General features: G+C 47.8%; 2 protein-coding genes and 1 pseudogene across 5 annotated transcripts; 1 reads left to right on the top strand and 2 right to left on the bottom strand.

The window, feature by feature from the left end:
- Positions 1 to 13,361: 13,361 nt before the first annotated feature.
- On the bottom strand, positions 13,362 to 71,959 carry ACAD9 (acyl-CoA dehydrogenase family member 9). Of its 3 annotated transcripts, XM_081086169.1 has the most exons (18): positions 71,743 to 71,959; positions 61,933 to 62,026; positions 44,774 to 44,875; positions 38,458 to 38,564; positions 37,332 to 37,432; positions 36,234 to 36,312; positions 32,266 to 32,440; positions 27,801 to 27,874; positions 22,173 to 22,248; positions 20,459 to 20,529; positions 19,467 to 19,586; positions 19,091 to 19,219; positions 18,034 to 18,113; positions 17,112 to 17,238; positions 16,793 to 16,870; positions 16,141 to 16,269; positions 15,345 to 15,417; positions 13,362 to 13,979 (listed from the first exon to the last, which is right to left on the bottom strand). In XM_081086169.1, the coding sequence occupies exons 1-18, from the start codon at positions 71,872 to 71,874 to the stop codon at positions 13,879 to 13,881; spliced, it is 1,848 nt and encodes a 615-aa protein (XP_080942295.1). In that variant the 5' UTR covers positions 71,875 to 71,959; the 3' UTR covers positions 13,362 to 13,878. The 3 variants fall into 3 exon arrangements, with proteins under 3 accessions (XP_080942295.1, XP_080942297.1, XP_080942296.1); XM_081086171.1 differs by lacking the exon at positions 15,345 to 15,417; XM_081086170.1 differs by lacking the exon at positions 16,793 to 16,870.
- Positions 71,960 to 85,829: 13,870 nt separating this feature from the next.
- Positions 85,830 to 270,798, bottom strand: IQSEC1 (IQ motif and Sec7 domain ArfGEF 1). The gene is made up of 14 exons (XM_081086168.1): positions 269,516 to 270,798; positions 120,403 to 120,691; positions 113,469 to 114,718; positions 107,447 to 107,608; positions 104,794 to 104,916; positions 103,169 to 103,335; positions 99,610 to 99,749; positions 99,147 to 99,176; positions 97,689 to 97,814; positions 96,380 to 96,479; positions 94,152 to 94,313; positions 92,953 to 93,129; positions 87,957 to 88,006; positions 85,830 to 86,727 (listed from the first exon to the last, which is right to left on the bottom strand). The coding sequence occupies exons 1-14, from the start codon at positions 269,536 to 269,538 to the stop codon at positions 86,179 to 86,181; spliced, it is 3,348 nt and encodes a 1,115-aa protein (XP_080942294.1). The 5' UTR covers positions 269,539 to 270,798; the 3' UTR covers positions 85,830 to 86,178.
- Positions 101,177 to 101,659, top strand: LOC308516901 (small ribosomal subunit protein eS24-like; annotated as a pseudogene). The gene has a single exon. The product of its transcript is annotated as a small ribosomal subunit protein eS24-like (transcript).
- Positions 270,799 to 288,358: the final 17,560 nt, after the last annotated feature.

Below are 288,358 nucleotides of genomic sequence, written 5' to 3'. Positions count from 1 at the left end.
ATAGAGTTCAGAACCACACTTTTAAGGTCTCTCAAGAACTGTTTAGAAGCCGCCGATAAACTTAATGAGATCTACAAGAAAACTAATGAGACCCTCGATGTTATGTTGGGGAACCAACTAGAAATTAAGCATACACGGACTGAAATAATGAATATTATACAGACTCCCGACAGCAGACCAGAGGAGCGCAAGAATCAAGTCAATGATTTGAAATGCGAGGAAGCAAAAAACACTCAACCGGAGGGGCGGAATGAAAAAAGAATCCAAAAATGCGAGGATAGTGTAAGGAGCCTCTGGGACAGCTTCAAGCGTACCAACATCAGAATTATAGGGGTGCCAGAAGATGAGAGAGAGCAAGATATTGAAAACCTATTTGAAGAAATAATGACAGAAAACTTCCCCCACCTGGTGAAAGAAATGGACTTACAGGTCCAAGAAGCACGGAGAACCCCAAACAAAAGGAATCCAAAGAGGACCACACCAAGACACATCATAATTAAAATGCCAAGAGCAAAAGATAAAGAGAGAATCTTAAAAACAGCAAGAGAAAGAAACTCAGTTACCTACAAGGGAATACCCATACGACTGTCAGCTGATTTCTCAACAGAAACTTTGCAGGCCAGAAGGGAGTGGCAAGAAATATTCAAAGTGATGAATACCAAGAACCTACAACCAAGATTACTTTATCCAGCAAAGCTATCATTCAGAATTGAAGGTCAGATAATGAGCTTTACGGATAAGGAAAAGCTAAAGGAGTTCATCACCACCAAACCAGGATTATATGAAATGCTGAAAGGTATCCTTTAAGAAGAGGAAGAGGAAGAAAAAGGTAAAGATACAAATTATGAACAACAAATATGCATCTATCAACAAGTGAATCTAAGAATCAAGTGAATAAATAATCCGATGAACAGAATGAACTGTTGATTATAATAGAATCAGGGACATAGAAAGGGAATGGACTGACTATTTTTGGGGGGGAAAGGGGTGTGGGAGATGCGGGAAGAGACTGGACAAAAATTGTGCACCTAGGGATGAGGACAGTGTGGGGGTAAGGGCAGAGGGTGGGGTGGGAACGGGGTGGAGGGGAGCTATGGGGGTAAAAAAAGAGGAACAACTGTAATAATCTGAACAATAAAGATTTAATTAAAAAATAAAAATAAAATATCTTGTTAAAACATTTTAAAAAAAGAAATGGCATTGAATCTATAGATTGCTTTGTTGTATGGACATTTTATTTTTTTAAAATATATTTTATTGATTTTTTTACAGAGAGGAAGGGAGCGGGATAGAGAGTTAGAAACATCAATGAGAGAGATACATCTATTCGCTGCCTCCTGCACACACCCCACTGGGGTTGTGTCAGCAACCAAGGTACATGCCCTTGACTGGAATCAAACCTGGGACCCTTCAGTTCGCAGGCCGACGCTCTATCCACTGAGCCAAACCGGTCAGGGCTGGACATTTTAATTATGGCAATTTGTCCTAACCATGAGCACTGTATAGGATAGCATTTATTTGTATCTTCAATTTTTTTCCTTCACTGTTTTATAATCTCAGTGCAGGTCTTTGACCTCCTTGGTTTACATTTATTCATGTGTTGTGTGTGTGTTTGAAGAAATTGTGAATGGGAGGTTTTTTATTTGTTTGTTTTTGCCAAAACAAGTTTCCTTTTCTGATAGTTCATTATCTGTGTATAAAAATGCAACCAAATTTCTGAATATTTATTTAGTATCTTGCTACTTTACTGAATTTATTTATCAGTTTCAGTAGTTCTTTGGTGAATCTTTAGGGTTCTTTATATTCAGTATTATGTCATCATAATGACAATTTTACCTTTCCTTTCCAATTTGGATGTGTTTTATTTCTTCTTCCCTGATAACTGTGTCTAGGACTTCCAGTACTATGTTGGACAAGAGTAGTAAGAGTAGACATCCCTCTCTTAAGGGAAACACTTTTACTTTTTCCCCATTGATTATGATGTTAACTGTGTTTTTGTCATGTATGGCCTTTATTATGTTAAGGTATGTTTCTACTATTCTTAAAGTTTTTATCATGAATGGATGCTGGATTTTATCAAATGATTTTTCTGCATCTATCTATATGATCATATGATTTTTGTTCTTCATTTTGTTTATATGCTGTATTACATTAACTAATTTATGGATATCGGACCAACCTTGCATCCCAGGAATAAATCCCACTTAATCATGTTGTATAATTTTTAATTTATTGCTGGATTCAGTTTGTTAATATTTTGTTGAAAATTTTTTTTCATCTATATTTATTTGTGATATTGGCCTATAATATTTTTTTAAAATCTTTATTGTTCAGATTATTACAGTTGTTCCTTTTTATTCCCCATAGCTCCCCTCCACCTGGTTCCCCCCCCCCCCACTGTCCTCATCCATAGGCCCACGATTTTTGTCCAGTCTCTTCCCGCATCCCCCACACCCCTTTCCCCCCCAAGAATAGTCAGTCCACTCCCTTTCTATGCCCCTGATTCTATTATAATCACCAGTTTATTCTGTTCATCAGATTATTTATTCACTTGATTTTTAGATTCACTTCTGGCCCACAAAGTTTCTGTTGAGAAATCAGCTGACAGTCGTATGGGTAATCCCTTGTAGGTAACTGACTGTCTTTCTCTTGCTGCTTTTAAGATTCTCTCACCAGGTAGGGGAAGTTTTCTGTCATTATTTCTTCAAATAGGTTTTCAATATGTTGCTCTCTTCTTCTGGCACCCCTATAATTCGGATGTTAGTACTCTTGAAGCTGTCCCAGAGGCTCCTTACACTATCTTTGTATTTTTGGATTCTTTTTTCATTTTGCTTTTCCGATTGGGTGTTTTTTGCTTCTTCATATTTCAAGTCTTTGACTTGATTCTTGCGATCCTCTAGTCTGCTGTTGGGAGTCTGTATAATATTCTTTATTTCAGTAAGTGTATTCTTAATTTCTAGTTGGTCCTTTATCACAACCTCGAGGGTCTCATTAGATTTCTTGAGGGTCTCATTAAGTTTGGCGGCGGTTTCTAGAAAATTCTTGAAAAACCTTAAAAGTGTGGTTTTGAACTCTATATTCAGTAGTTTGCTTTCCTCCGTTTCTGTCATTTGTGTCCTGTTTTTTTATCTCTGCATTTTTTTATGCTTTGCTGTGTTGATAGAGTGGCTTTCTGTGCTAGGTGTCCTAGAGGGCCCAGTAGCTTAGCCTCCCCAATTACCTGAGGTAGACACTCTTGGTGCACCCCCTTGTGGGCTTTGTGCACAGTCTTGTAGTTAAGCCTTGATTGTTGTAGGTAACACTGTGAGAGATTGACCTCCAGGCCAATTGATTGTGAGAATCAGCTGTGTCTGCAGTGGGAGAACTTCTGTGCTGGAGACCCCCTTATGGGGCAAGACTTGCTTCAGTGGGGCTTTGGTGCTCACTGAGTCTGCCCCCTGAGTGTGTCCCTTATGGATCTGAGGTGTTGTAATCTGGATGGTCCCACTATGACCACTGGGTCCACTGGCTCTTGGATCTCTAAGAAGGTGCTAATCTAGCCTCTGCCTGAGGCTACCCAGCAGGAGCTATTGAGAGATCTGCAGATTCTTCTTCTTTGTTTGGGGGTTGGAGGTGCCCAGATGAGGCCAGCTGTGAAGCAATGCAAGCTGCTGTGGGGTCTTGGGCCTTCTTTTGGAAGTTCTGGGTCTCTCTGACCCAGCTGCAGTTTGTTAGGTAATCTTCCCATTGCAAAGGGCCAGGCCATTCATATGCAAAGCCTCTGCACACAGCTTGGGTGGGGCAGGGTCTCAGGGACTCAACAGGGCAGAGCAAACAGCTATGGCTGATCCTCAGTCCTACCCTAAGAGGCCCTGCATCTCAGTGTCCTGGTAATCGCTGAAAGCACCTCTGAGAGAAAGCCACCCTCGAGTTCCGCTCGATGCCAGACAGCCCAGTTTCTCCCCATATGAGTCTGGGTCCCCAGAGACTCGCCTGGAACTGGAGTTCAGAGCAGTCGGGAGTTTGTGTCTCCCTCCCGATTGAAAAAGACAACCGTGTCCTCAGTTGCCAGCCCTTTCCATGTGTGCCTCCGTATCTCTGCACTTTACTTCCGCACCTCCTCTGAGTCTCAGTGTGCTTTTCTCTTTCCTTCTAGTTGTAGAATTTCCACTCAGCCAGCCTTCCTGTGGTTCTGGATGATGTCCGTTCTGTCTTTTAGTTGTATTTTTAAAGTGGTTGTGTGAAGAAGCAAACTCCGGTGTTTACCTATGCCGCCATCTTGGTTTCTCCCGCTTTATTTTCTTGAATAAAATTGTCAGAGCACGCAGCAGGAGCCCTACACAAGCTCTGGTGCTCTGAGTTGTTCTAAGTCCATATATTCTTCTAAGTCAGCGGTTCTCAACCTGAGTCGCGACCCCTTTGGCGGTCAAGCAACTCTTTCACAGGAGTCGCCTAACACCATCCTGCATATCAGATATTTACATTACGATTCAGAACAGTAGCAAAATTACAGTTATGAAGTAGCAACGAAAATAATTTTATGTTGGGTCACAACATGAGGAACTGTATTTAAAGGGCCAGAAGGTTGAGAACCACTGTTCTAAATGCTCCCATTTGACTATGGCAGGGCTGGTTCCTGGTTGAACTCTGTCCACTGTACTAACTTGGGAACTTCATTCAAGTTCCTCTGTTATCCTCTGCTCACTAGTAACAGGTGTTGGGTCCGAGCCCCTCTGCCTGGGTATGGACCTCCTAGGACGCTGAATCTTAGAGAAGCCATGAGAGGTTGTGGGTATATAAGAATGAGTCTTTATTGCTGAAGCCAGTGGCCATATAGCCATGAGACAAGAATAGTCCTCACAGCAAAGCCCATACAGGCAGGCAGCCGAACACCGGCTGGTGAACATATATCTTTCCCATAAAGCAGCATCAGTCTCTGAACCCACTGCTATTATCTGAGCAGCCACACGCTGCCTCTGAGACTCACCACCTCACATCGTAGCGGTATCTGAGCTCTCTGGTTCAGCAGCTTCTCCGGTCTCTCATGCTCAGTTGCTCTCTGTAGCAGACTTCTTCACACACTCCATCCTAGCTGCTCTCTCTCCATACTCCAGCAGACTTCTTCTTCACACTCCAGTCAACTAGCTGGTCAGTAACCTACTTTTATGCTATTTAGACCAAGAAGGCTTCATGCCAACGCTGACATCAATCATATTTGCTACAGAAGGCACAGTGTACCGTGTCCTTGCACCGGTTCATGGTATCTTGGCCTGAGTAGGATTCCCAGGCTCAGAGTCCTTGAACATCCCGTTTAGGCACATGCCCAGAGCGGTCTTTGACCATTCTGGTGTATTGATAGCAAGTCCTCTGTGCTTCCACCAGCCTAGACTATCCAGGGACCTAGCATAGTTCCCACAAACATTTACACTTTTCTTTGCATGTCTCCTAAATTTTAGTAAAAAACTCGGCATTTAAAATATATTTCAGCAACTCTGGGTTCTTTTTTCCCCTCAGATGGTGGTGATTTCATAATTTGCTTGCACTAAATCTGTATCCTCATTAGTGTGTGACTACTGATAGCTTCAGTATTTTTTTTTACATTTTTAAGCCTTGCTTTGCTGGGGTTACCCTTGTGTTTGCATCCGTCAGTGATCAGTCAATACTTGGTCAAAAGTTTGTGTTCAACCAGCTTGAGCCAGTCCACTTCCAGTCTTTAACAGTGGACCTGTGTGTGGGCAGAGTAGTGCATTCAAATCCTGCTATTTTACCTGCCACTGTACACCTCCTTTGCATGTGCAGGCAATCACAAGTGATGTGTGAAGAATTTACTAAGCTCCTCTGTGGAAATCTCATTTCCTGTGTCTCCTATTAAATTCTGACTAATCTGCTGGCCTGTTGCTTGCTCCATCTAGGAATTCAACTCCAGGCTCACTGAGCCTGCACTCAAGTAAGCAGAGAAACTGCTGATTTTTAGGACTTACCTCCCTAGAAGATTGCTGACTGCACTGCAGAGGCAGGAATGACACTTTTATTGTTCTAACCTGAGGTTCAGTAGCTTATGACTAAAATACTTCTCTGTTTGCTGTATGCCTTTAGAAAATTTCCAATAGTTGCTTTTGAGAATTCCCCCCCCCCCCAGTTTTATTGTGTGCTGTTTTTTTTTTTTTTGAGGAAAAAGTCTTCTTTCTTCTAGACAACCACAATGTTATTTCTGTGTTTGCTACTATTTGCAGGGGGTGGGGTGAGGTGGTGTGTGTATGTCTATCCTTTGCTTTTACTTTTTTTTTTTTTTCCAGAAACATTTTGTGGATAAACTTTCAGGGTGCTTGCTGATCCAAACTTATCATTCTGTCTTTGCACTTGGCTAGCAAATGAGTTATTTTTAGGATTATAAACTCAAATTCCTGAATGCACACAACTACCACCACCACCACCACCAAAAACACTGCTTTCTAAAATCAAGAGTTGCAGATTAGATTGATGCCCATGTGATTTTTTAAACTAAACTATGACTCCCTCTAGAGCAGCGGTTCTCAACCTGTGGGTCGCGACCCCTTTAGGGGTTGAATGACCCTTTCACAGGGGTCGCCTAAATACATCCTGCATATCAGATATTTACATTACAATTCATAACAGTAGCAAAATTACAGTTACGAAGTAGCAACGTAAATAATTTTATGGTTGGGGCTCACCACAACATGAGGAACTGTATTAAAGGGCCGCGGCATTAGGAAGGTTGAGAACCACTGCTCTAGAATCGTTTAAAACATTCTCTTTCCAGAGACATAGAAGCATGGAACAGACTGTCGAATCTTAGAGAGAAGGGGGAGGGGGAGTGGGTGGGAAGAGATTAACCAAAGAATTTGTATGCATGTGTGTGTAACCCATGGAAATAGACAATAGGATGAAGGCCTGTGGTTGGGGTGGTGGCAGGCTAGAAGAGGTCAATGGCGGGGACTGGGGGATGTAGAAAGGGGGACTGTGTAATACTTTCAACAATGATTAAAAAAAACACACCTTTCTCTTTATCATTGTTCATATCTAGATGTCCAGTTGGGGACTTCTATGAGTCTTAATGAGCCCTCCTCTATGATTTTTTAATCTTAATTTGGACTTGTTGGTCTTTTACATTGAGTTCTGCTTGACCTTCCACTTCACTAATTTGATCTTCCCCTGGAACCATTATGTTACTTAACAATTTATAATTTTAAATTGTACCAATCATGTTCTTACTTTCCATAAATTCTCACATTTATTTTCATGAATAGTGTTTAATGCTTTTATTAAATGTACATGTAAGAGTATATATGTGTATACTGTTAAAAATACTATTCAATGTTTTACACCCACTATTCAGCTTAACAAATGAAACATTATCAATATTTTGTTTTCTGTGTACCACTTATACCAGAAGTTATCACTATCCTGAATTCTATTTCACTTGTTTTTCCTCTTAATGTTTACTGCACATATATTTGTAAATATTTTTAGATTTGCATATTTTTGAACATTATAAAATGGAATGATACTGCATATAATCTTCATTAGCTTTAACTCAGTATTGAGGAGTTTCAACCATGTTTATGTGTCTAGGTGTAGGAATATACCACAACTAATTGATGGGCATTTGTAGTTTCTTGTTTTGCTACTTAAATAATTGCTGGCATATTGTGAACCTGTCTTCTAAAAATATATGCAAGCCCTAACCGGTTTGGCTCACTGGATAGAGTGTTGGCCTGTGGACTGAAAGATCCCAGGTTCAATTCTGGTCAAGAGCATGTACCTTGGTTGTGGGCACATCCCCAGTAGGAGGTGTGCAGGAGGCAGCTGATCAATGTTTCTCTCCCATTGATGTTTCTAACTCTCTATCCCCCTCTCTTCCTCTCTGTAAAAAATCAATAAAATATATTTAAAAAATATATATATATGCAAGACATATACCTAGAATTAGAATTGCTTAGTGGCATTTTCATTTGCCAGGATAATACTTTAATTCCAAAATGGTTATACCAATGTATACCCAGCAACCATGCATGACTTCCAATTATTCTACTTCCATGCACACAGGTTATAGCCAGACTTATTGTTAATCTGATGTGTAATAGTATCACATGGAGGTTTAATTTGCATTTCATTGTTTACTAGTGAATTTGAATATCTGTTCATAAATTTGTTAATTTTTTAATAAAAAATTTTCCTTGGCCAAAACTGGTTTGGTTCAGTGGATAGAGCATCGGCCTGCAGACTGAAGGGTCCCAGGTTTGATTCCAGTCAAGGGAATGTACCTTGGTTGAGGGCATATCCCCAGTAGATGTGCAGGAGGCAGCTCATCGATGTTTCTAACGCTCTCTCTCTCTCCCTTCCTCTCTGTAAAAAATCAATCAAATATATTAAAAAAAATTTTTCCTTGAATTTTAGGTGTTTTAATGTTCTCAGTGCTAGCCTGGTAGCATTTTTTATATGTGGCATATATCAGCTGGGGCCGTCTTCTCACTCTCTTAATTATGTCTTTTATTGATTAAAATTATTTGAAATTTTGTAAATTTTCCATTTCTTCCCTTATGATTTGTATTTTTTGCCTTAAGTAATTATTTCCTACCCCTAGGTCATAAAACTATTATTTTGTCCTAAAAATTTTAAAACCTTGTTATTTAAAATTTTTTAATCCATCAGGAATTTTACTTTTTGCATGAGGCTAAGAATCTAATTTTATTTCTTCCATATGATCAATACCAGCAACTTTGCTTAAAAGTCCAACCCTTCCCCAGTGATCTATACTGCCAAGTCTGTCAGACCAAGTTGCCATTTATGCATGAGCCTGTTTATAGGTGGTTGAGAGCTTTATTGAAACTGCATTTATGGCCCTAACTGGTTTGGCTCAGTGGCTAGAGCGTCGGCCTGCGGACTGAAGGGTCCCAGGTTCCATTCCGGTCAAGGGCATGTACCTTGGTTGCGGGCACATCCCCAGTGGGGGGGTGTGCAGTAGGCAGCTGATTGATGTTTCTCATCCATGTTTCTAATTCTCTATCCCTCTCCCTTCCTTTCTGTAAAAAATCAATAAAATATTAAAAAAAAAGAATTTGCATTTATGAATGTAATATTATCTTCAAAGAACCAATAGTCTCCATTGCTCCTTTGATTTCCATATTATACCTTTATTTTCTACTAGAAGCCCAGTGCACGAAATTTGTGCACTCGGGGGGTGGGGGGTGGGCGGTTGTCCCTCGGCCCAGCCTGTGCCCTCTCGCAGTCTGGGAGCCCTCGGGGGATGTCTGACTGATGGCTTAGGCCCGCTTCCTCTGGGAAGCGGGCCTAAGCCATCAGTTGGGCATTCTTAGTGCTGCCGCAGAGGCAGGAGAGGCTCCTGCCACCAGCGCTGTGCTTGCCAGCCATGAACCTGGCTTCTGGCTGAGTGGTGCTCCCCCTGTGAGAGCACACTGACCACCAGGGGGCAGCTCCTGCGTTGAGCATCTGCCCCCTGGTGGTCAGTGCGTGTCATAGTAACTGGTCATTCTTCCATCGGGCTGAAACCAGTTCTCCGACACCCCCTGAACAGTCCTGGATTGTGAGAGGGTGCAGGCCAGGCCGAGGGACCACACCAGTGCATGATCGGGGCCAGAGAGGGATGGGGGAGGTTGGCCAGCTAGGGAGGGACTGTGGGAGGGGTCCAGAGCATGTCCAGCGTCTTGCTCAGTGCTGATTGGCCGGACCCCAGCAGCAAGCTAACCTACCGTTTGGAGCTTCTGCCCCCTGGTGGTCAGCGCACATCATAGCGAGTGGTTCAGCGGCCTTAGCATATTATGCTTTGATTGACTGAACAGACAACCAGACACTTAGCATATTAGGTTTTTATTATATAGGATATTGTTGATTTCTGCTTATTCATTTTTTTATGTTTAGATTTAATTTGTTCTTTTTCTAATTTCTTCAGATGGATATTGAGATAATTGATTTTAAGTATTTATCATTTTATTATATTCATTTTGGCTGTGAATTTTCTGTGAACATTAACTGCATTCCCCAAGTTTAGATACATATGTTCATAGTGACTCAGTTAAAAATATTTCTAATTTCAATTTTTCTTTTTTCTTTTGACACATGGGTTATTTAATAGTATACTGTTTAATTTCTAAATACTTTAGGAAGTTTCAGTTACCGATATCTTTTGTTACTGAGTTCTATCTTGATTTTACTGTATATCTTCTATCCATTGCTGAGATTTGATTTGTGGTTCAGCATATCAATTCTGGTAAATGTCCCAACTTACTTGAAATATATGTGTATTCCTGTAGTTGTTGATAATGTTCTATATATGTCAAATTTTTTTTCCCAAATCTTCTATAACCTTATCTTTAAATTGTTTCTTCCCTCACTAGAGGAAGTCTGTTAAAATATCCAAATACAGTATGATTAGGGATTTGTTTCTTTCTCCTCCTATGTATTTATTTTCTAATGACAGAGAGTTTTATTTGTAAAAGCTCCATTTTTGGCACAATGATAGTTTTATGTATCATTTCATTTATAATAGAGAAGAAATGTAGTAGAGTCATTATGAGCACTAGCTTTGGAACCAAATATTCTAAGATTTAGCTTCTAGATCTACTACCCTTTTAGCTTTATAACCCTTGATAAATCATGGAAACGTATGGTTCCAGTTTCCTCAACTGCACAAGATAATTAAAAATTCTGGGTCCATAGGGTTATAATGAAGATTTAATCAGATGATGGATGGAAAGTATATAAACAATACTAGCAAATGCTGGCCACTATCATTAAGAGGCTTCTATCCTTGTAATATATATTCTTGTAAAATATTAAAAGGCTTCTATTCTTGCACAATGCTTTCTCTCACAGAATATTCACTTATGGTTTTCTTATGTTGTTTTCTTTTTTTTTTTTAAATACATTAAAGTTAGTAAAATGCATAAGTCTTGTCATTCACACACACATACATATAGATATACAGATACTAGAGGCCCAGTGCATGAATTCATGCACAGGTGGGGTCCCTCCTGGCCAATCGGGGCCGTCTTGCCCAGTCCCAATCCAGGCTAATTGGGCTGGGGGGAGGGACTGTGGGAGGTTGGCTGGCCGTAGGAGGTTGGCTGTGGGAGCTCACTGACCACCAGGGGGCAGCTCCTGCATTGAGCGTCTGCCCCTTGGTGGTCAGTGCGCATCATAGCTACCAGTCGTCTGGTTGTAATGGTCACTTAGGCTTTTATATATGGGTATCTGTGAAACCATTACTCAATTCAGCATGTAGAAGAATTCTATCACCCAGAAAGTATCATATCCCTTCCCCATTAACTAACATCCTGAAGTGTCACCACATTAGTTTTGCTTGTTGAACTTGATATAATGGAACCATACAGTATGCCTTCCTGTATTAGCTTATTTTCAACACACATATATATATACTTGTAAATATCTGTAATAATGTTGAGTACCTGTTCATATATGATTGGCCATTTGGATATCTCATTTTGTGACGTGACTGTTAACTATATATTTTTCCTCTATTTAAAAGAAGTTTAGTTGTATTTTTCTTACTGGCTTGTGGGTTTTTTTTTCTTATTTTTTAAAGTATTACATATGTCTTCTTTTTCCTGCTTAAGCCCCACCCCCCAGACACTCCCACCGATGAGGGCAAGCCACCACCGCCCCAGTGTCTGTGTCAATTGCTTATGCTAATATGCGTGCATACAAGGACTTTGGTTGATCTCTAACCCTCTCCCCCTTTCTCTCTGAGGTTGGACGGTCTGTTCAGTGCTACCTTGTCTCTGGAACTATTTTTGTTCATCAGTTTATGTTGATCATTATATCCCACATATGAGTGAGATCATGTGATATTTATCTTTCTCTGACTGGCTTATTTTGCTTAGAATAATGCTCTCCAGTTCCACCCATGCTGTTGCAAATGGTAAAAGTTCCTTCTTTTTAGTAGCAGTGTAGTATTCCATTGTGTAGATGTACCAGAGTTTTCTAATCCACTCATCTGCTGATGGGCACTTAGGTTGTTTCCAAATCTTAGCTATTATAAATTGTGCTGCTATGATCATAGGGGTGCATATATCCTTCCTGATAGGTGTTTCTGATTTTTTAGGATATATTCCTAGAAGTGGGATTACTGGGTAAAATGGGAGTTCCATTTTTAATTTTTTGAGGAAACTCCATACTGTCTTCCACAGTGGCTGCACCAGTCTGCATTACCACCAGCAGTGCACAGGGTTCCTTTTTCTCCACATCCTTGCCAGTACTTCTTGTTGGTTGATTTGTTGATGATAGCCATTCTGACAGGTGTGAGATGGTACCTCATTGTCGTTTTGATTTGCATCTCTCAGATGATTAGTGACTTTGAGCATGCTTTTATATGTCTCATGGCCTTCTATATGTCTTCTTTCGAAAAGTGTCTGTTTAGGTCCTTTGCCCATTTTTTGATTGGATTGTTTGTCTTCTTTTTGTTAAGTTGTATGAGTTCCCTGTAAATTTTGGAGACTAAACCCTTATTGGAGATAACATTGTTAAATATGTCCTCCCATGCAGTGGGTTTTCTTGGTGCTTTGTTGATGGTTTCTTTTGCTGTGCAGAAGCTTTTTATTTTGATGAAGTCCCATTTGTGGGTTTTTTATTTTATTTTTATCTGGATCAGTTGTCAGTCACATGTATTGCAAATATATTTTCCCAGTCTGTGGCTTGCCTTTTCATTATTTTAAAATCAATTAAAAACAAAACCAAGACAAAAGAAAACAAAAAATCTGCAGGCTCAAGTTCTTTACCTTCTTATTTACAGCATTGCTGTTGTGGGATCTGATGTTCATCATACTTTTTCCTTCACAGGTGCCCTGCCCTTTTTCTCTGTTACTTTTCAGAATTCATCTTTGTCTTTGTTTTAAATCTCACTAAAAATGTGTCCAGGCTTGGAATTTTCCTTATCAATTCTGATACTCATTATTTCTTCAAAAGTATCTATTCTTACTTTCCCCTTCCTTTGGGGATGTTTGTAGGTGTTGCTACTTTTATTTCCATTCTCTAAACTCAGGTGCTGTATGTACCAGTTCCAGTGGCCTTAGGCAATGTCAACTTTCTGGTCCACTGTAGACAGGCAATCCTTGCAAAGAAAACAGACAGAAAAACCCAGGTGGGAACAAGCATATGTTGTCATGTACCAAGCAATGCTGTTTTCCAGCCATCACCCAGCGGGATCAAAGATAGGGCTCATAATCCCCATGGCCCTGCCGAGGGAACCTGCTCCTCAGCTTTCAAGGCCTTATTCTCACAGGTTGAGGACAAAAGAGACTGAGAGCCATCACCAAAGGGTGATTTTTAGGAGCATGCTGCCACCCATTAAAGGCTGGTTCTGAGGAAAAACATGACTAGAAGGGTAAACACAAACTGTGCCATTTTATATTTTTTTTTGTTAAGTGGTTCCTGGTACATGTTTTAAGTATATTTTGCTTCTAGTCTGAATGAATGACACACACACAGCTTTCAAGCTATTTCTTGGGAGAGGTGTGGTCTAGTAGAAATGGCCGTCCATGCCCGAAATAGGTCCCCGCAGGTTCATGCGACAGAGGCAGCAGCTCGAGCGCCCATTTCCATTCTGAGGTCTCCTAAACTAAGAGCGTATCCTCTAATTCCAGGTCTCGGCAACTCCATTCTCTCTCTATCCATCTCCATCTCCACTTAGAACCTGGAATGATCATGTTAGGCAGCAGTGCTCACAGATCAAGCCTAGAAGAAGTTTCCCCAGGTGAAGAAAAAAGACCTCAGGTAAAGACTGGGAAGAAAGTTCAACTTAAAATAACCCCAAGTTCAACACCTTCTGGAAAAAATGAGAGTTGTCCAGCAACAGGCTGTGGCCTGGGGGCTAGCGGCAACAGTGACCACCATCCCTCTGCTTCAGGATGTCCGATCCAAAGGGTGGGCACAGATGTATGCTCGCTTCTCTAGGACGTGCTGGGATACTTTCTTGATCTGTTCATCTAGATTTTCTGGAGAATCTGGGAGGGAAAGAAGACAGCGGGTGATCTGTCTGCATTGTGACAATAGGAATATTGCTGGAACAGTTTTCCTAACAGTCAGCCTGTTGGGTATCCCCACTACCCCTCCAACCCCCCAGGAAGTGATTCTGGGCTGTACATAGAGGCTTTACTCTGAATAACAAAGGGATCATCTTGTTAATCCCTAAAAACTCTAGATCCTGTGGGAGAAGGCACTTGCTCAATAAAAGACCCTTTGCGATGCAAGCCTATTATTGCAGGAGAAACCATCTTATCATCTCCATAACACATTAACAGTCAAGTCAGCACTGTGGAGGATGCCTGAACAGCACCCTGAGCCAGAACCTACACAGAATTATGTGCCCCTCTCCACAATCTCTTAGCAACAGGGCTGGGCTCTGTTGGAACACATGATGTAAAGCCTTGAGGCCAGCAGGACTGTAAGGGTCAGAGGAGAATTCAAGCTATACATCCTAAAACATGGCCATAAGAGCATTCCAGACTGAGCAGATGGTGTAGAACAGCATCCCGGGCCATCTGTGAGAGCGGCAGCTTCCTCTCCACTGCAGCGTTGGAGTGAAAAGGCAAGGGAGATGTCTCCTTCCTTTGTGAACCTTCCCTGGGCAGATGCTGCAGGGCCCGCACAGGAGCTCTGGCAGAGCTTGTACCTGTAGATCCGTGCTCCTGCCTCGCTGCCAGTGCAGGTCTTAGTCAGCCCTCACTCACGGCAGAAGTTTGTGAGTAGCCAGCAGGCCATGGGAGCCTGACAGGGTGCCATAGACCAATTCCAGCATGTCATAATTTTAAGTTTCATCAAAAGGTTGATGAGACTTGGGGACTCAACAGGGTTGAGTCACACATGTAGTCACCATCTGGGAATGGCTAAAGGCATTTCCCCAAACCTTGAATAGGAAACTGATTGTGGCTGCCAGACAGTTAAAGGGCATCTTAATCTACATGTTATTGTCTCCTACTGGCCAAACACCTGAACAGCCGTAGGCTATTCCCCAAACTGACAATGCCTCTGTACCCTTTGAAACCTTACCCTTTGAGGTGTATTATCTCCACCTTGCCTTAGGACAAATTGTGTTAATAAAAGCAAGGGTCCTAGGCAAGGAGGTAGTCTTCAGTTCCTTTAGCTGAAGGTCCTCTGACCCCCAATGCCTTTTAAAATTATAACTCGCCTCCGGACTCTTTATTAGTCTCTGGATTTCTATGTCATCTACGCACAGCGCCTTTTCAGGATTCCTGAACCCTTCTTGATGCTGGGACATGAACCCTGGCAACAGGGTCCAGAAGAAGCTCACCATCAACAGTCGCCTAGAATCAGACCCTTTCCTTCCTCCCCCAAGCCACCCTACTCACACTTGTCCAGCTGAGATAAGGTGAAGAGATTCTGGCAATAAGCTTCTGTGCAGAAGATGTTGGCCAACAGAACCTGCCAGAACCAAGGTCAGAGAGAACCTTGAGATCTCTGGGCCATAGGGCTCCCCCTCCCTGGTGACTGACCTCTAAACTTCAAAGAACCACTGGGCAGCTTGGCTGGGGTCAAGAAGCTTGGCTCAGAAGTGACACAATCTTAGGTACTAATTCCAGCCCAGAGCCAAACTAGCTCTGTCCCAAGAGCAAATTACTCAACATCTCTGAGCCTCAGTTTCCTCCGCTGTGAGAGAGACATCACAATTCCTGTGGACACTGGCTACTGTGAGTCAATGCACATGAAGACCAAATCCATACTCGCTCAGTGACTCCTCTAGCAGGGTGAGGACAGACAGGGTGAGGGCACTGGGTGTAGGACTCCATCACTCACCCACCCTTTTCTCTCAAATGGGAAAATGAAAGGGAGTGGCCCTGTGTCCTGAGCAGACATGGACCCTCCCTCCCACTGGAGCTTCGGTACTTACCACAGGCCACAGCCACAACTCGGCAAACCCAACAGCCTCCAGGTCAACCGATGCACGGACCCTGCACTTTACTCTCTCTCTGGGGTGCCAAGCCCCTTGACTTGCCCAGCCCTCCCACTTGAGACTGCTAAATTGGGCCATGCCACTCAATGATCCCACCCCCAACCACCGGGCCTCAGTTGAGTGCAGCAGGACAAAGCCAGTGGGAGCTACCTGTGTGTGGACGAGTAGAGCAGGGCAGGGCAGAGCAGGCTCACCTCATGGTCATGGTTCCGGAGTCCTGCTCGTATGGAGCGGCTGGCCCGAGACAGCACAGCTGTCATGCCGTACAGGTTGATGAGGATGTTGGCCACCCGCTTCAAGACCATCTGCTCCTCCACAATGGTCTGGGAACACAGAGCCCCAGGGTGGAGGCCCATTACCTGCCATCCCATCCCCCACAGCCCCTCCCTGGGAACATTTCACATCTCTGAGCCTCATTTTATGCCTCGGGACTGTGAGAAGTTGGCTCCCGGTGGCCGCCTGTTTTCCTTTCACTCTGTCTACATTTGGGCAAAGGTAAAGGTAAGACTAAGTCCCAGGAACCTGGCTGAGACCAGAGGCCAGGGCTTAATTAATACCTCTTCAGCCGCAGAGCCTCCCACATCAGGTTGTGAGATTCAGGCCCTGCTGAGGCTCCCCCCGCAAATGCAGGAGCCTCTCTTCATCTGGAGGGGGCTCCCCAGCAGGGCACCCACCCCATCAGCCCTGTCTCTCCATTCCACCCCTCCATGGTGAGTAGATTTCTTCCTGGGCTTGGTTCTAAAGATGGACACTTGGTAAAACATTATCTCATAGATGCTGGCCCCATTTCCCTGACCCCAAAGTTGGAGGGCCTGCCACTCCTGGGTCTGGCAGGGGTCTGACTACCTTGCCAAAGCGGAGCAGCAACGTCTCCACAGTGCGCCCAAAGTAATACACGTTCTCCTCGAGCTTGTTGGCACCATCCTGGAGGCCAGAGGAAAGGACTCAGCTCAGCACCTCCTCCCCATGGTGCCATCCTGTCCCACTGGGATGGCAGGGCCTCCAGGGCCCAGGCCTGGCTAACATGCAGGCTGTTCTCCATTGTGACAGGGTGGAGACGGGACATCAGCTGTCCCTCAGACTGACTGGTCCTCCCCACCACCCTTGGTCACATCCCTTCTGGGAGGAAGATATCTGACCGGCTATACCTGCTGGGCTCACTCACCGCAACACTGGGGTGCACAACTCCGAGATTCCCTGTCAATCCCAGGTCCACGGTTCGGCCCAAGGAGTCCCGAAGCCTCCGGCCAACGGTCTCCAGGACAGTGGTCACATTGCCCCGTTTAAGCTCGCTGCAGAAAGCCCATGGCCCCATGACCTGAGGCCCTGCTGTTCTTCCCACTGCCCAGCAACAAAACCCCCCCCCAATAGGTACCCCAGAGCTCTAGGGTACCCATTTCTTCTCCCTGACTATGCAAAGGCATAAAGTGCCAACCCAGGCCCAATATGACCTTCCCCTAGTCTGGGCACTCTGGGCACCTGGCTGCAGGCTGAGTCCGGCCAGCCTGTCGGATAGCAGCCAGTCTCCTCTGAGGTAGAGCTATTCTTGTGCTCCCTCCACAAGGAGCTGAGCCACAGCCAGCTTCCAGGTCATTCTTCTCCAATAAATACTCCGCAATATGCTCTGAGCAACCTGTTCTTGGGCTCCAGCAGTGATTTCTAATTGCTCTGGCCTCAGGATGGGGATTGAGAGGAGCAAGAGAGGGCAAGAGCAAGGGAGAGAGAAAACAAACGAATTGTTCTTGTGTTGGCCTTGGAGCCTGGCATCTAGTTAAGGGGCATCTCTCATTCCCAGATCCTGAAAACAAAAGTCCCTGCAGCAGAGGAAACAGGAACTGTCCAGGGAGTGAGCCCATGGACAGGGCAGTGAGGGCTTCACTGAATAGCTGGCTCCTCCTGTCAGCCTCAAATAATGGCCGAGCTCTGGAGCCTGGCTTCCAAGGCCCAACATTCACTGGCCAAGGCTCTTGCCCACCTTCCCTCTCTCCAGCCAAGCAGCGGATGGGCTCGCCTTTTCAAGGATATACTGCTCACCACTCTTGTTTTCCCAGGTGGGACCCAAGGAGCAGAGTGGGAATGGCACCTACTTGATCCTTGCTGTCAGGATGCGTCCGGCGTGCTGCAGGCCTGTCAGGGCGATGTACATCCGGAGAATCTCATTGGTTCCCTGTGGTCAGCAGTATAGAGGTCAAAAGCTGCCCCATGGAAGTTAGCCCCAGCATCCTGCATTTGCGACTGGGTGGACCGTGCTATTGCCCGCTCGCTCACACCGTGGAAGCCATTCAAGCAGGGCTATAACCTTTTATCGTTTCCACTGCCCCCAGAGTAAAGAACCAAGATCCTATATAACCTGGCTGCTTGTCTCCTTTCCATTCCCTCCTCACCTGCTCCATCACCTGCCCCAGCCCACCAAGCAGGCCTGGCCAATACTCCCACAGAGGCTTGCTTATTCTACCTCCACTCACTTAGAGGGGGCAGGTAAGCTCCTGTCTGGGCCTAGGATGCTCTACTTCCCTGTGCTCGGCCCATACAGCCTCCCCTATGCCTGGTCAAAATCCTTTCTGCCCTCAAGTGCAATTGCTTCATAAGACTTCAGTCCCTCAGGAGAGATGCACCTGTCCCTCACTCCCTGGTATTCTGGTTTCCTCCTTGGTCAGTCGGTCCACACAATCAAGACCACTAGCACTCCAACGGTGGGATGTGTCTGAGGTGACTCCCCCTCCCAGCACCTTTAGGCTTGTGAATTCATGGGGGACAGCAATTAGAGAGCAAGAACTGCCAGGCTGGGAAAGCCCTCAGAGATGACCCTCCTAAGCTCCCTCAATATACTGAGAAGAAAACCCAGGCCCAGACAGAGCATTTGAGGCCTTCCTACGAGAAGATCTCTGTTTGTCCCACCACAGCTGGCAAAAGCAACTTGGCAAAGACCTGTGGTGGTTTGCCAGGAGGTGGTAGGCTCAACAGAAGGGCCCTTGGAAGTGAGACCTTAGGTGAAATGCTTGGCCTCTCAGTCTGCAGAACAGGGTCTAGGCAGGGTTGTGAAGAGGGTTAAATGACAGAACGCAGAAGCCAGCCTGGGCCCAGAACCAGGAGGCTCAGGGGGTCCATGGCAGAACGAGGTGGATCTGGTATCAGGGCACGCACCTCAAAGATGAGCAGGATGCGGGTGTCACGCAGCATGCGCTCGTACGGGTAGTCCCTCATGTAGCCCGAGCCGCCGAGGATCTGCAGCGCCTCACTCACGCACTGCCAGGCACCCTCTGAGCTGAACACCTGCCACAGACCCGGGAGAAGGTCAATGCCAAAAGGAAGGCCTCAGAACAGGGGCAGAGTGGCTGGGGATGGAATGGGAGTCTCAAGAGAGAACTGGGCTTTGAGAGGAGACCGAACGAGGCAGGAGCTCTGATTGTCACAGTCTCACTGGATGAACTCAGGCAAGTCCTTTATCTTCCTTGACCACACAGACCCCACAGTAGCTAAGGAGCTTTCCTCAGCTCCCCTGGGGCTGTGCTGGGATTACCTTCACCATGGCAGCCTCGATGGAGCAGTCAGGAAACCCTGGTTGGTCCAGCATCCCTGCAGTGAGGTAGGCCATACTTTCCATTACATAAGCCTTCTGAGCCATCAAGGCAAACTTTTCCTGGAGTGTTAAAAAATAAAATAAAATCAAGAAGCATTTTACATGTGCTGAGAACCAAATCTGCCAACCAGCAGAGAAGGTAATGAAGTCCAAAGCCTCACACTATACAAGAGAACCGAGCCTGAGCATTCACAAAACGGTGTCACATTCCTGGCCAGTTCTAAGATCTTTTCCCTGGCTCCTCCTCCGCTGCCGACCACTTCCATAGTAACTGGAACCTCCTCCCCAGCCTCCCTCTGCTACACAGACACAGGTCATTCACCTCATCTATCAAATACCCTGTCACTCAAGGCCCTTCACAGCACAGCCTTAACTTACCTTTCCAGCCACTTCTGCACATACTCTATGCCCCAGCAAGCAAAGCAGGGCTTCTTGCTTTTCCAAACACACCAGATACTCTTGCACCTGGCCTAGCATCCCTCCTTTGGATTTTGCTTTGAAATCCTACTTGCCTTTCAGGGTCATTTTTATATACCAATTCCTCCGTAAAGCCCCTCCCACAGTAGTGGTCTCTAAAGGTGAATAAAATCGCCCTAGCTGGTTTGGCTCAGTGGATGGAGCACTGGTCTGCGGACTGAAGGGTCCTGGATTTGATTCCGGACAAGGGCACATGCCCGGGTTGCTGGCTTAATCCCCAGTAGGAGGCGTGCAGGAGGCAGCCAATCAGTGATTCTTTCATCATTGATGCTTCTATCTCTCCCTCTCTCTTCCTCTCTGAAATCAATAAAAAAATATATTTTTTTAAAAAAGGGTGTCACATTAAATAAAGCCTGTCCTCTTCCCCAGTCACAGAAGTCACCAGTACAGACACTGAAAGACACAATGCTCACACAGTGAAATCCATATAGTGCCACTTGTACAACCTTTAGTACCTGAATTAATCCAAATTCACTGAGGCTCCTGTTGAACTGCTTCCTCGTGCAGGCATATTCTGCAGTCATTTCTGAAGAAGAACAGAGTGTTTAAAAGAACAATTTTCTGGTTGTCCTATGATAATTTACTAAGGCTGTCATCATCACCTTCCAGCCCTCAGGCAGAAACTATGTGTAACAGTCTGCTGAGACCAAGCCCCCTGAAAGACAAGAGCCCCTGCTTCCTAGCAAAGCCAGGCTGGAGGAGGGACTATCCACGCCCAGTGGTGCCCAGAGCACACAGGGCAGACGTGAAGCACAATTTGAAGTCAGACATAGGTCTGAGTCTGGTACTTTTTCTTACCAGCTGGTACTTTTTCTTACAAGCGACTTCACCTTCCTGAACAATACCACTGATCTCACAGAGTTGTGAAGACTGCACGATGCAGGTGGAAGGTGCCTAGCACCAAGTCATGCCCCCATAAACGCCCTAGACAGAAGCAGGGACTGGCTCACACCTGTCACAGCTGTTCATCCCCAAAGCGGGAAGGTGATCTGTTTTGAAAACTTGGGCCTATGGCTTCAAAGTGCACAGATGTGAACACAAGCTGCGCCATGGTCCCAGCTGCGAAGGCACCCAACTGAATAGGGCAGCATCCCACCCAGTCAGCAGCCCCCGCCCCTACAGTCGGCATTCTCCAAACATCCCCACAGGTATGTCCAATCACAACTGCTTCTCATGGTGGGCTCAGATGGTAAACAGACACCCACATTCACACATTTCCGGGACTTGGGATATCATCGTTCTACATTCTTTGGGGAGAGGCTGGCCATGAGCACCCCCACAAAGCTCTTGTACTGAGGAATTTCCAAATGGGAAAGAAATCCAGAGGACTTCAGGGTCTTGGGAGCAGCTCAGCAGAGTGAGACAAGCCCTGAGCTTGGAGTCTGACAGGATCAGCTTTTAGGCCCAGGTACATGGCCTTGGGCAAAACCCTTACCCTCTCTGAGCATCAGTCTCCTCATCTATAAAAGGAAGGTAAGAATCCAAAGCAAAGCCTTCCCATCCCATCTTGCCCTGAACTCTGAGGAACTTCATAAGCACTCAGTGTATACAGCCGCTGGGTATCTCCCACCATCCGTAGCCAGTGCCCCCTGCATTTCCCACAAAACTAATGTAGTAATCATGTTCTGTGCCCAACAAAAACCTTATAGGGCTATTTTAAGTTTACTGGCAAAGGAAAATCCAGATTTCAGGCATCCTAACAGAAAAAACAAAGGGAAGATTGAGAGGCTGAGAGATCTGGGTTCCAAACCTGATCCCACTCCTCACCCACTGTGCGAAGAGTCACCTACAAAACGGGGATCTTGGGAGAACCAGGGCTAATGTTTACAAGTGTCTGGCTCACACTTGGATGCTCACTAAGTAGCTCTGTTCCTAGGGGTCAGAGCAGTTACCCGCTTCATCTGACAGAATGTCCACTCCCCTCCTCCTATCCTTTCTGAGCAGGTAAAACAGAGGAGTGCTGACACATGAACACTCACCCTTTGGGGACAGACCGAGTACATTCTTTGATCTAAACCACAGCCCAGGTCCTAAACTTGAGTGAGACCATCTGCCTGGTGTTCTGCTCAGCACCATCTGTTGTGAGCACATGGCAGAGCGTCCAGGCTGGAGCGGAGGAAACAGGGGCGAGGCTGTGTCGCAAAGGGCTGCTGTCCCTGACATACCTACCGATTAATTTCTTGAGCATCCCGGCCACAGCACTGCCCATGCTGAACCGCCCACTGTTGAGGATGTTCATGGCCACCTGCAGAGAAAGCATGGGCTCACTGTGGATTCCACTCCCGCAGAGTCCTGCTTGCCCATACTGTGCTGGGAACAGCCCAAGGGCCTGGAGGACTGAAGGTGACAGACCACAACAGTGCTTGTCTATTTTTACCAGAAGGTTTGAAAACAAAAGATAAGTCCCTAAAGAATTCTGTGCCAGTACTTGGGCTGAGTTAATCATCTTGCCAATCCTCACTGAGCAGGGAGAGAGCACAGTCCCAACACTTCAAAACAAGGTCACACCATCACTGCTATGGCTTGGAGTCACCTCCTCAAAAAGGAACTGAATAACCTCGTTCTAAAAGAACACGTGAATCCTCTTAGGCCCCGGGAAGAAAAGAAAGAAAAGTATGCAAGTAAGACTTATTGGGTACATGCTGCAAGCTACTTACACCTTCCCAACATTGCTTCCGCATCAGGGTTCTCACTGTACAGACAAAGACCCTGAGGTTTAGAGAGGCGAGGGGCTTCTCCCAAGGCCACACAGCAAACATCTGCCTGCATTTAGGCCTGTGCTCTCTCCACTGAACCAGCCCCTTACACTGCTATGACATGCTCCTCCTCCACCAAATTCCTACAATGACGACGTATTTCTTAAGGAGCTTTGTCAGTCTCTCTCCTCTTTATCAATTTTAGCTTCCTACCTAATGCAGATGATGAGTGGCTTGTGATGAGGGACAGGCATACATTTGTGTGCACACACTGCTTCCTAAGTACTAGTCTATCTAGATTCATGGTGGTGTCCCCTTACCGACTACACGGGGCACAGAGGCAAACAGCTGATTAGGCAACAGGTGGCCCGTGGTAATAATGGTGGAGTAAAGGGGGGTACACAAGTCCAGTAGGAATGGGTGGGCATGTTTCTTTTGGTGTAGGAAGAGGGTATGTTGGGTAGCAAATGTTCCCACCCAAGAGATCCCTCAGCTGGGTCTACCTGGCCATCCCAGGGAGAAAGGGCATCCCAAGTCCAGCACTGAAAGGCAGGGCTGGGGTCTGGGGGTAGAAAGGTGCCTGTGAATGCTATAGTTTTCCTAAAAGCAAAACTGAAAATGCAATACTGCTTCTTATTGACGGCTTGCTTATGTGTGACTAGCATTATAAAATAGGCAAACCAATTTGCATTTATGTTTACTTGTTAAATCAATGGTAGAATCCCACAAAACAGATTCTGTGGGACTGGAGAGACTGGAAACAACTGCTCCGGTTACTGGGAAGTGCAAGTGTTGGTTCTAAATATTCAATCCAAGGCAGTTGGAAAACATGGAGGATAAGGCCAAACCTTGCACTGGATGGGGAAGGGAGCTTGGCTAAGTCACATCATATCACAGTGTTACATCAGGTCCTGCCCTGCCTCTTTGGGGTGGGGGGTTGGGGGGGGGGGGGAGAGAAGGGTGGAGCCTCTAACTCTAACTTCAGACTTGATGTCTCATAATGTGGGAGGACACTGACCAGGACATGAAGAGGGAAGAGGAAATCCCATCTGTATTTCCTCTTCCCTCTTCTTAAATGGGCTCTCAAAAGCTAACTCATAGTTTTATGAACAAAATTTACTTCACAGCCCCTTCATGCTTAATTTTTCACTTAAAACAACAAACAAAAATAAAAGGAGAAAATAATTTGATACTAGGTCTCATTTCCTATGGATCAAAGACCTGATGGGTTTAGCCACAGCTGAAAAGGGGCTCACAAACTCAAAGACTGATCTTCCCCCCTAACCTCAGTCCTCTCCTCCTGCATCAGCACTTCAACTTTATCACCTTTTCTACTGCAAAATAACTCCCTTCTATAATTCTCATAAGTACAGTCTAGATCTCAATTTTCCCAGATGCAAGATGCAACCCATTTTTTGAACAGCCTCTGTCAGTTAACTGCCTCTGTGCCCTAAGCAGTCTGACTACTGATAAAACCTGAAAGCACTACAACAGTGATGGCGAACCTATGACACGCGTACCCATTTTTTTGGTTGATTTTTCTTTGTTAAATGGCATTTAAATATATAAAATAAATATCAAAAATATAAATCTTTGTTTTACTATGGTTGCAAAGATCAAAAAATTTCTATATGTGACATGGCACCAGAGTTAAGTTAGGGTTTTTCAAAATGCTGACACACCGAGCTCAAAAGGTTCGCCATTACTGCACTAGAAGAAGAAGCTCTTACTTTTATTTTTTTATATATATTTTATTGATTTTTTTTACAGAGAGGAAGGGAGAGAGATAGAGAGTTAGAAACATCGATGAGAGAGAAACATCGATCAGCTGCCTCCTGCACACCTCCTACTGGGGATGTGCCCACAACCAAGGTACATTCCCTTGACCGGAATCGAACCTGGGACCCCTCAGTCTGCAGGCCGACACTCTATCCACTGAGCCAAACCAGTCAGGGCAGAAGCTCTTACTTTTTTTTTTTTTTTTTTTTTTAAATAAATTTTATTGATTTTTTACAGAGAGGAAGGGACAGAGATAGAGAGTCAGAAACATCGATGGGAGAGAAACATCGATCAGCTGCCTCCTGCACATCCCCCAGTGGGGATGTGCCCGCAGCCCAGGTACATGCCCTTGACTGGAATCGAACCCGGGACCCCTCAGTCCGCAGGCCGATGCTCTATCCACTGAGCCAAACCGGTCTCGGCAAGAAGCTCTTACTTTTATCTCTCATCAGCCACTCACTTTGATCATTTTGTGATCTGTGGAATCACTGAGGTGTGTCACACTTTTTAGTAATTAAGCTGACTGGCAAACAATCCCACTAAATTAGTAAAGGGATTTATAAATCTATTTTTCTTTGCATATTAAAACAACAAAAATGTTTTACCTAACACAATGGGAAAAAATGTAATGCAGCGTCTGGAAGGTCTAGGGGCAGGGACATCCTCCACACTGAAGGGTAGACATTGGTCCAACTTCCCAGCAGGAAATTTGGCAACAAGGATCAGAAATTTAAAAACATTCACACCTTCTGACCCAGTAACTTCACTAGTGGTGTTTAAACTCATGAAAGAATTAGAAAAGTATGCAAAGCCCTAGCTGGTTTGGCTCAGTGAGTAGAACGTCAGCCTGCGGACTGAAGGCTCCCGGATTCAATTCCGGCCAAGGGCACATGCCTGGGTTGTGGGCTCGATCCCCAGTGTGGGGCGTGCAGGAGGCAGCCAATCAATGATTCTCTTTCATCACTGATGTTTCTATCTCTCCCTCTCCCTTCCTCTCTGAAATCAATAAAAATATATCAAAGAAAAGAATCCTTAAAAAAAAAAAAGAAAGAAAAAAAGTATGCAAAGATATATACAAGGATATATGCCACGCAATGTGGTTCTGAGTAGAAAAGAAGTGAAAATACTATAAAATTCTCAGTCCTGAGAACCTGGTAACATTTAACTTGGCATCACTACATGAAACAATACTATTCAGCGTTAAACACTTACAGCAATATACATTTACTGGCATAAAAAGATGATTATGTGGGCCCCAAAGTAGAAAGATTCCTTTGATGTGAACCCTGAGAAGGAATTTATCTATTGAAATGGATTCCCCATGGTTAACCAAGGGCCTAAGTTTTGTAAGTAAGAGCCTAGCAGGCATTTGCTGACAGGGGCTCCTCATGTGCTCTATACCATGAAGAACCTCAGGCTGAACCCCTGCAAGGAAACCCTGGTTTGATCTTTTACTAAGGGACTGAGATCTGCCCTGTCCAATCAGAACTGCACATTTTGGACACCTCATTTATATAAAACAGACCTAATTGAGAGCCTGGGTGACAACTTTTGCTATAAAAGGGGCCTCCCCTTTGTCTCAGTGGAACACAATTTAGGCTCTTCCCTGAATCTGTGTCTCCTGGGCTGCAGCTCCTTTTGCTCAAATAAATGCTTTTAATTTTAATTTTAATTTTGGTTTACATTAGGATTATTGATAAATGAGAAAATGCAGACTATAGTACACATTCACACCAGATTTAAGGGACGAATGGTCTTTATAAAAATCTAGAAAGATAGCACAAAAATGTGAACAATGAATGCCAATTCTCTTGGGGACAGGTTTCAGAATTCATTTTTTTTCTCTTTATCTATATTCTCTAATTTGCATATCTTCTGGGTGACAAACAAACCTATCACTGCACCCAGACTGCTGCTCCCATGTTTGTCCTACCACCTCCACAACCCTTTGTTCCACATTCACCAAGCAGCATCCTGTCAGGAGCACTGGCTGATGGCATTTATCTGATTCTCAAGACATGGGGAGGAAGGTATTACTCTGTTCTCTGCTTCACAGCCAAGTGGGTAGGGGATCTCACCAGGGTAAAGATACTTAACTAGGTGATTCAGTAAATTAGGACAGGGCAACAACAACAACAAAAAGGACATTTAAAAACGGGCAATGGATTTGAAAAGACATTTTTCCAAATATTGCAAATAAACACATGAAAAGATGCAGTATTAGTTATTAGGGAAATGCAAATCAAACCACAATGAGATATGATGTCACATACACACTAAGATGGCTATCATTTTAAAAATGGACAATAACAAGGGTTGATGAGGATGTGGAGAAATTAGAACCCTCATACATTGATGATGGGAATGTAAAGTGGTGCAGCCACTGTGGAAAATAGCTGGGCAGTTCCTCAAAAAGTTAAATGTACAGTCACCATATGACCCAGAAATTTCACTTTTAGGTAAATACCCAAAAGAATTGAAAACATATTGTTCACACAAAAACTTGTACACGAATGTTCATAGCAGCATTATTGATAATGGCCAAGAGGTGGAAACAATAAGAAGGTCCATCAGCTGATAAATGAATAAACAAAATGTGGTCTATCCACACAATGGAATATTACCCAGCCTCTGAAAGGAATAACAAATGCTACCACTTGGATAAACTTTGAAAAAGTAATACTACATATAAGAAACCACACACAAAAGGCCACATATATATAACATTTATATGATGTGTCCATAGAAACAGAAATTAATATAGTGATTGCCAAGGAATGGGGGAAACTGGAAATGGGAGGGATGGCATTTTTTTCTGGGGTGATGGAAATGTTCTGGAATTAAACATGGTGATGATTGCACAACATAGCAAATATACTAAAAACAACCAATGTGTACAATTGAAAACAGTGAATTTTATGTTATATGAATTATCTGTCAATAAAAATATAATAATACATCTGACTCAAAAACAAAACATCTTGGGGCTTCAGGATCCAGGGCTAGTCATTGGGGAACCTGTGCTTCCCTAGTGCCACTGGCTTGCTTTATCATGCAAGCTGGAGAGGAATCTTGTCCCTACTCAAGGCAAACAAAGCCTCACAGATTAATGAAGAGACTTAGTTCTAACCACACACTTCTTCTTCTGGGAGGCAATTTTTTTCCCTTTCCACTTTGCTGATTTCCCAAAGGAGAACCACACATGGTCACCGGGCCAGCATAGGCTGGTCTGCTACAAGCAGGGATGATACAGAAAGCTAGGGCCAACAAACAGCACCATGAAACCGCACAGCAGTCACAGGAGCTGCTTCTGGCAACTCACCTTAAACCCACCTCCAACTTCTCCTAGAACATTTTCAATGGGCACCTTGGTGTTTTCAAAATGGACTTCACAGGCTGAAATACACAAAATTAAAGACTTTAGACGAAAACTACTCTGCACTTACCCACAGGCATGAAATTCATCCATTCATTCTACATCTACTGACAGGAGAGTACAGAAAGACCAGGTTTCTGTCCACGTGGAGCTCACACCTTAGTTAGGGAGATAAACTATAAACAAGATATTACAACACTGTGTTAAGTGAGACAGATAAACTAAATACAGCATTGTAACAGAAATGGAGGTTGGAGGGGCATGGGTAATACTATTTTTCCTAAGGGTTTATGTCAGACTCTTCTAAGGTGAAGTTTTAAGGATGAGAAAGAGACAGAGACAGAACAAAAAAGCTTGGCTCCCATTGCAAATGGGAGCATTGGTCCCATTTCACTCTGCTCAATGCAGCCAAATCCTGCACTGTGGTTCTGTGAAAGGAGATTTGCCTTTCTCTACCCACAATGCCAGGTTTGGCCATGTAACTTGCTGAGGCCAGGGGCATGGAGCCAACCAACATGAGCAGAGAGGCCTTCAATGTGCTGATCCAGTCTGGCTTGACTGCTTGGGCTCTTACGATCTGCTGTGAGAACTCACTCCAGCGTATTTAAGAGAACAGATGGCATACCTGAACCCAGCCCACAGCACCTGGTAACTGTGGGAGAGAAATAAACGCCCAGTCCTGGGTGGTTTCTCAGGCAAGTTACTGCAGTGATGGATGACTGGCAGACCTTACAGTGAACATGCACCTGGCGTGTTGGGAAGTGGAGGTCAATGTGATGAGAAAGTTAGGTAAGCATGGCAAGGTGAGGGAAGAGATGGGGAAAGGACAGACAGAGTCTTCTCCACTGTGTTCTCTGGAACAGCGTGCTTCTGAATGTTATGTTATAAAGAAATGGCTCCCGGCAACTAATGCCAGAGAAAAGGGAGGCTCAGGACAGGGAAGACCTGGCTCAAGTAGCCAAGCAGCAGCCAAACCAAGTGTGGGCAACCAGGGTTGCTAACCTATTCTATGATTACAGCTGTGTTCAAACAGCCTCATTGTAAAATACAATGAAATACTCATCTCTCTGTAAATCACTGCTGACCAGGGTCTCAGGTATGGCTTAAGCACATGGGCTGGGAGGCCAAGGCCCTTCTCCTAACAGCTCTTGTTCCTTCACAGGCTGCTGGTGTGGGGAGGACGCTTTTTTCCTCTCTGACCTCATCTTGTGCCCCTCAACCCCCCACCCCCCCCACACACACACACACTCACAGGGCCACTGCATAATCCCAGTGGGCACTACCTACCCAGACCTCAGTATGGACAGTGCCCCCACAGCAGTGTATAGTGGCAGCCCTGCTCTTTCTCTCCACCCTGGTCCCTCTGGCCACTTTTCCCCACTAGCACACTCAGCTCTTTCTTATCTCAGGGTCTCTGAGCCTGCTGCTTCCTCTGTTGGAACATTCATTACTCAATAGGCAGCACCAGTCATGGTGGGTAATATCAGTAATCGCAATAACTAACATTTTCAGCTTCCATGTGCACTCAGCATTTTACGTACATCGTAATGCTCCCTTCTCATGTCACCTCCACAATGTAGGTTCTATTATCATCCTCCTCCCCTTTTATAAAAATATTTTTATTGATTTCAAACAGGAAGGGAGAGGGAGAGAGAGAAAGAAACATTGATGAGAGAGAATCATTCATTGGCTGCCTCCTGCACGGCCCCTACTGGCGATTGAGCCCCCAACCCGGGCATGCGCCCTTGACCAGAATGGAACCCAGGACCCTTCAGTCTGCAGGCGGACACTCTATCCACGGGGCCAAACCAGCTAGGGCATCCCTTTTTTTAGGTGAGGAAACTGAAGAAAAGCAAACTAACTTGTTCGAGGACACACAGCTTCTATGTGCCAGAGCCAGGTTAGAGCTCGGGCCCTCTGACACCCCCCCTCCCCGAGGCCAAGCAGATGTCATGGCAAATACCACCATTCAGAACACAGGGTCCCCAAGGACAAGGTGGCAAACAGAAGTGGGTCTGGAGGTGCCAGGGTGGTATGCAGTCTCTGAAGCCAGACTCTCCATGATCTGAAGGCCCACGAGGTAGAGTCCTTTGAGGACACCACTGCATCTGGGCAGCCTGAGGGCCACTCACAAGACCCAGCCTCAAGTAAATCGAGTGCTCACCAGGGGCTACAAACAGGTCTGGGCAGGTAGAAAGGGAAGTGAGAGAAGGAGGGAATATGGGGTGTCCTGTAATGGAATATTAACCTAGGATACCCACTGCCCTTCTTTGTATCCACTATGCTTCCCTCACAAGGCAGAGAACTCCACAAGACTGTGACTGTTTTGCTAGCCTTAGCATCACTGATGCTCAGGGCATGGAAAGGTGCACAGTCACTGTGGCATTCTTTTTTAATACAAATATAGTTGGTATACAGTATTATATAGACATTATTGTGATTTGACATTTTTTAACTTACAATGTAATCACCACACTAATTCTCGTAATAATTTGTGCAAAATTATCACATTATTGACTATATTTCCTTTCCCCATTTCACTCATCCTCCCACCATCTCCCTTCTGGTAACATACCCTTGGCCTCTGTTTCTATGAGTCTATTTTTGTTTTGTTTGTTCATTTGTTTTATTTTTTTAGATTTTACATATAAATGAAATCATCTGGTATTTGTCTTTCTCTGCCTCACTTATTTCACTTAGCATACCTTCTAGACAATCCATGTTGTTGCAAATGGCAATATTTCATTCTTTTTATTGCTGTGTAATTTTCCATATGTATATACACAACACATCTTTACCTATTCATCTATCGATGGGCACTTAGGTTGCTTCCATATTTGGGCTATTGTAAGTAATGCTGCAACACATATTGTTGTGTATGTATTTTCAGAACAAGAACAAATATTCCTAAAATTTATATGGAACAACACAAAACCCCAAATAATGAAAGCAACCCCAAATAAAGAAGAACAAAATTGCTGGTATCACGCTCCCTGATCTCAAACTACATTGCAAAGCTATAATAATCAAAACAGCATGATACTGGCAAAAAAAAAAGCAGACACACAGATCAGTGGAACAGAAATAAACGCTCACTTATATAGTCTATGACAAAAGAGGTAAAACATATACAATGGAGTAACAACTAATATAACCAATATAATACTGTATACCAACTATATTTATATTAAAAAGAATGCCACAGTGACTGTGCATCTTTCCATGCGCTGAGCATCACTGATGTTAAGGCCAGTATATAAATGGTATTGGAAAAACTGGACACTCTCTTACACCATATACAACAATAAACTCAAGCCCTCGCCGGTGTGTTCAGTGGGTAGAATGTCGGCCTGCCCACCAAAAGACTGTGGGTTTGATTCCTGGTTAAGTGCATGACCTGGTTTGCAGTTTTGATCCCTGGCCCTGGTCAGGAGGCAACCAACTGATGTGTCTCTCTCACATCAATGTTTCTTTCGCTCTCTGTCTCTTTCCCCCTCCCTCCCTCCCTTCCATTCTCTCTAAAAATCAATGGAAAAATATACTCAGGTGAGGATTAAACAAAAACAAACAAACAAACAAACTCAAAATGGTTAAAGACTAAATCTCCTATAATAAAACACAGGAAACAAACTATTTGACATCAGTCTGAGTAATATCTTTTTGGATACAACCTCCCGAGCAAAGGAATCAAAAACAAAAGCCAACAAATGGGATTATATCAAACTAATAAGTTCCTGTACAGCAAAGGAAACCTTCACCAAAACAAAAAGACAATGTACTGAATGGGAAAATATAATTGCAAATGATAAGGGGTTGATATCCAAAATATATAAGAAACTCATAAAAGTCAATCCCAAAAATTAAAAAATCTGATAGAAAAATGGGCAAAGAAAATAAAAAGTTACTTCTCCAATGAGAACATACAGAGAAAAGATACTTGTCACTAATCATCAAAGAAATGCCAATTGAAGCCACAATGTGAAATCACCTCACACTAGTCAGAATGGCTATTATAAAAAGTCAACAAATAACATGTGTTGGTGAGGAGAACAGGGAACCCTTGAACTCTGCTGGTGGGGTGTAGCCCCTATGGAAAACAGTATGGAGATTCCTCAAAAACTAAAAATAGATATACCATACAACCCAGCAATTATACTTCTGGGTATTTGTTGGAAGAAAACAAGAACACTACTTTGAACAGATATATGCAACCCTATGTTCACAGCAGCATTATTTACAATAGCTATCATGGCATTCTTAATTTGATGTTGCTAAAATATTTAAGTACAATCAAAACTACTTAAATCTAATTTTATCTCGACACTTGGATGGAGCTAAAGGATCTCTCTCTCTCTCTCTCACACACACACACACACACACACACACACACACACACACACACACAACTTACTGTTTGAGCCACGGATGCCTAACTTATCTTCAGGCTTCCCATTAGTGATTCCACCAAAGTCTCTTTCTACTATAAATGCTGTCATTTTGTCTTTTACTGAGCCATCGGAATCAACAACATTGGTTTTAGCAAACACGGTAAAAATACTGGCAAGTCCTCCATTGGTGATCCAGACCTGAAGGAAAAGAGCAAAAGAACTCTGGAGAAAACTAAACTATCATGAGCCATTTCTAAGCCCCATCTTTGCCACAAGACATGCCAGCTGCCCATCGAACTGCAAACTAGAGCAGTGATGGCGAACCTTTGGAGCTCGGCGTGTCAGCATTTTGAAAAACCCTAACTTAACTCTGGTGCCATGTCATATATAGAAATTTTTTTGATATTTGCAACCACAGTAAAACAAAGACTTATATTTTTGATATTTATTTTATATATTTAAATGCCATTTAACAAAGAAAAATCAACCAAAAAAATGAGTTTGCGTGTCACCTCTGACACACGTGTCATAGGTTCGCCATCACTGGGCTAGACTGTAAAGCCCTGGGGATCCCAGTCTCTCCAGAGCAAGGATTTTGCCAAGAGACACAAGTGGACGTGTGTGTGTGTGTGTGTGTGTGTGTTGGGTGGGAGGGTGTAGAACAGTGGTTCTCAACCTTCCTAATGCCGCGACCCTTTAATACAGTTCCTCATGTTGTGGTGACCCCCAATTTCACTGTTACAAATTGAACATAATTAAAGCATAGTGATTAATCACAAAAACAATATGTAATTATATATGTGTTTTCCGATGGTCTTAGGCGACCCCTGTGAAAGGGTCGTTCCACCCCCAAAGGGGTTGCGACCCACAGGTTGAGAACTGCTGGTGTAGAAGAATAGCCAATGGTACTAAGATGGTTCAAGCTCTAGCACTAAACAAATGGGTTTTCTCAAGAAAGGGGAATAGGGACAGAAAGGAGCAAGAAAACGGGGTGGAAGAAATAGGAGAGGAAGGGAGAGGTAAATATAGAAGCTTCTCAACACAATGTATGGAACCTATTTGGATCTTAATTCAAGCAAATGATTGGAAAAATAAAAAGGTAACCACAGAAATAGTCATAGAAATTTGAATGATAACTAGATAGTAAGGAATTACAAATTTTTAAAATTGTGTTAATGGTATTATAATTTAAAAAAAAATCCCTGCCTTTTAGCTGAAACAGTATGGATGCAATCCAGAGGTGGCAATGCTGACAGAGAAACAGGACTGGCTAAGAAGAAATAATTGCTGAAGGTGGTGAGGGTACATAGAAGTTCACTGTACTGAACTTAAAAACAAACAACCAACAGTAGATCAGGGAAGTAGTTGGTACTATGGAAACATGTAGATTGTGGAGCCAGAACTCCTTGGCTCCAAGCCTGGCTCTGTCACTAAGCATAGGATGTCTGTAGAACCTCTTTGAGACACAGTTTCTTCTTTCAAAAAAAGAAAGTAGCATCCACCCAAGAGGTGATGGTCAAAAGATGATGTGTAGGCCCTTTGCAGTCCCTGGTGCGTGGAAAGTGGTCAGTGAGACCACTGACCTAGGGGAAGAAACCAAGATGGTGGCATAGGTAAACACCTGAAATTGCTGCCTCGCACAACCACTTCAAAAATACAACTGAAAGACAAAACGGACATCATCCAGAACCACAGGAAGGCTGGCTGAGTGGAAATTCTACAACTAGAAGGAAAGAGAAAAGCACACTGAGACTCTGAGGAGGTACAGAAGTAAAGTGTGGAGGTATGGAGGCGCACACGGAAAGGGCTGGAAACTGAGGATGCAGTTGTCTTTTTCAATCGGGAGGGAGACACAAGCTCCAACTGCTCTGAACTCCAGTTCCGGGCAAGTCTCTGGGGACCCATACTCATACGGGGAGAAACTGGGCTGTCTGGCATCGAGGACGGCTTCCTCTCAGAGGTGCTTGCAGCGATTACCGTGGGACACTGAGACCGGGGCCTCTTAGGGCAGGGCAGACGATCAGCCATAGCTGTTTGCTCTGCCCTGTTGAGTCCCTGAGACCCCGCCCCACCCAAGCTGTGTGCAGAGGCTTTTGCATATGAATGGCCTGGCCCTTTGCAATCTAAAATTACCTAACAAACTGTAGCTGGGTCAGAGAGACCCAGAACATCCAAAACAAGGCCCAAGGCCCCACAGCAGCTTGCATTGCTTCACAGCTGGGCCTCATCTGGGCACCTCCAAACCCCAAACAAAGAAGAGGAATCTGCAGATCTCTCAATAGCTCCTGCTGGGTAGCCTCAGGCAGAGGCTAAATTAGCACCTCCTTAGAGATCCAAGAGCCAGTGTACCCAGTGGTCAGAGTGGGACCATCTAGATTACAACTCCTCAGATTCATAAGGGACACACTCAGGGGGCAGACTCAGTGAGCACCAAAGCCCACTGAAGCAAGTCTTGCCCCATAAGGGTGTCTCCAGCACAGAAGTTCTCCCACCGTAAACACAGCTGATTCTCACAGCCAATTGGCCTGGAGGTAAATTCCTCCCAGTGATACCTATAACAATCAAGGCTTAACTACAACAAGACTGTGCACAAAGCCCACAAAGGGGTGCACCAAGAGTGTCCATCTCAGGTAATTGGGGAGGCTGAGCCACTGGGCCCTATAGGACAACTAGCACAGAAAGCCACTCTATCAACACAGGGAAGCATAAAAAAAATGCGGAGACAAAGAAACAGGACACAAAGGACAGAAATGGAGGAAAGCAAACTACTGGATATAGAGTTCAAAACCACTGTTATAAGGTTTTTCAAGAATTTTCTAGAAACAGCCAATAAATTTAGTGAGACCCTCGAGAATATGAAAAAGGACCAACTAGAAATTAAGCATAGACTGACTGAAATAAAGAATATTATACAGAGATCCAACAGCAGACTAGAGGATCACAAGAATCAAGTCAAAGATATGAAATACGAAGAAGCAAAAAACACCCAACTGGAAAAGCAAAAAGCAAAAAGAATCCAAAAATATGAAGATAGTGTAAGGAGCCCCTGGGACAACTTAAAGCATACCAACATCCGAATTATGGGTGTGCCAGAAGAAGAGAGAGAGCAAGATATTGAAAACCTATTTGAAGAAATAATGACAGAAAACTTCCCCTACCTGGTCAAAGAAATAGACTTACAAGTCCAGGAAGCGCAGAGAACCCCAAGCAAAAGGAATCCAAAGAGGACCACACCAAGACACATCATAATTAAAATGCCAAGAGCAAAAGACAGAGAGAATCTTAAAAGAAGCAAGAGAAAAACAGCTAGTTACCTACAAGGGAGTATCCATATGACTGTTAGCTGATTTCTCAGCAGAAACTATGCAGGCCAGAAGGGAGTGGCAAGAAATATTCAAAGTGATGAATAGCAAGAACCTACAACCAAGATTACTTTATCCAGCAAAGCTATCATTCAGAATTGAAGGTCAGATAAAGAGCTTCACAGATAAGGAAAAGCTAAAGGAGTTCATCACCACCAAACCAGGATTATATGAAATGCTGAAAGGTATTCTTTAAGAAGAGGAAGAAGAAGAAAAAGGTAAAGATACAAATTATGAACAACAAATACATATCTATCAACAAGTGAATCTAAAAATCAAGTGAATACAAAAAATCTGATGAACAGAATAAACTGGTGAATATCATAGAATCAGGGGCATAGAAAGGGAGTGGACTGATCAATTCTCTGGGAGAAAGGGGTGTGGGGGTACGGGAAGAGACTGGACAAAAATTGTACACCTATGGATGAGGACAGTGGGGGGTGGGAGGGGTAAGGGCAGAGGGTGAGGGGGAACCGGGTGGAGGGGAGCTATGGGGGGAAAAAAGAGGAATAATTGTAATAATCTGAACAATAAAGATTTAATTTACAAAAAAAAAGAAAAAAAGAAAGTGTTCAGTGAGTGGTAGTGAAGGTTATGACTGAGACCCCGGTGAAGCCATGGAGTTGTACCTTGGAGCCGTTCAAGATATAGTGCTTCTTATCTTCACTTAGAGAGGCCCTAGTCCGGATGGAGGCAGCATCGCTTCCACTGTAGGGACAGAAACAGGCTGTTGAGGAGAGTAATGCTGGAAATCAATAAGAATGGTTTGGAAGGCCCAAAAACAAAGGTTTTTACTTTAATACAGGAGTTGGCAAATGTTTAAAATACACAGGGCCAGATTATAAATATATTCAGCTTTTCAGGCTACAGGATACCTGTCCCAACTCCTCAATTTTGCAACTGTGGCATAAAGGCAGCCACAGACAATTTGTAAATGAGCAGACATGTTCCAGTAACACTTTGTTTATAAGGGCATGTACTTGGGTTGCAGTTTCGATACTTGGCCCTAGTCAGGAGGCAACCAATAGATGTGTCTCCCTCACATCAATGTTTCACTCTCTCTCTCGTCTTCTCTCCTCCTCCCTCACTCCTTTCCACTCTAAAATTCAATGAAAAAAATATCCTTGGATGAGGATTAACAACAAAAACACATGGCCAACCCCTATTTTATCACTTCAGATAGAGGAGCAGTGAAAAATAGTGGGCTTAGGTTTAAACATGAAAATGTGTGCTCAAAATAGACTCATCTAAACTCCTATGAGAATGAGTTCTGGGTACTCAGGTGGAGGGAAGCAAGATGAAGTTCAGTCCAAGTAGCAGACTTGGCATCAGAAGTCCCGGGTCCTATGCCAACGTTGTTAGATCCTAGCTATGTGACCTTGGGCTTATCATAAACCTCACTGAACCTCAGTTTCTAATCTGTAAAACAGGGACATTACCACCCACCCTCCATACTCTGAAAGTTGCTATGAAGCCTTGATAGGAGGTGTTGCAAACCACAAAATAATTATTTAATAGGTGCTGTCAGATTTGTTAGCTCACTTATAACTCTCACTAGGAGAGAAAAATAAAGACAAGAGAACTGGCAAGAAAAGTTACTGAGCTGACTCTTGGAAAAATACAGAGAAAGAAGAAATGAAAGTCACCATCTATTCAGCAAACACTACAGCCCCCCTCCCAGTGCACCCTGGAAGAAGCTGTTCCAGGGCAGCTCATGCCAAGCAGACCTGGCTGGCTCCGTCAGGCAGAAGGCGGCAATGTGTTCTCCTGATGCCAATTTGGGCAGATATTTGGCCTTCTGCTCTTCACTACCGGCCAAGATGATCCCCTAAACAAGACACACAGGCTGATTTTAGCTTTGGAGAGAGAACACTAAAATACGCTGTAGAACATGGCTTCTGAAGGTAATCCTTACTTCATGCAAAAGGAAATGCTGAGTCAGAGCTAGCAGCCTCAGGTAAAAAGTGGGGAACCAGACTGCAAAGGACCTACCCTAAAGTGCACACTCCAGGGGGGCCTGGGCCTGGAGGCCCAGCAGAGCTTTGGGGTCAGATTCAGGGATTTTCATGATAGCCCCCATTTCCTGGCTGGGTGGTCTTGGGTAAGGGATGTCCCCTCTCTGAGCTCCCATCTCCTCACCCACACACAGGGGATAATTCTACCCACTGCAGGGATGGTTTGGATGAAAAAATGTGAAGAGGTGGGAATGCTAGAGCCATACCAGGAATAAAGAAGGTGTTCAGTCACTGTCAGAACTGTCCCACCCCCTTCTTGGTGCTGAATGGGCATGTCCACTCCTCCCACCGAGAGACTGCATACAGCACACACCCCCTCAGAGTGAGGGAGCCAAGCATGCTGTGCACTCAGCTCAGTGTGGTGTCTACACTGAGCAAAAACAACCCAAGTAGTTGGATTGTTGATAAGAGTGGTGTGACCCTGGACCTGCCATAAAATGTTCTCAGCCCAGTGGGGTGAGGAAGACCAACAGCAAGGAGGACCTGCTCAGGCCCCAGGTTGAGTGTTCAAGAGCTCAGTGGGGGCGGTTCACATCCAGTCTGAGGTGAAGACAGGCTCCGCAGAGGCAGCAGCATCACAACTGGAGCGCTAAAGGGCAGGTCAAAGGCAATGGGGACAGGAGGGAAATTCAAAGGGAAGGAACAGTGCCAAGAGCCACTGCTTGTGCAGGGACTGAGCACTATCCAGCAGGGCTGAGAACGGGTGTGCACAAACGAGGCACTGCAGGGCGAGGAGACAGGTGCAGGCTAGGCCCTCCTCCCAGACCCTGAGACAGCAAGCACAGTTCACTTCCTGAAGGTCTTCTGGAGTCACAGAAAGCATCCCCAGATACTTGACCTTGAGGCCGATGGCCTGGTGTGCTGCCAGGGTCACAGCGATTGACCCGTCCAGGCAGACAATCTCCCCTAGCCGCGCATACATGGTGTTGGAGAGGCCCAGGCCACCTAGAAGAGAAACAGAGCAGTTTTACTTATGGTCCAGCCCTGAATTCCTCCCATTAAAGGCAAATGGCTTTACTGGTCCTTTCTGGTTATAAAAGAATGGCAGGCCCTAGCCGGTTTGGCTCAGTGGATGGAGCGTCGGCCTGCGGACTGAAGGGTCCCGGGTTCGGTTCCGGTCAGGGGCATGTGCCTTGGTTGCGGGCATGTTCCCAGTGGGGGGTATGCAGGAGGCGGCTGATCGATGTTTCTCTCTCATTGATGTTTCTGGCTCTCTGTCCCTCTCCCTTCCTCTCTCTAAAACAACAATAAAATATATTTTTAAAAAATATTAAAAAAAAAAAAAGAATGGCAGATCACCATTTAAAAAAAAATCACAATACAGAAAGGTACAAAGAAAACAAAAGTCACCCATAAACATCACTCATATTTTTGTGTATATCCTGTCAGACTTTTCTAGGCATATGAGCATATATAGATTTATTTTTAACATAGAAGTATATAATCTATAATACAAAAATATAAAAATATCCTTACATCATTTAATATGTTGTGAATATCTCCTGTCAGATATAGATCTTTGTGAATCAAAGAGCTTTCCAGGGTCTCATTCCAGGGTCCAGTGGACTCCAGTACAGATATTATTCTGTGTGGTACTATTAACATTTGAGGATGGATCATTCTTTGTTGTGGGGACTGTTCTGTGCACTTTAGGATGTTTAGCAGCATTCTTGGCCTCCACCCACTAGATGCCAGAAGTCCCCCTCTCCACAGTTTGACAACCAAAAATTCTCTAGACATTGTCCAATGTCTCCTGAGGGACAAAATTATCCTAGCTGGGAATCATTATTCTGGAGTTAAGAGACAAAGATTAAACAAACAAAAACAAAACCTACACTGAACTTACATATTTTGCATTTCATCTTCAACTTCCACAGGTGGCTGAGTGACCATATGTGCATCTTACAAATGATGAACTGAGGCCTAAGATCATGCGGCCAAAATGTAGCAGGGCTGGGCGTGGTCACTGGAGCCACCATTCACATACAAAGGGAGGGCTGAGACCCTGCAGAGATGTGGACTGGCCCTGCCTAGTGTGTTCCATGGGTTCAATGGTGGCACCAGGAAGGCCAGGGCTCTGCAGTACCACTTCCCCCCTTTCCACTTGTTTCAATCAAAACACTTTTATTTATTTCATACTAGAAGCCCGGTGCATGAAATTTGTGTGTGTGTGTGGGGGGGGGGGGGGGCAGGCGGAAGGGTGTCCCTCAGCCCGGCCTGCACCTTCTCCAATCTGGGACCCCTTGGGGGACGTCTGACTGCCGGTTTAGGCTCGATCCTTCACCGGCAGTCGGCCATCTCTCTCACAATCCGAGACTGCTGGCTCCTAACTGCTCAGCTGCCTGCCTGCCTGATCGCCCCCTAACCGCTCCCTTGCTGGCCTGATTGACGCCTAACTCCTCCCCTGCTGGCCTGATCGCCCCCAACTGCCCTCCCCTGCCAGCCTGATTGCCCCCAACTGCCCTCCCCTCTTGGCACGATCGCCCCCAACTGTCCTCTCCTGCCTGCCATCTTTGCGGTGGCCATCTTGTGATGACATCGCACGAGGGTGTGACACCACCTAGGCTTTTATTATATAGGATACTGAGGGAATCAATTTTGTTTGTTAAAGAAATAAATTCCAATGTGCCCCTCTCCCCCCACCCGCCCTTGGAAAGTTATCACTAAAGTCATGGGGATAGCAATCATATGCAAAAGGATGACATGTGGGTGGAGACTACTGGCCGGCAGGCCTGGTTGGCCGCAGGGAACCAGGAAGGAAATGCAGGCTCAGTTGGTAGAAAGGCCTCCATTTCCCTGGATGGAAGTTTCTAACCACTCCCTAGAATGCTCCAGACTGGAAACAGTTTCCCAAAACTTTGGGGGCATGAACATAAGGTTGCTTTTTTCCAAAGAAAGGGGGGGAAAGAAGCCCCAAATATGACCATTAACATCTCATGAAAGAGCAATTTCATATCAGAAAGTAGGACATAAAACAAGAATAAGGGATGGTAAGTTCTGCAATATCATACCAACATAGCCATGTATGTGTACATACACCCAATACATGCTGGCATATTAGATATGCAGATGTAAAAGACATATCCCAATTTTACAAAGAAATTGTTTGGGAAAAAAATTAAGTCCTTTTCATCAATCAATAAATGATTTAAAAATTATCTTGAAGAGAAAATATATATTACTACTAACCTGACTATGTCTAGAGAAGTGGTTCTCAACCTTCTGGCTCTTTTAATACAGTTCCTCATGCTGTGACCCAACCATAAAATTATTTTCATTGCTACTTCATAACTGTAATGTTGCTACTGTTACGAATCATAATGCAAATATCTGGTATGCAGGATGGTCTTAGGCGACCTCTGTGAAAGGGTTGTTCGACCGCCAAAGGGGTCGCAACCCACAAGTTGAGAACTGCTGGTCTAGAGCAATGATGGTGAACCTATGACACACGTGTCAGAGGTGAAATGCGAACTCATTTTTCTGGTTGATTTTTCATATATTTAAATGCCATTCATATTTAAATGGCATTTAAATATCTTACCTAATAATAGACAAACAAGGTAATTGACCATACCTTCGCTACGCCTCCCATTGGCTACTCAGCAAGATATGCAAATTAACTGCCAACAAAGATGGCGGCCGGCAGCCACGGAGCTGGAACGAGCAGGAGGCTTGCTTGCTCCAGTGATGGAGGAAGCCAAGGTTCCCCGCCTGCCGCGGCCCGGCTCTGAGCTCTGAAAGCAACAAAGTTTCAATTATAGAAGCTAAACAAACCCCAGATACCTGCTTTCAGCAGGCCGTGGCCACGGAGCTGGAGCCTTGGGTTGCCCCTGGCGATGGAGGAAGCCAAGCCCTGGCCAGCTCTGAGTTCCACTCCAGGCTACAAAGTTTCAATTATAGAAGGTAAATAAATCCCAGAAAAAGAAAAAAGAAAAAAAGGAGAGGCTGGGAGCTTCTGTCACTGGAGAGGCTTGGCCAGCCTGAAAACAGCCCTCTGCTCTTCACCCAGACTGGCCAGGCACCCCAGTGGGGACCCCCCACCCTAAAGGTGGTGTTGCCAGCCTGAAACAGCCATCAGCCCCTCACCCAGGCTGGCCAGGCACCCCAGTGGGGACCCCCACCCTGAAGGGCAAACCAGCCGGCCCCCACCCGTGCACCAGGCCTCTATCCTATATAGTAAAAGGGTAATACGCAAGCTGACCCTAACAGCAGAAAGACTGGGAATGACTGGTCACTATGACACACACTGACCACCAGGGGGCAGATGTTCAATGCAGGAGCTGCCCCCTGGTGGTCAGGGCACTCCCACAGGGGGAGCTCTGCTCAGCCACAAGCCAGGCTGACGACTGCCAGTACAGCGGTGGTGGTGGGAGCCTCTCCTGCCTCCTCAGCAGCGCTAAGGATGTCAGACTGCAGCTTAGGCCTGCTCCCCGCTGGCAAATGGACATCCCCCGAGGGCTCCTGGGCTGCCAGAGGGATGTCTGATTGCCAGCTTAGGCCCAATCCCCCGGGGAGCGGGCCTAAACCAGCAGGTGGTCATCCCCCGAGGGGTCCCAGACAGCGAGAGGGCACAGGCTGGGCTAAGGGATACCCCCCGCCTCCGTGCACAAATTTTTGTGCACCGGGCCTCTAGTATAAAATAAATATTAAAAATATAAATCTTTGTTTTACTATGGTTGCACATATCAAAAAATTTCTATATGTGACACGGCACCAGAGTTAAGTTAGGGTATTTCAAAATGTTGACACGCCGAGCTCAAAAGTTTCGCCATCACTAGTCTAGAGGCTTCCCCCTGATATTTGCTTACTCCAAGCACTTATATTTTCCAGTGGATGACAGACCAACCACTACTCTCCAGCTCTATCCCTACCTGCTTGCTAACTAGTATTCAATGCAGCCCGTGTGTTATGGCAGATAATACCCCTGTCACTTGTGAGTTATAATACTGACAAGTCTCAGGTGTCTGAAAGAATGCAGTCTCCCCCTACCTCACTCAGAGGCTGCAGATTTCTGTTAAGAAACAGAAAGTCTGGCTGTAGAGGTCTGTGCTGTGAATTCCAACACTTGTGGGGAGCAACATCCATGATTATTTTATGTCTTCTGTATAAAAGAATATTTTTCTACATTTGGAAATGTGATGAAAGGTCTTTTATACAATGACAAGTAAGATACACCATTTAGCCTGGCCATTGTGGCTCAATGGTTGAGCATCGACCTATGAACCAGGAGGTTACAGGCACATGCCTAGGTTGCGGCTCAATCCCCAGTGGGGGTACATGCAGAAGGCACCCCATTGATGATTCTTTTTCATCACTGATGTTTCTTTCTCTCTCTCCCTCACCCTCTCCCTTTCTCTTCCTCTCTGAAATCAATAAAAATACACCTTAAAAAAAAAGATACACCATTGAACAGTTTAAAGCAAAGCAATAAACATACATATAATGTAAGATTTAGCCTGATTAAGCTATGCCTCAGAATCAAGGAAATTAGATATCACACTAATTTGTCCTAAATTTTCACATTTTGTCTCACAATGGACCAGTCCCAGGATGGGAACATTGAGGGTCCCCTATTTATGGCTGCCCAACTTGGGGTGCAGGGGCTGGGTGGTATAACTTTAGTCTCTTAGGTAAAACAGGGAAGAAGATAGACCAGCGGTTCTCAACCTGTGGGTCGCGACCCCTTTGGGGGTAGAATGACCCTTTCACAGGGGTTGCCTAAGATCATTGCAAAACACATATATAATTACATATTTTTTTGTGATTAATCACTATGCTTTAATTATATTCAATTTGTAACAATGGAAATACATCCTGCATATCAGATATTTATTTACATTACGATTCATAACAGTAGCAAAATTACAGTTATGAAGTAGCAACGAAAATAATTTTATGGTTGGGGGGTCACCACAACATGAGGAACTGTATTAAAGGGTCGCGGCATTGGGAAGGTTGAGAACCACTGAGATAGACCATCAAGACAAGCTCCTGGATTCTGTTATTTGCTATGCAAACCTAATTTAAAATATAGCTGGAAAAATGCCCCAAATACTAAAAACCTCCAGATGAACAGCTACACCCATGAAATACACCCAGCGCTAAAAGCACGACTAACTCTCCCCTAAACTCCTGCCCCATAGCTGATCACAATGGGAGCAACCCCAGCCAGCAAAGCCTCAGGAAGAGGGCTCAGAGAAGTGGGTGCAGGCTGAGAACCTAGAGCCACACTTTCATGTCAAAAGGGCGTGAGAGTAAAAACTGTGCGTGGGTGTGCATGCCCATGCATGCGTATGACTGTGTCTGTCTCTGAGACACTGTCTATCCCTCTCCCTGCACACAATTCTTGCCTGTCCCCTTAATCCCACAGAATAGGGATGACCACCTCTAGATTAGGCAAAAAAAGAAACAAGTGATCAGCCAAATCTGATAAACAGAATTACTCTGGGATCCTGAGGAGAAAGACAAGGTCTTTCACTTGGGGGCTTAAAATGTCACTATGAAGCTCCACAGATGCTATGCACAGTCCAGAGGACACAGAGCCTGCTCGAAGGTCCGTAGTAAAATCCCCCACAGGCCACAGGTTTGAGAACAATTCAGTCTGTTTAACACCGATACACTTATTACAGCAAAACTGAACACTCACTAGCATTAGGTCTGTAATGGAACAAGTTAGGGTTTTTTAGATGTACCTTGTGCCCTACAGCCTTATGCCTTACTCCTCTGCACCAGTAAGAGAAGCCAAACACTGGCACCTGAACTCTCACCACACATTTATCCCTCCAACATGAAGCGTAAGTGGCTCCAAGGGCAATTCCTATGCCAGAGACCAAAGGACTATACAGTGGAGATGACACTGCAATCAGCTCCTGCAGTGGTCTCTGGTCCATTCCAGAGGGAAAAAAGCACACTTTCTGCCTTGAGCCAGTCCACACACACTCACTAACCAGCCATCTGGTATTCAGCCAATGACAGATGTTTTTATTAATTCCAGCTGTTTTACAGCTTGATCTTGGACATACTGCACTTAAAAGGCCACCCTTCCCCAAAATAACTCTTTTTTTAAACAAAAATAGAGTACTTTCTTAAGAGACAGACAACCAGCAGGTGGGGCGGGGGGCGGGCGGGGGGATGTGGGTATCTTTTCTACTTACCATATTCTTCTGGGACTTGCATCCCAAAAAGCCCCAGGCTCTTCAGTTTCTCCAATGTTTCTGTTGGGATTTTTCCCTCCTGATCAATTTTTCGAGAGTCCACTGCCAAGAAGAAATATCTTGATTAAACAAAATATAAGTGATGTTTATAAAAATAAACAGAACAACTTTTTGTATAGTATACAAGCCCAGTTTCAAAAACTTTAAAACTGGAAATTATCTAGTCATGGTCATTTAGCATGCTTTTAATTTTACCTAATTACACCAGAAAGAACTGTATTTTGAAAAATTACCAATACCAGGGTATACTGTTTCTTAATCAGGGTGCTATTCACATGGCATGGCTGCACAACATAATATACTTGATACCACTGAATTGTATGCTTAACAAGGATTAAAATGTAAGTTTTATGTTATACATATTTTACCACAATAGAAAAAAAAAAGAATAGCAAGGTATTTAAGGTTTATGATGAATGCAGAAATAAAATGTATGAAACAGCACTTAGGCCAGGAAAGCGAAAACGTTGTAACACTCTTACATGAGACACGAAGTGGTACACCGGTAATATCGGTAAGACATGTACGATAAACTCTAAAGCAACCACTGAAAAACAAAAGGTATTACTAATAAACCAACAAAAGAGATAAGGTGAAATAAAAAACACTCTATTAATCCAAAAGAAGGCAGATAAAAAAAGAAAAAGGGAAACAAAGAAGACATGGGACAAATAAAAAAATAGGTAGATGATAGAGTTAAACCCAACTATGTCAATAATAACCTATTCTAATAAAAGGGTAATATGCTAATTAAACCTGACATCCTTCTGGAGTCCTTCCAGACAGAGCCACGGTGGCAGGGGACAAGGCAGAGGAGGTTAGGGGGCGATCAGGCTGGCAGGGGAGAGCAGTTAGGGGCAATCAGGCAGGCAGGCAGGAAGGTGAGTAGTTAGGAGTCAAGGGTCCCGGACTGAAGAGGGTTCAGGTGGGCGGAGGGACCCCCCCCCACCTCCATGCATGAATTTTATGCACCAGACCTCTAGTATTAAAATAATCATGTATCAAAGATCAATCAAAAGGCACAGATTGTCAGACTGGATTTTAAAAGACAACATTCAACTATGCTGCCCTGTAACAGATCCACTTTATTATTTTTACTCTATACCTTTATTCTGAAATATTATCAAATTTAAAGAAAAGTTGCAAAAATAGTAGAGTTTCTGTATACTCTTGACCCAGCTTCTCCTAATGCAACCTTATAGAACCACAGTAAAACTACCAAAATTAAGACACTGACATTCATATACTATTATTTAGTAAATTACAGAATTAATTTTTAAGTTTCATCAGGTTTTCTATTAATGTCTTTTTTCTGTTCCAGGATCCAATCCAAGATCCCACACTGTATTTAGTTGTTATGTCTCTTTAGAATCCTTCAGTCTGTAATGGTTCTTCTTCATTGATGTTTCTATTCCTATCTCTATCTCCCTCTCCCTTACCCTCTGAAATCAATAAAAATATATTTAATAAATGTTATAGGGGAACTACTTTACAATTATATAAATAAACTGTTTCCCCTCAAACTTTCACCCATTCATGTTTTACTAAAGTGCGTGCTTCATGGTAATTTTTATTGTTGTTGTTAATCCTCACCCAAGCATATTTTTCCATTGATTTATAGAGAGAGTAGAAGGGAGAGGGAGAGACAAAGAGAGAGAAACATCGATGTGAGAGAGACACCATTAACTAGTTGCCTCCTGCATAGACCTGCAACTGAGGCATGTGCCCTTAACCAGAACCAAACCCAGGACCCTTCAGTCTGAGGGCGGACATTCTATCCACTGAGCCAAACCAGCTAGGACATTATGGTAATTTTGTATTTCAAAATTTCAGCTATGTTTATTAAGTGGAGAAGAAAACCACTTTGCATATAAAAACACATTATCAGTCAAGAGGATGAAAAAAGACATGCTAACACTAATTCAAAGACAGCTGTAGTTGCTATATTAACATTAGATAAATCAGATTTTTAAGCAGAGACTATTACTGGAGATAAGGTGGGTCATTCCATAATTATAAAGTGATCAACTCATCTTCTATATATATGAAGAGCCAGGGTCATAACATCCACGACTGGAGGCTTGACCGAACACCAGGCTGTGCGTGCAGCAGGCAAGCGGGCTGTACTGCTGACCTGGCGGGGTGGGGGGGAGGGGGGGCGGGGGGGGGGAGGAGAGAGGGAGAGCAAGCTGATCAGCAGCAGCAGTGGCTGGTGAGGCCTGGAGAGAGAAACAGGGTGATCAGACCCTGCTTCTCTCTCCAGGCCTTGCCAGCAGCCAAGCCTCTCTCTCTCTTAGAGGTCAGCAGTTCAGCCCGCTCACCAGCAGCCTGGACCGAACGCCAGGCTGCGTGCGCAATAGGTGAGCAGGCTGAACTGCTGGCCTCTTGGAGAGAGAGCAGCAGGGCTGATCAGCAGTGACAGCAGCTGCTGGCGAGGCCCAGAGTGAAGCAGGGTGATCAGAGAATCAGGGTGATCAGAGAAGCAGGATGATCAGACCCTGCTTCTCTCTCCTGGCCTCGCTAGCAGCCAAGCCTCTCTCTGTCACAGAGGTTAGCAGTTCAGAGCACTTGCTAGCAGCCTGGGGCGGCTGCTGATCAGCCCCACAACTATGATCAGGCGCGGAGATAGGCCCAGAGATGCTGACTGGCATAGAAACTGACCAATCAGAACCAAATCTGGGTGAATTGCAAGGAGTCAATGGCTGCCTAGGAGGCAGGGCTTTTGACACTGACTGGCATAGAAACCAACCAATCAGAACCTAATCTGGGTGAACTGCGAAGGCAGAACCTAAGGTGGGGGCTGAGGAGGGGTTTTAAGGGCAACAGCTGTTTGGTGTAAGGTGTAAGAAAGTGATTCAATTTTTTAATGGCCGGTTTGGCAGTATAGTGCATTTGGCTGACTTATCAGTCCAGATATAGGGATTATGTGTTTTTGTCTGCCAAGAGCATCTCCTCCTGCTGAAAAAGGCTTTTCCCTCCCATTTAAGTAATCCTATCCTATATAATCTATCTACACTAATAAAAGGGTAATATGCTAATTAGACCGGGTCAACCGGCCATCTTTCAGACGTCTAACTTCCTTCTGGACAAAGCCATGGTGGTGGGGGCCTAGGCAGAGGCAGAGGCAGTTAAGGGCAATTAGGCCAGTAGGGGAGGGCAGTTGGGGCCGAGATCAGGCTGGCAGGAGAGGGCAGTTGGGGCTGAGATCAGGCCGGCAGGGAGAGCAGTTAGGAGCGAGAGCAGGTTGGCAGGGGAGGGCAGTTAGGGGCAATCAGGCAGGCAGGCAGAGCAGTTAGGGGTCATCAGGCAGGCAGGGGAGCAAGGTAGGGGTGATCAGGCCGGCAGGGGGCAAGGTAAGGGCAATCAGGCCGGCGAGGGGCAAGATAGGGATGATCAGGCTGGCAGGCAGAGGGGTTGGGGCGATCAGGCAGGCAGACAAGCAGGCGAGTGGTTAGGAGCCAGTCATCCCAGATTGCTGTCTGGTACCTAAACCAACAGTCGGACATCCCCCGAGGGGTCCAAGATTGGAGAGGGTGCAGGCTGGGCTGAGGGACCCCCCTCCATGCACGATTTTCGTGCACCGGGCCTCTAGTCCTATATAATAAAGAGCTAATATGCAAATGGTCATCATGCCCTCATGCTGTCACCCATAATGGCTCAGACACTCAACACTGGGGAGAGAGGAATGGGTATCATCCAGGCACAAATGAGCTTTCAAGAGAGGAATGGGGACCAGCCAAGCTGCGGCCTGGGAGAGGGACAAGCTGCCCTTCCATGGTCCCCAGCAGCTGCAGCCAGCCCGGGCAAAGCTGGCCTGGGCTCTGGGTGTCTGCGGCTGGCCAGAGGGAGGGAAGCCCAGGTCCTGGGTGCCTGCGACCGGCCGGAGGAGGAAATCCTGGGTCCTGGGTGCGGGGTGAGGCAGAGGCGATCAGGCCAGCAGGGGAGCAGTTAGGGGCGATCAGGCCAGTAGGGGAGCAATTAGGGGTGATCAGGCAGGCAGGCAGGCAGGTTAGGGGCAATCAAGCAGGCAGGCAGGCAGAGGGGTTGGGGACAATCAGGCTGGCAAGCGGTTAGGAGCCAGCGGTCCTGGATTGCGAAAGGCGGTCAGACATCCCCTAAGGGGTCCTGGATTGGAGAAGGTGCAGGCTGGGTTGAGGGACAACCCAGTGCATGAATTTTGTGCACTGGGCCTCTAGTAAGGATATAACAATCCTGAATCTGTACATACCTAAAAACAGAGCTTAAAGATACATGAAGAAAAAACTGATAAAAATAAAAAAATAGACAATTGTAGTTGGAAGTTTCAATATCCTTCTCTCAATAGCGAATAGAAAAAGTAGATAAAAATGTGTAAGGATGCATTAGATTTGAATAACACTATTAACCAATTTGTCCTAATTGACATTTATAGAATACAACCAAACAACAGACTATTCATTGTTTTCAGGAACACATGGAAGAACATTTACAAAAATAGGCCATATTGTGAGCCATAAAACAACTCAAAAATTTTAAGAGGATTCAAATGATATAAAGTATGTTTTTTCTGACCACAATGGAATACTTTTTAGAAATAAAAATGGGCATAGTACTACAGATCCTACAGACTTTAAAAGGATAACAAGGTAAGGGAAGTTATAAACACCATTAAGTCAATAAAACCAACTTTGATTAAATAAATTCCTTAAAAGTCCTATCAAAGTTCACAGAGAAAATCGATAACCCGAATAGTCTTGTATCTATTAAAGAAATTAAATTAGTTAAAACTTTCCCTCTAAGAAAATTCCAGGCTCAAATGGCTTCACTGTCAAATTCTGCCAAACCGTCAAGGAAAATATAATACCAACTTTACATAAAGTCTTTAAAGAAACTTAAAGAGAAAGAAACACTTCCCAACTCATTCTATAAGGCCAGCATTAGCCTGACAAAAATATCACAGAAAATTAAACTATGGACCAATATCCCTCAGAAAAACAAATACATATATTTAAAAAAAAAAAAAAAAAGCCCTAACCGGTTTGGCTCAGTGGATAGAGCCTGCGGACTGAAAGGTCCCAAGTTTGATTCCGGTTAAGGGCATGTACATTGGTTGCGGGCACATCCCCAGTAGGTGTGCAGGAGGCAGCTGATCGATGTTTCTCTCTCATCGATGTTTCTAATTCTCTATCCTTCTCCCTTCCTCTCTGTAAAAAACCAATAAAAAAGCTCTCTGTGCCTGTCCCTCCATCAGAGGGCAGGCTCTCTCTGTCTATCCCTCGAGTCAGAGGGCAGACACCACATCCAGCCCAAGTTTTTAATCTAATTTTACGTCTGTCTTTCATTATTCTTTAATCCCAAAAGCGCCTCATAACTTGCACAACCAGCTCACGTCTCCCTCTCCGTGCGGGACATGGAAAGGAGACCACAGCCCCAGTGCGCCCACCATATTCTGGTGCCCATTGTGGGGGCTAATTGGAGAAAATTTCTCAAAGCTCGTGTGGATTCCCGCAAGAAATATTAAGTTCAACGTGGACCCGAGAGAGGAACTGGCCAATTTAAAGAGAAGTCTGCACCTGGAGCCACACCTTACAGCTGCAGATAATCAACCGCCCCAGCCACAGACAGCAATGATCCCAAGCGGCCCACTGAAGATAAGAAGTGGGAGGCCCACACCAGTGTTAAGTGCAATAGAGACGATAAACCCAAACTACTGGACAGAGAGGCCCTATAGCCTCAGAGGCCAACCCAAAAACACTGCCACCCAGAGGCTGAGCCACAAACTGACTCTTAGCTAAATACAAATTAAGGAAGTCTGGGAAACAAATACAGCCTGCTTTAAAATCAGGACAGTGGTTTACAAGACGGAGGAACAGTGTATTGCAGGGAAATTCAACACTCTCCTGAATACCTGAATACCTGACAGGACTAAGGCGAGCCAGACTGACGAGTGGAAGAACCGAAGGACCTTCACTACTGCAAATTTTTTTTTCCTTCTTTTTTCGTTTTTCACCTTTTAACTAAGAAACCAATTTTTTTTTCCATCACCTGATTTTACCCTTTTAATTACTACATTTTTATTTTTAACCAGTATTATTACTGCTACCATTTTACCATTTTTTAAAGTGCCATTTTATTTTCTCTTTATTTTATTTTGGGATTAGTGTTCTCCATTCTATTTTCATCATTCCTTTAGCATCAATTTTCCCTACCTCAATTTTACCTCTATGCTAAAACCCTCTCCCTCACTTTTCCCCTTTTGTTGTTCTGTTTCTCTTACCCTATTCCTGCTTTAGATTTTCCCTATTCCTTCTGTTTACCTCCTGTCAAAATTTCACCCTACTTATATATCCTATTTCGAATCCACTGCTCTAAATCCTTATACACATATCCCTTATCTTTCTTCACTATCCAAATTTTTTTAAAAATATATTTTATTGATTTTTCACAGAGAGGAAGGGAGAGATATAGAGAGAGTTAGAAACATCGATGAGAGAGAAACATCGATCAGCTGCCTCTTGCACATCCCCCACCGGGGATGTGCCCACAACCCAGGTACATGCCCTTGACCAGAATCGAACCCGGGACCTCTCAGTCCACGGGCTGACGCTCTATCAACTGAGCCAAACCGGTTTCAGCACCAATTCTTTTTCTTCTTTTATCTTTCTATTGTTTTGTTGCTGTTTGCTTGATTGTTGAGTATATTGGTTTTTTTGTTGTTGTTGTTTGTTTTTTTGTGTGTCTGTGTGTGTGTGTGTGTGTGTTTAGTACTGGTTGTGAGGCTGTTTTGCTTTTTCTTTTTTTCTGCTGTTTTTTCCCCTCCCTCCACCCCCCCCCCCCCCCCCGGTTATTTTTGTGCTTCTGTTTTCCCTTGCCTCTCTGGATATTATTGGTTGTTTCTAGTTTGCATTCATCTCCAGGGAGCTGTTGCTGGAGTTTGTTCGGATTAGTGGCAGTTCTATAGGAGTTTTCTCCTCATATACATAGCCTCTTCCCCTCTTCTACTTCATTCTCTCTTTTCACTCTTTTTTTTTTCTCTCTCTTTTTTTTCTCTTTTCTTTCCCCCTCCTTTTTCCCAATTTCATTTTTGCACTACTTTTTTTTTCTTCCCTACTTTTCTTTTCTTTTTTCTCTTTTATCTTTTTCTCTTCTTTCTTCCTTGTCCCCTAATTCTCTTAATTTGGGTGGTCACCTTTATTTGGGATTATGAATATCGTGAATATATTTGTGTTTAGTGCGTGGTACGTGGTGCCTTGTTGTGTTGTATTTTGTGCCTTTAAATCAACGCAGCAGATCCAAGCAACAGCAGCCTCCTGAGCACCACACCCTCTGTCTGAGGAACAGCAGCTGTATGTGAAGCCTCCCCCCACCAGCCAGAAGAGCCACCACAGCTGTGAACAGCACCCACCAGAGGAGCTACTGCCAACTGAGGAGCAGCTGCTACCACAACCGCCCGAGGAGCAACCACAGCCCAAGGAGCCACTGCCACCCAGGGAGCAGCCACTGAACGACTCAATGTCTAGATATGTCCATGAGATCAAACATGGGTAGACAAAGAAACCCCCAAAGGAAAGAGAAGGAGGACTCTCCAGAAAAGCAGCTAAGTAATACAGAGGCATGCAACATGACAGAAAAAGAATTCAGAATACGGGTCCTAGAGTGCATAAACCGGATGGAGGAAAAAATCAACAACCTCTGCAAGAAGCTAGAAGAAACAGATGAAAAAGTCAACTACCTATGCAAGAAGCAAGAAGAAACAAATGAAAAAAATCAATAACATATGGAAGAAGCTAGAAGAAACAGATGAAAAAATCAACAACTTAAGTAAGACCCAAGAAGAAATGAAGAGTGATATAGCTGCAATAAAAAACACCATTGAAAGTATCAACAGTAGACTAGGAGAAGCGGAGGACCGAATTAGTGAATTAGAAGACAAGGAAGCAAAACACACCCAAAATGTACTGCAATTGGAGAAAAAAATTAAAAGACAGGAGGAGAGCCTAAGGGAGCTTTGGGACAACATGAAACGAAACAACATATGAATAATAGGGGTGCCAGAACAACAGAAAGATGAACAAGGATTAGAAAACCTATTCAAAGAAATCATATCAGAAAACTTCCCTGAGGTGGAGAAGAAAAAAGTCACACAAGCCCAGAGAGTCCCAAATAAGGCGAACCCAAAAAGACCCACACCAAGACACATCATAATTACCATGGCAAATGTTCAGGACAAAGAGAGAATCTTACAGGCTGCAAAAGAGTGACGAAAAGTTACATACAAGGGATCTCCCATTAGATTATCAAATGATTTCTCAACAGAAACACATCAGGCCAGAAAAGAATGGACAGAAATTTACAAAGTGATGCAAAGCAAAAGACTGAATCCAAGATTACTCTATCCAGCAAGGCTATCATTCAAACTTGAAGGGGAAATAAGAAGCTTCACAGACAAAAAAAGGCTAAGGGAGTTTATCACCACCAAGCCAGCAATGCAAGAAATGCTAAAGGGACTGGTGTGAAAAGAAGAAATAAAAAGCTCAGAAAGAAAACAGCCACACAAAAAAAGAAATGGCTACAAACAAGTACCTTTCAATAATAACTTTAAACGTAAACGGACTAAATGCTCCAACCAAAAGACATCGAGTGGCTGAATGGATAAAAAAACATGACCCATACATCTGCTGTCTACAAGAGACCCACCTCAGTAGAAGAGACTCACACAGACTGAAAGTGAAAGGATGGAAAAATATCTTTCAGGCAAATGGAAAGGAAAAGAAAGCTGGGGTAGCAATACTTATATCAGACAAAATAGACCTCAAAGTGAAGGCCATAACAAGAGATAAGGAAGGCCACTTCATAATACTAAAGGGATCAATACAACAAGAAGATATAACCCTGGTAAACATATATGCACCCAATGCAGGAGCACCCAAATTCATAAAAAAACTCCTGGAAGATATCAAAGGAGAGATCGACAACAATACAATCATAGTAGGGGACTTTAATACACCACTGACAGCAATGGATAATTGCTCTAGACAAACAATCAGCAAAGAAACAGCAATCCTAAATGACTCACTAGATCAGATGGACTTAATAGACATCTTCAGAACACTTCACCCCAAAGCCATGGAATATACATTCCACTCAAGTGCTCATGGGACAGATTCAAAAATAGACCACATATTGGGTCACAAACAAAGTCTCCCCAAATTCAAGAAGATTGAAATCATAAAAAGCATCTTCTCCGAACACGATGGCATAATATTAGAAATAAACTACAATAAAAACAACCCAAAATACTCAAACACCTGGAAGCTGAATAGCATGTTATTAAATATTGACTGGGTTACCAATGAGATCAAAGAAGAAATTAAAAACATCCTGGAAACTAATGACAATGAAAACACAACAATCCAAAACCTTTGGGACGCAATGAAAGCAGTCCTGAGAGGGAAGTTTATAGCTCTACAGGCCAATCTCAAAAAACAAGAAAAAATGGTAGTAAATCAGCTAACTCTACAACTCAAAGAATTAGAAAGAGAGCAACAAGAAAACCCCAGAGTGAGCAGAAGGAAGGAGATAATAAAGATTAGAGCAGAAATAAATGACATAGAGACCAAAAACACAATACAGAAAATCAATGAAACCAAGAGCTGGTTCTTTGAAAGGATAAACAAGATTGACAAACCTCTAGCCAGACTCACCAAGAAGCAGAGAGAGAGGACCCAAATAAACAAAATCAGAAATGATAGAGGCGAAATAACAACAGACCCCACAGTAATACAAATGATTGTTAAAAAATACTTTGGACAGCTATACTCCAACAAACTAGACAATCTGGAGGAAATGGACAAATTCCTAGAAAAATACAACATTCCAAAACTCAATCAAGAAGAATCTAATAATCTCAACAGGCCAATAAGTATGGAAGAAATTGAAGCAGTCATCAAAAAGCTTCCATCAAACAAAAGCCCAGGACCAGACGGCTTCACAGGGGAGTTTTACCAAACATTCAAGGAAGAACTAAAACCTATCCTCCACAGGCTACTACAAAAAATTCAAGAGGAAGGAACACTTCCAAGCTCATTCTATGAAGCCAGCATCACCCGAATACCAAAACCAGGTAAAGACAACACAATAAAAGAGAATTACAGGCCAATATCCCTCAGGAACATAGATGCCAAAATCCTTAACAAAATCTTAGCAAATCGGATCCAGCAGTACATCAGAAAGATCATACACCATGACCAAGTAGGATTTATCCCAGGGATGCAAGGATGGTACAATATCTGCAAATCAATAAACGTGACACATCACATAAACAAATTGAAAAAAAAACACCCACATAGTCATATCAATTGATGCAGAAAAAGCGTTTGACAAAATTCAACACCCATTTTTGATAAAAACTCTCAGTAAGGTGGGAGTAGAAGGATCATACCTCAACATAATAAAAGCCATATATGACAGGCCCACAGCCAACATCATACTCAATGGACAAAAACTAACACCATTTGCCCTAAGAACAGGAACAAGATAGGGATGCCCCCTCTCACCACTCCTGTTCAACATAGTACTGGAAGTGTTAGCCATTGCAATTAGGCAAGAAGAAATAAAAGGCATCCAAATTGGAAAAGAGGAAGTAAAACTGTCCTTATTTGCAGACGACATGATACTATACATAAAAAACCGTAGAGTCTCCATCAAAAAGCTACTAGACTTAATACATGAATTTGTCAATGTAGCAGGATACAAAATTAACCCTAAGAAATCTGAGGCATTTCTATACACCAATAGTGAACTTCCAGAAAGAGAGATTATAAAAACAATCCCATTTACCATCGCACCAAAAAAATTAAGCTACCTAGGAATAAACTTAACTAAAGAGGTAAAAGACCTCTACTCAGAAAACTACAGGACGTTGAAAAAAGAGATAGAGGAAGACATAAAGAGATGGAAGAACATACCATGTTCTTGGATTGGTAGAATCAACATCATTAAAATGTCCATACTACCCAAAGCAATCTATAAATTCAACGCACTTCCCATTAAAATACCAACGGCATACTTCACAGATCTAGAACGTACTCTCCAAAAATTCATCTGGAATAAAAAACGACCCCGAATAGCTGCAGTGATCCTGAAAAAGAACAAAGTAGGTGGGATCTCAATACCAGATATCAAGATGTATTACAAAGCCACTGTTCTCAAAACTGCCTGGTACTGGCACAAGAACAGGCATATAGATCAATGGAATAGAATAGAGAGCCCAGAGATCAGCCCCAACCAATACACTCAATTAATATTTGACAAAGGAGGCAAGAACATACAATGGAGCCAAGATAGTCTCTTCAATAAATGGTGTTGGGAAAATTGGACAGATATATGCAAGAAAATGAAACTAGACCACCAGCTTACACCATACACAAAAATAAACTCAAAATGGATAAAGGACTTAAATGTACGACAGGAAACCATAAAACTTCTAGAAGAATCCAAAGGCAACAAAATCTCATACATATGCCGAAGCAATTTCTTCACTGATACAGTTCCTAGGGCACTTGAAACTAAAGAAAAAATGAACAAATGGGACTACATCAAAATAAAAAGCTTCTGCACAGCAAAAGAAACCATCAACAAAACAACAAGAAAACCCACTGTGTGGGAAAACATATTTACCAATATCATATCTGATAAGGGCCTAATCTCCAAAATTTATAGGGAACTCATACAACTTAACAAACGGAAGATAAACAATCCAATCAAAAAATGGGCAAAGGACCTAAATAGACACCTTTCAAAAGAGGACATTCAGAAAGCCAAGAGACATATGAAAACATGCTCAAAGTCACTAATCATCCGAGAGATGCAAATCAAAACAACAATGAGGTACCATCTCACACCTGTCAGACTGGCTATCATCAACAAATCCACAAACGACAAGTGCTGGAGAGGATGTGGAGAAAAAGGAACACTTGTGCACTGCTGGTGGGAATGCAGACTGGTGCAGCCACTATGGAAGACAGTATGGAGTTTCCTTAAAAAACTGAAAATGGAACTCCCATTTGACCCTGTGATCCCACTTCTAGGAATATATCCCAAGAAACCAGAAACACCAATCAGAAAGGATATATGCACCCCTATATTCATAGCAGCACAGTTCACCATAGCTAAGATCTGGAGACAGCCTAAGTGCCCATCAGTAGATGAATGGATTAGAAAACTGTGGTACATCTACACGATGGAATAGTATGCTGCTCTAAAAAGGAAGGAACTCTTACCATTTGCAACATCATGGATGGAACTGGAGAGCATTATGCTAAGTGAAATAAGCCAGTCAATGAAGGAAAAATACCACATGATCTCACTCATTCATGGATAATAGAAACCATTATAAACTTTTGAACAATAATAGATACAGAGGCAGAGCTGCCTCAAACAGACTGTCAAACTGCAGCGGGAAGGCTGGGGAGGGTTGGGGGGCAGGAGGGAGGGGGGTAAGAGATCAACCAAAGGACTTGTAAGCATGCATATAAGCATAACCAATGGACATAAGACACTGGGTGATAGGGGAGGCTAGGGGACTGTCAAGGGCGGGGGGGAAAAAAAGGACACATATGTAATACCCTTTGTAATACTTTAAGCAATAAAAAAAAAAAAGAAGAAGTGGGAGGAGTATGAAGTGGACAACGAAGAGCCCAGAAGTGACCAGGAGCCCAGGAACACCTGAGAGCACCCTTCTTGCCATGCTAGCAGTAATCAGCTGTACGAAAGAACAGTGCAGCCAATCTGGATGCCAGAGCATTACGTACTTTAAATGTAAACACTATCGTCATTATATCACAGCTGTTTGAATGTGATTGTTTAGTGTATTTAAACTCCTCCTTAGTTTTTAAGGATCCATTTACATGTTATTCAAGTGGTCTATTGATATATATAGACAATTTCACAGGCTATAATTTGAATTCTAAGACATTCCCATACTGTTCTGAGCTCTATAAGCTTGACTTCTTACTGTCTTTAACTAGAATCCTTTAGAAAAGCCAAGTCATAGACCGGAAATTATAAATGTAAAGAGTACTCTCGTCACTTCAGATGTGCTTGAAGGAGAGTTCTCATTGTTTTAGTACTGTCCTTCAGATAACGGGGCTCTAATTACGTGAAGTTCAAGTGTTTCACAGACAATTCAAGACAAATCCAGGCTCGATTATTGTGAATTCTAATACAAATAAACACATTTCCATGGTGTTCGAAGCTCTGTAAGCTTGAATTCTTAAGGACTTTAACTAGAATCCATTAGAAAAGCCAAGTGTTCTACGTCATTTTAAATGTAAACTCTATGCTCGTCATTTCACTTCCGTTTGAACGGGATATTTCAGTGTATTTACACTCGTCTTTAGTTATTAAGGATCCATTTACCTGTTATTCAAGATTTCCGTTGACATATATAGACAATTTCCCTGTCCATAATTTGAATTCTAAGACATTCCCATACTGTTCTGAGCTCTATACGCTTGACTTCTTACTGTCTTTAACTAGAATCCTTTAGAAAAGCCAAGTCATAGACCGGAAATTATAAATGTAAACAGTACTCTCCTCACTTCAGATGTGCTTGAAGGAGAAGGAGAATTCTCATTGTTTTACTACTGTCCTTCAGATATAGGGGCTCTAATTACGTGAAATTCAAGTGTTCCACAGTCAATTCAACACAATTCCAGGATCTAATATTGTGAATTCTAATACAAATAAACACATTTCCATGGTGTTTTAAGATCTATAAGCTTGAATTCTTAAGGATATCATGTAGAATCTTCAGAAAAGCCAAGTCTTTGAACGGGGCTTTAAATGTAAACACTATCGTCATTATTTCACAGCTGTTTGAACGTGATTGTTTAGTGTATTTAAACTCGTCTTTAGTTTTTAAGGATCCATTTACCTTTTATTCAAGTGGTCTGTTGATATATAGAGACAATTTCACAGTCTATAATTTGAATTCTAAGACATTCCCATAGTGTTCTGAGCTCTACTAGCTTGAATTCTTACGGACGGTAACTATAATCCTTTTGAAAAGCCAAGTCATTGACGGGAGCGAAGCCTGACAGCCCTGGGGCTGGTGGAGCAGCAAAGCCTCACGGCCACGGCCACGGGGTCAGCAGAGCAGCAAAGCCTCAAGGCCACGGGACCGGCGGAGCAGCGAAGCCTCACGGCTCCAGGGCCGGCGGAGCAGCAAAGCCTCACGGCTCCAGGGCCGGCGGGGCAGTGAAGCCTCACGGCTCCAGGCCGGCGGGGCAGCGAAGCCTCACGGCTCCAGGGCCGGCGGGGCAGCGAAGCCTCACGGCTCCAGGGCCGGCGGGGCAGCGAAGCCTCACGGCTCCAGGGCCGGCGGGGCAGCGAAGCCTCACGGCTCCAGGGCCGGCTCCGGCCGGAGCCCAGCCAGAGCGAAGGCCTGGGTGCCGGGTGCCGGATGAAAACCGGTGCCAGCAGCCCGGGGAAGGGAAGGCCTAGTGCATGAATCACTTCGTGCAACAGGCCTCTAGTTGCTAAATAAACAAGAACCTCTGGGGGTCCTCAGTTTGAGAAGCACTGCTGTCCATCTAGCATCACTGATCTTCAGTGAGCTCCTCTAAGTTGGCTGACCATACCCTAAGGAAGGGATCTTTCCATCTACACTGGTACCCTCAACCTGCCGTCTGCAGCCTACTGCTGGTCCATAAACTATTCCTGATTCATAATAAGCTAAGTACCAAAATCGAGGGCAAACTTTTAGAAATATTTGCAACAATTTTACATTGCTACTCAACCAACCACATATGGGCTTATATTTCATAAGTCCTTGGCATTTTTTTCATTTCATTTTGCTAGTTGTTCATTTTTATGGTATTTTACAAAAGTGTCAGTCTGCAACACTTTGGAAATATTTAAAAGTGGTCCTTCACAGATATATTGTGAAACATCCTATATAATAAAAGAGAAACATGCAAATTAACCATCCCTCTGCTACGCTTACCAGCCAATCAGAGTGAGTATGCAAATTAACCTGAGAAAGATGACAGGTTAATTTGCATACACAAGCACCAGGCAGCCGGGGAAGGGGCAGGTTCTTCCCCTGCGTCGACATGGCGCCAGGGAGCTGGGGGCAAGGTGGCGTGTGCAGACACCAGGGAGCCTATGTTGGGGCGGGAGCTTCCCCTGTGTCACCATGGTGATATGGGGAAACTCCCACCTGGCAGGCGCGCGCATGCAGGCACCGGGGAGACGGGGTCGGGTCAGGAGCTTCTTGCCCTGCGGCTGCTTGTGCATGCGCAGGCCCCAGGAAGCTGGGGGGGGGGGGGCGGCACACATGTACGCCAGGGATGCTTCCGCCCGGATAGCACGCACACACAGGCGCCTGGGAGTCGGGGTTGGGGGGGGGCGCGCGTAAGCTGGGGATGGGGGAAGCTCCCATCCCACTGGAGTGCGTGCGCGGGTGCCGCTACGCCCACCAGCCAATCAGGGCAAGTATGCAAATTAACCCAACAAAGATGGCAGCAGCCATGAAGCTGGATGCTTGGGTTGCCCCTGGTGACGGAGGAAGCCAAGCTTCCCGCCCGCCTTGGCTGCTGCTGAAGGAGTGGTTGGGAACCTGGGTCGGGGGTGACGCAGGCTTCCAGCCGACCCTGGCCTCTGCTCAAGGAGTGGCTGGGGAAAAAACAAAAAAAAAAGGAGGGGCTGGCCTCCTCTCTAGGAGGGGCTAGGAGCCTGGGTGGGGGGGGGGGGGTGGCCAGCCTGAAAACAGCCCTCAGGCCCTTACCCAGGCTGGCCACGACCCCATGGAGCAAGAGTCCCCGTGGGGGGGCTTGGCCAGCCTGCAAACAGCCATCATCCCCTCACCCAGGCTGGCTAGGCACCCCAGCAGGGACCCCCATCCTGAAGGGGGTACAGTCAGCCTGAAAACAGCCCTCAGGCCCTTACCCAGGCTGGCCACGACCCCATGGAGCAAGAGTCCCCGTGGGGGGGCTTGGCCAGCCTGCAAACAGCCATCATCCCCTCACCCAGGCTGGCTAGGCACCCCAGCAGGGACCCCCATCCTGAAGGGGGTACAGTCAGCCTGAAAACAGCCCTCAGCCCCTCACCTAGGCTGGCCACACACCCCCAGCGGGGACCCTCACTCCATGGGGGTGTGGCCAGCCTGCAAACCACCACAGGCCCCTCGCCCAGGCCACCCCATGCCCCAAGGGAACCCCCACCCTGATCCGGGACACCCTTCAGGGCAAACCAGCCAGCCCCCACCTGTGCACCAGGCCTCTATACTAATAAAAAAGTAATATGCTAATTAGACTAGGAGACCTTCCAGACAAAGGCATGGTAGTGGGGCCGAGGTAGAGGCGGTTAGAGGCCAAGAAGGGAGGGCAGTTGTGGGTGATCAGGCCAGTGTGGGGGGGCCATTGGGGGTGATCAGGCTGGGGGGGCAGTTGGGGGTGAGCAGACCAGCAGGGGGGCCAGTTGGGGGCGAGCAGGCCATCAGTGGGGGTCAGTTGGGGGTGATCAGGACTGTGGGGGGGGGCAGTTTGGAGTGAGCAGGCCAGCAGGGGGGCAGTTGGGGGTGAGCAGGCCAGTGGAGAGGTAAGGTGGGAGCAAGCAGGCCAGCAGGGGGGGCAGTTGGGGGTGATCAGGCTGGCGGGGGGAGCATTTGGGGGTGAGCAGGCCAGCAGCAGGGGGCAGTTGGGGGCGAGCAGGCCAGCAGGCAGAGTGGTTAGGGGCAATCAGGCAGGCAGGCAAGTGGTTAGAAGCCAGCAGCCCCAGATTGCGAGAGGGATGTCCGACTGCTGGTTTAGGCCCGATCCCTGTAAACTAGCAGTAGGACATCCTTCCAGGTGTCCCAGATCGGTGAGGGTGCAGGCCAGGCTGAGGGACATCTCCCCCCGACCCCGTGCACAAATTTCATGCACTGGGCCACTAGTTGAAATATAATTAAACAGCCATTGGGATAATCCTCAAAGCAAAATACTGTCAATAGACACTATTTCCCCATGATTAATGACACTCCAGAGAACTTCCCTTCTGTATATAACTTCTAATGTAAATGTCAAAGCATCGCCCTTAAAATGGAAATTGGTAATGGTAAAGAAAATCATACATACCCTCTTCAGTGAAGAATCTTTCTATGGGTCCCACAAACTGATTGATTTCATTAAGTTCATCTTGGCTAACTTCTGGAAATGGGAAAACTTCTTTCTAAAAATGATAATTAGTAAAAATGAATTTTAGCAACTTTCCATAGTGGTAATATCAGTCAAAAAGGAAGGAAACAGATTGGCTAGGTCCCATATCTGGTAGGCAGACCATTACCAATTAAAAGAATTAGAAAGCAAACCACAGAAGGTGCTTAAGATACAGGAATTGTATGTTAGTCTCCACTACCCAGATACATCCCCCTACCCTACTCAAGCAACTTTACTAGTAATTTTTATTGCTTTCCTTATCAATAACAAGTTATGATGATTTCCCCATGAAACAACGAGCCCTGGACCAACATTTCAAAGCCCTGGGTTCTATCTCCAGTTTACTAACTGTGTGGCCTTCACCAAATCTCTACCGCCCCACATACTTCCATTTTCTCACCCATAATATGCAGGTAATATTTACTCAATGTCATTGTGAGAATCATGGAAGATAACTGGTGTGAAAGCTCTTTTACTAAAATGTAAACTTTTACACTAGTTATTTTGTGAGTTTAAAGATGCTGCAGTTGACAAGAGCATAGTGTGTGGTTACAAAGTCTGACATCTTGTAAGGTTCCCATCCAGTTGCATACTCCAGCCTCCGTTCCTCCTGCTGGATAACAGCTGTTACTTTGAATGTGCAAGGTAACAGGGTCACTGAAGGAGGCACAGATGTTGAGCCACATCAACCTTAATTCAGCCCTGGCTCTGCCACTTATTAGACGTGTGACTTGGATAAGTCACACAGCCTGTGTTAGTGTTAGCTGACATCAAATCAACCAGATAGTGTGTCCTGGAAATAAAAGTAATTGTAGTTATTTGTATCAGATCTCATACCTGAAAAACAAATTAGCTTCAAATCTCTATCTCAAACCAATGAGTGGTCAATATTTCTGACTAGCCCAGAATTCCCCATTTGGGCCATCACTATATATTACCTAAAATCATCCTGTGTGCTTAGTCCGTTTGGCTTTTTGGGCTCCAGATATTCCTGCCAGCACAGCAGTTCTCAACCTGTGGGTCGCGACCCGTTTGGGAATAGAGCGACTCTTTCACAGGGGTCGCCTAAGACCATCGGAAAACACATATATAATTACATATTGTTTTGTGATTAATCACTATGCTTTAATTATGTTCAATTTGTAACAATGGAAATACATCCTGCATATCAGATATTTACATTACGATTCATAACAGTAGCAAAATTACAGTTATGAAGTAGCAACGAAAATAATTTTATGTATTAAAGGGTCGCGACATTAGGAAGGTTGAGAACTACTGTGCCAGTATGACATGAGTATTTGGATTTGGAACTGCAGCTGCTGAGAAGTGATGTGCCAGATCACAAGCTGCCAGCCTCCAGAAACCCTGCCTCTCTTCATGGCACCTCTCACCAAGAGTCCCCAGATAGGTCTTCAAAGCAAAGGAATCTTCAATTTTTCCCCTCCAGCCCTTGAATATCTAATAAGCCACAAAACATTGCCCACTCTAGTAACATACTCCCAAATCTGTTTTCTCCCCTTAGGCTCCATGACTACAGGCTTTTATATGTGGGGCCCTACCCAAAAGTGAAAGCTGACTTAAAGAAATTCCTGCCTTCAAGTCCACTAACCCTGCCCTCAAGACTGTCTAGAACAGTGGTAGGCAAACTGAGGCTCGCGAGCCACATGCGGCTCTTTGGCCCCTTGAGTGTGGCTCTTCCACAAAATACCACATGTGGACGCCGCACATACTGTGCGATTGAAACTTCGTGGCCCATGCGCAGAAGTCGGTTTTCGGCCTGGGCAAGTCTATTTTGAAGAAGTGGCGTTAGAAGAAGTGGGGGGTGGACATATAGAAAGGATGAATGAAAGGAGATAGACGAAACAAGTATACGAGCGTGGATGGGAGAGTTGGAAGGGGTCAACCTCAGCAAAGGTACCTCAATCAGATTGAGGACGTTTTTAGCAAAGGCCAGCTTAGGAGTACCCTAATTAAGTTAATAACAATGTACCTACCTATATAATTTAAGTTTAAAAAATTTGGCTCTCAAAAGAAATTTCAATTGTTGTACTGTTGATATTTGGCTCTGTTGACTAATGAGTTTGCCGACCACTGGTCTAGAAAAAAAAAAATGCTGACTTGCCGGGAGCCGGTCCATCCTTGCTGTTTCAAGGGACCTGGCATATATGGCATACTATTCTTAATATGTTTGCTCACCTTCTTGGCACTATGTGTTTTAACCAAGGTCACCTCTCTGAGAAAGGTTGTTTCCCCAGGTAGGGATTTTCCCCTGAAGTTAGGGAGGGAATAAAACCCCTTAACTAAGTGCCAAGCTGGAGAACCTGGACAGATCCTGGCTAGAGATCCTGGCTAGGCTGCTGATCAACTGAACGCTGTCTCCGTGTCATTCCTTCTTCGCCGACTCCGTCCACACCTTTGGGGACCCCTGGACCTGCTGGGGTTGAACCCCAGCATATGGCGCCCGAACAGGGACCCCTAGGTAAACGCCCCACACTCGGGATGGATCAGACTCCACCGTAGGAAGAGGGTGGATAGTCTTCGCCGACTCTGTCCACACCTTTGGGAACCCCTGGAACAGGATTCCCCTAGGTAAGACCCCCCACCCCCCATTGAGAACCCCACACTCGGGATGGATAGGACTCCACCAGGGTACTGCAGACCCCCCTATAGAGGATAAGTAGGGTAAGAAGGTGGATAGTACAGAACTTAGATTGAGAATATGTGCCATACTGAGTCCAAAGAAAGAAGACTCTGTATTGATTCTTAGATTGAGAAGATGTGCCATACTGAGTTCAAAGAAAGAAGACTGTATTGATCTTTAGATTAAGAAGATGTGCCATACTGAGTCTAAAGAAATAAGACTCTGTATTGATCTTTTAACACATATGCTTGCTAGCAGAGGAATTAAGGTTACTCCCAGTCAGAGAGAACGTTTTATACAAGAAGTATGTCCATGCTTTTCTGAGGAAGGAAAGGTAAATGTAAAGGCATGGGAGGAGGTAGGCCCAAGGAGCCTTATCCTTAACCCCACTGCAGCCTTTCCACCCCGGGAAAGTGCAGGATTGGCAAGCTCTCCCTGGGGTGATAGATCAGGACTCAGGTAATAGCGGAAAGCGCCAATCCTACTCTTAAAATAGATACAAGAGAGCATTTGGGGTTTTTCTTTTTAATGCCTGCTTTTAAAAAATAAAAAAAGGGGGAATTTGCCGGGAGCCGGTCCATGCTTGCTGTTTCAAGGGACCTGGCATATATGGCATACTGTTCTTAATATGTTTGCTCACCTTCTTGGCACTATGTGTTTTAACCAAGGTCACCTCTCTGAGAAAGGTTGTTTCCCCAGGTAGGGATTTTCCCCTGAAGTTAGGGAGGGAATAAAACCCCTTAACTAAGTGCCAGGCGGGTAATTAATCACTTTAACTACGAACAATCATGCTTAAGCTACATAATCTTTACTCCCTGGAATGGAGATAAGAAACGCCCTAACCTTTGGAATAGAGATTGATAGGATTGGAATCAACTGGTATAAATACAGATGTAACAAGACAACACACACAGAACCTAGACACAGAACCTACACAGAACCTAGAGACAGAAGAACTTCGCTGGAGAGAACATGGCAAAAGATCCTGGACAGAAACTGGCCACAGAACCTAGAGACAGAACCTAGCGAGAGAACCTGGCTGAAGAACCTAGAGACAGAACCTGGCTACAGAACCTGGATAGAACATGGCAAGAGAACCTGACTAGAACCTGGTGACAGAACCTGGCTGGAGAACCTAGCGAGGGAACATGGCTACAGAACCTGGCTGGAGAACCTGGCTGGAGAACCTAGCAAGAGAACATGGACACAGAAACTGGCTCGAGATCCTAACCAGAACTTCACTGGAGATCCTGACCAGAACTTGGCTAGAGATCCTGGCTAGGCTGCTGATCAACTGAACACTGTCTCCGTGTCATTCCTTCTTCGCCGACTCCGTCCACACCTTTGGGGACCCCTGGACCTGCTGGGGTTGGACCCCAGCACTGACTCTGCTCACTTTGCAGCCTCTCAAAACAAAGCCAGCCCCTTAGCTGAATATACAGAGGCTCAACTCACTGCACCTGCATTCACAGCCTCATGGTTTCACCTGGGCCTTGTGCAATGAACTGTGTTAGAGGAAAATTATACAGTGGGGCCTTGACTTATGAGTGTCCTGACTAACGAGTGTTTTGAGATACCAGCGCTCTCCACCAATTTTTTGCATTGAGTTGATAGAGTAATTTGAGTTAACGAGCTCCTTAACGAGCTCGGTCTCAGAACGAATTAAACTCCTAAGTCAAGGCCCCACTGTACAATTATTCTGGTACTAATGAGCACTCCAGATGAGAAGAGAACAGGCTGGGAACTAGCTGGCCCTCAAGTACAACCAAATAATAACTGCTACGAGAAGAGAGATCTCAAGTATATGGGAAAGGAAATCTCTGATATCAATGTTTAAAAATTGAATGAAGTGCCTCATTGGTGCTGGGTTCAATTTTAACATCAGCAGTTTTCAAATGTTTCAAAGCAGTAAAACATGTTTCAACTAAATTTAGTACAGAAACCAAACATGTAAAACAGATAAAACTCAAGCTGCTCTGGCTGTGAGGTAGAAGGGGAGAAAGGTCACCCAAATATCTCCCATTCAGCTTCCCACTGGTCCCAGCAGTAGCCCCAGGGGCACTTCCATGAAAAGTAAAGATCCAACTGAGGGCAGTGTGACAACTACTGGTTTAGATGGCCTGAAGATCTTCTATTCTTAAATTCTAAGCATCTCAGATGCCATGTTCTGCTCAAACCCCTGTAATGCTGTGAGAGATGATACTGACCTGAATCAGGGCAATGGTAGTGAGGTGATTAAAATCAGACAGATTCTAAATATTAACCTGAAGGTAGAGAAAACAAGATTTGCTGTCAGATTAGTTGAGAGTATGAGAATAAGAGGCATCAAAGGTGATTCCAGGAACTTGGTCTGAACAAGTTGAGCAAATAGAGTTGCCACCATCTATGATGAAGACTGGTGGCAGGAGCAGGATTGGGTTGGGAGACCAGGATCTTAGTTTTGCATATACAAATTTGAGATGCCTATTAGACATCTAGTGAAGCTTTTAGTAGAAAGGTAGACATAAAAGGAGTCTGAAGTTCAGAGGAGAAATCTGAGCTGGAGAAATAAATATGCGACATCAGGATATTGATAGTATTTAAAGCAACAATACCAAACTAGACCACCCAAGGTGGGATGGTAGATGGAAAGATCTACAGACTGAGTCTTAGAGAAATCCAGTTCTGGCAGCCGCCATTCCTGGAAGTAGAACAAAACCATAAAGGCACGAACAAGCCTTTCCCAGTCCACCCCCCCACCACACATCACAAAGGGGTCCAATGGAGACATCTGGGACAACTCAGATAGGACAACATTGCTGTCAGCATCTAGTTGTAGGAGAAAGTGCTATGTTCTCGAGGTACAGAACCCCCACTGTCCACCATACTCCCACAAAGGAATGGTTCCCTGAGACTGAGGCAACCTAATTACAGAGGGGACACCCACATCACCTAGGGATATAGGGCATTTTCCATGGCCCAGCGAAAACCACCCCACAGAGATCTCTGAAGCACTAGACATATGAATAAGAGAAAATAAAAAACTTGCATTTCAGGTGTCTAGGCAGAGAAATAACCCAACAAATACCATGAATAACCAAGGTAACATAGTAGCTCAAAAAAATGGAAAGTCGCCGAGACTGGTTTGGCTCAGTGGATAGAGCGTCGGCCTGCGGACTGAAGGGTCCCAGGTTCGATTCCGGTCAAGGGCATGTACCTGGGTTGCGGGCACATCCCCAATAGGAGATGTGCAGGAGGCAGCTGATCGATGTTTCTCTCCCATCGATGTTTCTAACTCTCTCTATCTCTCTCCCTTCCTCTCTGTAGAAAATCAATAAAATATATTTAAAAAAAAAAATGGAAAGTCTTCAGAAAATAAATGTAAAGACATGGAAGTATGTGATTTAAATGGCAGAGAAGTCAAGATTGAAGTTCTGAAAAAAACAAACAAACAAACAAAAAAACTTCAACAAGTTACATGAAAATTCAGAAGGGCAGTTTTATGAATTCAGAAATATAATCTATGAAAAAAAGGACTACTGCCCTGACCGGTTTGGCTCAGTGGATAGAGCATCGGGCCACGGACTACAAGGTCCCAGGTTCAATTCTGGTCGAGGGCATGTACCTTGGTTGCCAGCTTGATCCCCAGTAGAGGGCATGCAGGAGGCAGCTGATTGATGTTTCTCTCTCATTGATGTTTCTCTGTCTTTCCCTCTCTCTCCCACTCTCTAAAAATCAATGGAAAAATATCCTCCAGTGATAATTTTAAAAAAAGAGAGAGAGAGAGATGAAGAATAAAAAAGAATAGTCCAGCCAGCATGGCTCGTGGTTGAACACCAACCGATGAACCAGAAGGTCACGGTTCAATTCTTGGTCGGGGCATATGCCCAGGTTGTGGGCTCCATCCCCAGTGTGGAGTGTGTAGAAGGCAGTGGATCAGCGATTCTCTCTTATCATTCACTAGAGGCCTGGTGCATGAAATTCATGCACTGGGGGGAGGGGGGGGGGGGAGTTCCTCAGCCCGGCCTGTGCCCCCTCTCAGTCCGGGACCCCTTGAGAGATGTCCGCCTGCCGGCTGAGGCCCGCGCCCTCTGGGCATGCATGGAAAAGACAGGACAGAAATTTCATCACACACCTGGAGTCACAGTGAAGGCACTGTTCCCTTCTTTTTTTCATTATACCAATTATTTTTATATTGTGCTTTCTGATGGAGTCAGATGGTTCTGGAAGAGTTCTTCTATTTTTTTCAGAGGCAGCCACAAACTGTGCATCACTTGTAGCTTGAAACAGGTTGCCAAGGGCCAGGCACAGACAGCGTCTGACACTGGCGTACACGAGTCCCTCCCAAGAGGCCCAGAACCAATACACCAAATGACCAGCTTCAGACAATATCAGAGCAGGCTCCATCAAACTTCACCAACAGCATACCCAAAGGAAGATCACAGCAGTACATGCACAGCAGCTCACATATGTCAGGGTTGAGCTTCACAGTCAGCTAGTCTGAGATCGAACTCATGCACAAACTGGCCACCATGAATCAAGACTCAATTACAACAGAAGGCCCACAAAAGCCATACAAAGGACACTGCTAGAGCACGCAGCTCAGATCAAGGTGACTGCACCACTGGGTTCCACACGACACCTACTCCATAATGCCACTCCATGAAGACTTGGGAGTCATACCAGATCTATTTTATACATAGAAACAAACACAAAGAGGCAGCACAATTAGGGAAACAAGGAAACAGGCCCCAAATGAAAGGAGAAATCTACAGAAAAAGAGCTAAATGAAATGGAGGCAAGCAATGTATCAGATATAGAGTTATAAAGATGCTCAAGGAACTTAGAGATAACTACACCAGCATGAAAAAGGACATACAGACCACCAAAAAGAATTTCTCAGGAAAAAAAATTCCATATCTGAGATCAAGAATAAACTGAAAATAATAAAGAGTAGGTTGAATCAAATCAACAATTTGGAAGAAAAGGTAGAAGAAAAAAAAAATCAAAGCAGCAAAAAGAAAAAAGAATTTAAAAAATGAGGATCATTTAAAGGAACTTTGGACAACATGAAGCTAACAACATTTGCATTATAGGGGTATCAGAAGGAAAAGAGAGAGAGAGCAAGGATTAAAAACTTATTTGAAGAAACAACAACAGAAATTTTCTAGCCTGGTGAAGAAAAAAGACACACAAATCCATAAATCACAGAGTCCCAAATAAGATAAACCCAAAGAGGCTCACACGAAGATACATCCCTTTTTATGCTGTGGAACCAAATATTCAAATTATCAAGGGTGACATCATCAGCCAAGATTAATATATCCAGCAAAATTATCCTTTATATATGAAGGAAAAAATTAAGACTTTATAGATATACAGAATCTGAGGGAATGTACCACCACAAGACCTGCATGACACAAAATACTCAACAGTGTTCTTCTACCTGAAACAAAAAGACAAAAAGATATAGAACTATGAGTAAGATGACTAACAGACAGAAGCAGAAAATTGCAACCATTGTTCAGAATAGGGTACTATACACTTAAATGTAACATAAAGGTTAAAGGAGTAAAAAAATTAAAAAAAAAAAGAGAAAGAAAAGCGCTACTGCAATTTAGAAATAAACAGCATAAAAAGGGATAATTTGTGACAACAAAACATAAAAGGACAGTGGGTAAAGATCTGAATTTGCACATGGAAATGGAGATAAGATGCAATCAGAAATAAAAACTACTGTATATATTAAACTTTCTTTTACATAAACCTAATGGTAGCTACAAAAAAAAATCTAAATCTGAGACACCTAACAATATAACATTAAAAAAAGAGGAAACAAGGAAAAAAATCATAGAAAGCCACCAAAATGAAATTAACAGAACATAAGGGAAAATTAACAATGGAGACATAGAGCTACAAGAAAACAATAAATAAAATTATTATATTATATATCAATAGTCACACTGACTGTAAATAGGCTGAACTCCAATAAAAAGACACAGAGTAGTAGGTTGGATCAAAAAGGAAACCCAATACACAGCCTTCAGAAGACCTATTTCAGCTGCAAAGACAAACATAGGGGTGAAACCTGATACTCCAAGCAAACTGTATCCAGAAAAAAGCTGGGATAGCCATGACAAAATGGGTTTCAGATAAAAAAGGTAATAGACAAATATGGACATTTTATAAAGGGGACATTAAAGCAAGAATATATTAATATATACGCACCCAATCTGGGAGCACCAAAATATATAAAGCAACTACTAACAGAACTACAGGGAGAAACTGGTAAAAACATAATGATAGTGAGGGACTTAAATACTTCACTAATCATATGAACAGATCATCCAAACAGAAAATCAATAAAGAACTATCAGCCTTAAATGAAACATTTGGCCAAAAGGACATAAGCAATATTTACATAGACTTTTATCCCAAAACACCAGATTATATATTCTTCTTCTAGTGCACATGGATCATTCTCAAGGATAGACCATATGTTGGGACTCCAAACTAGCCTCAGCAATTTAAGAAGACTGAAATCATACCAAGCATATTCTCCAACCACATGCTTTGAAATTGGAAATGAACTGAAAAAAGCAAACATACGGATATTAAACAACAACTACTAGACAATAACTGGGTCAAAGAAGAGATAAAAAGATTCAGAGACAGCTCAGCCAGTGTGGCTCAAAGGCTGAATGTGACCCATGCACCTTGAGGTCACTGATTCCATTACAGGTCAGAGCACATGCCTAGGTTGCGGGCTTGATCCCAGTGTGGGGCATGCAGAAGACAGCTGATCAATGTTTCTCTCTCATCACTGATGCTTCTATCTCTCTCTGAAATCAATGAAAACGTTTAAAAAAAAATAGCTGGACCACTTGTCAGATGCAGATTCTCAGGCTTCCAGCCATGGAAAAACACTTCCTTTTTCTAGGAAAAATTATATGACCTAGAGGGCCTCAGGAATCTGGAATTTTAGCACTCCCCGTCCCTTGGGTGTATCTGTCAAGTAAGGACTAGGACAAAGCTTTACCCCAGTCTTTCCTGATAAGAGCAAAGACGGGAGGCAGAGACGAAAGGCCCGCCGGGTTCTGCCTTACCTTCTCGATCCTGCCCAGGAAGAGCTCCTTGGCGAAAGCATGGGTGCGCGGACTGGAGCGAAGCGCTCGCCTGCTAACAGCGAAGGACCGCAGAGCCCAGCAGGTGCGCGCGCGGAGCCCGCAGACCATCATGCTGTCCCGAGTCCACACCCTCACAGGATTGTCCTGGATTCCCGCTCCGGCGCCCCGATGACGTCAGAACATCGCGCCTCTCCACAAGCCAGAGCGCATGCGCGGTACCCGATGACATCACTTCTTTGCGCCTTCCACCACATGGTGCGCATGCGCTTTGTATGATGTGGTTGTTCTGCGCCTTCCTCTGGCCAGTGCGCATGCGCGGCTGGGGAAGGCGGCCGGGCTAACACCATCTTAATGGTGTCAGTTCCCAACGTTGGGGAACCTGAAGGACTTTGTTTTAAAGTACTAATGGTTGCCGGGCTGGTAGTGTTCATTGGTAGAGCCTCCTCCCATGCACCGGAAGCTGGTGGGTTCGTTTCCGGTCAAGGACCCGTCCCTGGATTGCAGATTGAATCCCCAGCCTGGGTTGGGAGCACCAAAAGATTCCAGATCTCTCTGTCTCTCCACCCCCCCCCCCCCCCCCCAATTTCCCTTCCACTCTCTTAAAAATCAATGGAAAAAATATCTTTGAGCCCAGTTGGTATGGTTCAGTGGTTGAGCGTGGATCTATGAACCAAGAGGTCATGGTTTGATTTCCGGTCAGGGTACATACCCGGGTAGTGGGCTCCATCCCCAGTAGGGGGCATGCAGGAGGCAGCCAATTAATGATTCTCTCTTATTATTGATGTTTCTATCTCCCTTTCTCTCTGAAATAAATAAAAATATATTTTTAAAAAAGAAAGAAAAATATCCTTCAGTGAGGATTAACAAACAAATAAGTTTGTGTTATTTCTATTTTGTCTGAACATACAACATTGCATGGTATTCTTCCGTCCTTATCCCCACTTATGTTTTAGTTCTAGACCTTTATAATTTACTAGAGGCCCGCTGCACAAAAATTTGTGCACTGGGGGGTGGGGGGGGGGTCCCCTCAGCCTGGCCTATGCCCTCTCGCAGTCTGGGACCCCTCGGGGGATGACCACCTGCTGGCTTAGGCCCGCTCTCCGGGGGATTGGGCCTAAGCTGGCAATCAGACATCCCTCTGGCAGCCTGGCAGCCCTCAGGGGATGTCCACTTGCCAGTGGGGAGCAGGCCTAAGCTGCAGTCAGATATCCTTAGCACTGCTGAGGAGGCAGGAGAGGCTCCCACCACCACTGCTGTACTGGCAGTCGTCAGCCTGGCTTGTGGCTGAGCAGAGCTCTTCCATGTGGGAGCTCACTGACCGCCAGAGGGCAGCTCCTGCATTGAGCGTCTGCTCCCTGGTGGTCAGTGTGTGTCATAGTGACCAGTCATTCCCAGTCTTTCTGCTGTTAGGGTCAGTTTGCACATTACCCTTTTACTATATAGGATAGAGGCCTGGTGCATGGGTGGGGGCTGGCTGGTTTGCCCTCAAGGGTGTCCTGGATCAGGGTGGGGGTCCCCACTGGGGTGCCTGGCCAGCCTGGGTGAGGGGCTGATGGCTGTTTGCAGCTGGTCACACCCCCTTCAGGGTGGGGGTCTCCACTGGGGTGCCTGGCTAGCCTGGATGAGGGGCTGATGGCTGTTTTCAGGCTGGCGGGTGACTGAAGCTCCCAGCCTCTCCTTTTTTTCTTTTTTTATTCTGGGATTTATTTAACCTTCTATAATTGAAACTTTGTTGCTGCTCCAGCTCCGAGGCCACAGCCTGCTGAAAGCAGGTATCTGGGGTTTGTTTAGCTTCTATAATTGCAACATTGTTGCTTAGAGTGGAGCTCAGAGCCCGGCCGCAGCAGGGAGGAAGCTTGGCTTCCTCCATCACTGGAGCAAGCGAGCCTCCTGCTCGCTTCAACTGCATGGCTGCTGGCCGCCATCTTGGTTGGGTTAATTTGCGTATTCTGATTAGCCAATGGGAAGCATAGCAGAGGTATGGTCAATTACCATGTTTGTCTATTATTAGATTAGATGTATCCAGTGCTCATCAGTCCTTTTGTCAAAATTTCTCAAATCTCTTAGTTGGTTTGTCCTGTGATAGATTCCTCAGAAAGGACGCATAATAAGTGTATTCACCAAATTCTTGTATGTTCAAAACCTATGCAAAGCTACTTTTCTATATTTTTTTTTAAATTGAGGTCCAGAGAATTTATCTTCTAAGTTAATTAATTGTATTTGTATTTGGATATGTCTCTGAGTGTTGATTGTGGGCTAGTTATTCCCCCCCCCCCCCCTCAAGGACTTAGAACATTCAGGATGCAGGTTCAAGCCTTCTTTTTTTTAAAAAAAAAAATGAATAAATATTTTTATTGATTTCAGAGAAGAGAGAGGGAGAGATAGGAACATGAATGATGAGAATCATTGATAGGCTGCCTCCTGCACACCCACAACTGGGGATTAAGCCCACAACCCAGGCATGTGCCCTGACTGGGAATCCAACTGTGACCTCTTGGTTCATAGGTTGATGCTCAACCACTGAGCCACACCAGTCAGGCATCAGCTCTTCTTTAATATAGACCATTTTCTTTAATTATAGTCTTACATCTTAGTCTTATTACATGTACGTATATGTTTTTAAAAAATATTTTTTTATTGATTTCAGGGAGACAGGCAGAGGAGGAGAGATAGAAACATCAATGATGACAGAGAATCATTGATTGGCTGCCTCCTGCACGCCCCCTACTGGGGATCAAGCCCAAAACCTGGGCATGTGCCCTTGACTGGAATTGAACCTGGGACCTTTCAGTCCACAGGCCAGTGTTCTACCCATTGAGTCAAACTAGCTAGGGCTATATGTTCTCTTTTCATCTGCTACATCTCTACTTTCTCTCTGATCTCTAATACCTCCTTACATTTTATTTTCTTGGATCCTTTTATTTCCATCCTCAATGCCCATTTCTGTACTTTCAGTTATATCTTTTCTCCGTTAGGCAGCTGAGATAATTTTATCTTTTTCTTTCTTTCTTGAGTTTAGTGAGCTTCCATTGCACATCTTATTTGTCCACATTTTTTGTTGTTAATCCTCACCCGAGGATTGCTTCTTCAGAGAGAGTAGAAGGGAGGATCAGGGAGAAAGAGAAATAGAGAGAAACATGGATGTGAGAGAGCCACATCAACTGGTTGCCTTCTGCACGCACCTCAACCAAGATTAGGTAGGGAACCCACAACACAGGTACATGCCCTTAACTGGGAATTGAACCCAAGACACTTCAGTCCACAGGGTGATACTCTAACCACTTAGCACACCAGCCAGGACTTATTTGTCCAATTTTACAGTCAAAACTCAGTTCTCAAATGTCTCCACCTCAAACAATTTAGTTCTCAACCAACTTGTTTACAGGAAAAAAAAGTCTGGATTGTGGAACAAAACTTCAGTTTTGTGACCTGACAACCGTTTTATGATGATACCTCAGCATGACAAAAAAGCTTCTCTCAGGCCACAAAGGAGAGAATGATCGCCCTGGCTGGTTTGGCTCAGTGGATAGAGCGTCGGCCTGCGGACCAAAGGGTCCCAGGTTCGATTCCGGTCAAGGGCATGTACCTTGGTTACAGGCACATCCCCAGTAGGGCGTGTGCAGGAGGCAGCTGATTGATGTTTCTCGCTCATCGATGTTTCTAACTCTCTATCCCTCTCCCTTCCTCTCTTGAAAAAATCAATAAAATGTATTTTTTAAAAAAGGGAGAGAATGATTAGCACAATTTTAAAATATAAAGAGGCAACCAAAAGTGCTAATGTTGCTAAGGGTGTGAAAGAAACAATGATTACAGGGAATTAAAGTAAAAAAAACTTGTTGATTTGAATAAACAAAAAGCAGTTAGCTGGGTGACAGCATTTCAGAGTCAGTGATAGGAAAAAGCAAATATGCTGCATACTGACCTGAAAGATATCCCTGGACCCAGTGCTGAAAGTGATTCCTTTAAGGCTGGTAAGGGATGGTACGATAAATTTAAGAAAAGTGTTTATTTAGAGATTAAACAGTACATTAGGCATGTACTATACATAAGAAAGGTTAAAGTGGAATCATTTGTGGGTCTGGAACAAATTAATTAAATTTACATTATTTGTAATGGGAAAAAAATAATTCAGTTTTTGAATAAATCACTTCTCAAACAGCATTTGAAATGAATTAAGTTCAAGAACCGAGGTTCTACTGTATTTTGAGCTTCTGAGTTTATGACTTGTGGTGTTTTTTCATATCTTATTGGTTGTTTAATCATGTTTAATTAATGATGTGTTGTGTTACAATTTCCCCCTGCTTTGGGTTTTTATCCTGTTTGCATTTAAGTGTGTTTTTATTTGCTAAAAAGTTCTCATTTTCCTCCTTAAAGTATTTTTGTATGAAGACTGTGTTTATTTGCATTGCATTTTTCGAGACCAGCAATAGCAGCATGCCGCAACCTTTGTGGTGGGGTTCAGGATCTGAAGGAGGGGCTGATGCACAAATGAAAATGCTATACAAGAAATATGAATTTAGAAGGCATGGGGAGCCAGGTGGAGACCTCTTTCTTGAAGAAGCACCCCGGAGACTGAGTCCCATCTGCTTTTTATTCAGTTTTAGATACACATCTTGCCCTCTAGCAATGCATACAGGCATATCAAAGGTAAAGCTTGGTAAACAGTAAAAGGATGATCAGGTTAGGACCATGGTCAGCAAACTGTGGCTCGCAAGCCACATGCGGCTCTTTGGCCCCTTGAGTGTGGCTCTTCCTAAGCCTTAGGAGTACCCTAATTAAGTTAATAACAATGTACCTACCTATATAGTTTAAGTTTAAAAAATTTGGCTCTCAAAAGAAATTTCAATCGTTGTACTGTTGATATTTGGCTCTGTTGACTAATGAGTTTGCCGATCCGACCACTGGATCGTTAGGAAATTGCCTTGAGCTTTTGAGCCCACAGCAGGGCAATATTATGCTGATTTTCAGCCCTGCTGAATATCAAAGTCCATTGGCCTTCCCATGATTCTTTTTGCATTAATATGCTAACTGCTGTTGGCTTTAGCCTAAAAATGTCCCATTTTGTTTATATAGTTGTGGACAAAAAAGGGCCACATGCTAACCTAACTCAGGGAAGGCCTGCATGGCGACCTTGCAAACTCAAGAGACCTAAAATAACCACAAAGCATGGTCTGAAATGAAAACCTTTTAATTAAAAAGCAGTTAATAGTGGGTAGTCATGTTCTAGGCCAGTATCTTCCCTGACAAACATCAACTTCGATTTTTACTGAGCCTATTGTCTTTTTGCATCTAAGATAACATACCTGTGGAATGTTAGGGTAACTTGTAACTTCCCTTTTTATGGACCCTTCAGCGCACAACAAATGGTGCCAGGGCACCAACCACAAATTCCCTCATTGTTATTGTTATCTGCTAATTGCTGACTGTTAACTATCCTGTACCCACCTACGTAAAAGAGGTTTGTATCTATCATTTTACTTTTTATCTAATCCAGAGGTTTCCCAGCTTTGCTTTCTCCCACCTCCCTAATCTATCACCAGTGGATTTAATGTAACCCACTTATGTCTCCTCCTTTGATGGTAATTTATAAAAATAGGTGAAAACCACCACCCTCCAGAGCATTATCTTAATTTGTTGAGATCCTGCTTCCCAGCAATTGTTGACAGTTTGGCTCAAATAAACTAACAAAAATTCTTATGCTAACACAGTGAACTGTAGTTCCTTTAATAAAAGACACTTTATTTTTTTATGTCTGTCTTATTCTGTGATAGCATCTTGTTTTGTTTTGTTTTAATATTTTTACTGATTTCAGGGAGAAGGAGAGATAGAAACATCAATGATGAGAGAGAATCATTGATTGGCTACCTCTTGCATGCCCCTTACTGGGTTTCCCTCCCCCACCAAGCCTCCCAGGGAAACCTCACTTTCACAGGTGCCTCCCTCTTCTCAGAAGTAGTGCCTTTTGCCACTTCTGGTCCCATGAACTTTCCAAGTCTTCTCCTTCTGATTCACCAGGTCTTACTTCTCTCCTCGCATGTCCACTCTGGGTTGGTCTCTGTCCTTATAGGCATGAACTCCAGTTGATGTTATCTTTGTCCTACCACCATTAGGACCATGCCATCTCCCCTTTTCCATGCAGCAGTCACCCCACCCCCAGATCTCTGTTCTAGTATGAGATCTGATTTCAACTCTGCCAGTCTAAGATGTTTATTTTCCCATTGACCTTTCACTAAAATTTGTGGGATTTTGCTTTATCCTGGTTACATTCTAGTTCTGAGCAATAGGTAATTTAAAAAATGTTTTTATTGATTTTTAGAGAGAGAGGAAGGTAGAGGGGATAGATAGAAACATTGATGGGAAACATCATCAGTCAGCTGCCTCCTGCATGCCCCCTTCTAGGCATTGAGCCTGCAATACCAGGCAGGTGCCCTGGCCAGGAGTCAAACCAGTGACCTCTTGGTTTCTGTGTTGACGCTCAACCACTGAGCCACACGGCCAAGTAAGCAATAGGTAATTTTATTTGTCCTTTTTCTGAACAGCTCTTCAAGGATGTGAGAAGAGATTCAATTTAGATGGGATCAATAATACTCTGGTATTTTTATGTTTGAATGCTTTCTTCCCTATTTACTTCATGAAAGATGAATGAAATGCTTTAGTTCCTACGATTCAGATTTAATTGGAACTTTTTTCTTATAGGACACTGGTCACATTGTGGAGGTGGGCTGGAGTGCAGCTAGTATAGAAAGGGAAGGAAAGATTACCTAAAATTGTCTTAAAAGTCATGAAGCTACATATTAGAAATAGGGGCCCTAGCTGTTTTGGCTCAGTGGATAGAGCGTCAGCCTGCAGACCAAAGGGTCCCAGGTTTGATTCCAGTTAAGGGTACTTATCTTGGCTGCAGACTCCTCTCGGCCCGGGCCCTGGTCTGGGCTCGGGGAGGAGGCAACCAATCAATGTGTTTCTCTCTGTCTTTCCCTCTTTCTTCCATTCTCCCTAAAAATCAATGGAAAAATATCCTTAGGTGAGGATTAACATAAATAAATAAATTAGTTAATTAATGAAAAAAATAAATAGGGGTAAGTAGGCCAATCTTCATAGACCAACCAATAAGTCTTTATGACAAGTCCACTCTGATGAAGGTGAGCTAGGCTCCCTTGGAAAGTGATTGCTAAATTGAACACATTGTACAGAGAGGCATCTCAGGTGACACAAGTCTTCCCAGAGCTGCCAAAATAGTGTCAATGTGTACCTAGGAACCCAGCACTAAGGTTAGATTCAGTGGTGTTCATCTCTTCAAATCCCAAACTCTCAGCAGAATCACCAAATACACTCAGTAACTCTATTATTTCCTGTTTGTTCCTTGTTCACCAAAAGAACACTATCTGAATGGCCAGCACATCATGGGATGTCCATATGATGGGCCATTAGGCAGGTGTTAGAAACTACTGAGTCTTTCATAACATCAGAATACACTAAGATAAAAAATAAAAATTTACACATATAAACTTTTACTAAACTGTATGCTATAGAATTCAAGAGCATTCCAAAGCTAAATATATTTGGGAAACAGACTATCTTTCTGAGAATCACAGTACACATCATCTTTTTAAAACACTCTGAGAATTCCTGCAGTAAAGAAACTAGTTTAGCCCGGCCGGTGTGACTCAATGGTTGAGCATCAACCCAGGATCCAAGAGGTCACCAGTTCAGTTCCCCATCAGGGAACATGCCTGGGGTTCCAGGCTCAGTCCCCTGTAGGAGGTGTGCAGGAGGCAGCCCATCTCTCTCCCCCTCTCCCTTCCTCTCTAATATAAATAAAAACATCATTTAAAAAAAACTTGTTTAACTTTGTTTAATTCAGCATTTCCTACATGTTTTTGATTGTGAAAGTTCTTTCGTTTTACGAGAAGCACCAAATAATACTTACACACCTTTTGGGACACACACAGAAGATGTGAACTAGGTAACTGAAAAATATGTGTGAAGAAAAGATGTAATGAGAATAGATCAAATATTTAAATGTAACTGTTTTAGGGTTGGTGGGGTTGTGGGTGATTTCCCCCCTCCCTGCTTCTGATAAATCTAGTAATTCCAAATGCTCTAAATGTTAAAACACTTTTGATGAAAGATAAAACAATGATTAAAACCCTCCGACTACTACCCAAACTACTCCTTGACTTAAGAAGAAATGTGGCCCTAACTGGTTTGGCTCAGTGGATAGAGCGTCGGCCTATGGACTGAAAGGTTCGGGGTTCGATTCTGGTCAAGGGCATGTACCTTGATTGCGGGCACATCCCCAGTGGGAGGTGTGCGAGAGGCAGCTGATTGATGTTTCTCTCCTATTGATGTTTCTAACTCTCTCCCTTCCTCTCTGTAAAAAATCAATAAAATATATTTTTAAAAAAATAAAGAAGAAATGTCAGTAGGATCCAGTTTTTCCCAGCACTCTGGTCCACATTGCTTTTTTTTAGGTCTTGGATCTCATTTTGAACCTGCAAATGCCATCATGCATTTCAGCACTGAATTTCCTTTTTGGGCTCTGTGGTCTTCATATACTCAGTAGAGCATTTATTAAAGTCCTACTTTGTGCCACGTGTTGAGGTTACAGCAGTGTGTAAGGACAGCCACTGTCCTGACCTTGTGACATTTACTGTAACAAAATTATCACACTACTGGATATATAACTATAGGTAACACATTTCAGAGGGGATAATGGCCAGGCTAAGACTTGAATGATGAAGGAGCTAACTGAACACAGATGCAGAGGGCCCACTTGTACAGGCCCAGTGGCAGGAGAAAACTCAGCTTGTCTGGGAACCTCATGTGGCTGGAGAGCAAGGGGAAAGTGAAGGTGAGCCAGGCCATGCAGAGCCGCCCATGCAGGCCTCATGACGGCCATGTTAAAGATTTTGTTTTTTTAATCATAAGGGCAACAGGAAGCCCTTCACATGGCTTTACATGGTGACACCTTAGAGATTCCACTGGTGCCATGTGGGAAACGGGTTTGAGGGACCACGATGGTACAGGAGGCCAGTTAGGGAGCTCTCGTCCAGATGACAGACAGATGACGGCCTGAAGCAGTGACAGAGGTGATTCAAGAACATGTAGGAGGAGGAAGTTAAAAGGGCTTGGTGATAGATGGATTTGGAGTCGATGAAAGGACAGGTGTCAAGGACAATCCCCAAGTTCTCATTTATGCAACTCAGTGGTGACACCATTTGTCAAAGTAGGGAACACAGAACTTTGTGTGTGTGTGTGTGTGTGTGTGTGTGTGTGTGTGTGTGTGTGTGATCATCAATTTGGTCATGGATATAAAGATCCAAGGGAACATGAGTGCTCAGAGTGGAGGTCTGGGCTGCAGATTCACATTTGGAAGCTAGACTGAAACTGTGGATCTGCATGAAATGGCCAAAAAAAGTAAAGAAAGGAAGAGAGCTTGGACTTAATCCTCAAACCAACACTTACCAGCTCTACAAAGGAGACAATGAAGACATCCCAAAGAGGAAGATCACAGTGTGGGAACAGAGGTGACAAGGAAATACTGTTGTGGGAACGAACTTGAATAATCTCAAAAGCTGCTGTGAGGTCAAGTAAAATGAGGGCTAAAAATGTGTTGTAAGTGGGGGAAGGAAACAGTAATCATGAACCACGTTTGTAGAAGTTTGACAGTATCATGTGTGTCCCACCTAGACTCCTCAATGCACGGGTAGCAAAGGGCTGAGCAAACAAGTTTCCATAAAATGTTGATGATTTACACACATTAAGATCAACCAGTTGTTTTGCTGTGACCCCGCTTCCCCATGCCAACCATCCCTTTCAGATGCATTTTGACAAGACCAGTCCTGTGCTGGTCACTGGACACAGAGAAGTGGGTCAGGTGCACTCTATGCCCCCAAGGAGCGCACAAGCTGGAGCGGGGGAGACAAGCACACATTGGTGTGCAGTTCAGTATGTCTTAAACCCAAATGCTGAAGTAGATCTAAGTATTTCAGGGGACTTTAGTAACCAGCTTTACTCTGTTGAAGAACGCTTGAATGGCCTGGGGAAGGAATGGTTTTCTGAGAACATCTTTGGATCAAAATTCACTTCTTAATGAGTGGTAAGCCATGGTTAATTTTGGTCACTAAACCTTTTTGTTTTCCACAAATTTGACCTACCAGTTTTATTTCATTTTATGATATGCAGTGAAACTTTAAGGCAGTATTCTCTGGAACTGGATTTCGTTCCATGAAAGAAGAAGACGCACACGTCAGTCATGTTCTCATAGAACTCTTCCAGTAGAATCAGAATTCACCTTCTGGATTCTGCACATCACGTTAATCTTGAAAAACAGACAACGTTGACCTCATTAAATAAACTGCCTTCAAGCATTTGGAAACTGGACCATTAGAGTTTTGCCCTCCATAAGGCATTTCCAGTCCACCTCAGCTCTTCATAGGGGCCGCCTCCTCTCTCTAACCTGATAAAAGCACTAAAATTTGAAAGTTGCTAGAAATTATAAATACCTTTGACATATTTTATTGGAGTCGAAGTTGGGATATGCACCTTTATCTTAAACATTCTCAAATTAAAGTCAGGCCAGGGTCTTCCAGGAGACCCAGTGCCCGCAGTCACGACAAAGATGGACATACCTGTCAGCTGGAAATCTCTCTGGGCCAATAGGGAAACATCTGGACTTTTCAGAAAAAGAGTCCGAGAATTTTAAAGGATTTATTTGATTTCTCCACATGATCACAGCTATGGTTTTACATCAATAGAGTCTGTTACTACTCACAAACAAATGCACATTAAAACAAAGCACTCTTTTCCTCCCCAAAGTTACAGAGTGGGCGTCAGGCTTCTTGTAAGCAAGGCATCCCTTGAAGTCTTTGAACAGTCTTTACTCAAGACCTGATTCTAGTCATTTAAAACAACTTGAAGGTGAATGACAGTTCTCAAGAGGAGACAGATACTGCATGCGGCCTCAGCAAGACCGCAGACAGAACAGCAACACCAACGTACATGCACATGAGGCACAGGCTCTTCCTGCTTGTCCCTTTTCACCACCCCCACTTCACATTGATTCACTGTGCAATGTTTCTTTGATTATTGTTATTTAAAATATGTACAAAATTACTCATTTCAGACAGGAAGGGTGATGATATTTTTACAACAAAACTGTAAGATGCATGCTTAATTTGTAGACACAGCTTCATACGGAATGCTGAGTCAACACCTAGGGTCATGTGTAAGTGGCTGCTGTCTTTCTAGGTCATTTTAAAGATGAAGAAGAGGCCTCTGCTGCATGCAGCGCAGGGTGGGAAGTCTCGCTCCATGGCGACTGGAGACATTGTTAACAAGATGTGCAAGTCATATTAGGATGAACTTTATTTTTACAATGTTGTACAATTCATTAATAAACTTAAAAAAGTACAAATATATGATTTAATTGTTGTCCCAGAAAAGATTTTTGTGATACTACCAGATGTTTCCTCTAAGGGTCTCCTGCTCCTGTCAGAAATTATGTAATTGAAATAATTTGTGTGACTTGAGAAGATGTCCCGAGTATATTGACACACAAGATGGCACAAGCAATGTGGTGGCACTCAGCCTCCTGAGGGGACAAGAGCTCTGTGAACAATAGGTCCCCACAGCTGTGACTCTGACAGGCTGGGATCCAGAGAGCACAGCCCCGTGAAAACAATATGGAGCACATGTTTATCAGAAGCTTTTGCTGCCCAGACAAGATCTGGGCAGCTGCCTCCAGCCTCTTCAATGGAACAATGTGCTCCTGGAAACACCTCCCAGGACAGGTTTACAAATAAAACATGGAGAATGACCAAACCTCACGGTTCTGAACCCAATACCCTGTATAAAGTTGGAAACACAGGGAGAAACTGAGTTTGTTCAAAAAGCCCTATTTCACTAGACCTGGCCCTGTGGCACTGGACAAAACTTCAGGGCACATCAATAATAATTTTGGAGGTGAATTCTGAATGGGCCTTGGAGCACGGAGGATAAAATTGAGAGAGAGCCCCTCCCACTGGCCCCATCAATGAATGTACTGTTGGTTCTTTCTGTTTTGTTTCCCCTAGTTATTGCCCCTTCAGAAAGAACAACCTTGTACTAAATAGCCTGTATCTTTTCTGGAACAACCTAGAATTTACAGTTGAACTCTACCGTTGGTACAGAGGGATAAAAAAAAAGCCGGCATATTTAATATGTTATCACTTTACCTCAACTATTTGTCAACAGTAACACTGATATATTTTGCAAATATACAATATATAAATGTGGCTTCACACAATCAACACCGATGACACACAGTACAACTTGACTTTTCCTTGTCAGAACAACATCCTTTAAACTGCATACTAGAGAATGCCTTGGGGAGCCTGGCTTTGAAAGAAAACCAAAGAATTCAGGAGTCAATGGACTGGGGAGCCTCCCACCAGCTGGGCCTGAACCAGATCAGGCACGCCTGTGCTTTTTACTCCTCTCTGAGCAGATGTCCAAGACAGAAAAGTTGTACCAATGGGAAGGTAAAGGCGGGCAGGTTAGTCACACTTCCTTTTTTAAAAGGCGTAACTCTAGATTGCTGTATTTGCTCTCTGTGGAGATTAACAAAGTGCTCAGTTTGCAGATTTGCTGGTATGATGGCCTCATTGACATGACAAAGGAGGAAAATGGACAGATGCCCAGCCGGCTGGCTAGGGTGGGCTCCCTCTGTCGTCTGCCGTCTGGCCACAGCTCGCCACTCCTTCCACGGAGCATGGAGCTCCGAAGCCCACAGTCCTGCGTTAGCTTCGCCCTTTCTGAAAGGGCTCTCCACCTGGGCAGGTGCCATGGGCAGTCCTCGGGTCCCACGGCTTAGGAACACAGCACTGGTGGCTGCAGTGTCGCGAAAGGCTGAAACTACAAAGTATGGCCCATGTGACTCAGGCAGCGCAGCGCCCGGCCCCCAGGGGAGCAGATGGTGTCACAAGACGGAAGCAACAAGAGCACAGCTGAGAGTCATGTGATGCCCTGGCAGCTAACTGGACCATGACAAGGCAACGGGGGCTTCACCAGTGAGGGCTGGGCACTTGTCAGCTGGGATCAGAGGGGCCACAGTGATGACACAGGGGTTATGCTAGCACATGGCTACATGAAGTTACAATGATCATGGCCACCACTCAGAAAATAAAACAGGAACACACACACCGCCCTGGGTAGCTAAATGCTAACATCAGCCTGCAGGTTTGGAAGAGGCTCCTGTTGCAGTTGGAAACAGGATGAGGAAGTATGGCGCTGAGGGAGGCAAGGATGAGAGCTGGTCTTTTTCATGTTGGAGATGATACGTCTGCAGTATATGGTGCCCCTCTCAGAGTACTCTGAATGAGTGTGCATCAAATCATGTGCATATAAAAGAACCATGGGTCATGGAAATTCACAGTTATCACAGCTATTCAAGTGTCATGAATGTGTGTAACCAATACTCTAAGACAGCCAGTTCTTATCCAGCCATCCTGAGTTGCTCTGTAGTTTACTGCATTTTATCTATTTGCTTACCTGAAATAACAGAGCAGTTATAATACTGATTACTTATGATAGTATTCTGTTAATAAAATAAGGATTTATATAAAGCGATATTGGATTTTTTTAAATAGTAAGATGCTATGTTACTTGGCACAGTTAGTAATGACTGAATAAGTAATGAATAGTTAGTCCTAGAGGAACTTCTCTGCTTTTTATGAAAATATGGAAGTATCTGAGTTTGTCCTAAGCATTTAGATTTTTGGTCTACTCTCACATTCATCTAAGGTACTATCTTTCTATCAGGTATGTGGAGCTCCTTGTAAAGTCTATATTGCTAATTTTGTGGACTGAAATGTTTGCCTTTCACACACAAATACTACCTATACAGTATATATTTATTTATTTATTTATTTATATATTTATATTATATAAAGTTTACTTACGTATTTTCATCAACCATATCAGGTCTACTTAATTTTGCCCATTGTCAATAAAAGAGCAATAATGCAGCAAGTTTTGGGTTTTCTGTTTTGTTCTGTCTGGTTTTTTGTGTCTTGTTTCTTCTTTTTCTAGGCTTTTCATATTTATGTACAGTTAGGGAGGAGAGAGCTGAGGGCTACAGCTGGAGAAGAGGGAGGCAATATCTCCTGGGCTGGAGGTACTGTTTCAAGGTTGATAGTGCCTGTGGCCCACCCCTTGGGGTTGAGGTGGATGGAACCCAGGGCACCAATGCTAAATTAAATCAGGAGCTTTGCTCCCTATAACACAAGCCCATGTGCTCAGGGGTTCCGTCCAGGCTGCGGGGAAATGGGAGATGGAAACAGAAGTGCCCTGGGTTTGGTCTGAGGCTGGCTGCCCCAGGCGTGCCTGTGTGGTGTGCACTTGTTCCGGGGAGTCTGGGACCCTGGCCCAAGCTGTCTACACAATTGTGCTGATGCCACTGGGTTTGGCCTTGTTGCTGGGAGGGGGCGGTGGGGCGGAGGAATGCCCGTGGTGGTGTGCTGCGTGGCCCGGATGGCTGGCATGGGCCAAGGGCAGTGGTGGGTGGCTGTGCGTGTGTGCCCCGTAGGGCACGTGCCCCCCATGGGGGCCATGGTGGTACTGGTGTGCATGCTGGATGTGCTGGGGTGGGTGGTAGTGGTGGTGGTGGTGGTAGGGGGGTGGGTTCTGCTGCACGTGGCAGTACTGGGTATGGTGCCCATGCGTCGGGACCTGCGGAGGGCCCTCTGCAGGCCCCTGGTGGTGGCCCACCATGGAGTGCTGCGGGTGGGGCAGGCCTAAAGGGTGTGGGGGTGGCTGGGGAGGGACTAAGGGTGGGTGAGCCTGAGGAGGGGGCTTCCCTCTCTTACTCCCAAATAAGGAGCCCAGGAGGGAGGATGAATTAGGCATAGTCTGGTGTGGGCGAGATGGACACTCGCGTGTTGATGTAGCTCTCCGGCGCATGTGAGGACTGCTAATGATGGACCCCTAAAAAGGAAATTCATAGAAATCAAAATTAAAAGATCTTAAAGCACTTATGTCAGAATGATTTTTTTTAAATGTAAAAAGTTCACCCACTGACTGCTAATCTTTAGTTTAGTTCAACTCACTGCCCGCAGAGGGTGGGGCTGGGAGCAGGCAGGACTTGGGCCACTTCTCACACTATTGTGGCAAGTCAGTTGGGGCGGGGCTGGAGGGACCCTGAGAAGGGGTGTTCCAGGGAGGACAGGGGACACTGGGGCAGGCGAGGAGGGCCCTCCTTTCTAGTCATAGTAGCAGCAGCAGTACACGTTTGGGCTCTTTCCTGACAAGCACCCTGAGCTTTCAGATCAGAAATTTGTTTGGGGTGTTTGTGAGCAGTGTGTGCTAAGGGGAGTGGGGCAGGCTAGTGTGCATGAAGAGGAACGCTGTTCCTGCTGAAATCGCAGCCTCAGCTTTCCTGGTTCCTCTCAAAGGGTCTGAGGGCATTTGCTCTGTCTGTGTGGAACCCCAGGTTTCTGGGAAGGTGGTGAAGGGAGAGGAGAGGCTTGGGAACCCTTGTCCTGGGCATGGGGACTGCCGAGGCATTTCACTGCAGCTACCTATTGCAAACCAAACAAGAAGAAAGAAACAAAAATATCTGCAAGCTGAGGTTAAGATGTGAACAGTAATACAGAGATGGCTGAAGGATGAATGAAATCTCATGAAATCCACACTGTTTTGTTTTCTTATGGTTTTCCTCCTCCCCTGAGCTAGTTAAGCAATTCCATCGTGGCCTATTTGCAGACACACAGCAATTGAAACTCCAGGAATAATGCAATGGGGTCTTCAGAGCATGGAAGTCAAGAGACTGGCCAATGGGGAGGTTGCCTGGTGCTCAGCAGCTGCTGCTTCTGGCCTAGGAGCAGTGCTGGTGGGTGGGGCGGGGGGTACCCAGGAGCCAGGGATGTTAATGAACCATGCTGGGACCACAGGGGACAGGAGTGAAGTGGGAACTAAAACACACAATTCAGAACCAGCCCTCCCCACCCTCCACTCCAACCCAAACAAGCGGTGAGATTCTAGTAGAGGGGAAGCTGGCATGCACTGGGTTGAAGCAGGCAGAAGGGGAGGGGGTGTCTGTGCCTCTGTGCAGTAGTGAAAGCGCAAAAAATAAAAATAAAAAGACAACAGGTATAAACCAAGGATCAGGGAGGCAACACACAACAGCCAGCTGAACGTAGGTGCTTCCTACTTACTTCCACATTGCTCTCTAGCGATCCCGCACTGCTGCGACGCCCTCGCTTCCCTGCCCAGAACATGCAATACCAGAGGTTAGACTCAGACACAGGCCAGGGCACTGTGCTGCCACCACCACCAGGCTCAGGTATGGGGCCCACCTGCTGGGTGTGAGGGTAGGAGAAGGGGCTCAGTGGGGAAGCTGGTTGCAGGACAGTAGTTATTAAAAAAAACATAGGATTAAAAAAAATAAAAAATAATTTTTTAACCAGCTCCTTCTCCTGGACTGGCACTCTATGGAGAGGGGCCTCTGGGAGAGCTGAGGTGGGTACATAGGTAGGGCCCAAAGTCCCATGCTCAAATTGGCCTCAGCCAGCTGCTGACAGGGGACAGGGTGAAGGAAGCTTCTGCAATGACTAAAAACAAAATGTGGTCCTGCACCTGCCTGATTTTTAGTGAATTTCATATATGTATGGTATGTATTTGCACATACATATACATCTCACCCTCCAGGCAGGGTGGGAATCATGGTTAAGAGAAAACTAAACTTCCCATCCTTTTTCTCCCAGTGCCTCTGAGGCTGAGTGTTTGGTTTGTGCAGGGCCCTGGTCAGGGACAGGAGGATGAGTCAGGGGCTACTGGGAGGGGCCTGGAGTCCTGCTCCCCTCTGTGGGCAAACCTCCCCACCTCCCAGGATGCCACAAGCATTCTCTCAGCGCTCACTGCCAATGCCTTTTTATGTCCCCAGTGCATGGCACATGTGGGCACTCAACGTATGTTAGCCATATTGAGGAAGGCTGAGTTTTCCTCTTGGTGCTGGATGCCCAGTGCCCATCCTGGCCGCCACAGTCCCTCCAGAGGACTTCTTCATGGGTTCCAGCAGGACATCCAGGCCAGCAGGAACAATGGTGCCCAAGCTTAGGGGTCCAGCCTCCATCAGGTCTCTGGGGATGCAGATGGTAGTGGAGACAGAGATGGGCCATGCTGCCTTCCAGGTCAGGCCCAGAAGCCTGGAAGGTGGTATTGCCATGTACCTCTCTGTGGCCCACACCTCTGTGGAGAGGGCGTGCTTGTGGGTCCTTCGGGCCTCAGGGCAGCACCTGAGCATGCTGGGCCATGCCCTGAGTAAGACCTCACTCCTAGGCAGAGAATGGCAGTCTCAGGGAAGATGTAGTCCCTTGCCTTGCCTGCTGACACCCAGCCTGAGGCCCACAGAAGGCCTTGTGGACTGTGCATGTGTAAGAAGGCCTCAGAGCCCACTCAGAACAGGCCTACACAGGGATAGAGGCAAGGTGTTTCCCACCACCTGCTGAGGACCAGGGAAAACGCTAATCCCACACGGAAGTGGGATGAGAGTCACATTCCTCCTCTTCCCGCTGATGTGAGGAGTGACCTTCTCAAGGCCCTCCTCCTGCCCAGCATGGGCCAAGACTCAGGAGAGCTTTAACTTAGATGCCTTTGAGTAATGTTGTTTCTCAGAGTCATCTTTTCCACTTCTCAGACCAGTATGAGATGTGGGGTGTCCCTACAGGAGCTCTGCACTCGTCCCAAAGCTCCCACTCACAGACTTACCCACAGACATCTGCCCGCTGCACACCATGTCCAGGTGTGTGCACACATGCACACACACTGTCTATGAACCGAGGCAAAGCATGCCAGAGCAGTGGCTCACACCCACACTGGCCCTCCTCTGCGCTGTTTCCAGGTAACCTTCCCCTTTTCTCTAGGTCCTGCACTAGCTTCAAGTAAGCCCTGTCCCAGCCAGCACTTCTCCTAGGGCTTGATCAGAAACCATGTCTGGAAGGGGCTCCCAGCATGGCTCTTCAGAGCCCTCCCCTGCCTGGTAGGGTCAGGCCAGAATGCAGGCAGGGCTCTCTACCCAGAGGCTGCCCTGTGGCCCTTGGCGATGCTGGAAGCCACGCAGGTACACTTCCTCAATGACCACATCCACACACATGGCCAGGCTGTGCTCTACACACTTGGCACATGCCGACTCTCACAGAGATCCTTGGAGAGAAGTGCTAGTCCCCACCTTGCAGCCGGGGAAACTGAAGCTCAGCACTGTAACTTGGCCATGGCCTGATAGCTAATGAGCAGCAGGAAGAGGGGAGAGAAGATCTTATCAGCGTGAGCCTGAAATCAGTGTGCTGAGTGTCCTCTGCAGGACTCTGCTTAGGTGGCCATCCCGAGGGCAGCCCTGAGCATGGCCCTGTCCCAGGGAAGGCTGCCACAGGTCGTTTGTGTGTGGAGGGCCTGTCTTGGGGCAGCAGGTGCTGCTTTGGAAACTGGGCCCCAAGAGCTCCTGAGTCTTCCCAGACAGGATGCAGCAGGTCTCAGCTCTGCTCCTGCAGTGGTGATGGGTGCAGGCAGGTCCCCCATCCCCGGGGCCATTGTGGAACAGTTAGGCTGGGAAGGGCCTACAGACAGTGCTGACCATGACTTGGCTAACCTGGGGCAGGGCAGAGGCCCAGTCACACTGCATCCAGGTCCTTGCCAGTCCTCGATCGCAGGCCAGCAAAGCTCTGGTGCCACTGACACAAACACAGGGCCAAACTGAAGGAAGACCAAGTGGAGGGACATGGAGTGAGGCCTTGCAGCTCAGTGGGAGCTTGGACTGGAGCCCAGGCCCCTTCCTCTACCACTCAGAACGTTGTGGGTTCCTGGAGGCTTCTGCTGCCAGTCATGAGCATCAAAGCATGACTGCCTCTTGGGTCCTCAAGGTTCATGAAGGGCTGAGGCCACATTGCTGGTGTGTTGTCTCCTGGATAGAAGTGTGAGTGCAGGATTGGGCAGCTTCTCTGGGAGCAATGACTTGCCAACCACTGAGCACTGGCTTTCCTGAGGAAACAGGCTGCCCAGGGCCTTGCCCCTTCTTGACAAGGTCATCTTGGTGAAGGCCATGATGAGTGGGAGTGACGTGAACTCTGGAGAGCTTTGCCCCTCCTAGTCCAGAGCACATAACACCACGTCTCTGACTGCCGAGTCCAGCATCTTCTAGAAGGCTGCTGACACTGGCCTGTCTCCTTCTGGAAGTCACAGGTGGCCTGTCCTTAGTCTGGGGCCTTGGCAACTGCCAGGACTCAAACACCCACCTTATCTCATCCTCCAACCTTCCTGGGTAGGGGGTCCTTTCTTTCCTGGGAACTTGTTTCATTGTAGCTTCATTCCTGAGACGACACAATCCTAGAGCCCTTCTCAGCTCAGAATCCCTAAATGATAGCGGCAATAGTAACAATAAATGAAAGTCTGCCAAATCTTGGAACTCCATTCTTCACATGGCCGTGTGCCTTTCATGGGGCTCTGACTCCTACGCTCCGAGCTGCAGCAGAGTGGGCACATGCTGAGTGCCTCAGTTCCACTGCTACCTGAGAAGGCCTCCAGGGAACAGAGAGGCCAGAGCCTGCTCCACTGCACAAACTCAAACGCAGGCCCCAGGCCCCAAATCTGCAGAGGCCCACGGTAGTCCAGATATGTGTTGCTGGGAAATCACCAGTGGTTCTCAACCAAGGGTGATTTTGCCTCCTAGAGGACACCTGGCAATTTCTGAAGATATTACTAATTGTCATGACTGGGAGGTGGAGCAGGGATGCAGCTGAACCTCTTGCACAGAACTGTCCCCACAGCAAGAAATTATCAGAATAAAATGTCTACGGGGTAGGGTTAAGAAGCCCTGGGTTAACCCTCATGCTGGCAATGGATTTCTGATTTTCACTATGGAGAAAAAAAAATGACAAGACAAAAGCAAAGGAAAAGTCCAACTCAAAAAAAGAAAATAAAAAAGAAAGAAAACATTTCTGGGAAATAAATAAGCCAAACAAAGGGAGGCAGCTGCTGGCTAGACAGGTACCAGGTGGGGTCATGAGCAGGCTCTCTTAGGGGGCCTTGAGCTGGCCACTTGGCAATGCCTGAGGCAAGGTGGGGTGGGCAAGCCTCTAGGAGGGGAGGGGCTGCTGGGCCCCTGGAGAAGAGGACACTGATCTCATCCTGAGAAGGTTTTTCCCAACAAAGTAGGGGCTCCTGGGGCCAGGTTACCTGGGGCATTGGGGCAGGTAGAGCCCAGGGTCCCAGAAGCCTACAGTGCTGGGCACAACCCCATGCCCTCTGTGCAATGCCCTGCACCCCCACTCCACTGCAAACCCTGAGCCTCCTCCCAGAAGAAGCTGACATAACTAGTAGGTGGCTGAGGAGACTGCCAGAGTGCACCCCTCCCCTCACTCCACAGCTTGTCTGACAGCGCAGCAGGCAAAGAAGGTGGGAGCAGCACTCACAGGCAACTAGCTGGGTCTGCACCCACAACTCCCTGCTTCACCTGCCCCTGCCACGACAGCCAGACCATGTGAGGGCTGCCAGGAGAAGCCCCCTGCTCCTGATACCCAGGTACAACTTCTCCCCCACCTGTGCCCCAGGAAAGCTGGGAGACTTGAGGGGTGCTGCTTGCTTGGGGGTTAAGAGGCTGGCAGCAAATTAAACACAGAAACAAAGAACAAAATTCACAGTTTCCACCAGGGCTTTCCCCTGCCTCCCAGGGCCACCTGTGGCTGCCACTTCTGGCTGGACAGAGGCCCAGAAGGGAGACCGCTGGGGAGAAAGCAAGACCAGGGACAGTGGGAAAGGGGATTTCAGAGACAGCTTAGAAAGCTTTACTCCATTTCATTCATCAGCCTAAAGCACAGGGCGTGGCCACAGAGTACACAGAACACATCTACCAGCGAGTCTGGCTCACTCTTGTAAGAGCCATTTTCAGAAAATAAATAAATAAAACTCTTAGAAGAAGAAAGGGAGAATGGGGTAACTTCCTTGCTGTTCTGCCTTTAACAATTTGGTCCTGTTTTCTTTTGCCTTTTGGTGCTGTCCCCTCTGCCTGGTCACATGCTGCTCTGATTTGGGGATGGTCATGGGGAACCTAGCAGTGTCCGTCCAAGCCCTCTACTGCCAGCCACACTGCAGTACCATCCCGGCGCGCAGTGCATGCCCGACCACCAGTGTGCCCATCTGAGTCCTAGGCTCAGCTCTTACCAGCTTCTGAGAGGTCCCTCAGGGAGCTGCTGAGGGCACTGCGCTTGAGGCCCTCGCTGCTGGCGTAGCTGTCGTCCAGGCAGGCTCGGTTCAGTGTCCCAGTGCCAGACTCCTTTTTGAGGCTGGAGCACTGGGACATGCTGGGCCGCACAACACCCTTCTGTTTCTCAAGCTCCGCTGAAATAGAGGAGCAAGGGCCCAGTGAGAGGAGCACAGCCTGGTGAGGGTCGGGGTGGGGGTGGGCCAGGGATAGGAACCCCCACCAGGAGGAATGAAGAGGACCACTGCCCTCTTTCAGGGTTGGCACTGTACCAAGTCTCCATCTACCTGAAATGGGGAAAAAAGAAGGGCGAGCATTGTCTTGGGGAAGAAGTATGATGGCTACCTTCAACAAAAGGGAGCCAAACAAGACCTGGGAGGGAGGGGGGAGAGGCTCAAGTGCCCTGTGGTCTGCAGGAAAGACAGTCTCTTTCCAGGCCTGAGGGTCAAGAAAGAGACAGAGAGGCTCGGTCTGGATGAACAAGTGTTAACTGGCCTTTCATGGAAGGGCCAGAGGTAGGCACACCTGAGCCTGCACACCTGGAGCCAGGAGAAGCAGGGGTTATCATTAGCTCCAACAAACCCAGGCGATGGGGGTGGCTGCAACTTTCTCAGTCTGCTGGGCCCTGATGCAGAAGATGAATAGAATAACCACATAGAACTCTGGGTGCTCCTGTCCCAGGAGGTGACCAGGAACCAGGGGCCTCCCCAGTCAGAACAGGCATGGGCTTCTGAAGCCTGGCTCTCACCAGGAGGCCCCTGCCACATTTTGTGGCCTGGGCATGTGGCCTGCCAGTCACATAGACATGGGAAGGCCAGAAAAGACCAGGACAGCTCATTTCTGTGGGCTCACAGAATCACTGCCACCATATAGGAGCCAACACCTATGTCCAGCGAATCTTAAAAGATGTCAGGGCAGCCTGGCCTGTGGTGCTCAGTGGTTGAGATCATGTCTCGATTCCCTGTAAGGGCACAGTCCTGGGTTGCAGGCTTGATCCCCAGTAGGGGGTGTGCAGGAGGCAGCCAATCGATGATTCTCATCATTGATGTTTCTATCTCTTTTTTTTTTCCCCCTCTCCCTCTCTCTGAAATGAAAAAATAAGAAAAAAAGATGATGCCAGGGTTGCTGGCTCTTCCTCCTCAAGAGGTCTGTAACTCACATTCTATCCTGTGCTTCTCCATCTCCTGCACCTCCGCGATGGACTCCCTCAGGTCATCGCTGAATTTCTTCCGGTCTTGAGGATTGGGAGCATTGAAGTTTATTAACACTTTTATGTCTGCTCCAGGGACTGCAGACGTGAGCCGGATGCCATTGGGGTAGTCTGCAAAGGAGAAAGAGAACCAATGGGCCCCTGCATTCTCTGTCATCTCTACTCCTGGTCAAGAAAATACCAATCTGAATTCAGGATGGGCGTGAGGGAAGTGGTCAGAGTGCAGGTCTCAGCAGGCACGTCTGACAGGGAGAAAATGCTTCCAGAGTGCAGACTGGAAAGACCACCAGACAACCTCCACCTGCCAACTCAGGTCTGTGCTCCTTCCTATGAGAGTCAGGGAAGATCTGGCTGATGTGAGGGAAGCCAGGCCCTCTTCTCCTCCTCCATTTTGAAGGTTAGGTGCCCGGTTCCTCATTGAGACAGCAGCCAGGTGCCGAGTCCCAGAGAGGGGCAGCACCCTGCGCTCGGTGGAGTGTCTTACCCAGTCATCTCAGGCCCGAATGGCCTCCAGACCTTTAGCAACCCTGGACGCACTGTGGGTACCCTGCACCAAACACACTCTTTGCTGAGTGCAGGGTCTTTCTGCTCAGACTTGCCTGTGCCCCTTCCAAGCACAAGGGGTCTCTGGGACTTTGGTCTCCTGGAAGCACCTCTCCCCTCAGTGGGAATCAAGCTTCAGCCACAGGGAGTTTGCAGGATCTTGACTCAAACATGAATCCCACTTTTGATCCATGTCAAGGCTGGAAACGCAAATGCTTAGAAGCCATGTGACTCTCCCAAGTGCAGGTGGGACTCTGAGCACTGAGAGTGCTGGGATGGAGTGTGCAGCCAGGAGCCAGCAGGCAGGAATGCGGGCTTAGCAGTGTCAAACGTTTCTCATTTTTCAAGAGAAGCCAAAAGTATTAATGTGAGGATTTAAATATCAGCTCAACAAATTTTTAAAAGTATACAAACTAAATATAACCTAACTGAGCCAGACTGAGCAGGGCTGGCAGTGTGCGGCCCCTGGTGTGAAGGCATGGCCTGGGGAAGGGAAGGTCAGCTCTTACTCGCATCTGTGTGCAGGACCATGGACTGAGCCCTCAGAATCGGAAAATGATTCAGATACAGCCTCTGTCTAGGGATTCGGTCTAGTCCGGCTGCTGGGGACAGTGTGGGGCGGCACCAGCCCCACGGTGCTACCTGATGAAACCCAGGCAAGGCAGGCCTTCCGGCCTTGGGCAGGGCAGATGGGGCAGGAAGTGGGGAGATGACAGGGTTGGCAGGCTGGGCCTCTCCTAGGCATGTGGGAAAGGAGCGGGAACAGCAGGTGCCATTCCCATTGAGGACAAAGAAGAGGCAAAGAGCCCAGACCCAGCCCGAACTTCCCACTGGAGGCTGGAGGGCCGATCACAGGGCACCACGGCCGCTTGTTGTGAGAGGATGGGGCGGCCCTGCTGCGGATACCCTTCCGCCCTCCCCTCGGGCCCTCCAGCAGGACCGTCCCCCCTCATCCTAGGAGAATGGGCCAGCCTGCAGCCCGGACCTCCGCCAGGAGAGGGAAGGAGAACAGGGACACGAGGAGGAGCAAGGTCAAAGGATACGGTCAGTGGGGTGTCCTGGTTAGGAGCCAACTACCTTCCCAAATACCCAGACCCACGATCCATTCACACCCAGAGAAGGTCTCCAGTGGTACTTGACCTAGTGCTTCCTCTGCCAGAAGCGTTCCACATGCCCCAACCCTATGGCATAGCATCACCCACGTCACAGATAAAGGACACGCAGCCTAGAGAGGTTAAGCAGCCAGGCCACACAACCGGTTTGAACCCTGGTGGTCCACTCTGGGGCTCAGCCCTGGACCTGTAGTCCTGTATTACCTTCACCTGTTTGCCCACATTTGCATATCATCTATGCCACTTACTTCGTGATTTCTTATCAACATTTATTTAAGTAAATTTACTCTGCCCTAAAGTATCTTACCACCTGCAAGAAGTAACAGTAAAAGTAAACCAGTGAGCACCATATATAATGTTATTAAATTCTTCCCCATTACTGCTGCCTTTCAGAGCATCGAAGCTACCCTGGGCTCTGTTCTTGATGGCACAGGAGGAAGGAGAGAATAAGGCGGGTCTTGGCCTCGTGTGCACAGTGCTCCAGCACATGCACAGCAGGCCCGGGAAGCCGCACACACTTACACTGGCTCTCGAAGAGCAGGACCTGCATGCCGTACAGGGAGAAAGACTGTCGGAAGTTGTATGTCACCGAGTTCTTCTTCTTCTGGAAGATCTTGGTGACCTGGGGGCAGCCAGAGACAGAGACTGAGCCACACCATCTGCCCTGCCCTGGAGCAGCTCTGGGAGCTCAGGACTGAAAATGGATCTGCTGGAGACCACGTGCCTCTGTAAGAATGACTCTGCGGTTCAGAAGTCAGGAGGCCCTGCAGGAGGAAGGACCTGACATGGGGAGGAACACACGCCCACTCACTCCTTGACGTGGACAGCTTTCTGTTCCTGCCAGCCCTAGTGCCATCCTGGCTGGCTACAAAGCCCCTCAACCCAGCAGGGAGCTGGCAGTCACATTGTCGCATGTGGCACTGAAGATGTCATGCAAGGGTCTCATGTCCAGGATCCTGTCTGATCACTGTGCCCTCGGAGATTAATTTCACAAAGGAAACATCCAGAGGTGTGAAGTGGCTTGCTCAAGGTCAGGATGCTTAAAAATAACTTGAACCCACACATCTGGTTTCCACCTCAGGAATCACAAAAGTGAGGCTGATCCTCAAGCAGGTGGGGACTAGGGACAGGGTCCTCCAGCAAGAAAAGTCTGTGGCATGCAGGGGGACAAAGATCCAAGAACAGGTTTCCCCTGTTCTTTGCAGAGGCATCTTCATCCCCACTGGCTCACATCCGTGCTGCCTTTTTTGGGGGACAAGCACTCCTCAATCTCCCTTTGGGGAACCCCTGTCTGCCACCCTCAATCCATTAGTCCTGGGGACTGTGATCCAGGCTTAGGCACTTAGACAGCACCACACCTGCCTGGCCCCATGACTAGCTCTGGCACTGGAAACAACAAGACCATTGCTGGGATTTTTAAGAAGTGAATCCTACTGGTGGCCAAGGAGACAAAATTAAGCCTGGAGCAGCCAAGGTCAACTTTCCCTTCTAGGATGAAGCCTGCCTGAGAAGGGAGCCCACACAGAGGAGGAACCTACACAGCTGAGCAATGGAGATCATCAAAAGGAGTCCTGCTGACGTGTTTGAGCCTCAGGAATAGCCAGGGCTGAGGCTCCAAATCCCCTTCTGGACTTTTACATAAGCCAACGAAACCCCATTTTCAATGGTAGCATCTGTGTTAGATTCTGCTCCTGGCAACCCAGAGACCTGGGCTAACTCCACCCCATCACCTCCACCCCACACCTGTGTGGGCATTTCCCCACGTGCAGGCACATAGCCAGGTCTCCCTGCGTAACCACTGTCAGCCATGAATCCGTGGGGAACCACGTACCACCAGGAGGTCATTAAACAGGAAGATTTCTCGCTGATGCAGTCCGAGTTTCTGGGGCTTATTTGGGTCTGGAACCTCGAAGAGTCGGCAGTAGCAGACCAACCGCCGGTGAGGCAGAGAGAGAACCTGTGGGGGGAAGGGAAGTGTGTCCTCAGTAGCCTGCCCTGCCTCTGGAGCCTGGGTAGCACAGAGTTAGCCTGAATGTGAGGAGCCCAGCCCTTGGGCCTGTGTTCCAAACACCTTTTCTTACAGACCATGCAGAATAGACCATGTTTCTGGCTTGCAGCTGTTTTCCCGCCTGTCCTGTAGAGCCAGGGTAAGGGTGCCGCTTCTGGTGAGACCTCTGCTCGATTCTTTCAGGCAGGTACCAGACTCCTTAGAGAACCATGTTCACATGTGAGCCCCCAGCCAGAGGGGAATATTTGTTTTCTGAGTCCCCAAAGTGCCCATTAGCCTCCTGTAAATATTTTTTCTAGAGAGAGTCTACCCTAGATGAGGAAACTGAGGCACAGAGAAGCTGACAACTTGCCTCAGCCACACACGAGGAGCTGCAGAGCCTTGGAGTTGTCCCATTCTCCAGACCCCTCCTAAATAATTAACATTTCTGAAGCATGAAAGACCCTATCCAAACTTGAGCCAGCAGTCACTGCTCTGTGGGGCCTGGTCTGACCCTCTGCTCTGTATACCTGCCTCTGAACACACCTGTCACAGATTCAAAGAGCCCCCGACCTTGCCGAAGTCCAAGCTGCCATCAAGGCCTGGTATGATAAACCATCATGTAGGCCCACTTGTGGCTCTGGGAGTGCTCCTAAAGCCCACAGGAGACAGATGGGTCAGTAAGGAGACAGTACATGCCCAGTTAAGACCCCCAGAGGGTAAGCATAGTAGTAGCCAAGGAGTATTAACTCTGCAAAAGGTGCCAACTCTGCAAGGGTGCCCTGATAGAAGGGTGCCCGAGCTCAGTACATTAAGAAGATAAGATAAGGGGAGGGAAATGCATGGCCCAGCCTGGCACAAACGCAGGAGGGCTGATTCAGGGAACAATGTTGACTGGAGCAAAAGTACAAAGTAAAGAGGATGATGGCTTTTGGGGCTGGAGAGGTGGACAAGGGCAGGTCACAGAAGCACATTTTGGGGACAGAGCTTGGGCTGGGTGGGGAAAGAGAAGGCCCTCCAATAAACATCAGTGTCTCAGTGTCTGGGGACCAACCTGGGTCTCTGAGCTTAACTGGGCCCAGAGGAGAGGGAAGGAGACTGCTTTCAGCCTGACAGCACAGCCTGTAATCTCTGGGCCTGCAGAGATTTGAGTCTGGGTTAATTATGAAAATCATATTTCTTATTGCTGCAGAATTAACTCAAGCAGCCAGAACTGTGGATCTGGGAACAGGAAGATGTGGGCACACGGGGCACCCCTAGGGTGGGATATTAGCCAGAACGTGAAAGCAGAGGGATACTCACACAGCCAAGCCCATGATGCAGGGATCCAATCTAAATGGGGAAATAGCAAACAAAGAAAAAAATCAATGTTGCAAAAGATGCACCTGGGTGCCTGAGAGGCAATGCCCGCCCAAGGCATTTTTCCTTAGCTCTATCCGGCCACACCCAAGGGGGTGGACAGGGAAGGCCCTCTCACTGGCAGGCTGAGGGCATTCCCAAGTCACCAAGGAACTGTGCAACCCTGCCCATTGGTTTATTAAAATCCTCAGCTTCTCCAACTTTAGCCCAGAGCAAATGGTTGTTATTCCCAAATATTACAAGTCTTTTAAAGAAACCCAAATTCTGAAAGAATTCACCAGCCCTGCCTGGAAGGGGCATCAGGGCCACTGGCAGAAACTGAGGCCAGCAGGGCGCTGGGTGGGAAGGGGGATGTGAGCAACTCATGCCCCCAGCAACTCCCCTGGGACATAGGGCCACCACATACCGGCTTCTTCCCCACGATAAGCTTCTCCACCTTCTGCACCTGGGACACATGGTCCTCATTGGTCTTCAGCTCCCGCTTGCGAATCCGTTCATAGATACCAATCAGTGTCTCTCGGGGAATGTCCTCACCATCGTCTACACCTAGGCAGGAGACAGTGGCCAGGCGTTAGTCAGGCTAGGGCAGTGATGGCAAACCTTTTGAGCTCGTCATGTCAGCATTTTGAAAAACCCTAACTTAACTCTGGTGCCGTGTCACATATAGAAATTTTTTGATATTTGCAACCATAGTAAAACAAAGACTTATATTTTTGATATTTATTTTATATATTTAAATGCCATTTAACAAAGAAAAATCAACCAAAAAAATGAGTTCGTGTGTCAGAGGTTCGCCATCACTGGGCTAGGGTCTGGGTGGTCCCTTCAGTCTCAAGCCCCAGGCTTACTCCAATTTACCAGTTTCTAACCCAATTCAGAACAGTGATCCCTTTCACCAGTCCCAGCAGAACCACAGACCTTCCAGACCCATGCTACTAAACATCCTCAGTCAACCACAAATTCCTCAGAATCCTTCCACTAGGGACAAGGCCAACACAGCCACCTGGACAAGCACAGGAGGGCTGATAGAGGGCTTTATAAATATTACCTTGCTGATCCTGACCACAGCCCCGTGGGGTGGGCATACCATCCCTATTCCATAGATGAGAAAGCCAAGGCCTGGGGAAGAGATTAGGTTTGAGGTGAGGGGAGGGTTTGTAAGTTTAGTTTCCAACACTGGGCTCATCCTCACTTCGCCCCTTGTTAGCCTTGTGACTCAATCTTTCTGAGCTGAGCATCTGTGAAAAAGACCACCAAGAGCATGGGTGGCTTCTCAGAGCTGTGGTGAGAAGTGTGAGCAGCTCTTGGCATGCCCCTCCAAGTGAGATCTTGGTGCATTTGCCAGTTGTTGTCCCACATCACACGGGCAGAATCCAGGGGCAAGACTCAAACCTGGATTGCTCTGACAACAAGTGCATACCTTCTGCTACACCACTATGAAAACTGCTGTGAGAAAAGAAACTCAGCCCTACTCACAGGAGAAACACAAACCCACATCCATCCTCAGACCACAGACTAGCTCAACCAACCAAAGGATTAGTAAAACTGTTGATGAGACTATGGGGAGGGGCTTGCCAAGTCCTTTGACCTAGCAGAGGGCCTCACACAGTGAGTGCTCCATGCAGGGAGTGACCATCTGAGTGCTCTGAAGTGAGCTTCCCTGCCCTCAGGGGCCAGCCAAGCTTGGGAGGGGCGGAAGTGCTCCTCTCTATATCCTGGTGGCCTCTCCTCTCTCCAGCCTTCGTGTTATGGCAGTACCCACCACTAGGGGGTGCACCAAGGACCTACAGATCAGAGGGAGTTATCTGACCCAGGAGAGGGATTGACAGAGCAGCCTGTACTACAAAAATAAAGAAGAGTAGAAATTTTAAACATCTCAGCAAGCTCACAGTTGGACTTGATTTAGACCAACTTTTGTTTCTTTTTAAAAAATATGATACCTCCTCCTGGCTGCTTGAAGATTGGCCGCCATCATGAACGACACAGTAACTATGTGGACCAGGAAGTTCATTGCCAACATACTTCGGCGGAAACAAATGATCATTGATGTCCTTCACCCTGGAAAGGCATCAATACCCAAGACAGAAATTCAGGGAAAACTGCCAAATTGTATAAGACTACACCAGATGTCATCTTTGTATTTGGATTCAGAACCCATTTTGGTGGTGGCTAGACAGCTGGCTTTGGCATGATTTATAACTCCTTTGATTACACAAAGAAAAATAAACCCAAACATAGACTTGCAAGACATGACCTGTATGAGAAGAAGACCTCAAGAAAACAGAAGGAACACAAGAACAGGATGAAGAGAGCCAGGGGCTGCAGAGGCCAGCGTGGGTGCTGCAGAGAGTGAGCTGGAGATGGGACCGCAGGAGTCAAGATTCTTCAGGGACTTGATCTGTGGTGACTGTGCAGATTTCCATGAGAGGATTAATAAATTAAGAACTTCTGGGTGAAAAAAAAATTAAAATATGATGCCATTTAAAGGGGACCTCAGCCCGCTGCAGCTGGTATTTCCTGAGAGGACCCAGCTCCTGCTCCCTTCCTTCCAGGAACTCCAGGTACACAAGGCCCATGCCATCAGCCAACATGGAGTCAGCTGGAAGACAGCTGTTCCCTTTTCGATTCCTTCCCTATCCAACTCCAAGAAGGCCTCCCTTCTTGTTGCCTACTGCCGGAAACCAATTCCAGCATGACAGCAGGGCTGAATCTGGGAATGGCTGATGGCATTTCCCCAAACCTGAAAAGGGATGATTGTTGGCTGCCAGACAGCTCAGGGCATCTTAATCTACATGTTATTGCCTCCTACTGGCCAAACACCTGAACAGCGGTAGGCTAATTCCCCCATTCTGACAATGCCTCTGTATTGGAAACCCTGACCCTTTGAAGTGTATATCTCTGCCTCGCCTCGGGACAATTTGTGTTAATAAAAAAGCATGGGGTCCTGGGAGGAGGAGACCTGAGATCTTAGACCTTAGAACTTAGATCTTAGTTTCCTTTAAACTAAGCTCCTCTGACCCCCAAATGCCTTTCAAAATTATATTTCGTCTCCGGACTCCTATTTAATCTACGCACAGCCTTCTCCAGATTGCTGAACCCTTCTTAATGCTGGAACAAGAACCCTGGCAGCCTACCTCATCAGTACCTGACATGGGCCCACCTGCCAGGATGAGAGGGCAGCCTCAGTCTCAGGGCCCAGCCAGAAACAGCTCCTGCTGGAATCAACAGTGGTATTTTCTTTTCATTGTATTCATTTTCATAATGACTGCCTATATGTGACAAATGCTATTGGTTTCCCATTTACAGTGGTGATATAAAGTTCCTTTAAAAACATATTTAAATAAATAGACAAAAGCAAAAAGGCAAGACAGTTTCAAGAAGAACATGAAGTGTAAAGGATGAGTAGCTGGGCAGATGCTGTGAGGGATGCAGCAGTGATGGACTGGGATGTGCTGGCCCATCTGTCCAACTCCCGCCTGCTGGAGGTCTCAGGGCTCCCAGCACCTAGGCTCCATTCTGTGCTCCTACACATACTTCCAAATAGGCCTTGGTCGACCTATGCCTGGCCTGGCCTGGCCTTCTGGTGCTGTGATGATCTGGTTTCTCCAGTCTCTGTCCCCTTGTGACTAATTCCCCTCCACCTGGACCTGCCAAACCCCTGTTCATCCTTTAATAACAGGCTAAAAACATCACCTTCTCCAGGAGTTAGGTTTCATGCATTCCAAAACTCAGGCAACACTTTATCTTTATGGTAATTTGTACTTTGTGAACGCATTGTTGAGACCAACACTGCTTGAAAGCCCATCTGAGCAAGAACTGGGTATACTGCAGCCAGGCCTCCTAGCTCTCCCCTGCACCCAGCAGGAGGTAATGTAAATTTGCCTCTCAGCCCCACACATGGTGGGGCTCATGCTCAGAGCTGTCTGTGGAGGTGTGTGTCTGAGGCTGGGGCCGGGACAGCTCACCTCGGAGGTTCTTGACGAAGTCCTCCAGCTTCATCTTGCGCTCAGGCTTGACGTTGGGGCTGTACATGTCTGTGTTGAGCAGGATGATGGCGAAGGCCAGGATGAAGATGGTGTCTGGGTTCCGGAACTGCCGCACCACCCCAGGGTTACAGATGCAGTACCTCTGGCTGGGGGCCGGGGAAAGGGAGGCGGGTCAGGGCTCCTTCAGTTGGGGCAGGGAGTGGATCTGCCTGTCACTCATGAGTAGTTGCCATAGCTCCACCTGGCACTGAACAGCTGAGGCTCAGCTCCTGCACCTGGTAAACAGGGACAACACCTGCCTGGCAGAGCTGCCCTGACTACACACTCACCCTCTCACCTGCACTATAGCTGGTAAGCAAGGACAATACCTGCCTGGCAGAGCTGCTCTGACTACCCACTCACCCTTCTCACCTGTACTGTAGCTAGCAATGGCTCTCGGGGGAAGACAACGTTCCCCAGGCTCCCTAGGAGCTGGTACAACCACGTGACTAAGTTCTGGCCAACGGGATATGGGCACTTTCAAGACTGTGTCTTAAACGGCAGGGGTGTGCCCTCCACTCTCTTGCCCTGCCTGGAACCTGGGTGAGATGAAAAGAGCCTGCTCCCTGCACCAGCTAAGAGGGAGATGCACTTCCGTCTTGTTTCAGCTGTAGCTTCTGGGCAGCTTCTTAGACACCTGAACTAACAGCCTCACTGAGTGATCTGCGCACTGTACTCACTGCCTCAAATGCACCCCCGCCCTCACCTTTAAGAGGCCTCTCACTGGTAACCTCATGGAGGCATGGTGAGAGGGGCAGAAACAGAGAAGAGGAGCCAGGTGGGGCATTGCTACTGAAGCAATAGCCATCAGTGCTCAGGCAACGTGGGCTTCAATTCTGTCTTCCTTGTGACACCCCTTCCAAGAAACCCTCCTGGAAGGAAGTGGCTGAACATCCCTCTTCTAGGCCCTGGGACTGCCCTCCTCCTGTGTCTTCATTCCTCCTTGGCCCACCACTGGTGCTGAGCCCAAAGTGCTGGAGCAGCAGTTGACTTGTGTCTGTCACACCCAACAAGGAACACAGAGACCCCTACACAGTGTACACACAGTCCCAGGATGGAAGACTGTGCGGTGACCTTGAATACAGGCTGTCTGGGCTGTGTGCCCACACATACTAAGTGGGTTAAGCCTTCCACCCTGTCTAGGGTAGGTACTCGTTATCCCCACCCTATAGGCAAGGACTCAAGGCACAGAGAGGTTAATAAGCAAAAGGTCACACAGCTGGTAAGCGGTGGAGTGGGTATTAGAACCAGGCCATCTGGCTCTGCAGCTCATGCTCTGAGTCACTGTGAGAGAGCAGCTGCCCCGTAAAAGGGCAGATGAAGGAACACACAGATGGACTCAGAATGGATGAGGCGCATGAGGACTTGGAGGAAGACAAAGACTTAAAAAACCCTGGCTCTAGCACTAACTAGCAAAGTTCCTGGCACCCAGGAGGGGCTTCTGGCTCACCTCCCAGGTGAGTTCAGGGCCACCCGATCCTGTGAAGGGGGCTAAAGGGATTCAACCCTTTGCTAGGAACCTTCCTCTCCCTGATGCCCTCCCCCTGCCCCACTGCAGCCCCAACCTGAAGGCCTCGATGAGTCGCTCCACCTTCTGCGCCTCCCCCTGGACCCGGATATGCGCCTGGAACTTTCTGAGGGCTTCGTCCAGCTCCATGGCAGAGAAGTCCATCTCATCCACCACGCAGCTGAAACAAGACAAGGCCATGTCAGTATCCGCTGCCTACAGCCTCTGCTGCCTTCCCACTAGGCTAGGTGAGCACATGCTTGCAGAGAGTGGAGCAGTGGGGTTGATGAAAGGGAGCCAGGGAGCTGCCTGGAGGGCTGTAGAGGCAAGGCTGCCACTTGTCTGGGAGGGCATCTGCTTAGCTTCCTCCAATCAGCAAACTATTCAGATTATGGCCAAAGATCCCTGTGCTTCTGGGGAATCCATAAAGCCCTGAAACTGTAGGAAATGTTAATGTTTATACCTATGTGTGCAATTTTCTAGACATACAGGGAGCCAGAGCATACAACTATTCTTAATAAGGACCCTTTGTGCAGAAACAAATGTTACACAGATGTAATGCAGACATAATGCAGGAGTCTTCTGGCATTCTGAGGGAGCCAGGAGCACACGCCCATCCTCACAAGAAGGAAGTGGAGGCTGGGCACTAACTCTCCACACAGTAGTCTCACAGAGTCTGTGCTTCACACCAAGGGTATGGGAAGAGGTGGCTGGGTGTTTCTGAAACCATCCTCGTGTGCCAATCAGAAGGATGAAGGGCAGAGCTTGGGGAGGCCTCTGGTTCTTATCACAGCCAAGCTTCCACATTACAGCCTGCTCGGTTCTCTGATCAGGACACTTAAACAGAGAATGTGGGGTCCGAACTAAGGACCCAAGCAGCATAAACTGGTGTCTGGTTTATGTTTATAACAAAGCCATAGCCACCCTTGGGGCTGTGGAGGCGTCGGCCATAGGGGACCTAATTCCACACCCAAAGCCTACCTCCACTGGGGGTGATGGGCTTATGATAAGCTGTTGTGCCCCCAATCTTCTCTGAGCACTAAGGGCTTTTTGTGGGGAAAGTTAGGAGGTGGGGGGGCCACCTGGGACAATCTGCTGACCAGCTCCTGAGTAGGATGCTGGTGTGGAGGGTAGAGGTGGGAGGAACCTCACTACTTTCTGAGGTCACTGCTATTTTCTGATCCAAGGAGAACAATGCACGGATTTCCTTCAGACCAGAAGCCAGGGCACAGAGGGGAGTGCAGAAATAGCTATAGGGGAGGGGGGCTGCACTGCAAGGATTTTAGGCCCAATTCACTAAGGAGCTAATCTGTGTTCCCCTGAACCATTTCCTCATACCAATTTAAAAGGAAGGGGGATGGGGTGGGGAGGAGATTAACCATACTAACAACCCAGCAGGCTTTCCGGAATGAGGCCAGAACAGAAACGCTGAGCTGAGCAGGAAAAAAGCAGCTCAGATGGGCACACCTGGCCAAGAAAGGACGCAGGCTTCGTTCTGCTGGGTACTGGACACATACCAGCCATACTCCTGTGTGTGTGTATCTGCGTGTGACTGCATGAGTATGTATGTGTATATATGAGGCCGTGTATGTTTGGGGGGAGGGAGGGTGCACCCAGGACAGGCCCTCTCCCTTTGATCCTGGGTTTCCTCACCTGTGGTACAAAGAGGCCACAGCACCCACCTACCTCCCCCAGGGGAGCATCAGAGGCAGCAGGTATACATGTGGCCAGGCCCTTCCTCATTGCAGAGAGGGCCTGACTTCAGGGGGCCACCCCTTGCTTGTCCTTTTCCCAGATGAGGCAGGGGCTGGACAGATGGAAGCCACTGTTACTGATGGTTAGCTCTTTACTCTGCTTTTATTTCTGTTTCTGGACTATCTGCCCAAGGTCAGCATATCAGCTCATAACTGCTTGGGTCAGAAAACGCTTCAACAACAGGCCTGGGGAAAATCCCTCAGGTCTCGGCAAAGGGTGAGCAAACACATGTACTGAGCCATCCCATTCCACTGACTTTGGCTTCTCATCTGTGAATGGGGGTCATCAATCCCTGACATCCACCCCCATGGGTGAGATGAGAACACAGTAAACACAAGGGCCAAATGCAGGTGCCTTTTTACTCAGGAGTCTCAAAGAGGAGTGGAGAGTGTAGGGTACATGATGGGCAGACTTCTCAAAACTGCCAGCAGCTCCCAGGGAACTGGAAACCCATTTTTCTGCAGGGTTCCAAGCAGCTGAGTGCTATGGCTGCCAGCTCTCTGGGCTGGTGAAATGCGGAGTGATGAGATGGGGGTTGGACTTTTACCCCCTGATCTCCCATCCAGGAGAGGCAAGAGAGAGAAGCAGAGGCAGTGATCTGGGTGTGGTGCTGCCCATCTTGGAGGCGCTGGAGTCTCTCTTGGCCAGCTCCCACCCTCCATCAAAGGGCATCTGTCAAGGCCCTGACCTTGCACACCCCTTCCTCACTGAGTGCTCAGTGGCTCAGTCTGCCTGAAGAGGAGTGGAGGTGCTAAAGGTGTGTGAAGGGGGCGCCCAAGGGTAGATGCCCACATGTATGCCTGGCAAGGTATGTGTGAGATGGTATGGGTGTCTAGGAGCTAGAAAGAGGTAAGGGGAGGGTTCGGTATATGTCCCAGCAGCAGGGCAGGCCTGAGGGTCATGGAGTCTCACAGGAACACGTCCATGCCGGCCCAACCCCCAGTCCCAGAACTCACTCCAGCACATCGCGGTTGAATTGCTTCTGCCTGTTGCCCAGGAACTCGCCAATCATCTGCCGGCTCAGGCCCTTGCGTTGCAACAGGAAGTGGGCTACTCCCACTGGTGTGTCTGGCACAAAGCCACGCTCAATGAGGTACTGGATGCCCTTCTCAGGCTTCCTGGGGGGGTGGGATAAAAGACAGGCTCAGCTGTGGCAGCTCCGGCCCCTCCAGGCTTGCTCTTACCTCTGTGGGCACTCCAAGGCACCCCAGCTGAGACCCTGACTCAGGCACCCTGTCCCATCCCCAACCTGCAACATGGGGGAACCTAGAACTTCCCAGACCCTGCGCCAAGAATGGACAAGACTGGGTCAGCCACAGGAGCATAGCCATGGGTGCTAGAGCAGGGACCCTTCTCAGCTGCCCTGCACTGCCCTAAACCCTGGCCCCATAACCGGCCCCTACCCACCCAGCTTTATGCTCCCCACTGAGTAGAACCTGGTGCCCCATGCTGCACCTCCAGGCAGAGTTGAACAACCCTTGCCCAGCACATGCTAGTCTGCCTTCTACTGTCCTCCATCCACCTACATAGAAAAAACAATCTCTAACACCTGCTGAGCACTTACTCTGTGCATCACTGTCTAAGCCAGTGATGGTGAACCTATAACACGCATGTCAGAGGTGACATGCGAACTCATTTTTTTGGTTGATTTTTCTTTGTTAAATGGCATTTAAATATATAAAATAAATATCAAAAATATAAGTCTTTGTTTTACTATGGTTGCAAATATCAAAAAAATTTCTATATGTGACACGGCACCAGAGTTAAGTTAGGGTTTTTCAAAATGCTGACATGCCGAGCTCAAAAGGTTCACCATCACTGGTCTAAGCACTCTATACCCACTAACTTACTTAATTCTTACACTCCTCCTTGGGGTCAGCACACTTGTTACCTGTGCTGTTTAGGGGCCCAACAACCTTGTTACCTTGCCTTGTTGTAAGAACTTGCTAACGGTCAGTTCCTAGAATGATGCCACAGTAAGCACTGTGAGAGGTTCTTAGGATTAGCCTCAACTTATGAGAGGAAATGGAGGCATGGCACAAGCCCTGCCTGGGCAGTGGATGAGGGCTTCACAGAGGGACTAGGTGTGTACACCTGCACAGGGAGCTGTGGGGCAGAGAAGCCCCCCAGGGGCTTTGCAGTGAGCCCAGGCAGGTCCCTCCTCCCTTTGGGCCTCCATCCTCCTAGTGGTTGCGTAGTATGACATGAGCCTGGCTGAACTCACAAGGAGGTACTGGTGGTCCAAGGAGACAGGGTGAGGAGAGAGGGCCACAAATGTGATTCTTGGAGGGCAGGTGCCCTCCTCTGACACCAAAACCTGTGGAGGACTTGGGGTACACCTGGCACCCATGCCAGCATGGGATAAGTTGAACCACCCACTAACTGGGGGCTGGCCATACCCATGTCCCAGTGGTCAGTATTCTGTTGCCTGGGGGCATGGAGATGGCCAGTATCAACCTGCCTCCTCAATGCACAGCTCCTGGCTGACAGAAGTGTCTTGCAGATACTGGATTTCCACACACAAGCAAAAGTGAACCTCCTGCTGCAAGGTGACCCTGCTATTTTTATCCTGGATGACCACACACCCTGACCTCACCCTCAGGAGCTTGGTGGGGAGCAGCTGCCAGCCAGATGGTTCCTGGCACTAAAGTGGTGACAGAGTAGCCCTGTTCCCTCACCCCTGCCAGGGCCCCCCCACATAACTCATTCTTCCCCATGACTCTGTGGTCTCTGACCAAGAAACCCCCATACTCCAGGCCTCTCCAGCCACTTGGCAAAATGATAGTATGGCCAGGGCGGGAGCTTCCTCACCAATCCACTCCACACTGGCCTCCACAGGACCCCAGCCCATGCCTCCCTCCTTCCCTCAACTTCAAAATGAGGGGTCACCCCAGGTCTGTGTTCCTGCATGGCAATGACTGGAGGGTTGCCCTAGGCCTCCCTGAATCACCCACCCACACCTGGCCTGCCCGGCCCCTTGATGGCTCCAATACAGTGTTCAGGTCTAAGCCTAGCCTGCTGCTGCTCCTGGGGTTGGGGGCTACTCTCCCTTCTCTGCCCTCACCCAGCCCCTCCTGTGTTCATGTGAAATGTCTTGTAGCATCATGGATTTCCGGGGGACGGCATCTTCTACCCTGGAGAAGCTCCAAGTGCAATGGGAGAGGACACACTTCAGGAAGGAGCAGCTGTGCAAGGGGCCCTGGAAACACAGATCCTTCCCAGGTCAAGCACCATGTCTCCCCTCTGTGCCAGACACCACTTGGGACAACAACAGGGAGCAGGGCCAGCCACGACTGCCCAGCCACAACTGCCCAGCACAATGGCAGGCTGCCGCCCACAGTCTGAAGAGCAAAGGAACTGAGTGATGGCCAGAGGATGTGGGGAGGGGCTCCTGCAAGTGAACTAGAGGCCTTCTCTGAGCAGGTGACACTCAGTGACCAAGGTGAGGCAATAGCAAATGTAAAGGCCTTAGGGTGGGAATGAGTTCTGCAGGACTGAGGACCAAGAGGCTGATACAGGGTAGCTGAGAGTAGGGGCTCTGAGGCACAGGGAAAAGAGGGCAGTGTAGGGGTGAGGGTAGACCACACAGTGCTGTGTAGACCACATGAGTAATCTGGTTTTCTTCAGAGTGGGATGAGTGTGGCAGTGACAGGATCTGATGTCCATATTTAAGAAACTCTCACTGGCTGCTCGGTAGGGAGCAAGGCCAGGCCCAAGCTAGGAGACTCCCGTAGGCCTCCAGGCAGTGGTGCACAAGGTGGGGGGACAAAGATGATTTAGGACATAATTTGAGGGTAGAAATGACAATATTTGCTAGTGGGTCCACATGTGAACCCGATGGCCCCAGCTTTTAGGCTGAACCACATGTGGGAGGGACTGGCTCCACCTGGAAGGTCTCATAGTGACAATGCAGGAGAAGACTCGGGACTGACTGCACCTTGACCATGACAGGAGCTCACCAAACAATACAGAGGAAAGGCTGGTGGCAGAAGGGACAGGTAAGGAACTAGGTGGGGTGGGGAAGCCAAGCCAAGCTGAGGGGTTTCAAGGTCAGGATGAATGTGGCTGGCAAAGGGGCCTCTGACAGGTCTTGGAGTGACCTCTCTGGCAGCATACAGCCAATGCGCTGCCTATCTGCCAGTGTTGAGTTACCTGTTGGGACCTTGCTGGCCCTGGGCCACACTGGGCAGGGTAGTAAGGCCCCTCCTGCTTCCAGTGTTCCTCACACCAACTGTTTGCCAACAGCCTAGACCAGGAGTGGGCAAACTTTTTGACTCGAGGGCCACAATGGGTTCTTAAACTGGACTGGAGGGCCGGAACAAAAGCATGGATGGAGTGTTTGTGTGAACTAATATAAATTCAAAGTAAACATCATTACATAAAAGGGTACGGTCTTTTTTTTTTTTTTAGTTTTATTCATTTCAAACGGGCCGGATTCGGCCCGCGGGCTGTAGTTTGCCCACGGCTGGCCTAGACCGACTTCTCCAAATCAACCAGCGCTCTCCCTCCCAGGAGCATGCCCTCACCTCTCCCCACCTTCTTCCCTCACAGTCATGCATCTCCTAAACTCTAAGGGACCTCATAAGGCTTGCAACCAGGGTAGCAATAGGCAGTGGCAGTTCATCCTGGCACACCCCCTGACCCTCTTCCGAAAGCCCCCTTTTCTCTGATTTCGTAGTGTGCCAAAGCAGACTGGCCTAGGCTCATTTCCCCAGCCCCTTCCTGTTACATGTCCCCAGCTTTAATAAACACCCTCTAAACTTCACCTGGACTCTGTTGTGAAATTTTTCCTGCACAAAGTCAAGAAACCACACGCTAATAGAGTGAGAAACAATCTACTGGGTGGTTGAGGGAGACTTTTTTTCTGGCCTCTACCTGTCCACTCAGTTGGGAGTTCCCACATAAGAAAGAACACGGTATCTGCCAGGGACCAGAAAACCCCCAGGTCATCTCAGCCTCCCCCAGGAGGGCACAGGCCTGGGTCTAAGTTGATCCAGGAGCTGGCTGTATCCTGGAGCAGGTGGGACAGACTTTTTGGACAGAGCTCAGGACAGGCTCTGACATGACCTTCCCTGCTGTTTAGCCACAACTCGCACAGGGCCAGGGCTGGTCCTTATGTGCAGCAGACCACAGGCAGGAAACAGCACCCATGGCAGATGTCAGGTGTCCAAGACTCTTAGTTCTGAGCTGAGTGATGACCAATGACCGCCAGACCACTGGCCGACCCCACAGGAATGCAACATTCCCTGTTCCTGTGCTCTGGGACACACCTCTCTGAATCCCCCAGAGAGCACTTCCACTTGCACCAGGGATGGCTCAAAAGTGCCCACAAGACTCCCCCACTCTAGGAGATGAGGAAGCAGGAAAGTTTGGTAAATGTGTGTTAGTAACCACCTGGCAAGCTGGCCATGTCCTCACCCTGGAGGGGTCAGAACCAAGCGCATGTCTGGTAACCCCAAATCCTGGAGGCCCCGTGAAAGGAAATGATGTGAAATCTGAGGTTCAATAACCAGAGCTTTCCAACATCTCCTCCAAGGGAGTGCTCCTTCCCCTTCAGGTTGCTACTTTTGGCAGTGCTTTGAATTTGGCTACTATCAGCAAACCCACAAATGACAAGTGCTGGCAAGGATATAGAGAAAAAGGAACCCTAGTACACTGCTGGTGGGAATGCAGACTGGTGCAGCCATTATGGAAAACAGTATGGAGTTTCCTAAGGAAAAAAAAATATGGACATGCCATTTGACCCAGTGATCCCACTTCTAGGAATATATCCTAAGAAACCCAAAGCACCATTCAGAAAGAATATATGCACCCCTATGTTCATAGAGCACAATTTACAATAGCTAAGATCTGGAAACAGCTCAAGTGACCACCAGTAGATGAGTGGATAAAAAAGCTGTGGTACATTTATACCATAGAATGCTACACAGCAGTGAAAAAGGAGAATCTCTTACCCCTTGAAACAGCATGGAGAGACCTGGAGAGTATCATGCTAAGTTAAATAAGTCAGCTAGAGAAAGACAAGTATCACATGATTGCACTCATATGTGGAATCTAAGTAACAAAATAAACTGATGAACCGAGTGGATCCAGAGGTGTGGAAGCATGAAGCAAAGTGGGGAATCTCAGAGGGAAGGCGGGGGAGGGTGGGTGAGTAGGAGGTAATCAACCAAAAACCTTGTATACATATATGCATAACCCATGAACACAGACAATAGGGTGCTGAAGGCCTGGGGTGGGGAGCAGGGGCGGGCTGAAGGGGATCAATGGGGAAAAAAGGGGGACAGATGTAATACTTTAAACAGTAAAGATTTATTTAAAAATAAATGTAAGAACTAAAAACAAACAAAAAAGAATAATAGCCTGCTTTAAATGCCAGTCTCTGTCCTTTGTTCTGCTCTCATGACTGCCCCTATACCACCTTTCCAGAACTCATGGCGGGTGGCGGCCCCTCAATAGACCCTGCTCACACACCTCCCAAAGGGCTTCACGCTGGCTGAGACTTCTGCCAGCACAGGTTTATCTGTGTCCTCCCTTCCCTGACACGAGCCTCCAAGTCCAGGCTGCACACAGACTGCATCACGCTCTTGCTCAGATCACCCAGAGAAAAATATCCAAACTCTGGAGCCTGCTGCTCACAGCTAGGCATGGCATTACACATTGCATCAACCCTTGCACATGTTTCCTGAGCATCTGCTGTGCACTGGTCACTGTTCTAGGTGTTGACAGGGCCCCAAACTCTTTAGAGAAGCCCCTTGTTCTTCCCTGCTCAGCCTGTTAGTGTCTGCTCTCCCCACAAACCTGTTCACCAGGCTCCCATCTCCCTGCCCAACAGCACTGGCCCTCCCAGGCACTGTTACAGAGCCACCCCACTGGTGCTCAAGGAGACACTTGGGCATGAGAGGAAGGCCCTTGCCAAGGTCCCTGGGGTGTTAATGCCCCACCCTCCTCTTCCTTGCAGGGCTGGCAGGCACTCACTTGTTGAAGAGGTTGAGACCGATGCGATAGTGCCTCTTACGGATGACATCGTTGCTGAAGGCAGGTGAATCCCAGCTGTTGCGGGTCTCCTTGTGGTAGGTCTGCTTGCTGAGCGTCTGCTCCCGCAGGCTGTCGCGGGATGACGACTCAGAGCTGCAGTTGATGGTGTCATTGGAATTGGAAGTGCTGTTGACGCTGTCGTTGTCCCCATCTGAGTAGTCTGACTCAGATTTGCTCTGCCTGTTGGCTGAGCCATTGATGGCCAGGTGGCTATCGAGGGGCCTGGAAGGCCGGGCTCGCAACTCTGGCTCCTCCCGGGGCAGGCCCTTAGGGGGGCCACAGTGGGGGCCCGGTTTGGGGCTGCCCTGCTGCCCACTGAGGCTGCGCTCATAGGCACTCTTCCTCTTGAGGGAGCCACGTTCCGAGCGGTCGCTGAGGTCCACTGAGCTGTCGCTGGGAGGCTCGATGGTGAGCAGTGGGAGGTGCTCCACCCGCAGCCGTTGCTCCTGCTGCTCAAGCGATGGTGTGCTCTGGCAGCTTGTGTCTGTGTCTCCCTTGTCATCCTTGTGAGCCAGGGCCCAGTAGTCCTGGGCGGCACCCCCAGCCCGCAGTTGCAGGTCTAACTCAGTACTGGATGACCGGTGCCCCGCCTGGGAGAGGGGCAGAGGCGGTGACAATTCCTCCTCATCAATATACAGGGTGACGTCACTGTACGAGGCTGTCATCTCATCCAGTTTGTGGTGGTCCACAGTGTGCAGGGCTGCCTGGGGCTCAGTGTCCCGGGCTCGCCCTGTGTCAGGGACTGGCGTTTCCTCAGCATGAAGGCTGCGGCAGTTGAGGGCATCGTCGATGGATTCGGCCAGGGATTTCACTTGCCGGGAGAAGGCATCCTCCAGCTCAGTGATGGCATCTGCGAAATCACTGGATGGGGCTGAAGACTTGAGGGATGGTGGCTCACCGAAGTCACTGCCCTCAGATGGCACCAGGGCCCCTAGCTGAGAGCCGTCATCGGTCACTGAGACCTGCTTCCCTTCAAAGTAGGAGCTGTGCATCTTCTCAGGCCCCTCAAAGGAGAACTGCATCCTCATGTTGGACAGCACAATCCGGCGGGACATACGGTTCTCTGACATGGAGCTGCGCAGGCGTTCAAAGTTCTTGTTCATCTGGTACTGGCGGAAGGCTGTCTGGATGGTGCGGGCTGCATGGCGGGTCACGAGGCGGCCCCCATACTTCCGTTCTAGCATCTCCACCTGGAGGGAGAAGCAGAGGAGAGTGGAGACATTCCCAAGTGCTGGAGTAGCACATTTCCTACCAGCAGTCATTCCCTCCCCAGCCCATAGCGGCCCCATCTGGGAAGGCTTTAGCACATCCCAAAGCTGCTTAAAAGAACCACTGGTGCATGCTGATGTGCAAAATCTGGGTTCTAAGGTTAAATAAGATGGAGAAACACCATGTTAAAGCATGTTCCCTGTAGGACTTCTCAGAACCTTTAAAAAGTGGTGATTTCCCACACTTCTTTAGCCACAGAAGCCTTGGCCCTTGCGCATCTTTTGGTATGCAGATTAACACAACTTTGGAAATGTTAGAAGAGAGGAAGGCAGCACCTCCAGAGAGAAGGAACCAGAGGCATGGGCAAATTAAAAGACCTGCCAGCCCTGGCCAGTGTTTTTCAATGGTTAGAGCATCGGCCTGCACACTGAAGGGTTGTGGGTTTAATTCCTGGTCAAGGGCAGGTTTGATCCCCAACCCAGTCGGGGTACATGTGGAGTGCAACCGATTGATGTGTCTTTCTCAAACTGATGTTTCTCTCTCCCTCTCCCTCCCCTTCACTCTTCTAAAAATCAGTGGAAAAAAATATCCTCAGGTGAGGATTAACAAACTAACAAATGACCTGCCAAAGATCTTGGCGAGGTTCTGGACACTGAGCATAGGCTTAGGCTTCCAGCCTTGCTTCCTTTCTGTGGCACTGACAGTGCGCTCTTGCTGGCCTGGAGGAATCACTAAATTTTAGGGAGGCCTGAGAGAATCGCCAAGCTTAGGAAGTTTCTAGGCCAGATGCCAGGGTTCTAACCCTGGCCCTGCTCAGAAATGTGTTGATCACTCAATGAAACTGAGGCAAGTGTCCAGCACATGCCAAGTTCAGGGACACTTGGGGCTAAAAGACCCTGAAATATATTCCTGGAAGGTGTTGACAAATTAAGAGGTTCCCAAGTCCCCTCACTATACAGACAAGGAAACTGAGGCCCAGAGAAGAGACGCTCTCACTCTTTGGAACCACAGGCCCTGACAGTCCTTTCTCCTTGAGTTAGGAGATGGGGCAGTGCTGCAGGCAGGTGAGAGGGACTGGGACTTCCTGAAGTCCTGAAACTCATGCCAGTCCACTTGTGACCTAGGACAGCTCTGAGGGCTGCTCTGAGCCTTGATACTGAGTGAGAAACAGATGTATACCTGGAGCTAGAGCCTGCTCAGTGGGAATGCAAGAGACGGAACTGGCTTCTCCCAGGGAGCCAGGAAAAGCAGCATCTGCTGTGGAGCCAAGAGAACTCTCAAATCCTCGAGAACAATCCACAGTGCTCAGGGAGGCAAAGCAGTGCACCCTGCTCACCTAGGTTCCACCTGCCTACTCGATGTGGGCACTACACCAAAACTGGTAACACAGAGACAGGTCACTACTCTCAAGAAGCAAACAGTTGACTAGGATTAAAAATGGCAGCAGAGTAAGTGAATGCTGCATGGACATGCTCCCAGGAACAAACTGGAGTTAAGACTAAAATACAGAAAAACTTCCTGAACAATCAACTGAAGACTCCTAGGAGAGAACCTGATATCCGAGGACCAAAAGTGGAGACCCCATAGAGACTGCTAGGAGGGGTGGAGGCGTGAAAGGGCTGACCAGGTGCCCACAGACAGCAACTAAAGTTCCGGAGAGATATATCAGTTGTGGGGCCTCTGGGATTTAATCCCCTAGCTGGGCTTCCCAGCAGAAAGCACCAGAACGGAGAAGGGTACCCACATAATATCTGGGTGTGAAAAGCAGGGTTGCTGTCTGCTAGGGAGTGACAGCTAAAAATTCAGGCACCCTCTAAAGGGACAATGCACAAAATTCCCTGTGGAGCCACCCACCTTGTGCTCTGGTGGAGGGAGGGCGGAGTAGTCTGGGCTGTGTGAGCAGAAGCCAGGATTGGGGGGACTCAGGAGATAGAGCTAAGAAGGCAGACACCCTAAGTTTCCTGTGCTGATCCATTCCCTCACCCAGTGGAAGACATCTTTCCCACACAGACATTTGCCTTGCCTGGAGGGAAGACAGTTGACTCACCCTACTCAAAAACAATTTGCCCTAAGGCACTGTAATCAAAACAGTCTGGTACTGACACAAGAACAGGCATATAGATCAATGGAACAGAACAGAGAACCCAGAAATTGACCCAAGCCGTTATGCTCAATTAATATTTGACAATGGAAGCAAGAGTATACAATGGAGTTAAGAGAGTCTCTTCAATAAATGGTGTTGGAAAAATTGGACAGATACATGCAAAAAAAAAAAAAGAAAGAAAAGAAAATAGACCACCAATTACACATACACAAGAATAAACTCAAAATGGATAAAAGAGCCCTAACCGGTTTGGCTCAGCGGATAGAGCATCGGCCTGCGGACTGAAGGGTCCCAGGTTTGATTCCAGTCAAGGGCATGCACCCGGGTTGCAGTCACATCCCTAGTAGGGGGCGTGCAAGGGGCAGCTGAATCGATGGTTCTCTCTCATCAATGTTTCTAACTCTCTATTCCCCTCCCTTCCTCTCTGTAAAAAATCAATAAAATATATTTAAAAAATGGATAAAAGACTTAAATGTAAATGGTGAAACCACAAAAATCCTAGAAAAAACCACAGGCAGCAAAATTTCAGACATCTCTTGTAGCAATATGTTTATAGATACATCTCCTAGGGCAAAGGAAACTAAGGAGAAAACAAACAAATGAGACTACAGCTAAATTAAAAGCTTCTGCAGAGCAAAAGAAACCATCAACAAAATAAAAAGAAAGCCCACTGTATGGGAAAACATATTTGACAATGATACATCTGACAAAGGGTTAATATCCAAAATATATAAGGAACTCATACAATTTAACAAAAGGAAGACAAACAATGGGCAAAGGGACCTAAACAGAGACTTATCCAAAGAGGACACACAGAAGAGACATATGAAAAAATGCTCAAAGTCACTAATCATCTGAGAGACGCAAATCAAAATGACAATGCGGTATCACCTCACACCTGTCAGAATGGCTACCATCAACAAATCAACAAATGACAAGTGCTGGCAAAGATGTGGAGAAAAGAGAACCCTAGTACACTGCTGGTGGGAAAGCAGACTGGTGCAATCATTATGGAAAACACTATGGAGTTTCCACAAAAAATGGAACTGCCATTTGACCCAGTGATCCCACTTCTAGGAATATATCCTAAGAAACCCAAAGCACCAATCAGAAAGAATATATGCACCCCTATGTTCACAGCAGCACCATTTACAATAGCTACGATCTGGAAACAGCTCAAGTGCCCATCAGAAGATGAGTGGGTAAAAAAAGCTGTGGTACATTTATACCATGGAATACTATGCAGCAGTAAAAAAGGAGAATTTCTTCCCCTTGAAACAGCATGGAGAGACCTGGAGAGTATCATGCTAAGTGAAATAAGCCAGTCAGTGAAAGATAAGTATTCCATGATCACACTCATATGTGGAATCTAAGTAACAAAATAAACTGATGAACAGAGTGGATCCAGAGGTGTGGCAGACTGGCATGGCCATGGCATACTCAGCCCCACATTGGGCGCCTTATGTGCCATGCCAGCTCAGCAACCCTGAGAGGGGGTGGTGAAGGATTGAGAAAAGACAGACAAGAGAATGAAAGCTGGGTCTGGGTGGGACACTGTCCTCTCTGATGGAGAGCTTCTCTGATGGAGAGCTTCTCTGATGGAGAGCTAGCGCCACAGACTACAAGCCATGTCTTTATTTAATAGCCAAATTCCACAAGGCACAGTAAGGGAGTGGTCAAGATGTTTACAACATTCTTGTTTCGATCCTACTCAATTACCTGCACCTGAACTCTATCAAGCCCACATCACTCAGACACGTGGGACCACATGAAGTTCAAGCTTACAACTATAGCTGTTGGCTATAATTGTGCTGGGAGGGCTCTGCCCTCCAAGCTGGGACTTGCACGTGGCCATGAGAGGACTGTGCCCTCTCATTAGTCCGAGGCTTGAACCTGTCCAAACACTGTAGCTGCACCCCACACAGAGGTGTGGAAGCATGGAGCAAAGTGGGAAATCTCAGAGAGAAGGCGGGAGGTTGGGTGGGTGGGTGGGAGGTAATCAACTAAAGACCTTGTATACATATATGCATAACTCATGGTCATAGACAATTGGGTGCTGAAGGCCTGGGGCAGGGGAGGGGGAGAGGGGGGGCTAGAAGGGGTTAATGGGAGGGAAAGCGGGACATATGTAATACTTCCAACAATAAAGAATTATTAAATTGTATATCATCAGTCAGCAGTGACTGACATGGTACTTAACATGTTAATTAAAAAAAGAAAAAGCGAAGAGTTACCCTGGCTGGTATGGCTCAGTTGGTTGAGCATCGTCCCATATAACAAAAGGTTGTGGGTTTGATCCCTGGTTGGGGGCATGTAGGAGGCAGCTAATGGATGTTCTGCTCTCACATCAATGTTTCTATTTCTCTCTCCCTCTCCTTTCCTCTCTCTTTAAAAATCAATACAAATTAAAAAAAAAAAAAGAATCAAAGAGTCTGTCATGGAGAATAGACAGAGAGGCATAGATGTCACTAAAATAAAGCCAAACAGATGCTGGTGTCACGGGAGAGGGTTGCTCAGAGCCACTGTGGGGCTGAGGAAAATGGCTCATAGCCTCACACAACCAAGTGTGGGTACTGGTCCCCCACTTGCCGGTTGGTAGTCTGTTCACCTCTCTGGAAAGTAAGAGCCTGCCCAGCTCCATGAGCCACCCTCCTCAGTGATGCCAGCTCCCCCAAACACGGGACACACTAGCTCTCTGGGGTCCATAGGAGAGGGGGCGGCAGGCTGAGCAGAGCGGCTATCTTAGCAGAACAGGGGAGGGGAATGGGTGGGTGGGTAGGGGGTGTGTATGACTCAAACTGACTTTTCAAAGCCTGGCCAGTCCCAGAGTCAGCCAGGGTAGGTCTGCTTTTTTCCCTCACCCTGAAGGTGACTTCACACCCACATTCTGTACGCAGAGGTTATTTGGGTTTTGAGTGCAGCCCTGTAAGTCCACTGGGCCAATAAAGGGCAAGCCCTCTCTTCTCCACCCTCCCAGGCCTGAGGTCCTGGGCCTCTTACACTAGCCTTCAGGGGTGGGAGTAGGGGCCATGATGCCAGAGCCACCAGCTCAGGCCCAGAGCTGACGCCAGGGCCTATTTTCTCCTGCCGACTTGGGATCTCACAAACCAAGCAGCAACCCTGTTTGCCTGAGACAGGCTCCCCAAATCTGGAGTTGCAGGGGAGGGAGCGAAGAGGGACTTCAGGAAGACAGACATGGGCTCTGTGTTTTGTCATCAAAGCCCTTCTCAGTTCCTCCTACCTGGCCTCCCCCAGAACACACACATTAACCCAGGCCTGCTCTTACTTGCCTCTAAGACTCACCGTGGCCATTCTGAAATCCCTCTCAGCCAGAACCGACCCAAGGCCTGGTCTGGAAGTTCAATGGGATACAGGGAGGAGATCCAGTCAGTGTATGGTCACCTGACATTCACAATGACGTCCAGTCCGCAGATACTCACAAGGACACACACTTCTCAGAGGAGGCTCAAAGACATAGCGATAAGAAGCCAACCCCAGCTGGGTCTCTCCCATCAAGCCTGCTGCCCATTCCCAAGTGGCCAAGAGACAGGGCCCACCTACCTGCTTGTCCTGCAGGTCCGAGGAGAGCTCATAGCTCTCAGAGAGGGAACGTGAGCGCTTGATGGCCTCCTCCTCGGCCTGCTTGCGCAGGATGGAGGTCGAGTGTTGCAGCTTGGGCCTCCGTGTGCGCTGTCCCAGTGGCCCTGAGTACAGCCCATAGGCACCCACAGATGTGTGCTCGTAATGGTCCGGGCTCAGGCTGGAGCCAGGTGCTAAGGGGTCCTGGTGATAGGCTGAGGGACTGTCCAATGATGTGCAGGTCTCACTGCTGGGGGCCTCGCCCTCCACACTGTAGAAGAGAGAGGAGACAGACCTCCAGTGAGCAGGAAACCAGAATCCAGGCATTTCGGGGCATCAGGAGGTAGGAGGGAGTAATGTCCAAGAGGCAGCCTAACCACATTGCAGTGGGACTCCACACCCCTAGTCTTCCTACTTCCCCTCACCCTCCTACAGTCGACCACCCTGTACAGCCAGAGGGACCCTGCCAAGACTCTCTGCTCCACATCTTTCTGAGGCTCACCTCCCTCAGGGTTAATTTTCTCTGTAAAACTTATCACCTTCTAACATCTAACACTTTACTGATTTTGCTTACTGTCCATCTCCTACACAAAAATGTCAATTTGTGAGGACAGATGTTTAGCCCATTGATACACCTAAAGCAGGGCCTATACACAGTAGGTGCTCAGTAAGATTTACTTACTGACTGAATGGACCCTGTCACTTCTTCTCCCTCACTCCTGCCATCTGCATTAAGTAAACCCCTGATTTTGTAGTTTTGGTTTTTTTTTAAAAAAAACAGTAATTAATAAAAGTGACTCTTTATTGCACCTACTCAGGGATCATAAAGTACCCCCAGTACTTCAGAATATGCCTTTATTTGAAGGTAGGGTCTATAAGAGATAATTAAGTTAAAATGAGGTCATTACAGTCCTAATTCAATATGACTGGAATCCTTATGAGAGATACTAGAACACAGACACACACACAGGGATGACCATGTAAGGACATGGCGAGAAAGTAGCCCTCTATATGTCAAGGAGAGAGGCCTCAGAGAAAGGAGCCCTGTGACACCTTGATCTCAGACTCTCAGCCTCAGAAACTGTGAGGAATAAACATCTGTTGTTAGAGCCTGTGGCACTTGTTCTGATGCAGGGACTTGCCCGAGTTTACACCGATAGTGAATAGGATTAAGGCCCAAGTTGGTGGGACTCCCAAGACCAGGTGCTCCCTTCCACCTCCTGCCCCTCATCCCCAGGGCACATATATATTCTCCCAAAGTTCCAAGCACCAGGGCTGATGAGGGGAATGGTTGACTTCATCCCAAACTCATGAACTCAGCTGATGGACACTGGTTACCACTGCAGACTGCTCTTCAGCATAGGACACGGAGCAAAGGGAGAAATTTATACAAGATATTTCTAACACAGCTTCTGGTACCCCTCTAGTCATGCCTTTCCATTTGCCTGTCCCTGTAGAGTATCACTCAACCTTTACAAAACCCTGGGGCCAGGGCAGGGTCTCTTTGGGGCCCAGTACTTCAGAGAAGGGATACGGGCCCTTCCCAGGCTACTGTCCTTCCTCAATACTCCCATCTGCAGACTAATGGGAAAGCCTTGCATTCAAGAGCCTCGGGGTCAACTGGTTTAGCCCCCTTCCATTGCCTCTACTTGTCACAGGGATTGGCAGGGCCATACTGCCAAGTGTAGAATGTGAGAATGTTCACTGACTCCTAGGTGAGACTCGAAGTAGGGGTTTGGGAAGGGGACCCTGGAACAGAGAGGGCCAAGACAAAGGCAGCAGACCAATGCAGTCTATTCCAATTCTGCCCTGAGCCAGGTCTGGGTGGCCAACTCATAATACAAATAGACTTCCACTCCACCAACTGGCCTTGCTTCCAGGAACATGCAGTGGCTGTCCTGTGACAAAGGACATCCTATTCTGCTCCCCAGAGGCTAAAGTGTGACTAGAGGTCCTTCTCTGGGGAAGAGCCCTGGGCTAGAAGTTAAAAGACTAGGGGCTTTGCCTTGATCTGGCTGTGAACCAGGGTGGGTCAGTTCTCATTTCAAGGGCTAGATGCCTTTGAGGGATCAGAGGAATGAAAGGGATGGGGACACACAGAACTTAAAATGCTAGTATTGTTTTTACTAGGGCAGTAAGGGGGCTCTGTAATAAATATAACCTAAAGTAACCTCACAGGGTGATCTGATCATAAATTCCTAACAGGGCAGGTCATGGTGGGTAGTCATGCCCCAGACCTATAAAAGACTTATCTTTTCCTTAAGCAAAGCCCTGTACAAAATGCCTTTTTCAGAGCCCTCAGAAGTAATCATCCTCAAGGAAGCACATAATTTTAACTATACTGTACTTTGTTTTCTCTCAACTTCATGTAAGCTTCCTCTATTCCCTCCTTAATTCCAAATGTATAAAAGACACTGCAAAACTGTTATTCTCTGAGCATTTGAGATCTTACTTCCCAGCATGTCTTTAGTTTGGCTCAAATAAACACAAAAATTCTCTACAGGTTTGGACATTTCTTATATCAACATTTACTTGGTGTAGTAATGCAGGATTCTGAAGAAGCCCACCCAGGACCACCCTGCAGACACATAACTGGGGTACCCCATGCTAGGTACCAGCAAGGGCCCATTGTGCCCCACTGGCTCCCTGCGTCACATTGGGTACACTTGGATGAGTTTTCTTTTGAAATCCTGGACCTCCCTGTTTTAGGCAGCTGATCCTGAATTTATCCGAGCTATTCTTAGAAAATTCTTGAGGTAGAAAAGAGTTGAGATAATCCAGGGAAAGTAGAGTAAAATGGGTTTGCTGCTTTTAATTTTAGGTGTTTTTTTGTTTGTTTGTTTTGTTTTTAAATTTGATTGCTTACTGAGAATCTGAACAAAATCTTTCCTGGTTAAATGAGAGAATGAACTCTAGTTAGCTCCAAAAAAGAAAGGACACTTCATTCCCCAACCTGAATCTCAGGTATTCTTAGGTGACTATGAATCTTTGTGGAATTGCCTGAGGAAATATTTTCTCCAGGGTGTAAAGCAGTCATTCCATAGAGAGATTCGCCATATCTGGCTCATCCAAAGAAGGGCACACATAAAGGCTGATTTTCCCTAGAAGTTTGTTTAGACTCTAAAGATCTCAAAGGAAAACTAACTGGGAAATTGTGCCTCAGAGGCCAACAAGTCCCACAACTGTCAGCCTACCATTAATACTTCCGCAGGATCCTTTGTTACTTCAAATCTTTGTTACTTTTCAGGCACAATTAGAAAAAGCTGGCTGTAAAATTAGGCAGAATGAATGGAAAACATTTAATTGGTCTCTCAAAGCTTCAAAAAGAGGATTTAGATAAATGGATGGGGACACACAGAACTTATGATGTACTTTAGGTGGCAATCCAATTATTTGAGGTATTAAAAATGCCTGTCCTGCCCTAGTGGCATTGGCTCAGTGGTTGAGCATTGATCTATGAACCAGGAGGTCACAGTTCAATTCCCAGTCAGGCCACAAGCCTGAGTTGTGGGCTCCATCCCCAGTGTGGGGCAAGCAGGAGGCAGCCAATCAATGATTCTCTTTCATCATTGATGTTTCTATCTCCCTCTCCCTTCCTCTCTGAAATAAAATATATATATGTTATAAATAAATAGATAAATAAATAAATATGCCTATCCTTATTTTAAAAGGGGGAAGGTCATTGGAACTTGACTTGTCAAGGACAGATACAAATTTTGTGTCTTCTTATCCCAACTGCCAAAACAAAATATGGATCCAACTGTTCTTTTATAAGCTAGTTTTTCTCATGGCTAGAAAGTCTCTTTGTCTATGTGTTTCTATATATTTATATTGTAAATGTGAGGCAACTTTTTACCTCTGAAGAATATTGTTAAAATTAAGCATATTGATGTTAATTGATTTTGAAGGCAAGTGTTTGTAATGCCTGGGTATTCTAAAATTCTCAGAAATAGAGAAACTAACCCAAAAGCTTTTCAAGTTCATGTGGTCTAAAATTACTCTTTTTTTTTTTTTTTTTAAATATATTTTATTGATTTTTTACAGAGAGGAAGGGAGAGAGATAGAGAGTCAGAAACATCGATGAGAGAGAAACATCGACCAGCCGCCTCCTGCACATCCCCCACCGGGGATGTGCCCGCAACCCAGGTACATGCCCTTGACCGGAATCGAACCTGGGACCCCTCAGTCCACAGGCCGACGCTCTATCCACTGAGCCAAACCGGTTTCGGCTAAAATTACTCTTTAGTAAATAAACTTTGTTGGTTTAAGTAGAACAGAAATGTCTTTCAGGTTATTGTCATTAAAGATTTGTTCTTTTGTTGTTTCTTTAATGTTAAATTGCATTAATGTAAATAAGTGGTAAAAAATGAATAACCAGGCCTGGCCTGTGTGGCTCAGAGGTTGAGTGTCGACCTATGAACTAAGAGGTCATGGTTTGATTCCTGGTCAGGTCATATGCCCCAGCTGTGGGCTCAATCCCCAGTGTGGAGCATGAAGAAGGCAGCTGATCAATGATTCTCTCTCATCATTGATGTTTCCATCTCTCTCTCCCCCTCCCTTCCTCTCTGAAATCAATAAAAATATGTTTTTTTTTAAAAAGAGAAAAGAAAAGAAAATGCCAAGTAGGTTACCATTTCTCACAGGGAGCTCCCAGGAGACAATGACTTTAAAGATCACCAACTGCCACCTGGAGATTTTGTTTATTGGAAAGAACATAAAATAAAAGACACTTTTCAATCTCATCGGAAGGGACCTTATTGGGCACCTCACCAGGAAGGGACATCAACCCCTGTGTCTCTGACACTTGCCTCCACCTATAAGGGACACCAAAGACTCCTCTAGGTTGAGAAGCACCTGACTTCAGAGGTGGACAGCTATCCAAAGACATCTACAAGGTCTGCATACCAACGAAGTGATGTTGAACTCAGAATCCATTTCCATTGTTTTTGTCTGCTAATAATAGTCATCATAATATTATAGTTATTCTTTGGATTTTTTTCTATATAGTCCAACTCCTTATGATTACTGAACATGTATAACTATTAATACTCTTTTCATGGCTTATGTGAATGTTATACTAGATGCAAAATACAAAAAGTGAGACAGAGGCAAAATGTGAATCATGCTAGCTCATAGGACAGAAATGATCCAGAGAGTTTTTCACAATGAAGGCCCAAAAGGCCTCACTGCCTTCCATTTACCTGCCCTTCCCTTTTGCAAAATTTGGCCTCAACTCACATCCTATGGTTATGGTACTGCCTCTTCCCCAGTGGCCCACCTTTGCAACAAAACAACATTGATATTGAGACTTCCTAAGAGAAAACCTTCCTCACATTGTGATACCATACTATCCGACCAAAAGGTTGGTCATCAATACAACCTCTGGACTGTTTTATAACCAAAAGGGGGAACTGTGAACAAAAAAAGGGGTTTTATGGAAAGTAGCCTCACAGGGTGATCTGATCATAAATTCCTACCTGGGCAGATCATGGTAGGTAGTCATGTCCCAGGCATATAACTTTTCCAGTAAAAGGTTTATTTTTGCCATAAGCAAGCCTCATCCATTGTTTCTGTGCATCTAGATTAACACACCTTTGAAATAAATGGTAACACCCTTAAGAGAGCATATAATCTTCACTACTCTGTAATTCAATCCCCACCTTGCTTTCTCCCACCTCCATGTAATCTTCCTTTGTTCCCTCATTTAACTTCAAATGTATAAAAGAAACTTCAAAATTGTCATTCTCCAGAGCATTTGAAATCTTGCTTTCTGGCATGTCATCAGCTTGGCTCAAATAAACTTTTACAAAAATTCTCTACAGGTTTGGATATTTCTTACGTTCACAGTTCTGATAAAGCTTCAAACAGTGCCTCACAATAAGCAGTGTGTGGAAGAGTGAAGGTGTCCCCATGTCAGACCCACAGGCGGTTAATGCCAACTTACAGATGAGCAGATAGTCTCCACTGGAAAAGCCCAGCTGGCTGTGTGGCCGAAAGCCGCATACTCCTTCCACCATCCTGCCTTCTGAGAGCAGCCTGTGAACACCTCACCAGGATTTTCCCATGCTGGCAATGCTTGGTTAGGGCTCTGCTCATGTGGGTTTAAAATATTCTGGCCTGAGTTTGCAGAAACAGGAGAGAGGGAGGTTTCTGTGCATCCCCAGAGGCAGATGCCCCACGTGCCATCTCAGTCATTCCGAGCTGTCTGTGGCTGTCAGGGAGTGCGGCAGGCCTGGGCCTTTGCCACTCTGCCTGATGCTCTGGGAGGAGGAGCAGTGCTCATCTCTCATGTAGGTGATGGATTTGATCCTTACCCTAGCCCTTGCTGACCTGGCCTTAAAACGAGTGTGAGCAGGCAAAACAGGGTATTCTCCCTAACGCCAGGGAGGGGAGTGTCTGTAGGCCCGTCTGTGGTTTGGGGCACAGGGAGTTAAGAAAAGAGAAACAGTTGAGGGTCACTGAACTAAGGGCTGTACCTTGCCTTATAGTGATCAAGGGCATGGCTGCCCAAATGGCAACCTGGATTTCTAGGCAGGACATCAGCATGGTTTACCACCCTGGAGGGAGGACTGGGTCCAGCAGGAGGGGCACTCTTTAGGTCTGATAGGAATGGAGTTGGTTGGGGAGTGAAGAACTTTCTGGAGCTATGACAGCTCAGGATTCCTGCTCTGTGCATTACCTGCCCTTCTAAATACCTTGGGCCCGCAGGTTCCAGAACATGCTAGGTAGAAGGGGCCGGGCCTCCATTCAAGGCCAAGAAAAGGGGTCTGATAGTCACCCACAGCCTTTCCCTTCACGATGTCAACTCCAGCTTCCTCTCCTCTATCAGCCCTACCTTCCAAACATACCCAGGCTCTGCCCACTCCTCAGTAGGTGGTGCAGGCCACCAGCAAGGTTTCCTGGATTATCACACAGCCTCCTTACTCTTCTCCCTGCTTCTCTTCTCCCCCACAGAAGTCAGAGCAATCCTGATAAAACATAAACCAGATCAAGTGCCTCCTAGGCTCCCCATCACACTTAGAAGACACTGTCCTTGACATGTCCTTCAAGGCATGTCATCTTGGCTCCTCTTCTCCTTGCTCATTCTATTCCAGCCTCACTAACTTCCTCTCTTCTCAAAAGAGTGAGGCATACTCTTGCCTCAGGGCCTTTACATGGCCTACTCCTTCTGCTTGGAATACTCTTCCCATATCTCTGCATGGACCTCACCCTCACCTCTTTTAGGTCCTGACTCAATGCTACCTTCTGAAGGAGGCCCACCCTACTCACTTAGTTTAAAACCTCCCCTCCCTCCCCTCAGCACTTCTAATCCTTACTCTGCTTTTCCTCTCTCCATGACGATCATCACCTTGGAACACACTGTATAATGTATTCATTATATTTTTTTGGTTTGTTGTCTGTCTCCTACATCAGTACATAAGCTCTATAAGGACAAGGGTAAATTTGTTTGTTTTGCTTACCGATACTCCCAAAGTGCCAACACATGTGTTCAGTAAACGCTTGCTGAAGGAGTGAAGGCACTTCCCCACGCCTGCTGTGTACTGGGTTCTGAAACATTTTTTCTTACATCATCCCCACTCAACATACATGTGCTGCAAACCTATCTTGTGATCTTTCTCCATCACCACACAGTGACACAGCGACCTGAGCCAGAGTCCTGGATGCCATGACTTCAGTCCCTCCCTACAGCCAACCCTTACCCCTGCCCCATTCAATCTGTCACCAATTCCTGCAGAATCTATGTGAGTGGTGTTCCCTTGAGTTGTGCAATGTGGCAGCCCTTCCATGTCCCTAAAATCAAAACCAACCTCAAACTATCCTGATAAGAAAAGAAATGGTGAGGCCATCCTACTATAACCACCATGGTGCCACAACCAACACTGTCCTCCAATAAAATGAGTGGACAAAAGTGAACACATCATTAGTGGAGATATGAAGCTTAACAGTTTGTATTGAGCCAGAGAACATCACTTCTTATTGTTCCCAATAAGAAGCTACACAATATTAAATGTTAGAAGAGTCTTTTCTTAATCTGGCTAACAGAAAGATAAATTTTTTTAAGTGAAAATGCCCAGTGTTGACACGTATGTGCAACAACAGGCACTCTCAAAAGTAGGTAGAACTTTTTCAGAGTAGTAGTTAGAAATAATTATCAAATTAAATCATGTGGATGCTTGACTGGCTGAACCAATATATTTTATTTATAGTAGCACCCTAAAACTCAAGGATCTAAGGCTTAGATTCTAAGCCCTTGTCCTGATTAGTACTCAACTCTAATCCCAGTTCTTTCCTGGGTGAGGAGAAAGTGTCAAATGTCAGCAGAATAGTCATCTTCTCACTCCCCACAGCAAGATCCCCACAGCAGATTGCCCCAGGGACAAAACTCTTTGCTTTTGACCTGAGTACACAGGTAGGACTTTGGGGTCAGGGAATTGCCAGGCCCACCTCCACCCTCACCCCCACTCCCACCCCTCTGCTCCCACTACTGCCTCCTCCCTCCTGAGCCTCCAGGCCCAAGGAACCATGCCTTGAACACCACTCCACAGTTATTCCCACGTGGAGTTCAGTGTCTCAGCACACAGGTCAGCTCTCTTGGGGAGGCTTTTCCCACAAGCAGGACTGAAGACTCTGGAGTCAGTCCTCAGCTCACACTGCGACTGGACTCATGATCTCTTAAACTGCTGGACCACATGCAAATCAAAGAATAGGGTGGGTACCTGTTCCAAGTCTCTGGCATTCTTTGTCAATTTAGTTACTGGAATATTGTATGACAATTATATGGCTGCTGCCTGAAATCTTTTGATGCTCCTGGTTCAGAAATCCCTTTTCTAGAAATTCAGGCTAAGAAAAGATCAATGAGGAAAGAAGTAAATATCAGGAATTTCACTGCAGTATTGTTTCTAAATATAAAAATTTAGAAATACCAAAAAATACAACTAAAAGGCAAAACTAACATCATCCAGAACCACAGGAAGGCTGGCTGAGTGAAATTCTACAACTAGAAGTAAAGAGAAAAGCACAGTGAGACTCAGAGGAGGTGGGGAAGTAAAGTGCAGAGGTACAGAGGCGCATGGGGAAAGGGCTGGCAGCTGAGGACGCGGCGCACACGGAAAGGGCTGGCAGCTGAGGACGCGGTTGTCTTTTTCAATCGGAAGGGAATATCAAGCTCCCAACTGCTCTGAACTCCAGTTCCAGGCGAGTCTCTGGGGACCCAGACTCATATGGGGAGAAACTGGACTGTCTGGCATTGGTCGGAACTCGAGGGCAGCTTTCTCTCAGAGGTGCTTGCAGCAATTACCAGGACACCGAGAAGTGGGGCCTCTTAAAGCAGGACTGAGGAGCAGCCATAGCCCCACCCCAGCTGTGCACAGAGGCTTTTGCATATGAAAGGCCTGGCCCTTTGCAATCTAAAATTACCTAAGAAACTGCAGCTGGGTCAGAGAAAGCCAGAACATCCAAAAGAAGGCCCAAGGCCCCACAGCAGCTTGCATTGCTTCACAACTGGGCTCCTGCTGGGTAGCCTCAGGCAGAGGCTAAATTAGCACCTCCTTAGAGATCCAAGAGCCAGTGTACCCAGTGGTCAGAGTGGGACCATCTAGATTACAACTCCTCAGATTCATAAGGGACACACTCAGGGGGCAGACTCAGTGAGCACCAAAGCCCACTGAAGCAAGTCTTGCCCCATAAGGGTGTCTCCAGCACAGAAGTTCTCCCACTGCAGACACAGCTGATTCTCACAGCCAGTTGGCCTGGAGGTCAAATCCCCCCCAGTGTTACCTACAACAATCAAGGCTTAACTACAACAAGACGGCGCACAAAGACCACTAGGGGGTGCACCAAGAAAGCATAAAAAATGCGGAGACAAAGAAACAGGACAGAAATGGAGGAAGGCAAAATGCTGGATATAGAGCTCAAAACCCCACTTTTAAGGTCTCTCAAGAACTGTCTAGAAGCCACCGATAAATTTAGTAAGGCCCTCGAAAAGACTGGTGAGACCACCAATAAATTTAGTAAGGCCCTCGAAAAGACTGGTGAGACCGCCGATAAATATAGTGAGATCCTCAAGAAATCTAATGAGACCCTCAATGTTGTGATAAAGGACCAACTAGAAATTAAGCATACACTGACTGGAATAAAGAGTATTATACAGACTCCCAACAGCAGACCAGAGGAGCGCAAGAATCAAGTCAACGATTTGAAATACGAAGAAGCAAAAAACACCCAACCGGAAAAGCAAAATGAAAAAAGAATCCGAAAATACGAAGATAGTGTAAGGAGCCTCTGGGACAGCTTCAAGCGTACCAACATCAGAATTATAGGGGTGCCAGAAGATGAGAGAGAGCAAGATATTGAAAACCTATTTGAAGAAATCATGACAGAAAACTTCCCCCACCTGGTGAAAGAAATAGACTTACAAGTCCAGGAAGTGCAGAGAACCCCAAACAAAAGGAATCCAAAGAGGACCACACCAAGACACATCATAGTTAAAATGCCAAGAGCAAAAGACAAAGAGAGAATCTTAAAAGCAGCAAGAGAAAGAAACTCAGTTACCTACAAGGGAATACCCATACGACTGTCAGCTGATTTCTCAACAGAAACTTTGCAGGCCTGAAGGGAGTGGCAAGAAATATTCAAAGTGATGAATGCCAAGAACCTACAACCAAGATTACTTTATCCAGCAAAGCTATCATTCAGAATTGAAGGTCAGATAAAGAGCTTCACAGATAAGGAAAAGGTAAAGGAGTTCATCACCACCAAACCAGTATTATATGAAATGCTGAAAGGTATCCTTTAAGAAGAGGAAGAAGAAGAAAAAGGTAAAGATACAAATTATGAACAACAAATATGCATCTATCAACAAGTGAATCTAAGAATTAAGTGAATAAATAATCTGATGAACAGAATAAACTGGTGATTATAATAGAATCAGGGACATAGAACGGGAATAGACTGACTATTCTTGGGAGGGGAAAGGGGTGAGGGGGATGTGGGAAGAGACTGGACAAAAAATCGTGCACCTATGGATGAGGACTGGGTGGGGAGTGAGGGCGGAGGCTGGTGTGGGAACTGGGAGGAGGGGAGTTATGGGGGGAAAAAAGAGGAACAAATGTAATAATCTGAATAAAGATTTAATTTAAAAAAAAGAAAAAAAAAGAGGAAGAAGAAGTAAAAGGTAAAGATACAAATTACGAACAACAAATACACATCTATCTACAAGTGAATCTAAAAATCAAGTGAATAAATAATCTGATGAACAGAATAAACTGGTGAATATAATAGAATCAGGGGCATAGAAAGGGAGTGGACTGACTATTCTCGGGGGGGTGGGCGCGGGGGAAGAGGTGTGGGGGATTCGGGAAGAGACTGGACAAAAATCATATACCTATGGATGAGGACGGGGGGCGGGGGGGGAGTAAGGACAGGGGGTGGGGGGAGAACTGGGTGGAGGGGAGCTATGGGGGGGAAAAAGAGGAACAACTGTAATAATCTGAACAATAAAGATTTAATTAAAAAAAATTAGAATGTCCGTCAACAAGGGATTGATTCAAATTAATTATATATCCATATAATGGAAACAATATTAAGATGGGGGAAGATCTGGTTTAATGGATGTTCTTAAGAAAAAGATTGGGGAATATTTTTAGCTGACCATAAGTTTAATATGAACTGATACTATGATGCAGCTAAGCCAGTCACTAATTAGAAGCCAGGAGCTAACACAGCCCTGCTATCTACCTTCAGGGTCAGATCCCGGCAGAAGACCATGTACTGGTGCTGCACTGAACAACCATCCAGAGCCCCAAAGTGGAATCGCAAATCTGGGCATGCGCTCACCCTTCTGCTTGCCTGCATGAGGCAGACACTGCTAACTGGTCACAGGCTCCCTCACACATTCCAACACAGCACTCCACAAATCTCACCCTAGTTGGCATGCGAGGTCAACTCTATTTGATGACCCCAAATCACAGTATGCCAGGAGCATACCTTGGGGTCTGGAAATCACTTCCCACTGAGCTGGGACTGCTTGGCCAAGAGAAAAGCAGCAAGGAAGGATAAGATGCCTGTCAGCAATCCTCGAATGAGCTGACAAGCAAAGGAGGAGCAGATTTCTCCTGTGCACGGAACTACGATCAACGATGCCCTACCTGAGAAAAAATGCTCTCCCGTGGCCAGGGCTGTTCAGGAGGTGATGAGCTCTGTCACTAGAAATGTTCAGGTCAGACCCCAGTCAGAGATGTGGCAGAAGGACTCCTATGCTGGCTAGAAGCTTTTGTAAACTGTCTGAATCTGCACCCCAACCTGTGGCTCCCCACTGCCCTTTACTTGTATTTATTGGCCTCTGGCGGGGGACACACCCAGGACTCAGCTTAAATCCTACTTCCTCCATGAGGCCACCCCGCCTACTGCAACCCCACTTCCACATTCCTCGTCACTGTGTGGACTACCTGGAGAAAAAGAGAAGTCTACCCATCCCACTGGGAGTCCCTGAAAGCCCTGGTCTCCAGCAAAGACAGGAGCCCGGGACCTGTTCCTTCCCAAAATACAAGCCCCACTTGTGCACTATGGACCCAGAGGTGGGACCAGCAAGAAAGGGCTGGAGAGCAGACAAGAGCTGGAGCTGCACATGGCTATGTTCACACTTGGCTCCAGCGGCCCAGGGACTCTAAGCTCTGAGTCACTGGATGGTTACCCTAAGCTGCTCCTACTCCTCTTCAGTTTTCCAAACACACCTTCCTCCACTGGAAGCCGGTCTGTTATTTTTATGTGGGGAAATGTCTGGATTATTACAGAATGGCATCCAGAGTTTCCAACTACCCTAGGACGTGGAAAGCATCAGCACAGAGAACACATTTTGAAATGCCCTCCTACCACGCCCTGCCTCCTTTCTGCCATGGTGGGGACTCTGAGGGCACCTTGCTGTGGCTTCTGAGCCACATGTCGAGGCTGGAATTCTGGTTACACCACTTCAAGGCAGGAAGACTTCTGTGTCTCAGTTTCCTTTCCTGTTAAATGGAGGCAATTAGAGTGCTGACTTCACACGACTATTGGGAGGCTTAACAGACTTGATACAGGTAGTCCTTACAAGGCTGTTTTACTCACAAAAAATGCTTTCTAATTTCTGTCTGGGAATTCTCTGACTGAGGGCCCAGCCCACATGTCCCAGCAGTTAGAAAAGGGAGGGGCAGACAGGCCCAGTGTGGAGCCAAGGTCATCTGCCCCCCACTGTTGCAGGGTCTCTCTCTGAGGACACTCATCTCCAGCCATGAGCCATAGACACTGGTGATGAGGGAGGACAGGAGAGTCCTAGAAAGAGACCCAGACCCCATGGCCCAAACTCTAGCTGGGGAGTCAGTCAGGGTGGGGGGGCCCTTGGTCTCTAGGTCACAGATGTCTCTAATTATGACCTGTGAAGTCATAAGTGACCTTTCTCAAGAAAAATGTTAGTTAGAGGTGGCTCTGGGAACAGGCAAGGGGGCACGGCAGAAGCGGAGACCCACTGTTAGGGTGCCAGTGGTTCCTCTCTAACAGCAATAATGGCAATGATGGTAACAGCTAATGTCTACATAGCTAGCAGTGCTGTAAGCTTCACATGTCATTCACTTAATCCTCTCAGCCATGGAGAGGGCCAGCCCATCCCAAGGTCACATAGCTAGTGAGAGAAATGAGAACCCAGGCAGTCTGTGCTTATAGATTTAGTCATACAACTTGGAATTATGTGGTAGCAACTCTCTCACCTAAACCTGCCAGGTACAGGTTCTGTGTTGGGTATTTAAATTACATGGCCAGTAACCCAAACACCATCTTGGGAGCAAGGAGGCAGCCAGGTCACTGTTCCTTCTGCAGATGAATCTGAGTGACTGGGCTGAGGTCACCCATGTAGGGAAGAGTGGGGATGGGACTGGACATCAAGCAGGTATATCTACCACCTGGCTGCCCAGAGGAAGAGCAAGCAGTTGACACGTTGGGCAGGGCTGGGGTTGAGAGCCTTGGGGTCTCGGGGTATAGCATGGTCATGAAATAAATAAGCCTGGGCTGGGTGTGGCCAGCTAAAGTCCTATAATGCAGGAAAGCACACTCTTCAGAATGGGCCGGGCTGGAGGAAGTGGCAATCTGAAAGCCTGTCTGTGGTTAAATGTCCACAGTAGGAGCCTCATTCCAGATTCCTGTCAGTCTTCACAGGCCAGAGAGCAACAGCCCCTGAAATGCACATGGCTCTCATGCCTCCAGGCCTTTGGCCTTCCCCATGCTCTGCTCTGAGGGTTTCTGATGTCCAGAAAGGGAGTCTAGCAACTCGAGCCTTCCAGCTGCTCAGGCCAATAATCTGAGAGTCACTCTTGGCGGGACCTACTAATTCCCAGCCCTCACAAGCTCCCTTGTGGGGCTTTCTGCCACTCTTCACTGCCTAGGCTATATTAACCCAGGTTTATCACCCAGTATGAGAAAGGGGATGATCTTGTTCTGCTCCAGTTCCTGGGGGAGGGACTCAGACAGACCAGGGCAAGGTCTTAGGGAGGAGGTAAGGGTGGGGGAAAAAACTGGAGGTCTTGTCCTCTGCACAAGAGCAGGGATAGCTCAGCTGGAGAACAACAGCCTCAGGACCAGTTGCCACCCCGGGTGTGGGGCCATCCTGGGGCAAAGGAAGCAGGCAGGCAGTAGGACCAGAAGCAAGGTGAAGGCAGCCTGGGGGCTTCAGAAAAGTTTTTAGTAGTTCGGCTACTGGAGAAGGGCTGCCTTGTGTAGGTGTTTCAGCAGGGTCTGGAGGCCTCCATCATCTTCCAGTGTCTCCAAGGATGCCTTGAGCCTTACAGTTTGGCCCACAGCTGGTAAATGGTTCTTGGAGAAGACACATGCCCATGTGGCAACTGAAGGAACTTATGGGCCCCCAGGAACACCTGAAGCTCAGTTCCTCTTAGGGAGAAGGAGCTGAGGACCTTCCTAGACCGGGCCTGGTGATGGTGGAAGTCCCTCCCCTCTGGTAGGCAGGGCTGTGGTAAATGTGAACTAGAAGGAAGGATCCTCAGAAAAGGTGATGAGCAGGAGGGAACACAGGCCAGCCTGCAGGGCTAGGGTAGGTGGACAGAGAGGCAGCGAGGGTAAGTCCACAGGCAGCACATACTTAGGCACACATGTTGAGCCCTCCACTCAAAGCCTCCAGACACAGCCAAGACCTAGGCAGTGGGATGCCACCCTCGGGAAAACTGAAAATATTTAAAGCATGAGTCTATGTGAGGCACAGACTCAGTGTGACATCCACCTAAACATCTAAAGTGACTTTTGGCTAGTTAACCAGGAGCATCATATCCAAAAGAGGGAGGTGACTAGCCTTCTGGACAATCAAGAACGTACCCCTATAGGGCTTGGTAGGGGTCAGAGGGAGTCAGGAGGGTTTCTGCTTTTACCCAATTCCCAAATTTGCTTTACTGGGGACATATAGTAATCACAAAAGAATCAAACCAACGTTCAACTGCCCAGGCACTTCCCCTTTGATGACCAGTAGGCATCTGAAACAGGCTCAAAAGTGGGCTCCTGTGCTCCCTCACCCAGTGGCCTACACCATCTCTGCTGACAGCAACTTGAGTCTTCCTGCTGCTCAGGCCAAAAATCTGAGAGTCACTCTTGGCAACTCTCTTTTTCTTACACCCTACTTTCTATCTGTCAACAAATTGGGCTGTTCCACCTTCAAAATACAGCCAGCATCTGACCACTTGGCCTGTCCAACCCCTCCCACAGCCTGGTCTGCATCCCCTTCACCTCCTTCCTGTATTACTGTCAGCCTCTCTAGTGGGACTCTTTGGGTCTCTCTCACCACCCCTTTTACCCTCCATTAAGCAGTTGGGACCCTGTGAAAACACAACTTTGACCAGGTCCTTTCTTTGCTTCCACCTCCCTGGGACTTAGAACCCAGGTCCTCACAGTGATCTAGAAGACTCTGCAGGATGCTATCCACCTCTGTCCTCCTGACACATTTCTACCTCAGCACCTCTGCACTTACTGTTCCCTCTGCCTGGTGTCTCCTCTCAAAGATATCCACGTGGCTCACTCCCTCACCTCTCTCAGGTCCCTGCTCAAAGGTCACCTGAGTCTCAGTGTGGCTTTCAGTGGCCTAAAACTATACCCTCTTCCCCAGCCCTCCTTTATCTTTCCCTCCTCCATTTCTCTCTATAGCACTTGCGTCACCACCACATCACTATATGTGGGAATATGATTGTGTGGTTTCCCCACTAGGATGTGCGTCCTGTAAGAACTGGGATTCCAGAACAGGGTCTGCAACACAGAAGGTAAACACACTGAACTAATCCTATCAAGCCAGGATTTTTTAAACAGCCCAGACCCCGGGGACAAGGCAGGGATGGCTGCTCTATCTGCCATGTGGGAGCAGCAATCCTAGGCCAGAGTGGGAACCAACTTACAACAGCCACAGCCGGACCATCAAGTGACATTTCAGGTCTTGATTGGGATGGCAGGATAGGAAACGACAGACACACAAAGCACACCCAACATTAACATTCCAATGCAGAAAATCCACACAAATATAACTTGGAATTGTCTAGCAACAGGTTCTGAAAAGGAATGTTAGCAGGTTTTCTATCCCCTATTCCCAACTGTGGGGCTTGAAAATCACAAAGGCCCGGCACTAACATCCCTCCCTCAGGACAGAGGTAACCAGATACAGAGAACTCCCAGAACCAGAAGACCTCAGAGGGCCAAGGGCAGGGGTCCTCAAACTACGGTCCGCGGGCCACATGCAAATACAAATATTGTATTTGTTCCCGTTTTGTTTTTTTACTTCAAAATAAGATATGTGCAGTATGCATAGGAATTTGTTCATAGTTTTTTTTAAAACTATAGTCCGGCCCTCCAACCGTCTGAGGGACAGTGAACTGGCCCCCTGTTTAAAAAGTTTGAGGACCCCTGGCTAGGGCCATGGCACACACACTGGCTGATCCCTAGATTTTCCTGGGGGGCCTTCACAGCCCATTCCTGCTCAAGCTGAAGGAAGTTCCGAGAATTAAAAGAACCAATCAGCAGTGGGGCCCCAGAAATGTACTTTGTAAAAAGCCCCAAATTATTGTGACATGTAGTCAGTTTGAAATTCCATAAATGCCAAGCCCCTCCATTGCACAAATAAGGCAAATGAGGCCCAGGAGAAGGACAGACCTATCGAATCTGCCAGGCACCCAGTGGCAGATGGGGCAGAGCCCAGCCCTATCCCCTCCCACTGCTCCACACCTGTGGCCAAGGGCCTGGTTTTGTTTACACGAAGCAGTGGTCGTCCTCATTTTCTTTTTCTTTCTTAAATTAGAACTAGGTACCAGGAATGTTCACTCAAACTTCAGATTTCTGGCTTTTCTTAGAAAATAAAAATCAGAAGAGAATATATTTCCATGTGCCGAGCTGATCAGCAGCCACCTGCAGTTTCCTGGGCCCTAGCTGGTTGCCTACCTGCCCATGTGATTCCAAATGTTGGGACTGGCCCAGCCTGCTACACCAGCGCAGAGAGCAGAGCTACCGCCACAGCTTTGCCACTGTGTGCCTTGTGTACCAGTGGGATGGAGAAGAGGAGCCATTTGAGGGGCAGTGACAGGCTTGAACAGCAAGACAGCTATGGGAGGAGCACAAGGAAGGACAGGAGTCCTCAATGTCATGGAAGTCAGGCTGTTGAAGCCAGATGTCGTCAAGAAGCTGAGGAAGCTAAGGACAGTGACATGGTCACAAGCTCTTGGCTAGGAGCTAGGGTAGAAGTTGGGCTGTGTGGGATAAGAGAGGTGGGGCAGAAGCAGGAGAGCTGAAGATAACTTTAAAGGTCTGGTGCTGAGAAGAAAGTGGAGATACTTTTTAACAGTGACAGAAGAGAAGGCCCTGGGAGGGGAGACCAGAAGGAAAGGGTCCTGGACATCAGCTGAGGATAAGCTTAGTGAGCAGAAATATGGCCAGGTGGGAGCCCTTCCCAACCTGCTAAGTCAGCCTCACAGGCTGCAGCATTACCTCTAATTACCAGGCACTGAGACCTCCAGACAGGGCTTTTATATACCAACTAGAGGCCCAGTGCATGAAATTCATGCACTGGGGGGAGGGGGTCCCTCAGCCCAACCTGCACACTCTCACAGTCCAGGACCCCTTTCTCCTTACTGCCTGCCTGCTTGCTGCTCCTTACTGCTCGCCTTGGTGCTGCCACAAAGGCAGGAGAGCTCCTGCCACCGCCGCTGCGCTCGGCAGCTGTGAGCCTGGCTTCCGGCTGAGCAGCGCTCCCCCTGTGGGAGTGTACTGACCACCAGGGGGCAGCTCCTGCATTGAGTGTCTGCCCCCTGATGGTCAGTGCGTGTCATAGCGACCAGTCATTCAGCCGGTTGTTCCACCATTTGGTCAATTTGCATATTAGGCTTTTATTATATAGGATAAAAATATAGGACTTCAAACAATGAACTTCTCAAAGCACAAGGCTATTTTTAGAGCTTTATTTATTGACCAATATCCAGCATTTCCCCATTTGTCAGCTGCTGCTGATAAGATGCGCAGCCCCAGGAGGAAAGGAGAGCAACCAAGAGCAGAAGAGTCTTTCAAGCCACTCAGGCACATCAGGAAAGGTACAGCTCTCCTGGATGTCCAAGCTGGAGTAGGGGGTAAGCGTGGCAGTGGTGCTGACTTGCTCACTGCCCTCTGGTAAGTGCTCTGCACGGCTCTGGCAGGCACTTATCACCCTGATGTGATGTGAACAGAAGCAGAGTTTAGGCTGGACTCTGATACCTGGGTTCTATCCCAACTTCTCTGAGCCTCATTTACCACCTGCATGGTGGGCATCAGGCTGCTACTTGGTGGCATCAGGGAACTGGGCCTGGTCAGTGCTGTAGACAGGGAATGTGGAGCCTGATTAGACAGGAGTTATTCCAGGAGAGCTGAGGTGGAGCCCTTCCTCAGACGGGGCTTGTTCTCATCAGCAGAGAGCCAGAGGGAAGAACAAAGTTTCTGTCCTGTGCACCCGGCACACACAATCAGGCCCTTGCCCTATCCTGTCAATGTTTGCCAAGGTCAGCTTTCAGGCCCCGGGGAGGTGGCTGCTCCAGCCTCCTCGGCCCAGGCCTCACTCCCGAACATAAAGAACATTTGTCTGTCTGCCTGCCTGGGAGCCGGGCTAGACCTTCCCACCACTGAGTCACTCTAATTAAAATAGCCTGGTGGACCAGAGTGGGCTTTAGAGATTAGAATTCAGGGTCCTAGAGACAAGGAGGGGCCAGAAGTTGGGTCCAAGAACCTGCAATCATATCTCCCCTGTCCGTTTATGATTTTGGGGTTCCCATCAGAAAGGCCCGAGGGTCTTGGCTGTGGGTAAACACAGCATCCAGTGCAAGCTTAAGGGAGATGCCTCGTGGCATGTGGGTACCAGTACAGGGTGTTCCAAGGTACTCAGAGAGCGACACAGGTGGAGAAAGGGGTCACCAGGCAGAAGGAAGGAAGAGGGATGCTCTGGATCTGCAGGCGCCATCACCCCGCACCTCCACGGTCTCTATCACAAAGAGCTCTTGGGTTTCTTCATAGCACGTCTCATTATCTGACATCTCTTCTCATTCATTCTGATTTATAAGTCTGTCTCTTACCATTAAAGAATCAACTCTGGAAGAGAGGTGGCTACCAATGTAACCTGTTCCTTGTTCAGGGTTTGGCATAGCAGGTGCTCAGTTAGTATTTGTTGAATGAATGAACAAATGAATGAGTGATACTACCAGTAGCTAAGGAAATACCATCACTCATTCGTTCATTCATTCAACAAACACAGAGAGGGAAACAATGATGCCCAAAGAATAACCAGGCTCTGAAGCTGCAGAGCTGTGCCGAGTGCATCCTCCCCGACAGCATCTCATGCTTCAGCTTCTCCCTGGCAGAAGTCCTGAGGATCACAACCCTCTCTTCTTCCTCTAAGGCAGTGATTCTCAACCTTCTGGCCCTTTAAATACAGTTCCTCATGTTGTGACCCAACCATAAAATTATTTTCGTTGCTATTTCATAACTGTAATGTTGCTACTGTTTTTTTTTTTTTTAATATTTTTTATTGATTAAGATATTACATATGTGTACCCTCTACCCCCCCTCTCCCCGCTCACCCCCTCACCCCCCCGTTGTCCGTGTCCATTGGTTAGGCCTATATGCTTGCATATAAGTCCTTTGTTGATCTTTCCCCCTTGCCCCCACCCTCCCCTACCTTCCCTCCAAGGCCCGACAGTCCAATCAATGCCTCTCCGTCTCTGGATCAGTCCTTGTTCATCAGTTTATGTTGTTCATTATATTCCACAAATAAGTGAGATCTTGTGGTATTTATCCGCTCTCCAGTTCCATCCATGCTGTGGCAAATGGTAAGAGTTCCTTTTTCTTCTTCCTCTTCTTAAAGAATACCTTTCAGCATTTCATATAATGCTGGTTTGGTGGTGATGAACTCCTTTAGCTTTTTCTTATCCGTGAAGCTCTTTATCTGACCTTCCATTCTGAATGATAGCTTTGCTGGATAAAGTAATCTTGGTTGCAGGTTCTTGCTATTCATCTCTTTGAATATTTCTTGCCACTCTCTTCTGGCCTGCATGGTTTCTGTTGAGAAATCAGCTGACAGTCGGATGGGTACTCCCTTGTAGGTAACTGACTGTCTTTCTCTTGCTGCTTTTAAGATTCTCTCTTTATCTTTTGCTCTTGGCATTTTAATTATGATGTGTCTTGGTGTGGTCCTCTTTGGATTCCTTTTGTTTGGGGTTCTCTGCGCTTCCTGGACTTGTAAGTCCATTTCTTTCACCAGGTGGGGGAAGTTTTCTGTCATTATTTCTTCAAAAAGGTTTTCAATATCTTGCCCTCTCTCTCCTTCTGGTACCCCTATAATTCTGATGTTGGTACGCTTGAAGTTGTCCCAGAGGTTCCTTACACTATCTTCATATTTTTTGAATCTCTTTTCTTTTTTCTTTTTCGGTTGGGTATTTTTTGTTTCTTTGCATTTCAAATCTTTGACTTGATTCTTGGGATCCTCTTGTCTGCTGTTGGAGCTCTGTAAAGTATTCTTTATTTCAGTCAGTGTATGCATAATTTCTAATTGGTCCTTTTTCATGACCTCCATGGTCTCACCATACTCCTTGAGGGATTCATTAAATTTATCGGCGGTTTCCATAAAATTCTTGACAAACCTTATAAACGTGGCCTTGAACTCTATATCCAGTCGTCTGGCCTCCTCCGTTTCTGCCAATTGTGACCTGTTTCTTTGTCTCCGCATTTTGGCTGCTTCCCTGTGTTGATAGAGTGGCCTGCGCGCCAGGTGTCCTGTAGGGCCCAGTGGCTCAGCCTCCCCAGTTACCTGGGGTGGACACTCTTGGTGCACTCTTGGTGCCTCGGTTGTTGTAGGATCACTGGGAGGAATTGACCTCCAGGCCAATTGGCTGTGGGAAGCAGCTGTGTCTGAAGTGGGAGAATGGACCCCCTCTGACCACTGGGTACAGTGGCTCCTGGATCTAAGGAGGTGCTAATTCAGCCCCTGCCTGAGGCCACACAGCAGGAACTACGAAGAGGCTCAGCTGTGAAGCAATGCAAGCCGCTGCGGGGCCTTGGGCCTTCTCTTGGAAGTTCCGGGTCTGGCTAGCCCGGCTGCAGTTAGGTAATTATCAGGTTGCAAAGTTCTGGGGCATTCACATGCAAAAGCCTCTGCCGCAGCCCGGGTGGGGCGGGGTCTCAGGGAGTCAAAGGGCGTAGAAAGAAGCAATGGCTGATTCTCCGCGCCCGGAGTCGCGCATCTCAGTGTCCTGGCAATGGCTGCAAGCACCTCCGAGGGAAATCTGCCCCCAAGTTCGCCCGCTGCCGCCTGAGAGAGCAGCCTCTCCCCGTATGAGACCTGGGTCCCCAGAGACTTCCCGGAGCCGGAGATCAGAGCAGTCGGGAGCTTGTGATTCAAAAAGACAGCCGCGTCCTGAGGTGCCACCCCCTTTCCGCGCGCGCGAGCCGCCGCGTACCTCTGCACTCAGCCTCCGCAGCTCCTCTGGCTCTCAGCGTGCTTTTCTTTTCTTCTAGTTGTAGAAATTACACTCAGCCAGCCTTCCTGTTGTTTTGGACGATGTTTGCTCCGTCCTTTGGGCTAATTTTCAATTGTTGTGTGGGGCGACTATTTCCCGGTGTTTATCTATGCCGCCATCTTAGTTTCTCCGTAATGTTGCTACTGTTATGAATTGTAATGTAAATATCTGATATGCAGGATGGTCTTAGGCGACCCCTGTGAAAGGGTCGTTCGACCGCCAAAGGGGTCGGGACCCACAGGTTGAGAACCACTGCTAAGGCCTATTGGTGGTGCCAACCTCATCTCAGCTTCCCCGGGTATTTCACTAGGCCATCTCATTTACTTCCCACAAGCCAATGGCAAGGGCTCACTCCTCTCCTATTTATAAGAAAAAGCACAAGACAGGAGAGAGACTTAACCAAGTCCCGAAGTGATCCTTTGAAGCACAGGTGTGATGGGACCTGTGTCCATACTCACTCCTTCAGCCTACAGCTGGGCCTTGGGAATTCTAAACAGTTGTAGAAGCTGGAATGATTCTCCAAGGTACAGACACACATTCTGCACCCAGAACACTATTGCTCAGGCCTCTAGTCACAGAGGAACAGAGGACACATGCAGCCCCACACTCAGGGATGCCCTGGCTCAGCTTCCTGGCCTACCCTGCTCCATGCCCACCTCCCAAAACACTGGGAAGCCGGCTGGGCTGGGCCAGCACTGATGTAGCCTCAGAGAGGAAGCAGGAAAAGAGATGCACCCCACAGGCTGGTAAACATGCACTTTTACTTGGGCTCAAAGCAAGCTGCCACGAGGCCCTAAGGAGGAACAGGGGGGCCTATGCAAGCACCCTACAATCCAGCCCAACCAGGGCCTCTGCTTGAGGAGGTACTGCTCATAGTGGCATCTCTATTGGAGGCCTCCAACCTGCCTAAGGATCACACCCCATATCCTGGGGACTGAAGTCAGGGGACAGGCCTAACCCAAGAGGAAAATCAAGCCTCTAATGCAAGTCCTGCAGCCTTTCCAGGGAAGCTGTGAAAAAGCCCTTTATTCTCCCTGGGCCATTTGAGCCAGGACTGAGGCAGAGGTCAGGCCCATCCCTCCAGGACCCTGGGCCTCAACCCTGGGACAGCTGGCTGAAAGGCCTGGAGCCACTGAAGAGTCAGGCCCAGTGCCCACCCTGGCACTCTTTATATATGGACACTTCAGACAGCCCAGAGCTATCCAGGAGATAGAGCCTCTGTGCAAGGAGCTCAACGGCTCTCAACACAGAGCTCCAGATTGGATGCCCCTTGCTCAAACAGCATTTGGAAAAAACAAACAAAAAAACACACAACACAAATAACTAAGATGAATCACCAATATTTTACAATCTAGAGATTTTATATGGAAATCTAGGCTTCTGCTTCCTCCTGGAGGGGGTGGGGGTCGGGGGCAGTAGAGTTCTGGCCACACTGAGTCCATATTCCTGCTTGATAACAATCAGAGGGCGTGGCAGCAGCCATACCCATCAGACTCACATGCTTTTCCATCACCACAGTCCTGGCCTGCTCCTCTCCCTCAATCACCTTTGTGCCTAGTGAGGACATTCTGCATTTGCTTATGATACTTGCAAAAAAAAAAAAAATTCAAGACCCAACTCAAAGAGAAGAAGTCAGATCTATAGCTCTGGGATCAGTTTATTTCCAAGGAACCTGATTTAGAACACCAAGTCCCAAGGGATAGAGCTCAGTAATTCCCACAGCTCTGCACAGCTGGTGGGAATGACAAGGACTTCTGCTCTGCTGCATCCTCTGAGTATTTGATTTTCACAAGGCTATCAAAGTAATGCCACCATGATCCTCAATAATATGGTTGGCAGAGCCACCAAGCTTCAATGCACCAGATGTCCTCACTCCTCAGTTTCACAGGTCAAGATATTCCAAAACTAGACTTTCAGATGATGTCCAGGGGTTTGAACCTGAGCTCTGCCCACCATTGACAGACCCTTTACCCATTTATGTTCAGAATGGGGCCCCTATGGCTGCAGACGCACCCACAGGGTGGGGAAATTCTGCGTGGAGATCAGACCAGATCGAGTCCAGTTTCCCCACTTCTGGGTTGAGTGACCTGGGACAGGGCCTCCATCTTGTAGTAGGTATCATTCTTACTCCACTTACACAATAGGAATGTGGGAACCAAGCAAGGACATACTCTGGCAACTGCAAATCCCTGTGCAAACATGTGGGGCTACTTCTGTGCTGCACCATTGATCAGGGAAGGGCTCTACTGAGAGGCTTTGCCTGGACTATCAAGGCCAAAAAGAGAGACATCAGGAGAAGCATTCTTCAACCCAACACCAAATTAAGCATTCCCTACTCAGGAAACCAGAAACATCTCCAATATGTCCATATAGAGCTTTATACTTTCAAAAGCCCCTCTCCTTTCATTCTACCTACAGCTTACCTGGTCTTGTGCAACAATGTTTACAAAACTGCCTCCCTCACCATGATCTCCTCTGCGGCTGGCATCACCTCTGCCCTTTCTGTATTTTTATTAGCCATCTTCTATAGCCTGCCCTCTGCCAGACCCTCACCCCTAGCTGAGTCAAGGCAGTGCTTGTTGGTTTTGACTGCATAAAGATGACCAGAGCTTCCAACCCCTGGGCTCACTCAGAAAGATTTTCAACATGTGTGCACAGAGCCAAAAATCTTCTCAGCTGAGCCAAATTAAATACAGAGGCCTCTAGTTATTTCCATATGCACAAAACAGACTTAAATAAAGCAGTTCTCTGTGAAAGGCTCCAGCAGACAGGGCTGGGCCGGGCCCCAGGGACACCCCGGGGGTGCTAGAAGTGAGGCACAGGCCAGGAGGCTGGCTCTAGGAAAGAGTGTGGGCAGTGAGGAGGAGAAAAAATGCCCCTCTTATAGGCCTCTGCCTCAGACCTACCCTATTGGCCAGAGCCAGGCATGTGGCCCTCTCAGAGCCCAGGACAATCTTGACCCCAGCTCTTCAGTCTCATCCAGGACTGCCACCACCACCAAGCTGCCCTGAGAGGTCCCTCCTGCACTTGCTCACCCTTGGCTGCCAGAAAGCACCTAAAATGCAAATCCTCCAAGTCCTTGCTGGCTTAAAGTTTTTGTCATGGTCCAAACTCTTCAATGTGGCACTACACCCCACCCTGCCTGCCTCCCAGCTTGCTGAATGTCTTCCTGACCCCATCTCACTCTGAAGCTCTGTCTGTGTGGTACTGTCTGCAGGCTGTCTGCAGCTATATGCTACGGTACAAGTTCACTGATGCTGTTTCCCCTCCTAGGACACTTGTGCCCCACAGCAGCCGCAAGACTCCTGGGCCCAACAGGTGAGCTGATACCAGGAGGAATGTTCTACATGTCTGTGTCCTCAGAGCCAGCGCAGGGGTCAGAAAGCATGTTTAGAATGAATGGATGAATGACCTGAGGATGGCGGAGAGAAGGACACAGATACCAGCGCTGTGCCAGGCACTGCTCTGAGCACTTCACAGGGGATTAACTCATATCATCCTATGACAACTGTTTAAAAATATTTTTTTACTTTTTAAAGTCATTTTAGGTTCTCTGCAAAAATGAACAGAAAGTACAGAGCTTCCACATAGCCCTGTCCCATGTGCACAGCCTCCCCCATTACCAACCTCCTGACAGTTGATGAACTCATGGACATGTCACAATCACTGAGTCTATAGTTTACAGGAGGGCTCATTCTGTCATATAAATCAACCCTTTGAGGTAGGTGCTGTATTACTACTTTCCCATTTTGTATATTGAGAAACTGAGGCACAGAGAGGCACACAGAGGGTGAGGAGGGCAGAGGCTGACTGAGGTACTGGTCCACCAGTAGATGGAACAAGCTACTTCACACCCCCCACCATCATACTCCTCCCTCTATGGGGAAGGCCCACCTGCTTTGTCTACCCTCTGAACTCCTCCAGCCCTTTTAGGACCTGGGACTGTAGCCACAGTTTCCATTGCATGTCAACATCTGACTGGCCCTTCATCTGTCCATGGTACCCAAGGCAAGTGTGCAAACAGGGTCTGGGGGAAGAATGAAAGGTCAAGGTAGGGAACACTGCTCCCCTTTAATCTCCTGCAACTGCAACACTGACACAGAGCCCTTCCCTGGTGACTGTCCGGTAGTTGGCAGGGAGGAGCTGTGTGACCTGGGGCAAGTGACGTGGCCTCTCTATTTCAATCATAAAACGAGGGTACTGTTTACCCCCCAGCCAAAACACACACACACAAATCCTCAGCCTGGGGTGTGTCACCAGGAAGCGTTTGGGGTCATGCTGTCAATATCACAACACAGGATTGTTAGTGCTTCCTCACGTCGCAGGGGCATCATGAGGAGCCAATGGGGGCTGTTAGGCAGTGAGCATACAACAGTGGGAAGAAGCCTTCAGGAACATCCTTAGTCAGAAATAGGCACCAGACCATCTGAGAGCAAGGGGTGAATTGACCAGGGGTGGTCAATGGTACAGAGCAGGACTCAGGCCCACTGTTGGTTTATTACCTAAACTTGGTTGATTTTGAGGTTCCTTCTATCCAAGAATCACTGTGTTAGACACTAGGGGCATCCTATCTAATAAAAGAGTAATATGCAAATTAACCATCACTTCACGACAAAGATGGCGGCACCCATAGTGGCTGGGGCAGGACGCTGGTGGCGTCACCCTGGCAACGTGAGCCCAGCAGGCATTGCCTCAGCGACCTGCAATCAGGCAAGCGCCACGGGCAGGCAGCACCCAGCAGGGCCTGCTCGCGGGTCACCACAGCGATCCGCAATCAGGCAAGCGTGGCCCACAGGCAGCACCCTGACCTGGCTATAGCTCAAGGGAGAGAGCAACACACAGGCAAGGCCAGGAGCCTGAGAGATCAATACAGAGGGGCGCCTACTCCAAGCCTCCACGGTGTGGCTGGGAGCAGGCCCCCAGCAGACACACACACACACACACACACACACACACACACACACACACGGCACCTGCTCCAAGCCTCTGACATGGCTTGGGGCAGGCCCCCAGCGGGGACACACACACACTCACACACACACACACACACACAGCGACTGCTCTGAGCCTCTGATGTGGCTGGGGGCAGGCCCCCAGCGGGGACACACACACTCACACACACACACACACACACACACACACAGCGACTGCTCTGAGCCTCTGATGTGGCTGGGGGCAGGCCCCCAGTGGGGACACACACTCTCTCTCTCTCTCTCACACACACACACACACACACACACACACACACACACAGGGCACCTGCTCTGAGCCTCTGCTGCCAGACTGTGGCCATCAGTAGGACATCCACTGAGGGCTCCCGGACTGTGAGAGGGGGCAGGCTGGGCTGAGGGACCCCTACCCCCAGTGCACGAATTTCGTGCACCAGGCCTCTAGTTAATAATAATAATAATAATAATAATAATAATATACTCATAAGAATTATAGCAACTAAAATTTCTTGAGCATCCAATGTAGCACTGTGGGATGGCCAAGCACTGAGCAATGACAGGATGCATTTGGTAAAGGTGAAAAAGGGGTTAGGTGACTACAGCTTTCTGGGCAGAGCCTGAGGAGATGGATGAAGACATGGAGGAAAAGCAGATTAGGGAAGCAAGAGGTAATAAGGAGCCATGTTAGAAGCAACTGTGTGGCGAGGAGAAGAGGGCCTGTGCACAACGTGGAGAGCAGCTTGCCAAGTGGGCTGGGAAGGAGCCACAGTGTGGTGGGAGGAGACCCAAGAGGGCTGATCTCTTAAGCCACAGAGAAGAGCTGTTGAAGGCAGCATGTCAGGATACCCAGAAGCCAAGCAAGGTAAATGGCCAGTATGTCTGTGGGTGTAGAGGAGGCAGGTGCCACTTCCTGACTCTACCACCTGCCAAGGGGCAACCCAGGGGCAGCAGGCAGGAATGGAACCTAGGGACACTCAGCAGAGAGCCCCTGTCTTGCCTGGAGGCCTAAGGCACAAAAGCAAGTGCCTTGGGCATCCCTTCCCCAGGAAAGCCCTGTCTGATGGGCTGGCTTCCCTTGTTCACTTCTAGACATAGGGCCTCCCACACAGATTTCTCCAAATGGGGCAGGCATCACTTGGTCTTCTAGTTTGGGGAACTGGCCCAAGGGCTGTTGAGGGAGGCTCTGCTCCAGAGGCCCTGCAGCATGACACCTGCAGGACCAGAAACAGCAGTGCAGCAGGTCCCTGATGCAAACTCAACAAGATTTCTGGTATTTGCTTCAACATAATCAGGGGCAATAAAATAAGACTGCCCAATGGGGTCATTATGCCATTCTTTCTACTTCTATGTATGTTTAAAATTGTCTGTAAGAAAAAGTTCAAAATTGTGCTAAGAATTTGCTCCCCACATCAAAGCCTGTTATCTTCCTGAGCCTTTGTGCCATTTTTACTAAGTGGGAAAACAAAACAAAGCAAAAAACCCATGAACATTTAAATTATGACTCTGAGAAAGGTCAAGGGCCCCAGAGGGAACAGAGAATTCATGTTTGCTTGCCTGCACCTCCTCTCCACTAACAGCAGAGAAAAGAGCTACTTCCCCAAACACTTCCTCTCCAACTCACACCCGGGACTAACTGCACTTCAGGGTCCTTTCCAGGGCCTGCATAGGGAAATAACAGCAATAAGAATAAAAACTGTGGTAGATACACCAGTTAGTAAGAACCATAGAGTGTCTCGCATTTACTGAGCACATACTATGAACCTGCACTCCTCTAGCCCCTTCTCTCCCATAGTCTCCAGTTCAGAGTCATTCCAATACCGACAGGGAAATCTGCAGGACAGTTCTTACACCCAGCTAACCTCCTGGGGCTAGCAAACATGTTTTTGAGATTCAAGGCTACTAGTCTGAACTTCCAAGGGCAAAGTGAGATGCCCATTTACGAGTTCCCAGCCCCGGGGAGGAACTGCAGGTCCCTGACTCCCCACTCCCCCACTGTTTCCTGCCTCTGTCTCATCCTCCATTCAGGAAAGCCCAAGCGCCACAACAACGTCAGAAAGAAAAAAAGCTCCACATTAATCAGAAGACCAAATTTCTGTTCTCCATGGAGGAATCATAATACCAGATATCAAACTATACTACAAAGCCATTGTAATCAAAACAGCTTGGTACTGGCAAACAGATCAATGGAACAGAACAGAGACCCCAGAAATTGACTCACACCATTACGTCCAATTAATATTTCACAAGAGCATACAATGGAGTACAGACAGTCTCTTCAATAAATGGTGCTGGGAAAATTGGACAGGTACATGAAAAAAAAATGAAACTAAACCATCAACTTACATTATACACAAGAATAAACTAAAAATGGATAAAAGACTTAAATATAAGTTGTGAAAACATAAAAATCCTCGAAGAAAATATAGACATCTCACATAGCAGAATTTTCACTGAAACATCTCCTAGGGCAGTGGTGGGCAAACTCATTAGTCAACAGAGCCAAATATCAACAATACTTCTTCAAAATAGACTCGCCCAGGCCAAAAACTGACTTCTGCACATGGGCCACGAAGTTTCAATCGCACTGTATGCATGCCCACACGTGGTATTTTGTGGAAGAGCCACACTCAAGGGGCCAAAGAGCCACATGTGGCTCGCGAGCCACAGTTCGCCGACCACGGTCCTAGGGCAAGAGAAACAAAGCGAAAAAATAAACAAATGGTACTACATCAAAATAAAAAGTTTCTGCACAGTCAAACAAGCCACCATCAAAATGAAAAGGGAACCCACTCTATGGGAGAACGTATCTGATAAGGGGTTAATATCCAAAACATATAAAGAATTTATACAACTCAACACAAGACAAACAATCCAATTTTAAAAAATGGGCAAAGAACCTGAATAGATACTTCTCCAAACTAGATCACCAAAGAGGACATACACATGGCCAAGAGACATATGAAAAAATGCTCACCATTACTAATCATCAGAGAAATGCAAATTAAAACAACAATGAGGTACCACCTCACACATGCCAGAATGGCTATCATCAATAAATAATAAAAAAAAACAACAGTGTTGGAGAGGATGTGGAGAAAAGGGAACCCTAGTACACTGCTAGGGAATGCAGACTGGTACAGCCACTATGGAAAACAGTATGGAGGTTACTCAAAAAATAAAAATGGCCCTTGCTGTTTTGGCTCAGTGGATAGAGCATCTGCCTGCAGATTGAAGGGTCCCAGGTTCAATTCCGATCAAGGGCACATGCCCAGGTTGCCAGCTTGATCCCCATTGTTGGACGTGCAGAAGGTATCCGATCAATGATTCTCTCTCATCATTAATGTTTCTATCTCTCAATAAAAAACTATGTAAATATATATGTATATATTATATACATACTAATATATACATATATATTTTTTAAATGGAACTGCTGTTTGACCTAGTAACCCCACTTCTAGGAATATATCCTAAAAACCCCAAAACACCAGTCAGAAAGAATATATGCAGCCCTATGTTCATAGCAGCACTATTTATAATAGCTAAGATTTGGAAATAGCCTAAGTGCCCATCAGTAGATGAGTGGATAAAAAAGCTGTGGTACAGCCCGACTAATGTGGCTCAGTGGTTGAGCATTGACCCATGAACCAGGAGGTCCTTGTTGGATTCCCAGCCAGGGCATATATCCGGGTTGCAGGCTCATTCTCCAGTAGGAGGTGTGCAGGGGGCAGCCAATTGATGGTTCTCATCATTGGTGTTTCTATCTCTCTCTCCCTCTCCCTTCCTCTGAAATCAATAAAAAAACAAAACACTGTGGTACATTTACACAATGGAGTACTATGCAGCTGTAATAAAGGATCTCTTACCCTTTGTGACTGCATGAAGGGACCTGGAGAGTATTATGCTAAGTGAAATAAGCCAGTCAGAAAAAGACAAGTATCACTTATTTGTAGAATCCAATGAACAAAATAAATTGGCCAACAAAATAAATCCAGAGGCATGGAACAGACTGACAAATCTTAGAGGAGAGGTGGGTATAGGAAGAGATAAACCAAAGAACTTATAAACTTACTAGAGGCCCGGTGCATGGATTCATGCACGGGTGGGGTCTTTCAGCCTGGCCTGCACCCTCTTGCAATCTGGGACCCCTGAGGGGATGTCTGACTTGCCAGTTTAGGCCAGATCCCTGCAGGTGGCCAGGGAAGAGCCCGAGCCGGGCGCCACATCGCTCACCCTCATCCCAGCCTGCTGCGTCTGCTGCCACTGCTCAGTAGCTCTGCTGCGGAGTAGGGAGAGGCTCCCATGCCGCAGCTGTGCTCACCAGCCATGAGCCTGGCTTCTGGCTGAGCAGCGCTCCCCCTGTGGGAACGTACTGACCACCAGGGGGCAGCTCTTGTGTTGAGCATCTGCCCCCTGGTGATCAGTGCGCATCATAGCAACTGGTCCATTGGTCATTCCAGTCATTTGGTCATAATGGTTGCTTAGGCTTTTATATATATACTAGAGGCCCGGTGCACAAAAATTTGTGCACTCAGGGGGGAGGGGGGCCCCTCAGCCCGGCCTGTGCCCTCCAGCAGTCTGGGACCCCTCGGGAGATAACGACCTGCTGGCTTAGGCCTGCTCCTGGGTGGCAGAGGGCAGGCCCAATCCCTAGGTGCAGCCCCTGGTCGGGCTCAGAGCAGGGCCGATTGGAGGGTTGGGGCACCACCCCCAGTCACACTCAAGGCAGGGTCGATGGGGAGGTTGCGGCGCAACCCCCTGTCACGCACAGAGCAGGGCCAATCCGGGGGTTGGGGCACTGCCCCCTGTCACACACAGAGCAGGGCCCATCAGGGGGGTTGGGGCTCCGTACCCTGTCATGCACAGAGCAGGGCCCATCAGGGGGTTGGGGAGCTCCCTCCTGTCACACACAGAGCAGGGCCCATCAGGGGGTTGAGGAGCTCCCCCCTGTCACTCACAGAGTAGGTCCGATAGGGGAGTTGGGGCACCATCCCTTGTCACACACAGAGCAGGGCGAATCAGTGGGTTGGGGCACCACCCTCTATCACCCACAGAGCAGGGCCGATCAGGGGGTTGGGGCGCCGCCACTCTCACACTCAGGGCAGGGCCGATGGGGAGGTTATGGCTCTACCCCGTCACACACAGAGAAGGGCCCAGGGGGGGAGGGGTTGGGGCGCCGCACCCTGTCACACACAGAGCAGGGCCAATCAGGGTGTTTGGGCGCTGCCCCCTGTCATGCTGATCCCGGTGCCGGGAGGCCTCTCGGCTCCACTGATCCCAGTGCTGGGAGGCATATTACCCTTTTACTATATAGGGTAGAGGCCTGGTGCACGGGTGGGGTTGGCTCGTTTGTCCTGAAGGGTGTCCTGGATCAGGGTGGGGGTCCCCACTGGGGTGCCTGGCCAGCCTGGGTGAGGGGATGATGGCTGTTTGCAGCTGGTCACACACCCTTCAGGGTGGGGGTCCCCACTGGGGTGCCTGGCCAGTCTGGGTGAGGGGCTGAGGGCTGTTTTCAGGCTGGGGGTGACTGAACTCCCAAACGCTCCTTTTTTCCTTTTTTTTTTTTTTTATTCTGGGCCAGCTTTAGCTTGAGGCTTGGCTCCAGTTCTTAGGCCTCCGATCCTGAAAGTAGGTTTCTGGCCTTTGCATACAATGTTGCAAATCTGCTGGCTGAAGTCCGGCGGTATTTGTTACAATGTTTGAAACTGCAGGCTCAGAGGCCTGCAGCGGCAGGCGGGGAACGTTGGTTTCCTCTGTCACTGAGGCAACCAAGCCTCATGTTAGTTTCAAGCTGCCTGGCTGCCGGCGCCATCTTGGCTGACAGTTAATTTGCATATCTCACTGATTAGCCAATGAAAAGGGTAGCGGTCGTACGTCAATTACCATGTTTCTCTTTTATTAGTATATATATATATATATATATATATATATATATATGGCCTCATACTTGTTGCAGAGCTTGTTATATAGTAGGCATTGAATAAATAAATGGAGGAATAAATGAATGTACTAAATTTTTAAGAAATCTATGTTCTGCAAAGTTTGAATATGTTATTTTCTTTTTTTTCTCACTTCAGTTTCCTTATCTCTAAAATGGGAACGATACCAGCTACTTCACAGGATTCTTGGGAGGTTGAAATAAAATAAGTATATTAACACTCTTAACTGTCCACTCTTAGTGGGCTGTTTAAACTGGGTTAATCTAGGGAAGGTGGGCTGTAAGCAAACACACAGCCTATGGGCTTTAGTCCCTTCTCACCAAGTCTCCAATCTGTCTCAGTCCCAATTGCTGCCATCACTGCCTCACACCATGAACAGCCCTGGCCCTTCAACTGCTTCCCTCACCACCATTCTCTCTGCCTCACTCTCTTTTAACCCTGGCCTTGTCCATAGCTAAAAAGAGATACCCACTCCTATCTAGCAACATATCTTCCCTAAACAAGTAACACCATCTAGTTCCAACACAGTTCAACCTCTCAGCTCTAAAGTACTAACTAAAAGCCACCATCTATCAGGTATTTCCTCTGTGCTATATTAACCCAATATTTGTGCACTCTGTGTGTATTAACCCAATCTTCACGACAACTCCACGAGCTGCTATACTGGCACCTATGCTACAAATGGAGGAACCAAGGCACAGAAAGTCTAAGGAACATGCCCAAGATCATAGAACGTGTGAGGATTATAGAGCACGTGAGGATCAGAGCTGGGGTCAGGGTTGTCGGCAGCCTGGCTACAGAATCTTCCCCCTTAACCATCCTTCCTCACCAAATGACGACAAGGGCCATGAAGCTCATCTATCTTCATAGATGTGGAAACTGAGGCCCAGAAAGAGGATATTAGGAGATGACTGATGTCAGCACTTCTGGGAAGGCCACATGTCAACAGTTCACTGTCGCCAGTCCTGCCCATGCCTCTCCAAGAGGTTTCCTGTCTCTGGAGAGAAAGACCCTTCAAAGCTTAGTAATAATCAGGATAAATAAGAACAATTACAATGATTATAACTAACATGTATTGAGTGCTTGCTATAATACAATAGAGCAACATTTTAAATGTTTCACATGCACTAAGACATTTAATCCTTACACCATCTAACCTCCTGGCCAGAAACAGAGAAACAAACACCATTTGGAGAGAAAGCATTCATACTGGCAGACAGATTCCAATCCAGCCTGGAACCCAAACTAGCCACTCACTAACTAGCTGGTGACTTTCCAAATTTTCCAGATTATTGATGCTCCTTCTCCCCTCCCATGGGATCAAGTTCAGCAGCCCATATGCATGCATGTCCCCTAATGACATCAAAGGCCCTGGCCTTGGGTTTCCTTACCAGGGTCTCATAATGAGTCAGCTTTTGTTCCCAAGATTCTGCTCCACACTGAGGCTGGCCTGTGGCAAGCATGCTACCTCAAAATGCTGCAAGTGCTCAGAACCAAAGGGCACTGTCTCAGAATCTCACTGCAGTATTTCAGGAAGCCACTCTTGGGGGTTTGTGGGGTCTTGCAAGACACGGGTGAGGTCAGAGAGCTCAGGGGATACCAAATTTGGAAAATATTTTGGGAATCCTGACACCATGGGATACCAAACACCTGTTCTGTGGCTTGGGAAAGGTGCAAAAGGCTCCATTTATAATGGTCACATATTTTTCTAAAGATTATTTAACCTCAGAGGAAGCAGAGCCTGGTTATGAAGAGCACAGACCCCAAAGTCAGGCCGACTGAATTCCAGCTCTAGCACTTACTGGTTGGTGACCCTGGGCAAGTCATGTAACCTTCTCCCAACCGAAAAAAATAAGGACAGCAGAAAATTGCTTTGAAAATTAAGTACTTCACACAGAGTTTACTAAATGGCAACCATTGCTATTATTATCATTACTAGAAGCCTGGTGCATGAATTCATGCACGAGTGGGGTCCCTCAGCCCAGACAGTGATCAGGGCGATTGGGGCCGAGGGAGGTTGGCCAGCAGGGGGAGGGGCCGTGGGAGGTTGGCCAGCCAATCGGGGCCAGCCAGCTAGGGGGAGTTGCTGCAGGAGGTTGGCCACCCCAATTGGGGCCATCTGGCTAGGGGGAGGGGCCGCAGGAGGTTGGCTTGAGCATCTGCCTCCTGGTGGTCAGTGCACATCATAGCGATCGATCGATCGGTTGCTTAGGCTTTTATATATATAGATTGCTCCAACCTTTGAACAAAAAGAAAAAACAATACTACCATAGTTTCCCACATATATACACAAGGAAGGAACTCTTGCTATGTTTCCACATCTGGGCCTTAGGTTAAATTTTAAACTGTCACCATGTTAGGAAGCCACAAACCAAGAAAATAAAATGGCAAGAATGATCCTTTCCATCAAGGAGCACAGAAGCTACAGCCACATATGAATAAAGCACAAAAAGATATTAAACTTGGATCAACTAGGACCAGGCCTCGGTCCCTCAAGGAGAGATCTTGTAAAGACCCACAAAGGCTCCAGTAAACCAGTCTTCAACTCAGAAACTAGCAAAATGGAAAGCGGAGAGGAACCACTTTTATTCAGCAATAATTTCACAAATGGGAAAAGGTGGTGTAATAGTGATGGTGGTGACAACAGCTGCCATTCTGGGTGCATCTAATATGTGCCAGACACGAGGCAAAACAGCACATCCTCCCAGGAAATAATTTTGGCCCCATTTCATGGATGACAAAATCAAGGCTCAGACAGGGGAGGCAACATACCTGAAGCCAGCTGGGAAGAGGAAGAATTGGGGTTTTATGGGACCTCAAAGCTTGTGCTTTGTGATGCACAGTTTCACATTATTAACCTTGGTTCCTCTACATCTAGCTCAGTGTCTAGTGCAAAGTACGCCCTCAGTAACTGTTTGCTGAGTGAATAAGAAAACAAAACAAACAGGAAAGTGCAACATTGGGTACCCTTGGGTCACAAACATCTCCCCAGAGAACAAAGCAACCCTCCAAGCTCAGGAGGGTATGTCTAACCCATGGGCTCATTCACTTGCTCACTCGGGTGGTGCCTGTCATGGGCCTAGGGCCTGGAGGGCACTCACTCAGCTGGGGTCAGCTATGCAGCCAGAAGAGTGGCAGGTCCAGGGGAACCATGCCATGTTTTCCACCACAATCACCGTAACTTTTCTCTCAGCAGCAGCTCATGCAATGGGAGCAGCCAGATTCAGTAAGGCCACAACAATAATTCTTCAAGAGCCTTAATGGCCTTTATACTCATTATGATTTGCTTTTGAGGACAAAAAAATCACACTCAACAGCCTCTGAGCATCCTCCCCCACCACACAAATACACATTTACACAAGGGACCTGGGCCACCTCTGCAGAACTCTCCCCACGCCCCTGGCGGGATCTAAGCCCATCAGAGCTTGCCACTGTGCTTATGGGAGGATATTCCATCATAATTCAAGGAAATTTACAAAAGAGGAAGGAAGAAAATCCAAGGGGTTAGTGGCAGTGGGAAGAACAGAATGCTGACTTGAATGATCGAGCCATCTGACTGAAGGCTTGGGGTTGGGCAGCTGGGCAAAGGCTTTTAGACACCCATTTTCTCAGGTACCTCTGTGAAGCAGTACTATTATTCCCTTCCACAGAGGGGGAGACTGAGGCTAAGAGGGGTGTGGTAGCTTGTACATGAGTTTGAGCAAGGCTTTGAAACAAAGTCTGTTTGCCTCTCAGAGCTGCCCTTGACTCCGATTCTCCTAGCAAACCATGACCCCGTGTTCCACAGAGTTCAGCCAGTTAACACACACAGGCTCACCAAGCTCCCACAATCCAGGGAGCCCTGTCCAATCCCTTCCAGAAACCCCTATTTGAGCAGTCATCTCACTGTTTGTGCAGATGTCAGTCCTGTCCCTGTTTTTGAACTGAAGCTGTGTAAATATTAGCACAACTAGTTCAGAGTCAGACTTCTTTGAGCAAAAGCATGAAAATCCTGGCAGGGCTGGCAAGGGCCTGTTAGAGGCCCGACATCAGAACATCTGGGTTTCACTCCAGGCTCCCCTTGTAATATTCTGCCTAAGTCACTGGATTCCCTACCCAACGTGCCTATTTAGAAAGGGAGAGTAGGGAAAGACCAGGGCTCTTTAAGGCTCAAATAGCAGAGCATCAGGTGCTGCACACAAGGGCTATCAGAAAAGCTTGTGCACTATACCATGAAAGGTTGTCTTGGAGTGTTACAGACTGGGGTTCTCCCAAGGTCTCTGCAGCATGCTGCATCCTTTTGGGGTTAAGAGAGGGGGAGATGGCAAGCTGGCCAGTGCAAGGAGCTCCTGACTGAGCCTCTGCAGACCAGAAGCTGGGCTGATTCTCTCTGGCCCTCCCTGGGCTTCCTTCAGAACCACATCCCAGGCACTAAGGAGCAAATGTGACCTAACTGTGGCGAGGCTGAAGGGTGAACTAATATGTCCCCAGCACCTAGAGCAGCGACTGTACACAGCAGGCACTCAGTAAACCACAGAGCCTTGGTGCTAACAAGACTGAACACTCAAACTCCGTGTTCTCTCCTGCAATATGGGGATGCCAGTACCACAAGGACAAGAATGCAATACCAGGTGGGACAGCTGCTTAAGGCAGTGGCATGTGTGGGATATGAATATCAGGACCCTCATTCTCAGACTGATCCCCTGATTCCAGACAGCTGGCGCTGCAGCTGCAGCTTGTTTGGCCTCCACCCCAGATGCAAGGAACAATGGTCTTTGGGAACTGCACCCACACCACCTCACATGAAGCCTCAGGCACCTGGGGTGAGGAAGAGACAGAGGGGAACATATGCATGTCCTCAGTGCAACTGCCAGCTGGTTGCAGGTGGACATCCCCCAGGGGGCCCGACACAAGCCAAATTAGCTTGTCAACGTCCCCCCCTCCCCCCCACCTCATAGCCTGTGCTCCTAGGAGGGGCCTGAAGACAGCTCAGGGGGCAGCTGTGCTGGCCAGGGGAGCAAGGAAATCAATATTCCTCACACATACACACGCTCTATTGCCATAAATATGGGCCCTTGGATGTTCAAACAGCCACCCACAGGCTGTGAAGCAGAAAAGGGTTGGTTTCTGGGACACTGCTCCCTCTCCCCTTCTCCATTCCTGATCATACCAGGCATATATGAACAAACACCCCCAGTCCCACCAGCAGTCCCCTCACAGCCACAACAGTAGCCACACAGAAAACAACCTTCCTCAGTTCCAGGTGTCCCAGTGCACTCGCAGGTGGCCCTGGCTGGAGGACACCAGAACCACCTGTGCACAACACCTGAACGGGTCCCTCAGCCTTGCGCACACTCCCTGATAGAGTGGACACATAATCCCAAGCACCAGCCTAGGGTCTCACAAAAACAGGCCTGCAGGACACAAGAGCAGACACCACTGGCCACACTTCCTCTCACAAGCTCCCTACCACTTGCTCTCCCGCCTCCACCAGATACCAACTCCCATCAGTTTCTCCCACGGGTGTATCCAGTCACTCATGAGCATGAACACACACACCGCCCGTCCCGGCAGCATGTTTCTCACACGCACAAGATCGGGTCCTGTGTCCGGCTCCCCGCACGAACACAGATACGCTCCACCCTGTCTCACAGGCGTCCGTCCGGTCTCGCCAACTCTCGCCCACCATGCCCAGAGCCTCTCCGTGGCGCACACACGCACTCCCGCCGTCTCTAGCAAACCATCGCACAAAGCGCCCGGCGCCCTGCTCTCAGGAGCCCACCCGACGCGGCGCGCGGCTGGGCCCGGCCGGCGTCGTGGCGCCCCGCCCGCAGGCGACCTCCCTCAGCCCCGCCGCCGCCCTCGCTCCAGCTCCCGCCCCCTCGGCCCCCCTGCCTCAGCCCGCCCGGGCCCTTACCCGCTGTCAAGCTCCAGCTCCAGCAGAGACTGGGTCCGCTCCGAATGGCAGTGGAGGCACCACATGGTGGCTGCGGCGGGAGCTGGCGGCCCCGGCGCCCGGGGCCCAGGCCGGGCCAAGAACCGCCCACTCCGGCCAGGGGCGGCCGGATCCCGGGGCCCAGGCCGGACAGCCAGGGGACCTGATCACCCGCCACGCGATCGCCTGGGCGACCACCCGTGCCTACTAGTTCCCACCGCCCCAGCCCCAAGCCAGGTACCCAGGCCGCCAAGCCCGGCCCCCCTCCTCCGCCGCCGCCGCCCCGCCCCGCCCGCCGGGCGCCACGCGAGGCCGGGCCGCAGGAATGTGGCCCGGGAGGGGGCGGGGCCAGGAGGCGGGGTCGCCGGAGGGAGCGTGGGGACAAGGCAGAAAGGGGCGGCGCTGCAGAAAGGGGCGGGACTAGCAGAGCCGGAGCTGGAGGGGTGACCGGCGCAGGGGCAGGATTCTCAGGCAGCAGCCTCCCCTGTTTCAGCGAGCTAGGTCCTTTAGGGGCGGGGGCGGGCTGTGTACTTCTCCAACATAGATCCCCCCAAAGTGCAAGCACAACAGATACAAAAGCCCAAACCAGCTAACTGTAGCCTGCTCTGCTGATGGCACCGATGTCTGCCAATCCTATCTTGGCCTCAGTTTATAAAACTGGGCCTTTACTGTGCTAGATGGTGTAATTCTGAGGCTTGGATGCCCTTTTCCAGAGAAAGGAGTAGGTCCCATCCTGAGGCTGGGGACACCCTTTTGGGTACTTTTTGGTGAGGATCTAATGGAAGCAGCTTCTTTCTCCCTAAACCCATCTAACCCCTGCCTTCCTTCACTCAGAGATAATGTTCAGACCCTCACAGCAGGCTTAACATAACCCTAATTAGTATTTTAGAGCTCTTTACTGATATTTGGTCCTCAAGACAACGTTGTAATGCAGGTGGAGTTATTATAGGTCCCATTTTTCCAGAAGAGGAAACTGAGGCTCAGCTTAAATGGGTTAACTAAGGGACTTTCCACACCTCCTCTCACAGGCTTGCTCAGTTTATCCTACTATAGGCAACCATGGCTTGCTGTTCTCAATTTGCATATTTACTTGTTTATTATCTATTCTTGGGCTTCATGAAGGCATGCATAGTGCCCAGCACCCACACTTGTGGAATACCCAAATATAGTTGGGAGATACCAAGCGGATATAGATACGATCAAAACCCCACTTGTCTTGGGCCACCCCACTTATCCTAGGCTACCCCACCCACAAGTCCATCACCTGGCAGGCCAGGCAGCTGGCAGTTCTGTGGGATTCAGGAAGTGTAGACCCACTAAAATAGGAACATCATCTTGAGTCCTTTTCAATTTGTTTTTATTGGGGTTTTTTTAGAGAGATAGGAAGGGCTAGGGAAAGAGAGAAACATAGATCAGCTGCCTCTTGCACACTTCCTACCAGGGATGTAGCCCGAAACCCGGGTATGTGCCTGGACTGGGAATAGAAACAGTGATCTCTCCGTGCATGGGACTGACCCTCAACCAACTGAGCCACACTGTTAAAAGACCATAATCCTGTCCTGCATCCCGGTTGGGTGAGGTGGGAAGAGTTGGGGGTGGGGGTGGGGGGGTAGAGGGGGCCATAACTCCACCCCAGCTTGAACTGCCTTCTAAAAATAGGCTGCAGTAAACAGCTAAGAGAATTCCCCAACCCAGCTGCTAGGGCACTCCAGACATGCTCCAACAGCCTCAAGACCCAATTCTTTAAGAATTCCAGGCACTTCTTCAGGGCTAGGGCCTCACCACTCACCAGACATTGTTCCAGCTGGGATTTAGAAGAAGGGTTAAATTTCACTGTTAGCGTTTGGAGTGTCTGAAAACCAGATGCCTCCTAATTCTCTTGTCTTGTTTTATCTTTCTGCTAAATGTGCCTCTTGCTTCTGCTCAGTTAACTGCCTCACAGATTAATAATTTAGCAAATTATGAGGTGAGCAAGAAAAGTTCCAGCCTGGAGAGACAGAGAAAGCCAATTTTTCTGCTGAAATGACTAAACTGAGAAGAATTCTTACATGTATCATTTGGGCAAATTGCTTAGCCTTCCGAGTCTCAATTTCCTCAACTGTAAAATGTGGCTCATCAGCCACCTCTACCCTGGTTAATTCACCTTGCCATTTAATTTAATTTATCAAGCATTTATTAGTGCTTATTCTGTGCATGTCTTCTGAGACATCAATGAGGAGATACTGCTGTGACAAGTGTCCCTCAGTATGATGTCGTGAATAGTCTGGAGGAAGGAGCCTATAACTCTTCCCCATGAGAAGCTCCAAAGATAAAGGGACATTTGGATTTGACTTTGAGAGATGAGTAGGAGCCCATGTAGAGGGGTTGTAGGATACAAGAAAATCATAAAAATGTTACTTTCACTGTATTTTCCTGGGTTTCATTCCTGAGCTGCTTGTCTTGGCCCATTTCACATGCCATAACCAAACTTTGTTCCCTCGCCCTGGCTTCTAAAAGCCTCCCATTTTCTTTCTTTTTTAAAATATGTTTTTATTGATTTCAGAGAGGAATGGAGAGAGTGAGAGAGATAGAAACATCAATGATGAGAGAGAATCATTGATTGGGTGCCTCCTGCACACCCCCAAGTGGGGATCGAGACTACAACCGGGCATGTGCCCTTGACCGGAACCCAGGACCCTTTAGTACACAGGCCAACACTCTATCCACTGAGCCAGACCGGCTAGGGCAAGCCTTCCATTTTCCATAGCCTCCCTATTCTCCTTGGACCAGACAAGTGGCACTCCCCCAAAGGTAAAATTTGCAGTCCCTCTCCTAGAGCTGTCAGGATGAAGGCCCACCTCCCTACCTGGCTGGCTTTGAGGCCTGTGTGATCTGCTTCTGGTTCATCTTTCCAGTTCTATCCTTCATCATATCCCTGCTATGCACACCACACCTTCAGGAATACTAAACTTCTTTGAAACCCCTAAATTCCCCACTATGGCTGGCTCATGGTTAGGACATGGGTTTCAGCTTTTGATGTCACTTCTCCCAGAAAACCACCTCTGTCTGGCCCCTACTCCAAGTTGCAAACTCCTCTGGTAAAGTACACTCTCATGTTACTCTGCAGCTGCTCTTTCGTCACACCCTTGAGCTACCATTGCCAGGGTTGGGCCTGTGTCCTTCTCTGTAGCATCCCTTATGCCTACTATAAGGCCAGGGACACAGAAGTGCCCAGCAGCTGAATAAATCAAAGGTTGGTAAACGAAAGCTTGACAGCCAAATTTAGTCCACTGCCTGCTTTTTTAAAATAATGTCTTTTACCCATTCATTTACATATTTTTTATGGATACTATTGTGCTATAACAGAGTTGAACAGTTGCAACAGAGATGTATGGCTTGCAAAGCTTAAAATACTAATAGCTCTCCACAGAAAAATTTTGTCAACCCTTGAGATAAATGAAACTTCCCTGAAGAAGTTTCACATTAGTTCCAGCTATGCCTTGCCTTTCCAGCCAGACCACCAGTGTCCTGACTCAGGCCCCATGGACAAACCCTGGAAGAGAAGAATCAGACATCCTGGGGGAAGATGATCATTAAAACAACAGGGTCAGGAGAGAGAACCATGATAGCAGTGTAGGTGAACATGGGTACTCATCACCTCCCACAACCACATCAAAATTACAACTAAAATACAGAACAACCATCATTCAGAACCACCTGAAAGCTGGCTGAATTAGAGAAGTAAAGAAGAAAGCACATTAAGATTGGTAGGAAGGGCAGAGGCATGGAATGGGTTGGTCTGACACACATGTGTGCTGTTTTTTAATCGGGAAGAAATTATCCCTGTAGAGGCTGCCTGTGAAGAGCAAGGGGTCATAGCCCCACACCAGACCCCCAATCCATGGTCTCAGAGCTTGGAAGAGAAGACCACATAACTTTGGATTGTGAAAACCAGCGTGGATTGAGGCTGCTGGACACCCAAGTGTACCTCTTAAAGGGCCAGTGCACAAATTTACTTGGACCTGTAAAAACTCCAGCACCAGGAGGTATTGGGGGACCCAGACACATATGGGGAGGAACTGGATTGTCTGGAATCAGGGCAGGAACTCTGGGGCAGCTTTCTCCCAGATAGGCATGCTCGAAGGGGTAATTGTTCCTGTTCTGGGACCTCCTCTGTCCCAGGGATGACTGGAAGCCATATATGAATCTCCATCAGCCTGGAGCACACTGTTTACTCTACCCTGGTGATTCCCTGGGAACCTGACCCATCCAATTTGCTGCCCCACCCAAGCTGTTTGCAGCAGCTCTTCCATATGAATGATCTATCCTGGCTCAGACTTCAGACTTGCTAAAATCTCTCAAACAAGCTTCAGTTCATGACAGCAAGGCCCAAGCCTATCAATAAAAGGACCAAAACCCAACACTATCACCAACCTGCCCTGCTTCACAGCTGGCCGTCACCTGGGTAATTCCAAACCCAATACAAATAGAAGGCATCTGCAGATTTCTCTGTAGCTTCTGCCAGGTGGCCCCAGGCAGTGGCTGACTTTGCACCTCCATGGAGACCCTAGAGCCAGGACACCCAGTGGACAGCTTCAGACCATAGCAGACTACAACTCTACACATCCTAAAGCAACACATTCAAGGGGCAGACTCAGTGAGCACCAAAGACCCACTGAAGCAAGTCCTGCTCCATAGGATGACTTCTGCATAGCAGCTCTCCCACTATAGTCACAGCAGTCCTCACAGCTCATTGGCCTGGAGATCAATTTCTCCCAGTACACCAACAGACTCAACTACAACAAGACTGTGCACACAGCCAACACAGGGGTGCACCTAGACTACCCAACTCAGGTGACTGGGGAGGCTGAGCCACTGGGCCCTACAGGATACCTACTACACAAGGCCACTCTACCAATTCCAGGAAACATAGCAGCTTTACCTAATGCATAGAAACAAACATAGGGAAGCAAACAAAATACAGAAACAAAGAAACATGTTACAAATGAAAGAAATGGAAGAAAGCAAACTACTAGATACAGAATTCAAAACAATGATTATAAGGTTACTCAAGGATCTTCATGAGAGCTTCAAGGGACTTAGTGAGACTTTAAAGGATCTTAGTGAGAATGTCAAAGACATGAAAAAGGACCAGTCAGAAATTAAGCATAGCCTACGTCTATACCACCCTGAATGCGCCCGATCTCGTCTGATCTCGGAAGCTAAGCAGGGTCAGGGCTGGTTAGTACTTGGATGGGAGAAATTAAGCATACACTAACTGAAATAAAGAATAATTTACAGGGATTCAACAGTAGAGTAGAGGATTCTGAGAATCAAATCAATGATTTGAAATATGAGGAAGCAAAAAACACCCAATCAGAAGAGCAAAAAGAAAAAAAAATAAGAAAATATGAAGATAGTGTAAGAAGCCTTTGGGATAATTTTAAGCATACCAACATTCACATTATGGGGGTTCCAGAAGGAGAGAGAGCACGAAAGGTATTGAAAACCTATTTGAAGAAATAATGACAAAAAACTTCCCCTACCTGGTGAAAGAAATAGACTTACAAGCCCAGGAAGTGCAGATTCCCAAACAAGAGGAACCCAAAGAGGCCCACACCAAGACACATCATACTTAAAATGCCAAGAGTTACAGACAAAGAGAGAATCTTAAAAGCAGTAAGAGAATAGCAGTTAGTTACCTACAATGGAGTGCCATACAGCTGTCAGCCTATTTCTCAACAGAAACTTTGCATGCCAGAAGGGAGTGGTAAGAAATATTCAAAGTGATGAAAAGCAAGGACCTATAACCAAGATTACTCTACCCAGCAGAGCTATCATTTGGAATTGAAGGTCAGATGAAGAGCTTCACAGATGGCCTACTGGCATGGCTCAGTGGTTGAATGTCAACCTAGTGGTTGAATTGAACCAGGAGGTCATGGTGCAATTCCTGGTCAGGCCATATGCCCTTGTTTCAAGCTCGATATCCAGTGTGGGGCATGCAGGAGTCAGCCAATGAATGATTCTCTCTCATCAATTTTTCTTTCTTTCTTTTTTTCTTTAGAGAGAGTGGAAGAGAGAGGGAAAGACAGAAACATTGATGTGAAAGAAACACTTCAATTGGTTGCCTCCTGCACAAGCCCCAACCAGGGCCTGGGCCAGGGAGGAGCCTGCAACCAAGGTACGTGCCCTTGACCTGAATCAAACCTGGGACCCTTGGGCCCGCAGGTCGGCGCTCTATCCACTGAGCCAAACTGGTTAGGGGTCATCATTGATGTTTCTATCTCTCTCTCCCTTTCCCGTCCTTTCTGAAATAAATAAAAAATATATATATATTTTTAAAAAGAGCTTTATAGACAAGAAAAAGCTAAAGGAATTCATCACCAGCAAAGCAGTATTACATGAAATGTTGAAAGGTATTCTTTAAGAAGAGGAAGAAGAAGATGGAGGAGGAGGAGGAGGAGGAAGAAAGAACAATAAAATGGCAATAAATACATATGTATAAACTATTGAATATAAAGATAAACTAACAAGATATCTAATGAACAAAATAAACTAGTGAATAAAATAGAATCAGAGGTATGGAAACATGGAACAGATTGACGAATCTCAGAGAAAAGGGGAAGAGGGGTTGGACGAGATTAACCAAAGATCTTATATGCATATATGCATTACCTATGGACACAGACAATAGGATGGTAAAGGGGCAGGGTGGGAACCAGGTGGAGGGGGACAATGGGTGGGGAAAAGAGGGATATATGTAATATTCTCAACAATAAAGATTTTAATAATAATAATAATAAGTAGTAGTAGTAGTAATAGTAGTGGTAGTAGTAGTAGTAGTAGTAGTAGTAGTAGTAGTAGGTAGCTACATCAGGATGAAATAAAAATAAAATAAAACAACAGGGTCAGGCCAGATGACCTTCAGACAAGATGGACACAAGATAGTACAATTCACTATTAAGAACAAATCCTACAAACTATCTACCCATGTGCACAAAGAGTTAGGTCCAAGGATTTAGTTGTTTGTAACAGCAGAACACAGAGGAGGAAACACACAATGTCCCTCAGTGGGGACTGACTAAGTAAACTGTGGTACTTAAATGGAGTACTATGTTTAAATGATGGCGGCAGCATCATACACACTTATGGGAAAAGATCTGAGACATAACATTGACATTGAAAATACAGAAAATGTGAAATTTATTTACAATAAGATATATAGAACACTAGTGCATATATAGGGCAATGGAAGTGTAGACTATTTCTTAAAGGGGACCCAAGAAACAGGTACAAGGCTTGCCTCTGGGAAGAGAAGCTGGGGGTTCCAGAGATTCCTGGAAATGGGCCCCTGCCCTCTAAGTTGGAGGACTAGGTGGGACAGAGTAGGAAGGAGAAAGGAAGACTTTTGACTTTATGCCCTTGCATAGTGTTCAAAATTTTAAATAAGTGTTTATTACCATAAGAAAAAAAGGCCAGTGAAATAAATAAATAAATAAATAAATAAATAAATAAATAAAAGACATAGTAAGCCAAGGGATTAGAAGTCTTCTGACATCTTATAGCATTTTCTAGGAGACTCTGAAGCCTGCCAGAGCCAGTCCACAAATACCTGAATTCCAGACTATACCTAAACTGCCTATGGCCACTACAATGTCCTTGTCTTTTGAGCAGGCTGTATCTTACTGGCAGCTGTAAAAATCAATTACATTTGCATTATGATCCATTCCAGCTTTCCTCTCTGTGTCTATGGGTCATTAATATGTTATTCTTCATAGCAGTGAAACAAACATCCCTGTATCACAGCCAGAATGTTGGGTCTAGGAGGAAGCTCTGTGATACCCCTCCTGCCCAACCTCTTATTTGTCAGACAGGGAAAGTGAGACCCAGAGAGATGAAGGGATGAACGCTGACAATGACTGACCCAGGCGACCTGCCTCCCAGGCTACAGTGGCCCCTGATGGGATGGCACCACAGGAACATGGACAATTTAGCATACAATCGGGTATGGGTTCCACACAGAACGGAACTTCTATGAATGTTGGATGCTGTAAAAAAAAAGAACTGGGGACAGCTGCGCAGAACATGGAACTCTCTAGTGTGACATCTCAGGAAAGCTAGTCAGTCCTCAGAAGAGAAATTATCCAGATAAATAAAGCTTACCTCATTAAGTGCCAAGTTACCTTTTCAATTTCAATCATTTTTAATAGAAACCACTTGCAAATCATGGACTTCTCTGATCTTACTAAACAAAGTAAACTAAATGACATTGGCATAACTTAGTTTGGAGGTTGAGGGTTGTTTACCCGAAGTGGACAATATGGCATTTTACCTGCTCAAGCATCACCTGGGTTGTCATCCAGCGCCTCACTCTCTTTCTAGCCTCATTCCCAGATACCTTCCCTACAATATAGCTCCTCCCAATATGCACCAGGCACTTTCCCACCCCAGTGCCTTTGCTTTTGCTGTTTCCAAATTCCTGGGTTGCTTTCTTCATCTGCTCAGCAACCTCCTACTCAACCTTCAAATATCAGCCCAAATATCATTCTCTGATGCCTTCCCCAGTGTCTCCACCCCCCAGCCAGAGTGAGAACCCTTTACTCAGACTGTGGGAAACCTCAAAGGCAGGGACAATGACTCTCCATCTACTCTCCACCCATTCATCCAAGTAGGGCTCTGACTCTGCCACTGCTTCATGTAACTGGCCTGGTTGCAGACATCTGTCACAGAACCTGGGGGATTGAGTCCCCACCACAAACAACTCAATAGCACTGGGGTTGGCCAAGGCCTGGACCATGACAGTGAGGTGAAAGTGGCCTTAATGTTAGCGTATCCTAGAGCTTTAGAGCCAGAAGGAGTCACCATTACACAGTGCTGCCCTCCCATTATTCAGATGAGGAACCTGAGGCTTAGAGAATGGGGAGCCCTTCCCCAAGTCATGCTGGGGCACAGCCAAGAACTGGTCATCAGACTTCCTTTCCATAGCTCCTTCACAACTGCTCTGACAAAGGAAGCTGTAGAGACAGGGAACCAGCATGGTTTGAGACGCAAGGAGGCTATTTTCCTCTGATATTTAAATGAACAATGAAAATTAGGTGCCGTTGTTATTATGCCAACAATTGACAAATGGATTAATATAGCCTGTGAGGGGATGGGAAAGACCCTCAGAGAAAGGCTGCAATAACAGGATCACGGTTAGGACACAGGGTCCAATGCAAGGAGAAACAAAACCCCACACTGGATAGGGATAGGGTGGCTCTATGGGAGCTCTGAAAAACCTAGCATGTGACTGACCAAGTGAACATAAGAGCCAGGAATGATACCTCCTCAAGAAGACCTTCTAGCCTGGATCCCCAGAGCCACCATGCTCCAGGAACCCATTGCCCATGGCAACCCCTGCCACATAGAGGGTGTTGGTTTGTTATAAGAGTGTAGGAAGATGGTGATGGTGGCCACAGGTCAGAATGTGCTCATGGAATCCCTCCCCAGTTTGGCCCTCATTATAGGCACAGCCCATCCCCCTGCTGGGCCCAACTGAGTGAGGTGGACTGCTTGTCCAGTAGTTCAGGGGGGCAGGGCCAGTGGAGAACAGAACTGTGGCTTCTGTTTGAGCTATGAGTCTATTAAAATAAATGGGAAATGCTCATTTGCAGGTCTGATAGGATTCAAGGGACTTGACAACATCAGAAAGAAATGTAGAAGCAAAAAACTGAACTGCTGCCTTCACCCTGATCCCCACCCTCCCCAAATCACACTGTCATCAACTTCCCATCAGGGTACCCTGCCACCCCCAAGATAAAATCAAAAGTGCCCCCACTTGAGCCTCTCATACTCAACCCTCCTTTCCCTGGCTGGTAGCACAAGAAAGTCACTGCCAGATCCCCATGAAGGAAAGGGTAAGATCCACAATACTCTGAGTGGGGTCAGCCCTCCCTCAGGGACAGCTCCAAGAAAATGGCTCTGGGCTGTTCCAGAGCTGCTCCTCTGTGCCCATTCTCTCTGCATGACATGGAGCCCAGGCTGCCCCAGTTCTCTGCCCCAAACGGAAGAGGAAGGCCTGTGCCCAGCAGTGCTGGACAGACATCCTTCTCCATCGCCCATGTGACCACAGGCAAGTTACTCAGCTTCCCGGGGCCTCCATGCCTTTACCCACAAAGCGGGGACAGACCTTCCTTGTAGGAGTGGTGTGAGGCTTGGCAATGACACTTGTAACTACCTAGCCAGGGCTGGGCACCTAGGAGGCCTTCGGAGCCTGGCAGTCCCTTTCTCCTATTCCACTGTGGCCCCTGTGCCTCACACCAGAGCTGATGCACAACAAAGTGCCTCTGCAACCAGATGCTGTGCCCTAGAGCGGGGCCTGGCCAAGACAGCAGCAAAGCCCAGCTCCCTTGCACCTAGTGTGTGAACTTCCATCTTGGCGAAATGCACTACTCTTTCTGAGCCTCCTTTCTTACCTCCCTGCTTCTTCCTTAACTCCAGGGGTTGTTACCTGTCTCAGAGTCATGATCCTCTCCCACAGAGCACATACTCTGAATCAGGCACTTTAGAGAACTGATTGAATTTAATTCTCGAAAACCCTCCCTTTTACAGATAAACTAAGGCTCAGAGTTTAGTAACTTAGCTAAGGACATCAGGTAGTGCCTGGATGATAGGGATTTGAGCACAGGCCCATTTGGCCCCAACCATGAATGTGTTATGTTCATAACATGGCTCTGCCTCTTCTTCTCCTACACAAGGTACTTCTTGAATGCAGACTCTGTCATGAATGCTTCGCATGTGCCCCTTCATATGAGCCTCCCAGTGACCTTCTAAGGTCAGTGCTACCCCTGTCATCCTCATCCTATCATCCAGAAAAAGAAAAGGGGGGCACTTTGACCTCCACTGTCCACACTCAGTCAAATCCTAGGACCCGGGTCACAAATCCCGATTCCCTTTCTAGGGAATGCCCTACTTCCCCTCTGGCATGGAGTACAGCTGGGGAGAAGCGGGAGGGGAATAGCAGCAACCACCAGGTATGGACTCGAGGCTTCTGCAAGCTCTGCTGAGGCTGCCTTAGAGGCCCAGGTGGGGTCAAATCAGGGAGGCAGCTCTTGCCTTGGCCCCTTCTCTTCCCCAGCTGCCTATGCCTGCTTCTCCATTCCTTCCTTAACAAACCAGTCCCAGGGCTGAGCCCACTCTCAGAGTGTCCCTTGCTATGAAACCCTTTGGGAGCTTGGGACCAGGGATGAACTGAGTTCTATGGTTCTAAGCATCAACTCCCAGGCCTAAAGCCTCCACACGCCAGGGCTCTAAGATGCGCACACTCGCTGTCGCTGTCGCTTCCTTCAAGGGACCTCCCTGGACCTCCCCAGGTGAGGCACACCCCCATTCTCTTGATCTCATTTTACTCCCTTTAAAGCCCATCTCACAGCCTATATTTTTATCTTGCTTAAATACTTGGTAACTTATTTCCTGTCTGACTCTTCTATCAGAATGAAGCTCTGTGAAGGAGGGGACTTCGTTCACCACTGTATCCCAGTACCCAGGTAGCACTGGTGTATAGTAGGTGCTCAATAAATGTAAGATAAATGAATGAATCCTGTTGAACCAGATTCATTATGGCTCAGGGACAAACACAGGGGTGGTGCAAGACTTGTGACCTGGGAAGGGAACAGAAGACCCCATTCCTGATCTCCATTCTTACCCTTGTCTTATTCAATCTGAGCTAACACCCTTCTTCATATGCCATAGTTTCTGAAAGGGCCAGGTGAAAATGTTTTTCAAAAACACTGATTCTTATCTCCACTACTTACAGGAACCTGTCAGCTAAAGGTTTTATTTGAAAAACAACACTGACACCCTTTGGCAAAGCAAATGAACATCCTTCATATATTTGGTTTCTTTCCTAGTAGCTTTGCTTAAACTGGAGCCAGTCTGCATTAAAGGGAGTGAGGAAACTGAGGAAACCTAGAAAAACCAGAGAGAGAGAGCTGCGAGGGCTTGCCCTGGTACAGAGACCCCATCTGGCTGTCACTGATTCAGTCGCCAGGTAGGGCTTGGTCCACATTCTAAGGGGCTGTTAGGGAAGTGCCTGCTGACTCTTAAGTAGTGCCTTCATATCACAGAACAGCTACCATGGGGTGCCAAGCCAAGGCCCCAGTCGGCCTCTACTTTAATGAATAGTTGTGTTCATTTATAATAAGTGCTGGGGATGCCTGTTTTGTGAATGGATGCCACTAAGTGCTCCTAAAGCAACAGTTTCTCTTAAATGGCTTAAATATCCTCTGTGTAGTCTTTATGTGATTGATTTAAACAATGCTCTCCCAGTGGGAGTGGCTTCAACCAGCCTGATCTGACTCCCCTGGTTTGGAACTAAAGGAGGCGGGGTACATGTGACATCTTATTCATCTACACTAATAAAAGAGAAAAATGGTAATTGGCGTACGGCGATACCATTTTCATTGGCTAATCAGGGCTATATGCAAATTAACTGCCAACTAAGATTGGCAGTTAACTGCCAACAAGACGGCGGCTAATTTGCATATGTAGGCACAATGCAGGGAGGCGAAAGGGAAAGCAGGAAGAAGCCCCCTGCCACTGACAGTGATCAGAAACCCAGGGGGGAGCTAAGAGCTGGGGGGCAGGGCAAAGGCGGCCCTGGGGCCACCTTTGCCCTGCCCCCCAGCCATGATCGGAGAATCAGGCGCCTTTGCCGCCCTGGCCAGTGATAGCAGGAAGTAGGGGTGGAGCCAGTGATGGGAGCTGGGCAGGGTCGAAGCTGGCAGTCCCAGGAGCTAGGGGTCCCTTGCCTGGGCCTAAAGCGAAGCCCACGATGGCGGCGCCCCCCGCTGCCACTGCAGGTCCCCGCTGCCCGGGCCAGACGCCTAGGCCAGAGGCGTTAGGCCTGGGCAGGGGCGGAGCCTGCAACCGCGGGGACCTGGGGGTCCCCTGCCCAGGCCTGACACCTCTGCCGGAGGCCTCAGGCCTGGTCAAGGGGCCGATCCGGTGATTGGTGATTGGAGGGTGATGAGGGTCAACTCCTCTGGCTGAGGCATCAGGCCTGGGTGGGGGGTGGAGCTGGGGATTGGGGGGATATGATGGTCCCCTTGCCCAGGCCTGAAGCCTGGGTCAGAGGCGTCAGGCTTGGGCAGGGGGTGGAGCAAGCGATCAGAGGGAGATGGGGGTCCCCTGCCCAGGCATGATTCCTGGGCCAGAGGCCTCAGGCCTGGGCGGGGGCCAGAGCCAGTGATCGGGGGGAGATGGGGGTCCCCTGTCCAAGCCTGACACCTCTGGCGGAGGCGTCAGGCCTGGGCAAGGGGTCGATCAGGCGATTGGAGGGTGATGGGGGTCAATGCCTGAGGGCTCCCAGTATGTGAGAGGGGGCAGGCTGTGCTGAGGGACACTCTCCCCCCCCCCCCCCCACACACACCCAGTGCACGAATTTCGTGCACCGGGCCCCTAGTTATTTAAATAAATCTATAACTGAGAACATATGCATCCCTAAATGTGTTCAACAACTCTCCTCCCCACCCCCCTTAATTACCTCCCACTATGTGTCAGGACTTGCCTAGGTGTCTCAGAGGATGCAGGGAGAAATCAGATGTGGGACCCATGCTTTGGAAGCTCTGTGGGTCAGGGAATGGGGACAACTCATAGTTGATGGTGCCAGCCCTGTTGCCACACAAGTTCACATAATCCTACAGCAGCTCTACGAGGTGGGTTTGCATCTCACTTTATCATGGAGGCCCTGAAGCCCAGAGAGGGCATGTAATTTGCACAGACACACAACCCATTAATGTTGGAGTTGAGATTAGAACCCAGGTACACTGACACTCAGCTTATGATCTTTCCACTCCATCAGTGTTTCTTAAAGTGTGGTCACAGGAGCAGCAGCCACAGTCCCAGCTGGGAGTCATTAGAAATGCAAATTCTGATGCCTGCTATGCTTTGAGAATCTCTGCAATCCTGGGAGCAACTTGGGTCACATGCAGGAATGACTGAGAGGTGGTGGAGTAGCTGTCAGGGAAGGGAAGAGGTGACAGCTGTCTTGGTATTTGTGGCATGAATGAGAATTCTCTGGGTGGCCTAGGAGAAGGGCACTGCAGGTACAGGGAATGGCATGGGCAAAGGCTTCGGTAGCTTGGAAAAATATAATTATAGTTCTGCAAATATGTGGAACCTGAAGTGTGAGGTCAGAGGATGAAGTAGTGGCTTCATTCTGTGGGTGTGTATATAGTGGGTGACAGCTGGCAGAGTGGCCTGGACTTATCCCCAGGCTAGTTTTCCCGAGGACCACATAGCACTGTATACCAATTCCTTAATGGGAAACTTTATATCTGCCACATCAATGAAACGCCAGCCTCATTGAGCATAAATTGAATTTTCCCAAAAATATATTCATGGAGACAATTATGAAATACTGCTTGGATTCTGCTCTCAGCAGAAGGTCTGTGCTTGAGGACCTGTCGGTTTAAAACAGAGATTACAAGTATGGAGAATTGATGTTACAGAGGCAGCATAAAACAGAATAGGGATGCTTTCTAGAGAACGAGATATAAGATGCATTGCTAAGTGAAAAAAGTAAGGTGAAGAATGCTGTATTTGGGTAAAAATAAAGATGGGGAAGAGTACACGCACACAATAATAATACTGTATATGCATAAAATATCTCTGGGGGAACTGAGACAGGGCTAAGAGGGTGGCTCACTGTTCACTGTGTAGATTATTGAACCATGTGATTATATTACTGTCTATAAAATAATAAAATATAATTAAGCCTTTTTTGAGTGATAAAGAGGCGTTAAAGACACGTGAGGCCAGAACTTCATAATCTGCGTTTCACTGACTGGAGGCTGCAGAGGGGAGATCTGGACCCAAGCACTCCCCTGCAAAGATTGGTTTTATCCAGCTGTCCCTGGTCAAGTTTAGTGGCAATTTAGATAGGCTTAAAAAGACAGCTCAGGGCACAGCTGATGGAGTAGTCCTTGGAGGGGATGAAAGACGGCATGATGGCAACTGCAGGCTGGAGCCACCAAAGCAGCAGTCCAGTTGCTGGCTCAGGGTGTGGGTGAAGAACAGGGGAAAGCTTAGCCCCGCCTGGGCCTGACCAGAGCAGTCCCCAAGCCCACTTCTCAATGCGCTGGTCCCTACTATTCTGTCCCATCTGCCATTGCTGGGGGAGGCTGGCGCCACCTGTGGCCCCACTGGAGAACTGCAGTCTGACCTTTCCATGCCCAAGACTAGGTGGTGCCCCAGCCTGGGGTCAGGTGACCAGAGGGTGGTGACTGAGCCAGCCTCTGTATCCTACACTAAGTTTCTTCATTCAAGCGTCCTTCTTCCTGCCTGCACAACCTAGGACACACTCCTCCCCAACCCTCATTATTGTATAGAGGGAGGGCATCGGGGTCAGGAATCGGAGTCTGGACTCAAACCCAATTTCACAGACATTTCAATCTAACAAAATGCCACTGCCCTGCTTCAAACCTTGGCTCCTCACTGCTTAAGAAACAAGCACCTGCTCTACTGGTTTGGCTCAGTGGATAGAGCATCAGCCTGTGGACTGAAGGGTCCCAGGTTCGATTCCGGTCAAGGGCACATGCCTGGGTTATGGGCTCAATCCCCAGTGGGGGGCATGCAGAAAGCAGCCAAATCAATGATTCTCTGCCACCATTGATGTTTCTATCTCTCCCTCTCCCTTCCTCTTTGAAATCAATAAAAAATATATTTAAAAATATAAAAGAAAAAAAGAAACAAGCACCAAACTCCCTGCCATTCTCACAAGCCCCTGTGCATTTGGCCTCTGCCTGCCTCTGCTCTTCCCACTCTGCTTTAGCCTCATATTCAGCAAATTGGCTCCTGCCCCTGTGCCTTCGCATTTACTGTTTCCTCTGCCTGGAACACCCACCTCTCTCTTTTCACCTACTTAACCCTGACTTTACTTTCACACCTCAACTCCTCCAGGAAGCCTTGCCTCACCTTTTCAGGCACACTGAGCAAAGCCTCCCAGCACATGGTCAACACTGCTCATGGGAGCTTTTCCCTCTCTTTCCCTGGACAGTTTCATGAGGATAAGGTTCATGTCTGTTGTACTCACCATTTATTTCCAGCCCCAGTGCAGTGCCTGGCCCATACTAGGAGTTCAAGAAATACTTGTGGGTGAAATTAATGATGTGCAGTTCATGGGAGTCTCTACCCTTAAATCAACATGCCTTCATAAATACAGTGCTCACTTCCCAAGGGGCCAGGCACTGAGGTAAGGGCCCTTCATACTTGAGCTCTGGGGGATATTAACAGACTAGAGGCCCGGTGCATGAAAATTCATGTACTGGAGTGGGGGGAGGGGGGTGTCCCTCAGGCCAGCCTGCCGGCTCTTACAGTCCGGGAGCCCTCAGGGGTGGGAGGTGACCTGGCCTTCAGGGGAAGGTGATGCCCCCATCACACCTCTGCTGCTGCCACTGCTGGCAGTGCAAGCCTCAGCCGGCCCTGGTTACCTGAGCCTCGGGCCGGCCCTGGGTGGCTGGGGGGCTGAGGGGACTGGGGGACTCTGGAAGTAGGTGGGCCCGGCCTTGCCGCATGCCTGCCAACCCAGCAGGGCTGAGGGGACTAGACGCTGCCATCTTGTGGCTGTGGGCACCACCATCTTTGAGGGCAGGGCAGTCAATTAGCATATCCTTCCTTATTGGCTGTGGGTGCCGCCATCTTTGTGATGGCATGAGGGTCAATTAGCATATTCCCTCTTTATTAGATAGGATGATAAGGTGCAGAGGTATCCTGACCAGGAGTAGACATTCAGGAAGAGCTAGAGCTGAGATGTGGACCTAGATATAATTTGAGCCAAGCCATTCCTAGGCCCTAAGGCCAGGCATACAGCCTAATTCCTTCTGAGGATTCACCTGGCTGGGTCTACTTAAGTCATGCACACAGATGCACAACAGAGAGGGGTGGAGTTCTCTTTTCCCTGAGATTACCAGCAGGAGCTTAGAGGGAGATTTTGGAAAACTGGGTACAGGAAGACCACATAAGTGGAAAGGAGACCCCCCATGCCCAGGCACCTCTCCTTTGCCAGTGAGCACTCAAGGCTGGTTCCACCACCAGCATTGTGAATCTATAAAGGGCGCCCTTTTCGGGTGAACACAGCCTTTCAGGCCCAAAGATGGCAAGAGTGCATTCCTCTTTGCTCACTGCTCTTAGACAGCATGCAACCTGAACAACTGTTCGATGGAAGCACCTGGGGCTCTGCCCCACTGGGCACTGGTGACTGTGACCCTGGGTCCCAGCCATTCTCCCAACATCAAGGGGGCAGGGACCCCTCCTGGAGAGGCCTTGTAGTCATGCATGCAGGACCTGTGGCCACATATAGCCACCTGCCACTTTCTTTTTTCAGACCCTGGGAGAGATTTTTGTGGCACAGATAAGGCACCAGCAGGCCCAGGAGTCACAAGGCCTTCCAAGAAAATGTCAACATAACTTAACATTGACTAGTTGCCTCATGGGAACCATCAAAGCTTAGCAGGAAGGCGGTAAAAACCCCAGCTCACGTCATGGGTTTTAGCCCAGGTGGGACGGGTGATGTGTCACTTGTTGGGTCCTCAAGGAGACAGACCCTCAGTCCTCTCACTGAGGCCACCATATGCCCTGGGCTTCTGAACTGATTCAGGAACTAGGAAGAGTCCAGGGTTGGCTCAAGGTCACCCAATGGCCAGCTGGCAGCCAGAATGGGGCTGAGCTGGGTCCCCAGGCTCCACCCACAATATAGAACCAGATCTACTGGAGTGAGGAGGAGGAGCTGGTCTTCAACTTGGGCTTTTACTGGGCACAGAGGGACCATTCTTTGCTGCTCAACAGTCCCCCTATTTTCCCTGTGCTAGGCTGAAGCTTCCCTCAAGCCCTGCGCATGAGAAAAATCTGGTGCCAGCGTCCACAAATATGTGTGCCTTCTGGAAGGAAGCAGCCGCTCAGGCTCTGGCCCAGTGGGTGGATTTAAAGGTCTAGAAGAAAGTCACAGGTTGGGGGCAGAGCAAGCTAATGGGTGTTTTATTTAAAACTAGAAGCCTGGTTCATGAAATTTGTGCACAAGGGTAGGGAGGTCCCTCAGCCTGGCCTGCACCCTCTTGAAATCCTGGACATCCCTCTCGCAATCTGGGATGCTGGCCCCTAACTGCTTACCTGCCTGCCTGATCGCCCCTAACTACTCTACCTGCCTGCCTGATCGCCTCTAACTACCTCTGCCTGCCTGATCGCCCCTAAGCACTCTGCCTGCCTGATCACCTCTAACCACCTCTGCCTGCCTGATCGCCCCTAAGCACTCTGCCTGTCTGATCACCCCTAACCTCCTTGCCTGCCTGATTGCCCTTAAGAATTCTGCCTGTCTGATCACCCCTAACCTCCTTGCCTGTCTGATTGCTCCTAAGAAGTCTGCCTGCCTGATCGCCCTTAAGCACTCTGCCTGTCTGATCACCCCTAACCTCCTTGCCTGCTTGATCGCCCCTAAGAACTCTGCCTGCCTGATCACCCCTAACCTCCTTGCCTGCCTGATCACCCCTAAGAACTCTGCCTGCCTGATCGCCGCTAACCGCTCACTGGGCAGCTCGGCCAGGGTGAGGGGCCGTGGTCATTCTGGTCTCTGGTCATTCTGGTTGTTCCACCGTTTTGGTCGCTGGGCTTTTATTATATAGACTACAATGGGGGGATATATATACTAGAGGCCTGGTGCACAAAAATTTGTGCACTCGGGGGTAGGGGGTCCCCCAGCCCGGCCTGTGCCCTTTCGCAGTCTGGGACGCCTCAGGGGTGACCACTTGCTGGCTTAGGCCTACTCCCCGGGGGATTGCGCCTAAGATGACAATCAGACATCCCTCTGGCAGCCCGGCAGCCCTCGGGGGATGTCCACTTGCCAGCGGGGAGCAGGACTAAGCTGCAGTCAGACATCCTTAGGGCTGCTGTGGAGGCAGGAGAGGCTCCCACCACCACCACTGTACTGGCAGCCATCAGCCTGGCTGTGGCTGAGCAGAGCTCCCCCATGTGGGAGCACACTGACCACCAGAGGGCAGCTCCTGCATTGAGCGTCTGCCCCCTGGTGGTCAGTGTGTGTCATAGTGACCAGTCATTCCCAGTCTTTCTGCTGTTAGGGTCAGTTTGCATATTACCCTTTTACTATATAGGATAGAGGCCTGGTGTATGGGAGGGGGCTGGCTGGTTTGCTCTGAAGGGTGTCCCGGATCAGGGTGGGGGTCCCCACTGGGGTGCCTGTCCAGCCTGGGTGAGGGGCTGATGGCTGTTTTCAGCTGGTCACACCCCCTTCAGGGTCAGGGTCCCCACTGGGGTGCCTGGCCAGTCTGGGTGAGGGGCTGAGGGCCGTTTTCAGGCTGGTGGGTGACTGAAGCTCCCAGCCTCTTTTTTTCTTCTTCTTTTTTTTTTTCTTCTGGGATTTATTTACCTTCTATGGCTGTCACTGGAGCTGAGAGCCAGCTGCAGCTCTAAGGCCATGGTTGGCTGAAAGCAGGTATCTGGGTTTGTTTAGATTCTATAATTGAAACTCTGTTACCATCACTGGCGCTCTAAGCTCTGAGCCCGTTGCCGTTGCCGGCTGAAAGCAGGTTTCTGGAGTTTGTTTAGCTTCTATAATTGCAACATTGTTGCATCTGGAGCTCAGAGGCCGGCTGCGGCAGGCGGGGAACCTTGGCTTCCTCCGTCACTGGAGCAAGCAAGCCTCATGTTCGCTTCAGCTGCGTGGCTGCTGGCCGCCATCTTGGCTGGCAGTTAATTTGCATATGTCGTTGATTAGGCAATGGGAAGGGTAGCGAAGTTACGATTAATTACCATGTTTCTCTATTATTAGATAGGACACACACACACACACACACTAGAGGCCCGATGCACGAAATTCATGCAAGGGACTCAGCCCTTGAAGCCCCGGCTTCATCTGGAAGGTCCAGTCTAATTAGCATATTACACTTTTAATATATATACTGAGTGGCCAGATTATTATGACCACCTGACGTTTGTAGGCAAATTAGCTAAAATTTTGCACTGAAGTTGCTAGAGGGCCAGATCATTATAAACGTCTGAATAGCACAACACACCTAAGTATTGTTGCTGATCAAGTTCATCCTATCATGTTGATGTCATATCCCAACGGAGTTGGCTTCTTCCAACAAGACAATGCGCCATGCCATGGTGCTCGTATTGTGCAGGAGTAGTTTCAAGAACATGAGGGAGACTGTACCTTGCTTAGGTGGCCCCCACAATCACCGGATCTCAATCCAATTGAGCATTTGTGGGACGAAGTTAAAAGAGCCATCAGGCAGCTGGTTCCACAACCATCAAATCTCACAGAACTGGACAGTGCTACTCATCAGGCATGGTGTCAGATTCCTCGCATCACCTTTCAACATCTCGTGGAGTCAGTGCCAAGAAGAACCGCCGCAGTATTGAAGGCAAAAGGTGGCCCAAGGAAGTACTGATGGGGTGGTCATAACAATCTGGCCGGTCATAATAATCTGGCCACTCAGTGCGTATATATAAATGTATACATAACTTTGAATAATTATAAAGGCAGTGTTTATTAAAATACATTTCATTTTCAAAATTGAGTTATCAGCTGTTAAAGTGTGTATATTTTTTTGAGGGGACACCCTGTATATCCCCTGAATATTTCTGACCAGCTATCCAAAAAATGCTTTTCATGTTTGCTCTGGGGAGGGTTTGGGAGGGGTAGGACAGATGTAGTTTTCATTGTATCCTCGTATAATGTTGAACATCTTTACCATGTGCCTGTATTTTCTTTTTTAAAAAAATATATTTTATTGATTTTTTACAGAGAGGAAGGGAGAGGGATAGAGAGTTAGAAACATCGATGAGAGAGAAACATCGATGAGCTGCCTCCTGCACACCCCCTACTGGAGATGTGCCCGCAACCAAGGTACATGCCCTTGACTGGAATCAAACCTGGGACCTTTCAGTCTGCAGGCCAACGCTCTATTCACTGAACCAAACCAGTTAGGGCGTGCCTGTATTTTCTAAGCAAATATTAAACTCATAGAAATAAACACATAAGTAGAGAGCTCAGGAAGAAAGGAAACAGACAGGTGCTTGGAATTTCAGAGGAGGAAGGGCACTCGGGTATTGGCCTTCCCTATAAAAACAAAAGCTAAGGTTTCCTGGGAGCTGGCCATGTTTGAAGCCCCTTTGAGCAGGTTACATTTCAGCCTCAAAGCAACCTGAAGAGGTGGGTACAATGATTGTCACCTCCCACTGCACAAATGAGGAGACAAAGCCCAAGTCCCAAGCACTAGTCTAAGTTGAGCAGGGCCCAGAAGCACTGGTTCTTGCTCCTGGTACTTCCTGGACCAGAGTTCCCAGAAAGCCTCAGGCAACAGCAACCCTACTCTGAAAGCAATTGGGAGGAGTGTGTCATAGCCTGAAACTTCCCAGGTCATATAGGCAAGCCACTGAGATCTTAGGGGTCCATCCTACCCTCCTGGGCCAGGCCCAGCTGGACCACAGCCCCACGGTGGGCCTCAGTTTACTCCTCTATTAAACGGGTGAATCTTCCTTACCTTGTAAGGCAGGAGTACAGATTACCCACACACCATTCCCTCCCTCCTCTTCCCTGCCCTAAGGACTCCAGGAGCAGGAAGGCCCAGTTCTGCCAGGCCAGGTACTGTCCTAGGGAAAGGCACCAGGGTCTGGAAGGCAGACTGGAGGCTGGCAGTGACCTTCCCTATCCAGTGGGCAGGCCCTGGACACTGAAATGAACAAAAAGCCCCTTGGGAGACTGGTGGGCTGAGTGCTAGTGCGTGTGTGTGAGCTCTCATGGGGTTGCATGGGGGCCAAGGACCTGGCAGGTCCTAGCTATAGACTGTGGCCTTGTCACAGGGCCATCTCTTGTCTCTTGGCTGCCCCAAACAGACCCAGATGGAAAAAAGGACTGGGAGGGGACTTTTTATTTTCCAGACAGAGTTGGTTAGGGAAGACACCGCTGGGACCATTTTGGCCCTCCCTTACCTTGGTCCAGTGCCCTGGGTGGGGGCCTCCGCCTTGCTGGCCTCTGGGGGCCTCCTCTGTGGCTCACATAGATGAGCTCCTTCTGCACTCCCCTCTACCCCACACCACCTGTGCAGTGGTCAGTTCAGGTCATAAACCCTGGGCCCCTGCTTAATCCGCCAGAACCCAAATCAGCACCAGCCAGACATGTGACAGACTACAGCCCCACAGACCTGTTTGGCAAGAGCAGCAGCTGGTCCAGTGGGGGAGGGCTGTGTGCCCTGCCCTCAGGGGTAAGCACTGATTACCAGCTCCTGCTGGGTCTTCCAGGCCAGAGCCTTCAGTCCTGGGCTCCTGCCTGCTCCTGAAAAGTATGGCTGCATGGAATGATGGGGGTGGTGTGTGGGGTGGGAAGATAAGGGACAAGGACACACTTCTCACCAAATAGTGCTGGGCTGCCTGGGTAATGGTGTGTGTGTGTGTGTGTGTGTGTGTGTGTGTGTGTGTGTGTGTGAGAGAGAGAGAGAGAGAGAGAGAGAGAGAGAGAGAGGGAGAAAGAAATGGGTCCCTTACCTCACACCATAAATGAGTATCAATTCCAGGTAGATTAAAGACCTTATGAAAAAGATGAATACAGAAGATTCTTCAAGATCACAAGGCAGAAAAAAAATTCTTAAAACACACAAAACATTAAAAATAAAGTGAAAGACAGATTTCACTACTTAATTAGGAACTCTGAAATTATGACATTCATCTCATGACCCCAGGATAAGTGAAAAAGGCAAGATATTTATAACACATATAACTGACAATGGATTAAAATTTGGAACACCTAAAGAATCCTCCAAGTCAACAAGAAAAAAAACAAAACACAACAGCCCAAGGTAGGCAAACATTTAAAGAGGCACTTCACCAAAAAGGAAATCCCAGAAGTTGTAAATGCACAAAAATACCCAACCTCATCAGTAGTGAGAAGAATGCAAATTAAAATGGCAGTGAAAAAGCATTCACATCCACCAGGTGAGCATATATGACAAAGGCTGACAACAGGGAGCCCCAGTGACCAGGGGAGAGGTGGGAGGGAATGACTAACAGTGCGGCACTATGTATGTTTTACCACCTGGTTCAAGATATACGCCTAGAGAAGTTCATGCCATGTGTGCTTGGACTCAGGTTCAAGAACAGTCCATCACAGTAGACTGGATAAATAAACTGTGGCCTAGTGACACAATGAAATACTATACAGCACTGACAAGGACAAACTATAGCTCTTCATAACTGGATGAGTCACACACCACAACTTCTAGCAAAAGTAGCTGGACCCAAACAAATATCTACAGCCTACATCTATTTATAGGGAGTTCAAAAAAACAAGATAAAATATTCCTGGATGGTGTGGCTCAGTGGTTGAGTGTTGACCCACAAACCAGGAGGTCATGGTTCAATTCCCAGTCAGGGCACATTGAGCCGGGTTGAGGCTCAATTCCTAATAGAGGGCATGCAGGAGGCAGCTGATCAATCAACAATTCTCTCTCATCATTGATGTTTCTATCCCTCTTTTCCTCTCTCTGAAATAAATAAAAACATATTTTTTAAAAAATAATAAGATAAAATTATATTATAAAAAGTTGTTCAGATAGGTGGTAAGTCAGTGAGAATAAGTGATATGTAACCTGTCCAACTTTTTGTGTGACAGGTTACATATCACATTTAGCTATGTGTATGGATGGTGTGTGTGGAGGGGGAAAGACAAGCAGGGACAAGCTATGACTATAGCACCACCAGGTGGTGGGGCCTCGATATGATAGCCACCCAGCCACCCAGGGCTTCTGAGCTGAGTGGGCTCCCCACACTCTCATTTCACAGACAAGAAAATAGGATCAGAGACAGAAAGGAACTTGCCCAAAGTTGAACAGCAAGTCAGAAGCCAGCAGGGACAGGACTGGAATTTAGATCGCACAGAGCCCACACCAAGGTTCTTTCCTCTTCCATGTGGAAGAATTCTTCCATTGCAGGTCACCTTTAACACCAACTAGAGCAGCCTTCTTTTTAGCACTTAACACTCTCTGAAGTTCTTTTATTTGTTCTCTTATTTATTGTGGGTCCTGCTGCTAGAATAAAAGCTCCTGAAGAGAAGGGTTTTTGTCTGTTTTGCTCCTGTGGTATTGTAGTTAGCACTCCATAAATATTTGTTGAATGAGTAAATGAATGAAGCTGACATTTCTATTTAGACTTTGAAATCCTTGAAATACTTAGTGGCTTCTATGCGATCCCCAGAGAAGAAAATAAAAACTGACTATGACATTCACACACTTTTATAGAATTCCCTTCATAATTGGCACTATCATCACCCTCATTTTAAAAAGGAGAAAAATGAGGCTCAGGGAAGTCTGGTGACTTATCCAAGGTCACAAAGCTAGGAAGCTGAGAGCTGGGATTGAACCTAGTCCCAGAGACAGGCTGGCTCTCAGCCAGTGGACTCATCTGGGACACTTCCTGTCTCCACACACACCCCAGACCTTTTGGGTGCTGACTGCAATCTCCAAAGTATTTTATGGTCTCTTCCAAATTTTTTCAGCTCTGTGAGAGAAAGAGATTTGCCGAAGTAGTATGAATCCTCAGACCTCCAAACTTCCCAAGTTGGTGTGTGTGATAATGACCACAGCAGATGCTCATGGATTTGCCATTGGACACTAACCTTTTTTCTTCTTTGCTCCATACCAAATCCTCAAGACCCTTGGCTAAGTCCAATACTTGGTCCTAGTGAAGCATCTCTATGAGCTGAATAATGAAATGTTCCCACAATACTCGCAACTTGCTTTATTAAAAATGCTGACACTTAGCATTTTACACTTGATCTTAGCCAAAAGGCCGAGAAGCGATGACACTTAGCATTTTAAAGACACTATATTATCGCCTTATAAATCAGACAGAGAAAGACAAATACCATGAGTTCACCTATATGTGGACTCTAAATAGAGAACAGACTAATGTTGACAGAGTGGAGCGTGGTTGGGGGGATGGGTGAAAAAAGTGAAGGGATTAAGAAGTACAAATTGGCCCCTTGCCGGTTTGGCTCAGTGGATAGAGCATCAGCCCACGGACTGAAAGGTCCTGGGTTCAATTCCGGTCAAGGGCATGTACCTTGGTTGCAGGCTTGATCCCTGGCCCTGGTCAGGGCTCATGTGGGAGGCAACTAATTGATGTGTCTCTCCCACATCGATGTTTCTCTCTGTCTCCCCTGCTTCCTTCCACTCTCTCTAAAAATAAATGGAAACATATCTTTGGGTAAGGATTAAAAAAAAAAAAAGTACAAAATGGTAGTCACAGAATAATCAGTGGAATGTAAAATACAACTTAGGGAAGTATATGATTGTCTAACCATTATGCTATACACCTGAAATTAGTACAGAATATTAAATGTAAACTGTTCTTGAAAAATTAAAAAAAGAACATATATTACAATCCTGATAGCTTTCACCAAATTCTCAGATAATATTTAAAAATTCATTTAGCTCTGGGAGTCTTGGAGCTTAAATGACCCTCCAGGGCATTTAAGTTAACATACATAAATCTGCTCTCTGGCCTCAGTTTGGATATCTCCAGTAAGAGGGAGCTTCTTTTTGGTTCGAATTCAGCTAAGCTGAGCTCGACAAAAACTCAGTAGCCCTTGGTAGTACGGATCAGGAAGCACCTCAGCCACCTTTCTACCCTCAGGGAGTTCACTGTTATGCAGAGGAGACTTGTCCCAACAGAATGGGACACAGTGCCGCTGGGATTGCCCCCTTAAGAGGCAGTATGTGGGCCCACGCTCCTGTACAGGATTACAGTTCCACTGCAGGCATCTGTCGATTTATGTGGGTTAGCCTGGACTCTATGCTCACTTGAGTCAGAGCACTCCTCCCAGAGGAATGCGTGCCCCCCCCCCCCCCCCCCCGCCCCAAAGATGTCTGGGCACACAAATACAAACTCAAAACTGCTGGGGCCCTAGAGCAGCCGAGTAGTTCCGAAAGGACTATCAACAGTGGTGGGTGGGAGGATGCACTGCTGCCTTGTGGGGTTGATTTGTTTTAATATTATGCTTCTAGCTAGAACCTCCATACACATTAATAGGTGGGTTTGTGGTTTTGCAGATGAAGTGGGATAATGTATGTGAGAGCCATCCATGGCAGGGTCTGGCAAAGAGAAGCCCCTGCTTTAAAAAGGTTTGTTGGATTTGCACTGCAAATGTGCTAAATCAGAAGAGTCACTGAGAACTTGGCTGCTTGCATCCTGCTTTTCCAGCTTGGCACTTGCTGTGGTAGTTCCACTGAGAATCCAGGGGAGGAGGGGGATCTTGAAGACTGGTGTCTCACTAGGGTCTAAAGTCAGTCCCACCTGTGTTCCTGCACACTGCTCTCCTGTTCAGTGACAGTGGTACCCCAAGAGAATGATGTGGGGATAAGAGTGATAAGAATGAACAGAGGTTTCCAAGGTGGTGGGGTGTGCAAGAGCCAACACAGGGTCCAGCGGGAAGGCGGTGGGCACTAGGAGCTGCTGCTCCCAGAAACAGGTGTGAGTCACACTTCATGGTGGCAGTGAACATGATGGCTAAGCAATGGCAAAGTATGGGCTCCAGGACACACAGACATTACCAACAGGATAGGCCTTCACCCAACCTCTTTCATGTAAGAAATACCTCCTTATAAGAGCAAACAACCCCATCCCTACCCCTAATTGTAAGGAACACTGGGGAGTGATGAGATATCTGGTCAACCTTCCAGATTCATAGCCTCCTGACCAGTGAGTTTTCAACTCCAACTTGCATACCCCAGTGATAGGAAGCCTATCACAGGAACAAAGGATGGCTGTCCTCTTCTTGGCTAGGGATGCTTAGATGCTTAGCTTACTCTCACCTCAATAATTAGGACACTGATGTAGAGGAAAGCTGAGGATACAATGGTCCTAGTTCTGGCTTGGTCTTGGCACTCCCATCTGCACAATGGGGAAGGGGCATGACTAAAACCATGGGGGTTGTGGGGCCAGCAAGAATAAGGCGGGCAGGGCAGGGTAGGTTGGTCAGAGCAGTGGCTGGCAACCATGACCCCCGTTAAGCAGCCTTGAGAGAGGGTGGCGACTCTGGTCATGAGATCCAAAATTACTTAACAGTTGTAAACTAGAGTCCCCACAAAGGAAGGTGCCAGTCCTCTTCCTTGTCCCTTCATGGCAGGGACCTCTGTGGGGACATTGAGTCCTCTGAGTGTTCCCCAGGCAGCAACTCCCCAAGGAAGGCTGGATTGCTGGAGAGCTGAAAACAGTGTGATGCTGTGTGACCTTGGACTTGTCCCTGCCTCTCTCAGGCCTCAGTGCTTACGCTCAATGGCTGGGCTGTGGGCATTTTGGCACTCTAAGCAACTCTTAGCTCATCTTTTCCTGCTTCCTGGGGGGCCTGGGGTTGTTCCTCTTCTCTCCTTTTGAACCCAACTGTTGGGCTCTGGCCACACATGGGTTCAGAGGCTTGGCCATCTTGCCAGCCCAAGTGAGAAACCAAGCACAATATTGGGGGCAAGGGAGGGTGACCTGAGAGGCATTCCTGTGTCACCTCAGTTCAGAGTTGCTCTGAGGGGGTTGTACAGGCCAGCACGTGGACTCTCTGGTGGGGAATGACCACAGAGTGGAGTAGTGGCTCATCAAAGTGCACAACCAGACTCCTGCTTCTAAGTGCAAAACAAGTGTCCACCCCACCAATTATGGAGCATGCCCTGAGCAAAATGCACAGCTGACCAGGCAGAGTGGGCTGCTTTCCCCGTGAACCTCATCCTGTAGACAGACCTGGGAGAGGGGACACTGTTCTGTGTGCTCTGTGTGCTTCAGGAACAGATCAGCTGTGATAGTTGAGAGCGTGGCAATTTAAAGTGGCAACTGAAGCATAGGACGGGGGCTTTCCCCATGACTGGGTTGGGGGAGATAGCCTTGACTCACCTCTGCCAACTATCCCTGCCCCATCACAGCCCCCAAACAGCCAGTTCTGGGCAGGCTAAGGGCTTCCCATACTCTAAGCCCCTGGCCCAGGAGGATCCCCATTTAGGCTGGCAAGTGAGACAGTCCTGACAGCTGGAATAGCCTCATCCCTTCTCAGACCCTTGTGCTTCCTGCCCCACTTGGGACAGGGTCAGGAGATTGCCAAGGTTGTTTCTGCCCCCAACACCATTTCCTAATCCGGTTCCTCGCCTCCTAGGGGTCAGACCTACAGAGCCCCCCAAGACTAAGAACCAGCCGATGGCCCACTTGATAGCAGGAATAGGGGCTACCCAAGGTCACACAGTGGGTCAGGAGTAGGTCAGATTTTGACCTGGACCCTCCAGCCCAGACGAAGCTCCTGACTCCCTCCCTGCAGCGTCTATCAGGCTCCAGGGAATTCCTGAGAAGCCTCAAAGATCGGTCCGCAGGCCTCGGCCACCGGCCGCGGCAGGATTTCTCAGCCCTGGCGCAGGGGGAATACGAGGAGGAGGGGAACACCCAGGAGGGAGTGCCAAGGCGGAGGGCGGCTTCGCTCGGCGACCCCCGGGCCAGGGCTCACGTCTCCCCTCCCCGGGTGGCAACCATCTGCGTAGATGCGGAGAAGGAGCACCGTGACCGCCCCTTCCCCAAGATCGCGCTTTTAGCGTCTGCAAGGTTTCACGTAGCCGTGAAGGCTGAACCGCCTGCCTCTCCACCGCAGAGCGACACCCTCAGAGCCCCAGCTCAGAAAGGCCGGCTAGGGAGCCCCCAGGTCTGCATAGCCCAGGCCCCATACCTACAACGGGTGCCCGCCGTTGCCCCCAGGCCCTGCTCCGCAAAGCTGCCGGATCCCCTCCCCCTCCCGGGTGGCAGAGACCTGCTCTCGCGTCCCTGCAGCGGGGGCCTCGCGAGCGGAGCAGCCGCCCAGACTCTCCACGGAGAGGACCCCCGGCCGCAGCCCCCGCCTTTCCAGCCCGGCCCCGCGCCCGCCCGCCCACCTCCTACCTCGCGGATCCGTCTGCTGCAGCTGAGGTCGCGCAGTCCCCGGGCGGGCGCAGCCCCGGCGCGCCGGGCCAGCAGGGAAGGGGGGGGCCCGGGGGCGCTCGGGAGCCGGAGCTTGCGCCCGGCCCTCCTGCCTGCTCCACCACCCGTGAGCCATAACCTCAGCTGTGGCCTCTCCGTGCCCTGCCTCAGTTTACCCCCTTCGAAAGGTGTGTGTGTTGGGAGGAGGGGGACGGAGAGGTCGGTACCGCCCCAGGTGCAGACGTCACCCGAGTCCCTGGGAGTTGAAAGCACGGGGCTCCCTGGAGCTGCTGCAGAGGATGGGCGCGGGAGCGGGGTACGGACATTCCAGGAGCATTGGAGGTGACAACGTGGCCCCAGTATTTCCTTCAGACTCTCCCAAACCCCTAAATAAACACCTAGTAAACGCAGCCTCAAGCCGAGTGCCCTGGCCCCTTCTAGCGAGATCTGCGGTCCCGGCTGGCAATGCCCACCCTCCTTGCCCCAAGCCTCCCCAGTTCACAGACGAGAAACTGAGGCTAAGGGGCCCAGAGTCAAACAGCGAGTGGGCACTGCGCGCACCCAACCTGGCACCACGTCCCTCTGAGTCCGCTCCAGAACACGCGTTCCTTACAGTTTTGGGAGGAGAATCCGGGCCTGCCAGCAGCACCTCTCATCCCTCGGCAAACATTGACTCAGCGCCCACTGAATGCCGGGGGTGGGCCTCAGTGGCCTGGCACCTATCCTAGAGAATGCAGTAGCTCCGTCTTTGAGACTTGGGGGAGAAGTGGCTGAGCTAGGAGTTAGGAGAGGCTGGGTCTGGAAGGGAGGAAGGGGAGGGTTTTCCTCGAGGAGTGAACCTAAGGAAAAAGCAAAGATGGGAATGCGCATCGCCGGGTGTGAAGGGGAGATGTGGCAGGGTCTGAGAGCCTTGAAGACCAGAGTAAAAAGGAGCCGCCCACCAGGTTGGACCCAGAGTTTCAGCAGTTTGCGCTGTGTTTCAGACGAGCCCCCTGGTGGCTAGAAGGAGCGAAATGCGATCAGAGGAAAGGCTGCAGTGGTCCTGCTGAGAGGAAACTGGGCAAGTGTTGCAATGAGTCAAAAGACGTGTTTCTGGGTTCTTGCACCATGGGCTGTGTGACCTTGGGCAAGGCACTTCTCCCTTTGAGAGGGAGGGAGCTTGATTTCAGCTTTGTATCTCATGACCCTGGACATCGGGGCCAGGTGGGAGTGGACAGCGGGTCCAGTAAGAAACTTTATGAGGCTTATTTAATTTACTTGCAGTAGAAACTATTATCCTAATTTTACAGACAAGTCACTGTAGCACATAGAGTGTAAGTCAACTGTTCACGTTCACACAGCTGGGACTGAACACAGGCCTGTGAGGCACCAGAGTGTCTGACTACCTCAGTCTCCTGTCTCAAAGCATTAATCAAGCACCTAAGGTGTTCCTGGAACATACACAGCTCTGGAAGACGCAGACGGGATGTCCAGCTTCTGGCAGGTCTTCCTCACCTCCTGGCAAGATTGAGCCCATCGCACTTTATTGGTGCTCACAGCAAATCTTACCATAGTCACCTGATGGGCTTTTGGAGTAAGATGAGCCCCACTCCAAACGCCATGTTTCATTCCTCTGTATTGTTAAAGCTTTTGTTTTTCAGAACTATACATTTTATAATTTCAGAAATATTTTTTAAAAGAGCACTTAGAGCAGCGGTTCTCAATCTGTGGGTCGCGACCCCTTTGGGGGTCGAACGACCCTTTCACAGGGGTCGCCTAAGACCATCGGAAAACACATATATAATTACATATTGTTTTTGTGATTAATCACTATGCTTTAATTATGTTCAATTTGTAACAATGAAATTGGGGGTCACCACAACATGAGGAACTATATTAAAGGATCGTGGCATTAGGAAGGTTGAGAACCACTGACGTAGAGGAAGAAAAGATGCTTCTAGCTTACTAAAAAACATGTTCTTCTGGAGACGCTACCCTCTTTTGCTAGCAGTGCCAGGAGTGAGTCACTTGGCTGGTGGGAGGGAGGAGAGGAAAGTGAGAACTGCAAGGGTTTTAGAACCTCTTCAGCCTGGGCAAGTCCCATTGTCCCTCGGCCTTGCTGCATCCATCTGTGAAACAGAACGGATGGGAAAACCCTGTCTTGCCTCCAGTCACAGGCTAATGTGAAGATCAACTGGAAAGTGTAAAATGGTCATGTAAAATGCACCGTGTAAATATGTTTATTCCCAGAGGCCATGAAGGGAAATATTGATTAATTTAACTATATAAAACTTAAAACTTCTAAGTGGAATAAAAAAATAATAAAAGATGTAAAAAGACAAATGGTAAAAAATATCTGCAGCACATAAGAGAAATTAATTGAGGAAAATAAGCTGAAAGTTAATTTCTCTGATATATAAGGAGCTCTTTAAAATCGATAAGAAAAAGATGATTAACCAATTAGAAAAAAGATCAAAACATATGAACAAGCAGTTCGTAGAGAGACATTCAATCTCATTTATAATTAAACGCATATTAAAGAAATAAAAATCAGAGTACAACATGCTTGCCATTAAAAGAAAATCTTCCAAGATGGCAAAAATGAACAAGTTCCATAATACTTTTGCTATTAAAGGTGAGAAGAAATAAATGCACTCAAAAACAGTATCAGGTGAGGTGCAAGATGGTAAAGCTTTTCTTAAGGGTGATCTGGCAAAACTATACAGCATGTTAATGCATATAAAAATCAAGCACAGTCAACACAGCATTCTGTGTGAGAGTAAAGCAGACAAAGAAAATGCCTCTGGTGTCCAGCAATAGGAGAGGAGGGACTGCATGAAGACATACCCATATGCTGGAACTTTGTCCGGGGACAGAAAGGTTCCTGAAATGCATTTGTAGTGGAAAATGCAAGGGAAAGAAGACTTTGTATGTTATGATCCTTTTTGTGTACATTTTAAAATGTTTTACATATATAGACTTCCTCATTTCTCCCCCAGAGCATATACATATACCAAAACAAACTGCTATTGGTGGCTACCTTTTGGGAAGATGGTGGAGAGTGTGGAATGCGTATGTGAGGGGCTTTCACTTTCATTTTATATTTTTCTGAGGATTAGTTCATTTTTTAAAAGACGCCAGGTTATTATTCACTATAGGTATAGGCTTGCAGGTCAATTAAATGTGCTTCTGTATATGCATTTAAAAAAATAAGTAATGTATATGCACGCTTATGTTCGTAACAGCGGAACTTAAAATAGCTAAGATTTGGAAACAGTCTAAGTGGCCATCAGCAGATGAGTGGATAAAAGAACTGGTACATTTACACAATAGAATACTACAGGCAATAAAAAAAAAAAAGAACTCTTACCTTTTACAGAAGCATGGATGGATCTGGAGAGTATTATGCTAAGCAAAATAAGCCAGACAGAGAAAGATAAGTATTACATGATCACACTCATATGTGGAAACTAATCAACCAAATAAACTGATGGAAAAAAAATAAACCCAGAGCATGAACAGACTGTTGAACCACCGAGGAAAGGCAGTGGAAGGTAGGTGGGAAGAGATCAACCAGTGAAGTTGTATGCATATATGCATAACCCGTGGACACAGAAAATTGGGTGTTGAGGGCCTGGGGACAAGAGCGGGCTGGGAGAGGTGAATGGAGAAAAAGAAGGATCAATGTAATATTTTCCACAATAAAGATTAAAAAAAAAATAGCCCTAACCGGTTTGGCTCAGTGGATAGAGCATCGGCCTGTGGACTGACGGGTCCCAGGTTCGATTCCAGTCAAGGGCATGTACCTTGGTTGCGGGCACATCCCCAGTAGGCAGCTGATCGATGTTTCTCTCTGATCGATGTTTCTAACTCTCTATCCCTCTCCATTCCTCTCTGCAAAAAATCAATAAAATATATATATTTTTAAAAAAGATTAAAAAATATAATCAGGTTTAGCAAGAAAAATTAAGCAACTGTTACCTTGTATTAAAAAAAATTAAGTAATTGCCCAGCCAGTGTGGCTCGGTGGTTGAGCATTGACTTTTGAACCAAGCGGTCAAGATTCGATTCTGGGAGGAGAACCAAGATGGCAGCATAGGTTAACGTGGGAGTTTGCTGCCTTGAACAACTACTTCAAAAGTGAAACTAAAAGACGGAACGGACATCACCCAGAACCACAGGAACGCTGGCTGAGTGGAAGTCCTACAACTAGGAGGAAAGAGAAACGCATACGGACCCTCAGAGGAGGCACAGTGCTGAAGTCAAATTCTGAGGTGTGGAGTGCGTGGAGTGGGCTGATGGCGGAGGGCGCGGTTGGCGTTTTCAATCGGGAGGGAGTCACAGACTCTGAGCTCCAGATACGGGCGAGTCTTTAGGGACCCAGACTCAAACGGGAGAAGCGGGACTGTCTGGCTTCGGTCAGAGCGAGTGCAGCTTTCTCTCCGAGGTTTGCAGCGGTTGCTGGGACTCAGAGAGGCAGAGCCCCTGGGGACAGGACTGAGAGCCACCATAACTGCTCTCTCCGGCCCACCCTGTTGATCCTGTGTGACCCGCCCCGCCCAAGCCCTGCACAGAGGCATTTGCTGGATAGCCTCAGGCAAAGGCTAGATTAGCACCTCCCTAGAGGACAGAAGTTCTCTCACTGCAGACACAGCTGATTCTCACAGCCACTTGGCCTGGAGGTCAAACCCTCCCTGGTATTAGCTACAACAATCAAGGCTTAACTACAAGACTGCGCACAAAGACCACTAGGGGGTGCACCAAGAAAGCATAACAAAATGCGGAGACAAAGAAACAGGACAAAATTGTCAATGGAAGATATAGAGTTCAGAACCACACTTTTAAGGTCTCTCAAGAACTGTTTAGAAGCTGCCGATAAACTTAATGAGATCTACAAGAAAACTAATGAGACCCTCGATGTTATGATGGGGAACCAACTAGAAATTAAGCATACACGGACTGAAATAACGAATATTATACAGACTCCCGACAGCAGACCAGAGGAGCACAAGAATCAAGTCAATGATTTGAAATGCGAAGAAGCAAAAAACACCCAACCGGAGGAGCGGAATGAAAAAAGAATCCAAAAATGCGAGGATAGTGTAAGGAGCCTCTGGGACAGCTTCAAGCGTACCAACATCCGAATTATAGGGGTGCCAGAAGATGAGAGAGAGCAAGATATTGAAAACCTATTTGAAGAAATCATGACAGAAAACTTCCCCCACCTGGTGAAAGAAATGGACTTACAGGTCCAGGAAGTGCAGAGAACCCCAAACAAAAGGAATCCAAAGAGGACCACACCAAGACACATCATCATTAAAATGCCAAGAGCAAAAGACAAAGAGAGAATCTTAAAAGCAGCAAGAGAAAGAAACTCAGTTACCTACAAGGGAATACCCATACGACTGTCAGCTGATTTCTCAACAGAAACTTTGCAGGCCAGAAGGGAGTGGCAAGAAATATTCAAAGTGATGAATATCCAGCAAAGCTATCATTCAGAATTGAAGGTCAGATAAAGAGCTTCACAGATAAGGAAAAGCTAAAGGAGTTCATCACACACAGCAGATTAGGGGAAGCTGAGATTTGAATCAGTGAATGAGAAGACAGGGTTTAAAAATTCACTCAATCACAGAATCAAAAAAACCCAAAACATTAAAAAATAGGAGGACAGCTTAAGGGAGCTATGGGACAATGTGAAATGTGACAATATTCGACTAGCAGTTATGCCAGAAGAGGCAGGAAGGGATAAAGGGATAGAGAACGTGTTTGAAGAAATAATGGCAGAAAACTTCTTTAACCTGGTGAAGGAAAATTTCACACAAGCTCAGGAGGCACAGAGAACCCCAAGCAAGAACCCAAATAGACCCATGCTCAAATACATAAAAATTAAAATGTCAAAAAAATTAAAGACAAAAAGAGAATCTTACAGGCAGTAAGAGAAAAGCAAACAGTTACCTACAAAGGAGCTCCCATAAGGCTGACACAAGATTTCCCATCAGAAACTCTACAGGCCAGAAGGGAATGGCATGAAGTACTCAAGAAATGAAACCAAGATTACTATATCCAGCAAGGCTATCATTCAAAATAGACGCTCAAATAAAGAGCTTCCCAGAGAAAAAAGGCTAAAGGAGTACACTACCACCAAGCCAGCATTACAAGAAATGCAAAAGGGACTGCTGTAATGAGAAGAAGAAATAGAGAGAAAAACCTAGGTGTACAGAATTAAAATGGCAATAAATAAGTACCTCTCAATAATAACCCTAAATGTAAATGGATTAAATGTTCCAATCAAAAAGCATAGGATAGCCCTAGCCGGTTTGGCTCAGTGGATAGAGCATTGGCCTGTGGACTGAACGGTCCCAGGTTCGATTCCAGTCAAGGTCACATGCCTGGGCTGCGGGCTCGATCCCCAGTGGGGGGTATGCAGGAGGCAGCTAATCAATGATTCTCTCTCATCAGTGATGTTTCTATCTCTCTCTTCCTCTTCCTTCCTCTCTGAAATCAATTAAAAAATATATTTTTTAAAAAAAGCATAGGGTAGCTGAATGGATACAAAAACATGACCCAACTATATGCTGTCTATAAGACCCACCTCAGGACAAAAGACATATACATGATGATAGTGAAGGGATGAAAAAAAAGTTTTCATGCAAATGGAAAAGAAAAAAAAGCTGGAGTAGCAATACTCATATATGACAAAATAGACTTTACAGAGAGGAAGGGAGAGAGATAGAGAGTTAGAAACATCGATCAGCTGCCTCCTGCACACCCCATACTGGGGATGTGCCTGCAACCAAGGTACATGCCCTTGACTGGAATTGAACCTGGGACCCTTCAGTCCGCAGGCTGATTCTCTATCCACTGAGCCAAACCAGTTAGGGCCAAAATAGACTTTAAAATGAAGGCCATCACAAAAGACAACAAAGGTCACTATATAAGACTAAAGGGATCAATTCAACAGAAGGATAATACTCTGGTAAACATATATGCACCCAACATAGGAGCACCTAAATATATTAAAAAAACTCGTAGAGAATTTAACAGAGAGATTGATAACAATAGACTTTAACACCCTGCTGACTTCACTGGATAGATCTTCCAGACAAAAACTTAACAAGGGAGCATTCAAGGGGAAGGAAGTGGAAGAGCATCCGTGAGGAGAGAACCAAGATGGCAGCATAGGTAAACACTGGAGAATGCTGCCTCACATAACCACTTCAAAAATACAACTAAAAGACGGAACGGACATCACCCAGAACCACAGGAAAGCTGGCTGAGGGGAAATTCTTCAACTAGAAGGAAAGAGAACAGCATACCGAGACTCAGAGGAGGCACAGTGCAGAAAATACAAAGGTGCGGAAGTGCGCGCAGAGCGGGCTGGAGGCTGAGGGCGTGGTTGTCGTTTTCAATTGGGAGGGAGGCTCAGGCCCTGAGCTCCAGTTCTGGGCGAGTCTCTAGGGACCCAGACTCAAACGGGAGAAGTGGGACTGTCTGGCATCAGTCAGAACGCGAGGGCAGCTTTCTCTCCGAGGTACTTGCAGCAGTTGCTGGGACCCTGAGAGGCAGAGCCTCTGGGGATGGGACTGAGAGCAGCCATAACTGCTCCCTCAGCCCGCCCTGTTGATCCCGTGCGACCCGCCCCGCCCAAGCCCTGCACAGAGGCATTTGCTGGATAGCCTCAGGCAAAGGCTAGATTAGCACCTCCCCAGAGGACAGAGTGTTCCCACTGCAGACACAGCTGACTCTCACAGCCAGTTGGCCTGGAGGTCAAATCCCCCCAGTATTAACTACAACAATCAAGGCTTAACTACAACAAGACTGCACACAAAGGCCACTAGGGGGTGCACCGAGAAAGCATAAAAAATGCGGAGACGAAGAAACAGGACAAAATTGTCAATGGAAGATATAGAGTTCAGAACCACACTTTTAAGGTCTCTCAAGAACTGTGTAGAAGCCGCCGATAAACTTAATGAGATCTACAAGAAAACTAATGAGACCCTCAATGTTATGATAAAGAACCAACTAGAAATTAAGCATACATTGATTGAAATAAAGAATACTATACAGACTCCCAACAGCAGACCAGAGGAGTGCAAGAATAAAGTCAAAGATTTGAAATGCGAAGAAGCAAAAAACACCCAACCGGAAAAGCAAAATGAAAAAAGAATCTGAAAATACAAAGATAGTGTAAGGAGCCTCTGGGACAACTTCAAGCGTACCAACACCCGAATTATAGGGGTGCCAGAAGATGAGAGAGAGCAAGATATTGAAAACCTATTTGAAGAAATCATGACAGAAAACTTCCCCCACCTGGTGAAGGAAATGGACTTACAGGTCCAGGAAGTGCAGAGAACCCCAAACAAAAGGAATCCAAAGAGGACCACACCAAGACACATCATCATTAAAATGCCAAGAGCAAAAGACAAAGAGAGAATCTTAAAAGCAGCAAGAGAAAGAAACTCAGTTACCTACAAGGGAATACCCATACGACTGTCAGCTGATTTCTCAACAGAAACTTTGCAGGCCAGAAGGGAGTGGCAAGAAATATTCAAAGTGATGAATGCCAAGAACCTACAACCAAGATTACTTTATCCAGCAAAGCTATCATTCAGAATTGAAGGTCAGATAAAGAGCTTCACAGATAAGGAAAAGCTAAAGGAGTTCATCACCACTAAACCAGTATTATACGAAATGCTGAAAGGTATCCTTTAAGAAGAGGAAGAAGAAGAAAAAGGTAAAGATACAAATTATGAACAACAAATATGCATCTATCAACAAGTGAATCTAAGAATCAAGTGAATAAATAATCTGATGAACAGAATGAACTGTTGATTATAATAGAATCAGGGACATAGAAAGGGAATGGACTGACTATTCTTGGGGGGGCGGGGAAGGGGTGTTGGGGATGCAGGAAGAGACTGGACAAAAATCGTGCACCTATGGATGAGGACAGTGGATGGGGAGTGAGGGAGGAGGCTGGTGTGGGAACTGGAAGGAGGGGAGTTGTGGGGGGGAAAAAAGAGGAACAAATGTAATAATCTGAACAATAAAGATTTAATAAAAAAAAAGAAGAAGAAAAAACTTAACAAGGAAACAGTGACTCTAAAGGACACACTGGATTAGATGGATTTAATTGGCATTTATAGAACATTTCACCCCAATGCAGCAGAATATAATTTCTTCTCAAGAGTACATTGATCATTCACAAAGATAGACCACATGTTAGGACATAAAATAAGTCTCTACAAGTTCAAAAAAATTGAAATCATAGCAAGCATCTTCTCCGATCACAGTGGAATGAAATTAGAAATCAACTACAATAAAAACACCCCAAAACATTCCAACACATTGAGACTAAGTAGCATGTTATTAAACTACTAGTGGCCCAGTGCACAAAATTTGTGCACAGAGGGGGTGGGGGCGTTCCCTCAGCCCAGCCTGCACCCTCTTCAATTGGGGACCCCTTGGGGGATGTCTGACTGCTGGTTTAGTCCCTGTGGGATCGGGCCTAAACCAGCAGTTGGACATCCCCTTTGCAATCTAGGACCACTGCCTCCTAACCGCTCACCTACCTGCCTGCCTGATCACCCCTAACTGCCTCTGCCTGCCTGCCTGATCACCCCTAACTGTCCTCCCTTGCTTGCCTGATCTCGCCCCCAACTGTTCTACCCTGCCGGGTTGCCCCCAACTGCCTTCCCCGTCTGGCCTGATCTTGCCCCCAACGGCCCTCCCCTGACAGCCTGATCTCACCCCCAACTGCTCTCCCCTGCCAACCTGATTGCCCCTAAGTGCCTCTGCCTGCCTGATCACCCCTAACTACCCTCCCCTGCTGGCCGATTTGGTTCTGACTGGTTGGTCCAGTCAGCATCAAAAGCTCTGCCTTCTAGGCAGCCATTGGCTCCTCACAGTTCACCCAGATTTGGTTCTGATTGGTTGGTTTCTATGCCAGTCAGCATCTCTGAGCCTATCTCCGGGCCTGATCAGAGAGGCAGGACTGATAAGCAGCCCCCACAGAGGCCCAGAGAGAAAGAGATAGAGAGGCCTGGCTGCTGGCAAATTCCAGAGAGAAAGAGAGAGGCAATGGCTGATCAACAGCTGCCACAGAGGCTGTGGATCACACCCTGCCTCTCTCTCCCTGCCTTTCTCTGGGCCTGATCCACAGCCACCTCTGCTGTCAGAGTTGGGTTGCTGTGCCCGCACTAGTGGCAGTCAGTGCTGGGTCTCCACAGCAACCCAGCACTGACTACAGGACTGACTTCTGGTGTTTGGTTGAGCCTTCAGTCAGTTGTTATGGACCCTGGGTTTTTATATATTAGGATGAATGGGTTACCAATGAGATTAATAAAGAAATAAAAAACTTCCTGGAAACAAAAACAAATACACAGCAACCAAAAATCTCTGGGAAACGCAAAAGCAGTTCTGAGAGGGAAGTTCATAGCACTATAGGCATACCTCAAGAAAACAAGAAAAATCAACAATAAACTATCTAACCCTACAACTTAAAAATTAGAAAGAGAACAACAAGAAAAGCCCAGAGTAAGTAGAAGGAAGGAAATAATAAAGATAAGAGCAGAAATAAATGATATAGAGACTAAAGTACAATACAAAAATATCAATGAAACCAAGAGCTGGTTCTTTGAAAGGATAAACAAATTTGATAAATAGTTAGCCAGACTCACCAAGAAACAAACATAGAGGACCCAAATAAATAAAATCAGAAACAAAAGTGGAGAAGTAACCACTGACACCACAGAAATACAAAGGATTGTAAGAAAATACTATGAACAAATATATGCCAACAAGCTGGACAATGTGGATGAAATGGAAAAATTCCTAGAAAAATACAAACTCCCCAAACTAAATCAGGAAGAATCAGAAAACATGACTAGGTCAATAACAACCGATGAAATAGAAGAAGTAATTAAAAAACTCCCAGCAAATGAAAGCCCTGGTTCGGACGGCTTCACAGGGGAGTTTTACCAAACATTCAAAGAAGAACTAACACCTGCACTCAAACTATTCAAAAAAATTCAAGAGGAAGGGACACTTCCAAGCTCTTTTTATGAGACCAGCATTATCTTAATTCCAAAACCAGATAAAGACACTATGAAGAAAGATAATTATAGGCCAATATCCTTGATGAACATAGGTGCTAAAATCCTCAACAAAATATTAGCCAATCGCATCCAGCAATATATTAAAAAGATCATACACCATGACCAAGTGGAATTTATTCCAGGGATGCAAGGCTGGTACAATAATTGCAAATCAATAAATGCAATACATCACATAAATAAATTGAAAGACAAAAATCACATGATCATATCAATCGACGCAGAAAAAAATCCAACACCCATTTTTGATAAAAATTCTCAGCTAAGTGGGAATAGAGGGAGCATATTTCAACCTGATAAAGGCCATACATGACAAACTTACAGTCAACATCATACTCAATGGGCAAAAATTAAAACCATTTCCCCTAAGAACAGCAAAAAGACAGGGACGTCCGCTTTCACCACTCTTATTCAGCATAGTACAGGAAGTCCTAGCCACAGTGATCAGACAAGAAGAAAGAAAAGGCATCCAAATTGGAAAGGAGGAAGTAAAATTCTCATTATCTACAGATGACATGATATTGTACATAGAAAACACTAAAGACTCCACCAAAAAACTATTAGATTTAAAAAATGAATTTTGCAATGTAGCAGGATACAAAATCAACACCCCAAAATTGATGGCTTTTTTATACACCAACAATGAATTCTTGGAAAGAGAAACTAAACAAACAATTCCATTTACCACTGCAATAAAAAAATTTAAAATACTTAAGAATTAACTTAACCAAGGAGGCAAAATACCTGTACTCAGAAAACTACAGGAAGATATAAACAAGTGGAAGAATATACTGCGTTCATGGATTGGTAGAATCAACATCATTAAAATGTCTACACTCTTCAAGGCAATCTACAGATTCAATGCAATCCCTATTAAAATACCAACAGCATATTTCATAGAGGTAGAAAAAATACTCCAAAAATTTATATGGAATCAAAAAAGACCCTGAATAACTGCAGCAATCTTGGGAGAGAAAAACAAAGTTGGAGGAATCACAATACCAGATCTCAAGTTATACTCCAAAGCCACCATAATCAAAACAGCCTGGTACTGACACAAGTACAGACATATAGATCAATAGAACAAAACAGAGACCCCAGAAATTGAACCAAGCCAATTAATTAATATTTTACAAAGGAAGCAAGAGCATACAATGGAGTTAAGAGAGTCTCTTCAATAAATGGTGTTGGGCCCTGCCTGCATGGCTCAGTGGTTGAGTGTTGACCTAGAAATCAGGAGGTTATTGCTAGATTCCTGGTCTGGGCATATACCTGGGTTGCAGGCTCAATCCCCAGGATAAGGTGTGCAGAAGGCAGCAGATCAATGATTCTCTCTCATCATTGATGTTTTTATCTGTTCAGAGCTCTCCCTGCCTCTTTGAAATCAATAAAAATATTTTTTTAAAAGATAAATAAATGGTGTTGGGAAAATTGGACAGGTACATGCTAAAAACCCAAAGCTATACACAAGAATAAACTCAAAAAAGATAAAATGGATAAAAAGAATGAACTCAAAATGGGTAAAAGTCTTAAATGAAAGACGTAAAAATCCTAGAAGAAACCATAGGCAGCAAAATCTCAGACATCTCTCTTAGCAATATGTTTGTGGATACATCTCCTAGCCGTGGTCGGCAAACTGTGGCTTGCGAGCCACATGCGGCTCTTTGGCCCCTTGAGTGTGGCTCTTCCTAAGCCTTAGGAGTACCCTAATTAAGTTAATAACAATGTACCTACCTATATAGTTTAAGTTTAAAAAATTTGGCTCTCAAAAGAAATTTCAATCGTTGTACTGTTGATATTTGGCTCTGTTGACTAATGAGCTTGCCGACCACTGTCTAGGAAAAAAGGAAACTAAGAAGAAAATAAACAAATGGGACTACATCAAAATAAAAAGCTTCTGTACAGCAAAAACCAAAACAAAACAAAACAAAAAACCATCAACAAAATGAAAAGGGAGCCCACTGTATGGGAGAACATATTTGGCAATGACACTTCAGATAAAGGGTCAATATCCAAAGTATATAAAGAACTCATACAGCTTAACAAAAAAAAGATAAACAATCCAATTAAAAAATGGGCAAAGGACTGAGGTAGACACTTCTCCAAAGTGGACATACAGATGAAAAAAATGCTCAAAGCCATTGATCATCAGAGAGATGCAAATTAAAATGACAATGAGGTATCACTTCATACTTGTCATAATGGCTACCATCACCAAATCAATAAATGACCAGTGCTGGCGAAGATGTGGAGAAAAGGAAACCCTAATACACTGCAGGGGAGAATGCAGACTGGTACAGCCATTATGGAAAACAGTATGGAGTTTCCTCAAAAAATTAACAATGGAACTGCCATTTGACCCAGTGATCCCACTTCTAGGAATATATCCTAAGAAACCTGAAACACCAGTCAGAAGGAATGTATGCATCCTTATGTTCATAGCAGCATTATTTACAATAGCTAAGATCTGGAAACAGCTCAAGTGCCCATCAGTAGATGAGTGGATAAAGAAGCTGTGGTACATATACACCATGGGATTCTATGCAGCAGTAAGAAAGAAGGATCTCTTACCCTTTGAGACAACATTGATGGACCTGGAGAGTATTATGCTAAGCTAAATAAAACAGTCAGAGGAAGACAAGTATCACATGATCTCACTCATATGTGAAATCTAATGAACAAAATAAACTGTTGAACAAAATAAATACAGAGATATAGAAGCATGGAATAGACTGTGGAATCTCAGAGGGAAGGCAGGGGTGGGTGGGTGAGTGGGTGGGAAGAGATCAACCAAAGAAGTTGTATGCATATATGCATAACCCATGGGCGCAGACAGTAGGGTGGTGAAGGCCTGGGGCAGGGGTTGGCTATAAGGGGTTAATGGGAGAAAACAGGGGGCATTTGTAATACTTTCAACAATAAAGATTTTTAAAAAAACCTACTTCATACTCAATGGGAAAAAAATAAAAGCATTTCCTTTAAGATCAGGAACAAGATTTCCATTTTCACTACTTTTATTCAATATAGTATTGGAAGTCCTAGCCACAGCAATCAGCCAAGAAGAAGAAATAAAATGTATCAAATTGGAAAGAAAGCGATAAAACTGTCCTTATTTGCAGGTCACATGATACTGCATATAGAAAACCTGGAATATTCAATAAAAAACTATTAGAACTGATAAATGAATTCAGAAAGTAGCAAGATACAAAATAAATATTCAGAAATTTTTATACATCAATCATGAAATATCACAAAGAAAAAGTGAGAAAACAATCTCATTTGCAATTGCATAAAAATCCCACCTATGAATAAATTTAACCAAGAAGGTAAAAGATCTATATTCAGAATATAAGATTGAAGAAAAAGTCTTCAATGTGGAAAATACAAATAAGTGGAGGCATACACTGTGCTCATGGATAGGAAAAATTAACATTATTAAAATGTCTATACTACCCAAAGCAAACTATAGATTCAATGCCATTCTTATCAAAATACCAAGGGAGTATTTCACAGAACTACAACAAATAATCCAAAAATTTGTTTGGAAACACAAAAGACCCTGAATAGTGACAGCAATCTTGAAAAAGAAGAACAAAGTGGGAGGTATCACACTACCTGATATCAAACAATACTTCAAGGCCATAATAATAAAAAGAGTCTGGTACTGGCATAGATCAATGGAACCTTGTAGAGGGCCCAGAGATAAACCCACACCTAGAGAGCCAATTAATCTATGACAAAGGAAGCAAGAATATACAATGGGGTAAAAATTTAGTAAGTGATATTGGAAAAGATGGACAAATACATTAAAAAAATGAAACTAGATCACCTTCTTACACCATATACAAGAATAAACTCAAAATGAATTAAAGACATAAATAGAAGACCTGAAACCATAAAATTCCCAGTAGAAAGCATAGGCAGTAACTCTTTAACATAGCTCTTCGCAATATTTTTTTCTCACATATCTCCTTGGTCAAGGGAAACAACATAAAAAAAATTTAAGAAATTGGACATTAAACTAAAAAGTTTTTGCACAGCAAAGGAAACAATCATCATCAAGAAAAAGACAACCTACTGAATGGAATAAGATATTCACCAATGATACATTCAATATAGGGTTAATATTTAAAATTTATAAAGAACTCAGGCAATTCAACACCAAAAACCCAAATAATCCAATTAAAAAAATGGGTAAGGGACCTGAATAGACATTTCTCCAAAAAGGATTTACGTACGGCCAATGGACATATGAAATGATGCTTAACATCACTAATTATCAGAGAAATGCAAATTAAAAGCATAATGAGATATCACCTCACACTTGTCAGAATGGATATCATCCTATATAACAACAGTTCTCAACCTTCTTAATGCTGTGACCCTTTAATACAGTTCCTCATGATGTGGTGACCCCAACCATAAAATTATTTTTGTTGCTACTTCATAACTGTAATGTTGTTACTGTTATGAATCATAATGTAAATATCTGATATGCAGGATGTATTTTCATTGTTACAAATTGAACATAATTAAAGCATAGTGATTAATCACAAAAACAATATATAATTATATATGTTTTCTGATGGTCTTAGGCGACCCCTGTGAAAGGGTAGTTCGACTCCCAAAGGGGTTTCGACCCACAGGTTGAGAACCACTGCTATATAATAAAGAGCTAATATGCAAATGATTGTCGTGCTCTCATGCCCTTGCACCAGGGCCATGGGACCTGAGGCTGGGCCGGGGGACCTGAGGCTGGGTCGGGGGACCTGAGGCCGCGCCCCCTGCTCTGGCTCCGGGGCCAGGGGACCTGAGGTCGTGTCCTCTGCCCTAGCACCGGGGCCGGGGGACCTGAGGTTGTGCCTTCTGCCCTGCGGGGCTTGATGGGGGTGGGGCCAGCCGGGTCTGGGTCTTGCGTGATTTCAAGGCACACGCGGGTAGGCAGGGACTTGACTCTGGATCCCATGGTGCACCCCAGACTCTGACAGGAGGGAGATTTTCATATACATTTTAGCAATTTTCTTTCATTTCTGACACTTCTATTATAGAGAAAGGGCAAATAGCAATATTTGCTGTAATTAATTCCCTTTTAATGTGCATGAATTTTGTGCACCGGGCCACTAGTCAATGAGTAAATGGAGAAAAGGAAACTCTTGTGCACTGTTGGTGGGATTGCAGATTGGTGCAACCACTCTGGATAACCGTGTGGAGGTTCCTCAAAAAATTAAAGATGGATCTGCCATTTGATCCAGTGATTCCACTTCTGAGTATATATTCAAAGATACCCAAAAGACTAATTCAAAATAATATATGCACCCTTATGTTCACTGCATTATTTACAATAGCCAAGATATGGAAGCAACTCAATGACCATCAATAGATGAGTGGATGAAAGCCAGAATGTACGTACAGCCCTGGCTAGTTAGAGCATTGGCCCACACATCAAAGGGCTGTGAGTTTGATTCCTGGTTAAGGGCATGTACCTGAGTTGCAGCTTTGATTCCTGAGTCAGCGTGCATGCAGAAGGCAACCAATCAATATGTGTCCCTCTCACATCAATGTTTCTCTCTCTCTCTCTCTCTCTTAGATTGGGGTAAAAAAGTGACATAAAGAACATTATTGGGATAACTGATAAAATTTGACTATAAATTGTATATAAATTCTAGTATAGTGTCAATGTTAAACTCCCTGAATTTGGCTATTGGATCATCTATCATAATAAAAGGGTAATCTGTAATTAGACAGGATGTCTCTGGACGTCCTTCCTGACGAAGCCCAGGCCAGAGGGAAGCCAGCCAGGGTCCCAGGTGCCTGCAGGCGGCCAGAGGAGGGAAGCCCGGGTCCTGGGCGCCAGAGGGAAGCCAGTGCTGGCAGCCAGGGGAAGGAAGGCCTACTCTTGCAGGAAGCTGGGGCTGCAAGGGCTGAGCCCCTTGCACGAATTTAGTGCACCAGGCCTCTAGTGGTTATATAAGAGAATGTCCTTACTCAGCAGTAAAAGCCATCACTGTTGTGTTTGCAGCCTCCTCTCAAACAGCTCCAGGAGACAAAGAGAGAGTGAAATTTGGTGAAACTTTACTGATGATGAATTTTGGGTGAAGGGTACATGGTAGATTTGTTCTGTATTATTTTGCAAGTCTTACCGAAGATTGAAATTATTATAAAATAACTCTTGCAACTCTCAAAGAATCCACACATAAAAAACCCATGGACCCCAAAAGGAGAGAAAGCACTGATTTAGTTGTGAATAAAACTCCCGTAGGTGGTGCCCCTTCTCATTACATGTGTGTAGGACTCCCAGAAGTCAGAGGGCAGGGTTGGGACACAGGCCCTTTGTGCCCATTCATTCATTCATTCACCCAGTAAATATTGACTTGAATGCCTATTATGTGCAAGGGCTCAGCCACGAGCCAGAAGCACAAGAGCAGAGGGAAGGGCAACCCCTAAACTATACCTGGTCTCCAGCTCCCACCAGACAAAGTGCCCTGGAGGGCAAGAATTGGTGTCTGAATCATCTCTCTTCCCCTAGATTATAAAAAAGTCAACTTTTGTCCCCACACAGCAAAGAAGGTCACAGCTTTCAACTCTGAGGCTCACAGCTAGAGGGAACAGGCAAATACCCTGGGCCACCTCAACAGTTGAGCTCAGAACATAAACAGCAAGAGAAAGTGTTAGGGAGGGGAGCTGAGGGCTGTGCATGGGAGGGGATGCAGGGAGGGGGCATGTCACTCCCTCCCACCTCAGAAACCAGAGTGAAGCTATCCAGAGGGCTGGCACAAGGAGATCTCTGAGGTAGCCTTCCCCAGCCCCACACTCCATCCTACTCCGGACCTCTCATGCTCAGAGGTTTCTGCACCTGGAGATTTTAGAGATTCCTAAGTTTGGAGCCTTGAATTATTTTAGGGATCTTGCATTCCATATACACATACAACATGACTGACAGACTAAACCATTACTATATTTCACACATTAACATCTTTCAAACCAAAATAAATGCTGCTGCAATGACTAAAATTCATAGATTTCAAGTTCATCTGAAATGGGTTCTTAGTGGCTTATATATTTTTGTTATGGATACTACTAACACTTAGGTGTGTGTGGGGGGATACTGAGGAAGTTTCTCACAATTTTTGGTGATGACGAGGCACCCTCCCATTACTGGGGAATATACATGGAGCCCCTCACTAGTGGTGGGGAGAACAGGGTTGGACTGAAGGGCTCTAAAAGGTGAGGGCCCCACCTCAGCACATGTCCCTGGTCCGGTCTGCACTGAGGCAGGGTGGGTCAGAGCCAGGCCCTCGGGAGGGGTGCCCAGCCCCACTGGCCCTGTTCATACCCTGGCACCACTGTTACCAGCTCATCTGCCCCCAGCAAGGGCAGTGACTGAGATGAGGCTGAGGTACTCCTATGTCCCAAGCAGCCTGCTCAGGGCCCAGGTAACCTTGAAGGTGGGTGGCTGCACCAAGGGGACTGGGCTGGGCTCAGGCCAGCTGAACCTTGACTCTCCACTTCTTAGCTATGAGGCCACTGAGCACTAAGAATATAGTTAGTGCAAATGGGGAACTGAGTTTTTAAATTAAATATTGTTATTTAATTTTAACTAGTTAAAATCTAACTAGCCCTGTGGACCGTGGCTTCTGTCCTGGGCAGCGCTGCTCTGGAGGCTCAGTGGGAACAGAGATGGGAGCGACACTGAAGGGGAACTGCTGGTTTAGACACCTTCTATTTTTTTTTAAAAAAAATATTTTTATTGATTTCAGAGAGGAAGGGAGAGGGAGAGAGAGAGAAACATCAACGATGAGAGAGAATCACTGATCAGCTGTCTCCTGCACGCTCCCCACTGGGGATCGAGCCTGCCAACCGGGCATGTGCCCTTGACTGGAATTGAACCTGGGACCCTTCAGCCCACAGGCCGACGCTCTATCCACTGAGCCAAGCCAGCTAGGGCCCCTTCTGTTTTTTTAATATATATCTTTATTGATTTCAGAGAGGAAGGGAGAGCGAGAGATAGAAACAACAATGATGAGAGAGAATCATTGATCGGCTGCCTCCTGCAGACCCCACATTGGGGATTGAGCCCACAACCCGGGCATGTGTCCTGACCAGGAATCAAACCGTGACTTCCTGGTTCATAGGTCGATGCTCAACCACTGAGCCATGCCAGCCAGGCTAGACCCCCTTCTATTCACAGCTGGGATTTAGGGTCCCTTTCTCACCACAAAGGCTGAAATGCTTGGGCAAGCCTTGGTTCCCTCATCTGGTCCTGCTCAGAGACTCACAGGCTTACATGGGCATGAAGCTCCCTGTAGGGTGGGGTATACAAACCAGTACAATGGGTAACTGAAGAGCTCTGAAAGGTAAATTACCAGGGTAGTTTTGGCTTTGTATACAATGATGTTAGACCTGCTTCCCTTACCCCAACCTTTGTAAGATAAGAACCCAGTAAAATCCTAATGATACATACTTTGTGGTTGCAAAATATGGCCACAGATTTCCCTCATCCTGGTACCCAGGCTTCTCCACAGTGGGACTTGTCCTATCCTTCTCTCCCCATAGGGGGTCCATTTCCTCTCTCTTTGGCCACATGACTTTCTTTGCACAATAGAATGTGGCAGAAATAATGCTGGGTGGAGCCAGTTCCGAGGCTGTGCCTTACAGCCCCACCTCAGTACTCTCGGGGCCTGCCCTCCGACTGTGGATGGAAGCTGACCTGTCCATTGAGAGGCCAGTGCACCATGTGAGTGGAGACATCTTGGACCCTCTAGAGGAGTGAAGCAACGAATGAGCCCAGGGAACCAGCGGGTCTGCCCAGATTTTCCAACCAGCATCATCACGAACAATAAGAAACCACTGCTGCTGTAAGCCACTACACAGCAAAGCCAACTGAAACACACACACCACATTCATCATAGTGAGGCTGCCTGGGGGTGCCACATCTCATGCCAGCCCAGGGCCCCAGGAGGTAGAAGCAAGTTGCCAAGGTGTTGCTGGACCCAGGGCAGGGGGCCTGAGGCGTGGTGTTCACAAGCAGTCTCCACAGCTCCCACTGGAACTTATCTGCCCTTTAAACAGAACGGAGACCTGAGTGGGACAGGGGAGAAGCAGCCTTTGGGAGGCGCCTAAGGTCTGTGTTAGGCAGGCTCTGGTGGGTGCTGAGCAGCAGCCCCACCACTGGCCTCTCCTGGAGCAGTCACATGATGGATTCTGAACCCTTGCCATTGGTCGGTGTCCTTCTCTCCTTTCAAAGGTGAGGAAGCGGACTCAGGAGTGAAGAGACTTGCCTAAAGTCCCCCTTGCCAGGACCTGCCCTCGCCCAGACCCAGCTTCCTAGTCCTCCCTGTTATCCAGAAACCGCGACCCTGTAGGCAGCAGACTCCACCTTTAGCTGACACAGCATCCAGACGCACCAGGCGGTGCCTTTCCCCCATAAGTGGCCCAACAGCCATTTCCATCACCCAGATGATGGAGCAGTGGGAGCCCCAGCTGGAGGCCAGCTGCCACTGGGAGGAAGGTGAGTGCCAGGATGAGGAGCATGTGAGCCTCTCTCCACCTATACTACCCACCACACTGGTCAAGCTACACACCCCTAAGGAGAGGTCAGTCCCCATTCTGATGCTGCCACTTTCTGATTGGCGAGAAAGTGGTTTGCCTCCCTTTCCCCATCTGCAAAATAGGGCAAATATGCTTACTTGACAGGATTGTTGTGTGAATTAAGTGGCCTGGATGCACAGTGGGTACTCAGAGAATGTCAAGTCACTCAAAAGTCTACCATGTGTAAAGAGCCTACAGTGTCTGGCACCCCCAGATGCTCCAATAGCAACAGCTGTTACTATTACTTGTGTGAGGAAGCCAGAGCCCAGTGTCCATGTGGGCACATGGAGTAGGGCAGTGCTGGGACTTGCAGATGAAATGTACACCACATTCATTATAGTGAGACTGCCTGGGTGCCACAGCTTCTGCCTGTGTGGTTACGTATGTGGTTCTTAGTGGTTCTGAAGTTTGGGGCTGAATCCAGCTTCCTCTCCCTGCAGCGCTCTTCCACCACCACCACCACCACTCAGCACCCTCAGTCTGGGACTCCAAGGCCAATCAGGACAGGTGGCTTGTGACCACCAGGGCTGGACATCTCCCCTCCCCCATCACTGCTCAGCGGTGGCCTCAGCTGGCCCTGCCTCCAACAAATGTTTAATGAATGAGATGGAACATCTCCCTATAGGGACCCTCACCCACTCATGACTGGTGGGAGCAGGGCCCAGCCTACTCAAATGCCCTCCTCTGGGAATGGCAGCTGGAAGCCCCTGGCCCCTGTCTTCTCTGAGCCTGAATTCCTGTGCAGCTGTTTACCCTGCTCCTCTCTCTACAACCAGGCCATCTCCACCTTTTCCATGCTTTTCTTAATTTGCTGGCCTCCAGCTGAAGTAGCCTCCACCAAGTCATTCCCCACCCTATTCACCCTTTCATCTTTTTGCATGTCTAAAAGCATCTTGTTCTATTGTTTGCTTATTTCCTGTCTGTCTCCCCATCCCCTAATGCAGCTGTGGGCAAACTACTGCCGGGTCCAGATCTAGCCCATTTGAAATGAATAAAACTAAAAAAATAAAAAAAGACCGTACCCTTTTATGTAATGATGTTTACTTTGAATTTATATTAGTTCACACAAACAGTCCATCCATGCTTTTGTTCCGGCCTCCAGTCCAGTTTAAGAACCCATTGTGGCCCTCGAGTCAAAAAGTTTGCCCACCCCTGCCCTAATGTCAGCTCTGATAAGGAAGGGTCTTGGTTTGACTTCTTCACTGCTCTGAGAAGTGCCTGGCACATAGTAGGTGCTCACTAGATATTAGCTGAATTTGGTTAAATAAAATAACTTGATGTACTCCCAGGGAGGGAAGGGGTTGTCCAACTGTCTATTGGGAACACGGCATGCCAGACAATGCCATCACATGGGCTGGGCATTCCATTAATTCTCTCAGTGACCCAGAGGTGATGCTTAGTAAACTGCTTTCCAGATAAGGTAACTGAGGCCCAGAGAAGTGAAGTGACCTGCCCAAGGCTACACAGCTTGCACAAAAGGTCTAGATTTGGGGCCCAGCTTTCTTAACATTTATAGCCATTCATGCCTCCTGAGAGTTCACCACACAGAGGAAAGGATTGTAACAGCCAGCATTCACTGACTCCTGCAAGGTGCCAGGCATTGGGTCAGGGACTTTCCAAGGTTTATTCATTTGTCCACTCTGTGAGGGAATTATAGGTTCATTCTGCAGATGTAAAACCAAGACCCAAGTTATCCCTGTGACTTGCCTAGCTCATTCAACAAAGCAGTAGCCTGTCTAGGACTGCACTCACATGAGGTGACAGCAAGCTTAAGGGTGCTACACGCTCACTGCCTCAGTTTCCCTTTTTTGCAATGCTGACATTACACCATCTGACATAGTGTGATGTCATCAGGGAGGTGGGACTCTTTTTTAAAAAATATATTTTATTGATTTTTTACAGAGAGGAAGGGAGAGGGATAGAGAGTTAGAAACATCGATGAGAGAGAAACATCGATCAGCTGCCTCCTGCACATCTCCTACTGGGGATGTGCCTGCAACCAAGGTACATGCCCTTGACCGGAATCGAACCTGGGACCCTTCAGTCCGCAGGCCGACGCTCTATCCATTGAGCCAAACTGGTTTCGGCAGGGAAGTGGGACTCTTGCTTGGGAAGTTTTATGGCTGAAAAGGAAGTGAGAAGCAGCTGTTTCCCCATTCAGCCCACTCCCACCCTGGTCCTAAGTCGGGTGGGTGGTCACCTCCCTTGGAACACTTTCCCCAGAAATTCCCTAGGAAATGCCCCTGTGCCTGAGCAAAAGTGCAGACTACAGGCCCAGGAGCCTCACACCGCATATCCTTCTCCTAAGGATCATCCCAAGCAGAAACCAGTAGGCACAATAATTAGTATGCATATATATTTGTGTGTGCAGGGGTGTGTGTGTATACATACATATTACTACGTGTGTGTGTGTGTGTGCATATATATATATATATGTGTGTGTGTGTATATATATATATGTATTGCTGATTAGATAAAAAATATATTGATCTACATAAGAAGATGACAACAACGAAAGCTAAGCTGACAGGGCATTGAGAACAAGGGGCTGTAGTGTACCACAGCTGCATCTCTTAGGCTCCTCCTCTCCCCAGGCGGGACACCAGTCTCCATCCTGTACTCAGTCCTCCATTTGAGCTCCAAAGGCATCCTTTTCAAGCTCAGATCTGCTTACTGAAAAGCCGAGAGGCAAATCACTAAGAGCCGGGGCTTTGCGGTCAAGCAGACTTAGAGCCTGAGGCCATTTGCTGATGGTATGACCTGGACAAGTGACTGCATCTCCTTAAGCCTCAGTTTTCTTAGCCGCAAAACTGGGATCATGAGACAGGAAAGGAGAACCCAGTCTGGAAAGACAGTTTACGCCCCTGACTCAAAGTGTATCTGAAGCCTATCTATTTTAGAAATAGAAGGCAATAAGTTCAGTCTTTGGCTTAGACCAGTCTGGGTTTTCTTATTTTTCTATTTTTACCAAAAAAGTACTGGTTAATACAACCTTCCTGCTCAAAGCCCCTGATGGCTCCTCTGTATCCATAGACAGACGCTAGCACTTGGTTCTGGAGTCCACCTGCCTTCCTTTTTGGCCTCAACTCTGGGTGGCCCATGCCACCCAAATCTGATAGCTGTTCCCTAAACACACCATGACACAACTCACAGGTTCTAAAGTCTCCTCCACTCTCTACACTTGGTCAGTTTCTACTCATACTCCAGACCCAGCTCAAATGTTGCCTCCCCTGGAGACCCCCCTAAACATCCCTCCACTACTATGAAGTACCAGTGACATCTACCTCGGGCCTCCCACCACTCTGATTATATCCCTGAGGTAACCAACAGTCACTAGTTCTTTCTTTTCCTCTCAACAATCATTGTCTCGCTGTATGATTGAAGACGTGAACATCGTGGATTGACTTGGGGTTAGACCAATTCAAAATTTGGTTTTATCTCACCAAATTCATTTTCTGAACCCCAGATCTGGCTGGTGCACACAAGGCTAAAAGACCTAGCTCCTGCCATTGGGGGTTTATAGTCTGAACCAAACAATTTCCCATTTGGCTCAAGTCCAGTATTGCAAAGATGACAATTTTTAAAATGTTATAATCAAACCAAAAACATTAATTTTACTTAGGGATAATAATCACTGACATTTATCAAGCAATTGTTTCATCATTGCATACAGGCATGCTCATGCATATGTTATTTAATCCTCACCCTGTGAAATACTATCCTCACTTTACAGATGAGGAAACTGAGTCTCAGGGAGGTATCCCCAAGGGGTTAAGCACCAAATGGGGAACTGGGATCTGACCTCCATCTTCCTGCTTCCACCCTTTGCCGTTTTTCCCTGGTGATCTCATCCATGCATGAACACACTGTTTGGGGGCAGCTTGGAAGTGGTTTAAAAATATACCAATTAAAGCACAGAACCAAGCTGGTTGCCTCTGGTTGCTCACAAGCAGGTGGTATGCACACCCCCTTTTGCAGGGGTTCTTTCGCTTCCCAGTGCATGCTCAGCCTGTGGCTATGATGTGCCCTGTTTCACAGGCATTGGGTTTCAGATTTACTCTGTTTGTTTCTGGCTGCCAGTGTGATCAGAATGGTTAGTCTGCTGGGAAGTTATTTCAACACACAACTGTTTTGAATATAGTGACTTCCTCATAGGTCTCTGCCACAGCCTGCATCCCAGCAGCCTCTACTAAAAAAATTTTTTTTAAAAAAAATTTATTTCAGAGAGGAAGGGAGAGGGAGAGAGAGATAGAAACATCAATGATGAGACAGAATCATTGGTCAGCTGCCTCTTGCACACCCCACATCAGGGATCGAGCCTACAACCCGGGCATGTGCCCTGACCAGGAACTGAACCAGTGACCTCTTGGTTCATAGGTCAATGCTCAACCACTGAGTCATGCCGGCCAGGCCCAGAAGCCTCTCAATGGCAGATGAGAAGCCACTGAATCTGGCCAATTGATGAGTCCCAGATTCTAAGTTTATGGGGGAAGCATGCTTGGTTAACTTATTTAGGAAAGATCTTCTGTTCCAGCAACACCTGTTTCATTCTCTGCAAAATGGAGATGAAGAACCTCCAAGGGCTGTTGTAGGGCTGGAGTGAGGCATCATAGGGAAAGTGACAGGCATACAGTAGGTGCTCACTATGTGCATTCTTTCTTGTCCTTCCAGCCTTGAAGCTGGGGCAAGCTTTCACTCTCATGCAACCTTGGCTCACTGGAGTCATCAGGGGCTCTAGAGAGAGGCGAGCCTTTGCCCACCAAGGTCAGGGAACAGCCCTGAAGCTGTCATCCTGCAGCGGAATGTCCCCCCACCCCACCTGAGTTTTGGGGGCCAGTGGGGCAGGCAGCCCCTTCTTTAGCACTGGAGTCCAGCCCACTACTGATGGAAAAACTGAGACCCAGTGATAGGGAAGTCGTGAGTTCACTCACCCCTGCTCCTGCCCCCAAGACAGAGACCACATGATGCACTGAGGGGCTCAGAATCACTCTGGGTTTAAACCCCAGCTCCCCAATTTACACCCACTGTGGGACACTGCACAGACATCCTAACATCGCTGGGCCTGCGTTTCCACATAACCAACAGTGGTAGTCATTCTCCTTTCTATGTTGTTGTGAGGGTTAGATGGAGAAGCAGGACTCAGTGGGGAAACTCCCTGAAGGACAGGTGGCCCCAGGTCTCCATCTCATCAAAGGGGGCTTCCCAAGGGATAGTGCCAAAGAGCCTCACCGAATCTCATTCTGTGTGTCCAAAGCCTCCCACCAACCTGGGGACACCCACCAATGCCCTCAAGGCTCTACTCTGGATTATTTCAGAAAGAACTGAAGTTGTTAGTGGGTCATGGGGCTCCAGGGTACACTGCACAGATGGGGAAATGGCCCCGGGGAGCACTGAGAGAGAGACCTGTCCAATGCAGTGTCCTCTCAGCACAGAGTCAGGCCCAATGGACTGACGGATGGCGGGAACCACAGGTCCTGGAGCCTGGGAAGCCTTCTGTTCCCTCTGCCTGCGCCCTGTGTGCTCAAAGCTTATGCTCCAGGGAGTGAGAGGCAGTAGTTGAGGAAGGAAACAGCACCAACCATACTGCAGGGGTCCTGGCAACTGTGTGACCTCAGAAGGACTCAGTTTACTCAGTGTAGAGTCCGTCTTTCTTAAAGTGGTTGCGAGGTGCCCAGGCAAAGAACCAACCAGGGCCCGGGGCTGGTCTAATGCCCAGGGCTGTGAAAGAACATCCCTCTTGCAGCTAAGGCTGCATTCCAAGCAGCTGTGGGGAAATACCTGGGGTTCCTGAGCCTGAGTGCCATCATGTAGTGAGAAGAGGTCACAGAAAACAGTTCCAAGAAGTAGCATAAACCCTGACAGGAGCCTGAAGACTCTAACCACAGAAGGTTGCCCTGACAGTCAGCAGCCCTCACAAGTTCCTCAGGTAGCCGAGACCCCCTCCCTTCCCTGGGCCAGGCAGCAGGTACTCACAGTGTCTCAGGGGATGGGGTGGAGATCTTCCTGGAACCCCAGCACCCTGCCTGCCTCCAACGGCCCCTGGGGACAAGCTGTGGGCCCTCCCCACTGCCGGGCCTGACGTCTGACTTCCTCTCTGCTCAGCCAGCCAGCATCCAGGAAACCACACCCTTGGGGGAGGGTGCCAGGCACCCTGGGGCCCCCACCTGCCCTCCTGCTGGGTCCCAGACACTGCCCAGGGGGCTCTTTCAAGGTCCAGCCAGTGCAAATGGCCCCTTCTGCTTCTCTGTCACCAGGCAGGCCCAGAGGCTCTGGTCAATAAATAATACAGCTCCCTTCCTGGCCAGTCTCTCGTGGCCTATCGTGTTTCGGGGCCACTCTGGTTTCTTGAGGTTGCTTTGTTCAGAGCACCAGGCCACACTGGGTCACCAGCCACGTTGGCGCTAACACTCTCACTGAGGCCAGCCCGAGCACGCAGGACAAAGGCAGGTCCAGAGAAAGACTGCCCTACTTATTCTGAAAGCAGCTTGAGCCCAAATGGACCCGGGTGGCAGTCAGCCTGGTCTCTCAAGGACAGACGGGGCTCAGAGGCCTCCATACACTCAGCTCCCCACCCTGGTGGTACCACCTGGAGAGCCCTTTCATCCCTGCCCCTCTGCCTGGCCCATCCCCCATTTCTGGAGGCCTTACCCAGGCCCCTCCTTCTAAAAGCCTCCTCCCCTATCTGCATTCCCACTGCCAGCCTGGTAGTCTGCCTGTGTGTCTCCTTTAGGTAGCCATCATCCTCTCTGGACGTGGCTGCTGCCTCCTGACTAGTTTCTCCACCCCCTCCCCCAACTCCCAGTCCCTGCCCCTCTCTCTATAGCCTATTTCCTCACAGCAATCTGAGTGATTGTTTTAATCAGAAAGCACATCTTGTGATTATGCTGCTTAAAACCCTGCCCTGTCTCTCCCCTCACCCCAGTACATTCTCAAGACCCTGCCAAGTGCACATTCCTTCCCAGCCCCTACCCAGCCTTCCCACTGTTCTTCAGGCACCCTCTTGCCTCAGGGCCTTTGCATCTGCAGCTCGCTTTGCTTGAAACACCTTTCTCCAAGTCTTTGCAAGATCACTCCTTCCTGCTACTCATCTCAAGGCCACCTTCTCAGATGAGCCTTTTTTTTTTTTATTTTTAAAAGCGGCTGTGTTATTAAGATATAATTCACACTCCATAAAATTCACCCCATTTAACATGTACAATTCAATTATTTCAGTATATCACAGAGTTGTGCAAACATCATAATTTAGAACATTTTCATCATCCCCAAAAGAAACCCCATATCAATTAAGCAGTCATTCTCATTTCCCCGAGCTCAGCCCTAGGTAGCTGCTCATCTGTCTCCGTGACTTGACTGTTGTGGACACTCACTCTAGTCTTTTGTGTCTGGCTTAGTTCACTCAGCACAATGTTTTCAAGGTTCATCCATGTCATATCACGTCAACACTGCATTCATTTTATGACACCGTAACATTCCATTGTATGAATAAGCCCACATTCAGTTTATCCACTCATCAGTTATGAGAGTTACCACTCCAGGTCACATGGCCCCTTCTGCTATTCTGTCACCTCTCCCAGTTTTAGCCTCTGGCTTCTAATCCCGTTCTGGACATCTTCATTGATTTGTTTTGTTTATTGTTTCTCTCTTGCCTGAATGTCAGCCCCATGAGGCCCAGGCCATTCACCTTACACTGGGCTGTCCCCCAGGGCCTAGCACAGGCCTGCACACAGTAGGTGCTAGCCTTTTCCACCACCTGCTGCAGTTGCCTGTGCCCATGAAACTTCCCTGCTGGCTCTGAGCTTTCTGAGGACAAGTGCCTTACCCACCAAGAAGGGTCTCACCAAAAACCATGACAGGAAACTAATAATGCAAGCCACTCGAGCCCTACGTTCCTTGTCTGGTGGGGTGGTACTCCTCACAGGTGGATGTTAGGATGTATATTGAGTACCTGACACAGTGCCAGGCACAGCGTTAGGTCCGCAACCCTGCACAAAGACTCTTTATGGGGGCAGGCAATGGAGCAGCTTGGAGGGGGATGGAGAGGGAAGGCAGGCCTGCTGTGCTGACACAGCCATGAATCCCATGGATGCAAAGGTAGAGCAGCCACAAGAAGGATCCATGTGTGATCTGGGCAGTGCCCAGAGCCAGGGGGTGCAGGTCAAATGCTGCTGGGTGCTATACCCTGCCAGAGAGAGACAGGGATAGTCTAGCAGGAAAAGGAGATGAGAGGGGGACTGAAGACATCCTCAGCCTCAGGGAGTCCTGGCCACTGCAAGTTGTGCCAGGACAGGGGAGCAGATGGGTAGGAGGCCTAGAGCACAGGCCCCAGTGTGGTTATGTGGGGGAGTTATCATGGGAAGAGAGGTGTCAGCTCCAAGTAGGAAGGAATTTCTGTGCATCAGAGCTGCCCAGGCTAGGACACTGGAAGCCCCTGTTCCAGGAGGTGCATGTACAAAGCCTCCACTGGGGGCAGCAAGAGGTTAATTGTTGGGGAAGCTCCCTGGAAGCTCAAGACCCTGGCTGCCAGCTGCTCCTCAGGTCTCCGCCCCAGATGCACTACAGAGTGGGAGGGACTAGGGGGCAGGGTCCGCTCAGCCGAGGCCCCACCCTATCCCTACCCAGCATCACAGGCAGCTCAAATGCCCCACTGGCCCTCAAGGCACAAATCCTTTGTTCCTGAAATAAGGCCAGATGCAAAAGTGATTTTCCTGTCTGACCCCAGAGGCTAAGAGTTCTTAGTACCATAGGCTAAAGTCTGTGGCAGACAGGCTAGAGGTGTGTACGCAAAGACAGGGCCACAATGTAGCACCCACCCCACCCTGGCATCAACTCATTTAATCTCAGAACAACTCAGAAAGGCTTTTATGCAGTAGAAAGGGGCTGAGACAAGTTTCAAACTCAGCTAGGCCTGACTGCCAAGTCCCTGCTCTCCCCACTTCATCACTCTGCCTCCCTCCATGCTGAGACTCAGAGGGAAGAAAGGGACAGGAATCCCAGGGATGCCGTCTACTGGGTGCTGAGTCAACAGAACCCATTTGGAATCTTCCCAAAAGCCCACTCAGCGGGCACTGTTCTCACTTTACAGCAAGGAAACAGGCCCAGAGAAGTTAAACAGCTTGCCCAGGACTACATAGCTTACAATCGGCTGGTGCTGCCTTTGGACCTGGTGTGCCCAACTGCTAAGCTGTTCTGTCCAGGAGATGGGTCAGAGCCAGAGGAGCCCCTCTCAGGGACCTCAGGCCAAAGTCCCAGAGACCCTGCCCCTGCCTTCTTGGCTGCAGTCACCAAACCCCTGGGCAGTGGGACAGGGCTGGCTGGCGGCAGCCTGCTCCCCACTCACACCTCACGCTTTTCCAGATGTGAGTAGGACCCAGCCAGGGGCGATAGGCTAAGGAGGGGAGGGTTGGGGGAGGGAATGTGAAGACGCAAGTGGAAAACTATGCGCTGTCTGATCACACCCTCCAATTTGTCCCTGTGGCTGCCGCCAGCCCTGCCTGGGCCACAGACCTGTGACTCAGGTCTCCCCCAACAGCTGAAGGGGTGAGGATCCCCACAAGGGCCAGCTCTGTCTGTCTGACTCAGGGAGTTGTTTTAGCCCTCTTGGGGGTCCCCAACAGGATGGGGTACGGGTCTGAAGAGCAGAGTGTGTTCCTGGAGCCTTTCAAGGTCCATCCTCCCCAACTAACCTTGGAGGTGCCCTGTACTTATGGGTGCTAATGAGGGTTTGGGGCAAACCCTGTGCCAATTATGGTCCCCACACCCACCCAACTGATGGTGAGCAGCCACTCTGCCAGTACTCACAGCAGCCCTTTGGTGCAGGCCTGCCTGTCACCACTGTCTGGCTACTGGTGGCCACAACACTCAGTCAGCATTTGCCATGAGCCACACAAAGCTCTGCCCCACAGCCCCGTGGAGTAGCTCTGCAATGATGCCCACTCTGGGGATGAGGAAACTGAGGCATGGAGAAGCCAGTCCGTGGGCTCCGGGAGCCAGTCTGTGCTACTCCTTGTCAGGGGGGTGAGACCCTGGTGCCAGGCCCATGCATCTTGTAAACAACCCCTGAGGTTTCCAGAGCACCAATCCCCAGAAACCATGGAAAGAATGAGACACAGGAAAATCCAGCGTGGTTACAAGGAAAGACACATGGCACACTCGCCCCTGCCCAAGGACTCCTCCCCCGCCTGCCCTGGCCCCCAAGAGGTCTTTCCCAGGGCCTAAGGAGAGACAGGTTGCCTCTGACTCAATCCAGGATGAGCTTTCCTCTCTTCATTACAGCAGTTAGCTGGCACCCCCATCCAAAGAACCCCTCAGCCCTCACTACCCATTGAGTTAGAGGTCAGGGTCCCAGACACTCTCACCCAGAGGCAGAGACAACTGTAGCCATTGTAACAATCGCTTCTTGTCATAGTGAGAGGGAATGTGTAGCTGGGTTTCTCCTTTTCCTTTGGCTGCCAGGAAGCTCAGCAATTTTCACCTTAGGATGCTACATATATCTATTCTGCTCTATTTTACTCCCTAGATCAGGACACTGTTCTAAATTGTAATCTTCCTGGTCCTGATGTCTTATCATTTAATTTATTATAGGTATTTTCTATAAACTGTCACAAATATTTTGGGAAGGAAGGATGGAAGGATGGGAGGAAGGAAGGAGAAAAAAAAGCTTTAATATATACCAAGTAATGAGAGTGGGAAGAAAGAGGGAGACTCTTCCAATCTCTTACCCTTTGTAAAACTCCCCTATAAGCAAAGAATATGCTCTTAGGTAGCATCCAGGGAGATGCGTTCCAAATAGGTGGCTATGTCTTTAAGCCCCTCCCAGATGTAAATCCTGGCATCACCCCACGCTCCTTTATAGATGAGACTGAGCCCCAACGTTGCCTGAGCTCACACGGGATCCAGCTTCCTGCTGCCTGGTCTGGGTCCTCTCAGCTGGCTGGTCTGGGCCCTCTCAGCTGGCTGGTCTGGGCCCGCCCATCTCCACTCCAAGTGCAAGACCGCCCCCCCCCACTACCACCCCGTCATCCTCCCATCTGACCAGCTTGGAGGGAAGCACACCACCACCACCAGCGGTCAGCACGTCCCCCACGCCTGGTGTGCCGGGCCTGTGCTTTGTATGTTACCTCATTCATCCTCACTGATCCTATAAGGAACTGCAGGTGGGAAACTTTGGGCCAAAGAGGTGAAGCCACATCACAATGCTGATAATGCCAATGCCAGTTTTAAACTTATGCCGCCAGGTACCCGAGTCTGCCACTGACGGTCATATAAAACAGTCTACACTGTGTTCTGAAGAAAAGAGTAGGAGCCTCATTTTGAGGGCAGGTAAGGCTCAGAGAGGGTAAAAAACAGGGTCAAAGTCACACAGCTGTGCTCAATGCCCCTGTTATGTAACAAATGACAATTCCCATGCACACTGGGGAGTTTGCCAACCACACTGTATTTGCCACTGGCATCCTCCAGTGGGCACTCAGGGTCCCAGCCAAGTGCCTGCACATTCCCTGCCCATCCTTCTGTTCTCCTCCCTCCTCATTAGAGATTCTGAGTTTCTCCAGAGAGTGCAGGGCCTTTCCTGCCCTCCATCCTTGCTCCCCCTATGCTGGGGCTGTCCTGGACCTCCTAGAGCCAGGTAAACTAGCCAGCCTGGTGCCCCCCGCTCCGGCACTCCCGACAGAAGGTGGCTAGGCAGAGCTGTGTCTACTCATGCCCCTGGTACCTGAGGGTCCTCACGGAGATGCAGTACTTCCACATCAGGCTCCACACGGCGCTGCCACCACCCTTCATGCCTGGCTAGGTGGAGGGGTGAGCGGCCCAGGGGCCCACGGCCACTGCCCTCCTACCTGGTCTTCTCTCAGCCAGGGGCTGGCTGGAAGGAGTCACCTACTTCTTCATGGTGGGAAGAAGAAAGAAAAGACCCAAAAGCCAGGGGAGAGGGTGAGACACTGCTCCCACGGGCCCTGCAGCTCCCAGCCACTGGCCTTGCTGTGCCTGGGCCAGCCGCTGTGTGCTGACCGTCCACTGCTTCAGACCTCCTGGCCAGGAGGCCCTGGCACCCCAGACTGTGGCTTCTGTATAACCTAGTGCCCACCTCCTGCCAGGAGACGGCAGTGGCTAGGGGCCAGGGCAACAGTGAGTCACTTGGGGTGGAACAGGCAAGCGGTGTCCGCCTGTGAAGGAAAGCACACAGCTGGGTTGCCGGGAGCCCTGGGGCCTGTCCTGTGTCCAGAGGCTGATCTGGGAGGGGAGAGGCTGAGCCGGAGAGGGAGGAAGGTGGGCGGGAGGCGAGGGCGGGCCCACATCCTCCCCCATTTCCCCAGAGGCCTAAACCCAACACCCGTCTGCCTGCCCACAGCCCGGCCCACCAGAAGCACTGGCCAGGACAGAAAGAGGCTGTCTGCCTGCTCAGCTCCTGGGGGAAGCTTGGGTAGACAGAAAAAATAAAAACAAAATCAGGGCTGCTTCCTGGGAGAGTGGCCAGCCCCTGAGGGTCTCTCTCTCTCTGATGAGAGATGCCACTTCTAGCCCCGACTAGGCCACCTCCCACCGTATGAGGTGCTGGTGAGGGAGGTGGACTCCTCTTTAGCTTCACAACCTCAGGCTCACAGAGCCCTGGACACAGGTCCAGACCACTCATCTAATTATCCCAACAGCCTCATGAAGTGGATTTTATTACCAGCCCATTTTACACATGCGAGAACGGAGGCCTAGATAAACAAGGGAAGTCACAGGCCTAGTGATGGAGATGGGGTTTGAACCATGGCAGTCTGGCTGTAAGCCAGCTCCTCTCTGTAGAGATGGGAAGTAGATGTGGGCTGAGGGCTGGGGCCCCTCTGTGCAGCCCTGGGGTCTAGACTGAGCTGAGTTTGGGCATTTCCAGATGGGGCCCCAGGTGGAGTTTCCACCCTCAACCCCACCAGCTGCTCCAGCCCAGCCCAGGGTAGGCAGCTGGGCTGCCCAGCAGAGCCCCCAGGGAGAATGACTCACAGATCAGGATCTGTGCTCATAGAACCTACCCCAGGAGGTCCCCCAGAGGGCAGGTGGGCCCAGATCCAGGCCCTTGACGTCATGTACAGCTGCCAATGCCATCATGTCCCATTTCACCCATGAGGAAACCAAGACTCAGAGAGGGGCATCCCCTGTCCACAGAGGGGTCTCCAGGTCAAAGCCTTGTTCTGTCCCCAGGCACCCTGCCCTGGCCTGTGCAGGATGGGAATTCCATCTCAGATTCCAGCCTAATTCCCACAGCAAGGGACAGCAATTGCATGCTCATCTGTCCCCCAACCAGGAAAGAACTTTTTATCTGAAAGCAAGATGGGTTTCTACAAAGGCTGTGGCTTCCCTGGGGACCTGGGAACCCCAAGTTCTCTCTCTTCATCAAAAGCCACCACAGTGGATCTCCCCCTGCCACAGGCACTTCTCCACCCCACCCTACCCCACCTCACCCAGTGGCTGGACCTTCACACTTATCAAGGCTGCCCATCCATCACGGGTCTTTCCTGACTCAAGGGAACACTCCCTGGACAGAGCCTCCCTGTCGCTTTCACATTGGCTGCACTTCCTGTGCCACAAAGTAAGATCTCCATTCACGTTTATCTGGTCTGTCCTACAGACGTCTGTTGTTGGTGGAGGCAGCCCACTCACTCTTACATTCACGTATCTATCCTTCTCCCGCCTCTCCAACCACCATCCATGAACACATTTATTCACATATGCATACACATTTACCTCTCTCCTTCTCTGCCTCCCTCTCTCCCTTCTTTCCATCATCCATCTATTTATCCCCTCATCAATCTTTCCATCCATCCCCTCACTCACTCCCCTCTGGCCTGGGCTGGTCCCTTGTCCATTCAGGGTCAAGAAGGAGGTTGTAACAACCCCTTTCTCTTCCCAAGACATCTTCCTGAATCCTCCTCCCAGCATCCCTGTCAGTCCTTTGTCTCTCCCTTGGAACCCTGTGTTTCCATACATCGGCCTGTCACAACCCTGGCAAATTTGAAGTTTCTCTCTCTCTGCAGCCCAAGGTTCTGACTTCCCATGTCTCCTGGGCCCTACAGCCCCAGGGACACCCATCACTGTGCTTGCTCTGTGCCCAACTCAGTCATGCTTAGCACCTGATAAAGAGAGGCAAGTGGCACTTTGGCCCTGGAAGTGATCTCAGAGACAGGTGTCATTTTTAGGACCAGAGGCCCAAGATGCTTGTGGGGGTCCCTTCCAAGTTCCTCTCCTGGAACATGCCCCTGTCACCAAAACCTCTCCAGGGCTTGGGACCTCACTTCTTTGTTCCTCTTCTTGGCTTCATCCACCTGTGTTTGTCTCCTTTCTAACAGCATCACATTAGGGCTTCCCTCTTCCCACTTTACAGATGGGGAAACCAAGGCACAGAAATGGGTGTGGCTTTCCCCAGCTCCCGTACAGTGCTCGTACAGTGCGATTGAAACTTCGTGGCCCATGCGCAGAAGTCGGTATTTTGTGGAAGAGCCACACTCAAGGGGCCAAAGAGCCGCATGTGGCTCACGAGCCGTGGTTTGCCGAGCCGCAGTTTGCCGACCACTGCCATAGGGCGTTGCTTACTTCTCAGAACACTGCTTTCTTGGTTTGGATGGATAGGGGGACTGTCTGAGGAGTTGGGGTGTGCTGCCCCCCACCCCCACTGTTTTAAAAATATATATATATTTTTATTGCTTTCAGAGAGGAAGGGAGAGGGAGAGACAGATAGAAACATCAATGGTGAGAGAAATCATTGAACGGCTGCCTCCTGCACACCCCACACTGGGGATCGAGCCTGCAACCTAGGCATGTGCCCTGACTGGGAATCAAACTGTGACCTCCTGGTTCATAGGTTGACGCTCAACTGTACCGCACCGACCAGGTTCCCCACAATGTTTTCACAACTGCTCTCATCATGTCCGCTCTCAGCTTTGCCACAGTCCTGGGGGCGTCATTATCCCCATTTTATGGATGAGGAGACTTGGGCTCCCAGTGCTCTGAGGTCTCCTGGATGTCAACTGTCACACTCCATCTGTCCACACCACTGCCAGGGGCTTATTCTCCTTATTCATCTCGGACTCTCTTGTCCCCACACAAGTCATCTCATCGAGCTGAGCCCTGTTGATCCTTACCTCCTGCTGTGCTGAGGAGTAAGTGGTGGCAGGCCTGCAGCACGGTGTGGCCCTGGATGCAGGACTTCACCTCTCAGGGTCATCTTCTGTAGGACATCAGCTCTCATTTCAAAAGCACCTGGCACTGCTGGGTGCTTAGTGACTGGCTGTCCCTCCTCCTGTAGGGGGGACCCACAGCAGGAGGGCCACAGTCAGTCAGCAGAAGGAGGCGAGTCTGCATGGAAACAGTTACCCCTCAGCTGCTCCCTCTCCCCACACAGCCACAGCCAGGCTCTACAGAGAGCTGGCCAGAACTCCACTCTCAACCTGGTGACTCACACAGCCCACTGGGGATGACGTCACTGCCGCTCAGGCAAGAAAAAGATACATTTGTTCCCTGGGAAATGCCAACACTGTGGTGAACTTGGCCAACTAAGGGCTCACGGTTACCTGAGGGAGGTAACAACTCCAGGATGGGTGGCAATGGGTGAGGACTCCATTTAGGAGAATGTGTCCCTCTGGGGGCCAAGTGAGGGTCTATGAGCTTTGGGCCAGCCTCCAGGCCTAGCTGGGTTTGTCCCCTTGACTTGCCTGTGAAGAGTGTCTGCGGTCCTTAGGGCTTTGAAACCTCCAAACTCTGCTTTATGTCTGCCTGTCTCATCAACAAAAATGGTGCATTCTACTCCATTCCGGGCCTGCGAGCTGAAGGGGATGGTGGGTTTTCGAGGCTGTCAGCGCCACCCACTCACTAGGTCTCTGTGTACCCTCTCTAGTGGTCTCTCTACGTCTGGCCCATATCCTACTGCCCACCATAGAGTCGTTCTAGCACCCACCACCCTCCCTCTCCATGGCAGACCTTCACCTACAAAAGAAAGGCCAAGCCTTGGCCGGGCATCCAAGGCCATTGCTGCATGCCATCTGCATTGAGCTTCTGGACACCTGCAACCTGCCCTCTGAAGCCACACACTGAGCACTCCTGGGCCTCCTGGCCCACCTGCCTGGAACCATTCTTCAATTCTGGACCAGGTTCTCTCCACGGCCCTGCAGACAGATTCTCCACTCTGCTCCGGGCCCATGGACAGCATCACCAGGCTCCTGTGCCCTCAGTCTTCAGTGGGTGAGGCCAGTGGGAAGCTTAGGCATGACAGCAGGAAGCAGAGGAGTGAGTGGTCAGTCAGTGTTCACTGCACCAGTCCTCCTCTCCTCAGTGCCTCTGAGTCACAGAGCCTGGTGGGCAGCTCTTTGCACATAGCTCTCTCTCATTCTGGGTTTACATAACCATTCCCTCCTCAGCCCAGGTGCTACACCTTCCTCTGCACGCTCCCTTAACCCCCACCCACCCACCTTTGCAAGATGAAGCCCCAAACAGCCAGTGTTACATACTGACTTTCATAGTCCAACTCTTTTAGTGAACTTGATGTATCCTGCCATGGCCCAATATACTGTCCTTGAAGGTGCAACTCAAAGGTCATCATATCTATGATGCCAAATATTCATTTGTTGTTCCTTTATCCATTCAACATACACTGATGGGCTCACTGTGTGTCAGATACCAACTGAGGACTTGAAGAAGGCAATGGACCTATGAGGGCTGATATTCTAGTGGGAGCAACAACGAGCACCAAGTGAGCTAATATACAAAAACTAGAGGCCTGGTGCATGAAATTCATGCACAGGTAGAGTCCCTAGGTCTGACTGGTGATCAGGGCTGATCTTCGGGACGATGGGTGGGGCAATCGGGGTGGGGGAGGGGCCCACTGGCACCTGACTTGGCTGGCCTGAGGCCTGCAGGTTGGGGGCAGCTCCTGCATTGAGTGTCTGCCCCCTGGTGGTCAGTGTGCGTCATAGCGACCGTTCATGTGACTGATAGTTCCACTGGTCGTTCCACCAATCGTTCTGCTGTTCGGTCTATTTGCATATTAGGTTTTTATTATATAGGTTGACTTTCAGTAGTAATCTGTGCCATGAAGAAGACAAATAAAGCAGATAATTTCTTTTGGTGACCATGCTTCCCCTGGCTCCCTCCTTTTCCACCCACATTCTCTCTATTCCCTGAGCCTGGGCTGTAACATTTCGCCCCTTGCATGCACATTACCTGTGTCTGGATCCCTCGCCTTCACTGAGAGCCCATGGAAGGTGGGGAAAAGTTTCCATGCAGCTTAGGTCTTGGCACACATTACCCAAATGAGCCTCCACAGTAACCCTAGGTAGTTGTGGTTTTCATTATCTCCTTATACAAATTAACAAGCCAAGGTTCAGGCACCTTGCCCAGGGTAACCTCTAAACCAGGCTCTGCCTATCTGACTCCAAACCCTGAGCTCTTTCTCCTGCTTCAGACTGAGAACAAAATGGATCACAGTCATTTACATTTGCAGACTTCCAGAGGTGCCAGAGTAGGGCCAGGAAAAAGGTGGACACTAGAAACACACACCAAGTGGCCTGAACATGAAAACCCTTAATCTTCTTGCTTCTGAAGTAGCATTTGCTTTGTGAGCAGTGGGTGCTGGGATGTCCCTGTCTCCCAGATGGGAAAGTGGAGGTGCACAGCTAAGAGCTTTGGGTCTTCTGGGACCACTGGGGGGCTGCGGGGCTCCTGGCCTCCTGGGCGGCTGAGTTCTGCCACCTTGCCTCAGGCTAGGAGGCCACTAACACTTGTCCCAGGCCACTAGGAGGCTCAGGGAGCAGGCAGGGCTGGCTACTGACTCACACTGGGTGTTTGGGAAGAAGCCAGAGAAGTCATCCTGGGGAGCCTAGGAGCCAGCATCCATGTCCCGAGTGGCATTGCAGAGCCTCGCTTTGCTCACTATGCAGAGAGGAGGCCGTCGGGGAAAGGTAACAGCAAGGACCAGGGGCAGCTGATGTTTGCTTGGCTTCGGGTGGTAGCCCTGGAGGTGGGGACAAGAGATTGTATTCTATTTTTTAATTTAATTATTGGGGTGACATTAGTTTATTTATTTATTTTTTAAAATACATTCCATTGGTTTCTTACAGAGAGAAAGGGAGAGGGACAGAGAGAAAGGGAGAGGGACAGAGAGCCAGAAACATCGATGAGAGAGAAACATCGATCAGCCATCTCCTACACACCCCCCCACTGGGGATGTGCCCGCAACCCAGGTACATGTCCTTGACTGGAATCAAACCTGGGACCCTTCAGTCTGCAGGCCGACGCTCTATCCGCTGAGCCAAACCAGTCAGGGGGGTGACATTGGTTTAAAAGTATATAGGTTTCAGGTGTACAATGCTATAATACATCATCGGTATACTGTATTGTGTGTGTGTTCACCACCCCAAGTCAAGTCTCCTTCCATCACATTTATCTCCCTTTATCCTTTCCTACCTCCCTCCAGCCCCTTTCCTCTGGTAATCACTGTACAGTTATCTATCTATGAATTGTTTTTTTTTTCTTTCTTAATTCCTTCACCTTTTTCACCCAGCCTTCCAACCCCTCCCCTCAGATTGCATTCTAGAAACATTCTCGAAGCATAGCTAGTGGGAGTTGCTGATGGATAAAAGAGCAGGGCAGAGGAAGGGAGTAGTAGAAGACAGTGCCTGGGTTTATGGGCTAAGCAACTGGAAGAACGGAGGCTCCACTGATAGTGATGGGGACAGCGAGTGTGGAGCAAGTGTGGAGGGGTGATCAGGTGGGACAGAGTGGTGGAGACTATGCCTGGTCTAAAGGGATAGTCGTTGCTATAGGAAGGCAATCTCTGGTTTTTCAGAAGTCAGAAATCGCAATTTTTTGCATAAAAGCCCTTGATTTTTAGATATTTGCAATAAATTCAAATTTAAAATGTCATGTGGGCTAATCCCATCAGGCCAAATAAAGCACATCTGTGAGTGTCTGGCCCACTCATCCTATAAGATTCATTGAACTCCCATTTTCTTCAGGAAGCTGCCCACGCTGGGTCCAGCTCGGGACACTCTTGTAGTGCCCGCAGCCCCTGTAAGACTGACAACAAAAACAGACTGGGAGTGATCTGAGAATGAATGTGGGTTTGCTCATGAGTTTCTTGTGCCCCCAGCAAAGGATTTGGCCCAGAGGAGTTAATGAGAGACTATCTGCCGAATGAATGAACAAGTCTCCCATGTGATCCCCCTGCCTTTCATTTTGCAACTGAGGAAACTGAGGCCCAGAGAAGAGACATGACCTGCCCAGGGTGGGATTTAGGGTAAGGGCCTGCTCACTGTTCAGCCTCTGATTCTGAGCTGCCTCTGAGACCAGGAAGACAGAAAATATGAAGATAACTGTACACGGAGGGAAAACAGGACCCTGGGCAGCTCCTGAGTGTCCTGGGGGAGACTGCTCTGATATCTGTCTCTAGGAACCTGCTATGGTGGCTGTCAATTGGGGTGAGGGCAGAGCCAGACCCTAAGAGAGGACATTACTGCAGGTGGCCTGCCTGTGGGACTGAGGGAGGCCCAGAGGGCAGGGTTTGATATCAGCAATCAGTCAAAACAACAGGGATTACGCCCAGATCTGTCACATAAGGAAATCAGATAAGGGAAGAAAAGCCCAATTCCTAAAGTGGAGGGGGAGAAATGGAGTCTCAGAGGTGTGAAGTGACTTACCTAAGGTCACAGAGCCAGGGAGTAGCAGGTCTAGGACTCTGAACAGGGGCCCAACTTTAAGACCTGCCTCTATCCTTTCTATAATGCTGTGCTCACAAGCATGCAATCCTTACAAGCCATTTTACACACCTCCACCACTCATCCCCCAAATGGGGAGAGAAATAGAGTCTGCCTCCAGTGGGCTTCATGAAGACCAAACACATGGAAGGAGCTGATGCTGGGCGAAGCCACGTGGAGGATTATGAATATAAAGCAACACTTTTCTTAGCCTCTAGTTTCTAAATTTTTTTTGGGGGGGGGGGTGACAATCTTTAAAACTTCCAGGGAGAGATGTTTCACTATCATCCAATACTAATAATACCTAATGGTTACTGAGTACTTTCTGTAGCCAGTACATTTGATTAACTCATCTAATCATTAGGCCCATCCTATGGGGTAGGTACTAATATTATCTCATCTGTAGGGTGAGGTACTAAGGCACACAGGGTTTACAAACATGCCCAGAACTATACAAATAGGAAATGGCAGGGCTAGGATTTGAACCCAAGCATTGTGCTCCAAAATCCACACTATAACCTCTATATATACAACTTTCTTAATCTGGCATGGAAGTCCTTCTCTAACCTAAATATCTTTTGCTGCAGGTTGTGCCATTCCCTAGCTCCTTCTTAGTGCCCCCCTTCCCCAAGTAAATCTGCTTTCTTTGAACCCCATCCTTTGCTGAAAGGTCTAAATTCTTTGGACCCTTGCTCCCAGCTACCTGGGTTCTAGTATGCAGGTCAAGATACCCCAAACAGTAACTGTCTCCTTGGCCGTGTGTGTGTGTGTGTGTGTGTGTGTGTGTGTGTGTGTGTGTACGCGCGCGAGCACACACACGAACCTCCTTCAAAGAGGACTGGTCTGCTGGGCCAGGACATTACCTCCTCATTGGCCTTCCTGCTTCCTTTCTTGTCCCCCCCTCCCCCTTTCTTTTTCATCTCTGCCTCAGGGCTGTTTCCCAGTACCTAGACCTGTCCAGCTCAGTCCCTTGCCTGAATCTTCTCCATGCACAGACAGGTCCCAAGTTCATTCTCACCCCACCTTTGTAGTGCAGACTCTATCTGTGGACATTCTAATATTTAATTTAATACTACTTGATATTTTCTATTAAAATCAACCGGCCTAAAAAATTGGCTCAAGTCTAAACAAATTTCCTGATCTAACTCCTAGTTAACAGCAACTATGGGAGACAGAGGCACAGGTTAAATGACACTACTGGGAGAGATGATCAGCCCTAAACTGAATGTGGGACATGCTAAAGGCAAATGGCCCGGTGTCTTCAACAAATAAATGGCAAGGATGAAAAAGGAGGGGGGACTCCAGGTAAAAGGAGACTTAAGACACACATGCAGTGTGTGGCTATCGTTAGGATCTTGGTTTAAACAAATAGACTGCAAAACGACATTTTTGGAGACCCTTGGGAAAGCTGAACATGAAAAATAGTCGAGCGGGTGGAGGAAAAATGAAACCTGCCAGGGGTGACTCATGGTGGGACCCTGCTTCCAACTACACTTCAAATTTACAATAAAATGTTAAAACAATGCACAAAATACCGAATTAACTGGCGTTGACCCCTGAATACATTTGTTTTAAAAGGAAACTTTATATCACTCTCCCAAGTGGAAAACGAGTATCACTTGCTGGAAGTAGAAGGTTACCATGAAAACAAGACAATGCTGCTCAATTTCAAGCAGATACTGTTTCCTGCCAAAGGTGCTGGGCTTAAAACCTGCCCTATCTTTGTTCCTAGGAAGTTCTGGGAGGGAAGTGAGCTTCCTCTCATTGTGGCCCCACCTGTATGGGAGCACTGCAGGTAAAGTCCACAAAACACATGTCCTCACCTTCTGCTTTTCCTCTGTCAGAGAGGAAGTGGTGACAAGCCTGAGGGCAGATCCACCAGCTGGTGGAGCCTGCAGCAGAGGGGCCCCAGGGGCACTCTGAGCATCTACAACAGCCTGAGGCTTCCCCCATCACACAATCAAAAAGCTTCAGTGGCTTTGAGGTGAAGTGTTTGAAGATGTCAATTAAGTCCATCTGATCTAGTGAGTCATTTAGGATTGCTGTTTCTTTGCTGATTGTCTGTCTAGAGGACTTATCCAGTGCTGTCAGTGGTGTATTAAAGTCCCCTACTATGATTATATTGTTGTCGATCTCTCCTTTGATATCTTCCAGGAGTTTTTTTATGAATTTGGGTGCTCCTGCATTGGGTGCATATATGTTTACCAGGGTTATATCTTCTTGTTGTATTGATCCCTTTAGTATTATGAAGTGGCCTTCCTTATCTCTTGTTATGGCCTTCACTTTGAGGTCTATTTTGTCCGATATAAGTATTGCTACCCCAGCTTTCTTTTCCTTTCCATTTGCCTGAAAGATATTTTTCCATCCTTTCACTTTCAGTCTGTGTGAGTCCCTTCTAATGAGGTGGGTCTCTTGTAGACAGCAGATGTATGGGTCATGTTTTTTTTTTTTTTATCCATTCAGCCACTCGATGTCTTTTGGTTGGAGCATATAGTCCATTTACGTTTAAAGGTATTATTGAAAGGTACTTGTTTGTAGCCATTTCTTTTTTTGTGTGTGGCTGTTTTCTTTCTGGGATTTTTATTTCTTCTTTTTACACCAGTCCCTTTAGCATTTCTTGCATTGCTGGCTTGGTGGTGATAAACTCCCTTAGCCTTTTTTTGTCTGTGAAGCTTCTTATTTCCCCTTCAAGTTTGAATGATAGCCTTGCTGGATAGAGTATTCTTGGATTCAGTCCTTTGCTTTGCATCACTTTGTAAATTTCTGTCCATTCTTTTCTGGCCTGACCCTGTGATCCCACTTCTAGGAATATATCCCAAGAAACCAGAAACACCAATCAGAAAGGATATATGCACCCCTATGTTCATAGCAGCACAATTCACCATAGCTAAGATCTGGAAACAGCCTAAGTGCCCATCAGTAGATGAATGGATTAGAAAACTGTGGTACATCTACACGATGGAATACTATGCTGCTGTAAAAAGGAAGGAACTCTTACCATTTGCAACGGCATGGATGGAACTGGAGAGCATTATGCTAAGTGAAATAAGCCAGTCAATGAAGGAAAAATACCGCATGATCTCACTCATTCATGGATAATAGAGACCATTATAAACTTTTGAACAATAATAGATACAGAGGCAGAGCTGCCTCAAGCAGATTGTCAAACTGCAGCGGGAAGGCCGGGGAGGGTTGGGGGGCAGGAGGGAGGGGGGTAAGAGATCAACCAAAGGACTTGTATGCATGCATATAAGCATAACCAATGGACATAAGACACTGGGGGGTAGGGGAGACCAGGGGACTGTCAAGGGCGGCGGAAAAAAAGGGACACATATGTAATACCCTTTGTAATACTGTAAGCAATAAAAAATAAAAAATAAAAAAGCTTCAGAGCCCTAACCGGTTTGGCTTAGTGGATAGAGCGTCGGCCTGCGGACTGAGGGGTCCCAGGTCTGATTCCGGTCAAGGGCCTGTGCCTCGGTTGCGGGCACAGCCCCGGTGGGGGGTGTGCAGGAGGCAGCTGATCGATGTTTCCCTTTCATCGATGTTTCTGACTCTCTGTCCCTCTCCCTTCCTCTCTGCTGGGGTACAGAGGGAGAAACTGAGGCCCAGAGTGGAGCGGGCACTACCCAAGGTTATATAGCAAGTCTGTGGGGATAACCTGGAAGGACAGACTCAAAGTTTCCTGACCACTGAAACTTTCCTTCGTTCACAGATATTTATTGAGCACCTACTGTGTGCCAGGCATGGGGAATGGGAGGTTAGAGGTGAACTGACAAAGTTCCATAGAACCAACATTTGGAGGCTAGGGATGGAAGGGACAAATGATAAGCAAACAAATAAGATAATTTTGGTGTTGGTGAGGGTGATAAAGAAAACAAGCTGGGCGACACGAAAGATGACAACTAGAGGAGGTGGCACTATGCTAGACCAGGTGATCAGGGAGGACCTCTCTGAGAAGGTGACATTTGAGCTGAAAACTGAAGGACTGAGAAGGAGGCATAGGGGCGAGGTGGAGGCAGAGGGCTCCAGGAGAAGCGAGAGCCTGAGTAACTACTGCAACCAGCCCGCAGTAACTACTGGCTCTTTCTTTTTAACTTAATATTTTGAAGTAAGTCCAGACTTATGGAAAAGTTGCAAGAAGAATACAAAGAATTTTTGTATATCCTTCAACTGTTAATATTGAATTCCATTTACTTTATCATTCTCTCTCTCTCTCTCTCTCTCTCTCTCTCTCTCTCCACACACACACACACACACACACACACACACACACGCACACACACACACACACACACGCTTTTAAAAAAGAAATTGTTTGAAAGTTGCCCACCTCAAGACCCTACTACTTCAGAGTATCTTTCCTAAAAACAAGGACATTCTCTGACATAAACACAGTATGATTTTCAAAGTCAGGATATTAACAACAAATCCTCAGATCATATTCAGAGTTACCTGATGATATCCTATGGAGAAACAATCCCTGATTCTTAAGCCTCTTTACAAATAGACAGGAGAAATGCATCCTTAGGAAAGCCTTCCAAAGAGAAGCCCTCACCTGGCCTTTGGAAGTAGACCATGCGGAGTGTGGACAGGCCTGAAACAAATGGAAAATGTGCACCCTACACATACTTACCAAAACAGCTGCCTGTATTTTGAACCAAGTGAAGAAAGTTAATAAGCTTTAAGATAATATCTACTGCCCTACATTACCCAAATCATTTGCACATCATTGTCAGTCCTCATAACCGCCACCCCGCCCCCCCCCCCCCCAACACACACACCTACACACACACACTTGGCAGGGCCAGGAACTGCTGTGCAATGACAGGGGTTGTAAATCAGACAACAGCCTGTCTTCATGTACAAGTCTGACATTTGGTTTCCTTGATTGCTGAGTTTTGTGGGGGCAAGCCTCACTCTAACCCCAGTCCTGACTGCCACACATCAGCCACATCGGTTCTGCTGAGTGTACAGGATGTGTGCACATACACTGTACTGAACAGCCTCACGATGAGCCTGAGAATGGGTCCCTGCCCGTTTCACAGGTGGAAAACAGGGGCCTCGGTAGTTTGTTCGGCTGCCGTAACCAAGTACCACTGGCTGGGTAGCTTAAACAACAGGAAGCCTTCCCACAGTCTGGAAGCGGAAGGTTGCTATCAAGGCGTCTTTGGCGGTTTCTTCTTCTGAGGCTTCTTTCAGCACGTAGACAGCCATCTTTTCCCTGTCACATGGTAGATTAGTCAGGGCCCTCGAGAGAAAGAGAACCAGTTGGATGTGTGTGTGTGTATTTATTTTAAGAACTGGCTCCCATGATTGTGGAGGCGGACAGTCCCAGGATCTTGAGACGGCTGGTTGGAGATCCTGAACTCCAGAACTTCTAGGAGAGCTGCTGGTGGAGCTCCAGTCCCAATCCCAGGAGGCCGGAGGCCCAGCAGAGCCAATACTTCTGCTTGAGTCCAGGTGTAGGAAATACTCATGTCCCAGCTCGAGGGCAGTCAGGCAGGTGATCATGTTCCCCCTTATTTAGCACTTTTGTTCTACTCAGACCTTCAATTTTGGATGAGACCTACCCACACTGAGGAGAGCCATTTGCTTTACTCAGTCTACCCATTTAAATTAATCTCACCCAGAAGCAAGTCACCCCCACCCTGGCCCAGCCAAGTATACATATAAACTGAACTTCAGGCCTGGCCCCCCCTCTCTGTGGGTCTGCATCCTAACCTCCCCCTCTTATAAGGACACCAGCCATATTGGAAAAAGGCCAACTAGTGGCCTCGTTTCACCTTTATTGCCTCTTTAAAGGTCTCATCTCCAAATACAGCCACATTTTGAGGTACTGGGGGTTAGAACATCAAAATGTGAATTCTGGGGGACACAACTCACCCCATAGCAGGAGAAGGGACCTGTAAGCACTCGGGCCCAGCTCTTTCCCTCCTCTGAATTTGCTGGGCATTCAGAGCTCCTTAGGTTGGCATGGCCCTCTCCAGGCAGGCTGACCCATCCATCCATTGCCAAGATACAGCTGAGGTGCAGACATCACTCAGATGGATTACTCGCACACACCAAGTTTGACAGTCACTGAAGGCAGGAAGTGTTTCTTGGGGATGGGACAGCCAGTAAGGTCTTGTCCCAGAAAGAATATTCCCCAGAATAAAATCTTCATGAGATTAACACCCATTTCCTCCCCACCACCCACCCCGTGGCACCAGAACCTGGAACCACGCAGACCGTCCAGCTCGGGATGCCTGATGCTGAGGAGAGTTATGGTGGAGTCTCATACCACTTACAGTGTTCTCCTCTCTTCCCCTTGCTCTCTTTCACTCCTTCATACATTAAAAATGTCTTCTGGCTATGGATATATGGATTTCAGAGAGGAAGGGACAGGGAGAGAGAGATAGAAACATCAATGATGAGAATCATTGATTGGCTGCCTCCTGCACACCCCCTATTGGGAATCAAGCCTGCAACCGAGGCATGTGCCCTTGACTGGAATTGACCCTGGGGCCCTTCAGTCCGCAGGCTGATGCTCTAGCCAAATCAGCTAGGGCTATTCTGGCTTTTAATACCAAGTATAGATAAGCATGTAGAGACACAGGGACTCTCCCCACTGCTGGTGAGGACACACGCGGCTACAGATACTTTGGAAAACAGTTTAGAAAAGCCCAGTAATGTTGAAGTATTTGCATAATGTACTGATAAAAACCCTACAGAAACTCCATATGCGCACAGGAGATGTGCAAGAATGCTCACTGTAGCCCAGTCTGTAATATCAAAAAATGGGAAACCACCTAGACACCTGTAAGCAGCAGAACAGATTTATAAATTAGGCACCACATTCCCCCTTTATCTGTGGTTTTGCTTTCCATGGTTTCAGTTACCCATGGTCCAAAAATATTAAATGGAAAATTCCAGAAATAAACAATTCATAAGTCTTCAGTTGAGCACTGTTCTGAGCAGTACGATGAAATCTCGTGCTGCCCACTCTGTCCTGCCCAGCATATTATTCCTTTCATCCAGCAAAGCCATGCTATATACTGTATACACTCCCCACCCGTTAGTCCATTAGTCACTTAGTAGCCGTCTAGGTATCGCGGTGCTTGTGTTCAAGTAACCCTTATCTTAATAATGACCTCAAAGCCATTCACATAACTTTCATTGCAGTGCGTTGTTATAATTGTTCTATTTTATTGCTAATCTCTTATGGTGCCTAATTTACAAATTAAACTTTGTCATAGATACGTATGTACAGAAAAAACATAGTATATACAAGGTTCAGTACTATCCTAGTTTTTAGGCACCCACAGATAAGGGGGAGGGGTAACTGTATTTAAATTAGGGCACAATAGTACAATGGAATACTACACACCAATGATAATGAATGAATAAGAACTACACATAACAACATGAATTAATCTCACTGATAAAATATTAAGAGGAAAAGACAAGTTGTGTCTTGAAGAGGTATTTACACACCCATGTTCTAGCAGAACCATTCACCATCGCTAAAAGGCAGAAGCCATGTTCACTGACGGATGACTGCATAAACAGAATGTGGTCTATACACACAATGGAATATTCTTCAGCCTTAAAAAGGAAGGAAATCCTGACACCTGCTACACATGAGTGAACCTGCAGGACATTGTGCTGAATGAAATAAGCATGTCACAAAATGACAAATGTTTATTTGAGGTCTCTAGAGGAGCCAAACTCACAGAGATAGAAACTAGAATGGTGGTTGCAGGGGCTGGGAGGATAAGGAATGGGGGTTAGTGTTACATGGGGACAGGGTTTCGATTTGGGAAGATGAAAAGAGTTCTGGATATAGATGGTGGTGATGGCTGCACAACAATGTGAAAATACTGAATGCTACCGAACTGTACACGTAAAATTATGAAGATGGCCAATTTTATGGTATGTTTCTTTTACCACAATGGGAAATTTATAAAAAGCAAGTTACAGATTATAATATCATGTACTAGTATTTAAAGTTAAAAAACATGCACAATCTTTTGTATTAGCCAAATTACAAAAATGTGCATGGGAAATATACACACCAAATGGAGGTGGGGGTACAGCTTAGGGTCATCTTTGGGGGAGTGGAGGAGGAATGGGATTTGAGGGAGGTCCACAGAGGCCATTCACCACATCGGCAACCGTTTATTTCTGAAGCCAGGCAATGGGTACACTATGCTCTCCATTTTCTTTGCCACATGAACTATTTCATTAATGAGAGGACCCTGAAATCTTCAGGGCCTTGGGAATTTGGGAGAGATTTCTCTGCCCTCTCGCAATGGCCTCTGGGCCAAAGCTAAAGTGTCCGTGGGTCACATCCTGGGTGGGGTGTGGAGGGGCCCTGGGAACACTTCTCTTTTCCTAACTGGAAGAAGCAGCTCCGCTCCTCTAACCCCACCCCCAGCCCTGGCAGAGCTCAAGGATTAGTTTACATTAATTTAAGATCACTAATAAAGGATAATTAACAGCCTTGAGGGAGCCTGGCACACCCTGTGTTTAGAGTGGTGGTTAATTATGCATTGTCTGAAAAATAACTTTTTCAAACTGAAGTTTCAGGTCATTGGGTTTTTTTGTTTTGTTAATCCTCACCCTAGGATATTTTTTACATTGATTTTTTTAGAGAGTGGAAGGGAGGGAGAGGGAGAGAAACAAACATCAATGTGAGAGGGAGACATCGATTGGTTGCCTCCAACCATGCCAACCAGGGCCAGGGATCAAACCTGCAACCCAGGTACGTGCCCTTGACTGGGAATCGAACCCCTGATCCTTTGGTGCACAGGCCAACACCTTAACCACTTGGGACACACTGGTCAGGGCTCAGGTCGCTGTTTTAAATAGCGGAATGTGGCATTAGGAAAAAAGGCCAAAGCCTTCCTGGGGTTAGACCTGCTTGCGCAAGGACAGCCACCAATTCTGACGCCTCTACCAAACACGGTACATTAAATGTTTTCTTGGCAATGACCCTGCTAATTCCCAGGAGCCACAGGGGAGCCAATGGGATGCATGGAGAGAAAGTGACATTCTGAGCTCCCTGCCAGGGTGAGGTCTAACCATAAAGCCAGAGTTCCCTCCTACCTGACTGATATGTCACATGATTTATGGACACTATCTGATGAACAGAGGACTGTCACCAGACTCCAGAATCTCATTTGCATAGTTGAAGCTCCTCAGCTGGCAGCATGGGGCCTCTGCAGCCAGACTCCCTGGTGTGATCCCAATGGCCCCACTGACAGGCCATGCTATTCTGAGCAAGTTACTTCTCCCTGCTGTGCCTCAGTTTCTTCATATGGAAAATGGGATAATTGCATTCCACACTTCTTGGGGTTGGTACCTCACACACAGCAGGTGCTCAGTGAGCCTCAGCATTATCCTTGTCCACCCCCCTTCCTTTCTAGCCTCACCCCTGACATGTACTCTGTGCTTCAGCCTCACCTTACACCGTTTATAAACCATGCTTGGCTCCATTCCCTTCCCCACACATTTGTTCATGCCATGCTCTTTGCCTGCCTGGAAAAATCCGACTCCTACATCTAGGCCCAGATCAGATGACACCTCCGCAGGAAGCTTTCCTTGATTTCTCCCAGCCTCCCTTGCTGTTGGTATCTTTGTGCCGCATCCTTAACTTTCATGACTTATTAGTGGCTCTCTTTTCCCTTGTAGGCTGGAGCTCCTTGAGCAAAGAGCACCTGCTCTGAATAAGAACCTCCCACAGTAGGTGGAGCCAAGAAGAGAGTCCTACTGATTCTTCCTAGAGGCTGAGCCAGGACTCCTATATGGGACCATGTCATTCCCAGAGGTGACCCTCCCCAAGACCCTTCTTTCCTGGGGTCCCCACTGCACAGCGCAAAGCCCCGCCCCTGGCCCTGGACGCCAGTCTCTATGCCCCTCCTAACTCCATGGCCAGCCTCACTACTACCTGAAGGCACTTGCCCTTTGAAAGCCTCTGGGTCCCCCCTTCTCCCCCATGCTTTCCCCTCTGGAACCCCATCCTCCCCTTCTGGGCCCAGCCTACTCCTCCAAACACTTCATCTAGTCCCACTCCTCTGTCAAGGTTCTGACCATGACTCCTACCTTGTGCAGCTGAGCCCCTGTGGGTAGGGGGCGCTCATTTGTCCCTCCTGCCCCGGGAGCCAGAAGCTGTGGAACACTCAAGAGAGATTCCATCTTGGACCAAGAGAAAACTGAATCCAAATTCTGTGACCACCCTTACTTGGCTGCCTGCCCTTGGGTCTCACTCTATTCACCTGCTAAAGGTGGGGATCAGCAACCAGCGAAAAGGCCTCATTCTCAGTAGATACTTAATAACAGCTAGAACATTTCAGGTGATGAGGCTGTAATAACAAACAATAAACGGCTGGTCACTTTGAAGTGCTGGTGCTAATCAGCTGCAGGATGGCCTCTCTCCCTGGTGTCCTCCCAAGGGTGGGAACTTCCATTCTGAGGCTGCTGTGAGACCTCAGTGCCTGCCCCCTTCAGAAAAAGCACACCGGAAGAAAAGAGAAAGGCTCCCCACACTTTCCCACATCTATCTGCTCAAATGCTAACAGCTGTGAATTAAAAAAAAAAAAAGAATTTCCTCAGAATAGCTGGTATTCTAACCCCCACCTCCATGGTCTCTCATTACATGCCCTCAAAAGCAGCCAGGGTAACAGCATCATGATGTCCTTCCTGGTGACCCGGGTGCCAGCATTACGGCCAAGGTGTGCACGTGGAGAGAACACACATGTGGGAGATGTTGTCACGTCTCTTAATGTTCAGGGGGTGGTGTCTGGGCCACATCATTTCAGGGAACAGTCCCCAAAAGCTGCTGCCCATCATGTGGCCCAGACAGGGAAAGTGACCTGTCCAAAGTCACACAGAAAGAGGAGGGATTAAACTCTGGTCTCCTGACCTTCAGACCAGAGATCCTCCCATTCTGCCTCCCAAATAAGTCCCGAATCCCAGCTTGGGGTGCCATCAAACTCGTTAGTCACAGGAGCTACCCGTGAGGCCAGAGGGGTATGCATAGTGGGGTGGGGCCAGGCCAGGGGCCTCTGGACCCACAGGGCTGCCCTCCTATGGGGTCGGACCTACTTGGGAGCAAATCCACTCAGGGCTGATCCCAGCAACAAGGAACAATGAAATTCAGTCTGCAGAAATCCTACCAATTCAGGGTGGGAGCGAGAGGAGGGTACAATTAATCCGAGTTGCAAAATGACCTGCAGCAAATGCTACCACCATTCTTGGCCAGTTTCAGGGATGAGGAGGCCCCACAGTTAGCAGGCTCACAGTCAACTTTCCCTTGCAATCCCATTGCCCTAGCGGCATAGGTCCTCCCTGGGGGGGTCGGGGTGAGGGGAGCAGGGGGCGATTGACATACCTTCTGTAGACTCCATGCAGTGGCTGCAGGCACAGAAACTGCCAGTAATCCAGGCAAAAGGCCTTGAACTTGAGCATTTTCACCTTTCTGTTTCCAGCCACTGGATCACAGTGGCGCCTCCACTGACTCTGAGAGACTGGAGGGAGTTGGGGGGCTAGCAGTTCTGGTCTGTCCCGGTCCCCACCAGGGAGGCTCCACTCACATGGCTCAGCCCTGCCCCGCGGCTCCTGCAGCACAAGCCTCCAATACAAAGAGCAGCGTGCACAAAAGCCTGGCAATCCTTCCTGAGCTCGCCCATGCGGTCTCAGATTGCTGCTCTCTCTGGAGGCTGATGCTCCTTGGGGCTCTCCTAGGCAAACCAAGGCAACCCTGGCTGTGGCAAGTTGTGGAGGCCCTCAGCCCATCCTGCTTGGGGACCTGGATGCTGGGGCTCCCGACAGTAGCTCTGCAAGCCCCTTCTTCCAACCAGGCCCTGGAACTCCTGATGGCCCTGGAGTCGCTGAGGCCAGAAAGACCCAGGGTGGGCGGGGGGCACAGGCACGGAGGGGGCAAAATGGCAGAAAACATAGCCTTGTTTGCTAATTATGTTTGATGGAATCCCAGCTCAGCCTGCATGAGAGAAAACTCACCACATAGCCACATGGTACAGGCAGAGCAGCTCTGCTCTGAAAGGCAGTGGAGAAAGATTGACAGGGCTGCACTGCATGGTTGCCTGGGTGACAGGGACACACCGATAAAATCTAAAATGGAACCTCGATGATAGCCGCTCATTGGCTACTGGGAGGCAACTCCTGCATCTAGCGAGGGAGGGAGGGGAGCTGCAGGGCTGAGGGGCCCAGCAGCCAAGGCATTGTTGGGCAGGGACAGTAACAGCACAATGGTGGCTCTGTGGGCCTAGGATCTGGCAGTCACAGCCGACGAAGCAGGACCACTGGGCCCAGCCCCTGTCTCCTTATTCATCCTGGCAGCTCCCCAGCTTCTACTCTGGCTGTCCTCTGGTCACCCCTACACATCAGCTGCAGGAACCTTGACACATCGCTCTTATGCTCCATACCCTCACATGGCCCTATGCTGCTCTCAGAACAAAAAAAAACTCTGCCCGTCTCTCTGCCCATCCTGCTCCTTGCTCTCCATGTGCTGGTCATGTCCACTCTTCACAGGCCCTCACAAGGCACACCCCTTCCACCCCCATGCCACTCCGTCACCTCTGCAATGCAGCACAGAGGTTCCTTGCTCCCTGACTCACGGCTGCACCGCCCGGCCCCTGTGCCAGTCCCACTCCAGGACAAGCTGCCTGTTACTTGACTTTTCTACCCACTAGACCAGGGGTCCTCAAACTTTTTAAACAGGGGGCCAGTTCACTGTCCCTCAGACCGTTGGAGGGCCAGACTATAGTTTAAAAAAAAACTATGAACAAATTCCTATGCGCACTGCACATATCTTATTTTGAAGTAAAAAAACAAAATGGGAACAAATAGAATATTTGTATTTGCATGTGGCCCACGGGCCATAGTTTGAGGACCCCTGCACTAGACTGTGAGCAGAGACCTGTTGCTTCCTTTGTCTAAGCTGCAGCCTCCAACCCTTTCTTATAAAAACAGAGAATGCATTCCTCTGAAGACATCTTATGGAAACTCAAGATAAAAGATACATGAGGGCAGAGACCCTCAAACACCCCTGCTTCCACCAAGTATAGTCAGAAAAACAAAAGAAACCATGGGCTTCACCTTCCAGCTGCTCTAGGCCAGCCACGTGAGGACCTCCAGCCTGGGTTCTCAGAGGAACTATCCGCTGAGCCCTGGTCGTTGGGGCCACTCTTAGCTGTACTTGTCCTCAGAGGACTGTTAGCAGTTCCTCTGGTTCCTGGGGGAATTTTAGGGCCAAATGGTGGGACTGATTTCCTCTGAAGGCCGCCTGGAGCACATCCTCCGTGCAGATGGGAAGCTGGGCCCAGTGGGCCAGAGTGGGCCTGGGGCACAGGGAGAAGCTGTAGGTAGCGGCAGGGGAGGGGCTGCTTCCAGTCTCCAGGGAGCTCCGGAGGTAGCAAAAGTGAGACAGTTACTGGTGCCCCCACACAACAAACGCCCTGGGGCCATGCCAGCTCAGGCCACCCTGAGGGGTCCCAGGACAGGGCCTGGGGTAGGTGGGCAGCCCTGGGAAGCATTCTGCCCTCACATGCAAGAAACCAGGTGCTTTCTTTTCTTCTGATGGATCAGCTAAGAAGCTGCTCTGTCTCAGCCCCATAAAGCAGTTCACTCACAAGTGGCTCTTGAAAACATCAAGTCCAACTGCTCTCTTTTCAATGAGAAAGCCGAGGTCCAAGGTTCCAAAGGGAGTCTCCCAGCTGGAGATCTTTGCAGGCAGAGCTGATGGATCTACCCTGGGATATGGCCTGGACTCAACTGAGGCCTAAGCCTGCCAGCTCACAGCTCTGCCCAGGGGTCCCTCTGCCACAGACAAACCCTTCCCAGGCATGATTCCTCAGCTTCCTCTCATACCCCTCTCCACCACCACCCTGGCTATCTCACTGTTCTTGCAATATGCCAATTTCACTCCCACCCCAGGGCCTTTGCACTTGCTATGCCTTCTGCATGGAATGCTGTGCCCCCAATCACCACATGTGATATTCACTGTCCAACTCAGAGGCCTTCCCTATGTATAGCTTCCCCTTCATAGCCCCTCAGTGCCTGCCAGTCACTTCTCTGCACTGTTTGCTGTTCTGTGCCCACTCTGATGGGCAAGTTTTCTAGGAGGGAGAGGGGGAAGGGCTGGCAAGGCAGGCCTTTATTCCCTCCCATGCCAGACCCATGCTGGGCATGGTGAGCAATTCTGGTCTTCAGAAAGCTCCACATCTGGACAAGGGGACTCATCTCTGAAGTTCCCCTGCCCAGCCACTCAGATGTAGAAGTGCCATTTGAGGCAATACCAGTATGATGTGAGGATACAGCAATATGGCACCGGGGTTGCCCAGCCCAAGGCTGCCTTACACAAGCTTGGAATCCAGCTCCCAGCTCCAGCCCTGTTCTGATATCACAATAACATGGCAGCACCTTGGCCTGCCTCAGGCTTTTTGTGTGTTTGCTTTTTCCCCCCTAAATTTTCCCTCATCTAGCTCTTGCATGAATCTCATGAGGCACATGGGATCCTGCCCATCCCTCCCAGTGCCCTTTACAAATGCTGAAAGTGTAGAGCTCAGGGCACCCTATACACAAAAAACCATTCCATTCTCTGCCTTTGTGTCCTGCAGCAAACTCCAATTCACCCTACAGAACCCTGATCAAATATCAACTCCTTTGTGCAGCCCGCTTTGCCTACCTCGTCTGCCGAAGCAGACTTTTGTTCTTTTCTTCTTCTTCCTTTCCTCTCTTCCTCCTTCCCTCTGCCCTTCTTCTTCTCCTCTCCCCCACCTCCCTAAGGGCAGTGAGTGTTTTTGAGCAGTTTCTATGTACCAGGCATTGGTGTTAACACCTCACAGGCATCAACTCATTTGTGTTCATACAGCCCTCAGGGAGGCATGGTAACACCCTATCACATAGTGGCATGTGGTTCAAGGCACTTGAGGGCACACAGTATTTTCCAACGGGATGGATACTGTCACCAAAGTATACATGTGAAGATGGGGCCTTCACATGGACTTAGGGGGCCCTAGAGTGATGTGGTCTAGCCCTAAACCCCCAGTGGCCCATGCCTGGGCTCTCCATCGCCCCCTGCCCCAACTACTTCCCTGCCCACCACTGGGAATCCCTTGGTAGCCTCAATCCCTCACCAGACCTCCTCTTGGTGTCTCTGACTCCCTGGAAGCCTAATGAGGACTGGCTCTGAATGAGACCTGCCCAACCTTTGCCTGCTCCCTGCTGGGTCCATGCAGCCTTGTCAGCACTGACACAGGCCCTGTACTCCCCACACCTTCCTTCCACACTCACCCATCTGTGACAGGAGAGGCACAGGACCAAGTACAAAAAGCCCAGAGTGACTGTCAGAGAGGCCAGCTGCCAGGCATGCTCAAACTGGGAACCAACTACTGGGCTTAAACCCCAGTTCCAAACTGGGACATGACAGAACCTCCCTCCCTAAGCCTCAGTCTCCTCATCTGGAACATGGGGTGACAATAACAGCTCCACTTCACACGGATATTGTGAAGAATGGTGAGATATTACCCACCAAAAAAAAAAAATCAGAAAATTCTAGTGCGTGCATATTTGAGATTCTCACAAAACTATTATTATCCTAATATATAAAAACCCTGGGTAGTTACGACCAAAGCTCGACCAATCGGAAGTCAGTCCTGAAGTCAGTGCTGGGTTGCCATGGCAACCCAGGGCTGATTGCTTCTGCTGCAGGCATGGTGCCCCAGCACTGACTGCTGAGGGGGCTGTGAATCAGGGCCAGAGAGAGGCATGAAGAGAGAAGCAGGGACTGATCCATTGCCTCTGTGGCAGCTTTTGATCAGCACTTGCCTCTCTTTTTCTCTCCCAGTCTGGCCAGCAGCTGGGCCTCCATTTCTCTCCAGGCCTCCGCCAGGGATGCTGATCAGCCCCGACTTTCTGATCAGGCCCCATTGATAGGCCCAGAGACACTGACTGGCATAGAAACTGACCAATCAGAACCAAATCTGGGTCAACTGTGAGGAGCCAATGGCTGCCTAGGAGGTGGAGCTTTTGATGCTGACTGGCATAGAAACTGACCAATCAGAAACAAGTTGGCCGGCAGAGGAGGGCAGTTGGGGGCGAGATCAGGCTGGCAGGGAGGGCCATTGGGGGTGAGATCAGGCCAGCAGGGGAGAGCTGTTGGGGGCAACCAGGCCAGCAGCGGAGGGCAGTTGGAGGCGATCAGGCAGGCAGGCAGGTGAGCAGTTAGGAGCCAGCAGTCCCAGATTGTGAGAGGGATGTCTGATTGCCGGTTATCCCCCAAGGGGTCCCCGATTGGAGAGGGTGCAGGCTGGGCTGAAGGAACCCCCCTCCGTGCACAAATTCGTGCACTGGGCCACTAGTTACATGTAATAGTATATATTGAGATGTTAGTGCTTAAAAATTAAGACATGAATTGGGCCTGGGTTCAGATCCCAGCTTTGCCATACACTAGCTGTATAATTTTGGAAAAATTAATGAAACTCTCTGTGCTTCATCTGGTTTTTGGAAAGATGCCAAGCAAAGTCAGCATTTAATAAATGCCAGCTGTGACTGATATAGAATTCAAAAGATTAATACATTATTCAATATAGCTGATATCATATTACATATAAAATATAGATTATATTAATGTATGATACCAAAACTATACAAATGAAATGTTACTGTGTTACATTAGCACATCATTCTATATTAATAGATATTTGTCTTATTCACATATATAAAATCTTTATCTATACTAATAAAAGGGTAATATGCTAATTAGGGCAGACGTCCTTCTGGACAAAGTCACAGTGGCTGCCTGAGGCTCAGGCAAGCCACAGATGGTGGTTGCCACTGCCAGGGACAGCAGTGACTGCAGCAGAGGTGTGATGGGGGTGGGCGTCACCTTCCCCTGATTGGACAGGTTGCCTCCTGCAGAGAAAGGCCAGAGGCAGCAGCAGCAAAGGGGTGATGAGGGTGGTGCCTTCCCCTGATCGGTGGGTCGCCTCCCGCAGAGTGTTCCCCTGAGGGCTCCCGGACTGAGAGGGGGCAGGCCAGTCTGAGGGACCCCCTCCAGTGCATGAATTTTCGTGCACCGGGCCTCTAGTTGTATATAAGGGGAAACTGGGTTCTGAGAGGGGATTTCCTCAGTGCTGCCCAATCTTACTTAAGGCTGGCCAGCCCCAAGTTCCACTTTCTGTGAAGTCCAACCCCCTTCCTCTGTCCACCGCTGTAGCTGCTTTCCACCCCCTCCCCAGGGACCTCAGGATCTTTGAGGAACACTAGACCAGACTCATGGACAGAGTTCTCGGCCAGCTAGGCAGGGCTCCAGCTCCTCATCCAGCCTTCAGCTCAGACTCAGGGAACAAGCAGCCCATTCTAGCCACCCTGGACAAGTCCTTTCTCTGAATGCCCTCTGAGACCCCCTCCCCAGGCTTTGTCAGGCTCCTGAGGAGGCCACTTGCTTTTCCTCCAGGATAAATTGGCTGCTCCAGTCCTACTCCCTGGCACAGCTTCTAATCAGCACCCAACCATATACACAAAGTGCAAGAACAGGAAAAGTGCTCTGTGATGTAGGAAGTCAGGAGGAGTGGGGGTTGTCACCCGGGACTCTTGGGGGGCTAGTCATCTCCTGTTATACCAGTGTGTTTAGTTTGTGACAATTCAACAAGCTAGACACTAATTCAATAAAATTTGCATTATTATAAAAAAACAAAACAAAACAAAACCCAAACCTCCCATCTCAGCCCTAGCCTGCAGACCCAGCCCTGAGCAGTAGGCAGAACCCAGGCATTGGGCTCAGTGGGGCTGGTGGTCATTCCCTTGCTCCCACAGTAGCTGTGTGGCCTCTTAAAAGCCTCTTCCCCTCTCTGGGAAACAGTTAACTCCCTGCAGCTCTCTGGCCTCAGTTTCCCTCTGTTAGATGTGAACGAGAGAGTGGCCAGTGCTTTTCTCTCTGGCTCAGTAGATAATGGGGCACTTTTAAGAAATACTGATGCCTAGACCCCACCCAGACTAAAGTCAAAGCGTCTGGGTGTGCTCCTGCATCTTGGTTTGTTGTTGTTGTTGTTTTTTGTTTTAAACTCCTTACTTTGAAATAACCATACTCAAAAGAAGTTGAAAAATAAAATGTCCCATGCACCCCTCTGCACCCTCCCCCTATGATAACATCTTTTGCAACTATAGTCCACCATCCAGCCCAGGAAACGGACATTGGTGCAACCCAGCAAGGTTATTCAGATTTCACCGGTTACACAATCACGTAAATGTGTGTACGAGCATGCATGTCTCTGTGTAACTTTATTCCATGTGTAGTTCTATGTAAACAACCCTCCCCCCCACCCCCCATGATCAAGTTACAGATCGGACCCATCATCATGGTGCCACCATCCCTCAGTACTCCTCCCAATCCTTCATCCCTGACACCCACCAATCTTTTCCCTGTTTCTATAATTTTGTCATTTCAAGAATGTTACAGAAATGGAATTGTATGGTATGTAACTTTTTAAGACTGGCTTTTTTCATGCATCACAACTCACTGGAGGTTATTCCAAGCTATTGCATGTATCACTAGTTCCTTCCTTTTTATGGCTGAGCAATATTCCATGTCGTAGATGGACCAGTTTGTTTATCCACACCCCTGCTGAAAGATTTTGGGGCAGTTTCCGTTCGGTGGTCATTATAAATAGAACTGCTACGGACATTCTCATGCAGGGTTTTGTGTGAACATGTCTCCCTTCCTCTGGAATAAATGCCCAAGAGTGTAAGAGGGGTGTCATAGGGTGAGTGTAAGTCTTTCCAGAGTGGTGGCACCAGTTTACACCCCCAGCAGCAATGTGTGAGCGCCCCAGGCTGCTGTGTGCCAGCCAGTGCTTCCTGTTGTTGTTACTTAGCCATTCTGGAAGATGTGTAGTGACATCTCACTGTGGTTTGCATTTCACTGACCGCGAGGGAAGCTGTTCCTGTGTTTACCTGCCATCTGCACGCTACCTGTCCAAGGGCACCTAGTTTTTAAAAGCTCCCTAGATGGGTCTGCTGGGAAACAGTTAACCCCCTAGAGCCCTCTAAGCTTAGAACTTTCTGTCAGTTTTTAAAAGAACACATTCGCTTCTGTAAGAATTCTGTGCACTTTGGCTTTCTGGAGGGCCCTCCGGCAGGGACCTGACTGCCACAGGCATCTTGGGCCAGAGGGGAGCTAGTTTATTCCTGACAAGGAATGGGAAGAAGGGAGGCACTGTTGGCCACTGGCATGCGATGGGGCCTCTCCTCGCAGTCCCTGCCTTGCAGAGTAGCTCAAAGGCCATAGCAGCTTCTATGAGTAGACTTGTGTACAGAAACCTGTGGGTGGCTGAAGACTGTGTTGGGTGGGGCATTGAGGGAGGACTCAAGAGGGAGCTGGAGGCGAGGTGGCTCTGGGCTGGCACAGGCCCCACAGTAGGCTTATTTGTGGAATTGACCTCAATTTCCAAAGGGGCAGGAAGGCTGCACACCTCCTTGTTCCACTGTTCCTCTCCCTGTTATTAAATATCAACTGTAGAAAATAACAGCAGCACACAACAAGGAAAATAAAATTATGTACCATCCCAACTCCCTAGGGGGTTATGTTTCCTGGCCAGGTCTTTCTCTAAATGTGTGTCTGTGACCAGGGGCATGGATATTTTTGGTTATATGAAAATATACTCTGCCCTGCAAAACATGTATCACCACCCACTGAACACTGCTCTTCAGTGTGTTTTTAGGACTTCAAACATTCCTTCCTATCATGTCACTCCTTTGAAAGCTGCTAGGAACCCTGGCGTGCTTGGAGGGTGTTGGCTTGGCTCCATCTCCGGTCTCCCTCATAAGCAAGGGTGTGGGAGTGTCCCTGCAGTGCAGTCCCTGTGTAAAGCCCCCGACGTTCCTTTAGGACCCATCCCTGGAATGTCTGGGCCACAGGAGGGAATGTTTCTACAGCTCTGGGTACACACAGTGCTGGCCCCAGAGGTTGGCCCGTGACAGCAGGCGTTCGGTCATTCTTGGGGCTCCAGACGTTTCTCCGTTTGGGCAGGGATGAGGGCCTGCACCTCTCAGCTGTGAGGTGTGTCTCAGGTGAGGTGGGAGTGGCAGCTGGGTCAAAGCACCCTACAGAGAGGAGCAGCCTGGGGCTCACCCTCGCTACTGCCTGCAAGCCAGTGAGTGGAGTCCTCTCCTCCTTCCCCCCGGGGCTCCAGATGTGCAGAGGCTCCCTAGACTGGTCTATTGGGAAACAGTTAACACCCTAGAGCCCTCTAAGCTTAGAACGTTCTGTCAGTCCTACTGGACTGAAGCCCAGGGACGCCCCTCTCCAACTCCAGGCTGCCCTGTTATCTTATCCCCATGCCACACAGAGGGTCACACAGACCTGCTGGGTTCCCAGTTCTGGTTTGCTTCAGCCTCCACATTATCATCTGTGAAATGGGCTGACCTTCCTGCCTCAGAAGCAATAGTGAGGCTCCTGGGAGGTGACAGCCTGGAGGCGCTTCATAAACCAGACATGTGAGGTGTTGCTGTTGGCTCACACCTGGCTGCTCTGCTCAGGCTCCTGGTGCCCCCTGAGCAGGCCACAGAGGGCTCCTGCCTACCACCCTCAACTTTCCTGTCCTGACTCTAGGCCCCAAGTGCCCTGCCCGCTGGCCAAGGGCCCCACTGCCTAACACAGTGAGGTGACTATCAAGGGCTGGCCGCCATGCCCCTCTATCCTGCCAGGCTGCCCTGCCCAAGAACTCAGCCTGAGTCTGGAACACTCCCTTCTGTGTGGGAGTATCTCTGCATGCCCCCACCCCTGAATACAGATGTGGAGAGAAAGCCCAGAGCAGCAGGCAGGAGCCCTGGGGTGAGACCTAGGGGGAGTCTTGTCCCTCTCTGGGACTCACTGCACAGTGAGGAGGTTTGTCTAGAGGAGTGGTTCTTAAAGTCTCAGGCCACTTTGGGACAACCATTCATTCATCCCACCAGCCAACTGTGTAGCCCCACTTGGTGCCAGGCTCTAAGAGCTTAGTACTGCTTGCGTTACACTCATCACCACCTTTTGACATGAGACATTCTTATTCCCAATTTACAGATGAGGGAACTGAGGCTCCCAGACATGATCAGAGGTATTAGTCAGAGCACAGTGTGCTCCTGTGTGGAGGGAGGGGGCAGATGAGAAAATCAGATGAGCAAACAAATTGGGCAGAAAGTAGAAGCAGGTGTATGATATGTTGGGGAGGGGGTTGGGGTGGGGGCAGATCAGAGGGGCAGGGGCTGCCTTCAGACTATACTATAACTATACTATAAAATATTTACTGTAACTTCTGTCTGGTAGCAGGGAATAACTGTGCAGATGGCTGACTGCCGTCTTGTCCAATCCTATTCCTGTGAGTAACTTACAATAAATTCTACTATATTACTTGAAGTTGTCAGCCACCTTCAGTCTCAAGATACCCTCTCAATATGGTGGTCACCATACCTTTGCTTCCCCATCAGACAAGCGTGCATATATCTTTTCTAATTAGTGGTTGTTGTTTTCATAAATATCCAGAAGTGGAATTGCTGGGTCATAAGCAGTTCAATTTTTAATTTTTTGAGGATCCCTCCCCCGTTATCTATAGTAGCTGCTCCAGTCTGTATTTCCACCAATAGTGCACGAGGGTTCCCTTTTCTCCACATCCTCCCCTGCACTTAATGTTTGTAGATTTATTGACGATAACCATTCTGGCAGTTGTGAGGTGGTATCTCAATATGATTTTAATTTGCATTTCCCTGATGATTAGTGACATTTTCACTTTTTCATATGTCTACTGGTCATCTATATGTCCTCTTTGGAGAAGTGTCTAACCAGGTCTTCTGTCCATTTTTTTAAAAACCAGATTGTTTCTTTAGTATTGAGTTGTATTTCTGTATATATATATTTTTTATCTTAGTCCCTTATCTGGTGTATCATTGGCAAATATCTTCTCCCAATTGGTAGGTTGTATTTTTGTTTTGTTGATGGTTTCTTCTCTGTGCAAAAACTCTTTAGTTTGATATAGTGCCACATGTTTAAATTTGCTTTTAGTTCCCTTGCCTGAAGATACATATCCAAAAAAATATTGCTAAGAGAGATGTTAGTTTACTGCCTACGTTTTCTTTTAAAAAATATATTTTTATTGATTTTAGAGAGGAAGGGAGAGGGAGATATAGAAACATCAATGATGAAAGAGAATCACTGACTGGCCTCCTCCTGCACACCCCACTCTGAGGATGCAGCCCACAACCCGGGCATGTGCCCTGACCGGGAATTGAACCATGATCTCCTGGTTCATAGGGCGACGCTCAACCTCTCAGCCATGCCAGCCAGGCTGCAAATAATGATAGATTTTCTTCTTCCTTTCCAACTCAAATGTCATTTATTTCTTTTTCTTGTCTGATTGCTGTGGCCAGGATTTTGAGTATTATGTTGAATAAATGTGGTGAACATGACACTCTTGTCTTGTTCTTGATCTTTTTAAAAAATACAACATATCGTTATTGATTATAGAGAGAGGAAGGGAGAGAATCATTGATCGGCTACTGCCTCCTGCACGACCCTATTGGGGACTGAGCCCACAACCCACACATGTGCCCTGACTAGGAATTGAACTGTGACCTCCTGGTTCATAGGTCCAAGTTCAACCACTGAGCCACACTGGCCGGGCTTGCTCCTGACCTTAAAGAAAAAGCTTTCAGTTTTTCACCACTGAGTATGATGTTAGCTACTGGTTGTCATCTATGGCCTTTATTATGTTGAAGTATGTTTCCTCCATCCCCACTTCACTGAGAGGTTTTTAAAAAAATCATAAATAAATGCTGAATTTTATCAAATGCTTTTCTATATTGGTATGATTTTTATCTTTCATTTTGTTTATATGGTGTATCAAGTGAATTGATTTGCAGATATTGAACCACACTTGAATCCCAGGAATAAATCCCACTTAATCATGTTTTACGATCTTATTGCTGAATTTCATTTGCTAATACTTTGTTGAGGATTTTTGCATCTATGTTCACCTGTAGTGTAGTGTTCATCATTTGTAGTGTTTTTTTTTTTTTTTTTCTGGTTTTGGTACCAGGGTAATGCTGGCTTCATATAATGGGTTAGGAAACCTTCCATTCTCTCTCTCTTTTTTAATATATATACTAGTTTGAGAAGATGGGTGTTAATTCTTCTTCGAATTTGGGGAAATTTACCTGTGAAACTATCTGGTCCAGGACTTTTGTTGTTGGGAGTTTTTGTTTGTTTGTTTTTTTTAAATTACTGATTCAATTTCATTAGTAGTTATCAGCCTGTTCAGATTTTCTGGTTCTTCCTGGTTATGTTTTAGAAGATTATATGTTTCTAGGAATTTATCCATTTCCCACGGATTGTCCAGTTTGTTAGCATGTAATTGTTTGTAGTATTTTCTTATAATCCTTTGTATTTCTGAGGTGTTGGTTGTCACTCCTCCACTTTCATTTTTTATTTTATTTGGACCTGTTCTCTTTTTCTTCTTGATGAGTTTGGCTACAGGTGTTTAAATTTTACTGATTTTTTTCAAAGAACCAGCTCTTGATTTCATTAATCTTTTCTATTATTTCAGTCTCTATGTTGTTTATTTCTTCTCTGATCTTTATTATTTCCTTTCTTCTACTCTGTTCTTCTTTTTCTAGTTTTTTTAGGTATAAAGGGAGAGTGCTTACGTTTTTTTGAAGTAGGTCTGTATTGTTATGAATTTCCTTCTTAGAATTGCTTTGGCTATGTCCCATAGGTTTTTTGTTGTTGTTGTTGTCGTCATCTTCTCATTTACATTTGTCTCAAGGTATCTTTTGATTTCTTCCTTGATTTTAATAGAATGGTATTTAGCTTCTATGTGTTTGTGAGTTTTCTTCTTGTAATTGATTTCTAGTTTCATTCCATTGTGACTAGAGAAGATGCTTCTTAAATTTACTGAGACTTGTTTCGTGGCCTAATATGGTTTATCTGTAAAGTGTTCCATGTGCACTTGAAAAAAAAATGTATATTCTACTGCTTTTGTGTGAAATACACTAAAAATATTAAGTCCATCTAGTCTAATCCATTGACAGCCATTGTTTCCTTGTTGATTTTCTGTCTGCATGATCTATCCATTTAACACTTAATAAAGTGTTAAAATCCTTTAGTATTTTTACTGTCAATCTTTTCCTTTATGTTCATCAATGTTTTTAAAAATACGCTTTTATTGATTTTTAGAGAGAGAGAGGAAGTGAGCGGGATAGAGATAAAGAAACACTAATAGGAGAGAAACTTCATTGATCAGCTGCCTCCTACACACCCTCTACTGGGGATCAAGCCCATAACCGGGGCATGTGCCCTGACCAGAAATCAAACCAGTGATCTCTTGGTTCCTGGGTCAATGCTCAAACACTGAGCCACACCAGCCAGGCTGTTCATCAACATTAGATTATATATTTAGGTGCTGCTATGTTGGGTGCATAGATGTTTTAAAGAATTATATGCTGTTATTGTATTGATCCCTTTATCATTATGAAATCCTCTTCTTTGTCTCTTATTTTATAGCCCTTGTTTTAAAGTCTACTTTGTCTTATATAAGTACTAGAGGCCTGGTGCACAAAAATTTGTGCACTTGGGGAGGGGGGTCCCTCAGCCTGGCCTGTGCCCTGTCGCAGTCTGGGACCCCTCGGGGGATGACCATCTGCTGGCTTAGGCCTGCTCCCCGGGGGATTGGGCCTAAGCTGGCAGTCAGACAACCCTCTGGCAGCCCGGGAGCCCTCGGGGGATGTCCACTTGCCAGCGGGGAGCAGGCCTAAGCTGCAGCCGCACATCCTTAGTGCTGCTGAGGAGGCGGGAGAGGCTCCCACCACCACCACTGTACTGGCAGCCATCAGCTTGGCTTGTGGCTGAGCAGAGCTCCCTGTGTGGGAGTGCACTGACCACCAGGGGGCAGCTCCTGCATTAAGTGTCTGCCCCCTGGCGGTCAGCGTGTGTTATAGTTACCAGTCATTCCCAGTCATTTTGCTGTTAGGGTAAATTTGCATATTACCCTTTTATTATATAGGATAGAGGCCTGGTGCATGGGTGGGGGCCAGCTGGTTTGCCCTGAAGGGTATCCCAGATCAGTGTGGGGGTCCCTGCTGGGGTGCCTGGCCAGCCTGGGTGAGGGGCTGATGGCTGTGTGCAGACTGGCCATGGCCCCCAGCCACCCAAGCTCCCAGTGGAGGCTGGCTGGAAGCAGGTACCTGGGATTTATTTATCTTCTATAATTGAAACTTTGTTGCCTTGAGTGGAGGCCACAGCCAGCGAGGGCAGGCAGGAAGCTTGGCTTCCTCCATCGCTGGGGCAACCAAGCCTCCTGCTCATTCCAGCTCCGTGGCTGCCGGCCGCCATCTTGGTTGGGTTAATTTGCATATAGTCGCTCTGATTGGCTGGTGGGCATGGCTTGGGGCATAGTGGAGGTGCAGTCACTTTGCATGTTTCTCTTTTATTAGATTGGTACCCCAACTTTTTTGAAATTTCTATTTGCATGAAATATATTTTTCCATCCCTTTATTTTTAGTCTGTGTGTATCTTTTGATCTGAAGTTGGTCTCTAGTAGGCAACATATGGACCTTGCTTTTTTAATCAATTCAGCCACCCTTTGTCTTTTGACATTTAAAAATGATTATTAATAGGTTATTTCTATTTTATTATTTTCTGATTGTATTTTTAGTTCTACTCTGTTCCTTTCTTTTTCATTTGGTTTCTTCCCTTGTATGTTGGTGACTTTCTATAGTGCTATTTTGGATTCCTTTCTCTTTATTTCTTGTATTAGGGGCCCAGTGCATGAATTTGTGCACCTTGAAAGGAACTGTGGGCCACGCCCCTGCCCGGCCCCTCCTGCCATGGCCCCCGGTCCCCTGTCTGCCAGCAACCCTGCTCCCACAGCCATCGCTCCCACATACAGATGGTGCCAGCCCTACTTGCACCTGCTGAAGGTGCAAAGCAATTGGGGCCAGTTTCAGCAGTGGGTGCAAGAAGTGGCTGCTGCCCTGATAGTCCCTCAGGAGCAGGGGGAGGTGGAGAAGCCCTCAGGGGCCATCAGGGCCAGCAGCCACTGCTCGCACCCGCTTCTTGAACTGAGTGATTGGAACCAGCGCCAGGGACTGGCAGTGGGTGTGAGCAGCAGCTCCGGTACCAGTTGCAGGTGCAAGTGGGGCCAGTGCTGGCAGCAGATGCAAGCACCGGGTGGGACTGTGGCACATGGAAGCAAAAAATTTTCAGTAACCACCAGAGGCTTGCCCCAATGACAGTGACTGGTGCCTCGCCTTGGTCTGGCACCCCCCACTCACCTTCTCTACCATCCTGCTGCAGCTGACACCTGCCATGTTCTGCGCATGCCCCGTGGTGGTCAGCACATGTCATAGCGACTGGTTGTTCGGTTTTTCGGTTGCTCCAGTTGTTCCACCGTTCAGTCTATTTGCATATTAGCCTTTTATTATATAGGATGTCTGTTATAGTACCATGAGCTTTAGATATACCATGCTATGTTTATAGCAGCCTAAGTTTATGGTTGTTTTAAGTGTGAACATGTTCTAAAATCATGTTTATGTTTTTGTCATTCTTTTGTGTGTATTTGTATGCATCTCTTAATCTATTTTTGTAATTACACATGCTCTTCCTATATTTGTCTTTTTAAAAAAATCCTCACCCAAGGAATGAGAATAATTTTTCCACTGAATTTTTAGAGAGAGTGGAAAGGCAGGGAAAGGGGAAGAGAAAGAGAGACACATCAATTGGTTGCCTCCCGCTAGCACCCTGGGGATTGAACCTGCAACTGAGGTATGTGCCCTTGTCTGGGAATCGAACCCACAACCCTTTGGTCTGAAGGCCAGCACTCTAACCACTGAGAAAAACAGGCTAGCAAAAAAGGCCCTACCTTTGTCTTTTAACCTTTGTAGTAGTTTTATAATTGGTTGATCCACTGCTTTTACTATTTGCCTTTGTCAGTGAGAGTTTTTATCTTTCCTGCATTTTTTCATCCATATTTTTGTTCTTTTCTTTCCTATTTAAAGAAGATCCTTTAAATTTTTTGGTAATACTGGTTTAGTGGCAATGAATTCCTTTCATTCTTTTCCTGTCTGGGAAGCTCTCTATCTCTCCTTTGATAGCCTGGCTGGGTAGAGTAATCTTGGTTGTAGGTTTTGCCTTTCATTACTTATCACTTCAAATATTTTCTGCCATTTCCTTCTGGCCTACAAAGTTTCTCTTGAATAATCAGTTAACAGTCTTATGGGAGCCCCCTTGTATGTAACTAAGTGCTTTTCTCTTGCTATTGTGAAGATTCTTTGTAACTTTTGGCCTTTTAATATGATGTGTCATAGTATGGGCCTCTTTAGGTTCATCTTATTTGGGAGGGACTCTCTGTGGAATAGGTTTAACTAACAAGTTCTTTCATTTATATTTATCACCCCTTTCTTCAAACTGGTTAGGGCCCTACCTCAGTGTGTTGATTTATTTTAGTTATATGAAAGTTAAAAACACTGTGTAGGTGCTGGACATGTGGTTTTTGTCTTTCCAATCACATTGGGGCAGGTACTGCTATAACTGCTACCTTGTAGAGGAGTGAGCTGGACAAGGAGAAGGGAAGGGACTTGTGCCCAGTCACACAGCAAGTGAGGGCCCCTGGATACTGTCCTTTACTGCAGGCCAGACTGGATTGGAGAGTGGTTACGGCAAGAGGGAAAAAAAGGGGAGCCAAGTTTGTACAGCTTGGGGCCCCCAGTTTGCAGGAACAGGAGGCAGACCCGAGATGTGTGCCAGGGACACTGTCTTGAGGGCAGCAGCAGGGCCTGAAGCCTTAGCAGGGGAGGCAGAGTTCTTGGGGACTCCTAGCCTTTGGATCCAGGGCTGTGGTAATCTCTGGAAAGATGGGGAGCCCTAACCCTTCCACCCCCATTCATAAGAGAAAGGAGTTGGAGAGGAAAGAAGCTCAGCCTAAAGCAGCAGTTCTCAACCTGTGGGTCGCGACCCCTTTGGGGTCGAATGACCCCTGCACAGGGGTCCTCTAAGACCATCAGAAAACACACATATAATTACATATTATTTTTGTGATTAATCACTATGCTTTAATTATGTTCAATTTGTAACAATGAAATTTGAGGTCACCACAACATGAAGAACTGTATTAAAGGGTCGCAGCATTAGGAAGGTTGAGAACCACTGGCCTAAAGGCTATAGATCTGGTGGGGGGGTGTTTCTATTTCAGGGGCTGCAAGATGCCATCACAACATGTTTTGTTCCCATGCATCTGTCCTCCTTGGGACATGGAGCTCCCTTCAAACAAATGGCTGCAGCTCTGGCAGAAGCCTCAGGTGCCTTTGCCCCACAGGGTGGACAGTGGCTGAAGCAGCAGCAGGAAGAGTCTGCCCTTGGCTAGCTGAACAAGGTGGAGCATGAGAGTGGTGTGTTCATCCCAGCCTCTGACCTCTTACCCCCTTCCTCCCCCCATCTACAGAATACTGAGCTGGGTGTTACCCAGCTCCTCCCTGGATGTCCCTCAGACCTCTCTGTGCACCAGCAGCCAACATACTGGGGGGCCCTTCTCAGCAACGGCACTGCCACCCACCAGACCCTCAAGCCAGACCCCTGGGAACTGGGATCTGTGACCCTTTTGATGCTTTCCTTCTTCCCACCAGCTCCCTAGCCTCGGGCCAGCCCTCAGTGGTCATTCTGCTCCATTAGCTTTTGTGGCTTCTCCATCAGACTATCTCTGGTTTTCCCCACCATGCCCCCCTCTCCCAGCCAAGGCTGGTACAAGGTGCCTGCCCTCTTGCCAGGGCTTTCTGGATGAAAGAAAGAGGCAGAAAACACACTTCAAGCTGAAGGAGACAAAGTGGGACACCTTTCACCTACCCAGAAAACAGTGAGGACTGCTCTGTGCCAGACTCTGGTCTCTCACTAAGGCCTGGCTCAAGTGCCACCTCCTCTTTGCAGCACCCCAAGGTCTCTGGTCCCGTAGTCAGTAGAGAGATAGTTGTGGAGCAGCTACTGTCTCCAGGCATTGCTCCAGGCCTGGACACCCAGCAGTGGGCCATGAGGACCCAGGCTGGTTACAATCTGGTGGGAAAGCTGGAACTAAAAGGACAAAGGCTGGGAGGTGGATACAAGATTGGCACGTTGGCCACAGAAAAAAGGGGCTGTGGCTATAGGGAGGGGTCAGGGCCTGGCCCAGAGACCGTGTGCTCTGATATGTGTGCAATGCCAGTGATGAAACAGATGTGGCCCTAGGAGAGAGAGAAAGCAGTCCTGTCATCCCAAGCCTGACTCCATGCCCTGGCTTTTCACTGATGGATTGGGTGACCCTGGATGAGTCCCGCCCTCCTTGGGTTCATGTCCTGTCTAGATCTGGGGCTCCCTAGCAGGGACACCTGTCTGAGGCCTGATGACAGGCCAAGGGAATGTCTAAGGAACAAGGGCAGGACAGGTAAAGTAATAAGCATAGCCCAACCTGGGGAAGCTGCTGAGGGGGAGGGCCTGTGTGTGCGGTCAGAGCAGGATCTGACTAGCCCGCGGGCCCTGGGGTTGGCCGAAGCCTCAGCCACAGGGTCCAGGAGGAGGTGACCTGAGAACAGGAGAGAGAACATTCAGAGAGTACGATGTGGTCTAGGGAGCACACTGCTGGGCCCAGGACCCAGACCCAGAACACCCACGTCTGAATCCTACTTCAACCCAGGAGTCCTTGAGATGAGCTACATGCCCACCAGAGCCTGTCTCCTCTTCTACAGATAGGCCTCTGAACCCCATTCTGCCTCCAGGGTGCTCTGTAAACTGGGAAGTGTCATGGGCAAATGTGAGGGTGCTGTTTGCTCCAGCTGTAGAATCCAGGCTATCAGTGGCCCTCACCCCCTCAGAGAAATAACTTGTGCCTGAGCACCTGTGTGCTGTCTGCGGTCACCTCTGTGTGTCCTCACCCTTGCCTCAGGGGACGCAACTCCAGCAGGCCTGCTCCACAACCCTCCCTCTGCCTCTCCCTGCACTCCTCCTCCCCGAGAGGCTCAACACAGCCCCCTCCTTGTAGTGCTGGCAAAAAGGATGTGAGGTCAATTGGACATAGATGATGAATTTCCTGGGTAATACACGTTGCTCCAGGCAGCTGGGATTTTGGGGTTTTTTAAAAAATATATGCTACTAGGAAAAGAAGAAATACGAAATAGCAAGAAAAAGGGTTCTTGTTTATAGATCCCAGTTGGCAAAGAAAGAGTGAGGTATGGCGGCCTCTATGGGGGGTAGATAGCTGGATCCTAAGCCTCAGGAGCCTGTGTATGTACCCAGACGGAACCAGCCGCAAATCATCTCCTCCCAGCCACACAGCACAGGCCCCACACTCAGAGTCAATGCCTCCATGCTCTGTGCTGGGGTCAGGGCCATGGGCTTGCCTCCCTGGTGCCTAACTGTGGCTGCGGCAGCCATGGGCATTTGCCCACTACAGAGTTGAGGCTGCCAGCTCAGCCAATGCTGCCCTCTAACTCCAAGCATACCCAATGGACTGTTTCCAGCCTTAGGTCACTGTCTCCTCTCCAACGAACTCCTAGTGTAGTGGTTCAGGTGGGGCAGACACCATCCGCCCAGCTCCAAGGGTGGCCAAGTGACAGGGCTGGCCAATTGGCACACAACCTCCTCTAGGCCGTGGAGATGATTTAAAGAATGGCCAGTAGCCCCAGGGCTGACCCACAGGGTGCGAGGGTTCTGAGGAGGCCAGGACATGCCTCGGGGGAGATGGCGATGAGGGTGTGGAACCCTGACCCAGCCACACCAAAGCCCGACTCTGCTATTCACTGACAGGGACCATTCAAATCCCTTTTGATATGAGTTTCTTTGCAACCTGAAGGCTTCTGATTAATCCACTCCCCCAGCCCTCGCCTGGCTTCTTTTCCTTCCTAGGTGTCCTTGTTTCTTCAGTCCCAGCATGTCCCCAAGCCTATTCCTGTGCAGGGAGAATTGGGAAGGAAGAGATGAGAATATTTACAGGTTACGATTCTACATGAGCTTTGTCACTGAATCCTTATGGACGCCCTGAAAAGTTAAAATCATTGGCCCCATTTTACAGACAAGGGATCTGAGGGTAAGTCATCTGCCCCAAGTCACACAGCCACCAGGTGGCAGATAAGGGGTTCCATCTGAGCAGCTTCTTGGAGGCTGACAGGACCCTGCAGCAGGAGGAGGGACTGGAAAAGGCCCCAATTGCCCCCACCTCTGCTGGTTTCAGGGAGCTCCTCCAAGGTTCCCTGATCACTCAGCAACCCTTGAGATAGTCAGGGACTGAAACCCAACCAAGGAGGAGGGATCTGAGGGACTCAGGAGGTGCCTGCAGCCACCCTCTCTGGGCGAAGTGAAGACAGCACCTCTCTCTCTTGTTTGATAATGAAGACTAAATGTGAGGGAAATGCCTATGTCATCTCGGGGCTAGTGAGGGTTGTGACATTCAGGCTGAACATTTCAGGGAGAATCATGGCAATTAAAAATGCAAAAGTTTCCACATGCCAGACCGGAGTGGCTCAGATGGTTGAGCATCATCCTGTGCACTGAGGGGTTGCCGGTTCAATCCCTGGTCCGTGCACGTGTGGATGGCACCCAATCAATGTTTCTCTCTCATATTAATGTTCTCTCTCTCTCTCTCTCTCTCTCTCCCTCTCTCTCTCTCTCCATGTCCTTGGGGGAGGTTTTTTTAAAAAAGCAAAACTTTCCCTCTGGGACCATCTTGATGAGAAGTGAAACCAAAGCAGCCAATAAAACTTCCTGCAATTAACCACGCTCAGATTGGCTGCTTGCTGAGCTTAGGGGCCAGTGTGACGGCACCCTTTCATAATTAGGAGAATTCGTCCCTCTGAGGTCAGGCCAGTGTCCAATAAGATCGAGTGTGACCGGAAACGGAGATTCCAAGTTTTTCTGGCCCAGGCCCAGTTCCTTCTCATTCCCATGAAATCGGATAAGTAGAGAAGGGAAGGGTTCTGTCTAGTGGTCCTGACCCTCAAGGTCCAAGCTGACACAGAGCCCAGTCTGGCTTTGACCTCACTGCCCCAGTCTCTCCTGCAATCTGTGACCAAAAGCCAATTCCCTGAATAGTTAATTTGCAGGATGACAAACTCATCAAAACTGTTTGCTTCACTTAACCTTTTAGTTTTAGTTGGCTGGTTTTCATTTTTGTCTTCAAAATGGCATCTGAAGGAATGTTCGGTTTGTGTCTGTTCCAGTTCCCTGCTGGGCGAGAGGCAGAGAATGGGGACTGTAAGGCAGAGGCTGGGTGACAGGGTCACTGGGCACAGGGAGCAGGTAAGCCCACCAGAGGGGCCCGGGGTGGGACTGGGTTCTGGCTCGAGCAGGGGCTCTGGGAGAGTGGACAAGACCCTGCTCCAGGCTCTCTAACTCGTCACTGGGACCAACCAGGCCACAGCGGACAGTAAAGGGGACACCTATGCTGCCTTTCTTGGGGGAGGAGGCTTGTCCAGGGTTTAGCCTTGAGAAGGGGTGAAAGGGTCAAAAGGTCTCGACTATCAGGGAGGGGCGGACAGCCGAGGTTGGTGGCCACACAGGCATTCCATGGAGGGACTGAGATTGGGGGTGGAGGTCACTGGCCTTCCTCTCCCACAGTCACTGGGAGTCTAGCCCATCAGACCAACACCTGCCCCTGGCTTTTCTTTTTTTAATTAAATTTTTTATTTTGTGGTAACTGTAGATTCACCTGTAGTTGTTAAAAATAACATGGAGAAACCGTGTGTACACTTTACTCCATTTTCCCCAATGATAACATCTTGCGACTTGGGTGCCACAAGGGACAGTGCCCTCAGTAACTCGATGCTCTGAACAGTGACAGCTCTTGGCAGAGCTCTGAACATGTCGAAGTCTAACCTTCCCTCAACATCAGAGAGGACAGCTGTGTTTCTGGGAAACTTACTGTATATTAAAATCATGTGAGATGCATTCTGTGCTTTAGATGTCAAATGGAGTGGGGTCCCAGGCTCAGATAACTACACATGGATTTTCACCTCCATGAATATCTGGTGAGATATTCACAATTTCTTGGCCTGTCCCCCACACTGAAGGGTGTTAGCTTCCCTGGCCCCTGCCAATCAGACACCTGTCCTTGAATCCCCCCAGCATGCCTGCTCACATCTCCAGTGGCCCCGGAGCGGGTAGTGTGGCCACGCTGAAAGCCCTCAGTACATACCCTCTGCTCCCCACACTGGCCGCTGCACCTGCGTCTGTCTTCCCTGGGCAGGAGCTGCTATTTCCCAGGGTCTAGCAAAGGCCCAGCACCTAACAGGTACTAAATTACGTGCCCAACAGAATTGATCTGGACAAAGAGTCAGCCAAGGTGACAATGGCAAAGCTGCAAAAATAGACTCTTAGGAGGCCTGGTGGGATCTTCATCTTGGGACACTCCAGAATCAGTCCCATCAGCCCCCTCTCCCGCCATGGCCCTGCGTCCTTCTTGGAGACCCCACTGCAAACAATGGGTCACAGCTTCCCGCCATAGGGAGGCTGTCCCCTCTGAGGCCAGTTGGTCACCATGTCCCTCAAACTGAGCTTAGTCTCAAATCCAGAACTGTAAAGCAGTGATTGGAAATAAAACTGGCTGGTGGCCGAGGCGCTTCTGTAATAAAGCACTATGCACATGAACAGGGCAGCTCCAGAAGGACCCAGAGAAACTGCACACAGGGGTGGCCTGTGGGAAGAGGAGCGGGGAGGTGACTTTGTACTGTGTGCAGACATTTCGATGCCGTGTGAATAAATTCTCTCAGTTATATGAATAAATAAAGAACAACAAAAAAGATGGAAGCAGGTATTACTTGTGTGGTTGAAATTTTTTTAGCACCTATTGCATCCCAGGTACCCCCAAGCACCTAACTCCATGGGCTACTTATGTCCTGGAGGACTGGGTTCTGGGCTGGGAGCCCCGAGCTTCCTTTTGCCCCTTACCACTGCCCTGAGACAGGGATTCTGACAGTGGAGAATGGTCAAGCTCCCCTCCAGAGTCACTGCCAGGGAGCCTTGGGCTGAGTGCTCTGCTGGAGACAGGGAGGCTGAACTTCACCACTCATCCTGAAGAAACAAAGCCACAATGGGTGCCACTTCACACCAGGAAGATTGCAATTGTGAAAAAAACACACAAAAAACAACAACCAACCCAAAAACAAAATGGTAAGTGTTGGCAAAGATGTATAGAAATTGAAACTCTGTGCACTGCTGGTGGGAATGTAAAATGATGCTGCTTGTGAGGAAGACAGTATGGTGGTTTCTCAAAAAATTAAACATAGGCCTACCATATTACCCCAAATCCCACTTCTGGGTATATATCCAAAGGAACTGAGAGCAGGTACTTAAAGAGACAGATACATACCCATGCTCATGATAGCATGATTCACAGTATCTAAAATGTGGAAGTAACCCAAGTGCCTACGGACAGATGAATGGACAAACCATAGTGGCTTATACACACAATGGAAAAGTATTCAGCTTTAAAAATAAAGGAAATTATGACACCTGCCAAACCATTGAAGACATTATGCTCAATGAAATAAGTCATTCACAGAGGGACAAATACAGTGATCCCACTCACATGAGGACCGGGAGGAGTCAAATTCCCAGGCACAGAAGTAGAGGGCAGTTGCAGGGACTGGGGGAAAAGGAAGAGGGGGCTAGTGTTAGATGGGGACAGAGTTTCAGGAGATGGATGGTGGTGATGGTCACACAATTGCCACTGAACTGGACACTTAAAAATGGTTGAAATGGTAAATTTTATGCTCTATGTATTTTACTGCAATTAAAACAAAAGGTTCTTGGTGTCTGGCCAGGCCAGGGCCACAGGGATGCTGAGAAGACTCCAGTCTGGATGGAGATAGAGAAGCAGGTAGCTGGTGTGGTGACAACAGAAGGGCCTGCACTATGGCAGAAAGGGAGGACCAGTGATGCAGGAGCTCAGCAGGGGACCAATTGCCTGGGGGAATCAAGAAAGAGGCATAAGTTGGATCTTGAGGTCTGCAGTGAGGGGGAGAAAGGGCATTCCTGGCAGAGGAACCAGCATGGGCAAGTGTGGTGGGGAGAGCTCTCCTGAAAGGGTAAGGCAAGATTGGAGTGTAGTGGCCTCGGTGGCTTTATTTATTGTGTGGCCCTTATCTAGACTGTCAGTTCCATGTGGGGAGGGCCTGTCCTGGTCCATGGATAGTTAGTTACAGATCCATCAGGCCTGCACAAAGCCTGGTTAGCATGGGGGCTGAGTGAATGAAGAGTGGGCAATGGCCCCATGGTGACTACAAGTGAGAGAGCAGAGCATCTGTAGTTCACATCTGCTTCTGACTGCCACTGCCCTCTCCCCAGCACCTTGTGGGTTTCAGCATAACAGAACTGACAAGAACTGACCCTGCCACTGGCTCCAGATGAGGTCACAGGCCCAGAGAGGGCAAGAGGCTGGCCCTGGGTCACACAGCAAGGCCAGGGCAGAGCTGGATGGAGTGAAGTATCCTCCTGCAGTGTGAACTTCCAGGAGGTCTAGGGTCTCAGAGACCAAAGGGCAGGGGTGAGTGGAAGGAGAAAGAGAAAACGAAAGCCAGTGAACAGGCAAGGGGTGGGGGCAGGGGCAAACAGCGGCTGCCCAATTCCCAGGCATCCAGGGGAAAGTCTTGGAGCCTCATGCTGAGCCTGGTGGGTACTTAGCATCCAGAAACAATGCCTCTTAGGCCCCCACTGGCTGTGACAAAGCTGGTCTCATCCAGAGGCCCTGAGTGCTGCCAGACAAGGCACCCTCAGTGCTGAGGGCCTGAGCAATGGCCACGTTCTAACTCCAGGCAGAGCATACATGAGAGGAGGGACGGAACTGTGTCTCAGGACCTGCTCTGGGTCTGCCTAACCACCTCAGCCCTTCTACCTGTCCTCTGCTGTGCACCCGGCCCCTCCCCCGAGGGCAGGCAGCTTAGAGCTGGTGGAGAGAGGGATCTGGGAAGGAAGGGCAGACCCTTCCCCATAGGATTACTGCCAGAGGCAGGAGGAAGTGCAGGAAAGCACTTTGTCAAGGACTACCCCCATCCTGGTCCTGGGTAGGCACTGACCTGTTACCTTTGCTAATGTGCTTCACAGGAAAGTGCAGGCCCCTGTCCAGGCCGCCCAGTGCCAACCCAGGCCAGAGCTGACTTTAGAGTGGAGTCAGATGGGAGGTGGAGAGGGCCTTTCTCAGCCCAGGGCTCACAGCTACCTTACTGACTACGCACCAGGCCTTCGCAGAAGTACCCTGGTTCTCAGCCAAGGCCCTCATCAGACCTGCAGGGGACAAGCCACACTCTTCCTCAACCAACCTGCAGGCAGCAAGTTCCTGACTCTCCCGTGGTTCTTCTGACTGTCCTGTGTTGGGTATAGAGGTCCAAGGCCCTGGGAAGGGGACATTGTTGCTCTCTGAAGACATGTGTGCCCTGCTATGGGCATGAGAAAAGGATGGTTGAGAGCCCTGCCCAGACTCTCCCCTCCAGCTTCCCTCTGTGATACAATAATGTAACCATGGCCCCCTCCCTGCTCAGAACCCTCAATCACTCCTCATGGCCCATGAGCCTCAGGGAGACCCTCCTCTTAGCACTCCAGACAGCCGCTGCCTTGAATCCTGTCTACACCTCCATTCTCATCTCTCACTCCTCTCACTCGGGGCTCAGGCCAGACACAATCACTTTCAGCAAAAGCCTCCAGTCTAGCAGAGTACCACAGCTGGGCTTTGCAGCTGGATTGTCTGAGTTCAAGTCTAGCCTCTACCCCTCATTGGGTTTTGCCTGGCATGTTATTCGGTGACTCAGTTGCACTGTATGAACAATGGGGATAATTAACTTCACCTCTCACTGTGAAGGTGAAATAAGCTAATGCCTGCAAAACACTTGGATCTGAGGCCCAACATTTGCACACCTGGAGTGCTCTTCCCTTCCTGATCACCTGACAACCCTCATTCACAGTATATGCATGCTGCAGTCTGCGGTGACCCTCCCATCACTGGGCCATCTTTCTAGGCTGGCCCGTGGCACTTTATATTTACACTGTCTGTTCACGTGGGTCTCCTCCACAGGTCTGCAGGCTCCCAGAAGGCATAAACTATTTCTTACTTGGCTTTGTGCCCTACTGCTTAGGGCAGTGGCCACACAGGATCCATAATTCGTTCATTCAATGAAGATTTACTGAACAATTACTATATGCTCAGCACATTTCTATGTGCTAGAAATAGCAGCAATTAACACACTGTCAAACCTTGTGCCCTGGTACAGCTGACATTCTAGTGGTGAAAATGAACCAATCAACCAAGTTCGGACACAGTGGTAGGCAGAGAGATGCAGGGAAAGGATGAGAGAATGTCAGGGTGGGAACTGCAAGCTACACTTGGTTAGAGTAAAGCCCTAGAGGAATGGAGAAAGGAGCCACGTGAGTTCCAGGTGGAGTAAGTGAATGAATGAGCACATGTCGAGGGAGGCAGGAGACTTGCTTTAGCCCCACCACCTGGAACTCTGTATTTCATACTCAATGCAAATTTCCTTCAGCCCATCTTCCTATGTTCAATGTGCTGGGCCAGTGAGAGGGTGGTTACCATGCTAAGTGTAGTTTCAGTCAGAAGAGGGTTGACCTTAATTACAACATCATTAATTAAGCTGTCAGTACAGTAATGACCTTGGTTGTTAGCAAGTTTGAATAAGAAACTGATTATTGGAGGCCTCATGATTTCCCCCCATCCTATCTAATAAAGAGGGAATATGCTAATTGACTGTCACACCCTTACAAGATGGCAGCGCCCACAGCCACATGATGGCAGAGCTTAGTCCCCTCAGCCCACCTCATCCAGCCTCAGTCCCCCAGTCCCCTCAGCCCCACCTCATCCATCCTCAGCCCCCCATTCCCGTCAGCTCTGCCTCATCCAGCCAGAGTCCCCCAGTCCCCTCAGCTCCACAGGGGAGGGCAGTTGGAGGTGATCAGGCTGGCAGGGGAGGGAAGTTGGGGATGATCATGCTGGCAGGGGAGCAGTTAGGCGTCAATCAGGCCAGCAGGGGAGTGATTAGGGGGCTAGCAGGCAGGCAGGTGAGTGGTTAGGAGCCAGCAGTCCCAGATTGTGAGGGGTATGTCCAACTGCTGGTGCAGGATCAGGCCTAAACTGGCAGTTGGACATCCCCTGAGGGGTCCCAGATTGAAGAGGGTGCAGGCTGGGCTGAGGGACATGCCCCCCCACCCCCCGTGTGTGAATTTTGTGCACCGGGCCTCTAGTTTCATTACTAATCTTCTCATACTTTGTCATCCTCTATCCTATTCATCATGCCATCTCCATATGTGCGTATGTGACCTGCCCCCTCTCAACGCAGAGTCCAGAACACAGAACACCATCTTGGGACCCATGCCAGGGGTTCAGAAGGTGGAGGAAAGACTATAGGAGATGGGGAGGTAGGAAAGGGGTGGGGAGGCCTGCTGGCCCTGCCATGCACCATGGCACCAGAGCAAGTTTGTTCAGGTTTGGCGTGGGGCATGCTGGGAGAGAAAGATCATTGCCACGTACAGCAGGAAACAGCCCCGTGACCCCAGTTAAGTTTTTACCCCTCTCTAGTCCCCGTCTCCTCCTCTGTAAGGTGGAAGCAGTGAGAATCACTGAGGTGACCAGGCTGAGAAGGCTCAGAAGCCAGTGTGGCTCTGAGGTTGGCTATGATGGTCCTGTGCAGACTTCCCAGCTGCCATGTAAGTTATGCACATAGGGACACTCAGCTCCCTGTCCCTTCTCCACAGGACAGCTCTGATAACAGTGAGTTTAGAGTAGCAGGTGCTGGGAGAGCTCTGAGTTGGGGGTGGGTGCTAAACCAGGGTAAAATGGTGAGCAAACAAACACAAATACCCCTGTGCAACCTCAAGCAAGGCTTGCCCTAGTCTAAAACTTTCTATAAAAACAGAAGCAATCACCTCTCCAGCCACTCTCCCCAGTCTCTTTGCAATCTCTGGTGCCCATAGATCTGGTGGCAGCATGTGGAGGGATGGCCTGGATGTCATGATGCCAGATTGTGAGAGCCCAAGAGCTGGAGAAACATGAAAAGACCCACAGGAATGGGAGGCAGGGAGCATGGAGCCTCTGATAGGCCCACTCTCATCACCAGCCCAGGCAAGTGGGCAAGACAAATTTAGTCCACGGGTGAGTGAACCTGCCTGGAGTCGTGTGTTAAAATGCAGGTTCCTGAGCCCCCAGCTGATCTGTACTGGTGTTGCAAGGAAAATTGAAATCTGTATGGTAGCCATATCCCTGGCAATATCATGGCCGGAAAGGCTTGGGTAGTGGGAACAGCTGCACCCATGAACATCAGCCACGGCTGCGCATGAAAATCACACAGAGAGTAATGAGATCCCGAAGCTTGAGCTCTACTGCAAAACCCCCCAACCCCAGCTGGTAGAACCCAAGTTTCTATGGGAATTCTGCTGAGTCTCAGTTTGCTCATCTCTGAAATGGAGGTCTTAGTGGTTGCCAGACAAGGCAGTTCTAAGGTTCCCATCACTGAGCCTCAGGATCCAGGCACTGGGCCAAGTGCACCCGTCAATTGTCACATTTCACCCTAATGACATCTCCCCACCCCCAGTGTTTGACATCCCTCGAGTTTTGCAAATTTCTCTGACATCGGCTCCTGGCCCAGGCAGGATGAAGACAGCTGCTCCGGGAGGACCTGTTCCCGGAAACAGTGGCAGGCGTCTTGCACTGGGTAAGGATTCATGATTTGTTTCCAAAAATACCTCCAGGTTCTTGTCACAGGGAGGGAGAACTCCAGCATGTTCTGTTCACATCAACAAACCAGCCTGTGGGCTTTTCATTAAAAGAGCAGAGGAACATCACAGCAAACCAGAGTTCAGGCCACCTCCATCCCATTGCTTTCCTTAGTGCTCCATTAATGAGAGCTTTCCTACAATGAAGGGGAGTGGGTACTGCTTAATTAGGGGCCCCACAGGTCCTTGTCATGGTGCAGGGGGGCTGAGAGGCCTTGGAGTGGCTCCCATATGTACCCCTACATATTGCCGCAGGCCTCCCCTTCCTCATCCTGAGGACTGAGACCAGCTCAGGAGGATCCAGCTCTGCTCTAACCGACAAGTCTGAAGGCACTGAACAGCCCTCACACGGCCCAGGCAGTGGGCAAGCTGCCTAGGGCAGGTGGAGATTTGGAGCTGGGTCTCAGCCCCTATGCCCTTGGGTCCCAGCAGACGGTCCTGCAAGGCCAGAGACCAGAGGTTGTTCAACTTAGAAGAGCACAGTGCAGAGCCCCCAGAGAAATTTGAGGGAAGCTGGCGTTCTAATCCTGTTGCCTCAAGGAAGCCTGGCTTAACAGGCAGGGCTTCGGTTTCCATAAATACCAGGCCCATGATGTCACCACTGTCACCACCCCCTGCAGACTTTAAGAGCTTCTGCGCTGGCATTAGGTCCAACAGACAGCACTCTGCTGCTGACTCACAGAACACCTTGCCCCCTACTCATGGAAGTGGGATGGACCTTCACCTGTCCCTGGAGGACAACATCCTGTCCCACCCCAGCCTTCCTGCCAACCTTCTACCAGGCATGGCTGAAGTGCCAGTCATGGATGAGCTAAGCACAAAGGCTTTTTCCAAATAGACACTCTGAGATCGATACCAAATGCCAAACTGGAAGCAGTGAGTCTGGGGACCCTGTATATGGATTGGGGGCAGGGGTTACCTGCCCTTAGAGATAGGAAATTTTACAGCCTAAAGAGACCTGCTTTTTCTCATCAACACTAGCAAACACCTCTGCTGCAAAGGACCAACGCTGGCTGGCCTGTCTGCGGGGTGGTCGGCTCCCTCTGCAAGGCAACCTGCCCTCCCCCCCACGAGCACTTCACTCCAGCTCCGAGCTCAGCTGGGTCTCCTCTGGTCTCTGGCCTCAAGGTTCAAGCATAAATCTGCCACATATACTCACAAATAGCGTCTTCTGCAAGCCATCCTGTCTGGGGCAGTTTTCCCCTTCTGTCTGTCTCTCCCCCTCCAGCTGTGGTTAGAGGAGGGGTAGAACGCTCAGGCGAGAAGTAGAAGGGAATAAAATTAAATCGAGGGGCGAATCACATCCCGGGGGTGGCGGGCTCCTCCAAGAGGGCTGGGGTGGGAACAGTCGTGGGCTCCGAGGACCCCAGCACACAAGGCTCACACCATGTCCAGGAGCCTAGACCTCAGGTTGGGCGGGGGCTTCGGCCTAGCTGCTACCTGGGACCACCTCGGGTTGTTTTTTCCCCTTCTGCACATCAGGGGTAGGCTCAGAGAGTCTAGGCTCGTGAGTCTGCGCCAGGGTTTGCTCTCCCAGAATCTGGAGGAGGGGCGGGCGCGCGGTAGCCCTCCCCCAGCGCGTAGTGCGGCCAGGCTGGACCAATCACTGAGGCGCTCGTCACCACGGCAACTGCAGCATCAGGCGCGGGCGCCCAGGGGCGCCTCGGCTGCAAAGTCACCCACCAGGCAGAGGGCGCCGCACGCGATCGTGTGCCGTGGATGCATAGGGTTGGCGCCTTGGAGTCAGGCCGACCATTCCAAAACTGGCCCTGCCTCTTAAGGACCATGAGACCTTGGAAGCAGAGGGAGCAGCCCCAGCCCTCTGAGCCTTTGACACAGTCCCTGTGGGATGGAGGGTGGGCATGGAGGAGTCAGTGGTGATCCTGAGGCCTGTGTGGGGTGTAGCAGGGCAGGATGGACCAGTCATTGACACTATGCCACAGACAATGGGTCTGAGTGTATCCTAGGTTGTGGGCTCCCTCCCTCACCTAATAGGTGCTGTATGCGCTCCCCCCCCCCCCCCCCCCCCCGCACATCTCCACCCACCCCCAAGCCCCTGCACCTTCTCAGCAGGCAGTATACCTGGTGGTCAAGACAGAGAGCTGCTTCTTCCACTAGCTGTGACTTTGGGCAGATAATTCAACTTCAGCCTCCTCCACAGGTGTTAGCTAGTGCCGTTGTTGCTACTCTTTTAGAGCCAGGCTGAACTGCTAGAAAACCCACAGACCCCAAGCCCTCTGGCGCTGGGATGAGGAGGCCTGGGCTAATGCTCCCCACCCACAACCCCAGCCATGAGGCTGAGATGAAAGTGTGCGGTGCGTCCCAAAACCCCATGTTCTGTACCAACCTCACAGCAGCTCCCAGTTCTCACCCCGCCTATGTTAATATTTGCCTAATATTTTTCTTTAAATCTAAAATAATTTTTACTTAAAAGCTAAACTTTCTGTCACAATTATATAACCTGATCTTGACAGGCTAGTTAACTTTCCTCCAATAATCAACATTCAATTGCATATAGTTATGAAAGAAAACTGCTCACCTGAGGCCTTCCCGGGGCCCCAGAGTCCAGGTACCCCATCCTGGGAAACCCCACGCTGATGCTGGGGATGCGGGCAAGGTGGGCACAGGCAACATCAGGGCAGGTGGTAGGATGACCCTGCTCCAGGGCTGGGTCAGGATGGACCAGGGGCCTTCGTGGCAGTGCTCAGAGAAGGTCATAGGGCTGCGCATGGTCACTGGACTGGTAACTGCCCCTTACCCTTCCAGAAAACCCGCCTGCTGGTTATGAATACAGTGACAGCATGTGCTGGGGCATCCCGCACCCGTGAAAAAAGGATGTTTATAGCAACAGTGTTGAGAATTGTTAGTAAAAGAAAGTGTCAGTCATCAAAGTGAGGATGCCTATGAAGCCCACAGCCTCCCCACCCCCACCCCCAAGCCGCCAAGGCAAGACTGTGGCTCAGCTTTATTTCTGTGTTTTCATTTACTTTTCAAATTTTCTACAACATGCTCAACTACAATAAGAGAAAAATTGAAAAAATTCTTCAGTCATCTAGAAATAACTGAAAATACGAATGAATGAATTCTGAAGGGAGGGGGAGAGGGGCCCCTGCAGGGCCAGGACACAGGTTTGGAGTTTGAACCTGACTCCTCTTCACCTGCTGTCACTCCTCTCTCAGCCTGGTTCTCCCTCTAAGGATCGTTCCCACCCACTCCCTCACAGAAGCTGCTGGGAATACTGGTTGAGTGGATGTCGGCAGCATATCTGGGAGAGCTGGTGCCCTGTGACAGGTGTTTTACAAAGGTGAGCAGCATTCTTAGAGGGCAGACCATTAGGATGCTGTAAAGACAGCCCTTGGGCACAGTGTGCAGCTGGCTGGGCACTGGACTGGAGCCCTGAGTGCGTCCTTATTGGACTGAGTGCCTGAGATGGCAGTGATGCCGCCTTCAGAGCCCCTTTTATAGTTTTCAGAGTTGCAGTCATTATCAAAGTGAGACCCCCTTACAGCCTCTGCAATGATCCACAAGCCCCACATGCCCACCACCTCTCCTTGCTCACCCTGCCCCAGGCACAATGGCCTCTTCCTTTCTCCGGCCTGCCAGGCCCTCTCCTGCCCCAGGGCCTTTCCAAGTGCTGTTTTTTGCCCAGGGGGACATTCACAACATTTAACAACAGGCATTGACCCTGACCACTCAAAAACACCTTCCTGCCGAGCTTCTGAGCTGGAGGTCAGAGCTGGAAGCCAGGCTGGGGCTGCCAGGGGCAGGGCTGACCCTGAGGGGCCTAGTCTTTGTGGTCCCCTCTCACCCCCACTTCCAGGGGGCTGTGATTTTCCCTCTGTCAGTCACCTGCACATGCTTATCCTGGGAAGGCATTTAGGAAATGGCTCTTCTCTGGGACAGCCAGGGCTGGTCTGGCCTATGCTGGTCCCATGAGGGCGGTTCCTGGGCTGAGGTGGGCAGGCTAGGGGTACAGCAGGACTCTGCCCTCAGGCCTCAGCTCAGGTCTCAACCCACTATTCACCTGCTGTGTGATCTGGGCAAGTAACTGCCCATCTCTGAACCTCAGTTCCTACCCTGGAAAATGGAAAAGCAGAGTCCTCACGAAAAATAGACAAAAGGAGGGGTACAGAAGATGAGCTTGCAGTGTACACTTTGTGACAGTATACCCAACACTAGCATCCTGGCCTTGAGAAGCTTGTTTTTGGTGCCCATGCCAGTCCAGCCCTGGTGAGGGTCTAGGACAGTGATGGCGAACCTATGACACGTGTGTCAGAGGTGACATGTGAACTCATTTTTTTTTTTTTTTGGTTGATTTTTCTTTGTTCAATGGCATTTAAATATATAAAATAAATATCAAAAATATAAGTCTTTGTTTTACTATGGTTGTAAATATCAAAAAATTTCTATATGTGACACGGCACCAGAGTTAAGTTAGGGTTTTTCAAAATGCTGATACACCGAGCTCAAAAGGTTCGCCATCACTGGTCTAGGAGGAGCTGGGCACAAAATGACACCCCGGGTTTAGGGACCAGAGGAGTCTTTTTCCTGGAGGGGCCAGGGTCTTTCTCCATCCTAGTTGGGGTCACTGCCTATTAATATGCAAATCAGATCCATCCCTCTGTGCTTCCCGCAGCATTCAAAATAAAATCCACAGGCCTAGACTGGCATCACAGCTCTGCTACCCCGTTCACTGGGTGACAGCCATCCCTTCATGTCAACGTCATGCCTACCTCAGAGCCTTTGCACATGCTGCTTCCTCTCTCAGAACACCCTTCTCCCAGTTCTCTCAGGGCTCATTGTCTGCAGGTGTCAGCACAGAGCTCACCTCTTTGGGGGGCACTTCCTGAGCACCCTCACTGAAATCCCGGCCCCTCCCCAGGAGCCCATTTATTTCATCCAGAGCATTTTAAATCATCCTGGTTAGTTGTGGTTTTTTCTTCAACATCTCTCTTCCCCCCATAGAATGTTGATAGGTCCACAAGGGCAGAGTTACAACCTGCCTTGGCCATCACAGCATCCCCCAGTACGCTGATGGGCCCTGGCAAGCAGTAAATGTTCTAAATTGAATGCAGTAATGGTTGTACAACTCAATGAACATAAAAAAATTGCACATTTTTTAGTTATGCATTATAGTTTTTGGAATTTGAGCTCAAGGTCCAGTTCCACAGTGAGTCCCACTGCTCAGCACATCCCCCTTTGTGTCCACATCTGCCTCCCCGGAGGGCTGGGAGCCCCCTGCAGTGTGACAATACCACAGGCCTCTTGCAGGGGTAGGTCCTGGCATAGGCCACAGGCCCACTACATCTGCTCTTCACCACAGCCTGGCATGCCTTCACTCAACACGCAGTTACTGGGTGCCTGTGTGTGCCATGTACTCTGAAGGGCATGAGGGGGACACACTAAGGGGCCTCATATCCTGTGATTAGTATGGGCTTGGTGGAAATCTCCAATTTGGACCTCTGGGCCGAAGAGACCTCTATCCCTCAAGGCTTGACCAGAGACACTCAAGTGCAGAAAGGCTAAGACTGGACACTGGTGTCCACAGGCACACGCTGCCTTGACCAAGATCCTCAGTGGTAGGAGCAGCGTGTTGGGACCTCACTGTTAGTCCCCTGCTCATGGCTGATTCCTATCTTCTGATGATCCATTCCTTGCTTCATTCCTACTGCCTTCCTCCAAACTGGTTTTGGTATGAAATTTAGCTGAGAGAGGCATAATGGGGCAAGGATCCTGCAGTGGGAGAAAAATGAGAGCCTTCCTGGCTGAGGGTGTGACCCAGGTGCAGACCTTGGAGCAGGGGAACCACTGCTTACCTTACCCAGCCAGGGGTCAAAAGTGAGTTTTTAAAATGGGTATCTGCTTCCAGGGGCTGGTGAGGGCTAACTCGGTGCAGTTATTTTTATAGTTCATTTGCAGGAATCAAACAAAAAATGTACAAGGTTTATAATGAAAAGTTTGGTCCTCACCTCTACTCTTACTGTCTCAGCTGTGTGGCTCCCATCCATAAAGGCAATCAGTTCTATTTTTTTGGTAACCTTCTTGTCTATGAATGGGTTTTGTTTTCAAAAGCAAGCAAATATGGGGGAAGGAATCTGAACAGACAGCTCTCCAAGGAAGATATACAGATGGCAAACGAGCTCAAGAGGAGATGCCCAGTATCACTTGCCATTAGGGAAATGCAAATCCAACTGCAGTTAGATGCTACTTACACCCACTAGCAGGGCTAGAACCAAAACTAGACAGCGTCAGTGCTGGTGAGGATGTGGGGCAAAAGGAAACCTATGCACAGCCGATGGCATATGAAAGGCACAGACACTTTGCAAAGCAGTGTGCCATGTGACCCAGCAACTCCACTCTGAAATATATGCCCAGGAGAACTGGAAACATACACCCACACAAAAACCTGTACATGAATGTTCACAGCAGCATTATTGATAATGATCAAAAGGTGAAAAAGACCCACATGTCCATGAACTGCTGACCAGATAAATAAAATGCACCATATACTACAATGGAATATAATTTGGCTGTAAAAAGAAATGAAGTACTGGTAGATGCTACAACATGGATGAGCCTTAGACACATTATGTTATGAAAGAATCCAGTCACAATTGACCACAAACTATAAGATTCAATTTATGGGCAGTATCCAGGAGAGGAAAATCCACAGAGGTAGAAAATAGAGTCGTGGTTACCAAGGACTAGGGGAAAGTGGGGCTGGGGGTGATTGCTAGTGGATATGGGTTTCTGTTTGGGTTTCAATATACTAAAAACCATTAAACTGTATACCCCAATTGTTCAAAATTCATGTTACATGACTTATATCTCCAGCTGTTAAAAAGTATGCAAATATATAATACTAGAGGCCTGGTGCATAAATTCATGCACAGGTGGGATCTGGCCGCCTGCCCCAATGGGGGCCAATTAGGGCCAGGCTGGTGGTGGGGAGGGGCCACAGGCGGTTGGCTGGCCAGTCCTGCTCCTGATGGGGGGTGGGGGTGGGGGGAGGTGATTGGGAGCTGGGCCAGCTGGCGGAGGGGCTGCGGGAGGTTGGGGGGGTGATCAGGGTCCCCATCGGGCGGTTGGCTGTCGCAGTGTGTGTCATAGCGACCTGTCATTTCGGTCATTCTGGTTGTTCCAGTCGCTTGGCTTTTATGTATATAAATGTTCTCTTGGGTTTTTACCTGACTGCCTTTCTCATCGTTGAGGTCTCGTCTCAGACAGGCTGCTCTTGCCCACAGTCCCCATCATTCTCTACCCCTCACTCTCAAGCTGTTACCTTCAAAGCACTTATCACTCCCTGAAAACATCTTACTTGTTTACTGATTGTCTGTCTTCCTTATTAAAGTGTAGACTCCATGAGAGCATGGGATTCAGTTTGTTTTATTTACCAATATAGTAGCAAGGCTTAGAGCTATGCCTGAAAAATAGTAGGTCCTCAAAAAATATTTGATGAACAAACGAAGGAACAAATGTATGTGCTTATGTGGCAGATGAAGTCACTGGGTTTTCTTTTCAAATAATCAGTCCTTTTCCTCTCCCATCATCCCTGCCCACTTCCCTCCGCCCCCTCCTTTCTTCTCTGGCCTTCTGTTCTCCTTAGGGCTGGGATCGCGGAAGGCCCTGGAAGCCCATACTCCTGGCTGTGCTGCAGCCTCACTCCATCACGTGGCCCTCCATTCACACCTGGCAGCTTCCCAAGACCAGGCCCACTTTCATTCTCCTTTTAGCGTCAGGAAAACCAAGAGGCATCGTGGCAGAGACACAGGCAGATTCAGGAGGTGTGCAGAGATTTTCCTGAGAAAGCTCCATCCTCTATGGGGGCTTGACTGTTCATTCCTCTCACCAGGTCTCTTTGGTCAGGGACTCCCATATAGAAGACTGACAGGCATAAGGCAGCTTGGGTGAGCTAGGATGGGCAGGGCCTGGAGGAACTGAAACAACCCAGCCTGCAGCAGGGCAGCCGTGTGTGTGTGTGTGTGTGTGTGTGTGTGTGTGTGTGTAGGGGGGTCAGTGCCCCCAGACTCTGTAGGCAGTCCTGAGACCCAGAAGGCAGAGCCGAGACCAGGAGGAAGCCAAGTGCAACTCCTTCTGGGGCCAAGCTGACCTGTGCTGTCGAAACATACTGCCTCAAAAAGAATTTAGCTCCTTTTCCCAAGGGCTAAGCAACAAGGATCTATTAGGGGCAAGAGAAGACCTTGGGAGGCCCTGAGGACTTTGGCTCCCTGGACGTTCCTTGAAATTCTCAATTCTGGAGTTGGTCCAGCCAAATGTCACCAGATGTAATACTCATATATGCCAGCAGAGGGCAGTGCTTGGTTGCTACAAAGTCCTGCAAAGTTGCCTGAAAAATCCCAAACCTCTGGTTTCCAAGGAGCTCCAGAGAGGCCCAATGGACCTGACTCCCACTCTCAGGCCTTATTCCCTGGCTACAATGCTCTGTCCCAGCCTTTGTCTATGACAACCCAAATTCCTTCTGTTCCTTAATGCTCCTAAAAGCCGGTGGCACCTGTCTGCCCCCAGCCCCACTCATGAGTAGAACACGATCTGCCAACACTGTCTTCAGGCCCTGCACACTCTGCCCCAGCCCTCTTCTGTTGGCTCCCCTCCCGACACTTGGCCCCTCTCCCTCAGCTCCACCCATGCTATCCTTTTACCTTACAGACGGTGAATTTCAAGCCCCAGGACCTTTGCGCTTGTTCCCTCTGCTCAGAACACCCTTCCCAACCCCAGAGCTGATTCCTTCCATCATTAAGTGCACTCAGAGGCCCTCCCAGAGCACCCAGGCAGTCCTTCCCAATCTCCAGGTCTTGTTGCTGGATCAGATCCTTTTGCTAGTATGACAGTACCTGGGATTATTTTATCCCACCTGGTCCCAGTTACCCCTCTGTGACCCACTCAGGTCCTAGTCACCCCTCGGTGACCCATCCAGGTCCTAATCCCTACTGTGTGCCCCAGCAGCCTCACTCTGAGCTCAGGAAAGGGTGCTGCACCTGTTCAGCTGCTACATCTCACATGAGGACTCTTAACTCAGCATTTATCGATTTCCACCTGTCCCTTTTCCCCATGCAGTCAGAAGCCTGTCTTCCATGTCCCAGGACAGGCTGGGTCCCTGCCCATCCTGTTCTTGGAGAGGCCCCACCTCAGGTTTCACCCTCGGACCCCATGTTCTGAGTGACCCCACTGGGCCACTGGTCCCCCCAAATCTCCAAAGGTAAGCTTCCAAAGGAAGAGCAATGTCTCAGAATGGGGACTGCCACTGTGTGGCCCTGGGGAATGGCTTCACCTTCACCTCAGACCCCTCATGTGCTACACAGGCACAGGGCAGTGCCGCCCCTGCTCTGAGGTTCGCCATGAGGAGGTGACAGCAGAGGAGCAACTGGTCCACTAATAGGGGTTGAGGGCAGGTTGTGGCAGCCTCTTCCTTCTCCTCAGGCCCTTAGTAGAGATGAAGAAACTGAGGATAAAGACGTTAGGGGCCCACCCATGGCCACACTGCTGGACAGAGAGGCATAGGGACAAAATCCAGGCGGACAGACTCCAGCAACCACAAGGCCCCAGGCCTTCTCTCAATGAATACTGTATCCACTAAGCTGTGTGACCCGGGTAGAGCACACAGCCTCTCTGAGCCCCCGCTGGAAATTCAGGGAGGATTGGGGAGCCGAGCTCAGTCATTAGCTCACCAGGTGGGGGATGCATTTCCAGTGGTTCTCAACCTTCTGGCCCTTTAAATACAGTTCCTCATGTTGTGACCCAACCATAACATTCTTCTCGTTGCTACTTCATAACTGTAATGTTGCTACTGTTATGAATCGTAATGTAAATATCTGATATGCAAGATGGTCTTAGGCGACCCCTGTGAAAGGGTCATTCGACCGCCAAAGGGGTCGCGACCCACAGGTTGAGAACTGCTGATTTAGACAGTACATGAACACATTCAGTGACACAAAATCACATGTTGGGAAGCATTTGGGCCTGGCACACAGCAGGGGCTTGGAAGGGGTGCTGTTTTATGATGTTGGTGGCTACAATGGTTAGCTTGAGCAGGACTAGGGCCAGGCCTTTCCCTCTGAGCACCCTCACTTCTCTCCACCTTGCTCTTGACTTACTGCAGCTCAATAAAGATACTCCACAAGTAAGTGAACCAGAGGCTGCCTCTGTCCCTGTCCCTGGGGAAGCCAGGCACTCCCTGCCTTCCTGGCCCATGTGGCACCACCCTCCCTGAAGTCCCTCACGGTCCCGATGTGTGGTTCCCAACCACAACCAGAAGCATCAAAGGGAAACTTGTGAGAATGGGACCCTCTTGGGCTCATTCCAGAGCTACTGAACCAGAACCCTGACCAGCCCTCAGGGTTAGTTAACAGACTTCCCTGTGAATCAGTGCTGCCCCAGTGGGGAGACACCACCTCCGGGCGGCAGAAGCACAGGCTTTCGTGTGCTCAGAGCAATAGATATTTTAGAAACGTGTTTCCCACTCCAGGCACATCAGGCAGCTTCTCAGAGGCTGAGCCCACTTCCGGCTCAGGATAATGGTTGACAAGCCCCTCCCTCCCCAGCCATCTGGGGCTTTTGCTGCCACTCAAGGGCTCTGGGAAGGGGACACGAGGCTGCAATCACCAGCCTTTTAGAAACTGGTGCTTAGGAACAGATTCTTGCTGAGGATGCTAGGCAAGCCTTTTGAGACTGGCAATTTTCAGGGCACTCCACATGTGGCAGGACAATGGGGCTCTGATTGGCAGGAGAGCCAGCGGGGGTGGGGGTGAGGTGGCAGAGGGGGAGAAGATAGCAGCTGTTGCTTCAGAGCAGGAAAAGGTAGGCGTATAGGGAACCACATGGGAAAATCTGGGGACCCTGCAGCAAATGGAAAAGGGTGGGGCAGGTCTCATGGTATAGTTCCAAATAAAGCGCTGAGCACAGGAAAGCAACCTAGGCAGGGCCTAAAGGACTGGAGTGAGATGGAAGAAGGAGGTTGCAAGATTCCATTGAGAACTCACTCATTCATTCATGCACTTGTTCACTCATTCATTCACACATGCAGCATAGCCCCTTTGGAAGGCATCTCAGGGGTATACAGACTTCAAGGTTTAAATTGTGCCTCCTGCACTTAGTTGGCTCCCTCTGCCTCAGTGTCTGACTCTGTGAAATGGTCTTGGTATAAGGCAAAGAAAGAATCCTATGGGTGAAAATGCCCAGCACCATCCTTGGCTCTTAGTAGGTGCTTACTAAATGTGGGCTCAGCTTTTCTGCCCCCTCTTCTCCTTCTCAGGCATTCTGACATCTACTGAGTACCAAGAACTGACCTGGCCAGTGGGAGACAGACATAGAAAAGACCCCCAGGCCAGGCCTGGCTCTTGCTAAGGTCACAGTTTTGGAAGCAGGGCGTAGTGAGGGACAGGCCTCTAAGTGATGGTAAGGCAGAGCTATGTGTTGTGAGAGCTACTAATTCATTTATTCGCTCATTCTTTTACTTACTCATCCAACAAAATTATATCACTGCATACCAGTCTGCTTAAGGCACTGTCCCTTCCCACAAGGGATTCAGAGTCTAGCAAGAATAAAGTATTTTTGGCACGCAGAAGTCAAGAAGCTAACTCAGCACTGAGAAAGTACCACAAAGGAGTTGTTATGTGTAGTGGGTTTTGAAGGATGCATAGGAGTTTCCTGGAGGGAGAAGATAAGTGAGGAAAGCACACTCTCAGAGATGAAACAACATAAGGCACAGCAGTCTCCTGGTGCTTTGAAAAATTTGTCCTGGGAAAAGGCAAACTCACTTGGCTACAGACCCAGAATACTGTGTTCATGCCCCATGCACAGGGCACTGTAACAGCAGGGATTATAACACCCCCCCGCCCCCCGCCACCAATGTCTTGACATTATTTTGTAAAAGCTGACTTTGACTAATGTGTAGCTTGTAGATAAACAGCAGGTTTACATAAGAATCCTAGGAACTAACTTCAGAAGTTGCAGACTCCAATCTTCAGTCATCCCAGCTCTAAGAGAATTGCTGACCTTCAACTATTAGAGCCAGGATGATGTAGAACCAGGATGACAAAGACCAGGATGATGCACACCAGACCATCACTTGACTAGTTTCAGGTCCTTATTGGGATGGACTGTGCTGGTATGCCCATGATAACTTTTCAACCCCCTTCCCTTTATGTCTTTGTTCTGCTTTCCCTCTACCTCCCTATAAAAACCCCTGACTGCACTGAGATGCTAAGACGGGCTTTGGACAAGAGTTCTCCATCTTCTTGAAATGCTGGCACTTGAATAAACCTCTTTCCTTTTCCACCAGGACCTGTCTCATGAGTTTGGCTTTTGTAATGGCAGGCAGCTGAACCATGGTTCCAGTTTCAGTACAGAAGCAACCTCAGAAGCCTGCCAGGACTAGTTCTGGGCTTCCAGATCATTGGGAAGATATCATTTACTGAGCACCTATTCCATGGGTAAGGGACCCTCCCAGGCCTTTGCATACATGGCTTCCCTTCATCTTGCAAACCTTTGAGAGGGGTCTGATTTTCTTCTGCCTCAGCAGGAAACTGAGGCTCAGAGAAGAAAGGTGACTTGCCCCTCCCCCACAACACCATCGTTGGGAGGAAAGCTGGGATTTAAATCCTGACTGACATAACTTGAAATAATGCTCCTTCCCTGCCCCACAATCAGACATGGTACCAATGCCCTTGGTTACCAAGTCCTCTGTGTGGAATCTAGACTCTGCCTTGTTGCCCACTATGCCCACCCCAGGTCCTGCTCCTACCCTTGGGGTTTTCAGCTGCTGCCACACCCATGGGCTGGTGTTAATCTGTCCAGATTTCACACCACTGCCCTGCTCTAGCCTCACTCTTGCCCTCTGTGAAATGGGGCCCATCCCCCACCCAGCTCTACATTCCTGGCATTCTCCACCCCTCTTTCTGCACCCATATCACAAAACCATGATAAGCCATCTCTGGGCTTTTAAGGCCCTTTAATTTCTCCAGCCATGCTTTTCTCTATATTTTAATAAGCTGCTTGCAAAATTGTTGATTGATGAGTAAGAATGAGGAGGATGTGGGGCTTGACATTTTTTTTCTTGGAATCACTTCTGGCTGTGCATTCAACTTTAAATTTATTAATAACATAAGGCCCAAAATTAATTACCAGCCATTTGCCACTCAGGCAGGCTAGACCCACACCCTACTTGCAGCTCTTCTCCATGACCAGCTCCATGACATCCTAGGAGATTCCCATCTGCCCCGCACAGGCACAAAGGCCTTGGCTGGCCTTAGCCCCTGGTGTCTCACACAATGTGGGGCTTTCTGGGGGCCAAGACAAAGCACCCCAGGTGCTGCCAACATATGCCACCCTAAGGTGGCTCATGGCCTCACCTGACCTTAGACTTGGCCTAAATAAGTTAAGGGAATCCCTGGAAGGCCCCAGAATTCCTCCATTCATTCAACAAACATGGATTAAGCAACTATTATGTGCAGCCATCTGTCTGAGCACGGAGGACATAGTAGAGAATAAGACAGGGTCCCTGACTTTTAGGGGAGGCTGATAACAGAACAAGAAGTGCAGGAATGTTAGAGGGACTTAAGGTCTCTGAAGAGAAGCTGATAAGAGAGAAGGGCGAGAATTATCCACTTAAATAGGGGCAAGGACAACCTTGCTGAGGAGGGGTGTGAGTGAACTCATGTCCATAGCAGAGCTCGGTAACCTAGGAATCAAAAGTCAGTATTCATAACCAGGCCAAGGGAAATGAGTCTACCAGATCACCTAGGGCTCCATCTCTTGGAAAGCAGTCACCATTGTTTCCCAAAAGGTTTTCCCTGGGTCAGCTTCATATGCCAGGAAAATCCCCTCTACTTCAAAAGGTTCACTGTTAATACCCTACTTACCCCCTGTCCTGGCACAAGCAGCACCATCAATGAAGGGGCTCAGTATGTGCAAAGGTCCTCTCCCAGGAATGAGGTGGCAACATGCCTGGCATATTCCAGGAACAGCAAGGAGGCCAGAGAACACCTCCTGTGCTGAAAAGCTGCAAGGAGAGCAGGTGTTTGGAGAGGAGCACATCAGGGAAGAGGAGTGGGGAGGGGAGGCAGGCAGGTGTGGTGGGGGCATCTAGATTTTATGCTAAGTGCAGTGAAAAGCCATTGGAGGGTTGGCAGCCAGTGACAGTGAGAAGATTGTAGAGACAGGAAAGGCAGTTAGGGGAAAGGGGGTTCCATGGAGAGGAGTGCATATGTGATGGGCAAGACAGCTCCAAGCCACCAGATCGTTTACAGGAATGTTACAAGAGGAAGAAGAAGAGGGGGGCACCGGGTGATCTTTGAAACTTTGAAACTGATACCCCACAGGAAAAAGGGGGAAAGTGGCCCATTAGGAAAAGCACGGGGGACGTAAAATGGGGAAGCTTCCAATTAGAAGGTAGCATGTACCAACAAAGAAGCTGCCAGCATTTATAAAACCTTAGACAAAGAGACTCAGAAGCTCTCCCATTTTGGAGACTCTCCCTAGGCATTTGAGAACCCCTCCATACATGGGAGTTTGCATAAACTTACAATAAATTTCCACACTTTTGGAGAAACCAAGATGGCGGCATAGGTAAACACCAGAGTTTGCTGCCTCGAACAACCACTTCAAAAATACAACTAAAAGACGGAACGGACATCATCCAGAACCATAGGAAGGCTGGCTGAGTTGAAATTCCACAACTAGAAGGAAAGAGAAAAGCATACCGAGACTCGGGGGGGGGGGGCGCAGTGCGGAAGTAAAATACTAAGGTGCGGAGGTGCATGCGGAGAGGGCTGGCAGCTGAGGGTGTGGTTGTCGTTTTTAATCAGGAGGGAGTCTCAGGCTCTGAGCTCCAGTTCCAGGCCAGTCTCTGGGGACCCAGAATCATACGGGAGAAGCGGGACTGTCTGGCATTGGTTGGAACCCTAGGGCAGCTTTCTCTCAGAGGGGCAAGCAGTGATTGCCCAGACACTGAGAAGCAGAGCCCCTCTGAGAGCAGCCATAACAGCTAGCGCCCCGCCCTATTGATCCCATGGGACCCGCCCCGCCCAAGCCCTGCAGGGAGACTATTGCTGGTTAGCCTAAGGCAGAGGCTAGATTAGCACCGCCCTAGAGATCCAGGAGCCAGGAGCCACCCAGAGGTCAGAGTGGGACCATCCAGTTTGCAGCTCCATGGAAGCATAAAGGACACACTCAGGGGGCAGACTCAGTGAGCACCAAAGCCCCATTGAAGCAAGTCTTGCCCAGAGGGGTGTCTCCAGCACAGAAGTTCTCCCACTTCAGACACAGCTGATTCTCATAGCCAACTGGCCTGGAGGTCAACTCCTCCCAGTGATACCTACAACAATCAAGGCTTAACTACAACAAGACTGTGCACAAAGACCACAAGGGGGTGCACCAAGAGTGTCCTCCTCAGGTAATTGGGGAGGCTGAACCACTGGGCCCTAGAGGACACTTAGCACAGAAAACCACTTTATCAACACAGGGAAGCATAAAAAATGTGGAGACAAAGAAAAAGGACACAAATGACAGAAATGGAGGAAAGGAAACTACTAGATATAGGGTTCAAAACCACACTTTTAAGGTTTTTCAAGAATTTTCTAGAAACTGCCGATAAACTTAATGAGATCTACAAGAAATCTAATGAGACCCTCGAGGTTGTGATAAAGGACCAACTAGAAATTAAGCATACACTGACTGAAATAAAGAATATTATACAGAATCCCAACAGCAGACTAGAGGATCGCAAGAATCAAGTCAACGATTTGAAATACGAAGATGCAAAAAACACCTGACCGGAAAAGCAAAATGAAAAAAGAATCCAAAAATATGAAGATAGTGTAAGGAGCCTCTGGGACAGCTTCAAGTGCACCAACATCCAAATTATAGGGGTGCCAGAAGAAGAGAGAGAGCAAGATATTGAAAACCTATTTGAGGAAATCATGACAGAAAACTTCCCCTACCTGGTGAAAGAAATAGACTTACAAGTCCAGGAAGTGCAGAGAACCCCAAACAAAAGGAATCCAAAGAGGACCACACCAAGACACATCATCATTAAAATGCCAAGAGCAAAAGACAAAGAGAGAATCTTAAAAGCAGCAAGAGAAAGACAGTCAGTTACCTACAAGGGAGTACCCATACGACTGCCAGCTGATTTCTCAACAGAAACTTTGCAGGCCAGAAGGGAGTGGCAAGAAATATTCAAAGTGATGAATGCCAAGAACCTACAGCCAAGTTTACTTTATCCAGCAAAGCTATCATTCAGAATTGAAGGTCAGATAAAGAGCTTCACAGATAAGAAAAAGCTAAAGGAGTTCATCACCACTAAACCAGTATTATATGAAATGCTGAAAGGTATCCTTTAAGAAGAGGAAGAAGAAAAAGGTAAAGATACAAATTATGAACAACAAATACACATCTATTAACAAGTGAATCTGAAAATCAAGTGAATAATCTGATGAACAGAATGAACTGGTGATTATAATAGAATCAGGGGCATAGAAAGGGAGTGGGCTGACTATTCTTGGGGGGAAAAGGGGTGAGGGGGATGCTGGAAGAGACTGGACAAAAATCGTGCACCTATGGATGAGGACAGTGGGTGGGGAGTGAGGGAGGAGGGTGGGGTGGGAACTGGGTGGAGGGGAGTTATGGGGGGAAATAAGAGGAACAAATGTAATAATCTGAACAATAAAGATTTAATTAATAAAAAAAAATTTCCACACTTTTGCTTAAAATCCTTTGTCCATAAAATTTATTCTTTAAACTTCGTGAGACAAGAACCCGAAGAGTTCCAGTTTGCCTTTTGGGGTATCAACAGGATGTGGTTTGTATTTTGGAAGCTCCTCCTGGCTGCTAAGAGGGTAAGAAGGAAACCAGGGGAGATGGGAGGCCCTGAACTCTGGGTGAGGCAGTGCCTGAGGAGCACTGACGTGAGCCTCTAGGTCAGGGCAGGAGGTGGAGATGGGGTTACAGGCTGGACATTAAATTCGGAGGTCTCTGACAATTTGTATTGTTTCTGAGATAAAGTCCAGAAGTCAATAAACAGACTAACACTGGCCATCTTCCCCTCCAGATCCTAGAAAAGATTTTACAGGTAAGTGTTTTCAAAACCATTGCTTCCTGGGAGGAAGGGGTGCAGACAGACAGGAGCCCAGTCACCAGCCTGTGCTCAATAGGCTCTCCCCACACCTCCATGGCAGCCACTCACCAAGGGCAGCGAGAACAGCCACCTGCACACATTCCACAGGAGCCCAGCCTGGGACCCAAGTGTCTCACACAGCCCCTGGGTTCAGCCCTGCTTTCATCCTGTGAAGACACCAAGGAAATACAGCTCCACAGATGGGGGAAGGACTGCATTTGGAGCCTGATCTCCCAGCTGTGCAGGCTTGGGCCCATGGCTGCACTTCTCTATGCTTCCATTTGCTCAACAGCAAAGTGGGCACCAGGACATGTATGCTATAGGAGCTCTGTGAGAAGGAAATAAGCAGGTACAAGTCAGTGGTTCCTCACAGTAGGGCTGCTGTCCCTCATGGGGCACAGCAGGTTGGAAATTTGGGGGTTATTTGCTGGTTGCCATGACGATGTCACACACATCACCCTTCCAGGACTTCACACATGCAGCGCTTCCTGCCACTGTATATACCAGCGATGGCGAAACTTTTGAGCTCGGCGTGTCAGCATTTTGAAAAACCCTAACTTAACTCTGATGCCATGTCACATATAGAAATTTTTTGATCTTTGCAACCATAGTAAAACAAAGACTTATATTTTTGATATTTATTTTATATATTTAAATGCCATTTAACAAAGAAAAATCAACCAAAAAAAATGAGTTCACGTATCACCTCTGACACGTGTGTCATAGGTTCGCCATCACTGGTATATACACACTCCCTTGTTTGTTGTCTGTCTCACTGAGTAAAATGTGAGCTCCAGGAGGGCCGGGATTTGGGGCAGTATATACACTTCTGTGTCCCCAGTGCCACAGCCCACCTATTATTGCATTTAACTCTACAACAACACCAGGGTCAGGAGTCTTCAGATAAGGAGCAGGCGTGACCAGCTACTCTGACCAGCTAATAAGCTCCCGTAACTGGGGATGTCAGAAAGGGTTCTCACCCCCACAGAAACGCAACTTGCTCTTCTACTCTGATCCTCCCACTGGAAGGCTGGAGGCCCCTCCCTGACCCATGACCCTAGCCCACCCCAGACAGGTCAGCTCAGGAAGGGGCTGAATTGATTCCTGCTTTCCTGAACCAGAGCTGTCTTGCTTGCTCAGATACCACTGGCTTCACATTAGAAGATCAATACCTTCCACTGGTTTCCAATTTGTGTTTCCAGAAATTCACCTACCAGCCACCTTTTTAATTAACCCCCCTCTCACACACCTGAGGTCACCCTCTCGCACTGGCCTCTCAGACCACAGACCAAGAGGCTCTAAGAGCCTTGGGGGGGCTGCGGGTGTGTTTAGAGTTGACCCGTCGCAGCTTTCCTGTCACTGAAGGAGCTGACTCTGCCACCTGGATGCCCACCACATCTGTGCCCTGCTTCTTTCCATAGCCCCAAGGAAGGGACTGGGTTTCCATCACAGAGAGAAACAAGAGGATCAGAAAGGTCAAGGCAGTGCCCTAAGGCCCCCCAGCTAACAAGAGCCAGGTTGAGTGTGCCCTTTGAAGCAGACAATTTGCAAAAACTCCCCAGGGGAGGGTCTGGTTGGCAGGGGAATGGGAGAGGCCAGTAGCTGTGGCACCCAAGCAGGGAAAGGTAGGGGAGCATGGCTCTAGGAGTATTCCACATTGCTGCTCACATGGTTACCCCTGTGGTGCCTACCACCTGTCAAGGGCAGGAGCTTGTGCCTGTCTATCACTGCTCTAACTTTGGTGATTGGCACATAGTTGGTGTTCAGTAAATTGTTGCTAAATAAGCAGTAATACTTGCCAATACTTAGAACACTCCCTTTGCACTGGGCATTGTTCTAACATCTTCACCAAATTGTCTTATTTAATTTCCACAGCAATCCCTTAAGTGGGCACTAGTGTCTTCACTTCTAGGCAGGAAAACTGAGGCACAGAGAGGTCGAACAGCTAGTAAGTGGCATATCAATAGATGCAGAAAAAACACTCAACAAAATCCAGCACCATTTTTTAATATATGCATATTTTTATTGATTTGAGAGAGAAAGGGGAGAGGGAGAGATAGAAACATTAATGATGAGAAAGAATCATTGATCAGCTGCCTCCTGCACGCCCCTCACTGGGGACTGAGCCTGCAACCCAGGCATGTGCCCTGACCTGGAATCAAACAGTGACCTCCTGGTTCATAGGTCGATGCTCAACCACTGAGCCATGCTGGTTTTGATAAAAAAAAAACCTCAGTAAAGTGGGAATAATGGGATTAGACCTCAACATTATAAAGGCCAAATATGACAAACCTACAGCCAACATAATACTCAATGGGCAAAAACTAAAAATGTTTCCCTTAAGAACAGGAACAACACAAGATGTCTGCTTTCACCACTCTTTTTTTTTCTTTTTTAAAATTTTATTTTATTGTTTAAAGTATTACACATAGTAGAACATATATCTCCTTTTTTTCCCCCATTGACCTTCCCCCCCAGACTCCCCTACGCCCTGTCACATGCCCTCATCTTCCCTCCCCCAGTGTCTTGTGTCCATTGGTTGTGCTTATATGCATGCACACAAATCCTTCAATTGATCTCTCTCACCCCTCTCCAACACTCCCCAGCCTTCCCACTGTAATTTGACAGTCTGTTTGATGCTTTACTGCCTCTGCATCTTTCACCACTCTTATTCAACACTAGAGGCCCAGTGCATGAATTTGTGCACATTGAAAGGAAATTAATCAGAAGAAATATTTTAATATTGCTATTCACCCTTTCTCTATAATAGAAGTGTCAACCAAATTCATGATCTACAATGACAGATGGAAACATGTGTGCAATTGGTGCCAGCGAGAGCTTTATATATATAGATAAACTCACTTAATTAGA

The sequence above is a fragment of the Myotis nattereri genome (assembly GCF_964212035.1).
Source record: "Myotis nattereri genome assembly, chromosome: 3".
Taxonomy (NCBI): domain Eukaryota; kingdom Metazoa; phylum Chordata; class Mammalia; order Chiroptera; family Vespertilionidae; genus Myotis; species Myotis nattereri.
The sequence above is the reverse complement of the archived record's forward strand: the minus strand, read 5'-3'. Positions and strand labels throughout refer to the sequence as shown.

What these genes read in the sequence shown, in the direction of transcription:
- IQSEC1 (XM_081086168.1), bottom strand. Translation starts at nt 269,538, where the DNA reads ATGGCTTGCAGAAGACGCTATTT. An exon ending in TTATCGTGGGGAAGAAGCCG is followed by an intron (nt 99,177 to 99,609) that starts GTATGTGGTGGC and finishes TTCCCCATTTAG; the next exon opens with ATTGGATCCCTGCATCATGG. An exon ending in TGTTTAATGACCTCCTGGTG is followed by an intron (nt 96,480 to 97,688) that starts GTACGTGGTTCC and finishes GGCTGCCCCCAG; the next exon opens with GTCACCAAGATCTTCCAGAA.
- ACAD9 (XM_081086169.1), bottom strand. Translation starts at nt 71,874, where the DNA reads ATGATGGTCTGCGGGCTCCGCGCGCGCACCTGCTGGGCTCTGCGGTCC. An exon ending in GCAAGTCCCAGAAGAATATG is followed by an intron (nt 38,565 to 44,773) that starts GTAAGTAGAAAA and finishes TTTCTCTTCTAG; the next exon opens with GTGGCCTGGGCCTCTCCAAC. An exon ending in CTTATCTCAGCTGGACAAGT is followed by an intron (nt 13,980 to 15,344) that starts GTGAGTAGGGTG and finishes TTTCCCTCCCAG; the next exon opens with ATTCTCCAGAAAATCTAGAT.